Genomic DNA, 288,358 nt, shown 5'->3' with positions numbered 1-288,358 from the left:
GGTGGTCTTCTGTGCACGTAATTATGTCTTCAATCTCCTTCAATCTCCTTGGACAACGATTCTCATTTATTATGGTTCACTGGAGGAGGGATTTGTGGCTCCCTGTCCAACGAAGGTGATGAACTACTTGGCTCTACACCAGTTTCAATATCACTTTCACTTCTTAAGCACATATCGTCAGCATTGTGCTCCTCATGTACATTGCCCGCATAGTCGAGCGTATACGAGACTACATGTTCCACTGACACATCTCGCATGAACGCTAATATTTCATCTGCCACTTCTTTCCCACTCTGCGAAGTTCTTTGGGTTCCTTTCCGGCGAACTGTCAACTTAGGCAGCTATTGTTATGGATATACTGGAATGTTCGGTTTGTTTAACGTTGACAGTGCTCTGCTTTGTATCAACATCACTAGCACTGTAGCACTGTTGTGAGTTACTCGTCGACTAAGTAGTTCAACTGGACTCCATAGCCTCATACTGTACACACCATTTGCGGGCCGGAGTGGCCGTGCGGTTCTAGGCGCTACAGTCTGGAACCGAGCGACCGCTACGGTCGCAGTTTCGAATCCTGCCTCGGGCATGTATGTGTGTGATGTCCTTAGGTTAGTTAGGTTTAATTAGTTCTAAGTTCTAGGCGACTGATGACCTCAGAAGTTAAGTCGCATAGTGCTCAGAGCCATTTGAACTTTTTTTTTTCTTTTTTTTTTTTTTTTTGTGTTTACACACCATTGGATACCTCCAGTCCTGCCTCCTGCCTCCACTTGCCATTAGCAGCCAATATTGCGGTTGCTCAACAGACAATATGTGGGGCGTCGAATGCCGTAAACATCATTGGCCGTTTGCGATCTCGCACTCAATAGATTTTTTGTGAGCAAGTTCTCACGGCTCTTGTAAAAATGTTTTGGAGTCGCTGCGTCTGGTAAGGGCGTCAGCGGACTGTCAACCCCCGAGTGGCGCCGGCATGTCACTTGGTGGCGCGAACGATCGTCAGTTTGTGACTGCGATCGTCAGTTTGTGGCTGCCCTTTTGCTGAGCCATTGTGTCCGCAACAGGCGTGTCTCCACCGTTAATCAGTGAAGTGTTCTTCCCGGTGCGTACCGCCGAGAACGGACCGTGGCGAACCCCTGGAGGGTTTGTAAACTGACCGGTCAGGACAGGTACTCTGCTATATACACTATGTGAGCTCTCTCTCCCTTGCCCAAAGGGCGCGACGGTCCTCATTGCCACAAGGTTTTATTCACAGTGGCACCGACAACGGTCGTCAGACGTCGTCGCCAGAGGTCACCCAATAACAGCGGCCGATTGCATGGTCATAGTGCGACCGATCTCCTTCGCCAGTTTTTGGCAGGGTCGAAGGAGGTTAGGTTAGGGTAGCATCTATTCTATGTTTGAAGTAGTTCAGATGTTACCCTTCACCCTACGGGTGGGGTGGATACCATGACGCCTCTGTTGTTGGATACGAGTGCTGTACAGCGGCTTCTGCTACTAAAGAGACGCCGAATGCATGTGAATGAGCTTTCCTGTCTGGTAAAGAACGTGGCGAGTGTCATACACTTTGGCCTCAGTTATGGGAATAACCAGACAAGTCTTACGACTGTATGAGATGACTGGAGAAACATTCTGTTACATACTCGAGATAATTCGTGGTGAACTTGAAAAGCAAGTTATGAGCACTCTGTTTTGCTGTATTTGTTTAAAGTTGTGCAGACGTACGTCAATTAACATTCAATGATAGTCATTTAGCACACGAGTGAAGGAAAAGTATAAAGCGTAGCATAAGATACTCTCAACTGCAGTACTTAAAAGTGGAACTACATACTGTACACTGAGCAGTGTTGGGCTCATATTACGCATTGGTTTAAACCTCGGTTCCTATGCTGTTTGGTTTCCCGCTGTTATTGCGATTGTGCTGTTGTTCGCTCTCTCCGTGAGAGGCAGCAGCGGTGTGTATCGATATTCGCATCTTGTACTATCTTTGGTCTGGTGCTTATAGTTTCCAGCTGTGTGGTGTGCAAGCAGTCGGTCGGTTGGCGTGGAGCATCGAGGAAATCTCCACAGGGCGTAGTTTGGCTGGGCCCGCTGGCGGTCTCTACGCGGTGTTGGAGTGTGTGGGTCTGTTCCCGTTGCTACGAGGTCCGTGGCTCATCGACCCTGGACACGAAAGTTGAGTTTGGATTTAATTTACCAGCAAGTCAAGACCATTCACATTGCGCCGTTTCGTTCTCGTTGTTGACTGTTGGGATATTCCCACGAGCATCAACGTGTGTGTTCGAGTTGGTGAAGGTCTAGCCACCGTCCAGTGGAGTCTACCTGATTTTTGTTATTTGCAATTGAAGTGCACCAGCGGAATTTTTTGCCTTGTCGTCGTTAGCGTTCCTGTTAGGCAGTGTCCTTTTCTCACCGTGTTGCCACTGTCCAGCACAGTGTCTAGTTCGACAGCTTAATATATGCTTGGTTGTGGGCGTCTGTGCCTTCTACGTTTGCATTGGACTCCCGGTTGTGTGCTGTTCGAGTGGAGTGCAAGTTACCTTGTCGGTGGGTCCGTTGACTGTCTGCTGGTTGGGTTGTCGTCGGATCGAGAATGTTGGACCAACTGCCTGTCTCCCTTAAGTGAACGTTAGTATTTCAAGTGCTGGCCGACCCCCAAAACTTCTGAGCACCGTTAGCTGCACTGCCTTTTGTTATTTTCTGTTGTGTGTATTTGTATTGCTCATAGCCGATGATTTTGAAATAAAGTTGAATTGTTTTTAGTGGTGTTTTAAGTCATGGGCCTTCATCCGTTTTAAAATTAAAGTTCCTTGCTTGTCAAGTGTTAGATTGTTTAGGGCCTTCAGCCTAATTTAAGATAGGGCTTTCTTGTTTGAATTTATTTTACCTTGAGTTTTAAGTCATGGGGCCTTCAGCCGTTTTTAAATTAAGTATCTTTGTCTTTGGAGCATCAGACTGTTTGGGGCCTTCAGCCTAATTGAAGATAAGGCCTTCTGCCTTGTTTTTTTTTTTATTTAATTTTATCTTGAGCCTTAAATCATCGGCCTTCAGCCGTCCTTAAATTAAGGTAGGTGCTTTTCAAGTGTTAGATTTTTGGGCCTTCAGCCAAATTGTAGAACTTACTTAACGTGGGGCCTTCTGCCTTCTAAATATTCTCTTTGGCGTCTGAATTTTGAGTTAATGGCTTTCAGCCGGTTTATTTTTTAATTAAAGTGGTTGTGCCCACAAGGCATAAGATAGTGTGGCGTATTAACTAAGTTCAAGAGTTTGTACTGTAATGTTTGGTCAAATAAATAAAGTTATATGTGTTCGAGTGTAACTGACAGCCGCTCATTTTGGCCCCTTTCGACAATTTCAACTACCTGCCCCGTCCTTCTGGTTCAGCGAGGCGTTTCACACCAAATTTGCAAACCACTTCATATTAACAGAATCACTATCCTATTGGCATAAAACGCCAGTAAGCAATAATAATAATTTGTAGACAACTAATGACAAGCTACCACAAAAAAGATCCAGTACAATAGCTCTTAGCATATAAGATACGCCACCCTTTTCACTTGAACAAATTATTTTTTGAGGTTATCATCGATGCATAAAATTTCCAATAAAGGTTTTGCCTATTTGAGGCTTCGAATAAACCTGCGATTTCAGTCCGTAGATTCCGAACTATGTCCCTATCATATTTCCATTCTCGGGATGCCACAAACTCACTCTTTCTTGGACTAAACTTAACAGTTTCTCACGCTCCATATTTCGTGTGAAACAACATCGGTTTATTTGACCGAAGAAAACAAACTGATTTGGATTTCACCTTTCGTCGTCCGAAGTCTGTACGTTCGGGAGATAAGATCGGCTATAGTATGATCGCGCTCGTAGTGGCGTACTAGTTTGAAAAGACCGGCCGTCTCCGCGTGATGTCGGTCGTCGGCGGAATCCTCCGCTATCGGAGCCACTGTGATCGCAGCATAAGAGGCACGCGACTCGCGTGTGAAACTCTGTCACCCGGTCATTACTTCATGCGAACGAAAACATGTTAATTTCCTTGTTATGTTAAGAGGAGTATCGAAATGCCTATACAGATTCTATTAAAAGGAGATAATTACGAGTCTGACTGAAATTACTTCTGCTCACCCTGAAATTACTAGTGGAAACCAATCTGAACCGACTTTTGCTCGCAGCAGACTGATGTCTCTGTCAGAGTGCAAGTATTGACCCATAGGCCAGCCACCTTCCTTTTATGAACGCACCTTTCTGTCGTCCGTTGTCGGATTGGATTTTCACGTTAGCTAGTTTAAGCAAGGAGTCAGGAGCGTGGAACAAGATCATGATTTGTCAAACATGCAAATCTAAACAACACAATGCCACACTTCTTTGCGAGAGGCTATTTGTATTTGCGAACATTTAACAAGTGGCAAAACTCAATGAACAGTTTAGCGAAGTGAAAAAATATGTCGAGTGGGTTATGACAGATCATCATCACAGTCAACATCGTCAGAATCTTGTTTCAAATTTACAAATGCTATAAAAGTAAGTTTGCCTTTTTTCAATCTATCTTATAACATCAATCGTAAGCTGTCTGACGTGTTCCTACATTTCTCCGAAACCCAAACTATATCTCCTCAAGTTCGGCCTGGACTGTTTTTCCCCTTCTTCTGTAAATAATTCGTGACAGTATTTTGCGACCACAACTTACTAAACTGGCTGTTAACCAATAGTCACACCTGTTGGGAACTGCCTTCTTTGGAAATGAAACTACTACATTTTTCTTGAAGTGCTTCTCCTGTCTGATATATCTCGCACACCTGGTGGAATAGTTCTGTCATGGCTGGCTCTCCCAAGGATCTTAATACTTCTGAAGAAATGTCTATTCCAGGGACCTAGGATCGACTTGGGCCTTTAAGTGTTTTAATGACGTTGTTTTCCATGTGATCATTTCACCAATTCCTTATATGGGGATTCTTTTATTTCATTTTCAAGTTTTATGTTCCTGCGTTGGTTTACTTATATACATTTTAATTACTAGTTTTACATACTTTTGTTTTTCAAAAAATGTGCCTTAAGCTGGTGGCTTCTTGGCGTACTATATGTGGTAGCTGTATCTCCATTTGTCATAGTAACGTTAATATGCGCGCCAATACAGACATTGTGCCGTGTCCGGCTTGTACCGTAGTTTTGTTAAGTCGTGGACCTATCTTGTACTTGCTGGTGTGCTCAAGGTAACGTAAGATAATCGTGGAAAATTTTTCCGACACATATTTGTACTTTCTGGGCGTTATTCTTGGTGTTTCTCCCCTTTCACCTATATCTACATCTACATGATTACTCTGCGATTCACAATCAAGTGCCTGGTAGAGGGTTCAATGAACCACCTTCAAGCTGTCTCTCTACCGTTCCACTCTCGAACGGCGCGTGGGAAAAACGAGCACTTAAATTTTTCTGTGCGAGCCCTGATTTCATCGTGATAATCATTTCTCCCTACGTAGGTGGTTGCCAACAGAATATTTTCATTAGGTCCACTGTGTAGTTTAGATGTTTCGTGACGAACGGATTATGTATCCGGTTATCTTGGAGCTTTTTTGCATATGTGTTTTTATGGGTGATGGGTCACGTATAGAGCTCCTTTCAGGTAAGATTTTATTACTTTTAGCTCACGTTTGTCTGCGCAGACGTGCAAGATAGGACCATCCTCTTTTACTTTGTCTGTATCCAACTGATATTTTTTTGTTTTTTTTAGAGAATCTGCTGATTTTCTAGTGGAGTGAAACGCGTCATTTACATTAAATAATTTCGTAACAGAGACTGTTTTTATTCTGAAAAACCTTTCAGTGTTGTGGCAATTTATTGCGGCAGTATCGCATGACCTAGTCCTCTTCATTTACGAGTATTTCCTCTTATTTTGCTGTAATATTGTCTTGAAGTACATTCCGCCTTCTCTAGCATCTCCATATATTCAGCTTTCGCTTCTATGCTTACTACCAGTTGCCATCTGAGATCTTGACATTCAGAGAGCTTCATCTCTGTTCTGCTAATGCCTTTTTAATTTTCCCATAGGTGGCGTCTATCCAACCCCCCCCCCCCCCTCCCCCGCCTCCCACCACCCGCCCCCCGCCCCCTCTCTGTAGAAGTCTGTATTCCTTTTCGCCTGTTTCATTTGCTGCATTTTTATGTTTTGTCTATTCGTCAATGTTTACGATAATTGTAAAACGCCAATTATTGTCACACAAACAGATTTTATCGCATATAATGACTCGTGAAATGCTTGATAAATCTTCAATGTGCAGCATTATCAACGGACAGTTCTTGCTTGATAGCTGATTTAATAATCATTTCGTTATTCGTTCAAGAAACTATCTCTCCGAATTAATCGACCTCTCATCTTTACAACCGTTCCAGAGAATAAGTCAGCAGGAAAACTATATTCACTGCAGCAGAAAACGTACTAGCAGCATTCTAGTACGATAAACATCCCGATCCCAGGGGTGGATTATTTTTAAATTTCCGTACAGTTCAGATAAACATACGCGAGACGTAACAGGCGCGCTAAAATAAACACTTCAAGTCTCCTCGCACAGTTTCATCATTTATTTTAGGAATACGTTCTTTCAACTTGTTTTTACATCTGCATAATTCCATTTCGTCTGGTGCGCAGACCGTCCAAATCGTACCGGGCTCCAAGGGCTGGGAGATGGGCGGCAACAGCGTAGCGAATATTCTGAATATTTTTACATAAAAATTGTTACTTTCCGAAATGGTTTTCCTGCGCCAAGATAAACAGCACTGGCGGCGGTATTTGTAATTTCCACATCTGTGCCGGTCACTGGAGCGTTTGATTCGAAACAAACTTCCAAATATTATGTTCGAATTCTTGCTAGCATTCCACACAGTTGCCTTATTTGTCTGAGTAACGGAGCATGTTTTGTAAAATGTACTGTATTATCAGGTAAAAGTATCATGGATATCAAAGATAGTGCTGAACTTGGTTCAAATGGCTCTGAGCACTATGGGACTTAACTTCTAAGGTCATCAGTCCCCTAGAACTTAGAACTACTTAAACCTAACTAACCTAAGGACATCACACAGATCCATGCCCGAGGCAGGATTCGAACCTGCGACCGTAGTGGTTGCGCGGTTCCAGACTGTAGCGCCTAGAACCGCTCGGCCACAGTGCTGAACTCTTTAAGTACGAAACGTTCTTATACCCCGAGATGAGAAGAGGCTGTGATCAGCTGACATATGCTTCAGGCTTTGTGAAACCACTGTCAGCTGCACATCTGACATCCAGAAAAAATTCTTCCTTTCATCGGTAAGCTCTAATATGTCTTGAGCTATCGAAGAATTCTAGAACATTAATTTCATGTACCTGCGGTATTCTGTACAGAATTAATTAACATCAGCTTTCTCATGTACCACTCGTCTTCCATACGAAGTGTCCTTAACCGTTTTCGTTAGCACTATGTACAGTTAATTTTACTGTTTCTCAATGTCAGTATTCTACTTTCTCAGATGTTCGTTTCTCGTTACCTATTTGAGTTTAATTCCACTATTTTTGATTTCCAGGCAATAGTTGGAGTGTATATTCCTTACTGCACGGGTCACAGCCTTATCGAGGTTACCTTGAGTAACATGCTGCCTGGTTTGTATGCTTCAGTGAAACATACGAGGGGCGTTTGAAAAGTCCGTGCAAAGTCCGAGAGATGGCACCACCGGTGCATATCGAGGTCATGTTTAGTTACTAGCATCTTTGGAGAGAACTCACACCAAGTTTCAGCCATATTGGTCTATTTCTTTGTGTTTGGCATTCGTGTGAATCAAGGAAGTCGAGTGATTGTCAAAATATGGACGGTAAAAAAATTCGTGTGGTGATTAATCATAACTTTATGAAAGGCAAAGCGCCCCAGGATACTAAAGAGAGGCTTGATAAACATTACGGTGACTCTGCACCTTCGATTAGAACAGTTTATAAGTCTTTTCAGAATCATCGGAGTGGCCATATGGGCACAACTGATGCTGAACGTTCTGGACGTCCTGTGGAGGTTACGACTCCAGAAATCATTGATAAAATCCATGATATGGTGACGGATGACGGAAGAGTTAAGGTGCGTGAGATTGCTAGTGCTGTGGGCATCTCGAATGAACGGGTGCATAATGTTTTGCATAAACATTTGGAAATGAGGAAGCTATCCGCAAGACGGGTTCCACGATTGCTCACGCTTGACCAAAAACGGAATAGTGTGAAGTGTTGCAAGGATGGCTTGCAGCTGTTCAGGAAGAATCCGCAGGACTTCAAGCGTCCTTTCGTCACTGTGGCTGAAACATGGATACGTCACTATACTCTTGAGACCAAAGAACAATCTAAACAATGGCTTACCAAGGGAGAATCTGCACCAAAAAAGGCGAAGACCATTCCTTCGGCCCGAAAGGTTATGGCGGCTGTCTTTTGGGATTCGCAAGGGATAATCCTCATCGACTATCTGGAAAAGGGTAAAACTATTACAGGCGCATTATATTCATCGTTATTGGACCGTTTGAATACCGTAGGTCTATGCCAGCGGAGGTGTAGCTACTATCGGCGCTACCCAAGCTGGACAGCCCTCCGCTGGGGAGCCAGACGAAACGATTCCCAACTAGGGAAAAGGATTGTTTTAACTGAAGCCAACAGTCGTAGGGGAGTAGACCCTGATGCCAAATCCTGGTTCTCCATGTTGTAGTTTGGGTCATTGGGCCTGCCCCTCATTATACGTGAAAGCCATCAAAGGCTCGAGAACCTAAAGCGAAGTCTCGGAATTCGGATGGAAAAACATTACGACAATTATCGACAAGAAAAAGGACGTTGAAAAATGGTACAGGGAACGTTCAACACATGACAGGTAAATACACTGAAACTTCTCTGAAACCAAAGGGACAATAAAGCGATAAATTTTAACTGTTTTTGGTATGAGGTTTCGTTATGGACAAAGGTCTGAACACGTACGTCGAGGACTACGCATTTGTATATAACAGAATTGACACCTCCTCACCAAGTTCTATACACTACTGGCCATTAAAATTGCTACACCACAAAGATGGCGTGCTACAGATGCGAAATTCAACCGACAGGAAGAAGATGCTGTGATATGCAAATGATTAGCTTTTCAGAGGATTCACACAAGGTTGGCGCCCGTGGCGACACCTACAACGTGCTGACATGAGGAATGTTTCCAACCGATTTCTCGTACACAAACCGCAATTTACCGGCGTTTCCTGGTGAAACATTGTTGTGATGCCTCCTGTAAGGAGGAGAAATGCCTACCATCACGTTTCCGACATTGATAAAGGTCGGATTGTGGTCTATCGCGATTGTGGTTTATCATATCGCGACATTGCTGCTCGCGTTGGTCGAGATCCAATGACTGTTAGCAGATTATGGAATCGGTGGGTTCAGGAGGGTAATACGGAACGCCGTGCTGGATCCCAACGGCCTCGCATCACTAGCAGTCGAGATGACAGGCATCTTATCCGCATGGCTGTAACGGATCGTGCAGTCACGTCTCGATCCCTGCGTCAACAGATGGATACGTTTGCAAGACAACAACCATCCGCACGAACAGTTCGACGACGTTTTCAGCAGCATGGACTATCAGCTCGGAGACCATGGCTGCGGTTACCCTTGAGGCTGCATCACAGACAGGAGCGCCTGCAATGGTGTACTCAACGACGAACCTGGGTACACGAATGGCAAAACGTCATTTTTTCGGATGAATCCAGGTTCTGTTTACAGCATCAGGATGGTCGCATCCTTGTTTGGCGACATCGCGGTGACGCACATTGGAAGCGTGTATTCGTCACCGCCATACTGGCGTATCACCCAGCGTGATGGTATGGCGTGCCATTGGTTACACATCTCGGTCACCTCTTGTTCGCATTGACGGCACTTTGAACAGTGGACGTTACATTTCAGATGTGTTGTGATCCGTGGCTCTACCCTTCATTCTATCCCTGAGAAACCCTACATGTCAGCAGGACAATGCACGACCGCATGTTGCAGGTCCTGTTCGCGCCTTTCTGGATACAGAAAATGTTCGACTGCTGCCCTGGTCAGCACATTCTCCAGATCTCTCACCAATTGAAAACGTTTGGTCAATGGTGGCCGAGCAACTGACTCGTCGCAATACGCCAGTCACTACTCTTGATGAACTGTGGTATCGTGTTGAAGCTGCATGGGCAGCTGTACCTGTACACGCCATCCAAGCTCTGTTTGACACAATGCCAAGGCGTATCAAGGCCGTTTTTACGGCCAGAGGTGGTTGTTCTGGGTGCTGATTTCTCAAGATCTATGCACGAAAATTGCGTGAAAATGTAATCACATGTCAGTTCTAGTACAATATATTTCTCCAATGAATACCCGTTTCTCATCTACATTTCTTCTTGGTTTAGCAATTTTAATGGCCAGTAGTGTAGAATTTAAACGGTTATAATTGAACTATAGGCACCGAATGATGGCATACCACTGCAGATTAAATATCATTTCCACCAGAAATTAGACCGCCTACTCAACCAAGCTAAAAATCATAAAGAACTGCACTGAAGAGGCAAGGAAACTGGTACGCCTGCCTAATATCCTTCAGGGTCCCCGCGAGTACCCAGAAATGCCGCAACACGACGTGGCATGGACTCGACTTCTGTCTGAAGTAGTTCTGGAGGGAACTGACACTATGAATCCTGTAGGGCTGTTCATAAATCCTTAAGAGTACGAGGGGATGGAGGTCTCTTCTCAACAGCACGTTGCAATGCGTCCCACATGTGCTCAGTAATGTTCATGCTGGAGAATTTGGTGGCCAGTGGAAGTGTTTAAACTCAGAAGAACTCCTGGAGCCGCTGTGTAGAAATTCTGGACGTGTGAGGTGTCGTATTGTCCTGCTGGAATTGCTCAAGTACGTGGGAATTCACAATGGACATGAATGGATGCAGGTGATCAGACAGGATGCTTACGTACGTGCCACCTGTCAGAGTCGCATTTAGACGTATCAGGCGTCCCATATCACTCCAACTGCACACGCCCCACACCATTACAGAGGCTCCACCAGCTTAAACAGTCCCATGCTGACATGCAGGATCCATGGATTCATGAGGTTGTCCCATACCCGTACACGTCCATCCGCTCGATACAAATTGAAACAAGACTCGTCCCACCAGGCAGCATGTTTCCAGTCATCAACAGTCCAATGTCGGTCTTGACAGGCGCAGGTGAGGCGTAAAGCTTTGTGTCGTGGAATCATCAAGGGCACACGAGTGGGTCTTCGGCTCCGAAAGTCCATATCGATGATGTTTCGTTGAATGGTTCACTTGCTGACACTTCTTGATGGCCCAGCACTAAAATCTGCAGCTGTCTACGGAAGGGTTGCACTTCTATGACATTGAACGATTCTATTCTGTCGTCGTTGGTCCCGTTCTCGTAGGATTTTTACCAGACGCAGCGATGTCGGAGATTTCATGTTTTACCGGATTCCTGATATTCACAGTACGCTCATGAAATGGTCGTATGGGAAAACCCCCATTTCATCGAAAGAGGGACTAAATTATCAGACAGTAAATCATGAGTTAAGGGTCAGAAATAAATCAGAAAAGAACAAAAGAACATTCCGATTGAGGGTTTTATAGATGCATCACGAACTACAGAACTGTGGAGGAAAGTTACAGGTATAAATAAACCTCCAGTAAACAAAGCAGTAGACGACTTAGTTCCTTTAACTGAGGGTAAAAAGCATTATACAGATCTTCTAATTGATTAAAGACCTGGAACACCAAGAAGGATAAGGTAAGACTGAAGAAACTGAAATAATCCTGTGGAATTATTGAAGACTGGAGAGCATCATTTGAAGAAAAGAATAGCGCGCCTTATGAAGAACTGTTGTCAACGGATTGAAATATAATCGGAGCTGGAAAGATAATACACAGTTTCCAAGAAAGGGAATGGGAGCGACGCTAACTGCTACAGAGGCATTTGTGTGAAGTGCAAAAAGAGCCGTTTATTTGGCAAAACTATGTTTGGGAAAATAAGATAAGATTGGCCACCATATTCGAGGTCCGCCCCCGATAGCTCAGTGGTCAGCGCGACAGAATGTCAATCCTAAGGGCGTTCGATTCCCGGCTGGGTCGGCGATTTTCTTCGCTCAGATACTGGGTGTTGTGTTGTCCTAATCATCATAATTTCTTCCCCATCGACGCGCAAGTCACCGAAGTGGCGTCAAATCGAAAGACTTGCACCCGACGAAGTCTACCCGACGGGAGGCCCTAGTCACACGACATTATTATTATACCATATTCGAGAAAATCAGAATGGATTTGACAGAGCAGCTCTTGTACAGACGACCTCTTTGTTTACAACAGCTAATGCTGAAAATTATAATACTAGGAAAGGAGTTGTAGATTTAGACAAAGCTTACGTCATGGTTCCTAGAACAAAACTCTGGGAGGCTCTGAAAGATACAAATATGAATGACCGTCTTTTAAAGATTATTAGTGAAATGTATAGAGATAATAAAATAAATAAATAAGAGAGTCTAAGTTATCATCCTCTATTAATGTCGCAAAAGGGCAGAGAAAATGTTACAGTGTATCACCCATGTTGTCCAGCATTTACGTAGAAGTGGTTCTCCGAAGATGTAAGAAGAGCTGTGGAGAAATGGAAAACATTGTTAAAGATATACAGCTGTTTTCATTAAGTTTTGCTATCGTTCAAACCATTCTAACACAAGATAAACAGGATTTTGACTTTATGATACGACTTTGATGTCGCGAATATGCCAGAGGTGGACTACAGAGGAATCTAACAAAAACCGAATTCTGGTAGTGAATAGTGACAGTAGAATTGAGGGAGAGAGAGAGGAAACAGTGTCACGGATATAACAAGCGAATGCTGTTGGCAGTAAAAAACCAGGGGTACTTTTCATTGTTCTCACGCAATTTCGGTCATCATATTTGTCCTACCTGTCGAGGGGAAGTTACCAGAGAAATCAGAACTCACGTGGAAAGATTTCCCACATGCTGCTCAAGAATGAGAAATATGTATGTGTTTATTACACTACCGGCCATTAAAATTGCTACACCACGAAGATGACGTGCTACAGACGCGATATTTAACCGACAAGAAGAACATGCTGTGATATGAAAATGGTTAGCTCATCAGAGCATTCACACAAGGTTGGCGCCGGTGGCGACATCTACAACGTGCTTACATCAGGAAAGTTTCCAACCGATTTCTCATACACAAACAGCAGTTGACCGGCGTTGCCCGGTGAAACGTTGTTGTGATGCCTCGTGTAAGGAGGAGAAATGCCTACCATCACGTTTCCGACATTGATAAAGGTCGGATTGTAGCCTATCGCGATTGCGGTTTATCGTATCGCGACATTGCTGTTCGCGTTGGTCGAGATCCAATGACTGTTAGCAGAATATGGAATCGGTGGGTTCAGGAGGATAATATGGAATGCCGTGCTGGATCCCAACGCCTTCGTATCACTAGCAGTCGAGATGACAGGCATCTTATCCGAATGGCTGTAACGGATAGTGCAGCTACATCTCGAACCCTGAGTCAGCAGATGGGGACGTTTGCAAGGCAACAACCATCTGCACGAACAGTTCGACGACGTTTGCAGCAGCATGGACTATCAGCTCGGAGACCATGGCTGCGGTTACTCTTGACGGTGCATCACAGACAGGAGCGCCTGCGATGGTGTACTCAACGACGAACCTGGGTGCACGAATGGCAAAACGTCATTTTTTCGGATGAATCCAGGTCCTGTTTACAGCGTCATGATGGTCGCATCCGTGTTTTGCGACATCGCGGTGAACGCACATTGGAAGCGTGTTTTCGTCATCGCCATACTCGCGTATCATCCGGCGTGATGGTATGGGGTGGCCATTGGTTACACGTCTCGGTCACCTGTTGTTCGCATTGACGGCACTTTGAACAGTGGACTTTTCATTTCAGATGTGTTGTGATCCGTGGCTCTACCCTTCATTCGATCCCTGCGAAACCGTACATTCCAGCAGGACAATGCACGACCGCATGTTTCAGGTCCTGTTCGCGCCTTTCTGGATACAGAAAATGTTCGACTGCTGCCCTGGCCAGCACATTCTCCAGATCTCTCACCAAGTGAAAACGTCTGGTCAATGGTGGCCGAGCAACTGGCTCGTCACAATACGCCAGTCACTACTCTTGATGAACTGAGGTATCGTGTTGAAGCTGCATGGGCAGCTGTACCTGTACACGCCATCCAAGCTCTGTTTGACTCAATGCCCAGGCGTATCAAGGCCGTTATTACGGCCAGAGGTGGTTGTTCTGGGTACTGATTTCTCAGAATCTATGCACCCAAACTGCGTGAAAATGTAATCACATGTCAGTTCTAGTACAATATTTTTGTTCAATGATTACCCGTTTGTCATCTGCATTTCTTCTTGGTGTAGCAATTTTAATGGTCAGCAGTGTACATTCAACTCTTTCTGTTTCAGTATGAAAAACTGGTAGATTGTTACATAAACAAATTGTGGTGTCACGTATCGATGTCACCCTATCGGCATTAAGTTAGCAGTAGAATAGCAAGTTTCAGTCTGACGCCAATAGCAGTCGGGGGGCATCTGGCGGACCCAATGGTGCGCGCCCGCTGAGCCACGCCCCCAGTGGCCCTGTACCGCGAGCGCCCTCTGCTGCTGCCGGTGGTGGCCACTCGGCTCTCTCACACGAGTAGCCTCTTCACTACGTGACGCTAGGCGGACGCCCCTTAGTCGTGGCTCGCGCTCCTTTACTGTTGCTGTTGTCATAGCTGCACTCTGTCCTTGCTTATTGTTTGTAATGTGTCTTCGTTCCCTTGGAGAAATACAAGTTAATTAAATCTTCTGTTTACTCTGTTAATCTGTTCACTAATCATTTCTGCTCCTGTCCAGCTTTCCTATGATGACAGTTGCCACACCACTCTGTAACCCACCTCTCCTTGCCATTGTGTACAAAGCCATACACCATAGGACATATTATTCCTATTGTACACAGTTTGCACACAAAATACAATTCAGTGTCATTTAGATTTTACAACGGCGCATACAGCTATCAAAACTTGATTATCTGATGAAGATATATGACATATTAACTCAAGTTCTAGGAACCAACTGTTTACAATGTGATGATGATAATGATGAAGTCTCATACTCCGGGGGAACGATGCGGGAGACCCGCACCGCTGTACTAGGCAAGGTCCCAGTGGAGGTGGTTTGCCCCTGCCTTCCTGCGACTGTAATGGGGTTGATGAAGACGACACAACAACACCAAGTCATCTCGAGGCAAGTGAAAATCCCTGACTCCCCCTGGAATCGAACAAGGGACCACGTGCTCGGGAAGCAAGAACGCTACCGCGAGACCACGAGCTGCGGGTATGATATTCTGAAAATGATTGAAGATGATGATGATGACAGCCATAAGTTTCCACTGTGTGAGGGCACAAAAGTAAAATGGTTTGTGCTGCAAGATAAACTTAATTGCAATGTTAGTGTGTGTATGAGAATGTTCTTATTGTATGTAAATGTAAAAAAGAATATTTATTACAAAATTTATATCTATAGTGTTTTTCTTTGGGATTTTTTCCTTTAACTGTCTCTGCAATACATTATAATGTTGTTGTTTCATTAAGCATTGCAGAGAGATAGAAAAATAGAGAGAGAGAGAGCAGTATTTTACATACACATTCTTTAAGAGACGAAATTTTCTGATTATGGTGATGATGAGGCAGCTGTGTAAATATTGTATGTGTTGTGTGAACACACGTGATGTGAAATTTAATGACAATGAGGTGCAGCATTTAACTTAATTGAGAGACGAAATAAGAAAGAATGGTTCAAATGGCTCTGAGCACTATGGGAGTTAACATATGAGGTCCACTAGAACGTAGAAGTACTTTAGCCTAAGTAACCTAAAGACATCACACACATCCATGTCCGAGGCAGGATTCGAAACCGTGACCGTAGCGGTCGCGCGGTTCCGGACTGAAACGCCTAGAGACGAAATATTGAGGTGGAATGTAATGCATTTGTGTGTGTGAGAGAGAGGGACAGAGAGAGAGTGCACTGAATGGCGCCAATTTATGCACTTCAGAAGCAAATATCTTTGAACATGGGGTCAGTTCAGGTGAAGCTTACACATGTTTTCGACATGAAAATATTGTAGTATTAACAAATATCTTTGAACATGATACTATTTTACACAATTCAGAAGCAAATGAAACACGACGTCATTTGAAAGCAATTCAATTGAAGTTTACATAATTTTTTTGTAAATACTGCATATCTTTGAACATGGTACCATTTTTATGCAAATCTAGGGGCTGGCTGTGGCATTTTATTGACCTTTAAAGTGCTATGCTGAGATTGGCTAGAGAAGGGAGGGGAGGTGCAGGGAGAGGGAAAGGGGGAGGGGAGTGTAGCAGGAAGGGGGTAGGGGAGAGAGGGGTGTGGGAGTAAAAAGCACAACTGTGCTAGTTCTCCCATGTTGAACTTCTTTTAATTTCCCCCACCACCACCATCTTCCATTTTTGAATATTCCTCAACCGCCTTACTGAATTTTTCAGTGACAGTAGTACCGACTTGTGGGAGACGCTTAAACTATGTGCCAAAGTCGGCATACCCATACTAGCGGAATGTGTAGAAAGACAAAACGCATGCGCACACACACACACGCCAACACACACACACACACACACACACACACACACACACACACACACACACACACACACACAGAGAGAGAGAGAGAGAGAGAGAGAGAGAGAGAGAGAGAGTAAAGAACCAGCTGTGTCACACAACCAGTATTGACCAACTTCAATAGTTATAGATAGTGAGTTTAATTACCAGCGAGTAAGCAAGTAGCGTTAACTGTGTCCCTCTGTTGTTTTACCAAGGAGAGAGTGGGGTTCCAAGGAGAATTTAAGCAAAAGCCTCCATCCGTACCAGGTGTAGAAGTATGAAACTGTAATTTGTTTGCAGCAATTACATGTCTGTTGTTTGTTCTTCCACCTCTCCGGCATGCTATGAATGCCACGCCAAACAGTTCTTCTTTCGAAGCGAGCCAGTCAGCGAGCTATTTTCGTACATTTTCATACGAACTGAAGCGTTGTTCAGAGGGAGCGTGTCCCAGTGGCGCAAATAGGTCATAGTCGGACGGAGCCAAGTCTGGAGAATAAGCCGCATGTCCTAGTATTTCCCAACTGAACGCCTCGATCGTTTACCATGGACCAATAAGACATTGCGTTGTCTTTTTCCATATTCCGGTCGTTTTTCACGTAATGCTCGATTTAAATAGATCATTTTGTGTTGGTAGCCATCAGTGTTAACGGTTTCACCATGTTTTAGCAGCTCATAACAGATGACATCCCTCTAATCCCACCAAACACATCTTCTTTCCAAAGCGATTTGGTCTTGCAGTGGATGTCGGTGGTTTGCCTGGATTCACCCACGACTGACGGCACGTAGGACTCTCAAAATACATCCATTTTTCATCACCTGTCACTATTCGATGGAGAAACGACTCTTTCGTATCTGGCGAGCAGCATTTCACAAGCGGCCTTTCGATTTGCTTGCTGTCTTACATTTAGCTCGTGCAGAACCCATTTTCCCACTTTCTGCGCCTTTGCCATAGCTTTCAACCGAAGAGAAACGGCTTTCTGCGTCACATTCAATTGTTCCGCGAGTTCCTGTTCAGTCTGAGCATCATCTTCATCCAATAAGGCCTACAATTCGCTGTCTCCGAAATTTTTCGGTGGTTTCCCGCACTCGTCGTTTCTCACGTCAAAATCACCACTTTTGATTTTTTTGAACCACTCGAAACACGCTTTCCCCAAGCGCATGTTCGCCGAAAGTTTCGACAAGCATTCCATGCCATTCTACAGCACTTCAAACGATAACAGAAAACCAATGCTGTTCGTAGTTCGTAAGCACAAAATTCGACGTTTACGGGTTTGAAACAAATACCGATGTATGGAAGTTCGGTTACTGCGTGTTGACATTCGTCATCAGCCGTTACAGGAAGCAGGTGGCGCTACAGACGCGGTCTCACGGGTCCTATTTTCCGTAGGATGACCGGTACCAAGGCAAAGTTCAGCAATAGCAGATATGTTTGGCTGTTGTAAGCGTGTGTGACGCTTATGCTCTCTACATCAGTACTCCACTGTCTTTATGGTCTGATCAACGTATGACATATCGCAACTGCATAGGATACGTTAAAGTCCCGCCCAACACAACTCAAGGTCATTCTTTTGAGGCCCAAAAACGTTCTGATCTTAGCTGGTAACCGAAAAACACACATCACAAGGCGTTTCCGCAGAACAGGACCTATCCTTCTAGAAATGTGGACGACTAGTGTATAGAGCGCAAGCATCACACACGCTTGCAGCAGCCGAGCAAATGTGCTACTGCAGATTATTGTCTTGGTCCCGGTCATCCTATGTAATATAACAACAAAAAGGTTCTGGCGTGCACGCCCAGCTACTGGAATAGTGTTGTTAAGGAAGCGCTTCAGGTTAAATTAACAGTTGACGGTATATAAAGAGACGGATGATTTAATTTAGATTCTGCTTTTAATCCTGCTCTCTCCCTGCTCAGACGACAGGTAGGCAGAGTTAGCGCTCCAGAATGAAATTTTCACTTTGCAGCGAAGTGTTTGCTGATATGAAACTAACTGGCACGTTAAAACTGTGTACCGGACCGAGACTCGAACTCGGAAGAATAGGTTCTGGCGGAATTAAAGCTGTGAGGGTGACCCCTGAGTCGTGCGTGGGTAGCTCAGTCGATAGAGCACTTGCCCGCATAAGGCGAAGGTCCCGAGTTTGAGTCTCGGTCCGGCACACAGTTTTAATCTGCTAGGAAGTTTCAGAGTTGGTGCTACTTACTCAGTTATTGATAGTTAATGTTCACTCCCGACAATGTCCGACGTTCGTCCATTCTGGTTCTGTGCTGGCACTAGTCGTTTACGGTGTGTGTGTTGTCTTTCTGCGTATTCTGTAGTGTAGTTCATGTTCAGCATAACCCTCGTATCTTCCCTGTATAGTCCTCTCTCGATGCACTTGTGCCTTGAAAATAACGGCGTGTGCACCCGTCAAAATATCAGCGACTGTAAAAGACGTGCCGGCCGCTGTGGTCGAGCGGTTCTAGGCGCTTCAGTCCGCAACTACGCGGCTGCTACGGTCGCAGGTTCGAATCCTGCCTTGGGCATGGATGTAGTGGTGTCCTTAGACTAGTTAGGTTTAAGTAGTTCTAAGTTCTAGGGGACTGATGACCTCAGATGTTAAGTCCCATAGTACTTAGAGCCATTTGAACCATCTGTAAAAGACGTAACCCGGCTGCATTCCCATAAGTTGTTTGAAGAGTTAATTAATTTGTAGCTGAGTTAAGTGTTTTCTTACGTTTGGTACGATAGAGCAGACCTTTGGTGACACTTTGTCCCGACAGTAGTACAATCGTTTGTGGCACTTTTATCTTGTTATTGTTTGATCGAGTTCTGCATACGTTATGCCGTTGAAATCCTCTCCGAAGGCTCTTTGCAGTCAAGCAAATAAAATTATGTAGTCCCATGAGAAAGAAAAAGTACTCGTTCTGTATATACAGCGTGTCTCAAAAGTCGGAATCTGGATAAGATCGCGAAACTGGTAAGATGCAGGGACAGAGTGAATATGCATATAAGCAGAGGGGGTGGGGGGGGGGGGGGGGGGGAAACTTTTTGGCTGACCTTTGAAAGACGTCCGACATCTTGGTTTCCGCCATATTGGATTCAGCACACATTTCTGCACTGGAAAGGGAGTCATGTGATATATGTTTTAAGAGTAGAATTTCACGAGAAACTCAGTGGTGTAGTTCGTTTCGCAATATCTTTGATAGGTAGAACATTATGTATCTTTTGGTATAACATGTGTAATTCGTCAAGCAGCATCGTCAAATCTGATCATGTTTTGTTCCCGTCGTAACAGATGTGAAGGAAAACATGCCACTGGCCAAAGAAGAGAGGATCTAAATCATCCTGCTAGCTGGTCGCTGGAGTTCCATCCCAATTCCTAGGGCCATCAAGCTACGATAGCCTGGCAGAGAGCCAGTCACGGGAAGTGGCGCCAGAAAATCGATCAGAAAGTTTCAAGAAAGCCGGTGATGGACTTCCACGGCAATTACCAGGAACTTAACAAGCGACAACCTAGCAGGGAACACGTCACGGAAAGTGCCGTCAGGAAATCGATCAGTAAGTTTCAAGATAACGGCAGAGAAGCCTCATACTGGCCAGCGCCACGCAGCAACTGACGAGGCTACGACGACGTCAGTGTTGGCAGCAGTGGCCACGAGTTCCGTCCAGTGTGTCAGGCGACTCGTCCAGAGGCATTGCATTTCTCGGAGCAGTGTCCAGCGAAACCCACATCTACAGAAATGACTCCCATTCAAAATGCAACTCCAACAACGTATGGCGAGAGACGACCCTGATCAGAGGATGTAGTTTTGTGAGTGGGTCTTAGCACAACACACCGCCGATCACGATATTGCTGAAAGCATACTCTTCAGTGATGAGGCGATTTTTTACAATGGATAGGTCGACAAGCACAACCTGCGATACTGGTCACGGGACAACCCGAGGTGGACGTCTGCTGGTAGGGCTCAATGACGTGGCAAAGTAATGACGTGATGCGGCATTTGGGGAATGCATCTCACTAGCCCTATCTTTCTGACAGAAAGCCTCAATGCTCAGATCTGTCTGCATATGCTGGATTAGGTGGTCGTGTCTATGGTTCTCAACGGAGACGGGACATTTCCATTAAACTTTCAGCAGTATGGGGAGCCACCCTTATGGTGCTTGTGTGCGGGAATGACTTGACACGCAGTTGCCGATTGTTGGAAATGGGCGTCGTGGTCTCGTGGAGTGGCTGCCACATTCACCTGATTTGACCCCCTCCGCCACACACCGTCAGGTGGCTTGCGGAGTATGGATGTAGATGTAGATGTAGATGTAGATTTCTACTTGTGGGGATAGCTGAAGTCCATGTTGTGTTCCGTGAAGATTCGTATGAGTAACACTTGGAACAGCATGTTACTGAGACGTGTAATACTGTCACTTCTGCTGTGTTGCGTCCTGTTAATGCAAAATTTCTCCAACGGATACGGAAATGTCTTCAGGTACACAGAGAGTACTTTGTTCTGCAATGCGTTACACTGACTCTCTTGCTTCTACATATAATTTAATTTTTAATTTATTGTTTGAAAAATAATCTTTAATCTTGACTAAAATAAATATTGGCCTTATCTCTTCTTCATGAAATTAATTAATTTTAGGAATAAAAATAGTCTTTTCTTCAAAAACAGAGAAATTATTTTACACGGTGCACAATATATGTACGTTGGAGAAAAGTATCAAGCTTGCCATATAATCGTGAATGAATAATTGTTACTCTTTTTAAATAAGCTGAAAGTACTAGAAATTGTGACGTTACTAATCTCATTTCCTTATGTAAATGCAATTAACTGAGAAACGTTAGAATTCTCCTAACAAGACTATGTTCCTATGTAAGTTCTGCTCAAAGCCCGTCTTTGCTATTTTTAATCAGTCAACTGATAAAACTAATTTGAAAAGATAATATTCCCGTCCATTGCAGCGCTGGAACAGCAAATGTTTAGATTACTTCAACTTGCGCGTCCTTCGCGTAGTTGAAATAATTTCAAATGCACCACGTAATGGCGGCGGCTGCAGTCAGCCAGCGATGTTCATTCTGTTGCTGCAAACGGAGCTAAATTCTGAAAATGGCTGTATTATTTGACATGGAATGTCAACAATACATATTAAATACTTACGAGACACTTTTTAATATATATATTAAGTATTTGTAACTTTTACAGACATTTTGTTCTACAGCAGTCTTTACTAATTATATATGCGACCGGTCATAGAGGCTGCTACTAACACAGAGAGCGAACTTTTTTTAACGGCGCTCTTAATAATATGAATAGCATGAAAATCTGAGATAATAATAACCATCTGTTCTTTCTGCTATTAACATAACAGCAGTATATGTTTTATTCTCTGGTATATGATACTGTGCTGATTATTATTACTTTCGTACAAAAGCGTTTCTCATATTGTCACGCAGAGGAAGGTGTAAGTGTATGGCCGCTTATACGCACACGAATACACATCTTCCTGTAGGTTTTACATATTTCCCATAAGCCACCTTCAGTTTTTGCTGTGGACGAATACGGTTTTCTGCAACTGGAGACGATACTTCTCCGAAATGACTGAATATGATGCTCCAGAGTCCTGAAGAGCTTGGGCTGGTCAGCCATCCATGAGGATATCGACGTAGTTTCCTATCATTTTTGTAGTGATCGACGACGGAGCATTTTTCTCTTCGGCGGCCTCACCTCCAAGGAAGGTCGCACCCTTTAGTTTTCCAGGTTGCGGCGGCTAGGTGATCGGCTGCAGCCTCTAAACGGCGATGGAGACCTTGATCGGCGTGTTGGGGAGCGTCCTCTCCAGCGGCTAGCTTGCGGCGATGGTGACCTACGTCGTCCTGCATCCACATCTTCTTGTTCATCTTCGTCGTCCTGGAGTTGGCGTCGGCTAAGATCGGTGTGCTGTCTGCTGGCTCGGGCGTCGTCAGACATCCGCCACCTGTCTCGACAATAGCGCACCACATGTCCCAGTCGTCCGCAGTGGAAACATACTGGTTCGTTATCCGGGGTCCTCCAGACATCAGTGTTCCTTGGTGTCCAAACAGGTTCCTCATGCGGCATTGTAGGAACGTAACTTCGCCTGGGTCTCGACTTTTTCACCGTTTTAAAGGTAAATGAAAGACAAGAGATTAGGGTTCAATGTCTGTTCCACTTCCTCCCTTATGACCTCTTGAAGCGTTTCGGTTTTTTGCTCGCCGTGCAATCCAAGTGCGTTCTGACCTTCGTCTCTCACTATCTGACGAAGAACACTTCTGAAATCAGTTTCTTCCTTCATCACAGACATCGATACGACGTTTCAAAGCCGTTCAAACTTCTTGCGTGTAATTGTTTTTTGATGCATTGTCTCGATATACTAGCACCATTTTATGAAGTCGTCTGCTGTCGAAACCTCCTTCAGGATTAGGGCTTGATACATATCCTCAGCAACACCCTTCATGAGATGTGTAACCTTATCTTGCTCCTTCATTCTAGGATCCACTATTTTACACACCTCCAAGACGTCCTGAATGTAGGATGTTGTAGTTTCTCCTGGACGGTGTCCCCTGCACTTTAATTCATGTTCAGCCTTGCACTTCTGTCGTTGTGTGTCGCCAAAATACTTGCGCAGTTCCGCCTGGAATACTTTCCAGCTTGTGAACTTCTCCTCGTTGTTCTCATACCATTGCTTGGTAGTGCCCTCCAAGTAGAAAAATACGTTAGCCAAACACACGGTGTCGTGTCATCCCATTTGTTAAATTTGGCTATACGCTCATATACCTTCAGCCACTTGTTTGGATCTTGACCATCGTCACCAGAGACCCGGGAAGGATGTCTCATGTGGTGGCACACAGCTGCTGTCATCTTGACGTGCTCTTAGTCTTCTATTTCAGATATATTGCGATCTCGCCGGCCGGGGTGAACGAGCGGTTCTAGGCGCTGCAGTCTGGAACCGCGCGGCTGCTACGGTCGCAGATTCGAGTCCTGCCTCGGGCATGGATGTGTGTGATGTCCTTAGGTTAGTTAGGTTTAAGTAGTTCTAAGTTCTAGGGGACTGATGACCTCATAAGTTAAGTCCCATAGTGCTCAGAGCCATTTGAACCTTTTTTTTTTTTTTTATTGCGATGTGTTGAACATGGATCGAACTCTGATTTCTCGCCACGTAAAGGGCGGCTCTGTCGTGGCCTGAGGAGAGCCACTGTGTCGTCGATAATGTGAGCTATTACAAGTTCCAATACCCGACGCCTCCATCAGAATAATGTCACATAGAAGCAGGTGTAATTAGAGGAATGACGAACACTAACTTCACTTAACGAAGGTTTATTCAGCACTTGCACTTATAAGAGCGCTGAGCGAACTGCCTCCGGCCGGAACACATACAGCTACAGAACATTCCAGTACAATGATTCTTGCCATTTTTGGATACTTCTAGAATGTACTCGAACCGAATATAGAAATTAAAATTGTATAGTTCGGGGGAGTTTTTTTTTTTTTTTTTTTAAGTTTATTTTAATATTTTTTGTTTTACATTTATTTATTTATTTTATTTTATTTTATTTTATTTATTTGTTTATTTTTTTTTGTGTAATTGATCAGAGGCCGTCTGCGCCCCGCTGGTAATATGTTGAGTCACGTCTTCTCGAAATTGATGTGTTCCGTTCAATTGTTCAGAAATGTTCATTGGTTCAAACAGGAAACCTTCTCCTCTCTTGGCTTAACACATTCCAGCTGCAAGGCGGCTCGTGGAAAGCACTCCCAAGGAAGTTCGAGAAAAATTGTCTGTATTTTGGGTGACGGACAACGACATAATGACGGTCATTGAGGTATGTCCAAAAATCGAGTACAGAGTCTACAGTTTGTCCAAATAAGTAGTGAATGGCATGTCCGCGAATCCAATTCACAGCATTGGTCTTTGTCCGAGGAAAATAGTCACGTTCCGGAAATAATAATGAAAGGGGAGTAATCCGATCAGGAATGTCCCGCGTTAGAAAAGCCACAATACGTCGAACCAAGTGCCAAACCTCCGCCGCCGGTCCGCAAACAAACTGATGTTCATCATTGTCTGGCACTCCACACGTGGAGCAGAGAGGTGATTGGGCGAGGTGGATACGATGAAGGCGAAATTGGTTGATTTGCTTACCATTGACAGTTATGTACCAGACAGATTGAACATTCGTGTCAAGGTAACAGGCGAACACCGCGCGCCATACATGACGCCAGTCAACCTGTGGGAACTTTAGTTCAATCGGGTTGGGTGGACGACCTAATTGGAGGACATTGTATACTGCCTTTGTCTTGAGTAAAAGCTGTCTTGGTAAGGTGAGGCGTAGATAACTGAGTTCCAGAAAGAAGTACCGTATATAATGGAACTGGGCCGGAACATCCGAGATCATCACTGGGGCTGACAGTGAGACCGGCGAGTATGCCGACAGGAGGAGACCAGTGAGGCTCGTTGGGCAACGTGTCCATACCGTCATCTGGGAGCTGACAAATAGGGCGCGAGCTCTATCCGGCACGTGAAACAGACCTATCCCACCTCGTTCACGGGGAAGAGTAAGGGTCGCATAGTTAACTTTGAACAACATCCCAGAGCTGACGAAAGATGCCATCGCTGCCAACATGCGACGTGCCATAGTAAGCGGGAAAGGTAGAACTTGCGCTAAATGGGGAACTCGGGATGCGATATATGTATTGACATATCGAGCTCGTTGGAGAATATCTAGGGATCGAAGGCGATGGTCCATAAGACCTGCTCTGATCATTAAAAGGAGGCGTCGGCAGTTGATGGTGGCTGAACGCCGGAGATCAGATGAAAAATCTATTCCCAAACAACGAATGGTATCAACGGTGGTGAGAGGTGTAACGCACTCCACGGGAAGTCCCGTGCCAATGAACATAACTTGTGACTTACGTACGTTTAAAGAGCTACCCGACGCCTCACCATAAGTCGCTACCCACGTCAAAACAGCTCGAACTTCGTCGGCATTACGTAAACAGATGACGACATCGTCAGCATAGGCCGTGCAACAGAATCGGAAGCGATCTATGGACAACCCTACCAAACGTTGTCTTAGTCCACATAGCAAGGATTCCAAGCAAAAGGCGTACAAAATTGCTGATAGAGGGCAACCTTGACGTACGGATCGACCTATTATTATCGGTGGAGTGAGTCTGCCATTGTACATAATCCTGGATGAGGCACCCCGCAGAAGGCGCATCACTACCGTGATAACAGCGACCGGGAAACCCATATGGTGGAGAACGGCCGTAAGGAAAGAATGGTCAACCCTATCAAAAGCTTGACTGAAGTCCAAAGACGCAAGTGCCCCAGAGAGGCGTTGTGCCTGGGTAACGGCGATCATATCCCTGTAGCGGCATAAAGCCGTGCGAATATTGTTGTCGCCTCCCAAAGAGGCTTGGTCTGGCGACACAACATATCGGGCAACGTTTTTAAGTCGTGCTGCCAAAAGGCGAGTGAAGATTTTCATATCACTGTTAAGGAGGGTGAGGGGCCGATAATCACTGATATTGTTGCCACCGTGCGGTTTATGTACAGGAATAATAATTCCTTCCATGAAAGCGTCCGGCACAGGTACTTCCGGAGACATCAGTTCCCGACAGATGGAGGTGAAGGTGGACTCTAACAAATCACGGAAGGTGCGATAAAATTCGAGGGGAAGACCGTCGGGGCCCGGGGAGCGATTGATGGTTCCTGCCCGGATCGCATCGCGGACTTCCTCATCAGTCACCTCCGACATCAATTCAATCGCCGCATCTCCTGGGATACCACCGAAGTTGAGCTGTGAGACTTCCTCGATCAACTCTGGGGAATGTGGAACTGCGGCGTAGAGCTGCCGGTAGTGGGCGTGAAGCACATTCCCTATGGCAGATTGGGTTACGTAGCGACGCCCTTCTTGATCCGTTAGGACGTGAATCAATTTTCGGCGTCGATTTTGTCGTTCTTGGATGATATGGTACATCGACGGATGTTCATGAGGCATGCGATCAGCAGTACGAGATCGTACTATCGCCCCTTCCAAATGCCGTCGCATGAGATTGGAGATTTGGGCCTTAGCTTGGTTCATCCTTGTATGGCGCTCAGGGGAGGCTGGCATCGTGGAGCATTCTCGTAGGATCTTGTAGTAAAAGTCCATAGTGCTCTTCCTCCAGGCGACAACATCTTTGCCATACCGGATTAAAGATTTTCGAAGAGCAGGTTTTGCACACTGGATCCACCAGGATATGGTAGACGGATACGTGGGTCGGCGTCTATTACATGTGATCCAAGTGTCTTCTATTAGAAGTCGACAGTCAGGTGAATTAAGAAGTGCCGTGTTCAGTTTCCATAAACCACGTCCGTGCCATACTGCCTGTCTTGTGAGAACAACATCACAGAAGTAAGCCTCATGGTCTGAGAAAGCAACAGGCCAGATTTCAGCCTGTCGAGTGTGTTGAATTAGGGATCGCGAGATGTAGATGCGATCCAGTCGGCTAGATGAGTGCGCAGTGTGGTACGTAAAGCCCAAAAGATCACCGTGAACATGTCTCCACGTGTCGACAAATTGTAGCCGCGTGACGACTGTTTCCAGAGCTGCGCATGGTGAGTGACGCGGCAATTGATCCTGAGGTCGCTGGGTGCAGTTGAAGTCTCCACCCATGATCCAGTCATCGTGTGGTCCCATAAAAAGGGGTGTAACTTCATTCGCGAAGAAGGCATTGCGTTCACGACGGTAGCTGGAGCCCGACGGCGCATAAATATTGATGATGCGTACACTAAAGAGAGTAAGGGCCATACCTCTGCCGCTGGGGAGGTATAGGACATCTTCGGCAGGAAGACCTTCGCGTAAGATGATGGCAACACCACTACCGGTGTCCGAAGCGGGAGAAAGATGCACCGTGAAGCCATGTGGTGGTGAAAAATCGGCGACATGCACTTCCTGAAAAAGCGCAATATCTATGTCCGCATCATAAATCATATCGCGGAGCAGCGCTAGTTTGTGGGGCGCACGAATGGTCGCGAGGTTAATCGTTGCGATACGATAATGCTGGTGTTGGAGTCCCACAGGCACAGGCGGGGCTTCTTCTTCAGGAGCGAGAGGTCGTCGATCTTGTCGGTCCGCTGAAGAGGCTGCTATTGTGGAGAGTTTGCGGGCGCGGGCGCAACTGATGGGGGTGCCCCATCATCAGCAGCATCCACCCCAGTCCCTTCGATCTCCACGTCGTCTGCCCAGGAGACTGATGCTGCGGTAGGGCATCGGCTGTGCACGGCATCCACGTGGAGAAGAGACGTAGTTTTCGTCTCATCGGATAGGCTCTCTTCAACGTCGACCTGTGGGGGCGACGGCGTCAGTAATGAGGGGTGTTCGTTGCCAGTGGTCACCTGTGGCGGGTCTGTCGCATCAGCCTTTCGGTCATCAGAGATCGGTTTGTCGTCCATCTTCGGGTCTGCATCCCCGGTATCCATCCGTAGAATGGATTCATCAGGGGGTGTACGGCTACGTTTCTTTCTCTTTCGTGTCGACCCTTGTTTTCGAACAAGTCGTTCAGAGTCCGATGGCGGGTGGCTTTCGTCTGACTCCGGACCAGTCTGAAGGAAAGCAGAAGTAGGTACCACTCCCGGATCAACGTCCATCTCAGTAGCATTTTCAGTCACAGTGCTGCGATGATTCGGCAGGTTAGGATCTGGCGTCTGGGGCACCTCAGAAGGAATCTCAGGAGCGGTTGCATCTACCTGATCAGACGACGTCAACGGAGCAGGAAGACTCTGTGTAGAGGTGCTACCTTCCTGGGCAACCTTGGCGTATGTGACAGGGATCTGAGTCATCACCGCTGGGGACGCTTCCTCGCCGACCGGCGTCTGGATCAGGCGGCGTCGCATGCAGGCGGATCTGACGTGGCCTTCTTGTCCACAACCCGCACATGTTCGGGGTTGGCCGTCGTACATGACAATGGCTCGCACCCCGCCAATGGTCAGGTATGATGGTATATGCTTTTTCAGTTCAATTTTGACCTGACGCACACCATTAAGGACATGGTAGGTCGTGAAGGTTTGCCATTTTTCCTCTACGTAACCGATGACGTTACCGTATGGTTGTAACGCAGAGACAACTTCGTCCTTCGGCACTTCAAAAGGTAGTTCAAACACCCTAATCGTGCGTTGACCGTACTCTGCGAGTTCAAGTGTTACAGCTCCGACGTGACCATCAGAGTATTTGAACTTGAGTCCATTGGCATGGCGGCGAATAACATCTTCACACACCTCGGTGTTTAATGTAAACGACACTACTCGTGATCGAAAAATGGATTCCGATAACGTGGTTAGGATCTAAACGAACTTCTTTACGTATGAGCGTTTCAACTTCATGTGCACGAGGTCGCGCATGTTCAGCTGGGAAGGAAACTTTAAGGGTCGCACGGCGGTAAGCGCTCGACATGTTGTTCACGGTGGACGGACGCAAGCCTGGAAGCTACGACGCGGAAGTAAACAACGCCTGCAGCGGAGCACTGGCCGGCGCGCGGGGCCGTCCGCACGCTGCCACGGCTGAGAGCCGACTGGGGAGTTTTGAACTCACAACCTTCGATGCGATAGGTTAGCATCATATCCCCTACACCACGGGGATACTCAGCTTTTTGTCTGACAATATTATAAATGTCATAATTCGCATTACACGCAATATACTGTACATTATACACACGTCATAATTATCTGTGTTGATGGTTTTTTATACAATTTCTCGTATGGGGAAGCTATGGTGTGCCATACGTGTCGTGATTCGTGACGAATTACACGTTATAACAAATTATGCATAACCTCCTACCTATCGAAGATATTGCAGAAGCGACTTCACCATTGTGTTTCTCCCCACATTCTTCCCTTAAAACATGCATCCCACGCCCCTCTTCCCATTTAAGAAACGTGAGCTGAATCCAGTATGATGGATACCAAGATGGCGGAAGGCTTTCGTAGGTCAACCCAAAAGTTTACGGGGTTGTAAAAAAATATCCGCTGCCAGTCACAATATAAGGTTGTTTATTCGTCACACGACCGGTTTCGGGCTTGCGCCCATCTTCAGGTGTTTATACATTCATTTACATGTTTGTACTGTTGGAGATCACTGTATAAATACAAAAAAATTATTTGCTGGTGACTAAACAGACACAAGTGGAACAATTGTAAGTGCTAAGGCAGCATTTGACGAAAATATACTGTGCTTACAAAAAGATGAAGCACCAATATTACAGTTATGCTGTGATGATAGTTTTGCCACTTAGTTACACACTTGTGGTCATTTTCACGTCCATATATCAGGTATAATAATGTAATATGGAGCTATACCTGATATATGGACGTGACAATGACCATAAGTGTGTAACTAAGTCGCAAAACTATCATCACAGCATAACTGTAATATTGGTGCTTCATCTTTTTGTAAGTACAGTATATTTTCGTCAAATGCTGCCTTAGCACTTACAATTGTTCCACTTGTATTTGTGTAGTCACCAGCAAATAATTTTTTTGTATTTATACAGTGATCTCCAACAGTACAAACATGTAAATGAATGTATAAACACCTGAAGATGGGCGCAAGCCCGAAACCGGTCGTGTGACGAATAAACAACCTTATATTGTGGCTGGTAGCGGATATTTTTCTACAACCCCATAAAGGAACAGTCACGGAGTTCGAGAGCATCCACTATGGATAAAATTCACCAAAAGTTTACGTTTATACCCATATCCACTCCGTCCTTGCCTCTTACTATTTTCGCGACATTTAGCCCGGTCCCGACTTTTGGGACACCCTATATTTTGGGAAGACCTGTGTTACGTGCTGAACTCTATGGCTGTGCTAAGCTCTAGGATTTGACGTGTATGAATTTCAGTGTGATTTATGCAGAGGACGCACTCTGTAACGCCACCTCTGAATCCCGCAGCCGTTCGTAAAGCGAGAGCTGAAGCCGCAGCCCGCGCCTAGAAGCGCGAGAGCTCGCTAGCGGTAGGATTGGAGGGAGGGCGTCAGGGCACGGCTGTGTGTGACCGCCGCCCCTCTCTGCGCTGCTCCCCTAATCACATCACGCGCCGCGGCCTGCCCGTGGGAATCTAATTGCGCCCGCCAGAAAGAAACGCCTCGGCGCGGCCGCTCGCTGAGGCTCGTTCAGGAACGCTGATTTGGAAACTGCTCAATTCGCTGCGCGTTTTCCGGGGTCTGGTTGCCCGAAGGGCGGGTGCAGCTTACAGGATCTGTTCCACTGCCCGCAGCCTCAGCTTCTGACGTTACTGTAAATATACAGGGCGTTTCACTAAATGTGTTTGCCTCTGTAAGTTACGAAGTAATAGGCGACGGAAATATTTATTGCGGTAGGGCACCATAAGAAACGTTACACTGCCTGCGGCGCTATGTACATAGTGTATTGTGTTATTATCTAAAGAGTTTTGGTTAAGAACAGTCTTGGTTACAATTTTATTTTTTTATTTTTTTCAACGACGCGTTTCGCCTTACTTAGGCATCTTCAGGTTATCTACATAGAAAACAGAGAACAAATACATCTACTTAAGAATCGCGATCGCGTTGTACAGATTTGGATAAGCAAGTATAAACAGATCGCCTATTGAAAGAGCAAATACCTTAATTTGGTATTTCTTAGAAGAATCCTTTAGTCAGTGTAGCCAAAGGGCATTGTCCAATATATCAGACCAACATCGCCTTCGTTAACCTCAGTAAGAACTAGAAATATAAAATAGTAACATAATTACGTTTTCTAGATGGACGCGAGAGGCACCAAGATCTGCATAACGCGTTCCCGTTCACAGGAGCGAGTAACAGTAAGATGGGGGCTCAGGTAGTAAGCATAATGGGCCACAGCGTCGTGTGCCAGTACTGAAGCCTAATACAGAATCACCTCAAGAGGTGGCGCTGCGACACAGCAGTGATAAAAACTGGATATACATACCCACTAAAACTTTATAAATGTAATGCACATAAAACATTGATAAGATGGAATTACAAGGGGCAACACCTGTGCATAACTTACCCTAAAATTTGGACGAAGTAAAATATAAATGAAGGCAGTAAATTTAAAATGACAAAACAAGGTGTATCACACAACACACAGATGCAGTACATAAACAGGTTTTTCGTATCATATACCACTAGAAAGAGAACATTAAAAACAGGACTGTAATTTCAGATAAAGAGGCCGCCCGTATGACACTCAATACATCCTGCGTTTTTAATGTTCTCTTTCTAGTGGTATATGATACGAAAAACCTGTTTATGTACTGCATCTGTGTGTTGTATGATACACCTTGTTTTGTCATTTTAAATTTACTGCCTTCATTTATATTTTACTTCGTAAAAATTTTAGGATACGTTATGCACAGGTGTTGCCCCTTGTAATTCCATCTTATCAATGTTTTATGTGCATTACATTTATAAAGTTTTAGTGGGTATGTATATCCAGTTTTTATCACTGCTGTGTCGCAGCGCCACCTCTTGAGGTGATTCTGTATTAGGCTTCAGTACTGGCACACGACGCTGTGGCCCATTATGCTTACTACCTGAGCCCCCATCTTACTGTTACTCGCTCCTGTGAACGGGAACGCGTTATGCAGATCTTGGTGCCTCTCGCGTCCATCTAGAAAAGGTAATGAGTTTACTATTTTATATTTCTAGTTCTTACTGAGGTTAACGAAGGTGATGTTGGCCTGATATATTCGACGACGCCCTTTGGCTACACTGACTAAAGAATTCTTCTAAGAAATACCAAATTAAGGTATTTGCTCTTTCAATAGGTGATCTGTTTATACATGCTTATAGGTTATCCAAGTCTGCACAACACGATCGCGATTCTTAAATAGATGTATTTGTTCTCTGTTTTCTATGTAGATAACCTGAAGATGCCTAAATAAGGCGAAACGCGTCGTTGAAAAAATAAAAAAATAAAATTGCAACCAAGACTGTTCTTATCCAATACTGTTAAACACTGGTTTGCTGTATGCCACATATGGATTGGAAGAATTTCTATCCAAAGAGTTACAGAAAAAAGATACAATTTTTTAAATGGAAGAATAGTTGTTTCTATCATGCACTGGAATCAGTAACACCAGCTGTGTATGCATCAATTTAAATTACATTCCTATCACTTTCAGTTTGGGAGCTACAACCCTTCAAAGTTTCAGGGGCATATACCACACGTTGTACATAATACATGGCTGTGTGGTGGGTGAGGGATGTTCTGGCGGTGGGAAGTTGATTTAAATGAGATGTTCATGTTCCTGAAGGCACAATGCAATGCGCCTTCTAAAGGATCTGCGGACGAGATGTAAGATTGCCGGTGTCACGGAGCAACATGAGTCCTCGATGCGCCGCTTTAGATCATCTGGGGATGTGGGCTCAGTGACAAACCACCTTCCTGCAAACCTGTTGTTTAGTTCTTCCACAACAGCACACGCAGAATGGGCTTGGTGCTGCATCCACATATAGATTCTCGTGTGTAGACACACATGTTGAAGGAGACCACCCACACTGTCGATCGACTATAAACACGCGATATAACTCACCTGTCAGAGTACCTGGGAAGTAGTGCGGACCGATGATTTCATCTCCAGGGATTCCACACCATACATTAATAGACCACCTACGTTGACGGTCGACAGGTCGTACCCACCGAGCACTGTCTGCGGCCCAGTAGTGCACATTATGGCGATTCACTGCATCATAATTTGTGAACGTGGACTCATCAGAGAACATAACGCCTTGTAAAGACTCCAGCGTAAAATTACGCGTGGCCCGTTCACAGAATGTAACTCTCGCTCGGAAATCGTTCCCATGCAGCTCCTGGGTCAGTGACAGGCGGTACGGGTGAAACCTGTGGCCGTGTACTATACGTCACACAGATGTGAGACTGACACCAGCGACTGCAGCAACGGCTCGTAAGCTCACATGAGGATCGTGGTGTACCGCAGCTAAAACAAACACCTCCGTCTCCTCACTTCTTGCAGTTCTTCGTCTTTTACTGGGACGCATTATCAAGCTGCCTGCTTCCCGAAGTAGTCGTTCGCCACGTAAGAACGTAAGGCCGTATTACACTATCAAATTTCTTTGTCAAAGATTTGATCAAAGATGTGATCAAATATTCCGTCAAATATATTTGACAAAGATCTTTGACGTAGCGCTAGAAGGGGTATTACACTGTCATCAAATTTTTCGTCAAAGTTCAAGATGGCTGACAACAACTTGTTATTAACCACAGCAGTTGCACGTACCCCAATTGCATTGTCTGCACATGCAGAAAAGAAGAAAAAAGGAACCATAAATACAAGGTTGACAGTCTTAAATTCCTGGGATTACAACTTGATAGTAAATTCAGTTGGGAGGAGCACACCACAAAACTGCAGAAACGCCTTAACAAATCCGTATTTTCAATTCGAGTGTTAGCAGACATAGGCAACATAAAAATGAAAAAAACATGCATACTTTGCCTACTTTCATTCCATAATGTCATATGGGATAATATTTTGGGGTAAATCTTCAAGTCAAACAAAAGATTTCAGAGTCCAAAAGCGTGTAATACGTATTATTTGTGGAGTAAATTCACGGACCTCCTGCAGAAACCTCTTCAAAGAACTGGGTATACTAACTACAACCTCTCAGTATATTTACTCCTTAATGAAATTTGTCCTAAATAATATATCTCTTTTTCCAACAAACAACTCAGTTCATACATACAATATCAGGAACAAAAATGATCTGCAAAAGGACTTAAAAGCACTTACTTTAGTTCGAAAAGGGGTCCACTACTCAGGTACGCTCATCTTCAATAATTTGCCAGCAAACATAAAAAATTTAGTTACAAATAAAGATCAGTTTCAAAGGAGCCTGAAAGACTTAATAGTGGCCAACTCCTACTCCATTGACGAAATTTTTAATAGAAACAGATGATGTATTTATTCATACTATTAGTATTGTTATTTCAGCTTAAAAAAATTGACATGTTCCACATCCACGAGGATCTCCTCAGCACGGATTTATGGAACGAAAAACTAATCTAATCTGGGTGAAGCCGTGGGTTTTACGACGACACGATAAAAGCATTCAACAAAACTTGTTGTGTGAGCTTACAGTGGAAGACGTCAAGTCGTACATCAATTATTTAAGAATGGATGAGCATACATTTGTGTATGTGCTCAGTTAAGTGTATCCTCATATCACAAAGCACAATATTCACTTAAGAACCGCTACATCTTCAGAAGACAAGCTCACTGTAACACTCCGATTCCTTGCTACAGGAGAGGGTTATGTTATGTTAGGTTAGGTTAGGTCAGGTCAGGTCAGGTCAGGTCAGGTCAGGTCTCCAATCTTCTTAATCTATTTTTGTATTCAGGGTGCCTCACGTTGTAAAGCGCCTCATCAGCTTCATACATTTCTATTAATTTTGTAGTTGTCGGCGCACACCAATTGTATTTACCGGCAATGTTTATAAAAGCACTACAAACGACAGAACGCTGCAGCGATGCTAGCGCTCCATGTGGTAACATGTCGCATTGCAGTGAACAGAAGACAAGCGATTTCTTTGATCAAATCTACAGCGAGGGCCTAGATTTGATCAAATATTGGAAGACATTTGACAAAGTCCCTATTACACCATCAAATATCTTTGACAAAGATATTGGACAAAGATATTGGACAAAGAAATTTGATAGTGTATTATCGGCCTAATGGCTGCTGGAGCTCTTCGCCTAGGATATCGCACGGCGTACGCCATGGCTGCTTCAGTGGCATCGTGTCGACACTCGCCGAGTATCAGCAACGTGTCAACGTACTCGTTGGTCGTGTATGCCATCTTCATCCGATGTCAGTAACTGTGGTATATTGGCCCCTTTTTGTTTGTGTGGCTCGAACTGTCGGGTATACGGCCGTGTGCGGCGACAGTCGGCAGTCTAAAAGCGCATCGAGGAAGCTTCTCGCTCCGTGACAGCGGCGACTTTACAACTCGGCCGCAACACATTTAGAAAGCGCATTGCGCTATGCGCAGCTTGTGTGGTATCTGCCTCTGTAACTTTGAAGGGTTGTAGCTCCCAAACTAAAAGTGATAGGAATTTAATTTAAACTGATGTATACACAGCTGTGTTACTGATTCCAGTGCATGATAGAAATAACTATTGTTCCACTTAAAAATTGTATCTTTTTGCTGTAACGCTTTGGATAATAACACAATAAACTATGTTCATAGCTCCGCAGACAGTGTAACGTTTCTTATGGTGACCTACCGCAATAAATATTTCCGTCGTTTATACTTGGTAACTTACAGAGGCAAACACATTTAGGGAAACACCCTGTATATATTTATTTGTCGAATATGTGCTCTGATACTAGAACTGACGGTGCAATTTTATAACTCCACATAAAAATAATTTCCGTCGCAAAGAAGTTCAGTAACTCAGTTTTGTGTAACATGTTACAGGCCAAATTTGCTTTTCATCAATATATAAGTCAATAGATCAAAACAATGTAATGAAAAGGATTGTTGCTACTACCATATAGCGGAGATGCTGAGTCGCAGAAAGGCGCAACAAAAAGCCTGTTGGAGAGTTAGCTTTAGCAAAATAAGGCCTTCGTCTAAGGTAGAGAACACACACACACACACACACACACACACACACACACACAAACACACACACACACACACACACAGTCACGCAAATGCAGCTCACACACGCATGATCACAGTCTCTGGCAGTTGGAGGCAGGTGCAATTATTCCGCCATGCACGTATTTCCATTGTGGGAGCAAGTTTTACCAACAGTTATATGGAACTTCTATGGGATCTCCACTGGCACGTGTATCCCCAACCTGTACATGGAGTACTTCGAGGATACTGTCTTGCAAACAGCAGGCCTTGAACCCGAGGTCTTTTATCGGTACGTTGGTTGGTTGGTTGGTTTGGGGAAGGAGACCAGACAGCGTGGTCATCGGTCTCATCGGATTAGGGAAGGATGGGGAAGGAAGTCGGCCGTGCCCTTTCAGAGGAACCATCCCGGCATTTGCCTGGAGTGATTTAGGGAAATCACGGAAAACCTAAATCAGGATGGCCGGACGCGGGATTGAACCGTCGTCCTCCCGATTATCGGTACGTGGACGATGGCATACACGAGAACATGAAGTTCACAATGGAATTGGCTGTGGGGCGGCAGGTGGAAAATAAAGTATTATTTCTGTTATTTGTATTTATGCCGTTCTCAACACAGACTCTCTAACTGCAATGTTGGCAACCAGAAATTGATTAGCAAAAACGTGATGCCTGCAATTAGAGTTCACTCTGCCCACTCTTATGGAGAATTAGAGTAATTGATTATTGAAGTTCATTACTTCGAGGATTTGGGATGATGTCTGGGATTCATACAAAATGCAGTTTACTATAACAATTTTCTGAAAACGATAAAGCGTAAATTTCCAGACAAATGATTACCCCTATCAGCTATTGTACTATCAGAGCTGTTCAGAGTCTATTGCGCAGATCTTTTTATCCCTAGATAACGAAACTGTTCATAACCGTTATCGATGTAAATGTTCAAAGTGAATGCTCACCAAATTTGATGTTAATACTCATCAAATGCCACGCTAGTAATGGTAGAAAGTCTGTCCTGCAGCGACACGTGACAATACAGCATACGCAGACTGAGACTAAATCACTGGAGTCGTTTCGTTGGTTGGTCGGTTGGTTTGTGGGATTAAAGGGACCAGACTGCTACTGTCATCGGTCCCGGAGTCTTTCCGTAATTAACACTTTACCCCAATGCGAATTCATTGTTAAGTGCATGTCGAGTTACATAATACGGTATCCGAGGCTCTTACTGGCGACTGCACAAATGCGACGCGACTTCCGACACGGAGTGCGCGCTAATACCAATCTAGAAGAGAACTGGGGCCTTACTCTAGTTTTTTTTTTCTTTATTGTGATTTTTATCACCTTACACAAGGAGGGCTGTCAGCAGCTGAGTACGCGGCTCTTCAGCCTTGGGATTTACAATAAGTGATAAATAGAGGTGGCACAGAGAATACAAGCAAAACGGCGGGCAAAACAATGTAGACACTAAAAAACAAAAACCACGGAGCCGTTCACGCCTGACGAGAAAACATCACTGGCACTAGTTGACACGGCGCACAAAACATGGGTGATGGCGATGGTACACGTGAACAGTGGCGACGTGACGGCGAACAAACACTAAACACAAACGAAGGCACACACACGAGACACTGACGGCGATGACCTCCGGCGCGCGAATGTTCACTATGCGTGTGCGAGTCCGGGGACCTGCCAAGAGAGGAGGAGGAGGAAGCGGAGTGGGAGAGCGAGAGGAGATAGCAGAGAAGCCATGGGCAGGGGAGATAGTGGGAGGGAGGAAGGGGAAAGGAAGCCCAGGGGAAGAGGGGTGGAGGGAGGGGATGGGGGAAAAGGAAAGAGAAGGGAAGGGAAGAGAAGGGAGGGAGGGTGCCTAAAGGATGGGACACCAGAAGTGGGGGGGGGGGGGGAGCAGAATCGAAGTTGATAGGAGAGGTAGATGAAGGGGAGGAGGACATCATCAGGGAGGGGGAGCTGGTGGAAGCCACCTTGGGAGAGGGTATGGAGGGTTGAGAGATGGAGACCGAGTGGGACATGGGAATACAAGCGTGGCAGCAGGCGGGGCTGGGAGAGGATCGGGGAGACGAGCGGGTGAGGAGGATCGAGTTTACGGGAGGTGTACATGATCCGTATCCTTTCAAGGAAAAGGAGGAGGTGGGGGAAGGGGATGAGATCATACAGGATCCGCATGGGGGAGGGGAGAAGGATGCGATAGGCGAGGCGGAGAGCATGGCGTTCAAGGATTTGGAGAGATTTATAAAAGGTAGGGGGGGGCGGAGATCCAAGCCGGATGGGCATAACAAAGGATAGGGTGGATGAGGGATTTATAGGTGTGGAGGATGGTGGAGGGGTCCAGACCCCACGTATGGCCGGAAAGGAGCTTAAGGAGACTGAGTCGGGAGCGTGCCTTGGCATGGATTGTCCGGAGGTGGGGAGTCCAGGAGAGGTGACGGTCGAGGGTGACGCCAAGGTACTGAAGGGTGGGAGTGAGGGCGATAGGACGGCTATAGATGGTGAGATAGAAATCAAGGAGGCGGAAGGAAGGGGTGGTTTTGCCTACAATGATCGCCTGGGTTTTGGAGGGATTGACCTTTAGCAACCACTGGTTGCACCAAGCGGTGAACCGGTCAAGATGGGATTGGAGAAGGTGTTGGGAGCGCTGCGGGGTGGGGGCAAGGGCAAGGAAATTCGATGTCATCGGCAAACTGAAGAAGGTGGACGGGGGGTGACGGCAGCGGCATGTCCGCCGTGTACAAAAGGTACAGAAGGGGGGAGAGGACGGAGCCTTGGGGCACACCGGCGGAGGGGAAAAAGGTGTAGGAATCCCTGTTATGGATGGTGACGTAGGAAGGGCGGTGGGAGAGAAAGGAGCCGATCAGACGGATGTAGTTAATGGGAAGGGCAAAGGTTTGGAGCTTGAAGAGGAGACCGGAATGCCATACGCGGTCATAAGCACGTTCGAGGTCCAGGGAGAGGAAGATTGCGGAGCGACGGGAATTAAGCTGTTCAGAAAGGAGATGAGTGAGGTGAAGGAGAAGGTCGTCGGAAGAGAAGGACGGCCGAAAGCCACACTGGGTAACGGGGAGGAGGCGGTGTGTGCGGAGATGCTGGTGGATGCGTCGGGTGAGGATAGATTCCAGGACCTTGCTGAAGACCGAGGTAAGGCTGATGGGACTGTAGGAGGAGACGGCGGACGGCGGTTTGCCAGGTTTAAGGAACATGAGGGTACGGGAGGTTTTTCACAGGTCGGGGTAGTAACAGGTGGACAGGACTACATTGTAGAACCTGGCCAGGGTGGAGAGGAAAGAGACAGGAGCTTCACGAAGGTGACGGTAGGTGACACGATCGTGGCCAGGAGCGGTGTTGCGTTTTGTGTGGAGTGTAGCAATGAGATCCTGTGCAGTGATAGGGGCATTGAGTTCCGTGTGTGCAATGTTGTCCAAGTACTGGAAACCAGGAGCGAGGGGAGGGACAGAGGTGTCATTTCGATCGCGGATATCCGGGAAGAGGGAGTAGTCGAACTGGGGATCATCAGGGATGGAAAATACATCGGAGAGGTAGGAGGCAAAGTGATTGGCCTTACTAAGGGTGTCAGGGAAAGGGTGATCATCATGGAGAAGAGGATAGTAGGGGGAGGGTTTAGTTCCGGTAAGGCGGTGGAAGGCCGACCAGAACTTGGACGAGTTGATAGGTAGGGTAGCAGTCAAACGGGTGCATGTCTGTCGCCAGTCCTGGCGTTTCTTAGCCGCGAGCAAATTACGAATTTGTCGCTGGAGTTGCAGGTGGCGTCGTAGTGTGTCCGGGTCACGTGTGCGGAGGAAGGCACGGTAGAGACGGCGGGATTCACGGAGGAGGAGGACGGCCTGTGGGGGGTGAGGTAGGACGGTGGGGGTGGATGGCGACAGTAGGGACGTGGGCCTCCACAGCCTCAGACAAGGTCTGCTGAAGAAAGGAGGCGGCATGGGTGACATCATCGGGGCAGTGGTAGGTGAGGGGGTGGCTATCGACCTGGGTGGAGAGGGTATCGCGATAGGCATTCCAGTTGGCACGGGAATAGTCATGGACATACTTAGGGGGAGGGTCATGACGAGGGTCGGGGTGGGGGCGACGACCATCTGAAACGGTGAGGAGGACAGGGAGATGGTCGCTACCAATAGGCTCCAGGACATCCACCGTTACGCGGCCAAGGAGGTTGGGGGAGGAGAGGATAACATCGGGAGTGAAGTTGGATTCGGGACGGGTGTGCTGAGGGATGGGAATGAGGTCGCCTTGAAGGGAGGAGAGGAACCAATGCCACCGCCGTAACTGGGCAGCGGAACGACTATGGATGTTGAGGTCGGCGGCGATCACGCAGGAGGAGAAGGTACGGTCGACGTGGGAGAGGAAGTCGAAGGGAATAGGGGCGTTGTGGCGGACATAGATGGTGGCGCAGGTAACGGTAAGGCCGGGGAAGAAGAGACTAAGGATCAGGTGTTCGTTGGGGTCGGGAAGGAGAGGTTGGAGCCGAACGGGTATCTGGCGGTGGTGCCCAATGGCAACTGAGCCACGCGCAATCGGGAGGGGATTATCGGAGCAGTGGAGGAGGTAGGGCAAAGTGTGGATGGTGTGGTGGGGTTGCAGGAAGGTTTCATTGAGGAGGAAGGCATCCATGCGGTGGGTGGCAAGGGTGTGTAGGAAGAGGTTCTTGTTGGCGGGAAGGGAGCGGATGTTGTTGAAAAGGATACGGTGCTGCCATGCCATGGCAGGGATTTAAACGAGGGTGTCAAGACGGGAGAAGGTGAAATGGGCCTGGTTGTTGGAGTAGGTGGCGTACATTTTGAGTTGGAAGACGGAACGGGCGGCGAGGGAGATCTGTTGGAGGGTGTGCGGGCGCTGAAAACGATGAACATTCTGAAGGACAATGGTGAGGAATCTGATGATGTCCTCAGCGGTAGGGGGTGCGTGAAGGGAGTTGCCGGGAGGGGTGGGAGCGTCCAGAGGGTGGACAGGAACGGTGAGTTCAGGAGTGGTAGGAGGGGGTCGGGCCTTACACTACTGGGAGTATGTAGGATGAGGGAGGTTACAGGTATTACAGGAGGTGGGGCCTGGAGATTGGGGCATTGCCGTAAAAAGTGGGCTTGCCTACAGTGCGGGCAGGTTGGGGCCTTGCGGCACTCAGATGTTGGGTGCGCATTATACCGCAAGCACCTTTGGCAGCAGAGGGATTTAGGAGGGGAATGGGAGGGGTCAACCTTATAACGCTGGTGAAAAAGGAGGGCACCCTCGTTCAGAAGACAGTCTATGGAGGGGGCGTGCTCAGAAAAAACCCGCATAAGGCGGGTGGGGCCAGCAGCGTTGTGGATGCGGCGAACCGCACGCACCTCTAGATGGGGATGGGCCTGATGCTCCACCAACACCTGAGCCGAGTGATCAAGGCGGTGAGGGTCGGCGGGTGACGCGGGGGTTGGGGTTGGCGGGAGGGAGGTGGGGAAGGAGCAGGGGTGAGGGAGGCATGAGGGCCAAAGCGGGTGACAGGGATGCGGGAAAGGAGGTCTGTGTGGAGGGTAGGGCTGGGGGAGGAGATGAGTACCGAATCACCGCGAGGAGTGAGGAGGGAGATGGGGGCACCAGGACAATTCTGGCGAAGGAAGAGGGTGAGGTTCCGGGCTTCAAGGAGGGAGGGATCAGGACGGGAGAGGAGGTAGCGGTAGGAGGAGGGGTTAGAGGAGGAGGAGGAGGGGGCAGGGACGGGCAGGGAGACATCCATGGCATCAGGGGTGGGAGAAGGGGGACGAGGCGGAGCCTTTTTGGGAGCAGAGGAGGCAGGGGTGCCACTGGGGCGCTTCACGGCGGTGGAGGAGGTGTGGGGGATGGGAACAACTGGAATGTGGCAGGGAGTGACAGGTCCCGGGGCTGGAGTCAGCGCTGGAGATGGTGAGGGCGATGCCGAAGGCAATGGTGAAGACGATGACGATGACGAGGACGATGACGAGGACGATGAAGGTGAGAGTGGAGCGTGGGCGGTAGCCCGCCGGGCGACCACCCTGGCGGGGGCCGCAGAAACGGAAGGAGCAGGGGGAGGGAGCGAAGGGAAGGGATCAGAGGAGGTGTGGGAGGGAGGAGCTGGGGACGGGCCGACAAATGGGGAGGGAGATGAGAGAGTGAGGAGTGGGGGGATGGACTGAGGGGGAAGTGAAGCGGCACACCACGTGATAGTGGTGGCAGCAGCAGAAGGGGAGGTGTATATAATGGCAGTGGTGGTGGCTGTAGAAGAGGTGGTGGGGGCTGACATTATGATAAGGGGGGAAAAAACACAGTACTAGACAAAGGAGCAAACGAGAGACGGGCTGGGCGACGAGAGACACAGGGGAGAAAGGGACGGAGAAAGACGAAGGAGACCAGGGCCGAAGCCCCACTCTGCTGCCGCTGGGGGGGGGGGGGGGCGACCCAGCTGGCTGGCTGGTGGGGACGCCTCTGCTGCTGCTGGTGGCAGATGGTGGGGGCAGCTAGGACCACCGCTGGCTGCGACCGCTGGTGGCGGGGACTGCTGCTGGCTGCTGGCTGCTGGCGAGGACCGCCGCTGGCGAGGACCGCCGCTGGCGAGGACCGCCGCTGGCGAGGACCGCTGCTGGCTGCTGGCTGCTGGCTGGACTGCTGCACGCCGACGGGCTGGCTGGCTGGCTGGCTGGCTGGAACCTGCAACACCTATCACTTCGATTGGTACCAGAACAGCACAAATCGAAGGGCGGTATTCAACCGAATTACCGCCGGAGATGCTTACTCTAGCTGGCACGCTCTTATTTATATAGCCGCGGTGCGGACCGCCGAAGGCACAGCCGACAAAATTTGCCGTACTGCTAGCAGCCGGGCCTAGCAGAAGACCACTTCAAGTTACTAAATAATTAATTGCTTTATTCTCTGAAGGCCAATGAAGCTCTCGATTTAATTGTGCAATCAGCACACAGGTAAGTATCTACAATAAAATTCTAATGTGGCTAGGTTAATGAATTTGCCCTTTGGAGAGACGCTACAGCTATAGTTTTATAGCTACCTTTTTGAAACTTCACACATCTTTGTTATTATAGCATATCTCCATTCTACCTAAACCAAGACATCCTAGCTTTATGTAATCACTTCCTTAATCTATCTTGCTTCCGAACTCTTAGGACACAAAAAGAGAAAAATCATGAATTTCAACCAAAATATTACTTTGTGGCATCCAGCATGCTGTTTCCATTAAATAACGATGAAAAAGGAATCCGAATATAAATTTTGAAGTTTCTAGCTGCTTCCTGTTGCGCCGATGAATTTTACGTAAAACGTCCAAATTTCGAAAACTGTTAAAGCTACTAAAGTGAAAGTTAACACATTATTGTTTTAGCATCATTCCTGACATGCTATCAACTCTTCAGATTATTTATTTTATTTTTAAGGTACTGCGCAACATTCGTGACGTCATAGCTAGTTACAGCGTAATAGGCTGGCACACAATGGAAAGCATATGAATTCTGTATGGAGTGAGTAGGCTGCTTCCCTACATGCCCTTTGTCGATACCCTAATAAAGAAGAAAACGGACGGCACACTGGGACATTTGGTCTATCGAAAGAAAACACACACGGTTCCGTACCTCAACGCGGACAGCTCCCGTCACCCAGCACATCGGAAATCCGCGCTCACTAGGTGTTCCTCCAGCATGCAGGACACTGGAGACAGAAGAACAACATAAAAACCATATTCCGTCCCGCAGCAAAAATCAGGAATATGCTGTGCTCAATGAAGGACAACTTGGGTCTAAGATCACCTGGTGTCTACAGCATTCCCTGTCAGTGTGGAAAACGATATATCGGACAGATGCAGCGTTGCATCACACAACGCATCTGTGAATGACTGAGAAACGTTCGCCTCGGACAAAGGTAAATATCCGCTATAGCAGAGCACATCGTGAAAGGTTTCTCGGACTCTGTTATTAAAGAGGCAGTGGAGAAACGAGTCAATGATAACCTGGGCAACCGGGATAGCGGCTCCCAAATCAGCACCGCGTGAGACACAACATTAGCAAGAACACGACGACAGCGCACCGATGGAGGCAGGACGGTGGCGGCGGATGGAATAAACAGGCCGCACCGAGGCGACTCACTCACTGACTCACCATATTGACGGGCCTGCCTTGGCCCGAGGTGTAGGAGTTTAAGTTTGGATAAGGTGTTCCTCCTCAAATCCCCTCTGCTGGGAATGTTTCTCTTCTCGTTTTGGATTGGCCTCTGTTTTCTGTAAATGGAAGAATTATCTGCCGGATGCTTCAGGCGGCTTCTTATTCTTCTTTTTCTTGCTACTTGCTTGCTGCTCGAATCCGATCTGCTTCAGGCGGGAGAAGTCGACTGGCGGCGTCTGTTGCTGGATGTACAGGAGTGCTTGGTCAGTCATGTACCGCCAGTCCTCGTCGGTGAAGATCGGGTGCTTGTTTATCAGCTCCAGATCTCCACGTCTGACGAGTTCCCTACCGTGGGTCTTCTGGTTTAAGGGTTCGCACCCCCAGTGGAATAGATACGGTTTATGAGGTAGGGGAGGGATGTTGTTTACTGTAAAGGGTAGGGATTGCCATGATGGGGGTAACTACCGTCGCGTGGGGAATCTGCGATCTTGGTGAGCACCTCCTTCACACAGTTCTTTGGGGAGGGGGAGGCACTCGAACGGCTCGTTTTCTTCTTCTCCCTCGGTCTCCATCGGCACTTCCTGTGTCGTCTGCGTTTCCGCAGAGACAGGACTGACGACTGCCTCCGAGGGGGCCGTCTCCTTGTTGTCGGAGGTTTTCCCCGACTGTATGACAACCTCCCTAGCAACATGCGTTGCCGCGTCGGCCAGGGAGGCGGTCGTTTGTGTTGCCGCGTCTACCCCCGTACTGGTGGGGGTCGGTGCCACGTCCGGCGTCGTGCGGGACGCGGGGTACAAGGCGGCCCGTAGTTGAGTCACCTCCCGACCCGTCTCTTCTAGCTCCGTTCTGAGGGCCGCACTCTCCTCCGCCATGGCGGATTTGAGCGCGGTGATTGCGTCCTCGTTGGCTTCCCGCAGTGCTTGGCGGAAGGCGTCCACGTCGTCTTGGTGACTCAGCCCGCTTCCCCTACTAAGGCAGGGGGGCGGGGTGACCACCATTTCTTCTTGTTGGGCCACCTCTTCGTGTGTGGTGGCCAACTTGCGCTGCTTCCACGTCTTCAGATAGCTACAGCTACGCGCGTTTTCGGCGTGCGAGCCACCGCAATTTACGCACGTTGCTGCAGTACATCTCGGTTTGGTGCAGTCTCGTGTGTCGTGCGGTTTCCCGCTCTTAACACACCCAACCAGGCCGTCGAATTGCCTGGCTATGTGTCCCAGCTTTTGACACTTGTAGCACTGTAATTGTGCCACAAGCTTCCGCTTCTTCTTCTTGTTGCCGCAACCGTTGCTCCAGACTGCGTTTAGCAGGAGCTCCACAGCAGCAGCAATCTTGCCTCTTCCTCCACTCCTACGTCTCGGCATGGCGTTGGGCTGGTGGCGTCGGCGTGCGCGAGCCACGGTAGCGAAGTGAGCCGCAGCGAGTCGAGCAGTGGAGTGCGTGCGTGCGTCGCGTGCGTGACGCCGGCACCCGGCGCCAACGGCTCCCCCCCCCCCCCCCCCACCACCACCACCACGCCCCGCCGCGCCGATCCGCTCGCGCCTGATTGGCTCAACTGGCGCCGAGGGTGCAGAGAAGCCCGTGGTCCAGCGGCTATAAAGATCCGGACGAGGTGGTGTTACGCCACTACGCGCACGCACTCCGCTGCTCGACTCGCTGCGGCTCACATCGTTACCGTCGCTCGCGCACTCCAACGCCACTAGCTCAACGCCATGCCGAGAAGTAGGAATGGAGGAAGTGGCAAGATTGCTGCTGCTGTGGAGCTCCTGCTAAACGCAGTCGGGAGCAACGGTTGCGGCAACAAGAGGAAGAAGCGGAAGCCTGTGGCACAATTGCAGTGCTGTAAGTGTCAAAAGCTTGGACACATAGCCAAAGAACGCGATGGTGTGGTTGCGCGTGTTAAGTGCGGGAAACCGCACGACACACGCAACTCCACAAAACCAAGGGGTACTGCAGCGCTGTGCGTAAACTGCGGTGGCTCGCACGCCGCAAACGCGCGCAGCTGCAGTTACCTGAAGACGTGGAAGCAGCGGAAGTTGGCCACCACACACGAAGAGGTGGCCCAAGAAGAAGAAATGGTGGTCACCCCGCCCTCCTGCCTTAGTAGGGGAAGCGGGCTGCGCCACCAAGACGACGTGGACGCCTTCCGCCAAGCACTGCGGGAAGCCAACGAGGACGCAATCACCGCGCTCAAATCCGCCATGGCGGAGGAGAGAGCGGCCCTCAGAGCGGAACTCGAAGAGACACGTCGGGAGGTGACTCAACTGAGGGTCACCTTGTACCTCGCGTCCCGCACGAAGACGGCCGTGACAGCGACCCCCACCAGTACGGGGGTAGACGCTACAACACAAACGACCGCCTCCCTGGCCGACGCGGCAACGCAGGTTGCTAGGGAGGTGGTCATACAGTCGGGGAAGACCACCGACAACAAGGAGACGGCCCCCTCGGAAGCAGCCGTCACTCCTGTCTCTGCGGAAACGCAGACGACACAGGAAGTGCCGATGGAGACCGAGGGAGAAGAAGAAGACGAGCCGTTAGAGTGCCTCCCCCTCCCCAAAGAACTGTGTGAGGGAGGTGCTCACCAAGATCGCCGATTCCCTGCGAGACGGTAGCTACCCACATCATGATCATCCTTACCCTTTCACGGTAGACAACATCCCTCCCCTACCTCACAAACCTTATCCTTTCCACTGGGGACGCGAACCCTTGAACCAGAAGCTGCACGGGAGGGAAATCGTCAGGCGTGGAGATCTGGAGCTCATAAACAAGCACCCGATCTTCACGGACGAGCACTGGAAATACATGACTGAGGAAGCAGTCAAGTACATCCGGACACAGACGCCGCCAGTGGACTACTCCCGCCTGAAGAAAATAGAATTCGGGCAGCCAGGAAGCAGTAAGAAGAACAAGAAGCCGCCAGAATCAGCCGGCAGATAAGCTTCCTGCATCCACACAAACCAGAGGCCAAACCAACATGCGAAGAAAAACATTCCAAACAGAGAGGGCGTCAGGAGGAACAGCTCAACCAGCTTATACTCCTACACCTCGGGCCAAGGTAGGCCCGTCAATATAGTGAGTGAGTGAGTGAGTGTTACGCTACTCTCGCTCGCCGCGCCAACATGCCTGGACGCCCGAAGGGAAGACGAGGAGAACAAGTTGCTGCGATCGTTAGCCTCCTGGGCCAAGCGTCCGGACTGGACAGCAAGCAGAAGAGAAAGAAACCTGTAGCTTCCGCTGTCAGAAGCTGGGGCACTTCGCCGCGGACTGCACAGGAGTACCCGCGTGTTTGAAGTGTGCAAAGTCGCACCTCACACGCGAGTGTACGAAGCCCAAGGAAGCCGCTGCTACATGTTGTAACTGCGGCGGTTCACACGCCGCCAACCACCGTGGCTGCAGTTACCTCAAGAGCAGTGGCCGCGGGAAGGAGCGGCACACACACCGACGGTGAATTACCGCGCAAGAAGAGGTGACAATGAATCAAGAAGCGGTAAATGCTCTGGCCTCGCATCACGCCACTGGCACTTCTGCTGGTGCTGTCGCGAGTGGAGGACCGTGCTGCAGCAATCCCTACAGCATTCACAAGATCGACGATGCTGTCGCCAACGCAGTTGCCGCTCTCAAATCTGCCATGGCAGGTGAGAGAGCCGCACTTCAGGCCGAGGTGGACGAGGTACGCCTCCAGCTCGCGCAGCTCCGCGAGTTGCTGGCCTGCAAGTCTCGCAAGGGGCGAGAAGTTACGACTGCCACCATCGCCACGCAGACGGACGCTCTCCCGGCTCCTGCGGTAACGCAGGGCGCTGTGGGGGTGGCCACGGAGGTGGCGAATGAGACGTTTGCCCCCTCCTCGAAAGGGGAGGGCCTGCGGAAACAAGATTCCGAGCCAGCTCCACCAGCAACACGAGGTGATGCGGCCAAAGGCATCGAGCGCCCGCCCGCCCGAGGACAAGGCGGAACAGCCGCTGCTGGGAGATGAAGTCACAACTGCTGCGCCCAGCCGAGAACAGGACACAGAAGAGGTAATCCACACGCCGCCAGCAGAGATGACTGCGCCAGGAATGCTGAAGATGGTCGCAAAATCATTGCGTGACAAGTACGCGCATCACAATACCCCGTACCCTTTTACTGCCTCCAATGTTCCTAAACCACCTCTACGCTATAAGCCTTATGATTTCGGCTGGGCAATTGCAAATCTGACCGCCGTCGTTCCTAAGACGGACTTGGACCTTATAAACCGCCTCCCTATTTTTACCGACTATGACTGGCAGCGCATAATCGCTGCTATTCCGAGAGTTAAGCAGAAGAAGAAGAACAAAGATTCCTCTTCCTCGCGCCGCTAGTTTCCTAGCACCCACTGTATTTTACCCTGTCGAGCTCAGAAAAGTTTTAGCTAACCCTTTTAATCCCAGTCTTATATTCGTGGAGTACATGTCAATTGACAACAGACTCCGATATTGTAGACCACCTCAGGGGAAGTTGTCCATACCAGAGAGCAAGCAGCCAGGTGTTACGCCAACGCACACGCACTTGCGCTGTGGCTGCCGAAGTCTGCTGACGCTCTGTGCTGACGCTCCCGAGGCTAACCTCTAGTTCGTGATTTTGTAGCGATCGGTTGCGCGGGTTCACGCATTTCGCTACTCGCGTGTTCTCGCTAACCAGTGTTTCTCTCTTTCTTTCAGAGTCGACATCAGCCTGCAAGGGCCTTTAGGGACTCGTGTGGCAAAATCCACGTGGCGTGACCCCCCCTATCTCAGAAAGCAAAAACTGTCGTGTCTTTCTAAAAAGCAAAAATGTCGTGTTGGGGGTTACGACATGGAGGAGCAGCCGGAACGAGACGATCGCTCCGGCGAGACGCAGTGTGTGGCAGATGGCGGTCTAAGGGAAGTTTTCCGGACGACGGCAACGGCTGGCCCCCCATCACCGACGAAGACGACGAGAGAGAGTGTTGCTCGCGGCCGCCGGACGGACGCGGAAATTTCCGCGAACGGACGGTGCCGCGCCCGCACACTCCGTGCCGAGACGACGCATCGAGCCGCCGATCCCCTTGACAAAGGAGGAATTTGCCACCGCCATCGCCATGCTGACTCCCGAGGAGTGTTGCATCTGCATGCAACGCTTGGCCATGGGCACTGAAGCGGTCAGGGCAGTGGTACTGACGAGACTACGGTCCCTGGTACCTGTGGGTCGCGACAGGCAGTCGCCACGACAGCTGCCGCGCCAGCAGTCGCACCAGCCGTGCTGGTTACAGAAGCCGCCACGCCCTCAGCAACGTCCATGCTGGCAACACCGACGAGCCTGCAGAGGTCGAGTAAACCTCGCGGAAGCGCCCTGCCGAAGCCGTAGAGGACACTCCCTCCCCCCAGGCAAGTTCCGGTCGCGCCATGCGAAAGAAGAGGAGGGTACGTCGCAGGACGACTGCATCGCCGAGGAAGCCTGACGAGGAAGGCTTCATCGCGCCCTCCCGGCGCCACACAGCGAGAGCCAGGTCGTTCGGACCGGTGACGCTGGAACAGGTCAAGGCTGCAAACCGGTTTGCAGATCTGCCGAAAGTAGCCGAGACCGACGGGGACGGGACCACACCGACTACGCCGACGAAACCGCCCCGCCGCCCGCCGGTGATTACCATCCAGTGGCGTGAGGGCTATAGCGAGCTCAGAGAGAAGCTCCACTCCGTCGAAAAACCGCGAAGATAATCGCGGGGACCGACATTTACAAGGTCAGAGCAGAGTGCATAGAGGACCACGCGAAACTCGTGCAGCTCTGAGAAACCGAGAAGTGGCACTGCTTCACGCAGAGCACGGAGCAGCTGAAGCAGCTGAAGGTCGTTTTTCGCCACCTGCCGCTGAAGATGGAACCGGCGCTCCTACAGCGGCAGTTGGAGGAAATCGGCCTCCAGACCCGTCACGTCGGCCTGATGAGGTCGCCCAGGACCCACAGGGACATGCCCTTGTTCCTTGTGGTTTTAGTCGACAATGTTGACAACCGCAAAATTTTTCAGGTTGAAAACATTGCCGACTTCGACGTCAAAGACGAGCCCAGTGCTTCAACTGCCAGCGCATGGACCACGTGGAAAAGCTTTGCAGGATGCCTGTGCGCTGCTGCAAGTGCGCCGAGGAGCATCCGTCGCGGGACTGCCCCAAGAAGAAGGAAGACCGATCGACCGACGTGCTGCAACTGTAACAGGGACCACGTCGCCTGTTACCGGGGATGCGCCGCATTCGAGCGCGGGAAGCGCGCCAGCCGCGTAAACCCGAGCCGCATCTTCGCGGACGTTGCTAAGGGGAAGCCACCCCCCCCCCCCCCCCTCTCATAGAGGCCATGGCCGCTCGCAGGGGAGGCCGCACCGGCACCGCAGCCGTCGCAGCTGCCATCGCCGGCGGCGCCGCCTGCAGTCGGGGAGGACGGCTTGCCGGCGCACGCGGCTGTCGGGAGGGTTGCCGCTCGCGCAGGGCGTTCCCGGCACGCCGCTCCGCTGCCGACTACGGGAAACGTCGCGAAGGAGTCAGATCTTCCCGAAACGGCGAAGGAAGACACCACCGAGCTGGCCGCGTTTCTGCGATGACGCAGCTACCAGTGCTCGTGGGAGCAGTGACGGCGGCCCTCCAGGCCACCGCCGGGAGAAGCCAGCCTTAAAATGGATAACGACCGCATTCATGGGTTAACCATTTGCACGTTCAATGCTCGGTGTCTCCACCCCCAGCAGGGCGAGTTTCGCCAATTCCTACGGGACGAGGCGGTCGACATCGGCCTTGTGCAGGAGACCTTCCTCAAACCCGGGGTCGACGTGCGAGCAGCAAATTTTTGCTGCTACCGAGATGACAGAGCCATCCACGGGGGCGGCACTTCCATCTACGTGAAGAAGTCACTGCGCCACCACCGGGTCCAACTGCCGGCGCTCAATGCGCTGGAAGCCACAGGAATGGCAGGCAATACCACCGCCGGAAAGATTCTTTTCGTGTCGGTCTATCGGCAGCCTAGCAGACCGCTAGACGAAGCCGACTTCGGCACCCTGCTGTCGCTGGAGGGGCGAGCTTTCATTGCCGGGGATTTCAATGCGAAACACACCGAATGGAACTCGCGAACTTTCAGCCGCAGCGGGCGGCGCCTCTCCCGCGTTGTTCACCGCAACGCGCGATCACCGTGGGGCCGTTTGACCCCACGATCTTCCCTGCACGGGGACAGCCCGACTTGCTCGATATTGCCCTTCTGAAGGGCATCGGGCACTTCGCGATCGCCGAGACGCGTAACGTCCTCTCCTCCGACCACGTACTGGTCATTTTTGGCCTCCACGTGGTCGGAGCTTCTCTTCCAGAGAGCCTTCCGAGCTACCGCAGGCTCGACGCCGAGCGCTTTCCGACGAAAGCCCTCGAACTGCTTGAGGACGCGCCAAACACCGCTGAGGTAGGGGCAGACGGCGCCCTAGCATTCGTCACCCGAAGAATACTCCGAGCAGCGGAGGAAGCCACGCCGAGACATAGCCAAGGGCCACGAGACTTCTCGCGACAGCTACCGCGCCCTATCCTGGACTCGATCACCCAGAAGAACCGACTGTTTCGTGAATGGCAGCTCACTCGCCAACCAGACACGAACCGCATGAGACGGGAAATTAAGGCAGCAGTCGAGCAACACCGGAACCAGGAATGGGAAGACCTTGTGTCTACCCTCAACCCTGAGGATGGCAGTGCATGGAGGGTGGTAAAGTCCTTCCTATGCCGGCGACAGAGAATACCGCCTTTACGGGTCAGGAACGACTTCGCCAGCGACCCCGACGCGAAAGCCAGTGTTCCTGGCTGACGCTTATGCAGCCAACTTCACATCGGTGGCCGACGTCATCGACAACGACCACATACGGCGGGTCCACGAGCAACTAACAACCTTCCGCGCCGCAAGGGAGGAAGGCGACGTTATCCAGCCGATAACGGAGGAGGAAGTTGCTGTGCAGCTTCACCCGCTGAAGGCTGGAGGCAGCGATGGCGTCACAAAACTCCTGCTAAAGAACCTTCCTCCGCGATTACACCGCCAACTTGCCGATATTTTCAACGAGATCCTCCGATCAGGTGTCTACCCCTCTGCGTGGAAACACGCAGAGGTCGTGGCTATTCTGAAATTCGGCAAGGACCCACGCCAGGCATCGAGCTACCGACCCACCAGCCTGCTCCCGTCCCTCTCGAAAGTTTTCGAGAGGCTGCACGCGAGAAGGCTGATGCGACGCGTCAGCCAGGAGGGCATAATTCCGGACCAGCAGTTCGGGTTCCGAGAAGAACATGCCACTTCCCCTCAGCTCCCGCGGGTGGTAGAACCGGCGATGAGGGCACTGGAAACAAGGGAATACCTTGGGGCAGTGTTCCTCGACGTCTCCCGAGCGCTTGAATAGGTGTGGCACGACGGTCTCGAGTTCAAACTTTTTTGAACAAGGGATACCGATGTCCCGCATGACGCTGCTGCGGTCGCACCTGACTGAACGAACCTTCCACGTTAGGGCTGACGACGGTACGTCCACAGACCGGCAGATTCGTGCAGGGGTGCCGCAGGGGTCGGTCCTCGGCCCCTCGCTGTACTCCCTGTACACTGCAGACGCGCCGAAAGTGGCAGGAGTCGAACTGGCGCTGTACGCTGATGATACGGCCCTGTTCACTCGCAGCATGAACGCTCATCATAGGCCAACCACGCGTTGGCCTGACGTGCTGAGGGATTAAGTTTTACTAATCCCCCACCAGAGTGTGTCTTTCTCTTTTTCAGGTTACACCAGCAAGGACCAATCAACAAGAGTGGTCATATATTTTTCTCTCTTTTACAGGAACCGCAGGAATGACAGATTTTGTCCAAACTGCATCACTTCGAGCCAAGGATAGGCTCGTCTTTTCAGCGTCAGTGTGAGCGTGTTCCGCCAGAGCAGGATAACAGCCTCTGGCAAGCCACCAAGCAGTTCACTAAAAGACGCGCAAGGATGCCGCCTCTGGATGGCGAGAGAGGAATAGTGTTCAGCGCCCAAGATAAAGCCAACGCACTCGCCGACGTCTTCGAGAAACCATTCACCCCAGCAGAGGCGCAAGACCGAGAACAGGAGACAATAGTCAGAGAACAGCTAACTGCATTTCTCGCAGCAGAAGATGACGTCGCTGAAGGTATACCTGCCTTCTCCACCGAGGAGGTAGTAAAAGCCATCAAATCTCTACCCACAAAGAAAGCCCCAGGTCATGACCTCCTCACCAACGAACTGCTAAAACACCTGCCCCAGCTAAAGATAGAAAAACTGACGAAAATATTTAACGAGATCACGAGAACACAAAAATTCCCGAAGCAGTGGAAACACTCGGAAGTGGTCGTGATCCCTAAGCCTGGAAAAGACCCCCCTCTTTCCCCAGCACCACCGCCCCATAAGTTTACTCCCCACTCTCAGTAAACTTTACGAGCGCCTCCTATTGGAGAAGAAATGCTCCCCCAATTCCAGTTCGGATTTCGCAACAAACACTCAGCAACACAACAACTTATGAGAGTAGTCGAAGCCGCCAAAGAAGCCTTCAACCGGAAAAGTTACTGTGGCCTAGTGCTACTCGATGTTGCCAAGGCATTCGACAGTGTGTAGCACACTGGACCCCGAAGGTCGTGGGATGGGAAGCCCCAATAGGACCATGCCTAGTAATGCACTGTAGTGTTCAAACCAACCTCCGCGTTGAGGATAGTTATTTTTTTTTTTTTAAGGGACCCTACTCTTGTGATACTCACATCTATCTCCTTACTACCAACCATTGTAGAATTTGCAACGTATACCCCGGACAAAGCTTGCAGCTGGCGAGTTTGCTTGGTGAACGAGGTTTAGGGGCGGACCGGGTGAGATACACGTCGACCACGGCGTGGGCGCTCTGCTAGTGGCCATTACGCTGCCCGCTAATCGGCTTACCGCCGCCTTTCGCCGTCGCCTCTGGCGTTAACACGCTGGGCCTCGCCGGCGTGTTGGGGCTAATACATACCACTTACTTTCTCCATTACCAGCATGTTGCACTTAAGCCTAAATGCTCACAATCACACGATCAGATATACTGGAAAAAATAGTAAAACAACTATTTGCCTTTTACTTTTTGTTACTGTCCCGATTAACGTTTGATACCGATTGCTTCAGTGAATAGGCGTACACGGCCGGAGGCTGTCGACATAAATGTTTCAGCACATGGTACTGCGTTATATCCTCTTCATTCCCGAAGTATCGTAGGTGGCACGTCCAGGCTTTATACTTTCTCGGGAGTGTACGCAGCTGAACCTTTCCTGGTCTGTGGTATCATCTACGGTACACATTGCACTTGCCACGGTCCACTTGTTCGTCCTTTTCCCGAGCACCAAGAGGTATCAACACTGATTGTAAACTCCGGATTGTGCAACTCACGGATGTCTTGGCGAAATAAAGGTAAAGACATAACCTTTTCTAAATATTAGTACAAGTGTTTTCACGTGCTTTAATAACTTCTGAGAGCTGTACAGACATTCCTCATGTACCTACTAAGATAAATTAATATTGTAACGAATTTATAAGCTTTTAACTTTTGATTCAATACAAACATTGTCTACGTTAGTGGTGGAGTTAAATTTTCTTTACTTTCATTTCCGGACTTTACTTCCATGTTCAGAACAGGTCTAGATGTCAAACAGAGGGCGCAGAGGCCTCACCACTGTACAGTTCGATCAGTGTAAAGTGTTTCTTTGCTTCACTGCTCACGGGAACTACTTCACATTCCCACGAAAAATAATATTAAATTAGGAATTAACACTGATCCATCTCGTACATATTAATAAAAATAAAAATTATTTGAGAACATTTGCTATGGTACTTTTGTTTAGGTATTTTGAACTGTTTACGTACAATTGTTGAAACTTTTGGTACCAAGTATATATTTTGACTTATTTTGATCTCTACAGCAAATATGACGAATATGTGCAATGTATGTCGCTGTTTTTTGTGATAAATAACGTGAAGCTGCAAGGCTGTGTGCATAACTCTCCTGTTTAGGTCCTGATGTATCATATATGATGCCATCTATAAAAAGTTCACTGTTGTTGTTCTGGTCTTCAGTCCTGAAACTGGTTTGATGCAGCTCTCCATGCTACTCTATCCTGTTCAAGCTTCTTCATCTCCCAGTACCTTCTGCAACCTACATCCTTCTGAATCTGCTTGGTGTATTCATCTCTTGGTCACCCTCTACGATTTTTACCGTCCACTCTGCCCTCCAGTACTAAATTGGTGATCCCTTATGCCTCAGAACATGTCCTACCAACCGATCCCTTCCTTTAGTCAAGTTGCGCCACAATCTCCTCTTCTCCCCAATCCTATTCAATACCTCCTCATTAGTTATGTGGTCTACCCATCTAGTCTTCAGCATTCTTTTGTAGCACCACACCTCGAAAGCTTCTCTTCTCCTCTTGTCTAAACTATTTATCGTTTCACATCCATACATGGCTACACTCCAATCAAATACTTTCAGAAACGACTTCCTGACACTTAAATCTATACTCGATGATAACAAATTTCTCTTCTCCAGAAACGCTTTCCTTGCCATTGCCAGTCTACATTAAAAAAAATTCACTATGATTTAAAATTTTTTTAGGGTGGTTTATTGTTAATGAGCCGTGCTCTCTCCCAACCATGCATTTTCGTGAACTTCGCTGTCTATCTGTGTTTGGTTTCCCGCCCTTGTCGCAGTTACATCGTGGTTCTTCTTCCTTCTACGTGTGGCAGCAGTGATGGGTATCGATATTTGCGCCGTGTACCATCTTTGGTTTGATGAACATGAGTATTTGAAACCACTACTCAACTTTGACGTCCTGGGTCGGTGAACCACGAAGCTCGTAGCGATCGGACTGCTGCCCACACACTCCGGCACTGCGCAGGGGCTGCCAGCGGCCCCAGCTGACTGCACCTCGCGGAGATAACTTCCCTCGTCCGCAACAACCGACCGACTTACTCCAGACCCCCGTGCCGGAAACTATGTTCATGCTGTGGTGGTTGGCTTTGGTGGTTTGCTGTTGGGGAGGTTTTTCGGTCGGCAACACTGAGTGGTTCTACTGCTGATATTTAGCCGCCATGCGGTGCAATTGACTATTTTGGTCGAATACGATTTGAGTACACCAGTGGAATTTTCTGTCTTGTGGTCGTTAGTGTTCCGGTTACCTGCCCTGGGCACTGGCGTAATTTTAGGCAGCGTCCTTTCCTCACCTGTTGTCGCTGTCCAACATGGTATGTAATTTTGACAGCTAATACATACTCCGTTGTGGATTGTCACATTTCTAACATTGCCGGTTTGAGTTCTCATGTACTGATTGACGGGAAGGAAGTCGTCGTGTCGGTCGGTCCGTGGCTGTCCCCTGGTTGGGTACCGACGGATCAAGTATAGTTGGACTCTCCACCTGTCTCACCTAAGTGAACGAGGGCAGATCGACCTCCCTGGAGGCTTTCTGAGTGCCACCGGTGTTTAATTATCTGTTGTTAACTATTTTAAATTTTAGGCTTATGGTTATTTGTTTTGTTTTCTTACAATTTTGCAAAATTAATTTTTAAATTTATCTTTCAAGCTTAAACACTGCAGCCTTCTCCTTTTAAAGATTGTGGTAATATATTTTAAAATTTTGAAGTTTCATTGTGGCCATCAGCCATTGGTATTGCACCGTGCATACATTGCTTCTTTAAATCATTTTATTGCTATCTTAATTGGGTTTTATCTTGTTGATTTTAAGATTTCTTCTTCTGCCTTTAAAGCTCTATGGTAATATATTCTGAAATTTTGGGATTTAATGGTGGCTCTCAGCCATTTGTATTGCACCTTATGTATGTAGTTTTTTGAATCGTTTTATTGGTATCTTAATTGGATTTTTTACTTGTTAAGATTTCTTGTTGGAGGCCTTTAGCCGTGAAAGAGTTGCATTCGGTAAAGATTCGGCTATGTGCCGCTTTGGTTGTAAAGGTTATTAAATTACAATAAATGACAATTAGAAGCAGAAACTTACCTCAACCCTTGGCCCTTTCCCCAATCCTGTTACCTGTTCGGCCCAGCGGGTTTAGTGGGCGTTTCAGTTAAACAGCATTAACGTAAACCAGTTAACACAATAGTAGCCCACTTGTACTTTTAATGTGTGCTCGGTACTGAAGCAGATATTGTGAAATTACTCTCACGGAATAAAACCAATGTTTCTGACATGGTAGTACTGGCCTTCCTCTGCGTCTGCTGGTGTGCTGTGTTGGCGAGCATCAACCTGTACTTCGCGGTGACCTCTGTACTTGCATCGCCTCGTGTCAGGACGAGTGCATGTGTGTTAGCTCTAGGCCCCAAGCAAAGAAAGAGTGTAATAATAATCAATAACCAGGCAATCTGATTATAGATCATAGACCCTTTGATAATGAGCAACCCACTAGTGTATTCATTTTTTGTTGTAATTTTTTTTCGAGTTCATGTTTTAAATGGTTCCTTCTTTTTCGTCCCGGAGGCATAGAAACATAGAGGATTGCTTTTCCGACAGTTGTGACTGAGCAAGGAAGCGAAAAGTCTGGCGTAGTCTGCCACGACAGGCAGGCTTTTGACCCCTGCCCCTCCACGTAGCTGGTAATGGCCCTATTTTCTGTGGTCGGAAACTCGCTTGAGGGCGGCGCCTCCAAAGCTACAAAATGTATGACCGCGCCTGTTTCCACCAGCAATATAACTATTCTGTACTGCGTAGACAACGACTGTCCGCGAAATGGACGGTCATTATTCTGAACAGAGTTGCATTGAGTGTATACTTACTTCACTAAAATGTATCTTCTTAGCTAGCTGATTGTTTTGAAGTTGGCTTCATTGTCTTCTAATAGAAGCACGATAGCGTCCACAAGTTTATTTTATGTGAAGAACATATACTGATGCTAGGATTCTGAAAAATCTGATGAATCGCTAACTGCCAAATGAAGTAAATACCTGCAGTTATAAATATTTGTATTTTCACTCTTCAAATATCACAATAACACAAAGTAATAGTCATTCGCTTCCCTGGTGTAACACATACAGCACCTCTCGGTGCTGAAAACAACAAAAATAGCTCCCAAATTAGCTCCCATGTCCTTAAATGTCAATTCACAAAATGACCCAAGTCCCTTCACAAGTAGTAATTACTAAAAATGAATAAAAAACAAATAGACGGAAATATCTAGTATAGAAAGCAAAAGAAAAGAAAAGGAAAATTTAATTATAAATTGTAGAAAGATGGGAAGGGGGAAAACCAGTAGAAAATATTAAAATATTAGTTATTCAAATACGTAAGAAAATCAATATTATAGTCATAGAACGTAGGTCTGGGACACCAAAGATAGTGTTTATTAAAGTATAAATAGCCATACGTTGTAATTACGATAGTCCAGTCTCTAGTCTGCTCTAGTTCGGAAGTTATTTAGGACGTACAGCTTTAGAGAACAACAATTGTGACTTTATTAAACAGGGGTCAAGAATAGATCGTTACTAGATTGTTTTTGAGGAATGTCAATCCAAGACTTTAATTTGGACATTTATCAGATTAGATAAACGGGGAGGTGAATAGTAATCTCTTTAGCTTTAATGTCAATTCGTGTGAATGTTTAAACGCTTTACTGAATTGAGAATTTTAACCGGATTCGGACTTTGAATTTTGATAGTGGGAAACTTTAACTTCACGCGACTGGTGATCATAGTGAATGACAGTTTGCGGATATTAAATATAAATAACTTATCAGGTTGCCCTCCATGGGGCTGATCTATCTAACCCAAGAAATAACTTATTTACCGAAAGTGACAGGATATTATCTAATATCTCTGATGTTAGCGGGAATCCTACACTCCTGGAAATGGAAAAAAGAACACATTGACACCGGTGTGTCAGACCCACCATACTTGCTCCGGACACTGCGAGAGGGCTGTACAAGCAATGATCACACGCACGGCACAGCGGACACACCAGGAACCGCGGTGTTGGCCGTCGAATGGCGCTAGCTGCGCAGCATTTGTGCACCGCCGCCGTCAGTGTCAGCCAGTTTGCCGTGGCATACGGAGCTCCATCGCAGTCTTTAACACTGGTAGCATGCCGCGACAGCGTGGACGTGAACCGTATGTGCAGTTGAAGGACTTTGAGCGAGGGCGTATAGTGGGCATGCGGGAGGCCGAGTGGACGTACCGCCGAATTGCTCAACACGTGGGGCGTGAGGTCTCCACAGTACATCGATGTTGTCGCCAGTGGTCGGCGGAAGGTGCACGTGCCCGTCGACCTGGGACCGGACCGCAGCGACGCACGGATGCACGCCAAGACCGTAGGATCCTACGCAGTGCCGTAGGGGACCGCACCGCCACTTCCCAGCAAATTAGGGACACTGTTGTTCCTGAAGTATCGGCGAGGACCATTCGCAACCGTCTCCATGAAGCTGGGCTACGGTCCTGCACACCGTTAGGCCGTCTTCCGCTCACGCCGCAACATCGTGCAGCCCGCCTCCAGTGGTGTCGCGACAGGCGTGAATGGAGGGACGAATGGAGACGTGTCGTCTTCAGCGATGAGAGTCGCTTCTGCCTTGGTGCCAATGATGGTCGTATGCGTGTTTGGCGCCGCGCAGGTGAGCGCCACAATCAGGACTGCATACGACCGAGGCACACAGGGCCAACACCCGGCATCATGGTGTGGGGAGCGATCTCTACACTGGCCGTACACCACTGGTGATCGTCGAGGGGACACTGAATACTGCACGGTACATCCAAACCGTCATCGAACCCATCGTTCTACCATTCCTAGACCGGCAAGGGAACGTGCTGTTCCAACAGGACAATGCACGTCCGCATGTATCCCGTGCCACCCAACGTGCTCTAGAAGGTGTAAGTCAACTACCCTGGCCAGCAAGATCTCCGGATCTGTCCCCCATTGAGCATGTTTGGGACTGGATGAAGCGTCGTCTCACGCGGTCTGCACGTCCAGCACGAACGCTGGTCCAACTGAGGCGCCAGGTGGAAATGGCATGGCAAGCCGTTCCACAGGACTACATCCAGCATCTCTACGATCGTCTCCATGGGAGAATAGCAGCCTGCATTGCTGCGAAAGGTGGATATACACTGTACTAGTGCCGACATTGTGCATGCTCTGTTGCCTGTGTCTATGTGCCTGTGGTTCTGTCAGTGTGATCATGTGATGTATCTGACCCCAGGAATGTGTCAATAAAGTTTCCCCTTCCTGGGACAATGAATTCACGGTGTTCTTATTTCAATTTCCAGGAGTGTACCTAGACATCTAATTGAAGAACTTCTTTGAACGAGATCGTATAAGTGAACCTATTTATTAATAATTCTTGTCAATAAACTGACATTGTTAATTTGAAACATAATACAAGTTTTGAACATTAATTTAATTTAGATTAATAAACGTTAAGGTTACGTGATCTATGCCAAGAACAAACTAGCGATTCGTATCTAAAACAATTGAACGAAAGCTTAAAGTATCGTCGTCTGTAAACATTGGTAGTAAAGCTACTAAAGATTTTTTCAAACCGAGCGAGGTGGCGCAGTGGTTAGACACTGGACTCGCATTCGGGAGGACGACGGTTCAACCCCGCGTCCGGCCATCCTGATTTAGGTTTCCCTAAATCGCTCCAGGCAAATGCCGGGATGGTTCCCTTGAAAGGGCACGGCCGACTTCCTTCCCCATCCTTCTCTAATCCGATTAGACCGATGACCTCGCTGTCTGGTCTCCTTCCCCAAAACAACCAACCAAAGATTTTTTCTCTCAGAGTTGGGAAGACTATACCTGTAGTGACCCACGTTTAACACTGGGTTTTAAAAGTAATCAAACTGATACTTAGCCGGGACAATATTAAATAAAAGTAAAACCCTTCAATGACAGTCAATGTGTAAAAAATAAAATCAGACTTTCACCTATAAGACGAAAAGGCGAAAACAGAAAAAGGGCTGCTACACTGAACTATTAGTCCCAACAACTGTGTCTGCTTTCTACAACATCGCAAATACGAATTGCTTCCAGTACTCCACAAGCTGCCACCAAATGTGTAGTTTTACACAAACTCTTCATTGAAAAAAGAAAATTATAGGTTACCGTCGGTATTGAAGGATTCTAAGTATATCTCAAGCTTGATTAAATCTCCACCACGTTCAGTTTCAGTTTCAAGAGATGCAGCTTCGTCTCCACCGTAGATGCGTTTTGCTATAGGCATTTGCATTTTCTTACACCCTACCTGTTCACAACATCGAACGGATCACAGCAATGTCGGGCGTGTATGTATACAGCCTAGTTCACACGGTGATGCTACCATCTCTCTCTACAGCCACAAACTGAAGACGCCAGTCAAGAGTAAGACTTCTCCGCGTGACCAGCCGCCAACCACACGGCTCGGCACCTTGTGGCTCATTACTCTCTCTCTCTCTCTCTCTCTCTTTCTCTCTCTCTCTCTCCGCCTGTCTTTTTCGAATTCCTTCAAACGATCTCCACCTAGCACGGTCAGTCATTCGTCTGTCTGGTTCGATGTGGCCAGCTACGAATTTCTCTCAAGTGGCAATCCTTTCTTCTCAGAGTAGCACTTGCAACTTAGGTCCTCAATTATTTGCTGCATGTATTCCACTCTCTGTTTTCGTCTACAGTTTTCACCCTCTACAGCTCCCTCTAGTACCACAGAAGTTATTCCCTGATGTCTTAACAGATGTCCTATCGTCCTGTCCTTCCTTCTCGTCAGTGTTTTGTATGTATTCCCTTCCTCGCAGATTCTGCAGAGAACCTCTTCATTCCGTACCTTACCAGTCCATTTTCGAAATTCTTCTGTAGCACCACATACAAGTGCTTCGTTTTCTTCTGTTCCGGTTTTCCCGCAGCCGATGTTTCACTACCATACAATAAATATTTGCTCCAAACGTACATTCTCAGAAGTTTCATCCTCAAATTAAGTCCTATGTTTCATAGCAGCAGATTTCTTTTGATAAGAATTCCCTTTTTGCCAGTACTAGTCTGCTTTTTACATCCTCTCTTCTCCGACCATATGGGCTACTTTGCTTCCAAGGTAGCAGAATTCCTTAACTTCTTCTACTTGGCGACTCCCAGCTATCATGTTACGTTTCTCGGTGTTCTCATTTCTGACACTCTTTCTTCGATTTACTCTCACTCCATATTCTGTACTCATTGGACTGTTCATTCCATTCAGCGGACTCTGTAATTCTTCTTCACTTTCGCTGACGACAGCAATGGTCATCACCAAATCTTAACACTGATGTCCTTCCTGTTTGAATTTTAACCTCGATTCATTCTTTCATTTCCGTCATTGATTCTTCGATGTACAAACGGGACAGTGGTTGCGGAAGACTACATCGTCCTCTCACACTCCTCTGAATCAGAATACTTCCTTTTCGGTCTACCACACTTGTTGTTCTCTGCTGTTTCTAGTACATAATGTATATTACCCGTTTTTAGCTTAACCCTTTTTTCTGAGTATTTCGAAGATCTTGCACCATTTTACATTGTCGAACGCATCTTCCAGGTCGACAAATCCTATGAAAGTGTCCTGATTTTTCTTCAGTCTTGCTTCTGTTATCAGCCACAACGTCAGAACTGCCTCACTGGTACCTTTACCTTCCCTGCACTAAACTGATAGTCATTTAACAGATTCTCAATTTTCCTTATACTATTCTTGTCAACAACTTGTATGCGTGAACTGTTAAGTTTTCTGTACGACAATTCTCGCACTTGCCAGCTCTTGCTATCTTCAAAATTGTGAGGATGATGTTTTTCCGAAACTCTGATGGTCTGTCGCCAGACTCACACATTCTGTAAACTAACATGAATAGTCTGCTTGTTGCCACATCCCCCGGTGATTTTAGATAATCTGATGGAATGTTACCTATCCCTTCTGCCTTATTGGACCTTAAGTCTTCCGAAGCTCCTTTTAATTCTAATTCTAATACTGGTTCTACAATACCTTCTATATCGACTCTTGTTTCTTCTTCTATCATGTCATCGGACAAGTCATTCTCCTAATAGAGATCTTCATTCTACTCTTTGAACCTGTCTGCTCTCTCCTTTGCATATAACATTGGAATTCCCATTGCATCCTTAATGTTACCAGCCTTGATTTTAATTTCACCGAAGGTTGTTTCGAATTTTCTATATGCTGAGTCAGCCCTTTCGATAATAGTTCCTTTTTAGATTTCTTCACATTTTTCATGCAGGCATTTCGCCTTAGCTTCCCTGTACTTCCTATTTATTTCATTACTATGTGACCTTTATTTCTGTTTCCCTGAATTTCCCTAAACATTTTTATACTATCTTCCTTCGTCGATCAAACGAAGCATTTCTTCTATTATACATAGTTCTTCACGGTTACTTTACTTGTACGTATGTCTTTCATTCCAACTTCTATAATTCCCTTTTTAGAGCTTTCCACTGTTCTTCAGCTGAAATGCATAATGAGGTACTGATTATCGTAGTATCTATAGCCTCAGAGAACTTCAAGGATATTTCTTCATTCTTTACTACTCCGCCTCCCACTCCTTTGCGCACTGTTTCTTCCTAATTAGAATCTTAAACTCCAACCTACTCTTCATCATTACTAAATAATGATATGAGACTATAACTTGTTCTGGATAGGCCCTACTTTGCAATATGTGGTTTCGGAATATGATCATGATGTAATCTAACTGGGGTCTCCACGAATCTTCCTGCCTTTTCTAAGTATACCTCTTCCTCTTGCTATTGTTGAACAGAGTATTCGCTATTACTGGCTGAAATTTACTGCAGAACTCAAATAGTCGTTTTCCTTTCTGTTTCCTACCGCCAAGCCCATATTCTCCCCTAACATTTTCTTCCACTCCTTCCCGTACAACCGCATTCCTATCTCTCATAACTATTAGACTCTGATCTCATTTTACGTACTGAATTACCCCTGTCAGTATCCTTGCATATTTTCTTTATTTCTTGATCTTCTCATTGCGACGTCGGCATACATACCTGAACTATTTTAGTCGGTTGTGATTTGGTGTCGATTCTGCTAAGAATGATCTCATCACTGAACTGTTCACAGTACCCCACTCTTCGCCCTACTTTCCTTTTCATAAGGAATCCTACCCCATTCATACCATTTTCTGCTCCTGTTGATATTACCCTATGTTCGTCTAGCTAGAAGTCCGTGTCTTCCTTTCCATTTCACTTCACTGAGTGAGCCTCAGCATTTACCTCTTCAGATTTTCTAGCTTCCCTACTACGTTCAAAGTTATGACATTCCACGCCCGATTCATGGAACGTTAGCCTTTCATTACTTATTCACTCTTTTTGTCATGGTCACTTCCCCCTTGGCAGCCCCTCCCGGAAATCGAACGGGGGACTAGTCCGAAATCATTTGCCAAAGGAGATATCATCAAGCCACATTTTCAGTTACAGACACATTGTGTGTCTTTAATTCAATGGCTTCCACTGCATTCGGCATCATCATCCCGTTCATCATTACTGATTCTTCCTCCAGTTTCCCACGTGAAGAGAGTGCGCTGAACCGCTGTCCGCTCGTCCGCCCTCTTTGACAAGGCTGTTGGCAGAACGAGGGCGACTTCATATGCCAGAAATTTTCGGACGCCGTTTCTGATCATTTTTATTCAAAATTTAAGCAGTGCTCAGATTCAAACCCAGGAGCCAGAAGGTTATGATTAGTTGTCCGACATGAGACCCCTAGACCACGTGTATTCGTTTGTAGAACGCTAATAACTATGTACTAGATTGTGTGGTTTCTGTGCACTTTACCTAAAGTGCCCATACAGGTACTCTGCGTCCTGTAATACTGCGTAACGTCGGTGAAGGCTGACCTCGGTTGAATATTCTGTAACTACGTATAATGTCGGAATATACCTATTTTGTTACCCTTAACTTGGTGTGTTATATACACTCTAAGACGAGAAAACGCCGCACCACGAACGAATTATCCGAATGGGATGCAAATCGGTAGATGTGATGTACATGTAAAGACAAATGATTACAATTTCAGAATAAATAGATCACTTATTCGAGAAAAATAGCTTCATAAATTCAGCTAATCAGTAATCTTCGTTGCTCCACCTTGCCCCTTATACAACCAGTTATTCGGCTTGGCATTGATTGGTGCACTTGTTGGATGACCTCCTAAGGGATATCGTGCCAAGCTGTGCCAAACTGGCGCGTTAGATCGTTCAAATGCCGAGGTAGTTGGAGGACGCTGCCCGTCATGCTCCAAACGTTTCCAAATGGAGAGGGATCTGGAGACCTTGCTGGCCAAGGTTCGGTTTGGCAGGCACGAACACAAGCAATAGAAACTCCCCTTGCTGAAATGTGAGCCCAGAATGGGTTGCCGTGAAGGGCAACAAAAGGAGGTGTAGAATATCGTCTACGTACCCGCTGTGCTGTAAGGGTGCCGCGAATGACAACCAAAGAGGTCCTGCTATGAAAATAAAATGGCACCACAGACCAGCACTGGTTGCTACCGGGCCGTGTGGCGGGAGGGAGTCATGTTGGTATCCTACCACCGTTTGGGGCGTCTCTAGACACGTCTTCGATGACCATTGGGTCTCAGTTCGAAGTGGGATTCACCACTGAAGGCAAATTTACTCCACTTAATGAGATTCCAGGTGGAATGTGCCCGACACCACTGTAGACTGGCTTGATGATGTACAGAGGCCAATGCAGTTGGAGCGAGGGGTGGCGCGAGCTCAGCCTACTTTCTATGAACCCTCTATTGACGGTCCTTGCGGTCACTGAAGCAGCAGCTGTACATCGGATCGATGATAATGATGAATCCGGGGTTCTGAGTGCCTCTCCGACGATTACTCGTTCCTCCGGTTTTGTCGTCTCTCTAGATCGATCGCTTACTTCTCGACGCTGTATTTGGCCATGGATCGTCCATTCCTGCCAACATTGTTGAATAGTGGCATCGCTCTTATTAAATTGTTGTCCGCCGATTACTTCAACCAGCTTGTTTGGGCCCAACTACATGTACTTTCTCAAATGCTGACATCTACATATACTGTTCATGCGCCTGTCTACGAGGCATAGTTACTGTCCAACTGAGTACAAAGAATGAAATTCGCAAAGACTTTATGCCCTAGTATCGACTTGTTCCCTGTTTACTATTCTTGCCAGCTGTGCGGTAAAATTGGGCTGCAGCATCACATATTCGTCCACGGGCCGCCAAAGCCAGAATATTGCGCCAAACCAAACCACCTACCAGCAATTTGTCTCAAGCGGAATGGAGGGCACTGAGGGAGATCAATGCGGATAAGAGCATTATTGTACTTGCAGCTGATAAAGGAAATGCTACGGTTTTGCTGAACACCGAAGATTATCACAAGAAGATTAGTGTGCTTTTGGATCCCACTACGTATAAAAAGGGCCCTACAACCAAAATTTTGGGAAATACCAATCAACTGGTAAAAAAAAAACTTCTCTTTCTTCGGATGATAAAAATTATCTCTGCAAAACGGAAGCTTATCCACCCAGACTATATGGACTCCCAAAGGTACATAAAACCACGGGTCCCGTTGAGGCCGATTGTAAGTGCTATAGGATCTCCAACACACGAGGTGGCCAGATATCTCACCTGCTTGCTGCAACCATACATTGGCAGAACGGAAAGTTACATTAAAAACTCGGCGCATTTTATTGAAAAACTGAGGGAGATTAACGTCATCCCAAGTGATATTCTTGTGAGCTTCGATGTAGTGTCATTGTTCACCATGGACCCTGTAAACTAAGCTATTTCATATATAGCAGATATTTTTCCTACTGACATAGTGGCTTTATTTAAACACTGCCTGACGACAACTTATTTCCAGTTCAACAACGAGTTTTACGAGCAGATTGACGGGGTGGCGATGGGAAGCCCTCTCAGCCCAGCTGTTGCCAATTTATTTATGGAGATCTTCGAACAGCGAGCGCTGCAGACTGCCAGTAAAAAGCCAGCTAAATGGTACCGCTATGTTGATGACACATTTGTAGTGTGGACTCATGGTGAAGAGGAGCTGGATGTCTTCTTGGTGCATCTGAACAGCATTAACCCGAAGATACAGTTTACGATGGAGAAAGAGAGCAACGGTCAACTCAATTTCCTGGATGTGTCGGTAATTAAACGGGTGGATGGGACGCTGGGCCACAAGGTATATAGAAAGAACACTCACACGAATCGATACCCCCACAAGGAATCTAACCATCATCCTAGGCAAAAAAGAGGTGTCTTGAAAACCTTGGTGGACAGAGCCAACAAAATCAGCGAGCCCGCTTACTTGCAAGATGAACTTAATCACTTACGGTCAGCGTTCACGAAAAACGGATATACCAGCAAGGAAATTAATCGAGCCCTCCATCAAAGAAGAAAAGAAGGCAGAAATCCAGAGCAACAACGGTCATCTACTGGAAAAGTTTTCCTACCGTTGATTAATAAAGTCACGGACCGTATCGGGAAAGTTCTGGCCAAGTGTGGAATCGAAACAATCTTCAGACCCACCAAGAAGATTAAGTAATATTTAAGAACTGCAGAAGACGCCCGACACCCCCCCCCCCCCCCCCCCCCCCCAGCAACACCTGGGGCATACAAAATTCCATGCAGTTGTCGACAAGTATGTATTGGAACAACGAAAAGAAGTGTAAACACCTGCTTAGCCGAACACAAAAGAAACTGTCGCTTAGGACACATCGAAAAATCGGCCGTAACTGAGCATGTTTTTCGAGATGGGAACCGCGAAATTAAATTTAATGAGACAAGCTTTCTAGCACGAACATCCCATTATCAAGCGCGCATGTATAGAGAAGCAGTAGAGATTCAGAAACACGATAACAATTTTAATGGGAAAGAGGAAGTTTTAAAGTTGGACAAAATATGGATGTCGACGTTGCACCAGCAGAATGACAGTCGATTACTCTTAATCACCGAGCGAGGTGGCGCAGTGGTTAGCACACTGGACTCGCATTCGGGAGGACGACGGTTCAATCCCGTCTCCGGCCATCCTGATTTAGGTTTTCCGTGATTTCCCTAAATCGTTTCAGGCGAATGCCGAGATGGTTCCTTTGAAAGGGCACGGCCGATTTCCTTCCCAATCCTTCCCTAACCCGAGCTTGCGCTCCGTCTCTAATGACCTCGTTGTCGACGGGACGTTAAACACTAACCACCACCACCTACTCTTAATCGAGAATGATGATGCCTTCCAAAGATAGCCATACCATCGGCATCACGTGAGCCGGACGACCTCAGAAGATGTCTCCCGCAGATGGAGACGAAAAGTTAGGCGAAAATCTTATACATCGACCACGGCGTCTCAGCCAGGAAGTTTTAACTGAAGAAAAAAGTTTATAATGTATAAAATTCATGTTTGACCATCAGCTGCTTTTATTTTAAACCTAAATATCAACCGGTTTCAGTCATGGACCATCTTCACGGATACCGGTTAAAATGGTTTACCCCTTCTCATTACATTTGTCATTACTTAAGTAATGTGTAGAGCATGTTATGAATATAAATATACGGCAAAGGCTCTTAGAAGCAAACATACTAATAGTGTATACAGAGCAGTACTGCTGCGGCTGATATTTGGGTTTAAAATAAAAGCAGATCATGGTCAAACATGCATTTTATACATTCCTTGACGGCTGCTGATAGTCACTTTCCAAAAATGGTTAGAAGTTCACAATCTTGTCCTTTCCATCGATAGCTGTATGAATATTAATTAGTGATCAATTTGCATAACTCCTGCGACGTTTTTTTGTCAGATGGTGTATCCATACACGGTGTTGGCGGTATAAGTGCAGATATTGTGATGATTATTACGTTAGTGTGTTCCCCTTTCAGGGTGTTAGTTACTTTTTCTCTGTGTCCAGCAGTCTTCCCCCAAATACGCCACACAGTTTATTACCCGATGTTTTCTGCACGGTCGTAATTGCACCAGTAAGTGGACTATGCCTGTCAGTTTAGACTAAACGTTTGCGGCCATGCGCCAATGCTTCAACACCTCACCTGCTCCCTAGGAGAAAATAAGCATATAATGACTTGCTCTTACCACATGTACTTGGAAGTAATAACCAACCTAAAAACATGCTACTCCTAATAGCTATAATTAGTACTGTGCGAATAAAGCAAACATCAGTCTAATGCTGTTCAGTAGCGTCTCCTCAGTCAGGAATAAACCGCAATCGCGATAGGCTACAATCCGACCTTTATCAAAGTCGGAAACGCGCCTCCTTACACGAGGCATCACAACACCGTTTCACCAGGCAAAACCGGTCAACTGCTGATTGTGTATGAGAAATCGGTTGGAAACTTTCCTCATGTCAGCATGTTGTAGGTGTCGCCATCGGCGCCAACCTTGTGTGAATGCTCTGAAACGCTAATAATTTGCTTATCACAGCATCTTCTTCCTGTCGGTTAAATTTCGCGTCTGTAGCACTTCATCTTCGTGGTGTAGCAATTTTAATGGCCAGTGGTGTGTTTAAAAGACTTGACCGCGTCCAGCAGGACACAAATAATACTGTATCCAAACACTACGGGTTTGATCTTACTACTCATTATAATGAATTCTACTCTGCTTTTGTAAATGATGAAAGTCTATGTGAATGCAGCTTGCCGCTAACTTGGTGTAATGTTATGTCTGTACAGAAGTGTATCTGTCGCCTTAATCGCTCTTTCCCTCTCACACATAAATCGGTACAATAAAGTCAGGGCTTCGTGTTTTCTAGTTAGGCTGATCCGTGAAAAGACAGAGAAACAATTATGCTAATGGAGGATTCTCTCGCTCTCTCTCTCTCTCTCTCTCTCTCTCTCTCTCTCTCTCTCTCTGTCCTTTATCTGTGTACAGTTTAAATATATTATTTACGTGAAATCAGCCTAGTAGAATCTCTGGTGGAGCCCTTCGTCTTAATATTCAGCGGCTGGCTTGCTAGAAAAGATCTTTACATTTGTTATTATTATTAAGCGCTGCATTCAGTTGGGAAAATCGATCGTTTGAACAATTCGTTCAGTTTACGACAGATCTAAAATTTCAGATGTGGACAAAGCCTTTTTGGACGATTTCAAAAAACTCAGAGATTGCAGGCTCTCTTCGTCACAGCTGAAACTTCCCAATTAATTACAGGGCCCAGACAATCATCAATGGTTCAGACAGAGAACTCATTCGTCATTCACTCTAGAATAAAATGGTCACAAACCTTATTTCTGAGGAAAATTGTATATTGAATCCATTTCCGTACATGTTCCGTTTTCTGTTGGTTCCAAGTCTCATGTAATTTTCTTTTACAGGTTTTTTCTTTCTCTTTATCTACCACGCTAGCGGCACAAACTTTCCTAGCTCGCTTTAGCGCGAAGAAGAGTAAATAAATCTCCTTTAGCAATCCGACAATCTTCCAACCGATACTTCCGAAGCTGTTCCTCTCTCTCTCTATAATAACCATGGAGCATACATTTCTGTACCTCTGTTGTTCCAAATAATAAACGTACTAGAAAAATACCTTGGCGTCGACGAGCTGTCGGCGCATATATTACTAGAAAATCTGATCAGATACTTTTCAAACGTAAATACATGTGGATGATTTGGTTGACCATTATTAATTATTGCGTGGTAGAGGGTAATTTTCCGTGGGGAGATTACAATGCCCCTCGCAGCGAGCGAAGTTTGTGAGCTCAATTTTTATCTACCGAACACACTTCGCGAGCTATCTATTAGCGTGGATAACCCGGAAGTGATGATTGTCAGTCCTCCGACTGAAAAAGAATATTATATTTGAGACAGACGAAGAAAAGAAATGTTGAAGACAGAAGAAATGAAGAGACCGGTACCGCGGCTGTATTGCTTTTACGTGCATCTAGGTGTTATATTTGCTGTGCACAACCAAGGAAGATGATCTTTCATGAACTGATGTCAGGGTCTACCCATTCGGGAACTTTCTTAAGCAGGGAAACCTTGGAAAACCTCTTAAGCCTAGACCCCCAGCCTACGGTACATAGAAGATAGGAAAGCCTATAGAAGAAAAAAATATATAATTTTGAAATAGATCTCTAAAGGAAAGACAGGGATCAATTTGTATCACGATTTGGAGAAGAGTGGTTTGTGCCTCTAGCAAAAAAAAACGTTTTACAATAAATAACGTGAATTCTCGTTTTACAATCTTGCTCCTGGTACAATATCTTGCGGTGCTAAACTCCCCCGGGTCTTGCATGTCCCCGACGTCCACATTTGTAGTCGGTCTTCTACGCGGCCCCCTCTGTAGTTGATCTTCTACGCGGCCCACAGCGGGAAGAGTAGAAGGAACAGGGATACTCGAATTCACATGCAACATTCATTCCAAAAGAATTAGCAATGACCAAAAGGAAAACTCTTCCTGTAAGAGAACTGATTAGGTTGCACCGTCCAAGATTCTCCTTTTTGAAAGCAAAATCCTTATGGCTTCATGGATCCTTTTTGTTACGACGTACTTCAAGGAATTCAACCATTAACTAATGATGTTGCCAAAAGCATCATCCGATTTACTCCCTTTTGAATACTCCTTTTGACTTTGCCTCCCCACTTGTGTTTATAAGTCCAAAAGTTCTAACACATTTCTATCACTGATTTGTTCTTCGTAATTTAAAGAATTCATGTAACTTACTATAGATTTTGTATTCAAATCATCGAATAATGGAAAGTGTAGTTCATTTTATACCAAGACATCATCCATATTTCCTTGATAAGTCATATAATTTAGCTATACTCAAAACTTTTTATTCTAAATACATATATTTCTTCGCTTGAGTGCTGAAATGTAAAAGTTATTAGCATTGAGGAATGCGGATTCGCTTCTTTCAATTACTCTCTGATTCATACGGTGTTCATCCATGCTCATATATGGAAATGGATTTTTCACACAAAATTCCCAAACGAACACGAACCATTAAATTACTACTGAATCTATGAATATTACTTTCTTTAATCATTCATTAATAAATTAAAAACTCTTAACTTCTAATTATAACACCTATTCCTTTTAGAGTTCAACATGAATCAGTTTATCCTCGCGTTTGGTGCGAGTCTCTTACAAAGCATATCTGTATCGTCTATATCGATTTTAATTCTCGCGCCGACGTCAACTGTTTTGCGCGGGAAATTATCTTTGCGGCGTTAACCGTCACTCACGATTCACTACCACAACACATCCCTTCACACGTTTACACATGTAAGCGTCACATGAGATTATATCTGAATATTCACTCGGAACCTCTTTTGATTATTCCGCGTCATTTGCGGGAAACATTTCATTCTTCTTGAAGGTCAGTTAGATCCTTAATCATTCTTGATGACATTAGCAATGCTAAAGTTCTATGTTCACCCAAACCACAGGTGAAGCCTATCTCCACTATCTTCTTTACAACACTCGATAATAATAGTTAGTCACTATTTCTATACTCTATGTCACTGATTAACTATTTCAATTTAAAGGTTTCTATCACTACACACACAGTTTATTGTTATGTTTTTTACGAGCGTTCATTTTGCTTTTGGCACGACCAACAATGGGGAGCAGTATGGGCTTGTAGAGGGTTCGATCAAACCCCATTTCAACATGCGATCTATTTCTTTTTGAACTTGAGCCTATAACCTCCAGGGAACAGGATAGAAAGTTCTACAATACGTTTCGTGTGGCTTAACGTAGAGATGGCATATGTGCCCCTTAATAACTCCTGGCCTTTCGTCAAACACGTTTTCATACACTAATAATAATTCTTTGAGCTGCTTCTTCTGCTCTTCAATAATGCAGTCGGATTCATTTAACTTCTCATACACTAATTGACCGAAGTCTCCTTTGACTTGGAACTCATTATTTACGTGCTGTTTAGAATTTTGTGCAGTCCTGATTACTTGCACACTGATCCCACTATTATATATTCTGGTAAGGCTTTCCTTTTTCAACAAGTCCAACTCAATTTCTTGTTTATTTACATTTAACCAAATTTTTCCTGTTTTAAAATCTATTCTGCATCCGTATTGACGTAGGCTGTCGACTCCTATAATGCAGTCTACCACCAAATTTTTTACAACAAGGAATGTGCTTAATATTGCTACATTTCCGACTTCTACACTAAGTAGTGACTGCACTTTTACATTAGCCGATCTAGCCCCAACGGCGCCTATTATTCTGCAATTTTGAACTGGAAAAATTGGTACTCGTCTTATATTTCTGATCTTGTTGAATAGAGCCTCCGAAATAACATTCGTGGTTGCAGCTGTGTCCAAAACCGCCACTATAGGTACAGTCTCCAAAATGACTTGCACTTCGGCTACTGCCACCTGTTCCTTATCCTCATCTTGGAGTTCTAAGCCCTCGGTCAATTCATCTGCCAGTAATCGTCCATCATTATACGTTAGCATGGGTACACATATCCTGTTGCCCCTCAACCAATTGTTGACCGCTCCTCCGGGGCACGAGTGGGTCCTTACAAGTTTGTTGGATTTTGATTCGCCTGGTGGTTGACATCGTCCGTCACTTCGGTAATTACCGGTTGATTCGTAGATGTCCGTCCCCACTGATGTTGGTTATTTGAATCTATTCCCCCTGGTTGATTCCACTTTCTATTACTGTTATTGTTCCAGGCTTGCGGTCCGAAATTCCTTTCGTTCCCCCATACGGGATTGTATCGTTTCCCATTCCTGTTGTTCCTTGGATAGCCCCTCGCAAGACTATTGCCGGTATTATTATTGAGATTTTGAGGGGTTTCTCCACTATTTATCGATCTCTGTGCGTTCCCTTGCCTACCATTTGGCGGAGGTTCTATCTCCCTATATTGGAATCTGTTGTTACGGGCTTTCTGGTTGCTCTCTTCTATAATGTCTATATGATCTAACGTCGTGAGGAACGACTCCAAGTCTTTATCGTTCCCGTAAATTAATTGATTCCGGATGTTAGTTGGTAATCTTGCCTTAAGTATGTTTATTATGTCTGGCAAAGGCATAGGTCTGTCCCAATATCTAGTTTTGTTTATATATTTTTCAAAATACTTCCTAAGGCTTCCTTTTGAAAAAGAGAAAGGCTCTGGGTAGAGCACCTCCTGCCTTAGGCGTTCCTGTACCCCTTCTGACCAGAATTTTGCTAAAAACGCTTTCTCAAAATCGTCATATGTCGAGCAAACAGAAGTCATGTCCGAGGCCCAGATCGCCCCCGAACCTTGTATATACCCAGTCACGAAACTGATTTTCTGCCACTCCGACCAATTTCTGGGTAGCACTCCTCTAAAACTTCGGATAAAAACAATCGGATGGACCCCCCTTTTGTCAGTGTTAAAAATCTGGAATTGCCGATACTTTATCATTTTTTCTTCGGCATGGCAAAGGCTTCCGTAATCTCCGTCAGATAAAACTTCACGCGAACAACTAGCTCGTGGCAATTTAATATTCGAGTTACTCACACAAGTCGGTATCGTGTGCGAATGTGCAGTAACTGGCTCTACAGACGCTGCCAACTTCTGCTGCTGGCCGGTATTCATTTGTTCTGAGCCCTGTTGTGAAACGCGTATCGACTCTTCTATCGTTTGTTTCCAATGCTCGAAATCAGCACCTAACTGCTGTCGCACTTCCTCAAGTCCTTTCGCAAACAAATTCTCTTCCTGTTTGCCGCATAGACTCTGGAATGCTGCTTTAACATTTTGCTCAACGTTTTCACACATTAGCCTTTTGTTTTCTAATGTGATTTCGGATAATTTACACGTTAATACATTAATTTGGTGGTCTATAACGTCTTGACGTTCGGTCAAATGTTCAACACTTTCCTTTAGGTTCGTCTGCGTACGTGCCAATTCAGGAAGTTGCGCAATTGCACATGACATGGCATCTTGCTTTTGTACTAATTGCGGAACCATTTCCACCTGTTCCCGTACGGTATCTATCTTAATAGCCACATACTCCTTCATTTCTACACGTACGCGTTGAGTAGATTCCTCACATTGAGCTTTAACCAATTCTATTTGTGCAGTTAATTTTCGTTCCGTCTCTTCGGCCTGATCTTTAAGTTCCTTTGTCTTCGCCTCTATCCGCTGCTCTAATTCGGAAAAACTGTCATGTAACTGCTGCTTAATCTCAGCTTTCAGATTTTCCTGCCCCTCAGTAACTGAGGCTAATTCCGCATTCAAATCATTTTGCCCCTCGGTAACTGAGACTAACTTCGCATTAATGTCGGTTTTCATATTATTCATGCTCTCGGTTATCATCTGCATCTGTCTCATGATAATTACTAATGGATCTAATCCATGTTGCATACTTGCTGTTACATCTCCAGCCGTGTCTACCGGGCGTTCTATTGCACTATCTGTAGCGATCGGTTCTACAACACTTCTTACTACATCACTATTATCCGTGCTCACAGCTGCTTTGGACTTGTAGTCCGGGGTGATATGTTACAATACAGCGTCACCGGTCTATTGCGGTCTAACTGTGTTGGTGAGGCGGTAGATTTCCACAGGGCAGTGACTCCGTCACTGCAATTCGCTTTGGGGGTGTGGCGGTGTATTCCCGTACCACCCTCTGACGGTGATAGTACTAGCAGCTGCTTGACTCATCTTGCTGGTTTTATTTGTAGATCCACTTACTTTGCCTGCGAGTATTTCTTCTCTTTTCCAAGTTAAGTTGTCTCGTCGTAGTTCACATGAAACAGAGAACAAAATTATTTTAACAACGTCCAAAAACGTGTCCTGTCACGGATTGGCCATTATAATGAATTCTACTCTGCTTTTGTAAATGATGAAAGTCTATGTGAATGCAGCTTGCCGCTAACTTGGTGTAATGTTATGTCTGTACAGAAGTGTATCTGTCGCCTTAATCGCTCTTTCCCTCTCACACATAAATCGGTACAATAAAGTCAGGGCTTCGTGTTTTCTAGTTAGGCTGATCCGTGAAAAGACAGAGAAACAATTATGCTAATGGAGGATTCTCTCGCTCTCTCTCTCTCTCTCTCTCTCTCTCTCTCTCTCTCTCTCTCTGTCCTTTATCTGTGTACAGTTTAAATATATTATTTACGTGAAATCAGCCTAGTAGAATCTCTGGTGGAGCCCTTCGTCTTAATATTCAGCGGCTGGCTTGCTAGAAAAGATCTTTACATTTGTTATTATTATTAAGCGCTGCATTCAGTTGGGAAAATCGATCGTTTGAACAATTCGTTCAGTTTACGACAGATCTAAAATTTCAGATGTGGACAAAGCCTTTTTGGACGATTTCAAAAAACTCAGAGATTGCAGGCTCTCTTCGTCACAGCTGAAACTTCCCAATTAATTACAGGGCCCAGACAATCATCAATGGTTCAGACAGAGAACTCATTCGTCATTCACTCTAGAATAAAATGGTCACAAACCTTATTTCTGAGGAAAATTGTATATTGAATCCATTTCCGTACATGTTCCGTTTTCTGTTGGTTCCAAGTCTCATGTAATTTTCTTTTACAGGTTTTTTCTTTCTCTTTATCTATCACGCTAGCGGCACAAACTTTCCTAGCTCGCTTTAGCGCGAAGAAGAGTAAATAAATCTCCTTTAGCAATCCGACAATCTTCCAACCGATACTTCCGAAGCTGTTCCTCTCTCTCTCTATAATAACCATGGAGCATACATTTCTGTACCTCTGTTGTTCCAAGTAATAAACGTACTAGAAAAATACCTTGGCGTCGACGAGCTGTCGGCGCATATATTACTAGAAAATCTGATCAGATACTTTTCAAACGTAAATACATGTGGATGATTTGGTTGACCATTATTAATTATTGCGTGGTAGAGGGTAATTTTCCGTGGGGAGATTACATCATCCGCATTAACTTACTTTTTTCCACATTTAGTCCTAGCTCCCATTCATTCTATCAACTGGAAATATTGTCTAAGTCGTCTTTTATCTTCCTACAGGCACTCAACTTCGACGACGTACTTTTGTGAGAGATTTTGTAAGGTGTCAGGCAAATCCAACACCTCCCATGAAAACCCTGACATGATAAGCAAATCCAGTAGTATGTCACATAGCTCCGAATTAACCAAAGTAATAAGAGTAACGAGTGAGCAAATGGAATACCACAGACTAACACAAGAATGCCTAGATGCATGTCATACCTTCCCACCGTGAGACAGACGCAGTTCCGAGGGGAGAAACGAGAACAGAAGCCGAGAGCAGAACCGTGTTAAGCTGGAAGGCCCTACGATAAGGGACGGACACCCACGTCGCCAGCTAACCGCTAGGACCACCCCTCAGCCCATGTTAAAAGCTAGAGCCCTCCGGAAGAACAGTATAGGTCTTACGATAACACAAAAAGGGCCACCCCAGTCGCAAGTTTTAGTGTGAGACTTTTTCGCGTCTCTGTTACGTCAGGACCACCCCCCAGCCCATGTTAAAAGCTAGAGCCCTCCAGAAGAACAGTATAGATCTTACGATAACACTAAAAGGACCACACCAGCTGCAAGTTTTAGCGTGAGACTTTTTCGCGTCTCTGTTACGTTGCAAACTTTAAAAACATTGCCTCACCACGAAAAGTATAACGTTTCTCATTGGATAGATAGAATTTTTGTAGGCGGAGCTTAAGGTTAACATTGAGACCCTGATTGGTCAGATGAAAACACAGCCAGATAGTTTTTTTTAAACCAACTTCGGTAAATTATAGTAAGGAGAAGTTAGGAGAGAGTTGCTTCCGAGACGGCGAGGTGAGCAGAACTGTGCTGACCGCTGCCCCCTGACGAACATCGACAAGGTAATGAACGCACGCGATGCCGCATAACAGCGCATAAAGCTTCACTCAGAACTGCAGAAGGCCCATCTGTCACACCCCTTTTTTGCGTAATACTAGTGTCGATCGTCAATTAAAGCTCATGGTGTTCACATTTGCCACTTGAAGTAAAAATCTGAAACGCGATGATTTCTCTGTTATATAGTTATTGAGAAGCCACATCAGCCACTGTAATTTATGGCAAGTTAGATAATTAATTAAAGATAATGGAGGGTCACTGTAGACCATTTTGATAGTTTTCTCTTTTGTGAAACTTAATTTGAACCTAGATTATAGATGTGATATGGCATAGGTCATCCTTCGATCCATTGTAGAACTTGGAAACCCATTCAGGGAATATTCGTTCACATTTTTGTTGAACGCAGTTGGTTTTTACCATCCTGTATTAAAACATTTCCTTTTATCAATAGTGTAATTTATAAACAATGTTTTGTGAGTAGAATAAAATTTCCAATGGTAAACTTAACTGCTTTTTCGACGTTATTTTACCAGCTAACTAACAATAGGAAAGCCTTGAACCCCTTCCACTAAATTTAGTTAGTATTAAGATTTTACAGGGAGTGCAGTGGAGCTGACGCTGAAATCATTAAGTATTTGGTTAGATCATCGCTAGTCTCACTGAACTCTTCTGAACTCTACATGTCATGTGTGGTCTGGCGTCTCCTTACTAGCAACAGGTCCCAGGTTCAAACTAGACAATTCCCTAAAAAACACGCTCAGAGCGTCGTTGCGCGAAAGTGATAGGGAGACACGATATAGAACAAACAGACACCACGAAGAATGTTAGAATTTTGGTGGCATATGAAAGTTCCATGACTCCTTGACGTCTCTCTGACATAATGTTGCCCTACCACACCTAATCTGACTGCCACAGTTTTCCTATCCCAGGCAGCCTGAATGAGAAGAGCTTGAACCAGCTACCGGTCGAGATAAGTAAGAAAGGCCGTCGGAATCTCATATTAATGTTCTCCACAGCATCAGACCATGGGGAAGGCATGGACTACTTGCAGTGAGCTAATGATTTCAGTGGATCCTGCGGAAAGGTGGTCGAAATAAAGATTTAGAAAGTAAACAAAGTGATGTATTCTGAAACCAGTACAGAACAATATAACCTTAAACAAAGGCAACCTCCACTGGCATAAACACGTTCGCACAACGATATACGGATAGGGCGTTGACATACAGCTACACACGTTTAACTTGGGACAGTTTGGAGAGAAAATACTGAACCGTGAGAACTAGGTTTATGCAACAAAATGGGGTGACAGACCTCGGTGGGCCTTACTGCATGGCTAGCGCGAAATACTCGCTATCGCCAAGGAACCAAATCGGCGATCACTACTTTACTGCGCCCGAAGTAACGAACGGTTAAGATTTACTGCAGCACGACGGTCGCGGGCGAGATGGTAGCTAGTGATCCCTTCAAGAAGATGTTGCAGAATGTCCCGTAGCAGAGGTGCTGAGGTGTTTTGTGAGCTGGCCGGCACCTCACACTAGTGTGCCTACGGCCGAAAAAAGTAGTTGTGGTGCCAACTTTCTGGGCGGTCAAGCGGGTAACTCTCGCCTGCTGGGCCAACAAAACTCGCCGTTTCCTTTCTGCCCGAGGTTTTCTAACCTGGAGCAGACTCGGCAGTTGGAGCGGTGGGCTTTTCTGTACTCTCGCGCTGTTCAATACCAAGAACTGTATTCTTTTTAACGGCCGCCGCCATTTTGAACAATTTATTAATTCCTCTCAAAATGACGGCAACCTAAATCTGTTTACAGATTTCCGTTCCTCTGTATCTAGAGAATCATTATTATAAACATCCTTTCCTTTCCGCAATTCGCGATTGGATTTTTGTATATGTCGACATTACATTGATACGCAGATTATGGATACAGGAGCGGCTTGGCCCTCATCAGAAAGTCCCGAAGCTGTCACCTGATTTCGTATTTATTAATATCTTCTCGATTCATCCTTTTGTTACCGGCGGCCCACGCGTTCGTCACGACACAGGGCGTTCTTGGGAGGGTTCGTAACACGATCTATTACAACGTGACCAAGTAAATAAAGTACCAAAAGGCCTAATGAGTACTGTAGCAGTTTAGCAACATATACGCATCAGCAAAAGTATTGCAATGTCGTGCAGGTGTGTAGGTATTGCGACTGTCACTGCACTGATCGGAAGGTCGCCTCTAACGCTGTTTATGGACATATGCACAGTTGTCATTTGCTCTATCTGCTGTCATAACGCCACACACGAATGGATTCCAGTATTTCGGTTGCAAGCAAAGCACCAGTAGGGGCGCATTAGAGACGTCTGTCAACCGTAGAGCGAACATCGATCATGCCACGAACAACGATCGTGACAAATGATCGGGTCCGCATCATCAAGTTACACGCAGAAGGCATGCCAACCTCGGAAGTTGCTCGGCATGCCCACTAGAGTCAAAAGTGATGTCTTAGGGACATGGAACTAGTTCCAACTGACTGATAATGCTGAGGGCTTACACCGGACAGGCAGTCCACGCTCGATGGGGGCATGGGATAATCGATATCTACGTCTATTGAGTCAAAGAAACAGTGGTCTGAGTGCTCCAGAACTGAATTCGGCGGTCGAAGAGGTTACAGAACATCAGGTGTCGTATCAAACTGTTAGGAGACGATTGCCGGCTGCCAAACTCCACTATCGGCGACCATGATGAGTACCACGTCCTACAACACAGCACCATGGATTCCACTACACATGGGCAAGAAATCATGGAGGACTGGCGTCGGGCGTTGGTTGCAGACGAAACCTGGTTATGTTTGTACCCTCATAATCACAGACAACGTGCCTGGAGGCAACCAGGTAATATCGAACGCCTCCAGTGCTGTGCCCCAAACGTGCTTTTCTGGGGCCACCATACACCTCTCGTGGTTGTTGAGGGTGCTCTCGCTGCTCTACGGTACAGGGACGAGATTCAGCAGGCAGTAGTGGGACCATATCACCAACATTAAAGTGACAGTTTGATCTTGATGGATGGCAACTCGCGTGCCGAATGTACTGTTCTCATGAAGACATTCCTTCGGCATGCTAGGATCACCGGTCTGGAATGGCTTGCGTCTTCCCAGGACATGAACCCAATCGAACGTGAGTGGTATCGATCAACAACGCCCATGTACTCCGCCCTACTTTCGCAGAATCACCACTGGTTGGTCGGCTGCTCCAATGGTCTTATCGGTGGTATGCCATGACAGATTCAAGCCTGCATCCGGCAAGGGGACATTCCACTTTGTATTGACGTTGCTCAGGAGGGTTGTGAAAAACACCCTATAGGAAACAGACAATACTGTCATTACACAATATTTTTTGTTTGGTGATCTGCACACATTGAAAATGAATACACAGGGTGTCTCAAACCTTTTAGGTCACACTGAAACAGGTGATAGTGGGTCTGCAGCCATTTATATTGAGATAAGGAACCAGTGGTCCAAAATGTATATTACTGTGTTACAGACATGTACAGCGTACACCACATAACAAGAACGTAGCTCATAGTAATTGTTCAAAGTGACGACCGCCGTCTAAATGCCTGCATGACAATGGTGCATGAAGCTCTCTCACAGATCCCTAGTGTCTGTTGTACCAGGAGGCAGGCATCTTGGACCCCAGAAAAAACGATTTCATCCGTTTCTACAGGGATTTCATACACCAACGTCTTGAAAAAACTCCAGAGGAAAAAGTCCAGAGGTGTGAGATCCTGCGATCGTACTGGCCGAGGGACACCACCTTCCAACCCAACGATGAATGTATGTGTTGTTCAGGTGGAGATTATCACTGAAGTGGGCTGTTACATCATCATGTTGAAACCACACCCTTTTGCAGACAAAAAGGGGTCTACAGTTTCCAAGAACTGTGGATACGGTCTCCAAGAAGTGTGGTAGCACATCCTGCAGGAACACCAGGTAACGCGGATCAGTCATACAAGGAGGCAGCCGATAAAGTCCTATAGGTGATCTTGGACAATTTCTGGCCACACATTAAAACAGAATCGTTGTTGGTGGCCAACAATGTGTGTTGTGTGGGGACTGTCCTCGCTCCAGAGATGGATGTTTCCACTTTTGAAAGCACCATCATGGGTGAATGAGGCCTCATGTATGAAATATAAAAACTGTACGAAGTTCGGCACTACAGCACAGCGATGAATAATCCATTCACGGAAGTGAATTGGGACTCAAAATGAGTTGGTTCCACTGCTTGCATACGTTCTTTATGACAGATATCTCTCCCACTAGTTCTCTCCATACTTTATCTTTGGAAGTGCGCGTTTCATGGGCAGATTGTCGGGTGGTCGGCCATACGATCTGACACCATCTCCTTAAAGTCTGGTGTTCTGACATGTCTTTGGCAGGAACCTTGGCGTCTCTGTGGCGTGAGCGACCCCGCCTTTCGTATGTTGGTATCCATCGAAATAAACTTTTCCAGTTAGGATGACACCTGTTGGGAAAGCGTTCTCTCTACATTTGTGCTCCGTTACGGGCACTACATCTGCCACACCATCTATTACGTGCATATCTGTCATCCATGGTGACGAGTAATGTTCCATCTTTGACTATGTGTCATAAACTGTATACGGTAACACACCTCAGCATGAACACATCACAAACCGTCTGATGCAATGGACAACTGACACTAGGGATGGTTGTGTGAATGTGGCACAGGTTAACGCGCTGGTGCGATGCATGCAGTTGTTAAATGACGTACATGCTCTGAGCTAACTTGTGCACAGTATGTCTGTTTGGTGGTCAGCAGTGAATGCTGTTTATCACCCGCTGCCTATTCCAGTGTACAACAGACACCAGGGACTCTTGCGAGAGTGCAACAGAACTGCATGAGCCGTTTCAATATACACTACTGGCCATTAAAATTGCTACAACAAGAAGAAATGCAGATCATAAACGGGTATTCATCGAACAAATATATTATACCAGAACTGACGTGATCACATTTTCACGCAATTTGGGTGCATAGATCCCAGAACAACCACCTCTGGCCGTAATAACGGCCTTGATACGCCTGGGAATTGAGTCAAACAGAGCTTGGATGGCGTGTACAGGTACAGCTGCCCATGCAGTTTCAACACGCTAACACAGTTCATCAAAAGTAGTTGGTTGGTTGTTTGGGAGAAGGAGACCAGACAGCGTGGTCATCGGTCTCATCGGATTAGGGAAGGATGGGGAAGGAAGTCGGCCGCTCCCTTTCAGAGGAACCATCCCAGCATTTGCCTGGAGTGATTTAGGGAAATCACGGAAAACCGAAATCAGGATGGCCGGACGCGGGATTGAACCGTCGTCCTCCCGAATGCGAGTCCAGTGTCTAACCACTGCGCCACCTCGCTCGGTCATCAAGAGTAGTGACTGGCGTATTGTGACGAGCCAGTTGCTCGGCAACCATTGACCAGACGTTTTCAATTGGTGACAGATCTGGAGAATGTGATGGCCAGTACAGCAGTCGAACATTTTCTGTATCCAGAAAGGCCGGTACATGACTTGCTACATGCGGTCGTACATTATCCTGCTGAAATGTAGGGTTTCGCAGCGATCGAATGAAGGATAGAGCCACGGGTCGTAACACATGTCAAATGTAACGTCCACTGATCAAAGTGACGTCAATGAGAACAAGAGGTGACCGAGACGTGTAACCAATGGCACCCTGTACCATCACGCCGGGTGATACGCCAATATGGCGATGACGAATACACGCTTCCAATGTGCGTTCACCGCGATGTCGCCGAACACGGATGCGACCATTATGATGCTGTAAACAGAACCTGGAGTCATCTGAAAAAATGACGTTTTGCCATTCGTGCACCCAGGTTCGTCGTTGAGTACACAATTGCAGGCGCTCCTGTCTGTGATGCAGCGTCAAGGGTAACCGCAGCCATGCTCTCCGAGCTGATGGTCCATGCTGCTGCAAACGTCGTCGAACTGTTCGTGCAGATGGTTGTCGTCTTTTAAACGTCCCCATCTGTTGACTCAGGGATCCAGACGTGGCAGCACGTTCCGTTACAGCCATGCGGATAAGATGCCAGTCATCTCGTCTGCTAGTGATACGAGGCCGTTGGGATCCAGCACGGCGTTCCGTATTACCCTCCTGAACCCACCGGTTCCATATTCTGCCAACAGTCATTGGATCTCGACCAACGAGAGCAGCGATGTCGCGATACGATGAACCGCAATCGCGACAGGCTACAATCCGACCTTTACCAAAGTCGGAAACGTGATGGTACGCATTTCTCCTCCTTACACGAGGCACCACAACATCGTTTCACCAGGCAACGTCGGTCAACTGCTGTTTGTGTATGAGAAATCGGTTGGAAACTTTGCTCAAGCCAGCACGTTGTACGTGTCGCCAACCTTGTGTTAATTTTCTGAATCACTTGCATATCATAGCATCTTCTTCCTGTCGGTTATATTTCGCGTCTGTAGCACGTCATCTTCGCGGTGTAGCAATTTTAATGGCCAGTAGTGTATGTACTGAGACAGGCGGTCGTCACTTTGAGCATTTACTATGAGCTATATTGTTGTTATGCAGAGTACGCTGTTTATGTTCAAATGGTTCAAATGGCTCTGAGCACTATGGGTCTTAACATCTGAGGTCATCAGTCACCTAGAACTTAGGACTACTTAAACCTAACTAACCTAAGGACATCACTCACATCCCTGCCCGAGGCAGGTCGCGCGGTTCCAGACTGTAGCGCCTAGAACCGCTCGGCCGCCCCGGCTGGCTGCTGTTTATGTCCATAACACAATAAATATACAACTCCGACCATTGGTTCCCTATCCCAATACAATCAGTTGTTGACCCCCTATCACCTGTTTCAATTCGACATAAAAGATTTGAGACACCCTGTATACGAATGCCTCGGAACCAGTTTCTGTTTTGTGTGCCATGAATTTCGAAATAAAGGGGTGACGTAAAATTTCTGATGCGTTTGTAGATTTTCCTGTCCATGGAAAGATTGTGTGGCACACTTAGGTACATAGTCTGTTAGAGGGAACCTGTTTTACAGGCGGCTTATACCGACCCAGCTGTAGAGAGCTTACAGCTTCGTGCTCAAATAATTCCGCTGGCTCTTCAGAGCATTTCACTTTGGGGCTCTTGCGGATTTCCCCAGCAGCCGGGACTGTCCGCCTGGCGGTGCGTCCTCCATATCGAAAGCTTCCGCGGCATCTCCGGCCGCCGTGCTGCTCCGTCCTTTGGCCCCGGGTGACCTGCACAGTGGCTGAGTGCAGTGGAGAGGCGTGGGATGGCGCTCTCTCCGGCTGCGGCGGCGCGTGCTGTTTCATGTCGTAGGCCGACCCGTCTAACGGCGGCTGCCGGAGCCTTGCCAACTAATCGGCTTTCCGGGCACGTTTGGGGGCCACGGGCATGTGAGCAATACTAATTTGCGAGGACGCTGTTTTTTAAAAACGAGTTCATCATTCCACATTCAGGCTAACGTCACCGGAAACGAGGTTAGCCATCTCTCTCTCTCTCTCTCTCTCTCTGTCTCCCCTACGGCACTCCTCCTTTCGCTCTTTATCTCTCTCCCTCTCTCCCTCTCTCCCTCTCTCTTCTGCCCCGTATAGCTGTTTCTTTTTTTTCCGCCGTCCGCCGACTTTGCGCGAGTGGTTAGACTGGTCGCAAAAAAATTGCAAAAGCGCAGAGTGTGCCGAGCAAATTAAATAACTTTCTGCGAGTTCACATAAATTTAATTACACGGGTGGAGCAACGCGCTTTCTTCCATCTCTCTCTCTCTCTCTCTCTCTCTCTCTCTCTCTTTGAAGAGCGGATTTCCTGTGGCCGACGGCCGTGCTGCTCTCCATGTGCATGTGTGTCTGTGTGTGTATGTTTGAGTGAGACAGAGAGAGAGAGAAAAGGTCAGTGAGGAAGCGCAGGACTTGTGGCATCCTTTGAAATTATCGCCAATCGGTGCACGTAACATTTCAACAGCAGCGTCGTATTTACCTCAGTAAGAGTACTTTCTAGTACGTATTTGTAATAGCAGATTCCAAACAAAAGAAAGGTAAAGTAGGGTGGGCGAATAGCAGGTGCTACCTCTGTGACGAGAAATTTCCAAAACTGTCGACGACTCTTACGAATAGCAGACATCTCCATTACTGCAAACGAACAAATGCGTCTTTAAATTGATCATTAGGTTTGATGCTGCGAATCGGCAGTTACACATAACTTTCAATAAAAGGAACACTTCAAATGAGCATACATACGTATGCCTGAGGTATCGAATGCATATGAAACTGTGTCTCGTTTTCATTTCAGTCACTTTTTATTGAGAAGTTTGTTATCTGCCTCGTGCGTTAAAGGAAGCATTAAATCCAAATTTCGTTTCTGTTAAAACGAATTGCGTTTAACACTTGCAAGCTTCGGCTTGTAAGCTTCAGAACTTCTTCTCGAGGGCAGCGAAGCACCCGTGGCGGATGTGAAGTTTGTTATTTTATGTTTTCCTTTTATGAGGGATACGTAAACTACTGAATCACACTATTTCATTTCCATTGTACCTTCACACCAGAATGTGAAATTTTATCCAACAGCTTGAAATTTTCCCAACGTCTTTTCGATGGCAGCGAAGCTCGTGCAGGGGATTCGAAGTCTATTTTTTATTTTTCCCTTTATCAAAGATTGCCAAACTACTGAATCATAGTCGTAACTTTTACTTCGTGTTCATTGTACTCTCACCAGCAAATCGCGAACATTATCCCGATCATGTGCCACACTTACTGCTGGACTATTATTACACTGGTACAACCTAAATAATCAAATTTCAACATTTTCTTATTAACAAAATACACAACGGACGCTGGGCTTGTGTGCCTAGCCACGTAGGGCACTCGTAAGGTGAAGCTGCAGCTGCGATCGTTACCCTGCGGCCACACCAACGCATTTTTAAGGAAAGCTGTGCTGTACCAACTGTTCGTTTCAACAATTTCAACCCTACTCCACAACACCCATCAAAATAGTACAAGTTCATATCTCAACTAGCTCCGCAGATGCGAAGACATTAAAACAATGTATTATAAGATAAAAGAAATCATTTAGATAAGGGAAACGAACATTTAATTCTGTTGCGAGACTGGAATTCCATTGTACGGAAAGGAAAAATGATAGGAGAACGTCGACTGAGGGAAAGGAGGATGAACCTCCCTGGTAGAATTTTGTACACAGCATAATTCAATAACAGCAAATATTATGATTAAAACTCATGAAAGAACGTTGTATACCTGGAAGGGACCGGAAGGCGCAGGAAAATTTCATACAGACTACATAATTGTAAAGTAGAGATCTCAAAACCAAATTTTACACTCAGAAACACTTCCGGTGGCAGTTGTGGATTCTGGCCATAATTTATTGGCTATGAATTGCAGATTAAACCTAATGATATTCAGAATGTTAGGCACTTAAGGAGATGTGACCTGGACAAGCTGAAAGAGCCAGAGATTGTTGGCAGTGAAGCACCTCCTTTTCTTTTCTCCCAGTAACTCACCGAAAAATCTTAACACAAGCTTTAAATAAAAAGTTAATTCAAGCATTACTGAGGACGAGGAACCGGGGAATATGAATCACCCAAAAGCTTCACTTTAAGTCTGCATTTATTGCAACACAACCAGTTAAAACACCAACAATTACGTGTTGCAATAGATTAGGTAGGTCACAGCTATACTGGCAACAATTTACATAAAACGGATTAAGCCTTGAAAATTTAGAAAATTTAAATTCCACGAAAATTAGGGAATAAACTGCTAAACTGGAGAACAATTTGACTGGTATACATTATAGCACTGAATCACTTTTCGACGAGATAAATTGTAGAACACGGAGAACTAAGCCAATTCGCGTGTTACAGGAAGCCGGATCAGTTAGTTTAATTTGAGAGTGATATTTCAGTGGGCTTACTTGAACACTAAATAAGACAGAATAAATCTAGCATCCATTAAAAGGGGCATATATATTAAATCATGGAATAGAACAATGAATTTAAAGATATTAACACAACACTGTTTCACCCTGAACAATTCAGCATATAAAAGGGGTTACAAATTTCTCTTAAAAACCATCACTTTGGGACCACATTGGCCATGTAAAACCTATTTAATAAACTCGACTACGATAAGTTACTGTCTAAGCTATATATAACTGTATATAAGAGCAAAGGGATCCTAATGGCAACGGTCGCAGGTTCGAATCCTGCCTCGGGCATGGATGTGTGTGATGCCCTTAGGTTAGTTAGGTTCAAGTAGTTCTAAGTTCTAGGGGACCGATGACCTCATAACTTAAGTCCCATAGTGCTCAGAGCCATTTGAGCCATTTTTGATCCTAATGGACCAGTGCTAGCCTAAAGCTAGCTTGAGGAATTAAACCCCTCTCTAAAGCTGAGACAGGTAAAGAAAGGGTAAGATTGACCTCCACATAGTACTAAACTCATTAATTGACCCGAACCCAAAAAAAAAAACATCGCATGTCAAAACCCCATTTCATGGGCGAGACAAGTTATACGTAAAGTATAAAATAGTTATTTAAGTAATTAACTAAAATCTCATAGAAAACTGGATAAACAAATTACACAAATGCAGATTTAACTCAAATTTATCTTGGTTGCTTGACGTGCGTCGTGAGTGGTGTTGGACGTCCTGGTTATCGATTCAAACAAACCCAGGACTCAAACACAAGACAACAAGACTTCATTTCTAACACATTGGGCTGAATATTAACACTGAAATGAACCCAACAGCACACAGCGGAAGAAACTGAAGAGAATACTGATGCGTCTGATAGGAACAGTCAACAGTAGTCACGACGGATAACTTCGGCAATATGACCGGGTTACTGGATCACCGTTTTCCACCATGGTAGCCGAGCGCGCTAACGCGCTGCTTTCTGGACTCGGGTAGGCACGCCGGTCCCGGATTGAATCTACATCTACATCTACATCTACATTTATAATCCGCAAGCCACCCAACAGTATGTGGCGGAGGGCACTTTACGTGCCACTGTCATGACCTCCATTTCTGTTCCAGTCGCGTATGGTTCGCGGGAAGAACGACTGTCTGAAAGCCTCCGTGCGCGCTCGAATCTCTCTAATTTTACATTCGTGATCTCGGGAGGTGTAAGTAGGGGGAAGCAATGTATTCGATACCTCATCCAGAAACGCACCCTCTCGAAACCTGGCGAGCAAGCTACACCGCGATGCAGAGCGCCTCTCTTGTAGAGTCTGCCCCTTGAGTTTGCTAAACATCTCCGTAACGCTATTACGCTTACCAAATAACCCTGTGACGAAACGCGCCGCTCTTCTTTGGATCTTCTCTTTCTCCTCCGTCAACCCGATCAGGTACGGATCCCACACTGATGAGCAATACTCAAGTATATGTCGAACGAGTGTTTTGTAAGCCACCTCCTTTGTTGATGGACTACATTTTCCAAGGACTCTCCCAATGAATCTCAACCCGGTACCCGCCTTACCAACAATTAATTTTATGTGATCATTCCACTTCAAATCGTTCTGCACGCATACTCCCAGATATTTTACAGAAGTAGCTGCTACCAGTGTTTGTTCCGCTATCATATAATCATACAATAAAGGATCCTTCTTTCTATGTATTCGCAATACATTACATTTGTCTATGTTAAGGGTCAGTTGCCACTCCCTGCACCAAGTGCCTATCCGCTGCAGATCTTCCTGCATTTCGCTACAATTTTCTAATGCTGCAACTTCTCTGTATACTACAGCATCATCCGCGAAAAGCCGCATGGAACTTCCGACACTATCTACTAGGTCATTTATATATATTGTGAAAAGCAATGGTCCCATAACACTCCCCTGTGGCACGCCAGAGGTTACTTTAACGTCTGTAGACGTCTCTCCATTGATAACAACATGCTGTGTTCTGTTTGCTAAAAACTTTTCAATCCAGCCACACAGCTGGTCTGATATTCCGTAGGCTCTTACTTTGTTTATCAGGCGACAGTGCGGAACTGTATCTAACGCCTTCCGGAAGTCAAGGAAAATAGCATCTACCTGGGAGACTGTATCTAATATTTTCTGGGTCTCATGAAAAAATAAAGCGAGTTGGGTCTCACACGATCGCTGTTTCCTGAATCCATGTTGGTTGCTACAGAGTAGATTCTGGGTTTCCAAAAACGACATGATACGGGAGCAAAAAACACGTTCTAAAATTCTACAACAGATCGACGTCAGAGTTATAGGTCTATAGTTTTGCGCATCTGCTCGACGACGACCCTTCTTGAAGACTGGGACTACCTGTGCTCTTTTCCAATCATTTTGAACGTTCCGTTCCTCTAGAGACTTGCGGTACACGGCTGTTAGAAGGGGGGCAAGTTCTTTCGCGTACTCTGTGTAGAATCGAATTGGTATCCCGTCAGGTCCAGTGGACTTTCCTCTGTTGAGTGATTCCAGTTGCTTTTCTATTCCTTGGACACTTATTTCGATGTCAGCCAATTTTTCGTTCGTGCGAGGATTTAGAGAAGGAACTGCAGTGCGGTCTTCCTCTGTGAAACAGCTTTGGAAAAAGGTGTTTAGCATTTCAGCTTTACGCGTGTCATCCTCTGTTTCAATGCCATCATCATCCCGGAGTGCCTGGATATGCTGTTTCGAGCCACTTACTGATTTAACGTAAGACCAGAACTTCCTAGGATTTTCTGTCAAGTCGGTACATAGAATTTTGCTTTCGAATTCACTGAACGCTTCACGCATAGCCCTCCTTACGCTAACTTTGACACCGTTTAGCTTCTGTTTGTCTGAGAGGTTTTGACGGATTAACGACGAGGGCCGGTGTTGCGGCCTGCCTGGATGTGGTTTTTAGGCGGTTTTCCACATCCCGCTAGGTGAATACTGGGCTGGTCCCCACGTTCCGCCTCAGTTACACGTGTCGCAAACATTTGAAACACATTCCCATTATTTCACGATTTACACTAGATGCAGACAGTTGGGGTACACTGATGCTATCCCTGGGGGTACAGGGTGGCGGCAGGAAGGGCATCCGGCCACCCCTAAAACTAACCTTCCCAAATCCGTTCTAACCACGCCGACCCTGCGATCGCTGCGAGACTATGGCGTAAGCGAAATCGAAAGCGAAACAGGATCACCGTTTTAGCGGGATGTGAATGTCGATCACCTCTGAACAAAGGTGTATGATAAGTCTTACTTTGATTGATGCACACTCCGTCGAATAGCTACAGGTGCTGAGACACAGTCTTGCTTCCACACCGGCAAAATAGAGGAAACAGAACTGATAGAATTTCCATAACGTCTTGAATCAGACACCTCTATTCAGACCCAACCTTATCGAGGCCACGTCCACAACAGACATGCCGTCGACAACCGTCGCACTACTCGCGACAACTCGCCACTCCAGCCTTCCCGCTCACCCCCAGCTGCGCGTCCAACGAGGCACCACTTTGCGCAGAGCACACAGCGCCCCCTTGAGATCGCTAGTCAACAAAAGATGGCGCTGGCCGGGAAATGAAATTAACGCTGCAAGCGACATTAAGAGGGAGAGGAATCGAACTGTGAGAAACACACAGGCAGTTTCATGGGCAGCATTAGACAACGATTGACTGAAATACGAATAAGGAATACAAAAGAGGAAGAATGTTAACCTTAGATATTATGTAAAAGAAGGCAGGAGAGTATCAAATAGGCACAAATAAAGAGCCCAGTAGAAATCTTTGGACAACTGAATCGAACTTAGGAAAGGTGAATATATAGAAACGCAGCAAATGATGCGACCAAAAGGCAATATAGATCTATTAAAAATGACGTTGATAGGAAGTACAAAAGGTCAAAGAAAAAATTGCTCGACAATAAATGCAAGAATGTAGGAGCATGCATATCTAGGCGAATGATAGGTATTGCCTGTAGGATAATTAAAGAGGTCTTTCGAGAAAAAAACAGCACCTGTATGAATGTCAAGACCTCAAACGGGAAGCTAGTACTAAGCTAAGAAAGGAAAGGTGAAAGGTAGAAGGAATATATAGAAGGGCAGTACCGGGGAAATGGAAGGCAATAGTATGGAAGGGAAGAGGAAATAAATGAGGAAGAGCTGGGAAACATGAACTGCGTGGAGAATTCGATAGAGTGCTGAGGGATCCAAGTCGAAACAACACCCCTGCAGCAGACAACATTCCCTCAGAATTACTGATATACTTCGTAAAATAATCAACCACGACAAAACTATTCCACATGGTGCGCCAGATATACACTGAAGGGCTAAAGAAATTGGTACACCTGCTTAATATCGTGTAGGGCCACCGCAAGCACGCAGAAGTGCCGCAACACGGCATGGCATGGAGTCAGACTAACGTCTGAAGTAGTGCTGGAGGAATTGACACCATGGATCTTGCAGGGCTGTCCATAAATCCGTAAGAGTACGAGGGGGTGGAGACCTCTTCTGACCAGCGCTTTGCAAATCATCTCAGATACGTTCAATAATGTTCGCACACGTCCCACACCATTACAGAGCCTCCACCAGCTTGAACATTCCGCTGCTGACATGCAGGGTCCATGAATTCATGAGGCTCTCTCCATACGCGTACACGTCCATCCGCTCGATACAATTTGATACGAAACTCGTCCTAGCAGGCAACATGTTTCCAGTCATCGGCACTCCAATGTCGGTGTTGATGGGCCCAGGCGAGGCATAAAGCTTTGTGTCGTGCAGTCATCGAGGGTACACGAATGGGCCCTCGGCTCTAAAAACCCATATCGATGATGTTCCATTAAACGGTCCGCACGCTGACACTTTCTGATGGCTCAGCATTGAAATCTGAAACATTTTTCAGAAAGGTTGCACTTCTGTCAGACTGAACGATTCTCTTCAGTCGTCGTTGGTCTCATCGGAAGAATGAAATAATTCCACTTCCAAAGAAAGTAAGTACTGACAAGTGTGAAAATTGCCGAACTGTCACTTTAACAAGTCAGCCTTGTAAAATACTGACACGAATTATTTACAGAAGAACGGGAAAACTGGTATAAGTCTTCGTCAGGGAAGATCAGTTTGATTTCCAGAGAAATATAGGACCATGCGAAGCATTACTAACACTACGACTAATTTTAGAAAATACGTTACAGAAAGGCAAACCTACTTTTACAGCACTTGCAGATTTAGAGAGAGCTTTTGACAATATTCACTAGAAAAGACTCTTTGAAATTCTGAAAATAGCAGGGATAAAATACAGGGAGTGAAAGGTTGTCTACAATCAATGCAGAAACCAGAATGAAGCGATATGAGATGGATACAAAAGGGAAGCCATAACTGAGGAGGGAGAGAGGCAAGGTTGTAGTTCATCCCTGATGATGTTCAATCTGTGCGCTGAGTAAACAGTAAAGAAAACCAAAGAAGAATTGGGAGTAGGTATTAAGTTCAGACAGAAGAAATAAATCAATCATTTTGTAAATTTGTCAGAAACAGCGAAAACTTTAGAGCAGTTCAATGGAATGAATAACGCCATAAAAAGAGAGTATAAGATGAACATCGTCGATAGGAAAACAAGGGTAGTGTGATGTAGTAGATTTAAATCGAGAAATGCAGAACGGATTAGATTAGGAAATGAGGTACTAAAAGTAGTAGTTGTGTTTTTGCAATTTTGGCAGCAAAGTAACTGATGGTGGTTGAGTAGAGACGATATAAAATGCAAAGTGGCATAGCAATAAAAGCATTTCTGAAAAAGGGAAATTTTTTATAATCGAATACAAATTTGAGTGTTTCGAAGTCTTTTCTGCAGGTATGGATGTATTTATCTCAAGTGTAACCTTGTATGGAAGTGCAACACGAATGATAAACAATTCAGATAAGAAGAAAAGAGCAGGCTTTGAAATCTGGTGCTACAGAAGAATGTCAAAGGTTAGATGGGTAGATCTAATAACGAATGATGAGGTACTGTATCGAGTTGGGGAAAAAATTATGGCCTTATTGGGCTAAGAAGGGCTCATTTAATAGAACACATCCTGAGGCATGAAGAGAATCGTCAGTTTCGTAATGACTGGAAGTGTGAGGGTAGGAACTGTAGAGGAAAACCAAGGAATGGCTATAGTGAGTAGATTGAAATGAATTAAAGTTGCAATAGTTATTTGGAGAAGAAGAGAGCTTCACATGAAGATGCATGAAATCAGTCTTCAGATTGAAGACTATAACAACAATAAAAACAACATGTCCGAAATTTTCATTACTACTTTGTACATGTTAACTCACTACTGATTTTATTTAAAATTTGTATCTGAAGAAAATCTAAAGACAAAAGAATACTTTTTGCATAGTTAATTTACTTAATTCGCAGCGAAAATATACAATGGAAAACCCAGTACGCAATAATGACAATATTATGAAAGGGATAAATTGCTAGCTACTATATACTTGAAATGTGATGTGTGTGAGAGTTGCATTTACGTGAATGTGTGTGTGTGTATGTGTGTGTGTTTTACCTAATTCAGAAGATGGCTTTTTGGCCAAAAGCTTACTCGTTTACAATTCTTTCCGTTCTGCCTGTCTGCGACTCAATATCTCCACTATTTGGTGACTAGTGATCTATCCTTTTCATATTATTATCTTATTTATGTAACTATCTTTCTCTTGCTGCACTGTATTAGTGCTGACACCATTTTCTTTTATCCTGGAGAGCACTTTAATACTTTCACTGCTAATCTGCTTTTAATGTGCCCACTTCGTAATACTTCACACGCATATGCATTACCTCATTGCATAGATACCAGTGACTCGATCCAGGACTAAGGAACTTGGAATAAATTCGGCTTGATATGATTGGCGTTGTTTGGTTGGTGTCGTCTTTTTGTACAATTGTTGGAAGAATAGGCGACCAAAAAAGAATCCACCTAGCATAAGATTATTGTGGTGTGTCCATTTTTCTCTGTTGTTGAGGTCGGTCCACAAACAATGGATCAAAATAATGTGTTTCCTTGTAGAACTCGCAGTGGTATCCCAAGCAGTGGTCGTTGATCATTGAGCACTCCGGCTTCAGGCCACAAGTGGTCCATCGGGAGCATCCGACCACCGTGTCATCCTCAACTGAGGATGCAGATAGGATAGGCGTGTGGTCAGCACACTGCTCTCCCAGCCGTTATGATGGTTTTCCTTGACCGGAGCCGCTACTATTCGGTCAAGTAGCTCCTCAGTTGGCATCACGAGGCTGAGTGCGCCCCGAAAAATGGCAACAGCGCATGGCGGCCTGGACGGTCACCCATCCAAGTGTCAGCCACGCCCAACAGTGCTTAACTTCGGTGATCTGACTGGAACCAGTTATCCACTGTGGCAATGCCGTTGCCTCGTTGATTATGTAATGATAACAAAACTATGTTTAGACTGCACATATGCACACGTAATATATTTGCCTCTCCACATCCAGCTGCCTCATAAACTAAAATGTGTATCAAACAACATTTAAGACGCTTTGCACCAGCTCAGTGTGTCATCCACTGCACCTATGAGAGTTCGTCGCACACATACACGTAAAAGAATGTTCATTGTGGCAATCGAAATTTTTTATCCTATTATGGAACCAAAATGAACATTCTCTCTAATCTGTTCATAGACAACAGAACAGTTTGTCACTTTCACTCTATTAGTAAGCCAATCACAATCAGCCCACACATATTTAAATATTCAAATTAGTTCATACTGTGGCACATACGACACATATTCTTCACACTGATAATTCAGCTGTAATTTTTTTACTTGAGTGCATTATTCCATCACTCTCTTGATATAATTTCAAATTCTCTACCTTTTGTAGCCCCTAATATTTGCCAGAATTCGTGTATTTGACCTCAACCAGATTAGGGTACACATTTCTCATAATCTCGAAAAATCTTTTAAAATAGTGATGAAATTTTCTTTTCTCCTTGTTTATCTTACACATTTTTGTGTGGTTCTTTGTTAATACCCAGTTACCTATGTGATACATAATCAGTTTCACCAGCCTATCATGTCTAATTTTTATTTCCTCCACGCACTCCATGGTTTCCTTAGTTAACTCCATTCGCAAAAGCTTAACAATCAGTGCGAATTGTATATGCTATGGCGAACTTTCAAATCATGGCAGTGTAGAACGTTTTGGCAGAATATTGAATGCCTAGAACTTTTTGACAAGCTGTTTGATTTTATAATTTTCCTAGAAAAAGTAAAAAATGCCTAGTTATTTTATACAATGCAACATGAACATGAGCAAAGTATAAAATTACAATGAATTAACTTGCTCAAACTAGAAATTCATATATTTAGTAAAAGATAAATTAAAAGATGAAAATTATCTCAATTTTGTATGTCTGAAAATTAGCTTACCCTGAAGTAGACGTGTTTTAATAGCTTTTTAACAATTATCGCTTTCTTTCCTCTCGCTTCGTCATATTTTTGTTCCTTATTATTTGCTTATAGCGATCGTGTGTCAGAAAAAACACTACTTCCTGAGGAATTACTCGTCATTATCTGTAACTCTCAATAAAATCTTTGTTTCATTGCATGTGTACAATCGTCAGTCACAACAGTTTCACAGTCATCATACGCAGCCTCCATTTGAGCGAAAATGACATTCTGGCACAACTGAACTCCATCTGAACTGCACTGAAACTGTTACAACAACGATGTCTGTGGATGTTGTAACTGTCAGAATATTTCAATTATCTCTCTTATATTTTGTCTTAAATGTAACTGGTATTCCATTAAATTCCTAAGCAAACTATTAAATATGAAGCATTTCGTACCCTGATAAATGATTTTTAATATTGTATGTATTGCTGAAGTTTTCCATAAAATGCCAGATATCACTGTTTGTCGGTAATATATACATTGATGGTGGAAAACACAACCAGCCACAAATGGTTTTAAAGAAACTCTATTTTGATGTCATTACCGAATTCAGACCATCATGCCCATCTTCTGATAGCTAACTTTTCCATTTACATTAATGTATTCGTGAGCATCATATAATCCGCTACACCCCTGTACAAGAATATTTGAATTTTTTTGTGTAGCTTCATATGTTGCGTGGATAGAACAAATATGCTAATGTGCCTGCATTTGATAACGTGTAAAGTGAAACAGTTTTATACACCTATATACGTTCCAGTGGACAGCGATTCGTGTTGCTTTGGTTCTCATGCCTTTCCAGGACTGGTGGACAAAGTGTTGCAGTGCAGATAGTACACTTTCTAAAAAAACCACTGTAGTACACTAACACTTCGTAATATTTTCAATGTCAGTCATTGCCTCAGACATGTGTCCTATATTCGATGTTGCTATTTACAATGTAAACACCATTCACTGAACAGAGACATCACTCATTTCACAATGTGCAGATATCTTAATTACCTTATGTTAAGCAAAGAATATGTGTGGGACGTTGAACGCATTAAAAACAGAAAAATACTTTCTCAGTAAGAGTGAACTTATTATTTAAGGACTATTGAACAACTGTTTTCGGAAGGTGTTGTTTTTCTCGTAATAGCAGACCAGTTTTGACCAAAATTGATTTGGCCATCAGAGTATATACTATATATTAGTATTAGACATGCATGTACAGACAGTTACACACACACACACACACACACACACACACACACACGGGAGGAAGAGTGACATGTTTGCTCACTATGAGTTTACTTCCAGTATAAATTTATATTAGTCACAATTACAGCATATCACTGGAAAAATTAAAAACATTTGTCATTAGGCTACTCTAAGTATCTATCTAAAGTGCTGCTGGACTCTGTTCATTTCCCTCTATGGATATTATGTAGTGCAAGTGGTTTCTTCTGTTATGGTTCTAACTATTGTGTTTAATTTGTGTGAACAGCTAAGGCAATTCAGCACAAATTGTTTGTTAGCTCCATATGCTTATTTAGAATGTATTAGGGTGAACAAAGGTGTGAAACTATATTACTCTTTTTTCTAGACAGTTCATTTTCTTGCCTTTATTAGTTGTATGTTATACTGTAAGTTATTTTTAATGTTCGAGACAGAGAATTCATGTTGACCCACATGGGTGGCGATTGCGGATTTACCCAAATTTCGTAGTCCAGAAGCAACCATGTGTCTTATATTAAAGCTTCTACCAATCTGGCCAGGATAAAAGTTGGGGTGATTGTGACAAACACTCCTATAATTTCTGATTTGTCAAGACTAGATTGGTGGTTGTGGTGCTGTTTACTGTGTTATTGAAACGCCTGCTAAACCCGCAGAGCAGCATAGGTGATTAGGATTGTGGAAAGGGCCAAATAAGGTGTCGGTCAGGTTCACTCAAAATTGTAATTTATTATAATTTAATAACGACTTAAACCAAAACGGCACTTAGCCGAACCTTTAGAACTACCAGTTTCAAAAAAAGGCAATTATTTCATGGCTGAGGGCCTCCAAACAAGAAATCTTAAAAGTCAACCAAAAAATGCAGTTAAAATAGCAAATAAAATAATTAAAATATATATGGTATCACAGCTAGGCTGGAAAGCCTCAAGGCAAAATTAGATAGAACAAACATGTGCAAGGTGCAATACAAGCGGCTGAGGGCCACAATTAAATCTGAAAATTTTAAAATATATTACCATAACCTTTTAAGGCAAAAGGCCGCGATGTTTTTGCTTGAAGAGTAATTTCAAGAATAAAGTTTTAAGCGGCTTAAGGCCCACAATTGATTATCCAAAATTCAAAAATACATATAGTGCATTAAAAATAAGAATTTTTAAATCATTGGCTATGATACATTATAAACAGACAATGAAACACCGGTGAGAAGGGCAATAAATAAAACGTCACTCAGAAGCCTCCAGGGAGGTCGGTCAGCCCTCGTTCACTTAGGTGATACAGGTAGTGAGCCCAACTACACTTAATCCGTCGGAACCAAACCAAGGGACAGCCACGGACAAACCGACACAGCTACTTTCTTGCCACCAATCAGTACATGAGAACTCAAACACAAAAGGTTACGAACGTGATTATCTACAATGAAATATGTATTAGCTGTCAAAACTACACACCATGTTGGACAGGAACAACAGGTGAGGAAAGGACGCTGCCTGAAATTACGTTAGCGGCCAGGCTACGTAACCGGAACACTAACGGCCACAAGGCAGAAAATTCCACTAGTACACTTGAATTTGAAATACGGTAATATAGTTAACTTCACCCAAAAAGAACACTGCCTAAATATACGTCAGTGGTCAGGGGAGGTAACCAGAATACTAACGACCACAAGGCAGAAAATTCCGCTGGTGTACTCGAATTGTAGTCAACCAATACAGTTAATTGTACCGAAAGGCGGCTAAATTTCAGCAATAGAAACACTCGGTGTTGCTCACAGGAAAACCTCCCCAACAGCGAACCACCGAAACGAACTACACAACATGAATGGAGGTGACTTGGGTACTTGAAACCACTACTCAACTTTGACGTCCTGGGTCGGTGAACCACGAAGGTCGTAGCGATCGGACAGCTCCACACAAGCTCCGACACTGCGTGCGCGCGGAGATGACTTCCCTGATCCGCAGGCAACCGAACGACTACCCTCAGAATGCCGACAACATCTAAAATAGTCGTCAGTGGAAATATCGCCAACTACACACACAACCTGACAAACACTGCACGAAGACCTGAACGATACCCAACAGTAACTAAGCATGCACGAAGACAAATCGGGAGTCGATTCGCGCACAGACACACACACGCACACACACACACACACACACACACACACAGACACACACACACAGCCGAATCATGAACGATCGGTGAGCCAAAACGTGGCATCCAGTAGGACGACCGACCGACGATCCACCAATACCGTGGCCCGGCTCAAGTGATGCGTGGCGGCAATGGTCGGGCGAGCCATGTCGACGCAGACCTCACTGCTGCTCCAACCCGACTGCACTAGTGCCGCATTGCAACTCCCCCACTGGCAGGTCCGGACTGTGCTCTAGACACGTTCCAACTGACTCGCAGACCCGAACTCGCGACCCAAACTGCCTTACGGCAGACAACCTCCGGGAAGTAATAGCAGTCGAGCAAAGACACTACGAGAGGGGATATATCGATACGCGCTGCTAAGGCCGCTCATGATCAGGCAAAGCAGCAACTCACTGACAGTAGTAATTTAAATTAACGTTGCGAGGTGGAAGTACGTTAAAAAAACAGCGTGTAAAATACATGATGGCGGGAACACGAGCCACGCACGGCTCAATTATGTTTCACATTGTTATTGATATGGAATTTTATTTGCACTCGTATTTTAAAGTTCTCATACAGTGTGTTTCCTGCCTCTGTAAATAATTCACCTTTGGTGTACTGATGCAGAAGTGAATGAGCACGGTGAGTGAGTAATGAATAAGATGCTTGACTTTGTGTTTAGATTTAACTGTAGTTCACCTGCTCGCCTGTCAGTTGTGCCGCGCTGCGGCATTCTTATTTGAAGCTTTAGTAGCAAACAGTTGAGTTTTTAGAGGAAGAGATTTGATATTTGTGAACCTGAGAGAAATTATCTGGAATACTTTACCATGGAGAAGAAAACTTATTTGTAGACATATGTTATTGATTCTATTGATGAAGATTTTTTGGAGGAATTTTGCAAGGTAGCCTACATATGTGCAAGAATGAAATGTTTGATATTCAGAACTATTGTTTGAAGGAAATATTTGTCCCTCAGGTAACTAATAACATTCATGATTAGTGATAATTTGAACTCTTTCTTTCCATTATGTCACAAATAAGAATTACTTCGAATGTCTGCAATTTTTGTATTGAGGAATTTCGTAACTGTTAGGTCTTCTTAGGCTGTACAGTTTGTTTGTTTTTTTTTTTTTGACAATATTTGAGAGTTTAAGTTTTTGATAACGATTTTCTTTAAAATAAAAACCTCCACCATCATTCCTAGTAAGGTTTTGAACACTTTCTCGTGTGTGCATTGCACCTTAACGCTACAGGAAGCCACAGAGTGTTTCTGACAAGCAAAACACAAATTTTGTGGTGAGTAGTTTTTTCTTTTTCTTTAGCTGCTGCATCTGCTAATTTCTATTTGCGTTCGAGAACGCAAGTACACGACACACAAAACAACATGCTGTGCATCAGGAAAGTTACTTTTATTTCAGGACAGATCTCACTTTGCATACTCATGAGGAAACAGATCCTAGCCAAAAATTACCAGGTATTGTGCTAAGGAAGCAGATTAATTTACAGTGAACAGTATAGGTAATCTCAAACAGTTATTTTTCTTCTGAGTGGCGCAGTATTTTATTTTTGTGGTCATTTCAAGTCAGAAATTGCTCTTCACGCAACTTTCATGATGTACTTCACTATTTAGTTTCAGATAAATTTTCACAGCGTCTACAGTTAGTTACTTTTGACATTCAATAAGATTAATTTTCGTTATTTCAAATTCAATATTTCACTAAGTTTGAAGTTTTGTTTCACTACACTGTTCATATGCGTAATGCAGGGCCATTCAACAGTCAGTGTTGATCATGGGTTGAATACTTTAACTTCTCTCCCTCTAAAATTATTATGAGCGAATAGCATCTAGTTACGTGAGTGGAAACTTTGGGCGAGAGAAGTCGCTTCCCCAATATTTTTACACAATTATCTCCCACACTTCAGGTAGAAATTGTTACTATTTTGAATTCTCAAGTCTAAAGCAAGATGATTAGAAGTTACAATTCATAATCATACTCGCACGGACGCTCGTTGTCGAAGTCAGCACCTGGAATAAATTCTCTGTGGCTCTACAGAATTTCAGCGACCGTCGACACTAAACATTCTTAAAATAATCAGAAAAACAATCGTATGCCGTCGGGAAGCCGTGTTGGGTGCTATGACGTACTCTCCCTGTAGCATGGGGATCAGTGTCCAAGTTATGTATCAGTTGCAACGAAGTCCAGAATTTAATCTGTTGAAACAGATCATAAACGATCGTGGAGCAGGTCCTACTGATTTCCCAGGATACGAAGGTTCCTACGAGTTACGACACACCAAATATTGTTCCGAGCCACAAACAAGGGAGAAGTTAAAATAACCTAAGAATTGAAGGTACCTTTTCCATTCACGAAGTTATATTTTTTCCATAAATAATCTTCCCAACTACATTTCAGTAAACATCTCTGGTATGAGGTGAAATGTTATCACAATTAATCAAATTTCATTCCATATTCAAGATGGCAGCTCATAACAATGCCGCTAATTACAATTCGACTGGATTCTGCTTTCCGAAATTCTCTATCAGAAGTAAGTAAGTCCATTGTACACGTAATGTTCCACATTCTATCCACAGAGCTTTTATACCACGATCAGAGATAATCTGCCTCTCACAGCCGTAGGAGTCTTTGAGCCTTATAAAATACTTCCTCTGTTGCAAATGGGTGAAACAGAGTTATACTACAACACGATATGTAAAGCATAAGTTACGTGAGGAATGTTTGCTAATTTTATTTCTAGATAATTTTACGTAGAAAGCGAAGTTATACAACACGATATATAGAAGCGTAAGTTACGTGAGGAAACAAATTTTTAAAAAAGAATATTTGCTATTTTCATTTATAAATAATTTTACGTAGAAAGCTTGCACTATCCTTCGGAAAAGATTCGCAGATTGGTATGAGTGTATGTCCAGGAAAGTAGTGCACACAAATGTATTGTTTATGTTCTTGGTTTCGAATTTACATTTGGAATTTTACAGTAGCTCTAGGTTCTCTGGTTTATCACACTGTGGCATAATAATTCTGTAGATTGCACAAGTATCAGTGACAGCTGACACTTAACGTCCTTCTTGCTCGCGACATGTAGCGTCCTGCAGAAATACTACGTAATATTTGGAGTAAATCGTTGTCCTTCTAATTTGTGCTTTCACTGCTGAACGTTTAAACTAAGGTACTGGCTACGGTTTTGTCCAAAATGAAGCGTGCTCTCTTACTTCAAATTTGCCACCTCATCCTCACATTATGTCCGGTTTATTCGAGAATACCGTATGATCACGTCATAAAACTTCAGTGACTCTGCCGCGGGGCGGTTATTTGTTCGCCTGTTTCGATATGACCGCTGTAGAGAGCGCCTCTGGCGGTGGGGCTGACTACTGGCTGTCGCGCCTTTGGCGGGGAGAGAGAGAGGAAGGGCTGCTGAGCAGACGGCAGCTGGTGTTTACTGGCAGGAGGAGCGAGCTGCGTGTACGTGCCCAGTAGCTCCGCTGTGCTGTTGTAGGGAACTTGGCTGATGAGGGCCGGCGGACGACCCGATGTTTGTACGGCGCGGAGTTGAGCCACGTGTAGTTCTGTTAGTATTGACAGAACCTGTGGCACGCCTGGCTACTTGCTACCGCACTTGTGGAACTGGTGGTGGTGGTTAGTGTTTAACGTCCCGTCGACAACTAGGTCATTAGAGACGGAGCGCAAGCTCGGGTTAGGGAAGAATTGGGAAGGAAATCGGCCGTGCCTTTTCAAAGGAACCATCTCGGCATTCGCCTGAAACGATTTAGGGAAACCACGGAAAACCTAAATCAGGATGGCCGGAGACGGGATTGAACCGTCGTCCTCCCGAATGCGAGTCCAGTGTGCTAACCACTGCGCCACCTCGCTCGGTACTTATGGAACTGCAAGGCTTTCGAGATACCCGCTTCTGGAAATACGTAGTTATCAAGCCCGTGGGATTTGCTCGCCTTCCTGTTTACTGTCAGTGTCACAGTAGCGAGGATTGTCTAGTGTAAGCGCGTCGCCAGTGTGGCGGTTATTGTATTTGTGATTTATATTGCTTGTGTGTGTGTGTGTGTGTGTGAGAGAGAGAGAGAGAGAGAGAGAGAGAGAGAGAGAGAGAGAGAGTGTTTTGATGATTGACAAACACTTTATAAGGAAGTAGTGTTCATTAACATACAAGGGTCACTCCAAAAGACACACACACTATTTTTGTAAAAATACAGGTTTCATTCTGCATGTGTGAAAGTTTTACAGTGTGTAGATACACCCTTCCCGCTTGTTTTCAAACTTAGTTCAATCTGTTCCCGTGAGTGGCGCCGCCACAGCATGTCTTCAAGATGGCTGCTACGCTTGACGTTGGTGAGAAGCAACGTGCTGTCATAGAATTCCTGTGCTGTGAAAACGAGACAGTGGGAAACATCCAAAAGAGGTTAAAAAGGTGTATGGAGATGCTGCTGTACTTCTCAGTACAGTTAGTCGGTGGGCAAGCAGGTTACGTGATGAAAGCGGGCACGGCTATATTGAGGATTGTCCTCGCAGCGGCAGACCTCGTACTGCACACACTCCAGACAACGTGCAGAGAGTTAACGAATTGGTAACTGCTGACAGATGCATCACAGTGAACGAATTTTCACGCTGCGTAGGGATAGGGGAAGGAAGTGTTTGCAGAGTACTGAAATTGTTGCCGTAAAAAAAGTTTTGTGCCAGGTGAGTTCCCAGGATGTTGACAGTGGCTCAAAAAGAACCAAGAAAAACGGTATGCAGTGAACTTTTGGAACAGTACGAGAATGGTGGAGATGAATTTCTTGGAAGAATCGTGACAGGTGATGAAACATGGCTCCATCACTTTTTACCAGAGACGAAGAGGCAATCAGTGGAGTGACATAATGCAAATTCACCCAAGAAAAAAAATTTAAAACCACACCTTCTGCTGGAAAAGTTATGGCTACAGTGTTTTTCGATTCCGAAGGACTCTTGCTTGTGGATATCATGCCAAGTGGAACCACCACAAATTCTGATGCATATGTGACGACTCTGAAGAAACTTCAAGCTCGACTGAGTCGTGTTCGACCACATCGGCAAAAGCAGGATGTTTTGTTAAGCGATCACAAAACTCGGATGGACAACACTGACCGAGCGAGGTGGCGCAGTGGTTAGACACTGGACTCGCATTCGGGAGGACGACGGTTCAATCCCGCGTCCGGCCATCCTGATTTAGGTTTTCCGTGATTTCCCTAAATCACTCCAGGCAAATGCCGGGATGGTTCCTCTGAAAGGGCACGGCCGACTTCCTTCCGCATCCTTCCCTAAACCGATGAGACCGATGACCACGCAGTCTGGTCTCCTTGCCCAAACAAGCAACCAACCAACAACACTGAAACACTCGCCTTACAGCCCTGATCTGGATGCATGTGACTACCATCTCTTTGGGTACTGAAAGACTCTCTTCGTGGAACAAGGTTTGAAGATGATGACTCCCTTGTGGACGCTGGCAAGCAGTGGCTCCAACAGGTTGGTCCAGAATTTTACCGTGCGGGTACGCAGGCGCTGGTTCCAAGATGGCGTGAGGCAGTTGAGAGGGATGGAAATTATGTGGAGAAATGAAAATATTGTTCCTAAAGGATGTATCTACATACTGTAAAACTTAAAAAGATGTAGAATAAAAGATGGTTTTTAAAAAATAGTGTGCATTTCTTTTGGAGTGACCCTCGTAGATGAGTCAGTTTATTTTCGCTGTAGCTCGTGCATACCACCAGTAATTTCCAGTATGTAAACAAGTTTGGATCTAATTCTGGCCTTGGCGGCGTTTCTTAATTATCATTGTTTAATGCCAAGATATTTGTGAGTGTGTGTAACTGTGGTTGTAAGTAACATGTGGCGTGCACTTACAGCATAACAGTTATTTAACTATATGAAATAAAATCTTCATAATTTGTGGACGATTTGCGTCAGGACGTTCAACTTTCACGGTTGGCCGCAGGACATGATGGGAATTTGTATGCGCATCTGCACGCGCCTTGTTGTTGTCGGTCATTTTCACGTGAAAATGTCACGGTACAGCATGCTTCAGCGTATGTCGCTTGTGAAGGCCTGCTGTACGAGCAATAACAGCCCAACTGCGTCTCAAAGCTGAAGGCAACCAGTCCTAGTGTGCTAACAATCAAGAATTTGATTCCCAAGTTTGAGAGAACGGGTAGTGTTCGTGATGACAATGTTGGCAATGTCGGTCGCCCAAAAAGAGTGAAAACGCTGAAAACGTCGAGAAGACTCCTGCTGTGTTTGAAACCAGCCCAAGGAAACCGAACAGACGAGCTGCACAACAGGTGGGTATCAACCAGGAGACACTGAGACAAATTGTTGTTGAAGACCTGCATCTCTTCCCGTACAGAATTCAAACCCATCAGCCATTAAGCCCAGGGCCATTGAACGGCGGTTGTGTTTCGCCGACAGAATTATCAACAGAATTGAAGAACAGGACTTTGATATGAATATCGTTTGGTTTGCGACGAAGACCACTTTCATTAGGATGGGTTCGTCAATAAGCAGAACTGGCCCATTTGGGGGACTGAGAACCCGCATTTCACGATCGAGAAGTCCCTTCAGCCTCAACGGGTGGCTGTGTGGTGTGTAGTGTCCAGTCACAGAATAATCTGTGCAATATTCCGTGATGGCACTGTGACCACCGAACGGTACGTGAAGGTTTTGGAAGATGATTTCATCCCCATTATCCAAAGTGGCCGTGATTTCCACAAGAAGTGGTTCACGTAAGACGGAGCTCGACCCCCATCTACGAAGGAGAGCGTTTAATGTCCTGGAGGAGCACTTCGGGGACCGCATTCTGGCTCCGGGGTGCCCAGAGGCCACTGGAACGGGCCTCGATTGTCCGCCATATTCTTCGAATCTGAACATATGTAACTCCTTTTTGTGGGCTTACATTAAAGACAGAGAGTTTAGCAATAACCCCAAATACCACTGTTGAGCGGAAAACATCTTTCAGGAGGTCATCGACGGCATCGATGATCCAACACTTCAGCGGGTCGTGCAGAATTTCGCTATTCGTCTGCGCTACAACATCGCCAGTGATGTATATCGAACATGTCATAACCTAAATCCGAATATCTGTACTAACGTTCACATGTTGAATCAAGTGTGTGCATGCCGTAGTTTGTAACTAATTTATGTTTTTTTTTTTCCTTACAGTTCAACAACTGTCGCCCTGTAACTTTGTGTGAAAGTGTCCGCTCACTGACCTATTCAAGATTTATGTTCTTCCCGTTTCCACGAAGTCTCTTAATATTCAGACCGAATTGCAGTGACGTAAATTCACACAGGACGGTGTCTACTGATATCAAAACTTCTCTACTAACGTGATCGTATTCTGTTCTTTGTATTTTGCTTAATTACTGCAACAATCAGCTGTGTACTCCAGTTTACGTGGTGTAGCGCACTTGTACGTTAACGGGAGTCAACTGAGACCAGGCGATGGAGGTCGTTGGCTCTGTTTAAATTAGCGTACTGCCCGCGGCATTCTGCTTCGTATAGCGGCCTGTTGTCTCATTCTGGAAGCATCCCCTAGGCTGTGGCTAAGCCATGTCTCCACAATATCCTTTCTTTCGGGAGTGCTAGTCCTTCAAGGTTCGCAGGAGAGCTTCTGTAAAGTTTGGAAGGTAGGAGACGAGGTACTGGCAGAAGTAAAGCTGTGAGGACGGGGCGTGAGTCGTGCTTGGGTAGCTCAGTTGGTAGAGCACTTGCCAGCGAAAGGCAAAGGTCCCGACTTCGAGTCTCGGTTCGGGGCACAGTTTTAATCTGCCAGGAAATTTCATATCAGCGCACACTCCACTGCAGAGAGAAAATCTCATTCTGGATTTCTATTTATTGTTTTCATTCATTCTTTTGCACCAGATATACTCAGTTTTTTAGGATCTCAATTTAAAAAAGACGTGTGCTTCTGAGACTATGAATTGAAGGTTTGGGCTCCAAATGACCTTTGCAATATACAAGGTGGTCTATTGATAGCGACTGGACCAAATATCTCACGAAATAAGCATCAAACGAAAAAACTACAAAGAACGAAACTCGTCTAGCTTGAAGGGGGAAACCAGATGGCGCTATGGTTGACCCGCTAGATGGTGCTGCCATAGGTCAAACGGATATCAACTGCGTTTTTTTTAAATAGGAACCCCCGTTTTTATTACATATTCGTGTAGTAAGTAAAGAAATATCAATGTTTTAATTGGACCACTTTTTTCGCTTTGTGACAGATGGCGCTGTAACAGTCACAAGCGTATAAGTACGTGGTATAACGTAACATTCCGCCAGTGGGCACGGTATTAGCTTCGTGATACATTACCAGTGTTAAAATGGACCGTTTACCAATTGCGGAAAAGGTCGATATCGGTTTGATGTATGGCTATTGTGATCAAAATGTCCAACGGGCGTGTGCTATGTGTGCTGCTCGGTATCATGGACGACATCATACAAGTGTCCGGACCGTTCGCCGGATAGTTACGTTATTTAAGGAAACAGGAAGTGTTCAGCCACATGTGAAACGTCAACCACGACATGCAACAAATGACGATGCCCAAGTAGGTGTTTTAGCTGCTATCGCGGCTAATCCGCACATCAGTAGCAGATAAACTGCGCGAGAATCGGGAATCTCAAAAACGTCGGTGTTGAGAATGTTACATCAACATCGATTGCACCCGCACCTTATTTCTATGCACCAGGAATTGCATGGCGACGACTTTGAACGTCGTGTGCAGTTCTGCCACTGAGCACAAGAGAAATTACGGGACGATGACAGATTTTTTGCACGCGTTCTATTTAGCGACGAAGCGTCATTCACTAACAGCGGTAACGTAAACCGGCATAACATGCTCTATTGGACAACGGAAAATCCACGATGGCTGCGACAAGTGGAACATCAGCGACCTTTGCGGGTTAATGTATGGTTCTATGTAATGTTCTACCGATGTTACTACAAGATGTTTCACTGCATGACAGAATGGCGATGTACTTCCAACATGATGGATGTCCGGCACACAGCTCGCGTGCGATTGAAGCGGTATTCAATTGCATATTTCATGACAAGTGGTTTGGTCGTCGAAGCACCATACCATGGCCCCCACGTTCACCGGACCTGACGTCCCCGGATTTCTTTCTGTGGGGAAAGCTGAAGGATGTTTGCTATCGTGATCCACCGACAATGACTGACAGCATTCGTCAACGCATTGTCAATGAATGTGCGAACGTTACGGAAGGCGAACTACTCGCTGTTGAGAGGAATGTCCTTACACGTATAGCAAAATGCATTGAGGTTGACGGACATCATTTTGAGCATTTATTGCATTAATGTAGTATTTTCAGGTAATCACGCTGTAACAGCATGCGTTCTCAGAAATGATAAGTTCACAAAGGTACATGTATCACACTGGAACAACCGAAATAAAATGTTCAAACGTACCTACGTTCTGTATTTTAATTTAAAAAACTTACCTGTTACGAACCGTTCGTCTAAAATTATGAGCCATATGTTTGTGACTATTACAGCACCATCTATCACAAAACGAAAAAAGTGGTCCAACTAAAACATTCATATTTCTTTACGTACTACACGAATATGTAATAAAAAATGGGGGTTCCTATTTTAGAAAACGCAGTTGATACCCGTTTGACCTATGGCAGCGCCATCTAGCGGGCCAACCATAGCGCCATCTGGTTTCCCCCTTCAAGCTAGACAAGTTCGTTCTTTGTAGTTTTTTGTTTGACGCTTATTTCGTGAGATATTTGGCCCGGTCACGATCAATGAACCACTCTGTATGAATGAAATGGGAAGAAAACCAAATAAATGGTGCAACGGGAAGTACCCTCCGCCATGCATTTCACAATGGTTTGCAGAGTGTTGATGTGTATATAGATGTAGAAACAGTTACAAATCAAATTAGCAAATACCCAAAATACATTTAAAGTTTCAAGTTCGAAGGACCACCAGATGGTAGCCAACAAGTTAGCTCACCATGTTCGGTCAGGGGGATAGCCACCTTTTGTTATAATAATTTTAAAAAAAACTGAGTGAAATTTTCATTGATGAAATTAGACAGGTGTTATGTGACATCCGCCCGGAACTAGTGACGTAAAATTACGAAGAAACAGAAAGACAGAACGAAAAACAAAAAGTTATTAGCGTCGCGGCTTTCAGGGCAGAAGAGCTCGGATTCGATTCCTCGTACCTCCTCAGATTTTTTCCTGAGGTAGGGCGGTCTGGTACGGGGGAGGGGGGAGGAGGGGGTCCACTCAGCGCTTATGAGGCCAAGTGACAAGCTGCCTGAATAAAGGAGACATCGTCAGGATTCATCCACTGGCAGCAATGGCTGTAGGTATTGACCACATGCTGTCACAACACGATCATAGATCCCGCCTCATAACATGTCGTGGACAGCAGAAGGGCAGTGGGAAGAGACCAAGTCGTAAGTGGTGGCCGAGTTTACGTACCGAGTTCAAATCAGCACCATGTCCAAGTGGTGAGAACAATAATCGCAAAAGTCAAGAAGATCCACATCAGGACATTAAATCGTACAGGTACAAATTATAAATTTTATAAAACGCAAGACGACCAAAATTCAGAGTCCAGGCAATGTGCTCTACCAGTCTGAAGAAATGTACTTTGTAAGTTTTCTATAAAAAAAAATTGTATGTGAGAAAACTGAAGAAACTGACTTCGAAAAATTTCTCTTCACGTAACGTGTACTTAGGTATCGTACTCAATTGCTGAGCAAAACTGTCTGTCGGTTGGCCTAGTGTTGCACATGTGCACAGTGTCGTGAAATATTTCTTTACATTTCACGAAATGCAAAATTTGAAATAAAGAAAATGAATCTAATTAAATACCAAAAGAAACTAATTGTGATCAAGAAAAACTATATAACTAAATCACGGTACCGAAGTACATTATGAAATTTGCGTGATATGAAGTGCGATGTTTGACTTGGAACATTCACAAAAATAAATTACTGCACTATACTGAAGAAAATAATGGTTTGAAATTACCGAACTGTTCACTGAAAATTAATTCGCTTGCTAGCACGACACGTGACAATCCTGTGAGGGTGGGTATAGCGCCCCCAGTGCCAAATTTTTATCATGTAGCCGTAAAATAATAATTTCTCTGTGTAGGTTTAGATTGCAAAGAAATAATTTATGACAGAATGATCTAAAGAGACGACAAGTTACACTTTTGTTAATTTTTTAGTCGACTTCACTACTTCCTCTTTTGTCTTGAATGTGGATAGAGGGACATCTTGCGAGTGCTGACAAATGTAAGCATATTTGTATGAGTTAAACATATAATATAACGATTTAATATTATTGTGCACTTTTAATTTGTAAGAGGTGATCCCGATTTCATGTCCGCCTTCCTTGAATTAACCTGCATTCAAGTATTTTACAGTTCAACAATCGCAGCGGCCGATGCAGCCAACGACGCCATTACGTGGCGATATTAACTTATGAAGAATTAGCGGAAGCGGAACACTCGCCCGCTATTAGCATAATATTAATTTTTCTCCACAGCCGCACGAAGTTGCAGAAATACTTAGCTTTAAGATTCTTATTTTCAGTACCATAGCCGAGACCCAGAGCCAGGACTCTGACTACAATACAATGGTTAACGGAGGTAAGAAAAATACTCTCGCGCGTGTGTGGGCCGCAATTGTAATTAATAACTAAAGATCTTTTGCTTTAAAGTGAACTGACTAGCCGAGGAAATTAATATGAAAAGTTTATTACATTGTTCAACTTAAATATCATTTTTATTAAGGCCCACCACGTAAGTCGGCAACAATCAAAAAATAATAATAACAATAATAATAATATATTAAATTACAACGGCCGACGGACGCGAGATGGGCTGTCAACGGTACAGCTCTTCAGCCAAGTGACACATAAAGACTGCCCGAGACAAAAAAAACACTAACATCAAGATGAGACATTTACAAAGAATTAAAAATTTTTAAAGGTTAAATGGATGTTTTATATATAAGAGACATGAATTCCCTTGGATTTACTTAAAAACAGTTATAATAAAAGCCAAAAATTAAAAACAGTAATGATATATTAAAAAATTTTAAAACATGATATAGAACACTGATGTTAAAAATAAGCACTTCATTGTCACTAAAACGGGAAGGGCCTGCCCTGGAATAGGTATGCTGTTGTTGAAGGGGAAAAGATTGGTCATTGAGGACGGTAGAATGGTGGAGGTGTAAGGAAGGAGGACTGGTGCGTAGTAGCGACGGTGTGGGAATGGCCATTGGGATAAAAGAGGGGGGAGTTGAGGGGATGTGTTGGTGAAGCTAAAATTAGAACAGGAAAATGTGGTAGGGAATGAAGTGGGAAGGGGAAAAATGCGCAGGGAAATATAGAGATCTGAAGAAGAGGGAAGCCTGATGAGCTAGAATGGGTGGGGTGGATTTAAAGCTGGTAGGATGGATACATGGCAGAATGGAGTTCATGATCTGGGAGGGGGAGAATAGGAACTTATTTGGGAGGCAGTGTGAAAGTGTAAGGTTGGTGGGTAGTGTCGGTGTAGGCGCAGCAATTTTTTTTTTCGGTTTTAGGGCGCAAAACTGCTATGGTCATTAGCGCCCGGTCCGTGACTTAGGAAACAGCAAAAAACCGAAAATGGAAACCAGCAGCAATGGGAACGAAAGTCATAAAATTGGAGAAACTAAAAGCAGAAGAAAGGCTTAAAAATCCACTACAGAAAGACGTTGGTTGTCCCCAAAAAAAGCTTCAAATGACTGACGTCATTTCACTGGCACTAATAAACTCGAGAACGCGATCGGCTGAGCGCGTGTCATCTGCTAAAATCGACGATATACGAGGCGATAGCTGTAGACGGGAGCGTAACGGGTTAAAATAGGGGCACTCAATTAAAAGGTGTCTTACCGTCCACAGATGAAAGCAGTGGGGACAGAGTGGGGGAGGATCGCCGCTTAAAAGATGTCGATGGCTAAAAAGACAGTGCCCTATCCGGAGTCTAGTCAAAATTACCTCCTCCCGACGACACGTTCGGGAGGAAGAGGTCCAAGCACAAGGAAGAGCTTTCACGTCCCGCAATTTATTATGGGGAAGTGTCGACCAATGTGCGTGCCATAAATGAAGAACACGACGACATAAAACGCTCCGTAGATCGGCGAAGGGAATCGATTGAATAGCTGGCCGAAGAAGAGAGACTGCAGCCTTGGCTGCAATATCGGCCGCCTCATTTCCATAGATACCAACGTGTCCTGGGACCCAGAGGAACGCCACCGAGACGCCCCCCAGGTGGAGCAAGCGCAGACAGTCCTGAATCCGGTGGACCAGAGGGTGGACAGGGTAAAGAGCTTGGAGACTGAGGAGAGAGCTAAGAGAATCTGAACAGATAACGTACTGTATCCGCTGATGGCGGCGGATGTAGTGGACAGCTTGGAGAACAGCGTAAAGCTCCGCAGTATAAACCGAACACTGGTCGGGAAGCCGAAAGTGCTTTGGGGTGTCGCCAACAATATAGGCACTCCCTACACCTAACGATGTTTTCGAGCCGTCGGTGTAAATAAATGTGGCTTCTGGCTGGTTCAAATGGCTCTGAGCACTATGGGACTTAACATCTGTGGTCATCAGTCCCCTAGAACTTAGAACTACTTAAACCTAACTAACCTAAGGACATCACACACATCCATGCCCGAGGCAGGATTCGAACCTGCGACCGTAGCAGTCCCGCGGTTCCGGACTGAGCGCCTGAACCGCTAGACCACCGCGGCCGGCTGTGGCTTCTGTCATTTGTGCACATAGAGCAGCAAATGCCCGACGATAAACAAGTGAAGGGATACCTTCCTTGGGAAATCGACAAAGGTCACGGAGCAGGCAGATCCGGGGACGGAGCCAAGGAGTTGCTGTAACCCAAGTTGTCAAGAAGGTTTTAGGAAAGCGGAAGGAAAGAGAATGGAGCAGTTGACGGAAGCGGACTCCCGGTGGTAGTAGGGAGGAGGGGCGGCCTGCATACCCTACATCAAAGGAGGCGTCGAAAAAATGTCATGGGCTGGATTAGCAGGCATGGAAGACAGATGGCTAGCATAACGACTCAGGACTGCTCGCCGATTGGACAGCGGAGGTTCAGCAGTCTCAGCATAGAGGCTTTCCACAGGGCTGGTGTAAAAAGCTCCAGACACTAAACGTAATCCACGGTGGTGGATAGAGTCGAGACGCTGAAGAATAGACGGCCGAGCAGAGGAGTAGACTATGCTTCCATAATCCAATTTCGAGCGCACTAAGGCGCGATAGAGGCAGAGAAGGACCACTCGGTCCGCTCCCCAGGAGGTACCATTCAGGACACGGAGGGTGTTAAGGGATCGCAGACAGCGAGCCGAAAGATAGGAAACGTGGGAGGACCAGCACAGTTTTCTGTCAAACATAAGACCCAAGAATTTAGCGACGTCTGAAAACGGAAGGTTGACAGGACCTAGATGTAAGGAGGGCGGAAGGAACGCCTTACGTCGCCAAAAATTAACACAAACGGTTTTACTGGGAGAAAAACGGAAGCCGGTTTCGTTGCTCCAAGAGTGGAGGCGATCGAGACATCTTTGAAGACGTCGTTCAAGAAGGCTGGTCCGTTGAGAGTGGTAGTAGATCGCAAAATCGTCCACAAAGAGGGAGCCCGAGACATCAGGAAGGAGACAATCCATAATTGGATTGATGGCAATGGCAAACAGTACAACACTCAGCACGGAGCCCTGGGGTACCCCGTTTTCTTGGGAGAAAGTACGGGAGAGAGTAGTGTTAACCCTCACCCTAAATGTGCGCTCTGCCATAAATTCGCGAAGAAAAAGGGGCAGCCGACCTCGAAAGCCCCAAGAGAACAGTGTGCGGAGGATGCCTGTCCTCCAACAGGTATCGTATGCTCTCTCCAGATCAAAAAATATTGCTACTGTTTGGCGTTTCCGGAGAAAATTGTTCATGATATAAGTGGAGAGAGCAACAAGATGGTCAACTGCAGAACGATGCTTTCGGAATCCGCATTGGGCAGGTGTTAAAAGACTGCGGGATTCCAGCCACCAAGCTAAACGGTAATTCACCATACGCTCCAAACCTTACAGACACTACCCGTGAGAGAAATGGGGCGATAGCTAGAGGGGAGATGTTTGTCCTTTCCAGGTTTCGGAACAGGAACGACGATAGCTTCCCGCCATCGTCTGGGAAAAGTACTGTCGGTCCAAATTCGATTATAAAGGCGAAGGAGGTAACGCAGACTATGGGTTGATAAATGCAGCAACATTTGGACGTGGATACCATCCGGTCCTGGGGCGGAGGAGCGAGAAGAAGAGAGTGCATGTTGTAGTTCCCGCATGGAGAAAACAGTATTGTAGCTTTCGCGATTTTGAGAGGAGAAAGTAAGAGGTCGCACTTCCGCTGCACGTTTCTTCGGGAGAAACGCTGGCGGGTAATTTGAAGAGCTCGAAATCTCAGCAAAGTGCTGACCCAATGAGTTAGAAATTGCCACGGGGTCTACTAATGTATCATGCGCGACAGTGAGCCCAGAGACCGGGGAGAAACTAGGCGCGCCTGAGAACCGTCGAAGCCGACTCCAAACTTCCGAGGAGGGAGTGAAGGTGTTAAATGAACTAATAAAGAATTTCCAGCTTGCCTTCTTGCTATCGCGGATGACACGACGGCATCGCGCACGGAACTGCTTATAGCGGATACAGTTGGCGTAAGTAGGATGGTGGCGGAAAACGCGGAGAGCACGTCGCCGCTCACGTATTGCGTCACGGCATGCCTCGTTCCACCAAGGAACTGGGGGGCGCCGGGGCAATTCGGAGGTGCGTGGTACTGAACGTTCCGCAGCTGTAAGAATAACGTCGGTAATGTGTTTGACCTCATCGTCGACGCTGGGAAAGTGACGGTCATCGAATGTCGCTAGAGACGAAAAAAGTGTCCAATCGGCTTCGCCAAACTTCCAGCGTTGCGGGCGCATATATGGCAGTTGAGGCTGCAGTCGAAGGACACATGGAAAGTGGTCACTCGAGTGTGTATCATCAAGGGCGAACCATTCGAAGCGCCGAGCTAGCGGAACAGTACCGACCGTAAGGTCCAAATGAGATAAATTTGTCGTGGAGGCAGACAAAAATGAAGGGACCCCAGTGTTGAGGCAAACTAGATCCGCTTGGTGGAAGACGTCTAGCAATAGTGAGCCACGTGGACAAGGATGTGGAGATCCCCAAAGCGGGTGGTGGGCATTGAAGTCCCCAACCAGCAAATAGGGGGGTGGAAGCTGACCAAGAAGATGGAGGAGATCAGCTCGTGCCATTGGTGTGGACGATGGAATGCATACAGTACAAAGAGAAAAGGGATATCCATAAAGGGAAAGACGGATGGCGACAGCTTGGAAGGAAGTGTTTAAGTGGATTGGGTGATAATGGAGAGTATCATGGAGAAGAATCATGAGTCCTCCATGGGCTGGAGTGCCTTCAACAGAGGGGAGATCATATCGGACAGACTGAAAATGAGGGAGAACAAAGCGGTCATGGGGACGCAGCTTTGTTTCCTGAAGACAGAAGATGACCGGCGAGTCGGATCGTATGAGGACCGACAATTCATCCCGATTGGATCGAATGCCGCGGATATTCCAGTGGATAATGGACATAGGGTGAACAGAAAATGGAGGAATGTGACCAAGGTCGCTGTCAACTCAACGACTGCTCAGAGCTTGCGACCGACAGCATGGAATGGCATTCAGCCGAAGGCAGAAGATCCTGATCCATAGGTTGTTCAGGAGCAGCTCCTGCCATCAGCGATCGGCCGGTTGATCGGCCGCCAGCAGTGCCCCTCGGCGACACAGAAGACGGCCGAGGGCGATTTCCGCCAGGTGGTGCTGTAGATGGGACACGCCTTGGCAGAGAAGGAGATGAACTGGGTTTCTTTGTAGCCTTCTTGGAAGTATGATGTTTAGATGAAGGAGGAACCGATGGGTGTGAAGTTGGGGTACATAAAAAATCTTCATGAGTATGCTCTTTTTTCGAAGTCTTGGTGTCTGACTTTTGGGCTCGAGATTTAGCAGAACCCGATGAAGGGTGAGCCATAGAGTGGGCAGGCGAAAGTAGTGAGGTTGAATGGGCGATCTTTGCGCTGGCCGATCTGACGACCGTGGCACTAAAGGTGAGGTGGCAAGTCTGAGTGGCCGCCTCCCTTGTTGGCCGAGGAGAAGCAAGGACAGTGCTGTATTTTCCTGTCTGAGGCACAGTGGGCTGTCGACTGGCAAATAATTTTCGAGCAGCAAAGGTCGACACCTTTTCCTTCACTCTGATTTCCTGGATGAGCTTTTCGTCCTTAAAAACAGGGCAATCTCGAGAGGAAGCAGCGTGGTCACCCATACAGTTGATGCAGCGAGGGGATGGAGGTGGACAAGCACCCTCATGGGCATCCTTGCCACACGTAACACATTTGGCCGGATTGGAACAGGACTGGCTGGTGAGATTGAACCGCTGACACCGATAGCAACGCGTAGGGTTTGGGACATAAGGGCGAACGGAAATTATCTCATAGCTTGCTTTGATTTTCGATGGGAGTTGAACTTTGTCAAATGTCAAGAAGACAGTGCGGGTTGGAATGATGTTCGTGTCAACCCGTTTCATGACTCTATGAACAGCTGTTACGCCCTGGTCAGACAGGTAGTGCTTAATTTCTTCGCCAGACAATCCATCGAGGGAGCGTGTATAAACGACTCCACGAGAGGAATTTAAATTACGGTGCGGTTCCACTCGGACAGGGAAGGTGTGTAGTAGTGAGGTACGCAGAAATTTTTGTGCCTGGAGGGCACTGACTGTTTCTAACAACAGGGTGCCATTCCGTAATCTGGAACAAGACTTTACAGGACCTGCAATTGCGTCGACACCTTTCTGAATAATGAAAGGGTTGACCGTGGAGAAATCGTGACCTTCGTCAGACCGAGAAACAACGAGGAACTGTGGTAACGATGGAAGAACTGTCTGTGGCTGAGACTCAGTGAACTTACGCTTGTGAGCAGACATAGTGGAAGGTGAGGAAACCATTGCGGAAGAATCCCCCATGATTACCGGCGTCTCCGATGGCGCGCTCCTCCCTTGTGGGGGCCCTCTCTGAGGGCACTCCCGCCTTAGGGGATTGTTCACAGCTCAGGTCACACCTCCCGACAAACGGACGGAGTGACCAATCGGCACTTTCGGAAGGTATCAGCTCGGGTAATCAGCCCTCCCTGGGCCTGGCCGTTACCAGGGGGTACGTACGTGTCCTACCTGTCTACCCGGGGTGGGGAATTACGCATTACCCCGTCACCGGCTACGCATGGAAGTGCGTGGGTCGGCCTTCAGACACGCACAGGGAGGAAAAAAGAGAAAGGGAAAGGAAAGAAGAGGGGTCTCAAACGCCGCAGCGGAGAAAAGGGCAAAGAGAAGAGGGAAGGAAAAGAGAAGGACAGAGGAAGGACGAAGACTTGCAAGTGTAGAAAGCAAGGAATTTGTAACAGTTTCGAGCGTCCGTCTCCGGACGTAGGCACAAACCATACTCCCAGAGGGGGAGAAAGGGAAGGAAAGAGCAGGAGGTGAGGGGGAGGGGCGAAGATGGGGGACAGGGAAGGATGCGGAAAGGGAAGGTATGCAGCCCGGAAAGGAAGGAGGGGCACATTAGCTCGGGGTCCCGTGCTCTCTATGCACGTATCCACAAAAGAGTTGTGGACCCCCTGGGGGGAGGCGCAGCAATATAGGAGACTTGGAAAATAGAGGAGAAGCTATAGCGTTACTGGAGTCGAGTTTCTGGGTGATGTAAGTTGTTCGGAGGTGTTCCGTATAAGTGAGGAGAGGCGGGAATTTGATGAATTGGCAAAGGATCCTTGTGGGGAGAAGGTAAATGGATGCAGAAAGCGAGGTGGAAGGATTTGTAAGACTTAGGTGGGTTGTACATCCGTTCAACATTCGCATTGCAAAGGATGGGTCAGATCTAGGCTCTGTAGGTGTGCAGCACAGTGAAAGGCTGCAGTCCCCAAGTTCGGCCAGTTAGTAATTTTACTCTATTGTGCGCTTTCTGTTGTAGGGTTAATAGGTGAGGTTTCCACTTAAGCTGCCAGTCGATGATTAGTCCAAGATATTTAACTCGATAGGACAGTCTTAAATGATAACGCAGAAGAAGTCAGAAGAACAATTCCAAATAGCACATATTAAGACAAATACTTCGTTTTAAAACAACTGTAACACGGCTGAAGGCCTTATTATAAAAGAAGTGAAATTATTACTCTGCTGAAGGCCACAAACGATTTCAAATAACAAACGGCTGAAGGCCTGAATTAGAAGTCAGGAAAACAGTTCCATATAGCACACATCTCAACAAATACCTTTCTTTTAAAACAAGTTTGCTTTAACAAAACTTATTGTAACACGGCTGAAGACCTTATTATGAAAGAAGTGAAATTATTGCTCGGCTGAAGGCCACAACCAACTTCAAATAACAACAGCTGAAGCCCTGAATCAGATATCGGAAGAACAATTCCAGACAGCAAACATTTCAACAAATACTTTGCTTTTAAAACAAGTTTGCTTTAAAAAACTTACTGTAACACGGCTGAAGGCCTTATCACGAAAGAAGTGAAATTATTGTTCGGCTGAAGGTCACACACAACAATAATTAGAAAATTACAAATATTCTTAAAACAAACATCACAATCTAAGGAATCAGGACAAGCGGTCCTCACCAAGTGTTCCAAGGGTCGGCCTAGGAAGGTAGCTCAAACATAAGGTAAGGTGAGACAGGCAGCCGGCCGATGTGGCCGAGCGGTTCTAGGCGCTTCAGTCCGGAACCGCGCGACTGCTACGGTCGCAGGTTCGAATCCTGCCTCGGGCATGGATGTGTGTGATGTCCTTAGGTTAATTAGGTTTCAGTAGTTCTGAGTTCTAGGGGACTGATGACCTCAGATGTTAAATCCCACAGTACTCAGAGCCATTTGAGACAGGCAGCCCAGAATTGTACTCACGTGGACCACACCGTGGCTCAGGTCGAAAAAAATCGATTTTCGGTTTTCATCATATTTCAATAGATTAAGGTTTTATTTAAGTACTCTGAAAAGGATTTCGCTGAAAAAAAAATTTTTTTCGAGCATTTAAAGAGCACTTTCCTACCACGTGTGTTTATATGCCACGCTCACTTTTCTGTCACCCACTTTTCTGCATATATTTTAGATCTTTATAGCCCCTACATTGCACGTTAGGGATTTTTTTTTACTCCCGAGTGTGTTGGCTGTCCTTGGAATGCAACGGTCGGCATTCTTTTGTTTCTGCTGTTTGTAAACAACACGCTTTCAAACACGCGGTTAGTTTTGTTCAAGTGTGATTGCGAGTACTTGTTACAGAAAACTTGCAGGTATACTATGGGCAGGCAATTAGGAGAAATAAAGAAACTCTGGAGGCAATGAAGAGAGATGTTTGGGCCATATTCTTCTGTAAGTCCTCTACTGATGATAAGCCATGTCATAGATCGTGTCCATCAGGAGAAAATTCGTGGTGCAAATACAATAGGGGTCCGGCAACTGGAGAATCTTATTCTCACCAGCATTCCTGCTGCTGTTATTACAGCAATTAACCCTATTTTCATAGACTTGGCTCATCCTGACCTTCTAAGGAAATGTCTGCATTGCCAGACACAGAATCCAAATGAATGTTTCAACAGCATAATTAGGAACCGCCTTCCTAAAACTGTGTTTGTAGACATGCATACAATGCAACTAGGAGTTCATGATGCTGTTATTACATTCAATTGTGGTAATACTGGAAAGTGTTGGGTACTGAGCCGGCCGCGGTGGCCGTGCAGTTCTAGGCGCTGCAGTCCGGAACTGCGGGACTCCTACGGTCGCAGGTTCGAATCCTGCCTCGGGCATGGATGTGTGTGATGTGCTTAGGTTAGTTAGGTTTAAGTAGTTCTAAGTTCTAGGGGACTGATGACCTAAGATGTTAAGTCCCATAGCGCTCAGAGCCATTTGAACCATTTTTTGTTGGGTACTGAAAAAGCCGGAATCTAATCCTGGGCTGCAACATTGCGATAAAATGGGGATCGCCGATGCAGACAGGTCTGCATCTAGTATGGCCAAGAAAGCAAGACAGACATGCAGGAAGGTGAAAAAGGAGCTGGAAGACCTGCTGGAGGCCAAAGAAGGGCCATCATATTCAGCAGGACAGTTTTAATTAACTGTAAGTAAAAAATTTAAAAAGTTTCTTCTTTAAAGTCAATTTCCCACAAACTAAAATTTTCAGTACATATGCCCCATTATATCAGACACTGTCATAGATAAATGAATGAAATTTTCAGAGACTCTGCATAACATAAAAAGCCACTTCTGGTACTACATTCATTAATATTCCCCCATTAGGAAGTTCACAAAAAAAATATTTTCTGCAGAAAAAACTTAATATTTTTTGTTAATACATTTAAAAAAAGTATGTCTTAAAAACTATACAATGGATAAAGTACACTCCTGGAAATGGAAAAAAGAACACATTGACACCGGTGTGTCAGACCCACCATACTTGCTCCGGACACTGCGAGAGGGCTGTACAAGCAATGATCACACGCACGGCACAGCGGACACACCAGGAACCGCGGTGTTGGCCGTCGAATGGCGCTAGCTGCGCAGCATTTGTGCACGGCCGCCGTCAGTGTCAGCCAGTTTGCCGTGGCATACGGAGCTCCATCGCAGTCTTTAACACTGGTAGCATGCCGCGACAGCGTGGACGTGAACCGTATGTGCAGTTGACGGACTTTGAGCGAGGGCGTATAGTGGGCGTGCGGGAGGCCGGGTGGACGTACCGCCGAATTGCTCAACACGTGGGGCGTGAGGTCTCCACAGTACATCGATGTTGTCGCCAGTGGTCGGCGGAAGGTGCACGTGCCCGTCGACCTGGGACCGGACCGCAGCGACGCACGGATGCGCGCCAAGACCGTAGGATCCTACGCAGTGCCGTAGGGGACCGCACCGCCACTTCCCAGCAAATTAGGGACACTGTTGCTCCTGGGGTATCGGCGAGGACCATTCGCAACCGTCTCCAAGAAGCTGGGCTACGGTCCCGCACACCGTTAGGCCGTCTTCCGCTCACGCCCCAACATCGTGCAGCCCGCCTCCAGTGGTGTCGCGACAGGCGTGAATGGAGGGACGAATGGAGACGTGTCGTCTTCAGCGATGAGAGTCGCTTCTGCCTTGGTGCCAATGATGGTCGTATGCGTGTTTGGCGCCGTGCAGGTGAGCGCCACAATCAGGACTGCATACGACCGAGGCACACAGGGCCAACACCTGGCATCATGGTGTGGAGAGCGATCTCCTACACTGGCCGTACACCACTGGTGATCGTCGAGGGGACACTGAATAGTGCACGGTACATCCAAACCGTCATCGAACCCATCGTTCTACCATTCCTAGACCGGCAAGGGAACTTGCTGTTCCAACAGCACAATGCACGTCCGCATGTATCCCGTGCCACCCAACGTGCTCTAGAAGGTGTAAGTCAACTACCCTGGCCAGCAAGATCTCCGGATCTGTCCCCCATTGAGCATGTTTGGGACTGGATGAAGCGTCGTCTCACGCGGTCTGCACGTCCAGCACGAACGCTGGTCCAACTGAGGCGCCAGGTGGAAATGGCATGGCAAGCCGTTCCACAGGACTACATCCAGCATCTCTACGATCGTCTCCATGGGAGAATAGCAGCCTGCATTGCTGCGAAATGTGGATATACACTGTACTAGTGCCGACATTGTGCATGCTCTGTTGCCTGTGTCTATGTGCCTGTGGTTCTGTCAGTGTGATCATGTGATGTATCTGACCCCAGGAATGTGTCAATAAAGTTTCCCCTTCCTGGGACAATGAATTCACGGTGTTCTTATTTCAGTTTCCAGGAGTGTAGATTTTAGTACAGGTGACTATTAGCATCATTTAAAATACAGTAAAAATATTAAGGTCCTGCACCAAAATAGTTTTTTTTTAGAAATGGGTCAAATACTTGCCTAAATTAACACGGGTTAGATAGGCAGGGTGTGGTCCGCTTAAGCGCCGACCGACCGACTAACCAACGCGCCTAACGCCCGATCACCGGTACAACGATGGAGTATTTTTAGGCACGGGCGAAGAGACAAACAGCACTACGTCTTCAGAAAACACACAAGGCCAAAGGAAACACTAGAATCAAGGTGGACCTCCCAAAAAAATATGCACAGTACAATACAACAGGCTGTCTAACTACACGCCGCGTCAGACAGCATCAACAAGACCAGGAAAGATACTCTGCCGGAGAAGTATGCTAACCTCCAGGGCAGGTAACTGGGCCGTTAGCGGCCACAAGACAGAAAATACCGCTAGTTGCACTTCACTAATAAGGATAATACTAAATTCGATGATGAATAACAAATAGAGAAAGACGGCTGCAATATTTCACCACCTCGAAACACTTCACTCGTTGCCGCCAGGCTCAGTGGCCCTGGGAGCAACAACCTGCCGGCCGAAGGTGAGATCTCAGAACAGTCGTGGTTGCATTGTAAGTAGGCTGTTTAGGTTTTTATGTTGGTAACGCCACGTAGCGCTCTGTATGAAAATCAGCGACTGTGCTGTGTGCAGTCCGTGGCTGGTTAGCACTGTTGGAATATTCGCTATTGTAGTGTTGGGCAGTTGGATGTGAACAGCGCGTAGCCAGTGTTGCCAATTTAGCGACTTTGTCGCTAGAAATGGCGACTTTTGCCCTCGTCTTAGCGACAAAAAAAACTTTTTAACGACAAAAATTATTTAGCGACTAATCTTGCGACTTTTGGAGTACTGACGACTTTTGAAGCACAAATCAAAACTATTTTGGGCCAGTACTTTCATTAACAAAACTAAGATTTTAACGATAGAATGGGTTCTACACAGACTTTATTCTAGATTTACTAAGTTAAATTAAGTTCTTAGCAGATCATGTAGCATTGTTCTGCATTTAGTAAACCCGAATGTGGTAATTGCCTACAGAGTAAGAAAACCTTGACTATAGAACAATTCATTATTCATTACCCATTAGCCTGCTATCGTCGATAGCGTATCGATCTATAATTCTTCAACTTTTGAACTCCATTTATTTTTCGAATTGACGAAAAACATACGTTATATTGAGTACAATAAAATACATTTCTGTCCAGCAAACTCAATTTTTCGAAATGTTAACTCGCAGTCAAATTATTACCACATGCACAGTGGTAACGCAAGAATAATTCGGTGGGGGTATCTCAGACATCATTACGTTTTAAACAATGAACAATAGGACTGATATCGAGTTACCAAGTGAGTAGATTGTTTCTTGACCTCTAGTTCGCCTGAGTTTTAATGTATTTTCAGTGATTATAAATTGGTGAAACCTATGTTGTGGTGGCTTACATAATGGATTTACCGCAGAAGAAGAAGCAGTATGCTCAAAAATATCGGGATGCGTGGGAAGCAGAACCTGAATTCAATGGATGGCTGAAACCAGTCGTTGGAGACATATCCAAGGCAAGATGTCAAGTATGAGCAACAGAGTTTTACACTAAATTGTGTGATATTAGAAAGCATTCGAAAACTATTATGCATAAAAAAATTGATTTAAAAAGAAACACAAACCACCTTACCTGTGAAAATTGTTCCGAAAACTACAGTTAGAGTAGCAAGCAGGGCGGAAGGCGCCCTTTCTTTATTTATTGCTGAAAATCGTTCTATTTTAGCTGTAGATCATTTAGGAATACTGTGCAAGAAGGTGTTTTCTGGTGATGAGGGCGCTAAAAACATGCAATTACATTGTACAAAGTGCACTAACAGTATAACTTAAGTTTTGGCTCCCTATTTTACACAATTATTGGTTGAAGATATAGGTAACCAAAAATACAGTGTACTAATAGATGAATCCACAGATGCATCAATATCTAAAATTCTAGGTATCGTTATACGGTACTATATTGTAAACAACCAAATCATTAGATCAGCATTTCTCAAACTCGCTGTAGTAGAAACTGCAGATGCAAGAAATCTGGTTGCTGTTCTTGTGAATTCTTTGAAAGATCTCAAACTTCCAGTCGCTAATATGGTAGGAATTGGCACAGATAATGCTTCTGCAATGGTTGGAATAAACAATGGGCTTTTCGAACAACTCAAGAGAGAATACGGTTTGAAGCATTTGGTATTGATCCGTTGCATTTGTCAATCTTCAGCTTGCAGTTTCGCACGCCTCAGTGAATACCATACCTAGAAACATAGTTTCTTGTACGGGAAACCTACAATTGGTTCTCCATTTCACCCAAAAGACAAGAGGAATATAAAAAGGTTTATGAGACAATAAATTGTGGAAAACAGCCACTAAAAATTTTGAATGTCTGCGCAACATGTTGGCTTTCAATTGAACCAGCAATACGAAGAATTCTGGAGCAGTGGGAAGAACTAAGGCTACATTTATCACTTGCCATGGTTCAAGACAATTGTTACACTGCCGATCTTTTGTACAAGATGTATTGTGACGACTCAAATCATCTTTACATGATTTACCTTAAACATGCTTTAAAAGACGTACAAATAGCAATAAAAGCTTTTGAAGGAGAAGACAATGAGCCCACTAAATTACTAGATACACTTGTATTTCTCATGCAGTCACTCGGACAAAACATAGTTTTTTCAACTGTTGATTTGTTGACAACACCAGTTTCAAGCGAATGTATGTACGCAAACCCGAACCTTGGCTTTATGTTTGAACAGAAATTGTGTGAGTCAAGTTTGTCTGAAGAAAACAAAGTTTATTTGAAGAAGAGATGCATTCAGTTTAGTCTGAAACTCATAAAAGAAATTCAACAAAGACTGCCAAGTAACGTTACGATCCTGAAAAAAAGTCAATGCTGAATGTTGAAGAAACACTAAAAGTGAATAAAAATAATGCTGTAGCGGATGAAGCCAAAGAATTGGCCTTTAGTGGCGATTTCATAGACAGTATGCTGCAAGAATGGCATAATATCAACTTCATTATGTGGAATAACACTACTAACACTGTTCGATTTTGGAGTGAGGTTGTGCAGTATAAAAATGCCGCAGGGGAGAATCCCTTTTCTTTGATTTCACAGCTAGCAATGACTGTTCTATGCCGACCGCATTCAAATGCAGAAGTGGAAAGAATATTCAGGTCTATGAACATTATAAAAACTAAACAACGTAACAGATTATCATTAAAGACAATTAATGCTTGATCATATTGAGAGACCAGCTGAAGAAACAAAATAAAGATTGTGCATCTTTTGACACACCGTCAGACGTATTGGAGCTTATTGGAACGAACAAAAGTTATTCTTTTGCGACAAAACCAGTCGAACTGCAACATCATCTTTTGAGCGACGTTCAACCCTCTACATGAACTACAGTTCTGTCAGAGCATGAAACAGAAGAGTCATTCGATCTTCTGAGTGACGACGATGAATAGCACACATACCTGTATGTATATATTTTGTAACCTAATTGGAGTTCTTGCTTTCTTTTGTTACAAATATAGTTGTATATTTCTAGTATATTTGACTAATGTGATTGCAACAACAATTTAGGTATTGTGTCAGTTATGATAACATGTTTAATTAAACGTTAACGTATTTTATATGTATGTTGTTGCAAGCGATGCGTCATTTAATTAAGACAATATAGCAATTACGTATGAGAATTTTTATTAATATTTTATTACCCCCCCCCCCCCCCCACCCCCCCCCCCCCCCCCCCACTGGCTTATTGCATCATTCACAGCACGAAATTTTCAGCACATCCCTAGTAAAACCAGTTTTAGCGACTTTCTAGCGACTTTTGATATTGAACCTAGCGACACGGGTTTTTTAGAGTTGGCAACACTGCGCGTAGCGTTGCGCAGTTGGAGGTGAGCCGCCAGCATTGGTGGATGTGGGGAGAGAGATGGAGTTTTGAGAGCGGATGATCTGGACGTGTGTCCATCAGAGACAGTAAATTTGTAAGACTGGATGTCATGAACTGATATATATATTACGACTTTTGAACACTATTAAGGTAAATACATTGTTTGTGTCTCTATCAAAACCTTTCATTTGCTAACTATGCCTATAAGTAGTTAGTGACTTCAGTAGTTAGAATCTTTTATTTAGCTGGCAGCATTGGCGCTCGCTGTATTGCAGTAGTTCGAGTAACGAAGATTTTTGTGAGGTAAGTGATTCATGAAATGGTATTGGTTATTGTTAGTCAGGGCCATTCTTTTGTAGAGATTATTGAAAGTCAGGTTGCGTTGCGCTAAAAATATTGTGTGTCAGTTTAGTGTTGATCAGAATAAGTAAAGAGAGAAATGTCAGAGAACGTTCAGTTTTGCTCAGCTGTTTGAAAACCAAATAACGTAAGGGGTTTATCAGCACAATCATTCATAAATTTTTCGAAGGGGACGTTTCAGCATTAGCAGTTAACTCTTCACTCGACTTAAACGTCCAGGGTTCGGTGAGCAACAAAGCCGCCGCTGTCGCAGCTGCCCCTCCTCGATCCGGGAGTGGCAGCACACTGCCGGCAGCCCCAGCTTGCCCTTGCACTGCACGGACGTGCTCGCTGCTTCGCCCCAACCGAACTGATCCTTTCGCAACTTCTCCAAACCCAGTACGCAGACAACATTAAAATAACTGCTCATTCAAAACCACAAGATACACACGGATCTGGGAAAACAATTCCACCAACAACTCACAATACTAAAACCAGTCATTGTGAAATAACATGCACAAATTATAAGTCATCGCAAACACAGAGAAGCCAGAAGCGGTCGGAAGACCAAATGCACGTCGTCAGCTGCGACGACCGACCGAACGACCAACGAACGGTCGCCCCCACTCAAGTCAGGCACGGGAAAGATCCCAGTATAAATCGTCGACTGACAACTTATTACCATGAGGTCACTTCGACGGGCAGACACACTTACACAAGAGAAAGTTGCACTACTCGAATGTCACGGTCCATTCAACTAAAACTCGCTGAATCCGGTCCCTGACGTGGTCGTGCACTCTCGCGACCTCATCCTTCCGTCGGACAGTGCATGTGTGTCGCCCGCGGTCGGGCGAGTACTGGCTGTCTGGACCTAACCGCTGGTCCGTCCCAACTCAACTCGCTCGACACATGACGACCCGGAAATACTAGAGGCCACTCCAAAGATGGTGCCACAGTATGCGCTATCGATAAGCGCTGCTGCTGCCACTCACGGACAGACAAGTGGCGCCAGTGAACACTAACAAAACGAGACGCCACTATCGCTATTACAAGATGCCAAGCTATGAACGGCATCAACACGAGCCGCATATGTCTCTCAGGTGGAGATGCTTGGGCACATCAGTAGTGTAGAGGAGATAAAGAAGAGGAGAGAGTACAGAGCTCTGGGGCACACCTGCAGTGGGGTGGAGAACTGGTGTTATTAATTGCGACAAAGGATGGGCGATTATGGGGAAGGATGCTAGAAGGCGTAAATAATTGGATGTGCGTACATCTGAAGTTTTAAAAGGAGGCCAGAATGTGGCACACGGTTGTAGACTTTCTCTGGGCTGAGGGGGGACAGAAACAGCGGATAGCGGATTCACAGAGGTTCAGCTGGTGGGATAGGAGACAGGTCAAGCGCAGGAGCTAGTCATTAGAGGAGAAGGTGGAACAGAAGCTACACTGGTTAATGGGAAGTAGACGGTGTTGGTTCAGGTGTTGTTTTATTCAAACACTTTGCTAAAAACTGAGGTGGGGCAAATGGAGCAGAAGGAGGAGGTATCAGAAGGGTGTTTGCGTAGTTTGAGGAAGAGTAGGATTCTGGAGGTTTTCCACAGTTCAGGATAGTATCCCATAGAGAATATAGTGATATAAAGGGTTGCAAAGGTGACTAGATAAGAGGCAGGGTATTTTTTGAGGTGTCGACAGGCAATACAGTCATGTCCAGGGGTTGTGCTGCGTTTACTTTCAAGTACATTTTTATCTCATGTGTTGAAACTGGGATGTTTAATTCCATTTGTGGTATGTTTTCCAAGTACTGGAAGCTAAGAGCCAGAGTTGGAATAGTGCTATCTGTTTGTTCGTGGTTGGTAGACCATAGGGAGTAATCAAATCGAAGGTCACTGGAAATTGAAGAGATGTCAGAGATATAGGATGCAAAGCGGTCAGCTTTGTTTAGGTCGTCAGATAACGGATGGTTGTTGTGGAGGAGCAGGTAGTAATGAAAGGAATGACTGCGTGTCAATGGAATTCTTTCCAGTACTTTGAAGAATTAATGGGGAATTTAGCATTGAGCCTGGCGCATATAAGCGCTAAGTAAATTCCTGATGTATCTCTTTATTTGCAATTGGTTTGTGAGTGTATCCTGGTCACAATTCCTCAGGAAAAAGCGGTATAAGCAACATGATTCTCTAAGAAAGAATAGGGCTTGCGGGCGGGAGAGACGATGAGGGTATTCAGCCTTGGTAGGAATGTGGGCGGGTATAGTGCCCAACAACATGTGCTGCAGGAAGGCCATGGTACGGAGGATATTGTCAGATTTATGGTATCTATGGATTCCTAGTAGGCATGTCATTTGGCGTGGGAGAACTCATGGCTGACTTTTGGATTGATATTGTAATGGGGATGAGATAAGGTGTTGGTGAGGAAACCAAGTAGTTGCTCACTTCCAAATGGACTGAGGACTTATGTAGCGAGGCACCTATGGAGGTTAGAAGATGCTAGGACCACATATGGGGTGTGTCATTTTCACGTTCTGTGGGATGGGAACAATGTCACCTTGGAGGGAGTCTGTAAAATGCCCCCACCGCTGGTGTTCTGCATGGGATCAACTAGATGTTGAGGTTAGTGGCAATAACACAAGTGGAAAAGGTACGGTCGATATTGGCGAGGCCATTATAGGGAATGGTATTATCTTATGGTGGCTGATGGCAACCTCACCTCTGGCCATGGGAAGGGCATTATCTGTATGATTAAGGATGTAGGGAGAGGTTCAGACGGTGTGATAGGGTTAAAAGAACGTTTCATTAAGGATGAAGGTATCGACGTTCCATTGGAACAGGATGTGTAGTAAAAGGGGCTTGTTGGTGGGTAGGGAGCGGCCATTGTCGTACACGATGCTGTGAAGCTGTTGCAACATGAAGAGCCTAGAGAGTGGGTTGCATAGGTGACGGGGTGGGACGGTTTAAACAAGGGTGTTGATATGGTTGAAGATGAAGTGGATTTGCTTCAGAAGTAGGTAGGTTGGGGAACTGAGGTGGAAAACGAAACAGACAGCTCAAGAAATTTACAGTACGGCATGTGGTCATTGGAATGGGCACATACTGAGGGGTCCAAAAAATGTATCCACTGTTTAAAAGTCCATAACTTGCAAACTAATTGACGGAGTTGTCTCTTTTTGGTGAAAGTGTAGCTTAAAATCCAACTTAAAGATGTCATTGTAGGTGTTCTAAATAGTCACCATTAACATCCACACACAAACGATGCCGCCTAACTGCAGCACGAACTACTGACTGCAACGTGTTCAGTTGTATATTTGCACATGAATGTACGATGGATTCTCGAAGTTCATCCAATGTGCGTGACTTTTGTCGATAAACGACGTCCTTTAGTGTTCCCCACAGGTAAAAGTCCAGAGGAGTTAGGTCTGGGGAACGTTGTGGATAATCCACAGCACCTCTACGGCCTATCCATCTTCCTGGTAGATTTTCGTCGAGATACGCCCTAACACGATTTTGATTGTGGGCTGGGGCACCATCTTGTTGAAAGTAAACTCTTCCGTCTCCATATAAGTCTCGGATGGCAGGTAAAATGGATGTCTGAAGCTTCTGTAGGTACACCTCACCGGTAACTGTGCCGTCAAAGAAGAATGGCCCAATCAAGCTCCGGTAAGACAACCCACACCACACATTTACTTCTGCCAAATTCACGGCTTTGTCTACATGGACGTTCGGATTTTCGGCGGCCAAGTAGATGCAATTGTGGCGATTTACTGTACCATTGAGTTTGAACTGTGCCTCTTCAGACCACACAATCATCTCTGCAAACTCTTCATCGTCGCGCACCATGTTAGTAAACCACTCGCAGTGCTCCATTCTACGATCTGGGTCGTCCTCGTTCATTGCGTGTAGCAATCGTGGGATGTAGCACTTCCACTTTGCTGCCTTCAAAATTCGCCGAACACTTGAGCGACTCACTCCAATTTCACGGGCACACTGTCTCACAGACGTCTATAGTGAGCGAGTGAATTTTTGTAACACACGACAGGAGTTAGCTGGACTTGTTACTGTTACAGGTCGTCGAGATCGTTGTTTGTGTACATCTTTAACACAACCTCCGGCTTCAAATTAGTCTCGAATGCAACGAATCGCTAAACGTCTCGGTGGCTCTGTTTGATACTCATTTCGCCATTGCCGTTGAACCTCATTAATATTTTCGTACTTAAAATACCACTTCAAAACTGACTTCCTTTCATCGAATGTAATCCTTGCGCCAGCCATGTTTACTCGAGTGACTAGATGCAACTAAGAACTAAACACTGACTATCTGGCGACTGTCATCTGACAAAACAAAACAACGCAATACAACGCTTGTGTGCCGATTGCCGGAATTACAAACTATTACACTACCAAAGGTGAGACAACTCCGTCAGTTAGTTTGCCAGTTATGAACTTTTAAACAGTGGATACATTTTTTTGGACTCCTCTGTATTTATGAGGATTACGGTGGGGAACGTTTTTGTGTCGTCGTTGACACTGTAGAGTCTTGTATCAGGGAAAGCCAGGGAGAGGACGTCGTTCAGTGACCAGTATCCTTTTCCCAGAACAAATCTGCACACATGTATTAACAGAGTTCTTTGTTCGTAAGAACAAGAAGCTACTTATCTCGACGCAAGTTGTTGTGATACAAGTTCTTCCGTAATAGTCCACGCTATCCTCACTGCTGGTGAAGTACAAGCCCGCTATAAACACCACTCTGGTCTCTAGGTACTGACTGACTCTGAGCTAGAGACTGTGACTCTGACTGACTGTGACTCCTACTGTGACTTACTGGGTGATTGTGACTTACTGGGCCCTCCGGTCAGCGTTGGCGATCTAAATACTGGCGGTCGAGACGGCGCTGGCCTGCGAGTCTGTCTTTGGCCTGAGAGACGCGCTTTATCCAGCGCCTATTATCGATCTTCTCACAACCTCTTTGCCGACCGGTATGCTGGCGACAGCTTACGCCACCACAAATGTGATGATATCTTTCACAGTGGGAGGTGGGTGGAGAGAGTTATTGGGATGGGTAGCACCGTTCATAGGACGAACAGGCTCAGTTAATTGTGGTTTGACTGGTGGGGCTTTGGCTTTGCATTTGGCAGAGTGGGACGTGTGGTATCACTGCAGGTGTTGCTCCTGGGAGGGGAGATGAGGTTGAGGGAATGTTTGAGAAAGAGGCAGTACAGTGAACTGAGGTGGGCGGATTTTTACACTCAGGGGTGAGGTGGTCATTATAAATGAGATATGTTTGGCAAAGATAGGACTGGCTTCAAATGGCTCTGAGCACTATGGGACAACGTCTGAGGTCATCAGTCCCCTAGAACTCAGAACTACTTAAACCTAACTAACCTAAGGACATCACACACATCCATGCCCGAGGCAGGATTCGAACCTGCGACCGTAGCGGTCGCGCGCTTCCAGACTGAAGCGCCTAGAACCGCTCGGCCACAACGGCCGGTGATAGGACTGGGGGAGGGATTTGGAGGGTTCGACTTTATGACGGCAGTTGTAAATCAGGGCTCCCTCCACGAGTAGGTAAGCGAACAAGTTGGTGCAGTGGTTAGCAACTGGACCCTCATTTGGAGGACGACGGTTCAAACCTGCGTTTAGTAATCCTGATTTAGGTTTTCTGTGATTTTCCTAAATGGCTTCAGGCAAATGCCAAGATTGTTCCTCTGAGAGGGCACAGCCGACTTCCTTCCCCATCCTTTCCTAATCTGATGGGACCTATAACCTCGATATTTGGTCCCCTCCCTTAAATCAACCAACCAACCAACCATTAGGAGGTGATCGATGGTGGAGGCAGAGTGTGTAAAGACCAGCATAATGCAGGTAGGACCTGATTCCTTGTACATACAGTGGGCTCTGCGGATTTCTAAGGCAAGACTGGAATTCAGTTTGTAGACCACCTCCTCTTGCACGATCTCAAGGTCAACATTCGTTATCATGTCAGTTAGTGTGAGGGGCTGGCCAGAAGACTGGTGTTGTTTGGATGGGGAGACAGTGTTGAAGGGATTGAGGGAGGTATGTGGACCATATGTAATGCATGGGCTGTTGAGGAGGAACTCTCAATGGAAGTTGGATTTGATAAGGAGTGAATCTTTGCAGGGCATGTTTTGGGCGATGGAAATGTGAGGGATATACTTCCTGGTTTTTACAGTTGGTAAGCTGGCATTTAATTCTCATTTTTTGTTCCATCTCAGTTGCATATTTTTAATTAAATTACATGTTTCAATCACTGTGGATCATCTTCAGATCTAAGTAGTTGCATCCACATCACGTCTTCTCTACTCAGAACAACCTACCAGACCACTCTAATTTGTAGTTTAAGTAGACAAGGTAGATTGTCATGCAGCTACTTAGATCCAAAGATGATCCGGATTGAGCGAAACATGTAATCTAATAAATAGTATGCAACTGAGATGGAACAACAAATGAGAATTATTTTAAATAATTATACTGTTGAAACTTCCTGGCAGATTAAAACTGTGTGTCGGACCGAGACTCGAACTCGGGACCTTTGCCTTTCGCGGGCAAGTGCTCTACCAACTGAGCTACCCAAGCACGACTCACGCCCCGTCCTCATAGCTATACTTCTGCCAGTACCTCGTCTCCTACCTTCCAAACTCAGCGCACACTCCGCTGCGGGGTAAAAATCTCATTCTGGATTTATACAGTTGTTGAAACTCTCAAGACGATTATGTCGACTATAGAGGATCAGGATTTATTTCAGATTTTTTGGTTGCAGTGCTGGTAGTGGGCTCTGCATTAGGGCGCTTGTAACTTTTTTTGGATGTAATGGGTTGGAGTAGGTGTTAGGGAGCTAGAGAAAGTGGGATATGGCTTAGTGCAGGTCTTTCCATTTGGTTAAGTAGATCTCGATACCTGTTGACTGTATTGTGATTTCTGGCGTTGCCACAGTAACTCGTCAAGTTATTATGCATGGGATAAGTTGGACGTTGGCAATAGACAAAGGATGTATTGGAACGTGTGGAAAAGGCAGGAGGAAGAGTTTGGTAGTTGAAGGAAGTGACTGCAGATAGGACTGTGGGAAGGGAGGGTAGAAGGGAGCAGGGGAATGGATGGTATGAATGATGGATACAGTTGGAAAGGAGACAAGGAACTGATAATCGATTATGCATACCAGCGACAGAGCGTCGCTGAGATTAGAGTTTGGTAGTTGAAGGAAGTGACTGCAGATAGGACTGTGGGAAGGGAGGGTGGAAGGGAGCAGGGGAATGGATGGTATGAATGATGGATACAGTTGGAGAGGAGACAAGGAACTGATAATCGATTATGCATATCAGCGACAGAGCGTCGCTGAGATTGTGGGGGATGGCAGCAGCGAGGACCGGGGTGACGTGGTGATGGCGACGGTAGATGGAGGTGGCGGCAACGAAGACGCAGGCGAAGAGACGGCAGAGACAGCGGCGGCGGCGGCGAGATGAAGGTAGCGAGAGTAACAATGATTCACGAAGTGAGGTGTCGATGAACGCACTTGCGCACATAAAGAAGAACTCTCCAAGACACAAATAAAACACAAACTGATGCGAAGCTTAGGCGAGGATCCTTATCCGTCTACGCAAAGCAGTAAGGTGGGTGAGTGGAAACGATTGGTGTAGCACTAGGGAGTGCCCTAGACAGTGTATTCCAATGACTGCCGAGGAATGCATTTATTTTACCTATTTTTTCTTTCCTTGAGCTGACAAGCTATGGTACCTCAAACAAAATATTTAAAACAATTTAGATGTAAGTTTGTATTTCATGTACATCTGTCACGTGTAAGAACTCCAGTGTGACTGAGCGAGGTGGCGCAGTGGTTAGCCAGAACTCGCATTCGGGAGGACGACGGTTCAAATACGCATCAGGCCATACTGAATTAGGTTTTCCGTGATTTCCCTAAATCGCTTTAGGCAAATGCCGGGATGGTTCCTTTGAAAGGTCACGGGGCCGAGATCCTTCTCCATCCTCTCCTAATCCGATGGGACCGACACTCTCCCCAAATCAAACAACTTCAGTTAGACTAGATTCTGATATGAGGGTAATTCTTTTTTCATGAACACAACGTAATGGCATCTGCCAGTCAGTACGGAAAGAAAAACTCCTTCGATGCCTTGTGTTGGCAAATGTGGGGACTTCTAGAGAAAGTAGAAAGGGCAGATTACTATGAGAGACCGATTGTTGGCAGTTTAGCACAACGTATATCAGCGAAATAAATTTTACCGTTGGAAAGTGGTTCATTTATATTGAAAGTGTGGCTAGTGTAGAGAAGATTTTAATAAATAAGTGTATATATGTTTACGGTAACGCTGTTGATAAAACATATCGAAATTTTTTCCAAAACGTACCGATGTATTTCGGCTATATGCCTTTCACAGACCTATCGATATATAAATATCGCAATGGCAATATCGAGTGCTTATGTTTTCATTTTATGTTACCGGTATATTTTTTTCCCAATTTTCGATTAATATTTGAAGTTGTTCTTTTGCAACTGTAGTAGAAAATAATTTTACCTTCACTGTGTGAAGGAGTCTTGCTACGTTTTTAGCTTTCATCAAGCCCAGTATTTCTCCTTGACTGTGTGAAGTCCCAAAGAAGAAGTCCGATTCCACAGGAAGTTGGTAGTGTGAATGGAATAAGTAGATTTTCGATGGCAAGAAATAGCACATCAGCTGCGTTAAAAAACAATTTGCAACGCAACTAGTATTCTACTTCGTCACATCGACATTCTTCAAAAACAATTGCTGAAAATGATGAACAAAAATCTAAATGACAAGACCGATGTTTGCGGTGGGCGGAGAAGCGTGAGAGGGAATGCTGGCGTGCTATCAATAGAAACTGCATCGTTCAGCTTCACCACGCAATTCTGAGACTGCAACTGCTAGGTCGCTGGCGTTTGCAGAAATGAAAAAAAAACAGGGAAGTCGACACGTAGTGTTCCAGAGAAATCCGATATACGAAGGAACCGAACGACGGACCCATTGGACACTATTGTGGCACTTACGTGAAGTTACCATTATTACAAAAGTGCTTATCGCCAAGAGTGACCGTGCATTGTTTTCCTTTCAGTTCTTGCTCTGAGCGGGGTAAGTAAGCTGCTAGCTTGTTGATGTACAGAATATCTACTAATAAATTAATACTTAAATATACAGTTCTAAAACTGGCAGTATACTTATAATCTGATGCCGATTTTTTTTTAATTTTTTTAATTTTTGTTTTTTTTTGCCGTTAATCTTTTCCCCGTTCATAAATCGATAGCTTTTTTGACATATCGATGGTCTATAATGACTTTTTTTTAAATATCGGTTTAATACATTTATATTCATTTATTTATTTAAAAATATCAGCAGCCCTATTTACGGCAAAACAGTCAGCGAGTTCCGTGGCGTGAGAATGTTCACATTGTAAGGTTTCAGGTATGTTGCAATTACCTTGTTGTTAATGAATATTCTTAACATGGTAGCCGTCCGCGGTTGTTAACTAAAAGAAAGAGGAATGTTATTCTAAATAGTGTTCTTTGTGAAACTGGAAATGGCTGACATTAAGATATCGATGATTCGTGAATAGGGCTACAGGAACCGGAAAAGGCAAATTCAAATGCATGTGAAAATGAAGAAATGCTTCAAGAGGGAAAAAAAAAAAAACACTGAGCAAAATCACTCCATGTTTCTGAAGAAGAGAAATTTGTTAACATCGAGTATAGATTGTAACCTCCCCACAAAAAATTGTATATATAATAATAATATGATTACGATTCTAATTTTAGTATAACCTCAGAACAAAATTGGTTCCCATTTATAACCTCCCTCTAGAAATTCATTCACATTTAACCTCCACACAAAATTTGTTTCCCATTTAATGTAAGCTCGAAACAGAAAAATTCCTAAACCTCGTAATAAAAAATAAATTCAGTAACCTGATAAATTTTGGACGACAGCAGTGCTGCGTCATGGCCCTGTAAGATCATTCTGAATGAAAACAGCAAAAATTCATACCTCAATGAAGTCGCCGCGTATATCCGCTCTTACGATAAATTTTCTGGCACAGCTCTGTGCAATGCTGGCCGACCTATCCGTCTTTTATGAAAGGAAGCAACTGATTTTTCTATTGCAATAATCGGGATGATCATGGATGGGAGAAATTAGTAAGTTCTTTAAATTGAAATGAATGGTTGTTGAAAGTTACTTTTTATGAGAAAGATTATTATTACGAGATTTTAAAATCATTTACATGGGACTTACGTTAATACTCAGGCTCCGACATCGCTGCACCGCGACCGGGCCAGCCAACACGATACACCATACCAGACCAGAGCAGACTCCAGACCAGACTAGCGCAGACAAGCAACAACTTACTGCTACAGCTACACAGTACCTACTGAGTCAACACTACTCTGTGGTCAGCGATTCTCTTATACCTTGCATATCGCAGGCAGCGCATGAGCAATACATCGAAATTACATCTGCACGGACCTCTTACATAACCCTCCACTGGGGAGGGGGGCAAAAATTTGGCAGCGATGGTGAGTCAATTGGACTTGCCATGAGCTACAAATTTTTCTTAATTAACTAAGTTTACAGTCACAGAGTATATATATATATAAAGTGCAGAACATGAAATGAAATAGAGTGCACATGCACTGAGTACAGAACATATCAAGAAATGACAAAATGTATACAGAATGAGTACAAAACATATTAACAAATGACATAAAGTGCACACGCACTGTATATATTTTTACCATTTTACAAGAACTAGTATACGCAATGAGTACAAAACATATTAACAAATGACATAAAGTGCACATGCACTGTATATATTTTTACCATTTTACAAGAACTAGTATACGCAATGAGTACAAAACATATTAACAAATGACAAAGTGCACACACACTGTATATATTTTTTACTATTTTACAAGAACTAGGATACGCAATGAGTACAAAACATATTAATAAATGACATAAAGTGCACACGCACTATACATATTTTTACCATTTTACAAGAACTAGGATAGGAAAGGGAAGGATTGGATCATGGTTGTAGCACAGTAGGTTGCACGTAGCTGCACTGAAAGTCCATATCTTTCTACAGAAGCACAACGCCAAGTGAGACAATCTGAAGTTCTCTTCCCTGAAGTATGAATCAGTGTAGCCAAGACACTGAAATGTCGTATTAATATTCAATGTTATCATTTTGGTTGTACATTAAGTACACCAAACAGTGGGACCACAATAACATCTCCACCGTTCAAGGTGGTGGACAGCATGATGTGTCAACACCACACTCCTGCAGAATTGATATTTTTTCACCAACGTAGAATTAGTGCAAAATCCAAATATAGTGCTCCATGATCATGAGGATGGACTGGACAAACGGATATTGCATTTAGGTCAGAAGGTGAACGACATTAAGTCTTATACTAGTCATCATAGAAAAGTACACTAGTCTATCAACTGATTTGAGTAATTGTTGGCACTTATTGCCTAGTTACTAAACATTTCTGTACTATGTATGGAGTATTACAGAACAGTATTCATAAGTCATCTGATTACACTAAATATTGGCACTCATTGGCCAGTTACAAATCATATTTATGCATTGTTCAGAAGTCATCATTCAAAGCAAGAGTTAATTAATGGCATAGTATTTACATAATTCATCTAATTATAGTAATCATTGGCACTCATTGGCCAGTTACGAACCATTTCTTATGCATAATTCAGAAGTCATCATTCAAAACAGGAGTTAATTAATTGCATAGTATTTACATAATTCATCTAATTATAGTAATCATTGGCACTCATTGGCCAGTTACAAACCATTTTTTATGCATAATTCAGAAGTCATCATTCAAAACAGGAGTTAATTAATTGCATAGTATTTACATAATTCATCTGATTATAGTAATCATTGGCCAGTTATGAACCATTATTATGCATAATTCAGAAGTCATCATTCAAAACAAAAGTTAATTAATGGCATAGTATGTACATAATTCATCTAATTATAGTAATCATTGGCATTCATTGGCCAGTTACAAACCATTTTTGTGCATTGTTCAGAAGAAGCTAATGAGTGTAGCATTAAGCTACTGGTATTCATATATGATAACATGTAAGTGATATAAAACAAATTTAAAAATATAAAAAAAACAGTGGCATTCATTGGCCAGTTACAAAGTATTCACATAGTTTTATAAAACATTAATCAGTATTACTCAGAACTCATCATTCAAGTGACATAAGACATATTTAAAATGTAACACACTGTAGCTATTACTCAAGGTCTATTTTTTTTGTGCTAGCAATGCATTGCGTTGGGATCGATAATTAATTACTGGGGCATGAAAACATTTGCTTTTGACTTATTGCTGCAAATAAGGATTAGTAACGTCATTCGTCACGAGTCAGCTGTAACGAGGTTATGAAACAAGTAGACCATATGTGATCACATTCATGAATGACACACACAAATGGGTAAAAAAAATGCAAGTACGAGAACAGGTTTAATGACTAACTGCTTATAGCACATTAATTTCATGAATAGCTTCTCCTGTAAAAAATACAAAATGGATTATTCAGCTGAAAGAAGAATCGCATATTATGCTGAAAAGTAGTGAACTTCGAATTAACAGATAATGAAACGTGTACTCAATATGTATGTACTCTAGCTGTCCTTTTCAAAACATACTGTCATTATACCATGCGACGTAAGACATACTGTCAAAACGAACTGCAACAAATACTTAAATAACTACATAGCATCTCTTAACTAATATATAAACTCCATCATTATTCTCATCTGCAAAGAAAAACTTAAAAGTGGTGCGTTAAGTGGCCATATACAATTTATCACTGTCATCACTCGCAAAGAAAAACTTCATTATTCATATTATCATAACTTCATTACTATCATCACCTGCAAAGAAAAACTTCATTATTCATATTACCATATTCTTCATATAACTATTCATCGTCATTCATTATCTGCAAAAGAGACACTTCATTATTCATATTACGATTTACTTCATACAACTATTCATAGTATAGAGTTTCTTATTTCTAGCATATTTCATCACTAAAACTAAGATGTGTAGTTCTGTCTGACAGCCTGCATCAATCGCCTCGTATTCTGAAAGAAAAAAAAATAGTTAAGACTGCTATCATACGCTGTGTATAGTATATTCTTGTTAATGTTTGTTAATTCTGATCCATTTACTCTTCATGACGAGGTATTGCATCTTCTTTCGTTCATTCCGAAGTTGAAATTCCCATTTCATAGTAATCCACTGTGGGTTGTTTAATTTATTTCTTTTACATGTTATTGCTTTCTGAAAATGATGAATAAGGATTAATATATTGCATTTAAATCATATACCCATTAAATAAAAACTGGTTTCTAGTGATATAATTAAGCATACAGCATACCATGACAGAAAATGTATTATGTCAAAAAATAGAGTGTTCAGGTGCAAAAAATGTACACAGTATCATAATGTAGTAGCAAAAAAATGTAAAATAGTCACGATGTTGAGATATCATCAGGCAAAATGTCAAAGTCAACTGGTGTTTGTTATATCTTAAAGATTTCGTAGTGCATACAAACAAAAAAGGAAAACAATCATACATACATGAAAAATGGAAAAAGAGCATGGTCTGATATATAACGACAAGAAATGACTTTCTCTGTGTTCAGCTTGTATGTTGTGTAGTTGATAGAGGCGAGAGTTGAAGACTTTAATGGAGAAAGAATTTGATAAAATTAATATGTCACTAGATAGAATTGCATAATTGGTCATAAAATAAGTAAGTTTATCTGGAAAAATGTGCTCGGTCTGATGTGTAACGATAAGAAAAGCGACCTGTTAACCTTGCCTTGCCGGGCACTTGCCAAGAAAAAATATGATAATCATCAGTAAGTAGTCACATAAATATAATTGCATCATTGGTCATATAAAAATCAGGAAATGGCATTACAGTGTGATAAATCATAAAGTATGTTCATTCAAGAAAGGGTTTAATATTTGAGACATGGTGATTGCCTTTGCTTTTTCTGGTTCTCAAAGTTTCGACGTGTACTACATTGGGGTGAGGAATGCTGCGGATTCGATATGGACCTGCGTATAGAAGCTCAAATTTACTGCATCTATTCTTTCCTCTGTTGGATAGATAGCGTGTACGTGCTAATATCTTCTGTCGAATGTGAAAGCCACGGCGTGTACAAACCTGTTTTTGCTGTCTTCTCCGGCGCTCTGCGGCACGTTTGATGTTGTTCAGCGCAATGTCAATTATTTCATGGTGTCGTAGTCGACGAGATGTAGGAAAGGATACTAATTCTTTAATTTTGTTAGGTGGTTCAACATTTTTCAGTATAACAGTCGGAAATAGCACAGTAGATTCATTTGGTATGGAATTAATTACATCCTGGAATGACAGTATGTGTGTGTCCCAATCAATATGTCTTTTATGGCAGTATATTCTACAAAGTTTACCAATTTCTTTCATTAGTCGTTCACAAGGGTTCGAAGAAGCATGGTACCTGAATATATAGATCGGAGAACGGGATAGTGCGTCTGCTACAATATTTTGTGTACCGGGAATGTGAACAATTGTAAAATTAAATTCCTGTAAATAAAGTCTCCATCTGCTTAACCTGTTTCTAGCTCGTAACATCCGTGTCCATTTAGCGGGTCGAAACTGTGATCCATTGTCGGAAATTACTCTCAATACATGCCCTACATGGAATAAAAAATGTTTTACAAATGCATTCGAAACAGATTTAGCAGTAGCTTTGCGTAACGGAGTGAAGGTAACAAATTTCGAAGTGAGTTCAACAGCGACAAAGATGTAGCTAAAACCTCTATTAGTTCTGGGAAGCGCACCAAAAATGTCTACAGCAGCCATGTGTCTCAATTTAACAGGTACAATGGGATGTAATGGAGGAATATGTGAAGTCGTATCTGACTTAGCTTTCTGGCAGATTTTACATGACGCTAAAACTCGTCGAATACGTTTCTCCATATTGGCAAAATAACAGTTCTGTCTCAGCATAAGAAAACATTTTCTGGCTCCGTAATGTGCGTAACTTAAATGAGTATACCAAATTAATTTGTTAACAAGCTCGTCAAGAATGCATAGTAACCAGTTGTTGCTGTCAGGGTGAGAGCGGCGAAACAGAATGTTATTGCGTACAGTGTAATGGTTTCTGATGGTAACATTATTCCTATCTTGCCAAAAGTGTTTAATTTCTTTCCATACACTGTCTTTACTCTGCTCTTGTGCTATGTCTCGTAACGACGACGAAATGAAATTTTCAAATGCAACTTGTTGAATATACATGACGCTGAAATTTGCTTTGCAGAAGTTGGTTGCGAAGTCTTGCTGATTGCTGCTGAGAGAACGGGATAGTGCGTCTGCTACAATATTTTGTGTACCGGGAATGTGAACAATTGTAAAATTAAATTCCTGTAAATAAAGTTTCCATCTGCTTAACCTGTCGTGTGTAAATTTTGCGGAAAGTAAAAACTGTATAGCTCTATGATCTGTGTAAACGGTTGTGTGTCTTCCATAAAGAAAATGCCTAAATCTCGTAAATGCCCATACAACACATAATGTTTCAAGTTCTGTAACAGAATAATTGCGTTCAGCAGGTGACAGAATGCGACTCGCAAAGGCGATGTTATTAATTACTGTACAACCATCTTCTTCAATTTCCTGAAAAATGTGTACGCCTAAAGCGGTGTTAGAACTGCCGGTGGCAATGGAAAAATTTCTAGTAAGATCTGGATGTGATAAAAGTGGTGCATTCAACAAAGCTTCTTTCAGATTCACAAATTCAGAATGTGCTTGGCTATCCCAGGACCAAATAGTGTTTTTACCCGTCAATTGACATAATCTAGGGGTGTCTAAAGCAGAGTAATGAATAAATTTACGAAAAAAGTTAATTAAACCCAAAAAGCTGCGTAGTTGTTTCTTCGTCGTAGGAACAGTAATGTCACATAAAGCTTGAAGTTTTTCCGGGTCAGGCGCAATGCCTTCTGCTGAAATTACATGTCCAAGAAATTTTATAGAAGTTTTGCTAAAGTGCGATTTGCTAAGATTAACTGTGAGTCCTTGTGCACGAAAAGTTCGTAACAGTTGTTCAAGAATCAGATTGTGTTCAGACCAGTTAGCTTCTGCAATAAGAATGTCGTCCACATACGTTGTGATTCTGTCTTTTGTGCAAAAGTGTGTATCGGATGTCGTCAAAACTAATAACATTTTCGTGAACAAGATTCTCTGTGTGTCAAAAGTATGCTTACGTTGCTGCAAGATTCATTCTGCACTGCATCTAGTCAAATTCTTTCTGACGCGCTGTTATTTGCGGGAGGATGCTGTGGCATTTCGACTATTTGTACTGTTCTGTTATTTCTTCCTGACGTATTACGTTCGGGATGATATCTACTGTCTGGTTCATTCACGATAATTTGTTGTTGCGGATGATTCTGCTGCTGGTAAGACCGACTGTTATTAAACGTACGCTGAAAATTGTGCACATTACTTTTACGTCTGTCATGATAGTCATTTCTATACGGTGCATTGCGATATGAGTTGAAATGGTGTGTTTTCTGTACGTGCTGATTTCCTTGTTGCTGTGCGTTACTATAACGCGGAGCCGACGCTATACGTGTAGGCTGCGAAACCTTAAAGCTTGGTTGACCTTGCAAACCACATTGTTGGTTAGGTATGCTAACCAGCTGGCTTTGATGCTGTTGCGGAGAAAAACCTCTATTGTTACCAAAATGTGGTTCTGTTGCTGATAATTTTGACGATACTGAAAATGTTGTACATACTGATGATTACAATTTTATCTGTTATTAAAATTACAGCGGTAGTTGTCATTTCGGGAGTGTCTAAAGAAAACTATCACTTTCGGTAAAATGTGTCATATCAGGTTTTCTTTACTCATTCTTAATCTTAGATAGATCGACAGTTGAAGAGCTGTTTTGATAGATATAAAGGATAGTAGAAGAGAAGGCAGCAGTGCAGAAAACTAAAGATGAAATAGCACTACTACGGCTCGGGGCCCTGTGCACGCTACGACACATATTCATCGAAGTGTAATGAATCCCCTGAGGTCAATTACGCACTGCAAATAAATTTTGGTTTCTGTATTACAGGCAATGCCGGTGAAAATTCAAAAGCAAAAATTGTTGTATCCAGTCCAATTCTATCTTCTGCATTACAGGCAATGCTGATGAAAATAGAAAGACAAATTGTCGTATCCAGTCCAAAGCATGTATCTGTGTTCTGTCATTATTAAGCACTTTAAATTTCTTAACAGATAGAATGTGTTTGTAATAAAAATTATCGTCTCTGTATGTCTTAGCAGGTTCAGGATTGCATGAGAATCTGTTTGTATGTGTCTCTTCGGATTCTAAGTCGCGTGGTCTCTGTAAATTACCTAAGTTACACTGGCTGTGTGAGTGTGACAAATGTTCGGAATCTGGCATATGCTGTGACGTGTTAGAGACTGAAACATTTTTCATTTCTGTTACTTTAATACGTTCGTCAATTTGGCTGATCTGTTGTTCAAATTTCTTATCGACTTCCGTATCCAGAATGCGTGAAACCTCTGCTGACATTAATTTAAACTCGTCGCGTATCTGTGTTGCGTTTTCTGAACATTGTTCAGTGACTGCACTAATTTCATCTCTAAGTAATTACGTTGTGGCTACACGTGCACTACTTAATTCTTGTACAACAGATCTAATTTCTTCACTACTGTTCTTAGCACAAGCCTCAATTTCCTCACGTAATTGTTCTTTAGTATCATAACGTTGCACGGAAACGGCTGTAATCTGTTCACTAAGTTGTTTGTTCTGTTCATTAAGGTTGTCGTGTTTTTCGTTCGACTGTTTGAAACTTTCATTAAATTGTTTGCACGATTCATTAAGTTGTTTATAATTATTGTCTAGTTTTTCATTAAGTTGTTTGAAATCGTTTTTTAGTTTTTCATTCCACTGTTTAAGATTTTCATTAAGTTGTTTGAAGTTGTTGTCTTGTTCTTTCTTAGACTGTAGCAATACTGCCATAATTTGATTCAAGCCAAAATTAGAGATTCTATTTTCTATGCTGTGTGATGGTGTATCTACATGTGTCACATGTTGTGTAACCATTTGGTCATCCTCTGATTCTTGAAAAGGTTTGCTAATCAGATGTGCACTATTGGTCGCTAAATCGGAATCAAATAAATTTAACGTACTTTGAGTACATTGTTCACCTTCGTTAGAAACAATTATTTGCTCAAAATTCAAATTTTGAAAACCGGGTGTGACAAACTGAGCAGCGTTCATTATAACGGAACGTGCCGCGTCATCAGTTGTTACATTTACAGTGGACATAGTTGAATTTGTTTGCTCATCATTAGGATTAAAATCATTACTAGTGATCGGTGCGCACTGATTGTCTGTAAATGGAGGACTATCATTAAGACACTGAGTGTCGCAAGTATTATCGGTCAAATTATTCGAGTCGGCTTTTTCACTCATTACACATCGCAATGTACTGTTAACAGTTTTTCGCGGCATTTTCTCACAAATCGAAATTAAGCACAAAAATGAAAGAAAGGCAAAGCAAAAATGGAACAAACACAATTACAACAAACAGCAATAAATTGCTGATGATCTGTGAAAGAAAGAGTGACAAATTAGTAAATGCATTGCGCCAGATGCAAACTACATTTAAGTAAATAAGAGCAGGTATACGACTACTCCTCAGAGATTCACAAAGAATACGATCCTGGCAGGGTCACCAAGTGTAACCTCCCCACAAAAAATTGTATATATAATAATATGATTATGATTCTAATTTTAGTATAACCTCAGAACAAAATTGGTTCCCATTTATAACCTCACTACAGAAATTCATTCACATTTAACCTCCACACAAAATTTGTTTCCCATTTAATGTAAGCTCGAAACAGAAAAATTCCTAAACCTCGTAATAAAAAATAAATTCAGTAACCTGGTAAATTTTGGACGACAGCAGTGCTGCGTCATGGCCCTGTAAGATCATTCTGAATAAAAAAAGCAAAAATTCTTACCTCAATGAAGTCGCTGCGTATATCTGCTCTTACGATAAATTTTCCGGCACAGCTCTGTGCAATGCTGGCCGACCTATCTGTCTTTTATGAAAGGAAGCAACTGATTTTTCTATTGCAATAATCGGGATGATCATGGATGGGAGAAATTAGTAAGTTCTTTAAATTGAAATGAATGGTTGTTAAAAGTTACTTTTTATGAGAAAGATTATTATTACGAGATTTTAAAAACATTTACATGGGACTTACGTTAATACTCAGGCTCCGACATCGCTGCACCGCGACCGGGCCAGCCAACACGATACACCATACCAGACCAGAGCAGACTCCAGACCAGACTAGCGCAGACAAGCAACAACTTACTGCTACAGCTACACAGTACCTACTGAGTCAACACTACTCTGTGGTCAGCGATTCCCTTGTACCTTGCATATCGCAGGCAGCGCATGAGCAATACATCGAAATTACATCTGCTCGGACCTCTTACAAGATTTAAGTGTCAGGAAATCGTTCCTGAAAGCATTTGTATGGAGTGTAGCCATGTATGGAAGTGAAACATTGACGATAAATAGTTTAGACAAGAAGAGAATAGAAGCTTTCGAAATGTGGTGCTACAGAAGAATGCTGAAGATTAGATGGGTAGATCACATAACTAATGAGGTGGTATTGAATAGAATTAGGGAGAAGAGAAATTTGTGGCACAACTTGACTAGAAGAAGGGATCGGTTGGTAGGACATGTTCTGAGGCATCAAGGGATCACCAATTTAGTATTGGAGGGCAGTGTGGAGAGTAAAAATCGTAGAGGGAGACCAAGAGATGAATACACTAAGCAGATTCAGAAGGATGTAGGGTGCAGTAGTTACTGGGAGATGAAGAAGCTTGCACAGGATAGAGAAGCATGGAGAGCTGCATCAAACCAGTCTCAGGACTGAAGATGACAACAACAACGTGGTATGGAGTAGTTTCTGACAAGTAACTGGAAATAGTGACTGGTAACTTAATTGCGTTTGAGGCAATGAAAAAGTTTGACGAATTATATTCCAACGAATCGACAGCACTGCAAATTATTTGTAGAAACAAGTTGGACAATCTGAAATGGCAACACTGTTCGAAACTGTGAGCATTAACCGAAAATGGCCAATTTAAGTGCCTACATTCTGCTGAGGAGACTCATCAGTGCACAGGCCTGCACTTCAAAATAATTTCGTGCAGTCCGCCGGCAGCCCTAGTGCGAGGCAGCAGGCAAATTCTTAGCGCTCTGGGGCCGAGCTGGTGTGGTGCTGTGTATTCCCCAGGTCGACAGTCAGGGATCCGTAAAGCTGTTCTCTCTGCGTGGAAAGTGCAGAAAGTGCGTTGCCATGCGACGTCGTGCGAACCGGCTCAGTCAGTTGCCCGTTTTCAAGATGGGTGTCGATGTTTAGCGAATGTACGTGGACTGCTTACAAGGAAGCTCTTAGTCGCACCCCCGTCAGATTTAGTGGTAAGATGCCCCAGTGGACAGTCAGTCAAAAACTAAACACAGATCAAGCATGAAAACAGGAAGAAGGTGTACTGAACTGAAAAAAATTTGGAACAGTGAACAACAAATGCAATACTGAGGGAACGTGAACAGCCGCGGCGTCGTGGTTAAGTGGTCACGGTGTAGGACTGTAAAGCGGACGAGCGGTTTTCAAAAGTCTCTCGTGCAATTTATTTATTTATTTATTTTTTCTCACAACAGTATGAACGGTCGGGTCATTGGAAAGTTGGTTCTCTGTCTGTAGTCTTGGCAGTTGTCATACTATACATTGGTTACAGAATATGAGTTATGTGGTAAGAATACGTTGCCGGCCAGGGTGGTTCAAATGGCTCTGAGCACTATGGGACTTCACTTCTGAGGTCATCAGTCGCCTAGAACTTAGAACTATTTAAACCTGACTAACCTAAGGACATCACACACATCCATGCCCGAGGCAGGATTCGAATCTGCGACCGTAGCGGTCGCGCCGTTCCGGACTGAAGCACCTTTAACCCCTTGGCCACCCCGGCCGGCCGGCCAGGGTGGCCGAGCGGTTTTAGGCACTACAGTCTGGAACCGCGCGACCGCTACGGTCGCAGGTTCGAATCCTGCCTCGGGCATGGATGTGTGTGATGCCCTTAGGTTAGTTAGGTTTAAATAGTTCTAAGTTCTAGGGGACTGATGACCTCAGAAGTGAAGTCCCATAGCGCTCAGAGCCATTTGAACCATTAAGAATTCGTTTCCGTCCCAACTAAGCGAGATGGAAAGCAAATAAAAGTGCCATTAATGAGTATCTTCATAGCCAGCTCCAAGCATTCACCGCGGGACACAAAGATATTGAGTATCTTTGGTCGGGATTTAAAGGTATTGTCCTCCATGTGCTAGAGAAGTATGTGCCTAGCAAAAATATAGGACAGGGAAAGGATCCATCTTGGTACAACAAACATATTAAGAAGTTGCTGAGAAAGCAGAGAATTTTGAACAGTCGTTTTAAACGTAGTCACTGCCCGCTGACAAACAGAAATTATGCGAAATGAAAGCAGCTGTCAAAAGGTCAATAAGAGATTCTTTTAACGAATTTGAAAGCAATATTTTATCTGTAGATTCTAAAAAAACTCCAAAAAATTTTAGTCGTACGTAAAATATATGAACGCTACAAATAATTCAATACCTTCTCTTGCTGACAGTACGGGCAGTATAACGGATGATGATAAACAGAAGGGCGAAATCCTAAACCGGGCTTTTAAAAACTCGTTTACGGTAGAGGACTGCAGCACCATTCCCCCTTTCATTTATCGTTCAAACGCAAGAATGGCTGACATAGTGTTTAGTGTATTTGGGATTGTAAAACAGTTAAGATCCTTAGATGCCAGGAAGGCGTCTGGCCCAGACGGTATCCCCGTAAGATTATATGTTGACTATGCTCCAAATATAGTACCATTTTTATTCATCATCTATCAGAGATCATTGGAACAGCGGAAAGTTCCACGCGACTGGAAGACGGCCCAGATGATAGCAATCTATAAAATGGGGAGAAAATAGGATGCACGTAATTACCGGCCAGTTTCACTGACATTGATTTGTTGTAGAATCATGGAACATACACTGCTGGCCACCGTAAATGCAACACCAAGAAAGACAAGAGGTAGCACAACAAAATTTATTTTGTAGATAACATGTTGACCAAGTATCAAATGATTACGTTTACAGACGTCTGCGACATGTGGTTCCTGCCAGAATCAGTAGTCAGAGTAGCCGCCATTGTTGGAGATCACCGCTGCCACACGTCTCGGCATTGAGTCAAAGAGACGTTGGATGTGTTCCTGGGGTACAGCAGCCCAAGCAGCTTCCACACGTTGCCAAAGATCATCTGGTGTGGCAGCTGGGGATGTAATCTGGGTCACTCGTTGAGAAACCACGGACCACATGTTTTCTATCGGCGAAAGATCCGGAGAGCGAGCCGGCCAGGGAAGCAATTCAATCTCGTTATTGACGAAGAACCTTTGGACAATGCGTGCGACGTGTGGTCGCGCATTATCCTGTTGAAATATGGCTGTGGCCGAGCCCTGAAGGTAAGGAAGGACAACTGGCTCCAGCACCTCGGATATGTAGCGCCAGCTATTTAAAGTACCGGCAATGCGTACTAGAGGCATGCGAGAGTAATATCCAATACCACCCCATACCATAATACCCGGTGCAAGACCAGTGTGGCGGTGCATAATGCAGCTGTCCAGCATCCTCTCTCCACGGTGTCTCCACACTCGAATCTGACCATCGTGGTGCTGCAGACAGAAGCGTGCCTCATCAGTAAAGACAACGTCATTCCATTCTGCCATCCACATCCGTCTGTCATCACACCATTGGCGACGGAGACGTCTGTGGTTCTGCGTCAATGGTAGACGAAGCAATGGACATCTTGCGGACAGACCACTCTGCTGTAAACGGCGTCGAATGGTACGCGCAGACACTGGATGATGCGTTACAGACGCAATGTGCTGTGCTATGATTCGGGATGTCACTGAGCGATCCGTCACTGCCATGCGCACAATTCGTCTATCAGCACGTGTAGTGGTGCACCGAGGTGAATGTGATCGACCACGTCGGTCCGTCGTACCCTCCTGCATCCAACGGTCACATATCCGCATTACAGTTGTTTGGTTTCGTCCAACACGACTAGCGATTTCTCTGTATGATAATCCACAATCTCGGCAAGCCACTATCCTTCCCCTGTCGAACTCGGATACTTGATCAAACGCTGTTCGCTGTTGTCTACGAGGAATAACTGATCGTCTTGTGAAACAAGCACAAGGTAAACACACGTGCCGAACGTACACTCGTCGAAATCGCCAAGCCTTAAATGGCGCTATGAGGTGGCGCCACAGGCGCACGTGATGTGCGTCTGCGCTGAAATTCTAATCAGTTGCATACCTCATCGCTGCAAACTCATGGTGTAAATTTCACTTGATTCGGATGCTTCCTTCAGGGTGTTGCATTTACGGGGGCCAGCAGTGTATTTTGTGTTCAGATATAATGACCTTTCTAGACTCTGAGAAGCTCATCTGTTTTAGGAAACAGCGGTCATGCGAGACACAGCTGGCTCTCTTTGTGCACGATATACAACAGGCTCTAGATACTGGCTCCCAGGTTCATGCCATATTTCTCGACTTTCTAAAGGCGTTCGACTCAGTTCCGCACTGTCGCTTGCTCCATAAAGTGGGCCGTTACAGTCTATCCGACGACATATGCCGTTGGATAGAAAGTTTTCTAACAGACACAGAGCAGTATGTCGTCCCGAATAGGGTGACTTCAGAAGAAACAAGCGTAACTTCAGGTGTGCCTCAGGGCAGCGTAATAGCTCTGCTGCTTTTTACGATTTACGTAAACGATCTGGTTGATGGTATTGACAGCGGCATTAGACTGTTCGCCGATGATGCTGTAGTCTACAGGAAAGCAGTATCACAGGAAAGTTGTGGACAAATCAATGAGGATTTGCAGAAAATAAATGCGTGGTGTAATGACTGACAGTTATCTCTCAATATTTGTAAGTGTAACCTACTGCGTGTAACAAGGCGAAAATCCCCATTAATGAACGAGTAGAAAATAAATGCCCAGTCTTTATAAGCGGTAACATCCGTCAAGTATCTGGGCGTGACTACTCGAAATGATCTCAAATGGAATGATCAGATTACACAAGTAACGGGTAAGGCGAACTCTGGATTGCGGCTTATTGGTAGAATCTTGAAGCGATTCAGTCCTTCAACAAAGAAAATTGCTTACAATACGTTAGTTCGTCCAGTCTTAAGAGTATTGTTCGTCTGTATGGAATCCTTACCAGCTGGGTCTGATCCAAGAGATTGAGAAGGTCCAAAGAAGAGCGGCAAGATTCGTGACTGGTACATTTAGCCATCGCGAGTGCGTTACAAATCTCATAGAAAGTTTGAAGTGGGACACACTTGCAGATAGACGACACGCTAAACGGAAGGGGCTGTTCACTAAATTCCGAAATCGGATCTTCGACGAGGATGTAGAGTATATATTATTACCACCAACTATCAAATCGCGCAATGATCACCATTCAAAGATAAGGGAAATTAGAGCTCGTACTGAGGCGTTCAGTCGTTTTTCCCTCGCGCGATCCGCGAGTGGAACAAAGGGCGGGGGGGGGGGGGGGGGGGGGGAATATGACTTTGGCGTGAATTGTGCCCTCCGCCACACACCGCTTGGTGGCCTGCGGAGTATATACGTAGATGGATAGTGAGAGCTGGCGAGATACTACACAGACGTCTCACAGAAATGAAAACAACAACTAAACGGGTGGGAACTATGTTACAACAATTGAATTTAAGAGTCAAAGCATCCAGATTCCATTCTCTGGGAGTGATCACATTTACATTCATATGAACACCTAAATAGAGCAAGAAGGCGTATCTCACTCTGTCACTCACTTAACCAGGTGCACAAATTAGCGTCGGTAAGGAAAACACGCACGAACGAGGTTTCAACACGGATCTCCCGCGGCAGTCTAACACCGTAACCATTTAACCACGACGCCGTTGCTCTACCAGGCTGCTTTATATTACAGTTCTTGTCCTCGGCCCGTTCACTGTTTGTATTTGACTTTTTTTTCACAGCTAATTACAATGTCTTTATGTTTTCATGCTTGATCTGTGTTCAGTTTTTGATGGGCTGTCCACTGTGCCTCTTACCACTAAATTTGAAGCGGTATGACGGGGAGCTTCACTCGCCGCCTAGCAGAGTGCGAAGCAACTGCACTATCTGATCAAAAGTACCCGGACGCCCCTGTGTAATGGGAAATCGACCACCAGGCGTTTCGAGAGGCGGGCCAGCATTATCTACATCTACGTGGATACTCTGCAAATCACATTTAAGTGCCTGGCGGAGGGTTCATCGAACGACCATCACAATTCTCTATTGTCCCAATCTCGTGTAGCGCGCGGAAAGAACGAACACCTATATCTTTCCGTACGAACTCTGATTTCCCTTATCTTATCGTGGTGATCGTTTCTCCCTATGTAGGTCGGTGTCATCAAAATATTTTCGCATTCGGAGGAGAAAGTTGGTGACTGGAATTTCGTGAGAAGATTCCGTCGCAACGAAAAACGCCTTTCTTTTAATGATTTCCAGACCAAATCCTGTTTCATTTTTGTGACACTCTCTCCCATATTTTACGATAATACAAAACGTTCTGCATTCTTTGCACTTTCTCGATGTACTCCGTCAGCCCTACCTGGTAAGGATCCCACACCGTGCAGCAGTATTCTAAAAGAGGACGGACAAGCGTAGTGTAGGCAGTTTCCTTAGTAGGTCTGATACATTTTCTAAGTGTCCTGCCAATAAAACGCAGCCTTTGCTTAGCCTTCGCCACAACATTTTCTATGTGTTCCTTCCAATTTAAGTTGTTCGTAATTGTAATACCTAGGTATTTAGTTGAATTTACGGCTTTTAGATTAGACTGATTTATCGTGTAACCGAAATTTAACGTGTTCATTTTAGCACTCATGTGGATGACATCATACTTTTCGTTATTTAGCGTCAACTGCCACTTTCCTCACCATCAGATATTTTTTCTAAGTCGTTTTGCAGTTTGTTTTGATCTTCTGATGACTTTATTAGTCGATAAACGACAGCGTCATCTGCAAACAACCGAAGACGGATGCTCAGATTGTCTCCCATATCGTTAATATAGATAACGAACACAAAAGGGCCTATAACACTACCTTGGGGAACGCCAGAAATCACTTCTGTTTTCTCGATGACTTTCCGTCACTTACTACGAACTGTTACCTCTCTGACAGGAAATCGCAAATCCAGTCACATAATTGAGACGATATTCCATAATTACGCAACTTCACTACGAGCCGCTTGTGTGGTACAGTGTCAAAAGCTTTCCGGAAATCCAGGAATACGGAATCGATCGGAAAACCCTTGTCAATAGCACTCAACACTTCATGTGAATAAAGAGCTAGTTGTGTTTCACAGGAACAAGGTTTTCTAAACCCATGTTTACTATGTATCAATAGACCGTTTCCTTCGAGATAATTCATTATGTTCGAACACAACATATGTTCTAAAATCCTGCTGCATTTCGACGTTAACGATATGGGCCTGTGATTTAGCGGATTACTCCTACTATCTTTCTTGAATATTGGTGCGACCTGTGCAAGTTTCCAGTCTTTGGGTACGGATCTTTCGTCGAGCGAACGGTTGTATATCATTGTTAAGTATGGAGCTAACGCATCAGCATACTCCGAAAGGAGCCTAATTAGTATACAGTCTGGACCAGAAGACTTGCTTTTATTAAGTGATTTGAGTTGCTTCACTACTCCGAGGATATTCACTTCTACGTTACTCATGTTAGCAGCTGTTCTCGATTCGAATTCTGGAATATTTACATCATCTTCTTTTGTGGAGGCATTTCGGAAGGCTGTGTTTAGTAACTCTGCTTTAGCAGCACTGTCTTCGATAGAATTATGAAAGGAAAGGAGGCGTGGAGTGTTGTTCGTCAGTAGCGAGGCAGTAGCAGCAGAATGGGTCAGTCAGGAAAAGCCGCTCGCTAGTCACTGGACGGTGCCCGAGCAACAAATCAGCGACATTTCAACCCTCCTGCAGCTGCCAGTTGAACTGTTGGTGATGTTACTGTGAAGTAGAAACGCAGAAGGAACAACCACAGCGAAACCGACACCAGGCGAACCTTATTTGCTGACGGACAGCGACCGTCGAGCGTTGCGTAGGGTGCTTGAATGAAATCACTTGAAAGAATCACTAGTAAGTTGTACCAGCAGTCCAGCTAACACAGTGACTGTGGGTTGGGAATTAAAAGGAATGAGGTACAGTACTCGAGCAGCTCCTCACAAGTCACACGTTTCCACACGTTTCTTCAGTCAGTGCTGACCGACGCTTGAGGTCTCCCTCTACGATTTTTAACCTCCACGCTGCCCTCCAATACTAAATTGGTGATCCCTCGATGTCTCAGAACATGTCCTACCAACCGATCCCTTCTTCTAGTCAAGTTGTGCCACAAATTTCTCTTCTCCCCAATTCTATTCAATACCACCTCATTAGTTATGTGATCTACCCATCTAATCTTCAGCATTCTTCTGTAGCACCATATTTCGAAAGCTTCTATTCTCTTCTTGTCTAAACTATTTATCGTCGATGTTTCACTTCCATACATGGCTACACTCCATACAAATACTTTCAGAAACGACTTCCTGACACTTAAATCTATACTCGGTGTTAACATATTTCTCTTCTTCAGAAACGCTTTCCTTGCCATTGCCACGCTACATTTCATATCCTCTCTACTTCGACCATCATCAGTTATTTTGTTCCCCAAATAGCAAAACTCCTTTACTACTTTAAGTATCTCATTTCCTAATCTAATTCCTTCAGCATCACCCGACTTAATTTCACTACATTCCATTATCCTCGTTTTGCTTTTGTTGATGTTCATCTTATACCCTCCTTTCAAGACACTGTCCATTCCGTTCAACTGCTCTTCCAAGTCCTTTGCTGTCTCTGACAGAATTACAATGTCATCGGCGAACCTCAAAGTTTTTACTTCTTCTCCATGAATTTTAATACCTACTCCGAATTTTTCTTTAGTTTCCTTTACTGCTTGCTCAATATACAGATTGAATAGCATCGGGGAGAGGCTACAGCCCTGTCTCACCCGCCTGCCAACCCCTGCTTCCCTTTCATGTCCCTCGACTCTTATAACTGCCACCTGCTTTCTGTACAAATTGTAAATAGCCTATCGCTCCCTGTATGTTACCCCTGGCACCTTTAGAATTTGAAAGAGAGTATTCCAATCAACATTGTCAAAAGCTTTCTCTAAGTCTAAAAATGCTAGAAACGTATGTTTGCCTTTCCTTAATCTTTCTTCTAAGATGAGTCGTAAGGTCAGTATTGCCTCACGTGTTCCAACATTCCTACGGAATCCAAACTGATCTTCCCCGAGATTGGCTTCTACCAGTTTTTCCATTCGTCTGTAAAGAATTCACGTTAGTATTTTGCAGCTGTGACATTAAACTGATATTTCGGTAATTTTCACATCTGTCAACGCCTGCTTTCTTTGGGATTGGAATTATTATATTCTTCTTGAAGTCTGAGGGAATTTCGCCTGTTTCATACATCTTGCTCACCAGATGGTAGAGTTTTGTCAAGACTGGCTCTCCCAAGGCCGTCAGTAGTTCTAATGGAATGTTGTCTACTCCCGGGGCCTTGTTTCGACTCAGGCCTTTCAGTGCTCTGTCAAACTCTTCATGCAGTATCATGTCTCCCATTTCATCTTCATCTACCTCCTCTTCCATTTCCATAATATTGTCCTCAAGAACATCGCTCCTGCATAGACCCTCTATATACTCCTTCCACCTTTCTGCTTTCCCTTCTTTGCTTAGAACTGGGTTTCCATCTGAGCTCTTGATATTCATACAAGTGGTTCACTTTTCTCCAAAGGTCTCTTTAATTTTCCTGTAGGCAGTATCTATCTTACCCCTAGCGAGATAAGTCTCTACGTCCTTACATTTGTCCTCTAGCCATCCCTGCTTAGCCATTTTGCACTTTCTGTCGATCTCAATTTTGAGACGTTTGTATTCCTTTTTGCCTGCTTCATTTACTGCATTTTTATATTTTCTCCTTTCATCAATTAAATTCAGTATCTCTTCTGTCACCCAAGGATTTCTACTAGCCCTCGTCTTTTTACCTACTTGATCCACTGCTGCCTTCACTATTTCATCCCTCAAAGCTACCCATTCTTCTTCTACTGTATTTTTCCCCCATTCCAATTGTTCCCTTATGCTCTCCCTGAAACTCTGTACAACCTCTGGTTCTTTCAGTTTATTTGCAGTTTGTTCAGTTTTAATCTACAGTTCATAACCAATAGATTGTGGTCAGAGTCCACATCTGCCCCTGGAAATGTCTTACAATTTAAAACCTGGTTCCTAAATCTCTGTCTTCCCATTATATAATCTATCTGAAACCTTCTAGTATCTCCAGGGTTCTTCCATGTATACAACCTTCTTTCATGATTCTTGAACCAAGTGTTAGCTATGATTAAGTTACGCTCTGTGCAAAATTCTACCAGGCGGCTTCCTCTTTCATTCCTTAACCCTATTCCATATTCACCTACTATGTTACCTTCTCTTCCTTTTCCTACTGTTGAATTCCAATCACCCATGTCTTAAATTTTCGTCTCCCTTCACTAGCTGAATAATTTCTTTTATCTCATCATACATTTCTTCAATTTCTTCGTCATCTGCAGAGCTAGTTGGCATATAAACTTGTACTACTGTAGTAGGCGTGGGCTTCGTGTCTATCTTGGCCACAATAATGCGTTCTCTATGCTGTTTGTAGTAGCTTACCCGCACTCCTATTTTTTATTCATTATTAAATCTACTCCTGCATTACCCCTGTTTGATTTTGTATCAGTGTAGTAAGTCATGGTTGCAAAATACTAAGACGAAATATCTACATAAGATTTTAAGAACTGGTAGAGGCTAAGCTCGGGAAAGATCAGTTTGGATTCCGGAGAAAGTAGTAAATTAGTTCTGCTGTATGGACAGCAAAATAACTAATAATAGTCGAAGTAGAGAGGATATAAAATGTAGACTGGCAATGGTAAGGAAAGCGTTTCTGAAGAAGAGAAATTCATTAATATCAAATGTACCTTTAAGTGTTAGGAAGTCTCTTCTGGAAGTATTTATCTGAAGTGTAGCATCGTATGGAACTGAAACATGGACGATAAACTGTTTAGACAAGTAGAGAATAGAAGCTTTTGAAGTGTGCTGCTACAGAAGAATGCTGAAGATTAGATGGGTAGATAACGTAACTAATAAGGAGGAACTGAACATAATTGGGGAGACAAGAAATTTGTGGCACAACTTGAATGTAAGAAGGGATCGATTGATAGGACACATCCTGAGACATCAGGAGATCGCCAGTTTAGCTCTGGAGAGAAGTGTCGGGGTAAAAATCGGAGAGAGAGCGAGAGAGACGAAGAGAGGAATACATTAAGCAGATCAGAAGGATGATGTAGTAGCTATTCGAAAATTAAGAGGCGTGTACAGCATAGAGTAGTGTGGAGAGCTTACAGCAAATTGAAAAAGAGGTAGTGGCGGGAGAGAGAGGATGGTATTTACGTGTGTATGGAAAATACTTCAAAAAATGGCTCTGAGCACTATGCGACTCAACTTCTGAGGTCATCAGTCGCCTAGAACTTAGAACTAATCAAACCTAACTAACCTAAGGACAGCACAAACATCCATGCCCGAGGCAGGATTCGAACCTGCGACCGTAGCAGTCGCGCGGTTCCGGACTGCGCGCCTAGAACCGCTAGACCACCGCGGCCGGCGATCACGTGTCACTGATCTCATTTGTGCTATGATTGCAGTACACACGAGGTTCCTATTTGCTTCCACCACCCTGAGTGGAAGTTCTAATAAAAGTTCACCAACCTGCAGTCTTCTAGTGTGGCTGGTGCCGGCGGCGGTTAGAGTCCTCCCTCGGGCATGGGTGTGTATGTTTGTCCTTAGGATGGTTTAGGTTAAGTAGTGTGTAAGCTTAGGGACTGATGAAAAAAAATGGTTCAAATGGCTGAGCACTATGGGACTTAATTTCTGAGGTCATTAGTCCCCTAGAGCAGAACTACGTAAACCTAACTAACCTAAGGACATCACACTCATCCATGCCCGAGGCAGGATTCGAGCCTGTGACCGTAGAGGGTCGCGCGGTTCCAGACTGTAGCGCCTAGAACCGCTCGGCTAGGAACTGATGACCTTAGCAGTTAACTCCCGTAAGATTTCAGACACATTTGAACATTTGAGTCTTCTACAGTCAGTTGTCCCCGGCGCAGAAAACGGGACGTAGGTCGTGAATCCATAATCTTCAGGCTATAAGAAGCTCTTTGCGAGGAACTGTTATTTTAGAAATGATTAAATTTCCAATCAGATTGTTTATAGGGGATGCTACTCGCGTTTTATTGGCAAAACACGAGGAACTCCGCAATTACATGCCACTTTAGAGTCACAAATAATTTCTATTCTTCAACAAATTTATGAACTGCATATTTCCGTAATTAGTATCACCATGTTTCTCAACTGTACCTGTATGTCCAAATAACCATACATTGCTAGTAAAATCTTAATCAACACCGACCGCCGAATACAACATTTATATCTTTCGACACTACCGAACCAGCTCTATTCACAAACTAGACATTGCAAATTAAGTCTTAACTGATACGGCGGCGGACAATATGTCCGCCCTCCCAGACTGCCGAACCAGCTCTGATCTTACTGCCGAACCATTTCGCCTGCCATCCAAGTCAGGCGCGTCCCGATGATTACCGAAGTGCTTCGTCTGCCTTTTCGTTCCGCACTTATTATCAATAGAAAGCAGAATAATAGAATCATTGATCACTTTTGAGAGATGTTTTAATTTGAAATTCAAATACACTACTGCTCATTAAAATTGCTACATACGATGACGACGTACTACAGACGCCAAATTTAACCGACAGGAAGAAGATGCTGTGATATGCAAATGATAAGCTTTTCAGAGAATTCACACAAGGTTGGCGCCGGTGGCGACACCTACAACGTGCTGAGGAAAGTTTTCAACCGATTTCTCAAACACAAACAGCAGCTGACCGGCGTTGCCTGGTGAAACGTTGTGATGCCTCCTGTAAGGAGGAGAAATGCGTACCATCACGTTTCCGACTTTGATAAAGGTCGGATTGTAGCCTATCGCGATTGCGGTTTATCGTATCGCGACATTGCTGCTCGCGTTGGTCGAGATCCAATGGCTGTTAGCAGAATATGGAATTGGTGGGTTCAGGAGGGTAATACGGAATGCCGTGCTGGATCCCTACAGCCTCGTATCACTAGCAGTCGAGATGACAAGCGTCTTATCCGCATGGCTGTAACGGATCGTGCAGCCACGTCTCGATCCCTGAGTCAACAGATCGGGACGTTTGCAAGACAACAACCATCTCCACGAACAGTTCGACGACGCTTGCAGCAGCATGGACTATCAGCTCGGAGACCATGGCTGCGGTTACCCTTGACGCTGCATCACATACAGAAGCGCCTGCGATGGTGTACTCAACGGCGAACCTGGGTGCACGAATGGCAAAACGTTATTTTTTCGGATGAATCCAAGTTCTGGCTCTACCCTTCATTCGATCCCTGCGAAACCCCACATTTCAGCAGGATAATGCACGACCGCATGTTCCAGGTCCTGTACGGGCCTTTCTGGATACAGAAAATGCTCGACTGCTGCCCTGGCCAGCACATTCTCCAGATGGCGGCCGAGCAACTGGCTCCTCACAATACGCCAGTCACTACTCTTGATGAACTGTGGTATCGTGTTGAAGCTGCATGGGCAGCTGTACCTGTACACGCCATCTGTTTGAACCAATGCCCCGGCGTATCAAGGCCGTTATTACGGCCAGAGGTGGTTGTTCTGGGTACTGATTTCTCAGGATCTGTGCACCAAAATTGCGTGAAAATGTAATCACATGTCAGTTCTAGTATAATATATTTGTCCAATGAATACCCGTTTATCATCTTCATTTCTTGTTGGTGTAGCAATTTTAATGGCCATTAGTGTAAATACGCTGCTTAATTTTTCAAATATTAATAGCATAAGATTACCATTGTGGCTCGCAACTTCCAAATGAGGCGGTCAATAGCGGAGAAGGACCTTAAGTTAGGCGGTCTTTCTCACGATACCCGTACCTAAGAAGCCATCTGTCATCGGTACCTCACACCGCATTAAGTTATCTTGCAACTAGTGCCTTTTCAACTTCTCTAAGAAGAGCTTCTTGTACCTGAATATGATCGCTTCCAAGCCAGAAATATTATAAGCGTCATCAAAGCAGTTTGCGGACTGAAGACCACAGCAGCCACAACAGTGCCCCGGCGGGGTCAGGGATTTTCTCTGCCTCGTGATGACTGGGTGTTGTGTGATGTCCTTAGGTTAGTTAGGTTTAAGTAGTTCTAAGTTCTAGGGGACTGATGACCATAGCTGTTAAGTCCCATAGTGCTCAGAGCCATTTGAACAACAGTGCAGCTAGCTGTAGGTGTTATCTAACAGACCAAGAGGATTTTGCTCGAATGGAAACTTGAAGTGTGGGTGACTTAGATACGTCCTTATCCTCATTGACTTATGAGTTTAGACTGTGGTCCTCTGTTGTTTATAAATGAGATGGTAGAAAGAGGTTGGTGATGGGGTAGTGACCGAGTGCGGTGTTCGTTGTCTAATCCCGGGGTTGCATTTGTGAGTTTTTTTTTAAACTAGCCAAATGGCTACAGGGCACTGATTAGTGGTACAGAAGAAGTGACTATTCTGACCCTCTGTAACGGGTCAAAGCGTGGATCTTGAGCCTCATGTATACTGATTTTGCGCTACGCCACGGAAGTACTGAGGCACGGAGGAAAGGAGCGTTTCGAGCCGTAGGTATCCTTCCCGTGGCAGCAATTTTGACAAACAGTGTATTTGCACAAGTGATGGACACGGTGGAGGGCCATTGTTTCCGCAGTGCTGTATTGTGCTGCGTAATTTCTCCTGAATTTTACACGAGTCCGAAGGAGAGCGCCGAGTACTCGAGGCTCCTCCCGGGCCGGCCGCCGGAGGCTACTGCATTACCTGACACAGTGGCCGGCGCCTCCCATTAACTGCGGCTAAGGAGCCGCTCCGTGTAACTCATCAGGATCACAAAGGCCCACTCCTCGGCGGCAAACTCAATTAAAATGATTGCACATAATTTAGTTGCAGGGGCACTTTTACAGGCCGTTACGAATGGCCGCGCCATATTAAAGGGGCCTTGAGAGACAAATTGTCGCCGCCGTCTGCGCTATGTAGCGCAGAGCGGAGTGGAGCCGGGCCTCAATAAGCGTAATGAAAGAGAGAGCACGTCCAGGGGCGTGGCGGGGGCCGACCCTCCCCCTCCCCCTCACCAACCCCCACCACTACCTCCCCCACCTCCCCACTCCCGCCCCCAGGCCCCCACGGCCATAACTGCCCTCTCAGTCCAAACACCGAAATCGCAGCCTGAACACACGCTCGATATATGCTCCGCGTGAGTTATGTCGGACCAGTCTCTTTGAAGATCGATGGCCTTCAATTATTGGATCCGCTTACGAAATCTGTTGCTGCAAAGCTGTGCACTACCTTGTCTCATCCGGCAGTGGAAACACCGAAAAAAAAATATCTGCCTGCCTGTGATTGGGTTTTGGCTACAGGAAGAAAATACTTTGGGATGTTTATCGACAAAATTGGATTAACTGTCGCTTTACTTTACAAGCCATACGGCTATCCGTAATTTCATCCTGTTGAATTGCTTCCTGTTCGACTAAAGACAGGCAATGATGAATGTAATGGAGTACAGGGCTATTACAAATGATTGAAGCGATTTCATAAATTCACTGTAACTCCATTCATTGACATATGGTCACGACACACTACAGATACGTAGAAAAACTCATAAAGTTTTGTTCGGCTGAAGCCGCACTTCAGGTTTCTGCCGCCAGAGCGCTCGAGAGCACAGTGAGACAAAATGGCGACAGGAGCCGAGAAAGCGTATGTCGTGCTTGAAATGCACTCACATCAGTCAGTCATAACATTGCAACAAACACTTCAGGACAAAGTTCAACAAAGATCCACCAACTGCTAACTCCATTCGGCGATGGTATGCGCAGTTTAAAGCTTCTGGATGCCTCTGTAAGGGGAAATCAACGGGTCGGCCTGCAGTGAGCGAAGAAACGGTTGAACGCGTGCGGGCAAGTTTCGCGCGTAACCCGCGGAAGTCGACGAATAAAGCAAGCAGGGAGCTAAACGTACCACAGCCGACGGTTTGGAAAATCTTACGGAAAAGGCTAAAGCAGAAGCCTTACCGTTTACAATTGCTACAAGCCCTGACACCCGATGACAAAGTCAAACGCTTTGAATTTTCGGCGCGGTTGCAACAGCTCATGGACGAGGATGCGTTCAGTGCGAAACTTGTTTTCAGTGATGAAGCAACATTTTTTCTTAATGGTGAAGTGAACAGACACAATGTGCGAATCTGGACGGTAGGGAATCCTCACGCATTCGTGCAGCAAATTCGCAATTCACCAAGAGTTAACGTGTTTTGTGCAATCTCACGGTTTAAAGTTTACGGCCCCTTTTTCTTCTGCGAAAATAACGTTACAGGACACGTGTATCTGGACACGCTGGAAAATTAGCTCATGCCACAACTGGAGACCGACAGCGCCGACTTCACCTTTCAACAGGATGGTGCTCCACCGCACTTCCATCTTGATGTTTGGCATTATTTAAACAGGAGATTGGAAAACCGATGGATCGGTCGTGGTGGAGATCATGATCAGCAATTCATGTCATGGCCTCCACGCTCTCCCGAGTTAACCCCATGCGATTTCTTTCTGTGGGGTTATGTGAAAGATTCAGTGTTTAAACCTCCTCTACCAAGAAACGTGCCAGAACTGCGAGCTCGCATCAACGATGCTTTCGAACTCATTGATGGGAACATGCTGCGCCGAGTGTGGGAGGAACTTGATTATAGGCTTGATGTCTGCCGAATCACTAAAGGGGCACATATCGAACATTTGTGAATGCCTAAAAAAACTTTTTGAGTGTTTGTATGTGTGTGCAAAGCATTGAGAAAATATCTCAAATATTAAAGTTATTGTAGAGCTGTGAAATCGCTTCAGTCATTTGTAATAACCCTGTATTTTTTCACACATAGCAATAAACAGTGGATCATCATCGTCCGTCAGGGTGGTTCAAATGGCTCTGAGCACTATGGGACTCAACGTCTGAGGTCATCAGTCGCCTAGAACTTAGAACTAATTAAACCTAACTAACCTAAGGACATCACACACATCCATGCCCGAGGCAGGATTCGAGCCTGCGACCGTAGCGGTCATGGTTGTTGATTTCATTTATTTGTAAACCAGTAAACCCCTCTCACCCACCCACCCTTCCGCCCACCCACGATTCTTTAAAGGATTCTGTTCCCATATATAACAGAATCAGGTGATGCTGAGAGTATTACGTTAGGAAATGAGACGCTTAAAGTAGTAAATGAGTTTTGCCATTTGGGGAGCAAAATAACTGATGATGGTCGAAGTAGAGAGGAGAGGATATAAAATGTAGACTGGCAGTGGTAATGAAAGTGTTTCTGAAGAAGAGAAATTTGTTAACATCGAGTACAGATTTAAGTGTCAGGAAGACTTTTCTGAAAATATTTGTATGGAGTGTAGCCATGTATTGAAGTGAGAATGGACGATAAATAGTTTGGACAAGAAGAGAACAGAAGCTTTCTAAATGTGGTGCTACAGAAGAATCCTGAAGATGGGTAGATCGCGTAAGTAATGAGGAGGTACTGAATAGAATTGGGGAGAAGAGGAATTTGTGGCGCAACTTGACTAGAAGAAGGGATCGATTGGTAGGACATTGACACACACTGTGGTTACGGTTACTACAAGTTGGGAAACGGGGCCAAATTTCTAGGAGTCTACTATCGAGTTGAGATTTTCACACACAAATGTTTTATTCATATCTTACAGAAACTAGCAGTACGGCAATAAACAGCCTTTAAAACACGCCGCTAACGGCAATCATGTAATTTATAGCAATACAACCATTTTTTTTAAATTTCTTTAAAAAAACACAGAAGCTAACAGTACGGCGATAACAGCCTTTCAAAACACGCCGCTAACGGCAATCAAGTAATTTATAGCAGTACAACAGTTTAAAAAATTTAAAGAACATTAGTAACAGGCTACTAAAGTAAATACAGAACTTTGTTAATGAAGTACCGTGAGGCAGTGAAGCTACCAACACGGCCATTAAAAAAAATCAAAGGTCTCAGCAAACACACGATTAATGGCAATAAAGGAATGGAGAAATTAAAACAAAAGTGTCCTGGAATATCATTAGAACATAACAGATATGACGGACCCGTGTAAGGCGACCTCAAATCACCCACTCAGGGATGCTCAGGCTAGGCTGAATACTGACCAATTTAAATACGCCCGTAAACACAATTGCCACTCCCAGGCTGGTCACTGCACCGACGTTTAGCCATCTTATTACAAGAAGATGGCTTAACTTCCTGTCAGAATTAGAGCTAACCTCGTGCAAGGAAACATAACACCACACAGTCCTGAATGAGCGACCACAAGATCAACCAACAAGAAGCATGAATTAACTCTTAACACACGACCGAATAGCGAAACAATTAAACTGCCAAAACTACACCTCCCATCGGGCAGTAACGAGAGGAAGAAAGATCATCGTCTTCAATTACACCGGTGCCGGGGACAGGAAACCCGATCGTCGGAGGTCACAAGGCAGAAGAGACACTGGTTACGCGCCGGCCGCGGTGGTATAGCGGTTCTAGGCGCGCAGTCTGGAACCGCGCGACTGCTACGGTCGCAGGTTCGAATCCTGCCTCGGGCATGGATGTGTGTGATGTCCTTAGGTTAGTTAGGTTTAAGTAGTTCTAAGTTCTAGGGGACTGATGACCACAGTAGTTAAGTCCCATAGTGCTCAGAGCCATTTGAACCATTTTTTTGAACACTGGTTACGCAAACTTATTACTTAATGATTAAACCTTCCACTAACTTACCTTGCAATTATGCTCGGACAGGCAGCACACGACCTACGATGGTAAGGATCCACACATCGGACCGCGCACGCGTCCCCAGTGTACCCAACACGCCACGGTCACGGGACAACACGCTCTGTCACCGGAATTCACGTCTTCTCTGCAACGTTGACGGGTAGTGACCGCTCCTTCATGTTAGGTGTCTCCTTTTAAACTCCAGTGTTGAAACTGAAGACTTAAAGAAGCTTGTTAACGTCCCACCAAGGTGAAAAGAACAGCAACTACTCGTGGGGCGATTCTGTATACAACCAACCCGCGGGGAGCTCTTCCGTCAACTGGACACACTCTTAACACACAACCGACATACATCACGTGGCGACGGTACAACCGACCACGCCTGGTCCACGCTGGAGAACCACACTACCCTCCCGTGTCCACCAGACTCTCTGAACGCACACCCCTACTTCCGCGCCACCACGCGAAGTTACCACCGGTGAAAGATCTCACTTCCTCCATAGAAGTTTCCCGGAAGCAAAAACGCAGATATCGATATCAGAAGGAAAAGACAACCAAGCAGCCACTTGATGACAGACAACATATCAAACAAACATGTCAGGGGAAGAAAAGGAAAACCAATGCAATCTAAACACAAGGTGTAGCACGAATCGATACACGGCTCAACCTCCTCCCCTCAAACTAGAACCCGGGGGGTGATATCGCGAAATAAACTAACTAGCAGCTTCTAAAAGGCACAAGACAATGGCCGCGAAAAGCCGCAAGCGATACACTCGGTCGGACCCAACCCTGCAGAGGAAACATGCCCTCAGGCTACCTCGACATCCCTGGACCGGGACGGGACCGACCTAAGACCGACAAGACGACCAACTCACAGCCATTGCTAAGCCAGCAACGAAAAATAGCGAGATACCCTCTCGGGCTTCAACCATGCGGAGGAAACATGCCACAGGCAATCCGACATCTCTACACAGTAGAAGGCACCGAGCTAAGCCTCACAAGATGACCAAGGTTGAAGGGACTATTCGAAACTGACTACCAATGAGCTACCACAAGCAGCCACTTAATGACAGACAACATATCAAACAAACATATCAGGGGAAGAAAAGGAAAACCAATGCAATCTAAACACAAAGCGTAGCACGAGTCGATACGCGGCTCAGACATATTCTGAGGCATCAAGGGATCACCAGTTTAGTATTGGAGGGCAGCGTGGAGGGCAAAAATCGTAGGGGGAGACCAAGAGCAGATTCAGAAGGATATAGGTTGCAGGGAGGTACTGGGAGATGAAGAAGCTTGCACCAGGATAGAGTAGCATGGAGAGCTGCATCAAACCAGTCTCTGGACTGAAGACCTCAACAACATATAACGTCTGATTATTTTAGAAATGAATTAATGTATAAGGTGCACTCAAATGAAAACGATTTAGATGGACAAAAACTAAGTAAACTGCTTATTATGTCAAACGTAATCGCTATAACTGTTAATACACTGACAAAAAAAATCGAGACGCCAACAGGGAGCTGTGCGGCATGAATGAAAGTTGGTAGGTGTGTTTTTACATCGGAAAGATGACGTCCATTCAGATTTGGCGCCAGTCGCATAAGAGTGGCGCCACTGAGGATGCAGATCAGGTTTGCTTCAAATACATGCTGTAACGGTTGTGGGCGCTGGTTGCTTTTGAGATTTGAAGTTGTGAGTTGATGTTGGTCAAGAATGTCTTTAAGGCGACAAGGACGCTATTATCAACACCTCACCGATTTCAAACGAGGTCGTCTGAAAGGGCTACGAGAGGCTGGGTGTTCCTTCTGCGATATCGCGGGAGCACTTGACAGGAATGGAGCCACTGTACGTGACTGCTAGCAGAGGTGGTCCCGAAAATGTACGGCCGCAAGAAGACTGGGCTCCGGACGACCACGCGGTACCGCCGAGAGGAAAGACCATCTTGTTTAGCGTATGAGCCTGGAGCATCGTACTGCATCTCCAGCAGCAATTTGAGCAGCAGTTGTTACACAACAAACTGTCACAAATCGGTTACTTCAAGGATAGCTACGAGCCAGATGCCCTGTAGCGTGCATTTCACTGGCCCGAACCACCGCCAACAGCGACTACAGTGGGGTCAAGTGAGAGCTCATTGGAGGACACGAGGGAGGTGTTTTGTGTTTTCGAATGAAAGCTGTTCCTGACATGATGTCTATGATGGCCGTGTGTTGGTTAGAAGCAGGTGAGTTGAGGGCGTGCAAATGACCTGTCTGCAAGCTAGACACAATGGACCTACATCTGGATTTATGTTCTGGGGTGCGGCTTCTTACGTTTTTATCCCTCCTACTCAATAAACAATGGGCTCCCACAGGGATCACCTCTCCCCTTCTCTTCAACCTATCTACGAGTGAAATGCCAGCAACTAAATGGCAAAAATTATGCTATACAGATGACATTGCCATAGCTACTCAGAGCAAGACATTCGAAGAGGGGGAAGATACTCTGTCAACTTCTTAACCAGTATTATACGAAATGGAGGCTCTGCCCAAATCCAAATAAAACTGAGGTAAGCGTATTCCACCTGAACAACCATGAAGCAAGACGAGAGTTACAAGTAACATTCTGCAATGAGCGATTGACGCACAACAGCCATCCAAAATATCTAGGAATCATTCTTGACCGGTCACTAAACTATAAAAAAAACACCTAGAAATAACCAGCCAAAAGATAAAAAATCGAAATAACATACTAAGAAAGCTGACTGGAATCTCCTGGGGAGCTCAAGCTAACACCCTACGCACCGCAGCACAATCTCTTGTTTACTCGGTGGCAGAATACTGCGCCCCAGTCTGGTACAAGAGCACACACACGAAGAAAATAGATGTCCAGCTTAACACCACCATGAATGGCTCTGAGCACTATGGGACTTAACATCTGTGGTCATCAGTCCCCTAGAACTTAGAACTACTTTAACCTAACTAACCTAAGGACATCACACACATCCATGCCCGAGGCAGGATTCGAACCTGCGACCGTAGCGGTCTTGCGGTTCCGGACTGAGCGCCTAGAACCACTAGACCACTGCGGCGGCCAACACCACCATGAGGTTTGTCTCAGGATCTCTGCAATCAGCTCCACTTCCCTGGCTTCATGTCCTTTGCAATATAGGTCCTCCCTCCCTCAGAAGGAAATAAGCAGCTATTCGAGAATGAAAGAAACTTAATGACCCCCCCAGTCTCTGAAGATATACCTATCCGAAAAATGTGGTGTCACCGCCAGACACCACACTTGCTAGGTGGTAGTTTAAATCGGCCGCGGTCCATTTAGTACATGTCGGACCCGCGTGTCGCCACTGTGAGATCGCAGACCGAGCACCACCACAAGGCAGGTCACGAGATACGGACTAGCACTCGCCCTAGTTGTACGGACGACATTGCTAGCGACTACACTCACGAAGCCTTTCTCTCATTTGCCGAGAGACAGTTAGAATAGCCTTCAGCTAAGTCAATGGCTACGACCTAGCAAGGCGCCATTAGTAACTTCATGTATCTACTGAGTCTCACTTGTATCATCAAGAGCTATGTACCACAAGAGGGAATAAAGTTAAGTATTTCCGCAACTACGTACCTTTCTTGCTACCTTCATTACGTCTCCTGTTTCAGACCTCTCTTTAGCCAACGTGAGTTGACGCGTGCCTTTCGGCTACTTCAGTGTGGCGTAGCTGTCTTGTTACGCCACAACAGTTGGCGACGAGTCAACGGAAAGGGTCTTGTTCTTTCTAATTGCTTACATTTACTTGTGTCATGGCTTCGCCACAATCTCCAGATGTACTGTCCGAATTTTATCGCTTGCAGAATCAGCTGACACAGGCGTTATTGGATGCTCTTGGACAGCTCGTCCAGGGTCAACGTGCACTGCAACACGATGCGGCAGCCGCCGCTTCACCGCTACCGCAGCCACAACATGCAGTTGCACCGCCGTTTCGCAATTTTGACCCGGCGCAAGAATCCTGGACTGAGTGGTCACGCGAGTTTGGATTTCATCTCGCCGCCTACAGAATTCAAGGTAACGAGCGGCAGCCTCACTTATTGCCTTGTGTCGGCGTGCAAACGTACCGTGTGATAGTGAAATTGTTTCCCCGACACGACGTAGCAACTCTGTTCTACGAAGAAATTTTGTCGGCATTGGACGCCTATTTCAAAGAAACAGTTAATGTAGTTGCAAAAAGGTATACGTTCTTTCGTACAAAACGTACGGCCGGTCAAACTAATAGGGAGTGGGTTGCAACATTGCAAGGCCTTACAAGGGATTGTGCTTTTGAGTGTGAATGTGGACTCCCTTATTCGGATACAATAGTACGTGATGCAATTGCACAGAGCGTTTCTGATGTTCGCATACGGGAACAGATTTTGAAACTCGTCAATCCCTCCCTTCCACAAGTGATAGACATATTGGATAGGCAAGACACACTTGACTGTGCTCAGGACTCTTTTGAAACTTCGCCAGCGGTGTGTAACATTAACTGGCCCGCCGGGCGCGCTGCGTGGCCCGGTAAACTGCCCTCGCACACGTCCGCGCAGCTGCCACCACGCTCTAAACCAGGTGTGCCGCGCCAGCACACAAATGCAGTGAAATCATGCCCGCGGTGTGCAACTAGACATTCGCGTGACAATTGCCCATCACGCCAAGCTATTTGCTTTTTCTGTAATAAGAGAGGACATGTTCAAAGTGTTTCCCAGAAAAAGCTCAGATCAGACAATCTTAATCATTCCAGGCCCTTTGCTTCGCGCCGGAATCGAACCAAGAATACTCAGGCTCGTGAACCTTCGCCCATGGACATTCATGTAGTTAATTCCACTTCGTCCAGTGCCACTTTCTCTAACAGTGACTGTGTTCGTCCCACAAAACGTGTGCGTCGACGTCGCCGGAAATCACGTCAATTAGCAAGTGATGCTGTACCTGTATCAGTTCAAATTGCACGAGACAGTCGCTCTTGTCGTCAGCAGGACAATAAACTTTTTGTAGATTTGTACTTTAATGGCAAGGTCATACCATTCCAGCTCGATACCGGAGCTGCAGTTTCATTGCTCAATCACGACACGTACAAACAACTGGGCAAACCTCCGTTGCGTGCCGCAAATGTTCAGTTAAAAAGTTATTCAGGACAGCTAGTTCCTGTGTTAGGACAGTGCAGCCTTCTGGCAACATACAAGGGACAAACAATACTTGTGTCATTTTACGTTCTTCGTTCTTCTACTGCAGTGAACTTGTTTGGTTTAGATTTATTTCAGTTGTTTAACATGTCTATTGTAAATCAGGTCCTATCAGTGAATCAGACTATGCCTTCAGACAGTGTTTCTCGGCTATGTGAAGAATTTGCAGACATTTTTGCACCGGGCTTAGGTTGCGCTAAAAACTATGAAGCACGTTTGGAACTGAAAGTAAACGCACAACCGAAATTTTTCCGAGCGCGCAATGTTCCCCACGCATTGCGTGATGAGGTCGCAAGAACATTAAACGATTTAGAATCACAAGGTGTCATTGAACGTGTGCAAGCTTCTCTCTGGGCCTCACCCTAAGTAATTTTGCCAAAACCTTCTGGAAAACTGAGACTTTGTGTGGACTTCAAGGCAACTGTGAATCCACAACTCGTGATTGCAACTTTTCCCTTACCCCACCCGGAAGATCTTTTTGATAAACTGTGCCCGGGTAAATACTTTTCGAAGTTGGACCTAGCAGATGCGTACTTGCAAATCGCAGTGGACGCCGAATCCCAGCGCGTCTTGGTGGTTAACACGCATCTTGGTTTGTACCGATTCAAAAGACTGCCATTCGGGTGTGCATCCGCCCCTGCATTGTTTCAGCAATATTTACAAACTGTTTGTGCGTCGGTCCCTACTGCTGCGAACTATCTGGACGATATTGTGGTCTCCGGAAAGACAGCCGACGAGCATTTAGCACACCTACGAACATTATTTCAGGTATTGTGACAAAATGGTCTTCGCTTGCGGAAGGACAAATGTGTGTTTTTTGCTCGTGACTTACCATACCTGGGACATGTCATCAATGCCCAAGGCATACATCCGAGTCCTGAGCACCTCCGTGCCATACAGGACTTGCCTTCGCCACAGAATGTGAAACAGCTACAGAGTGTGTTGGGTAAAATTAACTACTATCATCGCTTTCTGCGCAATGCCTCTTCCATTTCAGCTCCGCTTCATAGCTTACGCCGTAAGGGTGTTCCGTTCGTCTGGACGACGGAATGTGAACGCGCCTCTCGCCAGTTGAAATCGGCGTTGCTTTCTAATACTTGCGTTACGCCATTCGATCCCCAGAAACCCCTTTTGTTGATGGTAGATGTATCGGATTTCGGTATCGGTGCTGTGCTTGCGCACAAAGTTGACTCGCATGATCGCCCTATTGCCTTTGCGTCTAAATTGCTCTCGTCTGCGCAAAGAAATTACTCACAGATAGAGAAAGAAGCTTTGGCTCTCGTCCTTGGTGTTACAAAGTTCCATGATTTCTTGTATGGTCGTCACTTTACCATAATCACGGACCACAAACCTTTGACGTCGCTTTTCCATCCGAACAATCCTGTACCTCCGCGTACAGCGCAGAAATTCATTCGCTGGTCTATTTTCCTCTCGCAGTACCACTACGATATCTTGTATCGGTCCACTGCTAAGCACGGCAACGCTGATGCGTTGTCCCGTTTGCCTGTTGCTGAGGATAGAGCATTCGATTCTTCCGAACTTGCTTGCATGTTCATTGATTCGGAAACCGATGACGTGGTCGAATCGTTTCCGATTGATTTCCGTCGTGTAGCTACAGCCACAGCTGCTGACCCTGTCCTTGCTACCGTTTTGCGTTTTGTTGCTACGTGATGGCCTTTGTCAAAGTCTCGGATCGAGGATCCGTTGGTTCGCCGATTTTTTGCTCATAAGGAGAGACTTTTTGTACGACGTGGTGTTTTGTTGTTGCGTTCTGATAATGATCAGTCCAGAGTCGTGGTCCCACGTTCGTTACAGTCCTCTGTATTACGGCTTCTTCACCAAGGACATTGGGGTATCGTGCGAACGAAACAACTTGCTCGTCAGCACTGTACTTGGTTCGGAATCGATGCTGCGATTACGAATATGTGTTCTTCTTGCATGGCGTGTGCCGAACAACAATCCGCACCGCCGCGGAAAGTCTTTGCATGGCCAAAAGCCACTTCCCCTTGGCAGCGCTTGCACATCGATTTTGCTGGTCCATTCTGGAATGCTCGATGGTTGGTTCTGGTCGATGCCTTCAGTAATTTTCCTTTTGTTGTCCGGATGTCTTCCACGACGTCCTCTGCCACCATCCAAGCGTGGTCTGCTATCTTTTGCACTGAAGGTCTTCCGCAGACTATTGTTTCCGACAATGGCCCACAATTCATGTCCGCAGAATTTCAGTCATTCTGCCAGGCCATTGGTATTCAACATCTGACATCCGCGCCGTTTTCGCCTCAGTCAAACGGTGCTGCTGAACGATTGATCCGGACTTTCAAGTCGCAGATGTTGAAGTTGAAAGAGTCGCATTCTCGGGAGGACGCGTTGTTGCTCTTTTTGTCATCGTATCGCTCTCAGCCCCGAGATGGTCGCTCGCCGGCTGAGTTGCTCCACGGTCATCCTCATCGAACCTTGATGTCTTTGCTTCACCCGCCGCATCAGGTTCCTGTGCAGCGGCAGACTTCTGCTTTTGCTCCAGGCGACGTTGTATTCTATCGCAACTATCGCGGTTCACGGCGTTTGCTCGCAGGGCGCATTCTTCGCTGCCTCGGCCGCGCGATGTATTTGGTTTTGGGGGCCTCTGGTGAGGTGCGTCGGCATCTCCATCAGCTGCGCCTCTGTCGTCGCACGGGTTCTGCCGCTCCCCGTCTGCTTTCAGCGTCGGTGCCGTCCGGTCAGCGCCCTGGGGACCCATCTACTGGCTCGCCTCATCCCCAGGTGTTACCGACGATGCCTTCCATTTTGCCCCATGGCGACGCGCCGCCGCAGCCGCCGCCGCCGCCGCCGCCGCCTGTTCCCCCGCCGGCGCCGCCCGCATTCGACGCTTCGCTGCAGCCGCCAAGCGCCTCCCTGGGTCACGCGCCACCGCTCGCTTCCCGTAACCAGCTGTCCTCCGCCATGGAACTCTTGCCCGCTCCGGACCACATGACGTCATCGCGCGCCGGGTACCCCGACGCCATGGAGGTCGACCCTTCGGCCCCTCCTGTCTCTTTACGGGCGCATACACCGCATGTTGACGTGCACCCTGGACTAGGTTTTCAGGCGTTTCCTAGCTCCCCTCGGACCGAATGGCCGGGTGCGGATGGCACAGCCTCGCCTGTTGTTAGGCTCCCCACCTCATCGCATACGTCAACATGGGGTCCTCCCCACGGCGGGCGGAAGCCTTATAACACGACCGTTCGCCGATTTGCGGGGGAGGAATGTGGTGTCACCGCCAGACACCACACTTGCTAGGTGGTAGCTTAAATCGGCCGCGGTCCATTTAGTACATGTCGGACCCGCGTGTCGCCACTGTGAGATCGCAGACCGAGCGCCACCACAAGGCAGGTCTCGAGATACGGACTAGCACTCGCCCCAGTTGTACGGACGACATTGCTAGCGACTACACTCACGAAGCCTTTCTCTCATTCGCCGAGAGACAGTTAGAATAGCCTTCAGCTGAGTCAATGGCTACGACCTAGCAAGGCGCCATTAGTAACTTCATGTATCTACTGAGTCTCACTTGTATCGTCAAGAGCTATGTACCACAAGAGGGAATAAAGTTAAGTATTTCCGCAACTACGTACCTTTCTTGCTACCTTCATTACGTCTCCTGTTTCAGACCTCTCTTTAGCCAACGTGAGTTGACGCGTGCCTTTCGGCTACTTCAGTGTGGCGTAGCTGTCTTGTTACGCCACAACAAAAAATATTGGACCATCTACCAACTACCCGCCTAAAATCCAGGAAACGTATATGGGAAGATGAAGTCCTCAAATTCCCAGAAAGGTACGACATAGCAAGGCAATGGAGGCAATATTGGTCGCTGAATAATCACCATCTTCTCATCACTGATCTTGATCCTTCGATACCGGCGGTAGGAATGTAAATGCCCAGAAGAACTTGGTGCAGACTTAATCGTGTGAGGACTAACCACGGCATGTGTAAGGCCATTCTCCACAAATGGAAACTCACTGATGACCCACGATACGACTGTGGCGCAGAAGAACAAACAATCCGTTACCTGATCTTCGAATGTCCTGGGAGGAGGTGTGAAGGAGAATGGAGGGATATCATGAATGCTATTCCACGTGCTGTTCAGTGGGTGATCTGCCTAGATGTGGACTTGTAATAGCTACAGTGGCTGTCTCCCTAATCTTTCGCATATTGTGGTTTGCAATCAATCATTTATAATATATTTGTAGTTCGTTTATTACATTAATTAATAGTATGTGTGCAGTTTTACTCTATAGATGCCATACGCTAAATAAATGAATAAATCCTTCTGTGAGATAGGACGATCAATGCCTTCGTGGAAAAATGTTTGCGTTTGCCTATGGAACCGTATTGTATCCAGGTGCAGGAACACTCTCGCGGTTCAAATAACTTACGGGTTTGCTGCCGGGTGACACCCTGCCATTCTCAAGGCACAAATGCAAGGAAGAAAAAATGTGCAAGCAAATTTAATACCTCGGTTCACAGAGGAGAAACAAGGAAGACACCACACACAGAACAAGTGTCAACACAAGCAAAGATAACCAACATCATCACTGACTAGCATTCGGGAGGACGACGGTTCAATCCCGCGTCTGGCCATCCTGATTTAGGTTTTCCGTGATTTCCCTAAATCGCTCCAGGCAAATGCCGGGAAGGTTCCTTTCAAAGGGCACGGCCGACTTCCTTCCCCGTCCTTCCCTAATCCGATGAGACCGATGACCTCGCTGTCTGGTCTCCTTCCCCAAACAACCAACCAACCAACATCAGAAATATCGATGGTTACAATAAATCAACAGGTGACGTAGCACTAATTCTGTCCCCCTGTTTTTTGATGAGAGACAGAGCCGGATTCCAAGCAGGCTCAAAATCATGAAAAGTTCAATTTTTACTTTTTTGCGTTTTCTGAATCTGCAGACTATTACCTTTTAATAATTTATTCAATTCCGAAGACTACAACTATTTTTAAATTTTTTTTGAAATGTGTTCTACATGGGCGTGACCCATTGTGGCGCTGTTAAACTGCTGCCAAATGGTGTTATTATTAACGTCCGTGTTCGTCAGGTACATTTTAGTGATGTGAGATAAAGTATGTGTTGTGGCTAACCTGTGATGGTTCAATATATATCGCTGGTGTGATTGTCGATTGTTTCATGTTTATTTACTCTGTCGTTATCTCGAAAATATTCGTAATTAATTCCGTTTCTTGAGTCTCTGTTCAAAAAAATGGCTCTGAGCACTATGGGACTTAACATCGATGGTCATCAGTCCCCTAGAACTTAGAACTACTTAAACCTAACTAACCTAAGGACAGCACATAACACCCAGCCATCACGAGGCAGAGAAAATCCCTGACCCCGCCGTGAATCGAACCCGGGAACCCGGGCGTGGGAAGCAAGAACGCTACCGCACGACCACGAGATGCGTGCGAGTCTCTGTTTTGTTGAAGTATAATAATGAGTAAAAGTAAAGTTATCAGAAATCCTCTGAAGGCTTTTAAGAAAAGGAGAAATGTTGGAAAGCCAAAGGTATGTGTTATTACTGTAAACAATAAAGACGATAAGCAAGTGAGTGAACCTAACCTCTCAAGTACACCTGCCCATAGCAGTCTAAGTGGGAAAGAAAATACTTCACAGAAGAAGCTTGGTTCAATGAGTGAAAACTATGAATGTTTTATGGGCGAATCGGATGTGAATGAAATATTTGATATGTCGGTTCTCAAAGGAATTTTTTCAAACTGTGTAAGATGTATTCATTGTAGTGAAGTTGGTCTGGAACTCTCCACAATGAAGCACGTAGGACTTGCTAGTGAAATACAACTGAAATGTGATAAGTGTTCATACATGACCACCTTTTGGAACAGTGTTGCAGTAACTGCAACTGAAGAAAGTGGTAGCAAAATCTACGAACACAACAACGAGCGATGCTTGCTTTAGACAAGGAACGACTTCGGGCTGCAGACAGGGCTGTAAAGAGTCTAGAAATACAAGCAAGAGTAAACAGGAGGAGGAACAAGAGGAAGCTGGAGGAGGATTTTGCAGAGGATGAAGATAATCCATCCTATGGACCTGGAATGCACTAAAAAGTTAATCCAATCTTTGTCGCTCGATTCCCAAAACTTTTATTTTCTCATACTAATTACATGTTTTCTAAGGATCTTCCAAACATATTTGTTTCAAACTTACAGCAAATGTTACACAGTACCTTCTGCATAATTTAACACAGCCTTTTTCCAAAAAACTGTATATTTTTGAATATATAAATAAAAAATTGCAAAAAAAGTTGTGAATTTTCATTACAATTGAAAAAAAAAATCATCTTTAATAACTGAACTAAAATTTTGTAAAATCCCTGTGTTAAGTTGTAGCCCATATTCCAATAAATAATCTGTAAAAAGTTCAACTTCATACCTCAAATACTTTGTGAGGAAAGATGTAATTTATAAGCGTTATTTTAACATTGCAAGTATAGGGCGTTCCGGAGCCCCTTAATAACACTATCCCAATAGCTGGACGTGCAAGCCAGAATCTCCGTGTTGTTGTATTCTATAGGATGACCGATGTCAAGGCAATGTTCTGCAATAGCGGATTTGCTCGGCTGTTGTAAGCGTGTGTGACGCTTATGTTCAATATACCGGTCTTCCAGTCCTGATTGTCAGACCAATATATGACATGCCGCAAGTGCAAGGAATACGACAGACCCCAGCCTTACGCAAACCAAGAACATCTTTTACGGACGCCAACAGGGCCTTAATCTTAGGTGGTCGAAAAACACATTTCACATCATATTTCCGCAAAATTCAGCCAATCCTGTTGGAAATGCATCCTGCGTAAGGCAAAAAGGCCGTAGACTTAGGTGCCACTTGGCTGCGATCGTCACTAACCCGTTGCACAGAAGGCTGATGGCGCAACGCACGTTGGATCTGCCTCTCACTATAACCATTCTGACGAAAGGTGACTTCGAGATGTGCTAGCTCAGCTGCCAAACTTTGAGGGTCTGAGTTAACAAATTTGTTTCGACTTGTGCTTTCGCCGGGAAAAGTTAAGGTCTCACACCCTCGTGGTTATCTCACGCGCCCTGATTGCAAATTTTTGTGTCAGTTTGGTGAGCCAACCTGTTACGGTGCCATTCATGAACAGAATTCCAGGCGGTGTTTTCCAGCAGGATAACGTTCGCCCACCTACTGCTGTTATAACCCAACAACTCATGTTCCCTTGGCCTTCTCCATCTCCAAATCTGTCTCCAATCGAGCACATACGGGTCATCATTGGACGAAAACTCCAGCGTCATCTACAAACAGCAATAACCGTCCCTATATTGACCGACCAGGTGCAACAGGTGTGGAACTCCATGCAACAAATTGACATCCAGCGCATGTAAAACACAACGCATGCGCGTTTGCATGCTTCTATTCAACATTTTGGCGGTTACAGCGGCTGTTAATGTAACAACATTTCAAATTTGTACCGGCTTATCTCGCGCTTACATTAACCTGTGATCTTGCAGTGTTAATCACTTAGATATGTTGCCTAGATGAATGTATTCCTGATATTTCATTACTCTACATTAAGTCGGGTGATGCTGAGGGAATTAGATTAGGAAATGAGACACTTAAAGTAGTAAAGGAGTTTTGCTATTTGGGGAGCAAAATAACTGATGATGGTCGAAGTAGAGAGGATATAAAATGTAGACTGGCAATGACAAGGAAAGCGTTTTTGAAGAAGAGAAATTTGTTAACATCGAATATAAATTTAAGTGTCAGGAAGTCGTTTCTGAAAGTATTTGTATGGAAGTGAAACATGGACGATAAATAGTTTGGACAAGAAGAGAATAGAAGCTTTCGAAATGTGGTGCTACAGAAGAATGCTGAAGATTAGATGGGTAGATCACATAACTAATGAGGAGGTATTGAATAGAATTGGGGAGAAGAGGAGTTTGTTAGAACATGTTCTGAGGCATCAAGGGATCGCAAATTTAGCATCGGAGGGCAGCGCGGAGGGTAAAAATCGTAGAGGGAGACCAAGAGAGGAATACACTAAGCAGATTCAGAAGGATGTAGGCTGCAGTACATACTGGGAGATGAAGAAGCTTGCACAGGATAGAGTAGCATGGAGAGCTACATCAAACCAGTCTCAGGACTGAAGACCACAACAACAACAACATTAATTATTTTTGGTCTTGAAATTTTTCCTCCGTCAGTGTACCTTTTTCCCACTGCGAGATAAGACGTTCAGTGCTTTCCTAGAAAAATGTTTGCGGTTGCCTACAGAACCATGGTTATCGAGGCGTATATACCTCATCATCCGAAGCAAATCGACGGCCGCGAATGTCTTTCTTCAGGGCTCCAAAAATCGGGGAGACATCAGGATGGTAGGAGGCTGTGTAAGGGCTTCCTAGGCAAAATTTCATCCGACTGCATGTCGCCAAGTTTACTTGCTGTGTGCTGTAGGTGTACACCTGGGTCCATTCAAGGTTGAACAGGCAACCGCAAATATTCATCGATGAAGGCATTTATCGTCTTATCGCACAGTGGGATAAATGTATTACGAGTTATGGCGATCAATTTTGAAATAAGAAACAATTTACTTACTTTTTTGTAGCTATCTCGTTTTCATTTGACTGCCTCTCATATTAAATATTTGACGTTAAGCATATGCCGTACAACGACATAATTTTGAAGGTATCGTCAGTGGTAACGCGGGTACTATCACAAAATGATTAGCGAATAGAGTTAGTAGTAAAGAAGCAATAAATTAAAATGTTATGCTTGATGCTGAAGTTTTACTGCATGAACGACGAAGACTTAGTAAGCGATAAAGAACTTTCCTTTCATTTTTTGTGCGGTCGTAAGCCCGAAAAAAAAAAAAGAACAGTGCCTGAAATTATCTTTAAACCGTGTTGTAAACCGCTTAGGGCTCTCATTATCAAGCGCTAGATGAATAGAGTCCGGCTAATTTGCACTCTGTTTTAATAAAAGATAGTTTTTGTTTATGAAGTCTAATTTCGTGCGCTATGCGTCATCCAACGGTATAATTGTGGGTGCATTCAGTGGTATAATTGGACACTGTCCGCAAAATCTGTTGCGAATAGTAGCAAGGAAGTAATAAATTACACTACTGGCCATTAAAATTGCTACACCACGAAGATGACGTGCTACAGACGCGAAATTTAACCGACAGGAAGAAGATGCTGTGATATGCAAATGATTAGCTTTTCAGAGCATTCACACAAGGTTGGCGCCGGTGGCGATACCTACAACATGCTGACACGAGGAAAGTTTCAAACCGATTTCTCAAACACAAACAGCAGTTGACCGGCGTTGCATGGTGAAACGTTGTTGTGATGCCTCGTGTAAGGAGGAGAAATGCGTACTATCACGTTTCCCATTTTGATAAAGGTCGGATTGTAGCCTATCGCGATTGCGGTTTATCGTATCGCGACATTGCTGCTCGCGTTGGTCGAGATCCAATGACTGTTAGCAGAATATGGAATCGATGGGTTCAGGAGGGTAATACGGAACGCCGTGCTGGATCCCAACGGCCTCGTATCACTAGCGGTCGAGATGACAGGCATCTTGTCCGCATGGCTGTAACGGATCGTGCAGCCACGTCTCGATCCCTGAGTCAACAAATGGGGACGTTTGCAAGGCAGCAACCATCTGCACGAACAGTTCGACGACGTTTGCAGCAGCATGGACTATCAGCTCGGAGACCATGGCTGCGGTTACCCTTGACGCTGCATCACAGACAGGAGCGCCTGCGATGGTGTACTCAACGACGAACCTGGGTGCACCAATGGCAAAACGTCATTTTTTCGGATGAATCCAGGTTCTGTTTACAGCATCATGATGGTAACATCAGTGTTTGGCGACATCGCGTGAACGCACATTGGAAGCGCGTATTCGTCATCGCCATACTGGCGTATCACCTGGCGTGATGGTATGGGGTGCCATTGCTTACGCGTCTCGGTCACCGCTTGTTCGCATTGACGGCACTTTGAACAGTGGACGTTACATTTCAGATATGTTACGAACCGTGGCTCTAACCTTCATTTGATCCCTGCGAAACCCAACATTTCAGCAGAATAATGCACGACCGCATGTTGCAGGTCCTGTAAGGGCCTTTCTGGATACAGAAAATGTTCGACTGCTGCCCTGGCCAGCACATTTTCCAGATCTCTCACCAATTGAAAACGTCTGGTCAATGGTGGCCGAGCAACTGGCTCGTCACAATACGCCAGTCACTATTCTTGATTAACTGTAGTATCGTGTTGAAGCTGCATGGGCAGCTGTACCTGTACACGCCATCAAAGCTCTGTTTGACTCAATGCCAAAGCATATCAAGGCCGTTATTACGGCCAGAGGTGGTTGTTCTGGGTACTGATTTCTCAGGATCTATGCACCCAAATTGCGTGAAAATGTGATCACATGTTAGTTCTAGTATAATATATTTGACCAATGAATACCCGTTTATCATCTGCATTTCTTCCTGGTGTAGCAGTTTTAATGGCCAGTAGTGTTAAATGTCATGCCAGATGCTAAAGCTTTATTGTATGAACAGTTCAAATGTAGCAAGCAATAAACCTTTTTCGTTTTGTTATTTTGTGGGTGTGTCAGCGAGTAGAAACCTAGAAAAGGATTTAAATTATGCGTAAGAGCTCTCATTCTCAAATACTGGATGAATATAGTCTGGGCAGTTTGCGTGCCTTGAGATACGCTGACACAGCTTCTGACTTACACGAGTAACTTGACTTATTAGATAATGAGTAGATTATGACAGCATTCTAAATTTTTAAATTCCTTCAATAGTTGCACTGAGGTGACAAAAGTCATGGGACACCTCCTAGTATCGTGTCACACCTTCTTTTTCCCGACGTAGTGTAGAAACTCAACATGGCACTGACTCGACAGGTTGTTGGAGTCCCCTGCAGAAATACTGACCCACGCTGCCTCTACAGCCGGCCATAATTGTGAATGTGTTGCCGCTGCAGAACTATGTGCACGAACTGACAGGGTGCGAGGTGGGTTCAACACTCCGTGGGGTCTGCGCCACACTCGAACGCTATCATCAGCTCTTACCAACTGAAACCGGGACTCATCTGACCAGGTCACGGTTTTCCAGTAATCTGGGGTCCGACGGATCTGGTCTCTAGCCCAGGAGAGGCGCTGCAGGCCATGTCGTGCTGATAGCAAAGGCACTGTGTCGGTCGTCTGCTGCCGCTGGCGCGTGGGGTAGCCGCGTCGTATTGGGCGCCTTGCCACGGCCCATTAGCGTCATATTTCTCCGAAGTGTCTGTAATGTTATGTGTGCGTCGCTGCTTTTCTTTTTTAACTAATTTGTGCGTGATTTTATTCTGAGAAGCTCAGTAATTTATGTAAATACCGTACATGTAATTGTGATTCAAAAAGTACTTGAAGTGAAGTGAAGCGCAGCTGGACAGCAACAAAGTCTTTAGCACGCAATCCCCGCAACGATAGTAGTTGTGAATATTTGAGTATGGACTCTAAAAAAAAGACAATTCATTGATTAAAAAAAAAATAAAACTGTTAATCTGTATCTTGTGGAAAGAGGACGTGCTGCTAGGCCGCCGCTCGGAACGCGTTGTTACATTTAATGAAAATTGATATCTTAGCGATGAAACCGAGTAAAGTATGTGTAAGAGTTGCCAAACATTTATGTATACAAATTTTCTGGAAGTGAAGAATAGAAATATCTTGTTTTTGGAAAAGGAGGTGAATTTCATTGTCGTCGCCGTCTATCAATCGACAGAATTGTAAGTGTACAAACTTCACTAAAATACAGGAAAAGAAATGCATACTCTATAGTTTTCATTTAATAAGTAACAACCTCTGATAATTTCTTAATTACAGTAATTGGATTATGTTCTTGTACTCGTACAATAGTATGGTGCTGAACTCGACTGACCAATTTTGATGTAGCAGGGCGTGTAGTTTGAAGGAAGTTTGTGCGCCAAGCAATCTCCTTTTCTCACGAAAAGCAGATTGCTGTTTGATCTTATTTACTTACAACAGCGGTCCCTTAGGTATGAAAAGCTTCAAAAACTTGGGCTCAGGGCTATCAGCAATACGACCAAGTAACTAACAGAGTCGTATTTTAAACCTTAAAGAACAACAACTTCCTCCAAATTGTAATACGTCACCAACTGGTGCAGAAGCTGATCAATCAAGGAGGCAGCAACCAAAATTCAGGTACCAGTTACGACTTAAAGTAAAAAATCTCAATCAAAAATCAATCTCTCTCTCTCCAAACACACATATAAATATTCATATTATTAAGATAAAAGGCATTTTATATGTCCTAACGGAAAGATTCGTCGTACACTGATTTCTGCGGTTATTTGACGCTGCGTTGCTGGTCTGTTAGCAATGGCAAAGCTACGCAAACGCCGCTACTATCAGTTGTGAAGTGAAGGTTGTCCGTGGTGAGAGGTAATGCCTGAAACGTGGTATTCTCGGCACACTCTTGACACTACAGATTTCGTATTATGGAATTCCCTAACGATTTCCGAAATGGAATGTCCCACGCGTGTAGCTCCAACTACCATTCTACGTCCAAAGTCTGTTATTTCCGTCGTGCGACCATAATCTCGTCGGAAACCTTTTCACGTGAATCACCCAAGTACAAATGACAGCTCCGCCAATACAGTGTCCTTTTATACGTTGTGCGCGCGATACAGTCGTCATCCATGCATGTGTATAACTCTATCCCATGACTTTTGTCGCTACAGTGCAGATGAAATACTGAAAATCAAATTTTTGTTGTCGTTGGAGGCCATTAGATAGGCGACCGTTTAGGAAAACAAATAAAAGACCAGGTGCCCTAGAGAGACTTGAAGCAACAGTGAATCACTGTGACAGTGTAACCCTGCTATTCCTCAGACAAGATCGCTAAGGTACGCCTGTGCGGCGTCGTTCGAGTTTGAAGTAGCTGGTTACAAACCTGGCGGAATTTTTACTACCAGCGCTGTGTAGTTGTTCTGTGCGTTCTCATATTTGCGCTCACGAGGATTAATCATATTCTTCACCCTATGAAAAGAACCGCTGGAAAGATGTTATAGCCCATACTGGTTTGCTTACGACGAATACACAGGATGGTCGGAAATTCCCGTTACAAACTTCTAGGACTTGTAGAGGGGAGTGAGAACGTAATATTTTGAATAGGAACACATGTCCGGAAACGTACCGGTTTCGTGCTACAGCCGTTTGAAAACATGTTTGCTAGGTAGGTTTGCAACAGTATAGTCATAGTGACAGGTGCTTACGTCAGATCGGCTGATGTCATTTGACATCCTATCCTACCTCACTGACCCAGTTGAGCCTCAATCATGCGTCTGTCTGTGTTGGAGCAACATGGTTGAGTACAAGTTTGCAGAAAACACCGACGTGATCTTCCTGAATGGCGAAGCTCACGGCAATCAAAGAGCTGCTCGTCGCCTTTATCAAGATAGATCTCCACAACCTGAGACTACATCACGTACCCTTTCCGCCACAATCACCCAGCGGCTTCGAAAAAGGGTATCTTCGCCAGCAGCAGGCGTGACTGGCGCTCCAGGGAGGCCCCACTAGAGATGGGCAAAACTGTTCTTTTCAGAGATCCGATCATAACTATTCACTCCCTGAAATGAACTAGCTCTTTTTCATGACTCACCACTCATTCACAATAGAAAATAAATGGAAGGCACATTGCCCTTTAAACTTGGTTTATTCCAGTACTATAGCTGTATTTTGATCTTATTGGATCCTATTTTGAAGTAACACAGATAATGAGTAAGAATTTTGTATTGTTTATTGAAATTTCCACGATATGACAAAGTTTTTGATTATTGGTTTATTTTGCACAATCGTGGTTTTTTGGGTGATCGAAAAATGTTGTAACTTGAGATTTGCATTAACAATATATTTGGCTATAAAGTATTAAAATTTCATTAACTTCGTACAAATACATCGCAAGCCATATATTTTTAAAGTGAACGTTTCCTTCCGAAGACGCCTAAAATCGCAAAATCCGTACCAGAATAAGAAAAAATATATATAAATTTGGCTGTAAGACTAAAGTGCTGCATATAGCCTTACGCAGAATAAAACAAGGAAAGTATTGGTGTATCACATTTTGCGATACGTTTATCGGTTCACTCGTGATTAAAGCGTAAATTCGAGTGTCCATAATAAAAATCCTATAGTAAGAGGAGTCGCCAGGAACCTAATCTGATCAGTTTAAACAAATAAAAATAAAATAAAAACAAATGATGTATACATAACATAATAATGTAATATACATAACGGTATTACTACGAAGAACAATATCCAGTAGAGACGAACTCCGATGCAGAGGCGCTGAGTCGAGCAGGTCGAGCAGGTCGAGCCATGATCTGTATTACTGCGTGAGCTAAGACTGCAGAGACCAGAGTGACACCTGAGTTGCTTTGCTCAACGCTCTGTCTAGAGTCGAGAACGGTGGGATGAGCGTTGAGCGGGCGAATTCCGAGGGTGGGGGGAGCAGTGAACGGCCACCAGTCACCCGCTCCGAGACAAATCGTCCGTTCTCTTGCGAGCAGGTTGTTGCAAGTAGTTCTTATGTTCTCCACTAGGAGGCTCTCTGTCCTGTTGCTCGCATCAACTGCCCAGAGAGCAGGACGTGCGACTGAAACGATCGCCGACGGAGTGCGATGCTAAGGATGCTAAGTTAAGCCGTGCCAGACACTGCACGCGGCAGAGGAAGCACAGAGATGGCACGGCATATGTGAAACACAAAATCGAATGGGGCACTGCACAATGCAGGCAGCCAAGGTAGAAGCAGGGCAGAGGCCGGCGCTGGCTGTGTTGTGTGGCGTGTAGTGTGCTCAGCAGAGGCCCCGCTGATATGCTCCGTCTCTCTCTCTCTCTCTGCTGCGGGAAATGTTTGGAGCTAACCGTTCTTTTTTTCTGAATCACTGATTGTTCACTCCTTTGAAAGATTCAACTCTATGAATCAGTTCAGGAGCGGATCCCCCATCTCTAGGCCCCACACGCCCGGACTGGAAGAGGCGTTAGTGCATCACGTTAATGAGAACCCGTCAACAACTACACGAGCAGTCTCATTGCCTATTAATGAGTGGAACTGTAAAACAAGTGATTTACTGGATCGCGCCCAGTCAACTACTTGTAAAAATGGTCGCATTAGCAACACGTTTTCAAATGGTTGTAGCACAGAAATGGTACGTTTCTGAACATGGGTTTCTATTCAAAATATTATGTACTCACTCCCCACTACAAGTCCTAGAAGTTTGCAACGGGAATTTCCGACCACCCTGTATAGTCACCCAATCTGCATACTAGTATAATCCAAATGGTTCAAATGGCTCTGAGCACTATGGGACTTAACTTCTGTGGTCATCAGTCCCCTAGAACTTAGAACTACTTAAACCTAACTAACCTAAGGACATCACACACATCCATGTCCGAGGCAGGATTCGAACCTGCGACCGTAGCAGTCGCGCGGTTCCGAACTGAGCGCCTTAACCGCGAGACCACCGCGGCCGGCTAGTATAATCCACAACAGAATTGTGAGCATAGCTGTTTGCTGGCGCATGTAATCGATTTCCAGGTTAAATAATTAGAACTATGGTCGTACAGATTATAGCACTATAACAAATTATTGGCTCTGATATATGAAATGAATGCTCATCCTTACAAGTCAACCGTATCTACTTTAATTCCATAGAAGATGTCAGTTTAGACCTTACGTCAATCAGCCCCAGTATTCGTAAATGTGTACGACAAACACTGGATTGTGTCATAGCGTGGCAATATGACAACAAAGAGCAAATGCTTTCTTTACTAACGATGATAATTTACTACAGTATCAAACAGAACCGTCTGGTAAAGATCATGATGGCGACACTTTCAGTCACACGATCTTCTAAATACTACTACCTTATACTGTGTGCGCCATGACCTGGATAGCCCAGAGCCATGGGGTGTTAAGAAGCATGAGATCCGGCGACGACAAGCAACATGCATAGCGCTACTCTGCACACCAAAAACGTGTAGTTAGCGGTGTATATGTCTTACAGTATCAGCCGAGATGTTTATAAAAATGCGAGATGCGGCTGGTACAGTTCCCAAGCTTGACAGCTGCATGGAAGATTGTGATAATGCAACGCTAGCCTGGAGGGTTATCATAATACATGAATGAATTTGATATCGTTTTAAGTATAACTACGACGTGTGTTCTGGTGAAACAATACGCATAATCTACACTCAGGTACTCAGTCCGCGTTTATGAACCCTCTGTAGCAGTGCTAAACGGCTCAGAATATATTATTTTTTATACGAGCACTCACCGGAACACACTTTTATGTAATCGATTTCCACGTTAAATAATTAAAATCATAGACACATGGATAATATTCTACACATGTCAAACACATTTAGTCGATTATCCAGAAAGATAAGAAAAATTATGCGTAAAGATTCCAAATGACAGCACTTCCGCTCATAACCTCTAATAGTGGTTGTAATTACACTGTTTTACGTGAATACCACGATGCTGTGTGTAGAGTGGATGCGGTTTTATTATCTGTAGTCATGACATTCCGTTAAAAGATACCCATGCCACTTCGTAGCAAGAAAGTAATTGCTCAAGTTTTAAAATAATAATAATAATAATAACGTATGACGGTAAAATTTGTAATACCAGATAGCTACAGAAGACCACAAGTATGCAGGCAGATACAGCTATTAAACGATCCTGGCGATTCAGCTGCGAGAGCCATGATCTCCCGTTCAACATGGTAGCGTGGAGGGTACACAAAACAGAAATAGGGCTGACAGCAGCAGGACTCGTGTGTCTCTCTCTCTCTCCAGAGTGCGTTAATTCACATCCAAAACACTACATTGTATATGAGTCGAAAGCTGTAAGTTTCCCACTACTAATACCACCGAAGAGAACTATCGAAAAAATGGTAAATGTACGACAAATGGGATTACAAATCAGATAAACACCGAGCAATAGTATTAGCAGCTAATCCGAGTCATGTAGGTAAAGAGAATGCTACCCATGTTGTCCACAAAGTTCTCATAATTTCATCTATAGCAACATAAATATGCAATCGGTATTTTTGATTTTTCGCTTCCGAATTATTTTTTTACGTTTGTAAATATATGACTTGCGAGTAACATGTACTGCGTGGGGAATGCCATAATATTCACACAACTAGTGGAAGCATGTCTCTCGAGAATGCACCATGGTTCCACTGCTAGGGCATAAGTGTTATCACTCCCTCTCTCATACATCGACTCATTACAGTCCCTCTCGACCAGTTACCCGATCTCTTTTGTCTTCCTCTCTAAGCATATCTATAACGCCATGTCCATCCATCAGCCGCGTGGGGTAGCCGAGCGGTCTGGTGGCCTTGCCACAGTTCGCGCGAGCGGTTCCCGCCGTCGGAGGTTCGAGTCCTCCCTCGGGCATGGGTGTGTGTTGTCTTTAGCGTAAGTTAGATGAAGTTAGATTAAGTAGTGTGTAAGCCTAGGGACCGATGGCCTCAACAGTTTCATGCCATTTAATTTATTAAAAAAAATCATCCATCGATCTGTATAAATAACAAAATCCATACACTTTTTTCGAAGGGGTTTATGAGGAGCCCTCTCCCTCAACCTTCAGTGCAGTTCTCCATCAGTTTGGAGGCAGATGGTGCTGTGATTATAATAGATCACTCATCTGTGCAACTATCTAGGAAAGTGTACAGGAGATCTCTCCAGACACTTTGATCTAGTGCTTATGTCACATATTGACTACACTCTAAGTGTAAATGCACGTATCATGTTTGACCATATCATATCTGGATTTTTTACCGAAATTTTGACATTGTCAACATTTATCCTTTTTTTCATATGTAAATGTACAATACTGTACATGCTCTTATCGCTTACATAACCAGGCGTGGCTTGCTATGTTTCTATACCACACGAATTTCATGCAGAGTCCAAATCTGGCCAGGGATCGACTTATTCCTCCAATGGTCAACTTTAAGCGCCAAAGCCAACGCTAAAACACACATACACACATATACACATGGATTGGAAAGGTACCATCGGAGGCAGCATCCGACCTAACACAGGAGGATTCATTTTTTGGACATTCCTCTGGATCATATGTGGGTGGAATCACACGGAACATCATCCAAGCATTTTTTTATGAAGATGGATCCATCAAAGACCATCCAAGCCTGAGCACACGTGTATCAAAAATGGTTCAAATGGCTCTGAGCACTATGGGACTCAACTGCTGAGGTCATTAGTCCCCTAGAACTTAGAACTAGTTAAACCTAACTAACCTAAGGACATCACAAATATCCATGCCCGAGGCAGGATTCGAACCTGCGACCGTAGCGGTCTTGCGGTTCCAGACTGCAGCGCCTTTAACCGCACGGCCACTTCGGCCGGCCACACGTGTATCCGACCCGAACAATATACCCACATGTGGCACATACTGGATCCACACTTCATAACATTCCCAGATGTATTGCATTGTGAACCCACCATTAGCAATATCGAACACATCACGCAGGCAGATCCACCTTTAAAATGCAACTCTAAACACGTCTCCGGCGACCCCACTCTCCCCACGGACCCTGGCGCCTCCCTCCCCCCCCCTCCCCCTGTCACCCCTGCCATCGACACCCCCACCCCCCCTCCCGCCACTGATCACTGATGGGAACCAACACACGAAATAGCATAACTGTCCTCTGTGTGTGTGTGTGTGTGTGTGTGTGTGTGTGAGGACACGGTAATGTTATTTTATTCTGAATACTGTAGCATTCTTCACCCAGTACACGTTAGTCGCAAGTCTCACGTATTGGAAAGTCACACGCGAGGAGCAAGCATGCAATTGGGCCATTGTTGCCAAACTGCAGCACAGTACATTATTGAGAGAAGTTATGCGAAATGCAGAAAGGAAAATAACGTACTGCACAGAACTACACAATTATGCGCATATATACTTGGCATAGACAAAGAATAAGATATGGAATATGTAATGTAGGGACCAAATTTTGGTTTGTGGTATGAGTTATCCGAAATTCTGTTTAAGCTGCAGATTCTTCGATGCACGTCGGTAGGAACGAAACAGTTAGTGTAGTTTAACTGAGTTTTCTGTTTATCCTATTACAAATTAAGGAGGGTCTACTGTACGACGTCAGTGAGTAAATTTTAAATCAATTAATTCATAAGAGTACCTGGGAGTAACAATTTACAGGGATAAGAAATGCATAGGTTGGATAAAAAGTGTTGGCAACACTGTCATAACGATGTGCGGCAAATGGCGCGCCGCGCTGTCTGCAGCAGATAGTAAATCAGTTGAAGTAGTGCAGTGTTTGAGTCAGTTGCAGTGGTGTATACTGTATGAAACTGCAAGAGTCCAGTTCAAGCATCCTAACAGAAGGTCACTGCAGTCCACTACTGTAATTTTTTGCGACATCACGTTCGTCCCACACTGATAAGGAGAAGAAAGCGACGGCACCTTCTGACACAGCATCCCATCATCCTTCATGTCAATGAACGAAGCCACAAGGCGAACACCGAGCAGGTGCTGTAGCGTACGTATGGGTGAGAGATACCGGAACATCCACCGCATTCACCCGATATGAATCCGTGAGATAACGACCTGGTCGCCAAAATGAAGGAACCTCTTCGTCGCACACGCAACAACACAACAGAAGAAAACATCCGTGACACAGGGCGGTCCCTGTGAGTCATCGACAGAAAATGACGCACTGACGAACTACGCGTGGGGAAAGGTGATCGAGATGCGGAGCGATTGTATTGAGGACACGTAATACGCTAAATATCTGTCAGTAAAGTCTGGTATGAATTATAACAGTGTTGCCACTATTTTTTATTCAACCCACGTATAAAGATATATCAGATAGTCTCAGGTAGGTAAAGTAGGCTGCTCCCGCGGGCACACAGGCGACTAATCTTAGATAGTTATCAAGAATGTAGGACATACACCAAATAGAAATATTGTCGAAGAAATGCTGGAAAATCTGAACAGGCAGATGTTTGAAGGTAGACGCCGATTACCCGACGAAAGCACTGAGATGTTTAAGTACTCATTCTTCCCACGCTCCGTTAGTGATTGAAACGCGAAGAAGAGTATCTAATTTGGAGAGATGAATCTTTGATGCAGTGTGGTAGAATTGACAGCCATAGTCTAATCGAGGTCGAATTATCCCACGATACATGGTGAGTAAAACACTCTGGTGCGCTTCCCACCAGACACGAGTGAGTGATCTGATTACATTTACACCTTCTTCACACTTGGTAACGGTGGATCGGATGTGGGGCGCCCAGCAACCAACAGTTATATCTTGGATGTGATATCTGAATATATTCGCAGCACACGCACGGACCGGACAATCCATTTGTTGTGGGTACCTTCCCACTCTGGTATCCTCTATAATGATGAAGTTGATGCATTAGCCAAACAAGCGGCAATCTTAGGCACCGTCCTGGATCTGCATCGTCCTTACACAGACTACTTACGTGAAGTCAAGGATCACGCAAGACAACAATGGCAGGACATGTGGAACGTTTCTCAACAGACAAAAGGCGGTTATTACGCAGTGCTACAACCTCGGATTCCTTCACAGCCGTGGTTCATGAGGACACATCTGGACCGATCCACGATTTCTACCATCATAAGACTCCGCTTCAATCATGCCTCTTTCCCACAACATCTACATCGGATCAACGTTTACAGTTCACCAGCATGTGAGTGTGATCCTGAGTCGGAAGCTGATGTCAACCACATCTTATTTATGTGCCCCAAATTTGACCGTTAACGGTTGGTCTTTCTGAAGACGTTGCTGAGTATGGGCTACCATCTTCCTCAATCAGCTTCTTCTCTTTTGTGTACTAAAAACGTTCGTCTATATAAAGTGATAGTTAACTTTACCAAGAATACTGGTTACAATCTATAGGTTTTAATGGTGTACGTAAATTATAAATATACCTTGCTGATGAAGATATTTCAGAATTGGTGTGAATTGTAAGCCAAGACACTTTTAATTATTTTCCAATTCAATTCAATTCAATTTTTAAAACATTATGTACAAAACTGTAACAGTTACGCTTTTTATTCTTGTAAATATGCATTTCTGTATTTGTTTATTCAATTATGTGTACATTGTAACTATGTGTTGCCGATGGCTAAATTGAGTACACACTCAAAGGCCAAATAAACAAAAAACAAAAAACGCGAAGAAACACTAACATGTGTTACCACGCTAAGTACCCTCTTCCATGCACTTCATAGTGCTTTGAAGAGTATGTACGTAGCTGTAGCTGACGATGTAGAGTTAGAGGGCCAAAATATGTCAAAAAACGTACAGCAAAATTCCCGGAGTAATCCGTGTCCATCTTTGTGCCTGCTTCATGGTCGTGACTTGGCGCATCGCTGTATCAAACTCTAGTAAAACGTTACAGGATACCTGACTAAGCCGCCATGTTGTCTAGACCAGAGTTTCAAACGTTGTTGGAAGCGACTTCTTCACACTGGTATACTAAACTGTTACCACGAGCAGCAAATAGGTTTATAACTACAGAAAGTAAACCGGAAGTCTTTTTCTTCTTTCTAAGTGGTTTCTGGCTTACAAGCCATCCATGCATTTCTTAGTAATTTAGGAATTTTGTTGGGCGTAAAAAGTTAAGGTTACATTTTCACCAACTTATGCTTTTAAAAATAATATACCATTTTGAAGAAGGAGATCGGTCATATTTAATGGATAATGTTTGGTGATATCTGCTTCACTGTTGTAAGAAATAAGTTTGTTGCTTTGCCCTAACTGTGTGGAGCAAGGCCTTGTAGGGAATGTATCTCTGTATTTGCTCATAATGTATTTAGTATCCTTCTTCTCATTGACGCTTTCCTCTGATATACAATGTAGTCTTCAGGTCTGATGATAATCTAAATGTGCCTTTTATTAGCGAGTGGTTTCCCTAAGTCATTGACCATTTCATTATATTTTATTTTAGCATACACTGCATCCACACAAATTTTACCATCTCCCGGTTTTGGTTTCTTAGTAGTTTCCATAATGTCTGCTAACAGTGGGTCAGTTTGCTTGAGGAGAGGTGGAGGCCTGAAAGCTTAAAGCAAGCTTCTACATTTCTAGCACTTTTATTTTCACAAGTCCGTCTTGATCACATATTTCTTTACACTTTATGACCGGTTTCGGCTAACCACCATCTTCAGATCTGTTCTAAATATAAATATTGTGTAAGCGACCAGGTTCAATTAATTAAGATTAAATCTATACAAGTCTTAGTGATGCATGAAATATAAAATATTTATAGCCATGTATGGCAGTCATACATACCGTTAAAGTATTCTGATATATATCATCGTCAAGTTAAACATGTGCGTGCTAATACTCAGACTGCGTCAATATTTACACAAAAACCTAATGCCAGCAGAGGGCACTTTAGCCAGAGTACACAGTAAATCATTGTCGCCAATATATAGATTAAAATGCGGTATTCATTGTCTTAAGTTAAAAATTTTCCCCCTTTTTCTAAACGAGCGTCTGTCTTTAAAAACATGTACTGATATACTATATGTGAAATTAGACTCATACTTCAAATACATAAAAAGTACAAATAATATACAATACAGCCCTTAGCCTGGTTGGGTAACACACAACTTTTATGAATGACAGTATAAAAAGTATAAAATAAAAAATCACAAAATCTTCTATCCTAGGCCGCGCGGGATTAGCCGAGCGGTCTTAGGCGCTGCAGTTATGGACTGTGCTGCTGGTCCCGGCGGAGGTTCGAGTCCTCCCTCAGGCATGGGTGTGTGTGTTTGTCCTTAAGATAACTTGGGTTAAGTAGTGTGTAAGCTTAGGAACTGATGACCTTTGCAGTTAAGGCCCATAATTTTTGCATAATGTCTGATAGGATAACAGCAATCAGTGATTTTATAATGTTACTTATAATCCGTCTTGATTGCCAATTTTTTTATTCATATGACCAGTATCGGTTCAATCAGAACCATCTTCAGATCTGATATTTCAGTTACAGGAGTAACCCGTCCAAATCCAGCAACTTTCACATGCTTTCACGTGACTGAAGATGGTTCTGAATGAACCGAAACCGGTCATATGAATAAAAAATTTGGAATCAAGACGGATTATAAGTACAATTATAAGCCCCATAAGATTTCACATAAATTTTTTTTCTGTCATCAGATCAGTTAACAGTGAACGAAATCATAATACAATTAATACATTAGTAACCCGTAATTAAAAATAGAAAACTGATAATCGATATTATATTAGAGTGCAGTATCGATTGCGAATATGTCGTGGCTTCTCTGCGTGACTTCCTTGTTTTCCTGTGGTTGAGCTCACGGAGGACGGTCCAGTCTCCTCGTCGCCGGCGGCCGGCACACGCCAATCCGCTGGCGAATTGGAAGTATAACTTTTTTGGACCTTAGTTTAACTAAAAGAGATGGAAGACACAAATTTAGCATATTTAGGAAGGCAGCGGCCGCTGACACTATTATAAATGCAAGGTCCTGTCACCCCAGTAAGCATAAACGGGCATACTTCAGAGCTATGTTTAGCACGATGCTAAAACTGCCGCTTACCCCTGATGGAGAGATAGAGGAATTAAGTGTGATTAAACAAGTAGCCAGGGCAAATGGATATAAAGATCGTGACGTAATGAAACTTTATTGTAAACTAATATCAAACATATGTGACAGGAAGAAGCCAATAGAACCAGAGGGCAAGAAGTTTGTGGTTATGTCATACAATGGTGCGTTTTCTGACAGAACTGCGCAGGCCTTCGGAAAAACTAAAATAAAAATTAGGTTTCAAACGAAATGTACAGTTTGTTTTTTAGCTACATTCGATAGGACGTATAGATAGTAATATGAAAGTTTTGCATAGGGCGCGCCAAAAGGACAGTTAATGAACCTGCTCGAAGAAATGGAGATTAATGTGTACAGGAAACGACAACGGGAATTACTGCTGAATGAGCAGAACGAGTTTAACCTGAATGCTTACTCTGATATATTCAGAGACCTTCTAGTTTGAGTAGCGTGGAGCACCCCAGCGGATTGGAGTGTGCCGGCCGCCGGCGACAAGGAGACTGGGCCGTCCTGTGTGAGCTCGACCACAGGAAAACAAGGAACTCATGCAGAGAAGCCACGACATATTCGCCGTCGATACTGCACTCTAACATGATATCGATTATCAATTTTCAATTTTTAGTTAAGGGTCACTAATGTAATAATTGTATTATGTTTTCGTTCACTGTAAACTGATCTTAGGTTAGAAGATTTTGTGATTTTTTATTTTTTATTTTATATTTTTTATACTGACATTCATACAAGTTGTATGTTACCCAACCAGGCTAAGGGCTGTATTGTATATTATTTGTACTTTTTATGTATTTGAAGTATGAGTCTAATTTCACATATGGTATATCAGTATATGTTTTTAATGACAGACGCTCGTTTAGCCAAGGGGGAAAAATTTTTTACTTAAGACAATGCATATCGCATTTTAATCTTTATATTGGGGACACTGGTTTACTATGTTCTCTGGCTGAAGTGCCCTCTGCTGGCATTAGATTATTGTATAAATACTGACGCAGTCTGAGTATTAGCACGCACATGTTTAACTTGGCGATGATTTATATCAGAATACTTTAACGGTATATATGACTGCCATACATGGCTATAAATATTTTATATTTTATATTTCATGCATCACTAAGACTTGTATAGATTTAATATTAATTAATTGAACCTGGTCGCTTACACAATATTTATATTTACAACAGATCTGAAGATGGTGACAAGCCGAAACCGGTCATGAAAGGTAAAGAAATATGTGGTCAAGACGAGCTTGTGAAAATAAAAGTGCTAAAAATAAAATGATCACGGATTCATACACAGGCTTTATGTCTTCAGTAGATAAACTTCTACATTTCGTCATAATAAAAATATTTTTATTGTACTGTTCTGTGTGTAATGCAAACGTACAGGTGCACTTGTAACCCGAGATGGGAAATAGGAAAGCACAACTCACTCTGGAAACATCCGTGTACACTTCTACATACTCGACGAAGTTATCATTAAGACAGTTGGTTGCTACCTACTTCATTCCCGCCAATGTTCTCGACGGCAAGTAGAAAAACTTGGCTCCTACAGCAATGCGGGAATTGAAGGGCAGGAACTCTTGTTCTTACTTTGTCATCAGAAGTAAGGACAAACCAACATAGTGACCATTCGAGATATGCCAACGAATCCATATTGAGCATAAATCATAGTGAAAGGTGCGGACCCTCCCGCCGGAGGTTCGAGTCCTCCCTCGGGCATGGGTGTGTGTGTTGTTCTTAGCCTAAGTTAGCTTAAGTAGTGTGTAAGGCTATTGACCGATGACCTCAGCAGTTTAGGAGTTCACACACATTTCAACATTTTTTACTTGCAAAAAACAGGCGGACAAACAACGACAGGAACTCGAAATTGTTACCTTCACGAGCAAGGGTGACCGCATGTATGATGAGGATAAAGTTAAACCATATCGTCAACAACTGATGTTAGCCCCCAATAATGTCTTATATCAAATTCCTCTTATCCTCAGTCATTTTCATGGCCTAAATGTTACCCAACATGGGAAAATGTCAAAAATAGTGCTGAATGTGAATATGCTTTGATTTTACAGGGTAATCATAGTTGCCGTAACTTACGAGGAGTAAAATTCCATAGATCTTTGCACTAGGGCAAGAGACACGTAAATCTACTGTAGAGAGAATGTTTTATGTACAAAGCCAACCTATAATAAAAAACCAAACTATAATGAACAGAAGACATTTATTTCGGTATTCAGTAGGCGACGCGCCTATTAACTTATATTGAAAAGCAATGTGTTTCACCGCTGTAATATTCGCTGACTAACAACAATCTACGTTGTCCATAGAAATTCTAGTTAAGACAAAAGCACGTCAGTCGTGCGGTTCCAAATTTTCGGCTTCACGTCTCACCGCCCACATCAAAATTTTTCAGCCTTCTAAATTTTACAGATAGCAGTACAAGTTTCTCCAACATGGTAAGAAGTTTTTTACTAATGTAATTGCTGTGCGGTGCGCTTCATTATGCATAATGAGCAAAACTTTAGCGAAATCTCGAGATGTGTCTTACTCATACATCCCCATCAACCAAACAAAGACCTTTATCGCCATTAATGGTAAGAATACACCCTGAAATCGTTTCAGGCAGCCCTGTTTCACATAATGATATATATTTTTATGAAGGTAAAATTTTATTTACGGCAGCGGCAGCGTAGGAAGTTGATGTTGGCAACGACCGGCCATGAAGTAAATAATTAATGCTGTTCCTGCTCTATGGTTGACATGTTCTTGTATGTAAGCTTGTCCGCTCAGTAAATTAATTGTCCTCGTAAAGCGAACATTTCACAAGCAAACATTTGCATTAGTATGAACGTCGCGTAATTCCCATCATTCAACGGCCGTTGCCAACATCAGCACACTACGCCGTCGCTCCCGTAAGCAAAATCTAACTTTCATGACTTTAACAGTGAGACTTAAAATTGAAGATCGGCTTCGAATTCTGCCTCACAGTTTTCTGTGTAGCTCCAAAATCGTCAATTTGACAGTTGAGCTCGCAGATGCATAAGGTTTTTTTCACCTTAAGTAAGTAAAATACGCATTTCTGATTAGTACTTCGTCGTGGTCTGAACCGTAATACTAAAATTAGAATTTCCAAATATAATTAACTGTTCTGACAACAATCAAAAGTACTTTTTATGTGAACTACACAAAGTTGTATGTGGTGTATCTCAAACTGTTCATAACAGTAAACATTTTGTTTTGGGTGCCATTCCGTCTCCAAACAATGGGACTGTCGTTTGCAGTAGTTCGTCATATTAAATTGAATGTAGGTAATCTTGTAATGCAACCGTCTAACAACCAGCCATATTTATGGAACCGTGTACCAATTTTCGGTATGAGCAACGTACTGTCATTGCAATTTGGATGCAACAAACCCAAGTTACTGAATTTCTTACTTAAACGATACCGGTAACATATAATGTTACGTTCGTCCATGCGCTATTACTTGACAACGTAAACCGAAATTCCTCGCGCAAGCTGTTAACAGTGTTTAGGTTAATTTTAATTATTCGATATTTATCAAAGCCTCTAACCGTGTAACTAATGATTTAAATAATAAAACTATGCACCAGTGATGTTTTTTATGCATCGCATGACGTGTAACACTAATTTATTCCCAGTTTCAAATGCAACACCCACGCAGACTTCACACACAGTAACAACGTAAATATTGTACTTGAAAATAGGAATTAGTTCCTGAAACGTGTCGTGCCACGCATATAAAAATGTAACTAGTTGAGCGTTTTATTATTTAAATCATCAGCCTTTAGATTGTTGCACTTTATGAGCGAAAACAGAACTGTGTTGTTTGCACTCATTCTGAGCAAACAGTCTCGCAACGTTTCCGATTTTCACTTTGTATTGAGCTGATCGAATTCCTGACAACGAACACAACCCAGCCCATCGCTTGTAGCATAATGTAGACAAGGTCAGTTGTCAAACTACAGTACCAGCAAACAATTCATATGTATCTGCAACTGGTGGAAACTAGTTAGTACATTATCCAGTAGAGATCATGCTACAGCACTTATTTATCATTGCCGATTTTCCTTCCGTTTTGAGTAATGTTCAAGTTTATCGTCAGACGCTACGAATTAATGACCTTGGCGTGTGCTCGCTGCCTGGACATCCGGAACCGAACCATCTGTCAATCACGTCAGGAAGATCTCTGACAACTCAAATATAAATATCTTTTTCTAACTGCTCAAATGTGTGTGGATTCCTAAGGACCACACCCATGCCCGCGGGAGGACTCTTAACTTCCGGCGGGAGCGGCCGCACAATCCGTTACATAGCGCCTCAAACCGCGCGGCAACTCCGCGCGACATCTTTTTCTACCTTGAAATGTTTGCTGTTTCGAAAATGTAATTGAATGTAACCTAAAACTGAAACATTCGGTGCCTAAAGTAGGCTAGCTATTATCTTTTGGGTTCAAAGCTTATTTCTAATCCAATGTTTTAATTTTAGCTGCAAGCAGATGTTTGTTGTTATGTTATTTAGTATTTGTGTTCTTGTAAAAAAATGTGTACGAAGACTTTTTCTGGAAGAATGAAACGACAATCGATGTGATAAAATACTGCCCCTTTATTAATATAGTCCTACTTTCTGAATTACAACTTGTGAAATAATTACCAAAATCAGGTGGCACTTGACGTGGACAGAATGTAAGTCCTAAGTGTCATCGACGTGTACTTCCGTACACCGAAGAGGCTCAGAAAGAATTTTGATGTATTGCATTATAACAGGGACAATCTTTCAAGATCCATGGTTTTCCCCAGTTGTATCTTCACGAACCACTTGCCAAACGATTTCACTATCTGTGAATCAGAGGTTCATGAAATCTTGAGGACACTGAAGCATGTGAGATCTATTCGAACTAAAGAATCCCTTGTCTTTTCCGATTTACCTGAATATACTGCAAGCAATCCATTGCATGTACTCATGTTGTCAAGAAGATCCATGACTCTCTCCTCCGCCTATAGGGCCTAGAAATGTGTGCTGTGCATCAAGGTATGTAGGGGTTAAGCGTAGCCGAGAAGGCTCCTGTGACCCTTTGCTCCCTCCTTTCACATGCACTGCCCTCAAGGCTGAGACAACAGGTACACTATCATTAGGATGAGGTGTCCCTGGAATTGAGCAACAACAAGCATCGGGTAGTGAATACAATAGCCACTTGCACAGATGTTGCCAAACATTCTCAAGAACCTGGTAATATGTTAATATCGCCCATATTGCAATGATCTGACGATTTCTCATTGATTTATTTGCTACATATTTAAATACTGCGATGCGAGTCGTAGTGATTCCACCATCGCGCTCTCTTAAACCAAATGATAACACCAAATTAGCTATTCTCAAAAAAAAGGCTAGTAAACTGTGCAGAATTAGTACATGCAATGACATTCGCACTAGCAGAAAGTGACAGCCCAAGAGTGTCACTGACTGGCTGACGCGATACCACAATCCCATAGTGGCTGCAACTGTCAAACACCTATGTACACAAAAGTCTAGCTGCCACTCAGTCATTTTATGTTAATAAATGGATTTCTATTCTAAGAGTGATTTTTAAGAGGGGTCTTTAACTTTGTCAAATGAAAATAATTTTTAAAATACGCGTATGTGCCCGTTTTTCCACCAATTTATCAGAAAAATTTTGCATTTGTGAACAACCGATGACTGTTGGTTAACGAATCGAAAAGCGCAGCACATCAAATCGCTGAAGAGACAGTATCAATACTGTCTAACAGACAATTACGATCAGCTGATTCGCAAGAATCATACATGCAGACTTTTCAAACAGAAGTTGCTGTTTTGTCGTAAGTTCTTACCTTATTCATGGTCGAGGTACAGGTGTGGAGTTTAAATGAAGTTATAGTAATACAGTGGAATACAAATGTATGGACACCTTACAAGAGGAATATGGTACTTGCAGTATCCGTATATCAAAAGCAATATTGATCAGTTAATCCATACCTCTGCCACTAGCGCTTCCATTCTGCATTGTTTTAAGCACTTCATTCACACTCCATATCTCCAATTCGATGACGAAGCAGGAAAGAAAGCACTACAACATAACTTCTGTTTTGGGAAGTATGATCCTGTAAGTGCTGCAATCGTTAAGGTATATTGCTTCAAGCAAATGTTTAGCATTTTGCTAAGTAATCTACATCTGTTCCCGGCAACCCACTGTGAAGTGCATGGTGGAGAGTACGTCCCACTGTACCAGTTATTAGTTTTCTTCCCGTTCCATTCTCGTATGGATTACGTGAAGAATGATGGTTTACATGCTGTCGTCTGTGCTGTAATTAATATAATCTTGTCATCACGATCCCTATGTGTGCGATTCGTAAGGGTGTAGTATATTCCCAGAGCCCTCAATGAACCGGTTCTTGAAACTTTGTAAGTAAAATTTCTCGGGAAAGTTGACGTCTGTCTTCAAGAGTCTGCCAGTTCAGTACCTCACCATCTCTGTGATACTTCCCCAAGGGTCAAACAAACATGTGACCGTTCGTGTTGCCCTTGTCTGTATACGTTCAACATTCCCTGTTAGTCCTATTCGGTACGGGACTCACACATTTGGGCAATATTCTATAATGGGTTGCATGAGTGATTTGTAAGCAATCTCTTTTGTAGACTGCATTTCTTCGGAATTCTAGCAATAAAGCGACGACTACCACTCCGCCTATGTGAACATTCCATTTCATATCCCTACAAAGTGTCACACACTGTATTTGTATGAATTGATGGATTCCAACGATGTCTCACTGAGACTATAGTCATAGGATCCTACACTTTTTCGTTTCGTGAAGTGCACAATTTTACATTTATGAACATTCAAAACAAGTTGTCACTCTTTGCATCACTTTGAAATCGTATCAAGATCTGACTGAATATTAATGCTTCTTTCAGGCAGTACTTCATTATAGATAACTGCATTATCTGCGAAAGGTCTGAGATTACTATTATATTATCCACAACGTCTTGATTATACAACACGAACAGCAAAAGCCCCAACACGCTTGCCAACGGTACATTCGAATTTACATCTAAATCTGAGGATCACTCTCCATCCAAGATAATGTACTGCATCCTCCTGATTTTTTAATCCTCTATCCAGTAACAAATTTCGCTTGATACCCCATATAATCGTACTTTTGACAACACACGAAGATGTGGTATTGAGTCAAATGTTTTTTCGGAAATCAAGAAATAGTGCATCTGCCTGACGGCCTTGATCCAAGACTTACTGGACGTCATGTGAGAAAAGTGTGAGCTGCGTTCTGCATGAGCGATGTTTTCGGAATCCGTGCTGCTTCGGGTGGAGTACATCATTCTAATGGAAACACGTCATTTATGACTCTGATGAATCTGTTGGTCGTAGTTGCCTGTTACACGGCGTTGTTTCTTCAGCGACTCGTGCTTTAGATTCGATCATACGTTTGTGCGCTCAGGTCCACAAACGAGGGCGAAAGTTTGACGTCAGAGTGGCATGTCGATGGCCTCATTGGGCAAACCCTCCGGTTTGTGTCGTAAACCGTAGTTAGCTTGTCCCCCACCCCCCCTTTTTAATGGGTGTGGAGCGTGTGGCACCCCAACTCCAGGGTTTTACCCGCCTGCCTCCCTGGTTGCTCCAGAGGTGCAGCGTCCTTTTAGACTTGTCAGAGTACCGGAGGAGCTCCACTCCTACGTTTGTTTTTACCTCCTTATTTTACGATATTTTAAACCAGCATCCCGACCATGTACCAATATTTACGGATGGCTCTAAACAGGGGGACTCTGTTGGTTGTGCTGTTGGTTTGCCTGATCGAGTCGTCAAGTTACGGCTTCCTGCGGCGTTTACCATCTTTGATGCCGAATTGTTTGCGATCTTGCGGGCATTGGAGCAGATGAGATGTGTTCCCAATCTTAAGTTTCTCATCTGTTCTGACTCACTGAGTGCCCTTCAGACCATGCAACACTTGTACCCAGCGGATACGGTCGTCCAGAACATCCACGATGCCCTTCTCCACCTGCAACGGCGGGGGAAGGAGGTTTCTTAATGCTGGGTGCCGGGGCACGTGGGTATCAGGGGAAACGAACTGGCAGATGTGGCTGCCAAAGATGCATGTTCCCTCCCTCACGTTGTTGAATGTGCCGTCCCCCTCCATGCTGTTACCTCCCTTTTTCGTTTTCGTGTTATGCGTTAATGGGAAGAGGAGTGGCTGGCAGTCGGTGAAAATAAGCTGCGTCTGGTCAAGGCCACCACACGGCCATGGCGTACGTCCTACCAGTCATGCAGGCGGGATGAGGTTCTCCTCACTCGCCTCTGCATCGGGCACAGTCCCTTAACGCATGGTTTTTTACTCCGGCGGGAGAACCCCCCCAATCTGTTGTGCTTGTGGAATCAGATTACTGTCCGCCACATTTTACTTGGCTGTCCTTTATTCTCTGACTAGAGGACGGTGGTTTCCTTGCCACCGGATTTGCCCTCTATCTTGCAAGACGACGCAACGGCTGTGGTTAAGGTCTTACGGTTTTGTGTCCTGTCCAATTTGTTGCCTCGGATTTTAGGGAGAGGATTTTAATGTGCTGCTGGGTGACTGGCTCACCCAGGTTTTAGGTAAGAGGTCCGCCAGTCATGATTACCTACCTGTTTCACTTCGATTTCTGTTCTCTTTTCCTTGTGTTTCCTTTCCTTTTTAGTGCGTTTCTTCTCCTCTTGTCTTGCCTCTGTATGTGAGGATTTGGAACTGCGTCAGATCTGTGTCTTTCAGCCGTTCTCCTTGTTCGCTGTCCGTCTTCGTCCCTTCACCGCAAGTGTTACTGTTTCTATGCGTTTGGGCGCTGATGACCTGTTTAGCGCCCGGAAACCTCGAACCACACACACATTAACGGGAAGGCGCTGTGTTCGCAGCGGGAGTGCGTGTCGGTGCACATCGGGCAGGCCGGCGTGCAGATCGGCAGCGCGTGCTGGGAGCTGTACTGCCTGGAGCACGGCATCCAGCCCAACGGCCGCATCCCCTCCGACAAGGTGGCCATCGACACCGAGTGCTACACCACCTTCTTCTCGCAGACCGAAGCGGGCAAGATCTCGCCACGCGCGCTCATGATAGACCTCGAGCCCACCACCATTGGTAAGTCTGCCTCTGTCATGATGCTTCGAAATCTTTAATACATGAATACATTGTGACGAATCATAGAGCTGATTCTGCTGTCATTATTTAGAAAATCACCTGGTATTTCGACTCGCGCAGTATACATGGTGGTCCATTGATAGAGACCGGGCCAAATATCTCACGAAAGAAGCGTCAAACGAAAAAACTACAAAGAACGAAACTTGTCTAGCTTGAAGGGGGAAACAAGATGGCGCTGTGGTTGGCCCGCTAGATGTCGCTGCCATAGGTCAAACGGATATCAACTGTTTTTTTTTTTAAGTAGGAACCCCCATTTTACTACATATTCGTGTATTACGAAAAATATATGAATGTTTTAGTTGGACCACTTTCTTCGCTTTGTGATAGATGGCGCTGTAATAGTCACAAACGTATACGTACGTGGTATCACGTAAAATTCCGCCAGTGCGGACGGTATTTGCTTCGTGATATATTGTTGTTGTGGTCTTCAGTCCTGAGACTGGTTTGATGCAGCTCTCCATGCTACTCTATCCTGTGCAAGCTTCTTCATCTCCCAGTACCTACTGCAACCTACATCCTTCTGAATCTGTTTATCTCTTGGGTCTCCCTCTACGATTTTTACCCTCCACGCTGCCCTCCAATACTAAATTTGTGATTCCTTGATGTCTCAGAACATGTCCTACCAACCGATCCCTTCTTTTAGCCTCAAGTTGTGCCAAAAACTTCTCTTCTCCCCAATCCTATTCAATACCTCCTCATTAGTTATATGATCTACCCACCTAATCTTCAGCATTCTTCTGTAGCACCACATTTCAAAAGCTTCTATTCTCTTCTTGTCCAAACTAGTTATCGTCCATGTTTCACTTCCATACATGGCCACACTCCATACAAATACTTTCAGAAACGACTTCCTGACACTTAAACCTATACTCGATGTTAACAAATTTCTCTTCTTCAGAAACGCTTTCCTTGCCATTGCAAGTCTACATTTTATATCCTCTCTACTTCGACCATCATCAGTTACTTTGCTCCCCAAATAGCAAAACTCCTTTACTACTTTAAGTGTCTCATTTCCTAATCTAATTCCTTCAGCATCACCCGACTTAATTCGACTACATTCCATTATCCTCGTTTTGCTTTTGTTGATGTTCATCTTATACCCTCCTTTCAAGACACTATCTGTGGTGTCACCGCCAGACACCACACTTGCTAGGTGGTAGCCTTTAAATCGGCCGCGGTCCATTAGTATACGCCGGACCCGCGTGTCGCCGTTGTCAGTGATAGCAGACCGAGCGCCAACACACGGCAGGTCTAGAGAGACGTACTGGCACTCGCCCCAGTTGTACTGCCGACTTTGCTAGCGACGCTACACTGACCGATACGCTCTCATTTGCCGAGACGATAGTTAGCATAGCCTTCAGCTACGTCATTTGCTACGACCTAGCAAGGCGCCGTATTCAATTGATAATTAATATTTATTATGTGAAGCATGTATCATCAAGAGCGATGTTCTACAATTGTGGATTAAAGTTAAGTATTATATCAACTACGTACTTTATTTGCAATTCTCAAGATATTGTCCTGTTCCAGACCTCACGCCAGTCAGCGTGTAATTAAACGCGTGCATTTCGGCCTCCTCTAGAAATACAGTGTTGACTATTCTGCCAACACTACACTATCCATTCCGTTCAACTGCTCTTCCAAGTCTCTGACAGAATTACAATGTCATCGGCGAACCTCAAAGTTTTTATTTCTTCTCCATGGACTTTAATACCTACTCCGAATTTTTCTTTTGTTTCCTTTACTGCTTTCTCAATATACGTGATATATTACCCGTGTTAAAATGGACCGCTTACCAATTGCGGAAAAGGTCGGTATCGTGTTGATGTATGGCTATTGCGATCAAAATGCCCAACGGGCGTGAGCTATGTATGCTGTTCGGTATCCAACGGCATCATCCAAGTGTCCGGACCGTTCGCCGGATAGTTACGTTATTTAGGGAAACAGGAAGTGTTCAGCCACATGTGAAATGTCAGCCACGACCTGCAACAAATGATGATGCCCAAGTAGGTGTTTTAGCTGCTGTCGCGGCTAATCCGCACATCATTAGCGGACAAATTGCGCGAGAATCGGGAATCTCAAAAACGTCGGTGTTGAGAATGCTACATCAACATCGATTGCACCCGTACCATATTTCTATGCACCAGGAATTGTATGGAGACGACTTTGAACGTCGTGTACAGTCCTGCCACTGGGCACAAGAGAAATTACGGGACGATGACAGACTTTTCGCACGCGTCCTATTTAACGACGAAGCGTCATCCACCAACAGCGGTAACGTAAACCGGCATAATATGCACTATTGGGCAACGGAAAATCCACTATGGCTGCCACAAGTGGAACATCAGCGACCTTGACGGGTTAATGTATGGTGCGGCATTATGGGAGGAAGGATAATTGGCCCCCATTTTATCGCAATCTAAATAGTGCAATGTATGCTGATTTCCTACGTAACGTTCTTCCGATGTTACTACAAGATGTTTCACTGCATGACAGAATGGCGATGTACTTCCAACATGATGGATGTTCGGTACATAGCTCGCGTGCGGTTGAAGCGGTATTGAATAGCGTATTTCATGACTGGTGAATTGTTCGTCGAAGCACCATACCATGGCCCGCACGTTCACCGGATCTGACGTCCCTGGATTTCTTTCTGGGAGGAAAGGTGAAGGATATTTGCTATCGTGACCCACCGACAACGCCTGACAACATGCGTCAGCGCATTGTCAGTGCATGTGCGAACATTACGGAAGGCGAACTACTCGCTCTTGAGAGGAATGTCGTTACACGTATTGCCAAATGAATTGTGGTTGACGGACATCATTTTGAGCATTTATTGCATTAATGTGGTATTTACAGGTAATAACGCTGTAACAGCATGCGGTCTGAGAAATGTTAAGTTCACAAAGGTACATGTATCACATTGGGACAACCGAAGTAAAACGTTGCAAACTTACCTACGTTCTGTATTGTAATTTATAAAACCTACTTGTTACCAACTGTTCGTCTAAAATTGTCAGCCACATGTTTGTGACTATTGCAGCGCCATCTATCACAAAGCGAAAAAAGTAGTCCAACTAAATATTCATATTTCTTTACGTACTACACGAATATTTAATAAAAAAAAATGGGGTTCCTATTTTAAAAAGCGCAATTGATATCCGTTCGACACGTGGCAGCGCCATCTAGCGGGCCAACCATAACGCTATCTGGTTTCCCCCTTCAAGCTAGACAAGTTTCGTTCTAAGTAGTTTTTTCGTTTGACTCTTATTTCGTGTGATATTTGGCCCGGTCACGATCAATGGACCATCCTGCATATGGCAGTAGTTCCCAACCTTTCTTAAACCACTAACCCTGAGTGCAGTCGGACATTAGCTAGTACCCCTGCCCTCCACCCCTCCCCCGTATTATCACCATCTTTAGCACCTAACTTAACTGTAGAATGAAACGCTTTTCTTAGAACACTTTTATTTTTAAAATGAAGAAAGATGAATGATGTTTATGATGTTAATTTTGTGTGTGTGTGTGTGTGTGTGTGTGTGTGTGTGTGTGTGTGTGTGTGTGCGTGTGTGTGTGTTTGAGAATGAATGACGAAGGAATTCGAGGTGCATCGCAAGTGCTACCCATAACTCCCTCTCAGAAAAGAAAGCTAACTATTGACAGTGAGGCTACACACTTGTTACGCAAAATGCTGCCCCTGCATTACTCCTCCCCATTGCGGTACTTGCTTGACCTGCAGATGCAACCCCATTTAAAATCGATGTTAAGTCCGATAGTGCTCAGAGCCCATTTAAAATCAAACAATTTCAAATGTGTGCACTATACTTACTGTTCGTAAATCGCTCGATTGCTGCATTCCGTACATCTGAACTGGCAGAAATCGAAAGATTTCAGGCTGATAATGCTTTGTGTCTGAGTACAATCACAAATAGTAGTAATAATAATAATACTGTGTATAGCACTATAATAGCCCTTAATGTTGTTACTGCTGTGTCGTGCTGTCAATCAATTGATTTATCTGTTTCGAAGCGAGTAATGACGCAATTCGTGGACTACTGCAGGTACTTTCAACACATTGGAGAAGACATATTCGTGAGATATTTAACTTTTGTTACGTATATGTCTCAGTTTCATTATTATCGATGTAGAGGACGAAGCACAGCATATAAGTGTAGTGGATGGACTACGTGAGGAATCTGTAGCCTCCATCGCATAAATGATACTAACTAAGAAAAAGTGATTATTGATAACTTATGTAATCAGTATTGGTAACGTCCATGCCGCAGTGGATACACCGGTTCCCGTGAAATCACCGAAGTTACGCGCTGTCGGGCGTGGTCGGCACTTGGATGAGTGACCATTCAGGCCGCCATGCGCTGTTGACATTTTTCGGGGTGCACTCAGCCTCGTGATGCCAATTGAGGAACTACTCGACCGAATAGTAGCGGCTTCGGTCAAGAATACCATCATAACGACCGGGAGAGCGGTGTGCTGACCCCATGCCCCTCCTATCCGCGTCCTCCACTGCGGATGACACGGCGGTCGGATGGTCCCGGTAGGCCACTCGTGGCCTGAAGACTGAGTGCTATGTAATCAGTATTAGTCTTACAAAATTGTGTAACTAGTAATGATCTTTTGAATACAATTTAGCTTCGAGACTGAAACACAATCTAATCGTTTGATTTTTACCCGTCAGAAAATTTCTTTGCAACTCAGAGGGTAATTACTCCAAGGTTGGAAAAGTTTCTGTTGTTTTCGTGGTCCTCAGTCCGAAGACTGGTCAGATGGAACTCTCCATTCTTCTCTATCCTGTGCAAACATCTTCATCTCCAGTTAATTACTGCAACCAACATCCTTATGAATTTGCTTACTGTTTTCCTCAGTGGTCACCCTCTACGATTATTACCCCATAAACTTCCCTCCAGTACTAAATAGCTGATCTTTTGATGTCCCAGAATGTGTCCTATCGACAGATCTCTTCTTTCGGTCAAGTTGAGCCACAAATTACTTTTCTACCCAATTCTATTCAGTACCTCCTCATTAGTTATACGATCTCTTCAGCATTCTTCTGCAGCACCATATTTCGAAAGCTTCTATTCTCTTTTTGTCTAAACTGTTTATCATCCATGTTTCACTTCCGTACACGGCTACTCTCCATACAAATACCTGCAGAAAAGAGTTCGTAACACTTAAATCTATATTCGATGTTAACAAATTTCTCTCCTTCAGAAACTCTTTTCTTGCCATTGCCAGTCTACATTTTATATCCTCTCTACTTCGACCATCATATTGCTCCCCAAACAGCAAAACTCATCCACTACTTTAAGTGTCTCATTTCCTAATCTAATTCCCTCAACATCATCTGATTTAATTCTACTACATTTCATCATCCTTTTTTTTTTTTTTTGCTTTTGTTGATGCACATCTTATAACAACCTTTCAAGTCCTATCTCACGCCCTTCTCAACCGCTGGTTCCCTTTTACGCCGCCTGGCTTCTGCGTACGTCGTAAATAGCCTTTCGGTCCCTAATTTTGCTCCTGCTATCTTCATAATTTCAAAGAGAGTGTCCTAGTCAACATTACCAAAAGCTTTCTCTAAGTCTGCAAAAGCTATAAACGCAGGGTTTGCCTTTCCTTAACCTATCTTTTAAGAGAAATCGTAGGGTCAGTATTACCTTGCGTGTTCCTGCATTTCTTCGTACTCCACACTGATCTTCCCCATGGTCGCCTTCTACTAGTTTCTCCATTCTTCTATAAAAATTCGTGTTAGTATTTTGCAACCATGACTTATTAAACTGATAGTTCGGTAATATTCACAGCTTTCAGCACCTGCTTTCTTTGGAATTGGAATTATTTGATTCTTCTTAAAGTTTGAGGTTATTTCTCCTGTCTCATACGTCTTGCACACCAGATGGAAGAGTCTTGTCATGGCTGGCTCTCCCAAGGCTATCAGTAGCTCTAACGGAATTTCATCTATCCCCAGAGCCTTGTTTGACTTAGGCCTTTGAGTGCTCTGCCAAATTCTTCTAGCAATATCATATCTCTCATCTCCTCTTGGTCTTCGTCCTCTTCTATTTCTGCAATATTGCCTTCAAGTTCACCTCCTTTGTACAGACCCTCTACACACTCATTTCACCTTTCGGCTTTCCCTTCTTTGCTTAGGACCCATCTGAGCTGGTTGGTTGGTTGTTTGAGGTTAAAGGACCCATCTGAGCTCTTGACATTCATACAGCTGATTCTCCAAAGGCCTCTTTAATTTTCCTGTAGGCGGTAGCTATCTTCCCCCTAGTGAAATATGTTTCTAAATCCTTATTTATATAACACGTTACTTAATAAAACTCGAAGTCATAAGAATATACGTTAGGTGATTTTTATATTTTCTGCGCTCTTTGCATTTTGATCGTTTAAATTTTTGGAGCGTTGTACGAAATTTTACTGCAAACAAAAGCCGTTTTTCTTGCGAAAAAGTTTTTATTAAGTCGCAAATGGTTATGAACTTGAACTTGACCATCAGTTCACACAGTCAATCGATCAACTTGTTCCTTGTTGCAACCTGTTGCCCGCTTCAAACTCGTGGATTCAGCTGTCCTCAGTCTTCATATATTTTCATAAAATCATAGTAAAAGTGTTCTCCGGATTTCATTTTGTCTTATTGCACCGATGCTTCATTTTTAGTTGCTCTGCACATTTGAATAGACTTAAGAACTAATCTGCACTCGAAGGCACAAGCTGGCAATCTAAATTTTTATCATGTTAGTACAGTACTATTTCCTGAATCAAATTTTCAGTCTGCAGCCGAGTGTCCACTGATATGAAACTTCCTTGCAGATTCAAACTTTGCGCAGAACCGAAACTCGAACTCGGGGCTTTTGCCTTTCGGATGCAAGTGCTCTAGCTTTCTTCCAGGAGTGAAAGTGCCGCAAGTTTCGCAGGAGAACTTCTGTGAGGTTTGGAAGGTAGGAGATGAGGCACTAGTAGAAGTAAAGCAGTGAGGACGGGTTGTGAGTCGTGCTTGGCCACCTCAGTCGGTAGAGCATTTGCGCGCGAAAGGTAGAAGTCCGAGTTGGTCTCCATACGGCACAAGGTTTTAAGCTTCCAGGAAGTTTCGCTACTATTTCCTGTTCCTCATTGACTGGTTTTGGGAAAACTTTTTATTTCCTGAAACAAGTTACATGGCCATCTCTTTGTTACCCTATAATGCTTTAAGCTTATTACATAATGTACTTCTTGGAACTAAATATTTCTCACTCGCATCCCTGATTGTCATTTCTAGACTTCCGACTTTCCTGCGGCTTCCTTCATGTTTTTCTCATTCAGTTTATGTCTTGATATTTTCAGTTTTGCCTATTGAAGAAAAAAACCTTAAAAGTTTTTATGCTCTTTGTTTTATTGCTTTTTCCAATAGCACCAGAGCGTACCGCTTTGTTAGTCTAACATTCCCATTGTTGTTACTTGGGATAGACGTTGTCACAGCCTCCAATACAGACAAAATACGCCGCAAAAGAAACAGTAAAAATGTAAAATTACATACCTGCAAACTACACAACATTCCAACATTTCTGCATGCACCGAAAAGCTCGTTGTGATCGGATAAGTTGTTGCCTCTCCAAAACGCACTGTTGCTTCGGTTCAAAATCGCTTGAGCGGTCTTGCTCCTCCACAGTTCACACTGCAGTGTCGCGACAGAGTTTAGGAATGGCTGACATCGAAATAAGTGTCCAAGGAACAGAAAAGCAACTGGAATCACTCAATAGAGGAAAGTCCACTGGACCTGACGGGATACCAATTCGATTCTACACAGATTACGCGAAAGAACTTGCCCCACTTCCAACAGCCGTGTACCGCAAGTCTCTAGAGGAACGGAGGGTTCCAAATGATTGGAAAAGAGCACAGATAGTCCCAGTCTTCAAGAAGGGTCGTCGAGCAGATGCGCAAAACTATAGACCTATATCTCTGACGTCGATCTGTTGTAGAATTTTAGAACATGTTTTTTGCTCGAGTATCATGTCGTTTTTGGAAACCCAGAATCTACTATGTAGCAACCAACATGGATTCCGGAAACAGCGATCGTGTGAGACCCAACTCGCTTTATTTGTTCATGAGACCCAGAAAATATTAGATACAGGCTCCCAGGTAGATGCTATTTTTCTTGACTTCCGGAAGGCGTTCGATACAGTTCCGCACTGTCGCCTGATAAACAAAGTAAGAGCCTACGGAATATCAGACCAGCTGTGTGGCTGGATTGAAGAGTTTTTAGCAAACAGAACGCAGCATGTTGTTATCAATGGAGAGACGTCTACAGACGTTAAAGTAGCTTCTGGCGTGCCACAGGGGAGTGTTATGGGACCATTGCTTTTCACAATATATATAAATGACCTAGTAGATAGTGTCGGAAGTTCCATGCGGCTTTTCGCGGATGATGCTGTAGTATACAGAGAAGTTGGAGCATTAGAAAATTGTAGCGAAATGCAGGAAGATCTGCAGCGGATAAGCACTTGGTGCAGGGAGTGGCAACTGACCCTTAACATAGACAAATGTAATGTATTGCGAATACATAGAAAGAAGGATCCTTTATTGTATGATTATATGATAGCGGAACAAACACTGGTAGCAGTTACTTCTGTAAAATATCTGGGAGTATGCGTGCGGAACGATTTGAAGTGGAATGATCATATAAAATTAATTGTTGGTAAGGCGGGTACCAGGTTGAGATTCATTGGGAGAGTGCTTAGAAAATGTAGTCCATCAACTAAGGAGGTGGCTTACAAAACACTCGTTCGACCTATACTTGAGTATTGCTCATCAGTGTGGGATCCGTACCAGATCGGTCTGACGGAGGAGATAGAGAAGATCCAAAGAAGAGCGGCGCGTTTCGTCACAGGGTTATTTGGTAACCGTGATAGTGTTACGGAGATGTTTAATAAACTCAAGTGGCAGACTCTGCAAGAGAGGCGCTCTGCATCGCGGTGTAGCTTGCTCGCCAGGTTTCGAGAGGGTGCGTTTCTGGATGAGGTATCGAATATATTGCTTCCCCCTACTTATACCTCCCGAGGAGATCACGAATGTAAAATTAGAGCGATTAGAGCGCGCACGGAGGCTTTCAGACAGTCGTTCTTCCCGCGAACCATACGCGACTGGAACAGGAAAGGGAGGTAATGACAGTGGCACGTAAAGTGCCCTCCGCCACACACCGTTGGGTGGCTTGCGGAGTATAAATGTAGATGTAGATGTAGAATAGCTCTTGTCCAAGATAATCCACTGTCCAGTACTACCTGACTTCCGCTAGTGCGAATCCTTAGATCATAGACGAAACAGACCACAAATGACACCACTATATTGAAACCAACATCACGATCTGTTGACGGATGGATTTTTTGCATCGGATTGTGGAGCAAATGTTAATTATTCTTTACTGTAGTGTTTTCAGTTAAGATTTTCTCATTATATCGGCGGAGTCTTCTGCAGCGTTCACTTAAACAGTTCAAGAAATATGTGTAAGTAAGTAATATTTTGTTCCATAGGTAAAGTGGTTTTAAAAATATCAAGAATTTCTAGGTCGTAGCATAAACTGTAGACTGAAGCTAAGGAGTGATAGACGTTATCGAGAAGCTGTGGATGTTCTTCTGGTTAAGAATATGTATTTGTGTACAAATGTTCTGAATTTATTCAGAACGGTCGTTAAATATCGGTTTCATAAATAATTCGTGCAAAAATTTGTTAAGTGTTAATTTCTTAGACGTTTTTTTTGTTCACAACGCGAACATAGTAGCTTGTTACAAAATCAACAGCATTGGTAACGGTTTACGCAATGATGACGGACGAAGAAATGTTTCGAACCATGGCTAGAAAAGAGAGCATACACGGAAGAAAACTGCCACCAATTTTTATTATCCTCCAATACCTGACAGTTAAAATAGAAAGCCACCTTTTCGGAGAAATATACAAACGTAAGGTGCATATTATCTGTACTCTTATCAATACAAATCTAAAGGAAATTATGATGCACAGGTTTTAATCGTATACTTTCATTTTGTTTGAAACTACATTTAACTAAAGTTTGATTTGGTTTGCATGGAAATTGGCGAGAAGTATCACGGCTCGTTTTGTCCGTCTGCTTAGCTGGGTGGTAACGTGCCTGCCTCCCGTGGAAGAGGGCCCGGGTTCGATTCCCGGGCGGGGTTGGAGATTTTCTCCGCTGGTGGACTGAGTGTTTGTTGTCCTCATCATCATTTCATCCCAATCACCGGCGCGTAATTCGCCCAGTGTGGCTTCGAATGAAATAAGACTTGCACTTGGTGGCCTAACTTCCCAGAACAGGGGCCTCCCGGCCAGCGATGCCATACGCTCATTTCCATTTGGTGAAAAAGAGCTGCTGCTAAAGTATCAGAGCATTAATAATAGTGAAAAATCTTTAAACAACTTCTGTATCATAATGTGGTACATACATACCTGTAGACGCTAATAGCGATTCGTTTAACAGAGCAAACATCTTAGATTTACATTGATCCTGACATCCAAAACGCGATGAATGATGACAATTTTGAGGTGACACGACATTAATATTAACTGGCTCACAGTTTTCTTAATAATCAGTTTCTTCTCATGTATTCTGCTTTTTGTCTTAGTACTGCTTCAGTATATGCGCTGAATCTAGTACCAGTAATAAAATGTAGCACCAGTTTTGTGTAAAAATAAGATGTGACGGCTGGAGACATACACCATTCCTTATAATAACATAGAGAAAAAAAAAGTTTTACACATGTATTCTAGCAATTGATGAACATCTTCCACCCTGTGTGAATGAAAAACCTGATGTGGCAGAGAAAAGGACTCTAACGTAGAAAGATCATTCTGAAGCTACCAGAAGTAAGAGCAGAAAGAATTGTAAATGAAATTCCTCCAGTTTCGCTATTAAGTGACCGGAGGTTAAAGCCGTAACGATCGCATTAATATTGAGAATTTGATGCGCACTTAACAGAGACCGCGGTTCTTCCGTTACATGTTGCTGTTGGCAATTCATTGTCGTTGGTCGTAGCCAACCGGGTGATGGTATACAGTAGCCAATAAAAATCGCTGAACCTTACGATTTCTATCGCCGGAAGATACAAATTCATTAATTTTTTTTATGTGAAGAGTAATTAGAGTAATATCCTTTAATGCTAGTTTGTTAATATTCACAGTCTTGTTTTCCCGAATCTGTCGCGATTTCCGAAGTTGTGGTTAGGTTGGGACTTAATACAATAATTTAAATTCCTGAGAGTGAAGGCAGTTGTTGTTCCGTAATAATTCCCACACAGCGCTGTGTGTGACACCCATTCCACGTGCAACTAATCGATGCTTGATGAAGGCTTGTTATCCACTTCAGTAAGCACTGTTGTTATGCTCCTCGCCGGCCCCGGTGGCCGAGCGGTTCTAGGCGCTCAGTCCGGAACCGCGCAACCGCTACGGTCGCAGGTTCGAATCCTGCCTCGGGTATGGATGTGTGTGATGTCCTTAGGTTAGTTAGGTTTAAGTAGTTCTGAGTTCTAGGGGACTTATGACCACAGCAGTTGAGTCCCATAGTGTTCAGAGCCATTTGAACCATTTTGTTATGCTTCTCGATCATAGTATTGTAGAGAACTTACCCAGTTTACCTAAATGTTGGAACAGTTTTGGGAAGATGGTGTGCGTCTGAGATCTCTTACGTGGGTACTTGACCCAATACAACCTGTCAGATTCTCTACACACGGTAAATCATACCTGCTAATTTCGCAACCAAATACGACCTCATTTTACTGGGGCTGGTATAGTGTATACTTGACGTTGTAAACACAAACTGCAGTGATTTTTAAATTATAGGTAAGAAAAAAATATTATCTGTCTTTTGCAACTGCATTTATATTATTTCTGTACCAACATGTCTTCCCTAATTGGGTCAGGTACCTTCTGCGGTTTTATATATCCTGTCCTTTATGTGTGCCCATTGGCACTTGCGTAAGCACTAGATGAAGCACAATGTAAAGTTTTCAGACAACATCATGTCACACTATAGCATTCGCTGCAAATAATCCTGCTGCGCCTTCTGCAAATATTAAACCATATGCAGAATGCAATCTTAAAGCCCTTAAATTTATGACTCCTCTATATGGGGAAAACGACACACTTCAGCACTGCAAACGGAACATCCACAGCCATTAACCTGTCACTTTGCTCTCCTACGCTACCTCATACTGCCCTTCGGGAACTGGCGGGGAAATTGCGCTCTGGTGACCATTTTTCCATTTGGATCAACCTGCCACATACTTCAGCAATGGTCACCAAACTACATAAATGGATGTTAAACAAAGCCAGCTGGACGCTTCATATTCCAGCATCAACTACCGTCGCCTGCAGGGCTGCTGATGTCTCTGCCCCGAAGTCGCCTGTTAAACTGGGGGTGGGGGTCGGCCAGTCCCAGACCGTGTTGGAGTAAATGGTGGCATTAAGCCATGCAGGGGACAGGTTGGCAGCACTGTGAAAACTCCATCGCAGTCCATCTCTGACATCGCATGCTCGGCTACAAGTTCGGGGCGTTATGAGAAAGAGAAATCTTCGAAGCATTTTATATCGTCAGCAGAAGTGTGGGAGTCGAATATGAGAGGGTCGATGGGAAATTTTATGCGTACACTGTAGTGCCAGCACAGGCCAAAGGTATTCCAATCATTACACCGGAAGCTGAAGCCCAATGGCGAAATACTTCAAACAAATCACATCTAATGCCAGTCACTACCTCACATTCCAACGCAGACGAATATAAGCTGACAAGCGTTATCTCTAGCTCGTAACACAACACTAGCACCAGATAAAGTGCGCTACGATATGTTGGAAATTTGAATACTGAATAGAAAAATTATCTCATCATGCTTTTTAACAGACTCTGACCTGAAGAACAATATTCTGGTTCGTGGAGGGAAGTAATCCTGTCCCTATCCTGAAAGCCAAGGAGGATCACACCAGCCAAAGCAGTCATCGCAGTGTAGCACTTAGCAGTGGTATGGTGGAGACATTGGAACGAATAGTCAACAGCCGATTAGTATGGACTCTAGAAACCAGAAAACTTATCAATCGCCTTCAGTGTGCTTTTCGCACTCAGCAACCTAGTATACCTGGGACCAGGAATACACGAGGCTTTTTTGCATAGACAGCATTTGATAACAGTTTTTGCTATTGAAAAGGCCTATGACACTACATGGGAAAACAATATCGGGACTTCTTCCCTTTGTAGTGCGACCCTTTCCTTCAGGACGGTATCTTACGTTCAGAATTGGCACTGCACTTTCAAACTGACGTACCGAGGAGAACGGTGTCCCTCAGGGGACTGTGTTAAATGCTATACTTTTTTACAACAGCCATTAACAGTATAATGTCGGTAGTCAGGAGCCCTGTCCGAGTCTCTCCCTTTGTGGATGATTTTGGAATCTTTTGTTTGTATTTTAGTACGTGCCTTAGCTGCAGATAATTGGAGGTCAGATAGGTCCTCCCTGTTGTTATTTTCCAAGCGTTTGTTTGGTCATGGCTGGGCGGTGACTGTGTCTGCACCACCATCTTGTCTCAAGACCTTGGACTACAGTCAGCGTGTAGGCGTGAGACTGCCGACAGGAGCCTTCAGAGCAACCTTTTACCCACCCTCTATACTGAAGCCGGAGTGCCGCCAGCAGATCCTCAAAGTGAGACAACTGCGACATGCTTATAAGATACGGCCAGTCTCCGGCCTTTACTCTTCTTGTGCGACCATCGGCAGAGCTAAAGTATGTAAAATCGCAGAGGAGCAACAATACTGAGATTAGAGCAAAGCGTTTTAACGCGGGTCTGGAACAAGAATCCACCCCGGTTAGCAGTAAGGTGAATGGTATTTTTAAAGTTGACGAAGCATAAGAAATCTTGAACACTAATTTTATTTTTAAAGCAGTCTTTTATGACTTTTTAGATGAGCACCGAAATTTAATACACTACTGGCCATTAAAATTACTACACCAAGAAGAAATCCAGATGATTCATTGGACAAATATATTACACTAGAACTGACATGTGATTACATTTTCACGCAGTTTGGGTGCATAGATCCTGAGAAATCAGTACCCAGAACAACCACCTCTGGCCGTAAGAACGGCCTTGATACGCCTGCGCATTGAATCAAACAGAGCTTGGATGGCCTGTACAGGTACAGCTGCCCATGCAGCTTCAACACGCTAACACAGTTCATCAAGAGCAGTGACTGGCGTATTGTGACGAGCAAATTGCCCATATAGCCTGAACATGATACCACAGTTCATAAAGAGTAGTGGCTGGCGTATTGTGAGAATCCAGTTGCTCGGACACCATTGACCAGACGTTTTCAAATGGTGAGAGATCTGGAGAATGTGCTGGCCAGGGCAGCAGACGAACATTTTCTGTATCCAGAAAGGCCCGTACAGGACCTGCAACATGGGGTCGTGCATTATCATGCTGAAATGTAGGGTTTCGCAGGGATCGAATGAAGGGTAGACCACGGGGCGTAGCACATCTGAAATGTAACGGCCACTGTTCAAAGTGCCCTCAATGCGAACAAGAGGTGACCGAGACGTGTAACCAATGGCACCCATACCATCACACCTGGTGATACGCCAGTATGGCGATGACGAATACAAGTTTCCAATGTGCCTTCACCGCGAAGCCGCCAAACACGGATGCGACCACCATGATGCTGTAAACAGAACCTGGATTCATCCGAAAAAATGACGTTTTGCCATTGGTGCACCCAGGTTCGTCGTTGAGTACACCATCGCAGGCGCTCCTGACTGTGATGCAGCGTCAAGGGTAACCGCAGCCATGGTCTCGGAGCTGATAGTCCATGCTGCTGCAAACGTCGTCGAACTGTTCGTGCAGATGGTTGTTGTCTTGCAAACGTCCCCATCTGTTGACTCACGGCTCGAGACGTGGCTGCACAATCCGTTACAGCCATGCGGATAAGATGCCTGTCATCTCGACTGCTAGTGATACGAGGCCGTTTGGATCCAGCACGGCGTTCCGTATTACCCTCCTGAACCCACCGATTCCATATTCTGCTAACAGTCATTGGATCTCGACCAACGCGAGCAGCAATGTCGCGATACGATAAACCGGAATCGCGATAGGCTACAATCCGACCTTTATCAAGTTCGGAAACGTGATGGTACGCATTTCTCCTTCTTACACGAGGCATCACAACAACGTTTCACCAGGCAACGCCGGTCAACTGCTGTTTGTGTATGAGAAATCGGCTGAAAACTTTCCTCATGCCAGCACGTTGTAGGTGTCGCCACCAGCGCCAACCTTGTGTGAATGCTCTGAAAAGCTAATCATTTGCATATCACAGCATCGTCTTCCTGTCGGTTAAATTTCGCTTCTGTAGCACGTCATCTTCGTGGTGTAGCAATTTTAATGTGTAATTATTTACACTGATTGGTCTAATTACGACCTTACTGTCGGTTGCTCTGTCTTCCCTGACAGTGTCGTTAAGATTCCACTTCAGATGAATTTACGCCCTTTGCCACATAGTTCAGTGCAGTCCTAAAGACAACGGAGTAATGACGTGCAATCGACAGTTTATTTTCTTGTCTGCTCTGAGTCCCTAGACCTCTACAGTCAACTCAGTAAATGTATCTAGCCCTGCGTGATACGAAACATGCAATGTGCTCTCCACATACTACAACTACTCTAGAGGAAAGTGTCATTCTGCAGGGTTCCAAGCCATGTGGGAATCCAGGAAAATGGGAAAGTTGACACAGCAGCAAGGGACGGTTGCAGCAAAAATAATCTACTAACCCGTGCTGCCCCTTGGGTGTTCCTACCTCGTTGTCGAAGAGGAGAGTCACGTGTCAGGGGAGAATGAGTGGCTGTGGGAGCAAAATAACAAATTTACACTGGTTGAACCAACAATTTTGCCACGGCGAATATCTCTGCAGTCGCATAAATGGATAGAATCCGCCCCCTGTAGCGGAGTGGACAGTGCGACAGAATGTCAATCCTAAGGGCCCGGGTACGCTCCCCGGCTGGGACAGGTGTTGTCCTAATCATCATCATTTCATCCCCATCGACGCGCCTCTGAATTGCTTCTATGTCCTCCCTCAATCTGACCTGATAGGGATCCCAAACGCTCGAGCATTACTCATGAATAGGTCGTATTAGTGTTTTATAAGAGGTCTCCTTTACAGATGAACCACTTCTTCCCAAAATTCTACCAATGAACCGAAGTCGACCATCCGCCTTCCCCACAACTACCATTACGTGCTTGTCCCACTTCATATCGCTCTACAATGTTACGCCCAAATATTTAATCGACGTGACTGTGACAAGCGCTACACTACTAATGGAGTATTCAAACATTACGGGATTCTTTTTCCTATTCATCAGCATTAATTTACATTTATCTATATTTAGAGTTAGCTGCCATTCTTTACACAAATCACAAATCCTGTCCAAGTCATCTTGTATCCTCCTACAGTCACCCAACGACGACATCTTCCCGTACACCACAGCATCATCAGCAAACAGCCGCACATTGCTATCCACCCTATCCAAAAGATCATTTATGTAGATAGTAAATAACAGCGGACCTACCACACTTCCCTGGGACACTCCAGATGATACCCTCATCTCCGATGAACACTCACCATCGAGGGCAACGTACTTGGTTCTATTACATAAGAAGTCTTCGAACCACTCACATACTTGGGAACCAATCCCATATGCTCGTACCTTAGTTAGGAGTCTGCAGTGGGGCACCGAGTCAAACGCTTTCCGGAAGTCAAGGAATATGGCGTCCGTCTGATACCCTTCATCCACGGTTCGCAAGATATCATGAGAAAAAAGGGCGAGTTGGCGTTTCGCAGGAGCGATGCTTTCTAAACCCGTGCTGATGCATGGACAGCAACTTCTCTGTCTCAAGGAAATTCATTATATTCGAACTGAGAATATGTTCGAGAATCCTGCAATAAACCGATGTTAAGGATATTGGTCTGTAATTTTGAGGATCCGTCCTTCTACCCTTCTTATATACAGGCGTCACCTGCGCTTTTTTCCAGTCGCTCGGGTCTTTGCATTGGGCAAGAGACTCGCGATAAAAGCGAGCTAAGTAAGAGCATAGGATGCATAAATACACGCCGTAACGGTCGTGAGCGTTAGCTACTTTTGAGATTGGACGCTGTGAATTGATGTTAGCCTTTAAGGCGACGAAGGTGCCATTATCAACAGCCCACTGACTTTGAACGAGGTCGTGTAATAGGGCTACGAGAAGCTGGATGTTCCTTCTGCGATACTGCAGGAAGACTTGGCAGGAATGTCAGTCGCCCTGTAGCGTGCGTTCAACCGATCCCAAACCACCGCCATTTGCGATTTCACTGGTGTCGAGCGAGAACTCTATGGAGGACAGGGTGGAGATCTGTCGTGTTTTATGGTGGAAGCTGGTTCTGTCTCGGTGCCAGTGATGGCCGTGTGTTGATTAAGAGGAGGTCAGTTGAGAGCTTGCAACCAACCTGTCTGCGTGTTAGTTACACCGGATCTACACCTGGAGTTGTGGTGGGGTGCGATTTCGTATGCCAGCAGAAACACTCTCGTGATTATCCCAAGCACACTGAGTGCAAATTTGTATGTCAGTCCGGTGATTCGACCATTTGCACTGCCGTTCATGAAGAGCGTTCCAGGGGGTGTTTTCCAACAGGATAACGCTCGCCCACATACCGTCAGTCCTTCCATCGAGCACATGTGGGACATAATCGGACGACGACTCCTACGGCATCTGCAGAAAGCATTAACAGACTCTGTATTGACTGATGGAACTCCATCCCGTTAACTGACATCTGGCACTTGCACAACACAGCCCATGCACGTTACCACGCTCGCATTCAATATTCTGGCGGTTACACTGGATTTATTGTACCAGCACTTCACATTTGCAATGGCTTATTTCGCACTTACTGATCTTACAATGCTAGTCACTTATATGTTACCTAGACAAATGTATTCCCGAAGTTTCATTGTTTTATATTAATTATTTTTTAATGTGGCGATTTTTTCCCGTCATTGTGTATCCTCAATATTAATGAAAATTCGGTATATTAGAATTTCGTAATTTTTATGAAATTCACATCACATACTGTTGGAGTAACATCTTGAGTAGGAAGTCATATCCAGAAACAGCACAGGAATAAACAAGTAAAATCCCGTATTCCGCGCCCCCGCGTCTGCTGGATGAAAGAGCGATAGTAATTTGTTTTATCTCTGGGTATTGTTACATTTTTGAGCACCACCAGTTCATCGACGTACCGTACGGACGATATTTATAATGCTATTTTGTCGAAAACTGACATTTTGAGACTCGTGGCTGTAATACTGTAAAGTTTGTAAATGAAACAGCAATCAGCCATAAGTATGGTTTAACAAGGTTTATTTGGATCAAACCATGACCAGTTTCGGATTTCTTACAAATTCATCTTCAGTTGGTTCTTACATGTTTCGTTGTTTTCTTGCTCGTGCCTCATTTTGTATCTGTTCATAATTTTGTGACTGATCTAGATTCCATCCTTATCTTCACGTTCACATGCTTGTGATGGTGTTGTTCTGCGTATTCTGTAATGCGATTAGGAAAAATTACTCTGTTCAATTCATTCTACCATGTAGAATGAGGGTGACCCAAAAGTCCTCTTAACATTTGAAAATTCAGTACTGCACAGAATAATGTAGGTAGAGAGGTAAAAACTGCCACACTTGCTTGAAATGACATGGAGTTTTATTGAAACAAAGTGCACAAAACGGCCAAGAGGTTTGATGCAAAAGGAATATTAGCATAACAATCGATTTTTAGCAAAGACGAAGTTCATTATGTCGGCGTTCATTGATCAACAATACCTGTAGTCGAGGAACAATGTGAAGAGCACTGTACAGTAGGTACGGCGAGAAATTGCCGTCGGATATCGTCTTTTAGGATTGCTAATGAGGTAGGACGATTGCGCTAGGCATGCGACTTCAGGTAAATCGTCAACCAATAATCACACGGATTGAGGCCTGGGGACTTGGCAGTGGCGGATCAGCACTCGATCCTCACCAATCGATGTGCGCAAGAAACCTTTCACACATGTAGCAATATGGGGTGGAGTGCCATCCCGCATAATAGTTGAACCTTCCAACACCTGTTTAGCAGCTAGGCTAGCGATGATGCGATTCTGTAACTTCTCGTGGCACCTGGCACCTGACGCTGACAGTTTGAAAGGCTGCAAACCGAATTTCCTCGAAGAAAAGTAGTCCGATCGCAACTGATATGGTAAATCCACACCATACCGTGACTTTCTCGTCAGGCATTGGGGTTACCAAGACAGTTATAGGATTTTAGGTAGTCCAGATTATGCTGTTGTGAGTGTTGGTGTCCAGCGCCATCTATTGGCCGGTTTCTGCACTCGTTTTCGTTTCAATAAATACCCATGTAATTTCAGGCGCAAGTGTCAAGACCTCTCTGTCTATATTACTCCGTGAGTTAGCGCATCTTCAAACGTTAGGGTCACGCTGTACAATGGTACACTGGTCATATATCAGGACTCTTTTGAAGAGATAACCCACAGCATAAAAAATAGAGCATAGCATCGAATAAGATGTCCAAACAGATGTTTCAGAATTTCGAATGACTACAGTTTTCGCTGCGAAAAATTTTCTCTGTGTGGGACGGTGTCGTTCAAGGCTCAGATGTCTTCTTCTTTAAAGATACTCAGATATTTCTCCGGTTTTTACAGAGAGGAACACATCACAATCTTCGGGCACCGGCATTTCTGGCATAGGTGCTTCTCGTCTTTAACACGATAGTTCAAAATGGTTCAAATGGCTCTGAGCACTATGGGACTTAGCATCTGTGGTCATCAGACCCCTAGAACTTAGAACTACTTAAACCTAACTAACCTAAGGACATCACACACATCCATGCCCGAGGCAGGATTCGAACCTGCGACCGCAGCAGCCGCGCGGAACACGATAGTTCGACCTTTTTACATACAGGTGTGTCATTTTCATCTTCCTTTATACTAGTACCTGCCTCAACGGAAAACATAAAACTTTAGTTGAAAATAAAACTTTGGTTAAAAAGTAGGGAGTAATCAAGTAACTGGAAATGCGGAAAACTGATTTGGCAACATTTCGTTCTTACGACAGAGACGATAAAGCCCGACGTTTTCTGTTTCTCTTAGCTCACTCATAGTTATTCAAGTAACAAAGACTTCACTGCTGTTCCTTATGTCCGGTTCACACGAGTGGCAAAAGAGCTCAATTTCCTTCTTTCTCTAACGCAGGTCGGGGCGTCTGTTTACTCAAACAGTTCGCGTGCAGCGTCCGAATGGCACAAACTTCCCATGCGCAGCTAGTTCTTTTCCATCATGGCTGTTGTTCTACGTTTGTTCAAACATAATAATATTTTCTTCAGGGTGTTCACACTGTGTTGTCACTAGCTTTACGTCGTCATACTATTTTTTGCCAAAACACTGCCCATTATCAGGCCAGTGCTCATAGTAAAGTTCTCTGTCACTATTCCTTTGTCTTGGGATCTATTACTCCTGGGATTTTCAAGTACGCGTTGTGGCCACTATACAGGACAAAGGTCTCTTTCGCAGGAATAAATATCTTTCTAGATATCCGAGATGCGTAATGAGTCCTAGCTCAATCCATAGATAACCGATTCGAGTCAGATCGTGTAGGAAATGTTTATCGCAGTAATTCAACTCTGTAAGGAGAGAAGAAGAAATGACGACGACGTGCAGTTCCTGATCACCATACTCGACTGTACTCTCGTTGCTTCATTTCTAAACCTGTCTGCTAGAGAGATGATTAGAGCAACATGTGCTTTTCTAGCAGACTGGACGTGAAGACTATCAACAGCCGAAGTGAATCACTGAAATGTGTTTAATTTACATACTTCCACCCTCTAACATTTCGTGACATGTGTCAATGCAACTTTGTTCACGCACGGACAATATTTGCACATCAAAAGCGAGGCAACTAAGCCACATATAACAGGCCCCATATAGCCCTCTCTTTAACAAGCTGGGTACTATTACACGGTATCGCAGTGCATTTGCTAGCTTATAAGGTTTATGGGTGAGAACAAAAACTTGTTTCAGAAGAAATGCATAATCTATCTAGTGAACCCAAAAGAGAGGAATGGTCTTTGCTGTGAACACATCCGAAACTGTTATTCAATAACACGTGCTTGTGAACACATCCGAAACTGCTATTCAGAAACACCTGCAAGCGCTTGTGACTTACATCTTCCGTAGGTTCCCCCAACAGCTAAAAGCTATTATACAGTATGTTCCGGCTTTCAAATGCACACTGTAGTTTTCAACCTAGCAAACATCTTCTGTTTTCCGCAGTAGTTCATCAGGAAAGAAGGAAGGAGGGAAGATGGTTTTACGCCTAGCAGACGACAAAGTTATTAGGGACGGAGCACAAGCTCTGTTTGAGGAGGAAATCGTCCGTCGCCTCCTCAAAGGGACCATCCGCAATTTGTCTTAATTAGTTTAGGGAAGCCATGGAAAACCTAAATCTTGATGGCCGGCCGGAATTCGAACCGCTGACCTCCCGATTGCAAATCCAGTGTCTTGGACATCACGCTCGGTAGAAGTGTTTCAGTTGCACTTAATAATGTATCTGATTTGCCACTGATTTCAGTGTATGACACCCTATAAATCCAGAATGAATTGTCGCTCTGCAGCGGAGTGTGCGCTGATGTGAAACGTCCTGGTAGATTGGAACTGTGCTGGGCAGGGGCTCGAACCTAGGACCTTTACCTTTCACTGGCAAGTGCTTTATCGACTGAGCTATCCACAATCTGTCCTCACATAGGTCCCAGGTTCGAGTGCCGGTCAGGCGCATTGTTTTAATCCTATAACTGTTCTTACAATATTACTTCAGTTCCACTTGGGAGTGATATAGTATTTGCCACTTGAGAGTAACATAGTATTTTGTAACTTACTAAAATGTGTTTCATGTAAGGAAAGCGGCCCATGTCAATATGATTCAAACCAGTTTATATGGTCCAGTCATCTCGATTTGAGTTTGCCGTGGTTCACCTCAGATCATTTCAGATGAATGTTGTGTTGGTTCCTAGCACGAGACCGTAATTGAAATGTCCACCTTCCTCACTCATTTTTGAAATATGTCAAGTTAAGTAATGTCTCATGTAATTGGTTGTTATATTCTTTATTGCAATTTCACATACACTGTTGCTCGTTAGAATGGAAAATAAGTCCCGAGTTACCAAAAACTGAGAAACAAAATTTTTACTTTTAATCTCCACTTTCACCGAATTTTCTGGCTGCCCTTGCCCTGAACGGTTTATCTCTAGATTTCTACTGCCGTGCCCAGTTCCCATAGACCTCCATGCCCTGAGAAAACTGACTCCTGTACTGAAAATGACGGTTGAAGTTGCTAAAGGAAGGAAGGAAGATTGGTTTTAACGTCCCGGTTGGTGTTGTTGGAACAGATGTAATATGTCACTGTCTCTATGATGATGCCGTCTGCTCAGGGTGTTTATTTTCTCCCAGCGCTTTAGGTGTAACTTATTCTTTCGTCAATAAGATGCGCACTGCGATTAATCTAGGGAGCACTGTGCCAGAAGTGTTCGCTGATATACCATCTGTTAAAAATATTCGGTCCCAATACACTCGCTGCTAACCATTTTCTAGTACATTTTGAGAAATCTTTGTTGTAATTATGTTCTATATCGCCCAAAATGGAATTACTTCCTCTTTTGTTTGCAAGATACCATATTTCGTCCGCCCTTGGTACCATAAAGTATGCGCATACGGTTTCTTACGACTTACAAAATAGAACATTATCTTCTTTTCGATTTGTACGTCCTTTGTACCTGGAGTTGAGGAGACGTTATAAATAACTTCCATTTCATTCAATATATCTAGACTTTGACTCTGTTATTGGTTCGATAGTTCTTGTCGGCTGTGTGTTCAGAAGTTCCTGACGATGTTGTCACAGTACCGTTCCAGCATAGCACCGTTCCAGCTTTTTTGACATTTTACCAGCTTCGAGCCCACCAATATGTCTTCTCAGATCTTCAGTCTTGGTCATCAACCGCTGTTCTCATGGTGACGTAGGTCTGTCGGTATTTTTCCTTGATAAAGCTCCTTATATCAGAACAGGGTGCAAATCCCTTTAGCTGTTGCTGATTCTCGGATATGAAGGGATTAGCTCTCAGTTCATTATAATTATTCAACAGCTGTTCTATTTTTTTTGAAAATACACATACAGCCCAGGTACTCACAAGTCATTTCGCGAATCTTTTACTTCGAATTCAGTCACTATCCTGATCATTTGTTTGCAGATCTACTACGAGCTTTCCCGTTTCTGTCTTGTCAAACGTCTCATTTAATTCAGACATGATTGTTTGGTTCTCAGTGATGATTTCTTCATCATCTGTTCTGATACGAAATGTGCTCGTCTGGCTGAAGATTTCTTTCCACTTCCCGCTAATAACGTCTTGTCAGGTATTATATCGGTGCTCAGATTGAACCTCAACTGAACGGCACCACGTTGATCTGTCACGTACAATTATTTGTGTTTGTTGTATTTAGGTATTTATGAAGAATTCAAAGTTGCGCTATGAATCGGAGCCACGTTCTGCTGTTGATCCCACTATTACTGCCTAAGCAAGCCGTTTCAAACATCTGCTGAATGCATGAATTTATTTATTTATTTATTGTTTTCTTGAAAGGTTCATTAGTCTTTCGATTTTGTTTGATACAATCCCCCACGACTTTCTCTCCTTTGACAACCTCTTCATTTCAGAGCAGCATCCATCTTACATCGTCAATTATTTGTTGGATGTATTCCAGTCCCCATCTTCCCCTACAGGTTTTACCCTCTAAAACTCAATCTAGTACCATGGAAGCTATGCCCTGATGTCTTAACACATATCTAATGCTCCTATCTGTTCTCGTTAACGTTTCTCAAACATTCCTTTCGTATCTCATTTTGTGGAGAAACTTGTTATTTCTCATTCTATCAGTCCACCTAATTTCAGCACCCTTGTTCTCTGATTTTCTCACTCGCTTCCATACAGCGCTGCAATAAAGACTTCATTTTCATCAATTTCATTCTCAAATTAAGGCCAATGCTTGGTTCTAACTTTTTTTTATCGAGGAATGTTGTTTTCTCTTATGCTAGTCTGCTTCTTATTTCCTTATGTCCTTATTTCTTCTGACGTAGCTATTTTGCTTCCAAAGTAGTACATTATCCCCAATTTTGATGTTAAATTTGTCGTTAAGCTCATTCCTGCAGCTCCCCAATATTTTCGTCTTCCTTCGGTTTATCTTTGATTCATATTCTTTTCTCAGTTTCTCCATTTCAAAAAGTCCTGTAATTCATTTCTTCTCTTTCACTGAGGATAGCAAAGTCATCAGCGAATCGTAACAATGATATTCTTTCATCTTGATTTTTAGTCGCAACTCTCTTTTAGTCACTCGTTGTTTCTTCTATATACAGTCTGAACAGATGAGGAAATAGACGGCACCGTTACCTTGCGCCCTTTTTAATCTGAGCACTTCTCTCTAGGTCTTCCAATCTTATTGTTCCGTCTTGGTTTTCGGACAAACTGTGATAAGGGACAGTCAAATGAAAACGAGAGAATGGGGACAAAAGTAAGTAAACTGTTTATTATTTCAAAAGTAATCGCCATAATTGTTAATATATTTATCCCACTGGGGACAAGCTGGTCAGTGCCTCAATGGTAAAATGTCTGCGATTGCCTACGAAACCATCATTGTACCCAGACGTGCATCACGAATGTCTTTCTTCAGGGCTCCAAAATTATAGAAATCGGATGGGGAAGGATCGGGACGTATTCAGGCTTCCCAGCGAAACGTCTGCAGCGTACTCGCAACAGCCTTGGCAACATGTGTGAAGAAGCTTCGTTTTCACTTTGCCGCCACTGATATAACTTCTCTCTCTCGTCTTGTTCCAGTATCCATTGTCGAATGCTTCTTTTTAGGTCGACAAACCCTATAAAAGAGGTCTTCGTGTTTCAGTTATGTATTGTTTCCACTGTCAAAAGTAGAACCAGGACTGTCTCTGACGTGTCTTCATCTTTTATAAAGCTAAAGTGATCTTCATCTAACAAGATGCATGAGCTGCCAAGCTGATTGCGCGATAATTCTCACATTTATCAAACCTTGCTGTATTTGACATTTTGTGGATGATATTATTCCGAAAATCCAATGGCATTTATCCAGTCTCATGGATTCTACGCATTAAGTTGAAAAATCGTTTGGTTATCACTTTCCTCAGTCATTTTACAAATTCTGCTGGGACGTTATCTATCCCTTCTGCAAGGATATACCATCTCCAATGCCCAGTTCAGTATTCTAAATGCGTTATTTCGATCTCTATCTAACATACTGCATTGGTGGGTGTCTTCTGTATCCCTTGGAGTTTTGACAGGTCATACCTTGGACGAACCATCAAGACTGTGGAAGACTGGCGTTTTTTTTTCGGGGGGGGGAGGTCATCAGTCTTCTGACTGATCTGATGTGGCCCACCACAAATTTCTCTCCTGTGCCAACCTCATCATCTCAGAGCAGAACTTGCAACCTACGTCCTCAATTATTTGCTAGATGTATTCCAGTCTGTTTTCCTCTACAGTTTTTGTCCTCTACAGCTCCCTCTAGTACCACGGAAGTCATTCCCTCATGTCTTAACAGATGTCCTATCATCCTGTCCTTTCTCCTTGTCAGTGTTTTGCACATATTCCTTTCCTTTCCGATTCTGCGCAGAACCTCCTCATTCCTTACCTTATCAGTGCACCTAATTTTCAACATTCGTCTGTAGCACCACATCTCAAACACTTCGATTCTTTTCAGTTCCGGTTTTCCCACAGTCCATGTTTCACTTCCATACAATGCTGTACTCCAGACGTACATTCTCAGAAATTTCTTCCTCTTGACGAGGAATGCCCTTTTCGCCATTGCTGGTCTGCTTTTGATGTCCTCTTTGCTCCGTCCGTCATTGGTAATTTTACAGCTTAGGTAGCAGAATTTCTTAACTTCATCTACTTTGTGTCATTAATCCTGATGTTAAGTTTTCTCGCCGTTGTCATTTCTGCTACTTTCGTCTTTCTTCGATTTACTCTCAACCATATTCTGTACTCATTAGATTGTTCATTCCATTCAACAGATCACGTAATTCTGCTTCACTTTCACTCAGGATAGCAATCTCATCAGCGAATCGTATCATTGATATCCTTTCACCTTTCCACTCCTGAACCTTTCTTTTATTTCTATCATTGCTTCTTGGATGTACAGATTGAACGTAGGGGCGAAAGACTACATCCCTGTCTTACACCCTTTTTAATCCGAGCATTCCTTTCTTGCCCCTCCACTCTTATTATTCCGTCTTGGTTCCTGTACATATTGTATATTACCTTTCTCTCCCTAGAGCTTACCCCTATTTTTCTCAGAATTTCGAACATCTTGCTCCATTTTACACTGTCGAAAGCTTTTTCCACGTCGACAAATCCTATGAACGTGTCTTGATTTTTCTGTAGTCTTGCTTCCGTTATCAACTGCAACGTCAGAGTTGCCTCTCTGGTGCCTTTACCTTTCCTAAACCCAAACTAATCGTCATTTAGCACATCCTCAGTTTTCTTTTCCATTCTTCTGGATATGATTGTCAGCAACTTGGATGCATGAGCTATTAAGCTGATTGCGCGATAATTCTCGCACTTTTCAGCTCTTTTGCAGTCTTCGGAATTGTGTGGATGATATTTTTCCGAAAGTCAGATGGTATATCGCCAGACTCATACATTCCACGCACCAACGTGAATAGTTGTTTTGTTGCCACTTCCCCAATGATTTTAGAAATTCTGATGGATTGTTATCTATCCCTTCTGCCTTATTTGATCTTAAGTCCTCCAAAGCTCTTTTAAATTCTGATTCTAATACTGGATCCCCTGTCTCTTCTAAATCGACTCCTGTTTCTTCTTCTATCACATCAGACAAATCTTCCCCATCGTAGAGGCTTTCAGTGTGTTCTTTTCACCTATCTCCTATCTGCTCTCTCATCTGCATTTAACAGCGGAATTCCCGTTGGACTCGTAATGTTACCACCCTTACTTTTAATGTCACTGAAAGTGTTTTTGATTTTCCTGTATGCTGAGTCTGTCCTTCCGACAATCATTTATTTTTCGATTTCTTCATTTTTTCATACCGCCATTTCGTTTTAGCTTCCCTGCACTTCCCATTTATTTCATTCCTCAGCGACTTGTATTTCTGTATTCTTTGAGTTCCCCAGAACGTTTTTGTTCTTGCTCCTTTCATCGATCAACTGAAGTATTTCTTCTGTTACCCATGGTTTCTTTACAGTTATCTTCTTTTTACCTATTTTTTTTCTTTCCAACTTCTGTGATGGCTCTTTTTGGAAATGTCAATTCCTCTTCAACTGTATTGCCTAATGAGTTATTCCTTATTACTGTAACTAAAGCCTTAGAGAACTTCAAGCGTATCTCGTCATTCCTTAGTACACCCAAATCCCACTTAACTGCGTATTGATTCTTCCTTATTAATGTCTTAAACTTCAGCCTACTCTTCATCACTACTATATTGTGACCTGCTCCTGGGTACGCTTTACAATCCAGTATCTGATTTCGGAATCTGTCTGACCATGATGTAATCTGATTGAAATCTTCTCGTGTCACCCTGCCTTTTCCAAGTATACCTCCAACTCTTGCAATTCTTGAACAGAGTAGTCGCTATTACTAGCTGAAATTTATTACAGAACTCAATTAGTCCTTCTCTTCTCTCATCCCTTTTCCCAAGCTTATATTCTCCTGAAACCTTTTCTTCTACTCCTTCCCCTAAAAATACATGCCAGTCCCTCATGACTACTAGATTTTCATCTCCCTTTACGCACTGTATTACCCTTTCAATATCCTCATATGCTTTCTCTACAGATGTACCGAGCGTAAATGTCACATAAGCTTACTACAGCCGATCAAATTTGCTATTGTATGACATTGCCTTGGCACTGATCATCCTATGGAATATAACAACACGGAGATACTGTTTTTTTTTTCCTTTATTGATTTTCAATTCCTGCCCGAAGGGGGCTGGGCTGGCAGCAGCTTAGTACGCTGCTCTACAGCCAACAGGCTTTTATTTTAAAAAATGGAAGAAGAAAAGAAACAAGAAAAACAGGAGATAAAACGGTGTCATAAAGTGTAAAATGGCGGAAAAATGCGGAAAGTTAAAACAGAAAGCAAAAGGGGTTGGCAATGTTAATAAAAGACACAGGAATCAGACAAGTAACATAGTACACACACAATTAAAAAACACGGCGACAGTCTGGTTTCTGTTCGCAAGAGATAAAAAGCACACCCAGCGACAGTATGATGGCCGTTCGCAACACTTCCCAAAAAAAAAAACACATCACGAAACACTCACTGTAAAACACTGCACGAAAAGGGCGGCACAAAGATGACACTCCCAAGCCAAAGTCGGATGGGGGGGGGGGGGCGGAGGGGGACCTGGAGGAGGGGGAAGAACAAGGAGGGAGGAAGGAAAAAAAACGAAAAGGGAGGGAACCAAGGAGGGAGAGAATAAAGGGGGGGGAGGGTCAGGGCAGACGCGAGAGGGAATGAGAGGAGGCAGAGGAGGGAAATGCAAAAAGACTCAGGGGAGAGAAGGGGGCAGAGAGAGGGGAGGTGCGGAAAAAAGAGGATGGAAGTGGGGGAGAGGGAGCCCTGGAAAAGGACAGAGGAAAGGAGGGGGAGTGAGGATCAGAGTTGATAGAAGGGATAAATGGAGGGAGAGAGGGCATCATCCGGGAGGTGGAGTTGATGGAAGCCACCTTGGGAAAGGAGATGTAGGGTGTAGAGATGGAGGGTAGGGGGGACACAACGGTGAAGACGTGGCAGGAGGTGGGGATCGGAGAGGAGAGGAGCAACCAGGGGGTGAGGGGGTTCAAGACGGCGGGAGGTGTAGAGGATGCGGATATGTTCGAGGAATAGGAGCAGATGGGGGAAAGGAATGAGATCATAGAGGATCCGCGTGGGGGACGGGAGGCGTATACAGAAGGCGAGGCGGAGTGCATGACGCTCAAGGATCTGGAGGGACTTATAGAATTTGGGGGGGGGGGGGCGAGATACTGGTAAGCACTTCCAGATATTGGGATAGTGTTAGTAAGGAAACAGTTGAGATTAAATTAGCGAGTGGCCTTACAAATAGAGGTGGAGGTTTTTGCCTAAATTCTGTTGAGACATCTGCTCTCACTGATCAAATAATAGAGGGACACTGTTAATGCTACCAAACCGAATGGTAATTAATATGTTATCGATAATCCCTGCGCTGGTCATCTTTGGTTGTGTGGTGGCGCTAGTGTTTACAGTCTGTGTGCGCGTGCGTGTTTGTTGTTTTTATGCACATTCCCCACATATCGAGGTTTTAAATATCTCTGCTGATCTATTCTGATCTGATCTGATTCCCCACATATCGAGGTTTTAAATCTCTTTGCTGATCTATCTCGTTGCATTTGCGCCTTGGAAATGGCAGGCTGTGCAGCTGTCGAAAAATCGGTGGATGTCGACGACATCACCCGATCTCATTCCCATAGATTGTTTGAACATCGTAAATTACGATTGCAGTGGCACAGGATGAAAGAGACTGGACAATAGATCAATGGAAATGTGTCGCCTGGTCGGACGAATCACGTCTCTTGTTTCACCAGGTCGATGGTCGCGTCCAAACACTCCGTCTCCCAGGCCATCGACGCACCCCGGTGAGGACAGTATAATACTATGGAGGACTTTCACCTGGTCTTCCATAGGACATGTGAACCATTCCATACAACCCTTTCTTCTACTTTCTTTCCCTTTTTGCAGTTATTTCTTCAGTTTTGGACGCCTTCTTGACAATTTTATTTTGTTTATTATTATTATTATTATTGTGTTTCGCTTATGGGTCAGCTAGGAATTATTGTAAGATGCATTTATCACTCTGATATTTGATCATTATTCTTTTAACTCTGCTTCTTTTTGTCTACATGCTATGCCTAAAGTAGTTCATTTGCCCATTTTCCACAAGTTGGTCATTTCACATACCAATGTACCGTGACAGCTGTGGACTACATGAACATTATTGCTGACCACTTGCGCCTCTTCATACTCCATGTCTCCCCCGACGGCACTGTTCGTATCACAAGGCCACAATCGTGCTACAGTGGTTTGAGGAGCATGAGAGCGTGATACTGAACTCACGGTGATGTTTTGACCACCAAATTTGCCTGATCTGCACGTGATGGATACATGTTGGACGATATCAGATGCCGGCTTAGTGCTCACACATCAGCGGCATGTAATTTACGGGAACTGTACGACCTATGCATAGACATCGGGTGCAACATATCTCCGGAAGCCTTTCAGGGACATGTCGAACCCACGTAACCCAGGATCGCTGCTGGGTTGCGCTCCAAAGGTGGGTCAAAAAGCTATTAGTCATGTAATCATAATGTTTTGGTGTTCTCTCACTCCCTCTCTCTCTCGTTCTCTCTTCCTCTCTCCCCTTATTTTTCTCTCTCTCTCTCTCTCCCTCTCTCTCTCTGTGTGTGTGTGTGTGTGTGTGTGTGTGTGTGTGTGTGTGTGTGTCGACCTTAGTCGTAGTGTAATTTGCGTAATATTCCGTTTTCGATCTTCATATTAAGAAGCTGGCTGAATAAATATCTGGGGCCAAATGAAAAAATAAAAAAAATATTATCCCCCGCCCCTTCCTCGACCCATAACACACTACTGGCCATTAAAATTGCTACACCAAGAAGAAATGCAGATGATAAACGGGTATTCATTGGACAAATATAGTATACTATAACTGACATATGATTACATTTTCACGCAATTTGGGTGCATAGATCCTGACAAATCAGTACCCAGAACAACCACCTCCGGCCGTAAGAATGGCCTTGATACGCCTGGGCATTTAGTCAAACAGAGCTGGGATGGCAGCTTCAACACGATACCACAGTTCATCAAGAGTAGTGACTGGCGTATTGTGACGACCCAGTTGCTCGGCCACCATAGACCAGACGTTTTCAATTGGTGAGAGATCTGGAGAATGTGCTGGCCAGGGCAGCAATCGAACATTTTCTGTATCCAGAAAGGCCCGTACAGGACCTGCAACATGCGGTCGTGCATTATCCTGCTGAAATATAGGGTTTCGCAAGGATCGAATGAAGGGTAGAGGCACGGGTCGTAACACATCTGAAATGTAATGCCCACAGTTCAAAGTGCCGTCAATGCGAACAAGAGGTGACCGAGACGTGTAACCAATGGGACCCCATACCATCACGCCAGGTGATACGCAGGAATAGCGATGACGAATACACGCTTCCAATGTGCGTTCTCTTCTATGTCGCGATCATCATGATGCTGTAAACAGAACCTGGATTCATCCGAAAAAATGACGTTCTGCCATTCGTGCACCCAGGTTCGTCGTTGAGTATACCATCGAAGGCGCTCCTGTCTGTGATGCAGTGTCAAGGGTAACCGCAGCCATGGTCTCCGAGCTGATAGTCCATGCTGCTGCAAACGTCGTCGAACTGTTCGTGCAGATGGTTGTTGTCTTGCAAAAGTCCCCATCTGTTAATTCACGGATCGAGACGTGGCTGTACGATCCATTACAGCCATGCGGATAAGATGCCTGTCATCTCGACTGCTAGTGATACGAGGCCGTTGGGATCCAGCACGGCGTTCAGTATTACCCTCCTGAACCCACCGATTCCATATTCTGCTAACAGTCATTGGATCTCGACCAACGCGAGCAGCAATGTCGCGATACGATAAACCGCAATCGCGGTAGGCTACAATCCGACCTTTATCAAAGTCGGAAACGTGACGGTACGCATTTCTCTTCCTTACACGAGGCATCACAACAACTTATCACCAGGCAACGCCGGTCAACTGCTCTTTGTGTATTAGAAATCGGTTGGAAAGTTTCCTCATGTCAGCACGTCGTAGGTGTCGCCACTGGCGCCAGTCTTGTGTGACTGCTCTGAAAAGCTAATCATTTGCATATCACAGCATCCTCTTCCTGTCGGTTAAATTTCGCGTCTGTAGCACGTCGTCTTCGTGGTGTAGCAATTTTAATGGCCAGCAGTGAAATTTGAAAAATGGAGCTAGTTGGACATCTTCTTAGTCGTTTTTGTAATTTAACGTGCGCAGACGAGGTGCGGACGGGCAGCCACCGCGACCTGTACCACCCGCAGTCGCTGGTGGCCGGCAAGGAGGATGCGGCCAACAACTACGCGCGCGGCCGCCACTCGATCGGCGGCGAGATGATCGACACGGTGCTGGACCGCGTGCGCAAGGTGGTCGACGGCTGCGAGAGCCTGCAGGGCTTCCTGCTCTTCCACTCGTTCGGCGGCGGCACCGGCTCCGGCTTCACCTCGCTCGTCATGGAGAAGCTCTCCGAGGAGTTCTCCAAGAAGAGCAAGCTCGAGTTCGCCGTCTACCCGGCGCCACAGGTACGGCTTCCTTCTCCAGCGAGAGCATCTACATCTACATACATACTCCGCAATCCACCATACGGTGCGTGGCGGAGGGTACCTCGTACCACAACTAGCATCTTTTCTCCCTTTTCCACTCCCAAACAGAACGAGGGAAAATGACTGCCTATATGCCTCTGTACCAGCCCTAATCTTTCTTATCTTATCTTTGTGATCTTTCCGCGAAATATAAGTTGGCAGCAGTAAAATTGTACTGCATTCAGCCTCAAATGCTGATTCTCTAAATTTTCTCAGTAGCGAAAAGAACGCCTCCTTTCCCCTAGAGACGCCCACTCGAGTTCCTGAAGCATTTCCGTAACACTCGCGTGATGATCAAACCTAACAGTAACAAATCTAGCTGTCTGCCTCTGAATCCTAAGGGCCGGGGTACGCTCCCCGGCTGGGACGGGTGTTGTCCTAATCATCATCATTTCATCCCCATCGACGCGCCTCTGAATTGCTTCTATGTCCTCCCTCAATCCGACCTGATAGGGATCCCAAACGCTCGAACAGTACTCATGAATAGGTCGCACCAGCGTTCTATAAGCGGTCTCCTTTACAGATGAACCACTTCTTCCCAAAATTCTACCAATGAACCGAAGTCGACCATCCGCCTTCCCCACAACTGCCATTACGTGCTTGTCCCACTTCATATCGCTCTGCAATGTTACGCCCAAATATTTAATCGACGTGACTGTGTCAAGCGCTACACTACTAATGGCGTTTTCAGACATTACGGGATTCTTTTTCCTATTCGTCTGCATTAATTTACATTTATCTATATTTAGAGTTAGCTGCCATGCTTTACACCAATCACAAATCCTGTTCAAGTCATCTTGTGTCCTCCTACAGTCACTCAACGACGACACCTTCCCGTACACCACAGCATCATCAGCAAAAAGCCACACATTGCTATCCACCCTGTCCAAAAGATCGATTATCTAGATAGAAAACAACAGCGGACCTACCACACTTCCCTGGGGCACTCCAGACGATACCCTCACCTCCGATGAACACTCACCATCGAGGACAACGTACTGGGTTCTATTACTTAAGAAGTCAGTGGTGGAATGCGTCTCGTTTACTGATAACACAGCAGTCCGTAGACTATGTGGGAACTCTTGTTCGTATTTAGGTAAGGTAAACCTTTCAGTTTTTTTGTACTTATATTTATTTGATTCGTTATGCATGTTCCAAGCAGTCAACCAGCAGGGATTTGCTATTTAGAAACCCCTCTGTAGCCGAGGTCGCTGAAGTACGCTTGTGCGGCTGTGCTCGACTCAGAGGTAGTTGGTTCGAATCCTAATAGCAGAAAGAATTTTCATCCGCAATATTTGGCCGGCAGCGGGTGGAGAGGCAATGGCAGGAAACCTATCAAAGTCACCAATTAAAGACTGACATGGGAAGTTGTAACACGATCGGCCCCGGCAATCGTCGACAATGTTAACTTTCTCTGAAGGGTTTAGCCTGACCGTGACTGTATATGATGACAAGGAATCAGACTATACTTTCGTAATGGCGAAATAAGCGAAACAGTTACAACAACAAAGCAAACAGGTTTTTAACTGACGTTCTACAAATACGAAAATAAACTATATATATATATGCGGTCGCCAGCCTAATTAGGCAATGCGGTATCAAGTTTTATGGCAAAGTGGAAATAAACCCCTAAGAAAACTAACCTCACTTGATACACTAACTAATCTCTTCTAACGCAGTTACTCTCAATATTATACAGTAACTCTCCCTAGCAAACAACACAACAGTTAACCCTTATGCATAACACAGAATGACCAATAAAGGAAAAGTAGTACACACCGTCTCACAATAACACTTGCTGTTGACAAAAACTACTAAAAATTGTTCAAATGGTTCTGAGCACTATGGGACTTAACATCTGAGGTCATCGGTCCCCTAGAACTTAGAACTACTTAAACCAAACTAACCTAAGGACATCACACACATCCATGCCCGATGCAGGATTCGAACCTGCGAACGCAGCGGTCGCGCAGTTCCAGACTGAAGCGCCTTGAACCGCTCAGCCACACTGGCCGGCACACAAAAACTACTATCTAATGTAATGAACAAATGCAGAAGTGCAGAATATGAACCTACTAAAAAAGTCTACCTGGCAATAGTATGAACTACTATTGTTTTAATTAACTATCACAAAAAATATCATGATTTCAAACAGTACTTATTACTATGGTCTTCAGAAACTTGCACATGAAGTTACTCTATACAGATGGGTAGTATTGTTATTATTTATAAGTTTTGGTGCAGAATAAATGATTGTACTGATTGCTACACTTGCTCAGAAGGAACCTCTACTTTCATTTATCACACAAGTTAAGTAGCTTATAGGGTCCCTTAAACTGGTATGGCTTGAAGAACCATAATCAGTTGTAAATACTAACACACAAAATTAAGAAAATGGCAAATATAACTTCTTGGAGTTGTAAATGTAACCAAATATGGCCAGTTATGATACCAAAGTCGATAGGCCACTTTACATTCCATCCGAGGCTAATTTACATGTTCGCAAGCTCTTCTAGCCTCAATTTATACCTTTACAATAACCACAAGAAGCTGACCAAGGCTGCCGTTGACCACTCAGTATCACAGTCAGAGCTCGATTTGCCACTCATCGCCGGCCAGTGTGACCGAGCGGTTCTAGGCGCTTCAGTCCGGAACCGCGCGACTGCTACGGTCGCAGGTTCGAACCCTGCCTCGGGCATGGGTGTCTGTGATGTCCTTAGATTAGTTAGGTTTAGGAAGTTCTAAGTTCTAGGGGACTGATTACCTCAGACGTTAATTACCATAGTGCTCAGAGCCATTTGAACCATTTGCCACTCACCACAAAGGAATCAAGCGGCTCGCGCGCCAGGTCCACCTCTTCCAGTCCCACCAAATTACTTCTGTAGCGGCAGGGCTTTACTACAGGTTATACATTTAGTTTCGCTACTTATGGAGCAGTAAAATATACAGAGTTTTTACAAATTATTACACACACAGACTATTACATATAAAAACCAAGAGGTACAGTTACAATACAATTTCTTAAAATGCCAAAATAATTAACACAATAACCAAAGATCTTGACTACGCAGATATACTAGTGTACAATGTCAGCAGAGAACTTATACACAAAATACATAAATTATTGGTGTTACAAAGTGCGTGACCTCGAACGCTAAGAACCGCACGAAAATGCGCTTAGAATATAAATCGCTCATCCCAAAAACACTTGTATCAGCCATTTGCATACAAAGTTACGCTTCTTACAATGAGAGACATTTGAATGGTCAGCAATTCAAGGTCTAACAGAGGACCTTTGGTAACACGAAGAAACAAAATATCGATGTAATAGGACCAAAACCACATATTACTACATTTCTCTCTGCTTAAAATAAATACGCTATCTGAACAACCAACTTTTACTCCTGGTTTGATAGTATTGCGCAGCTACTCAATCTCCAAAGTGAAAGTCTGGGATTTCGGTGAAGTGGTCAACGCAAAGTGGAACAGAAAATATGCTGAAGTAACTAAAACTACTTTTTAACATTCAACTTTCGTATTCAACCGGTCCAGTACGAAGCGCCTTACTAATTACATTTTCAAATGATGATATTGGTATGTCAGGGTCATAATGTGCCTTCTGCCAAGCGAATTGTAACGTAAGCTTATACTTTGGTGCAGTTGGTGACGTTGATTGCATAGCACAGAGTGAAGTCTGGTGACGAAATGACGATGGTGCATCTTTATCTGCGGTTTTCCGCATGTAGAGCTCATATTGCCTAAAGAAGTATGCATCAAGAGATTGGAAACATTTTGCTGCCTTCAATTTCCTATTGCATCAATATTTTGTTTCTTCGCATTGCCAAAGTTCCTCTCTTCATCCAAATGTCTCTCGCAGTAACACGCGCAGTTTTACAACAGAATGGCTCATAACACTGTTTTTTGGATGAGTGGTTTATATTCTAAGCGTATTTCGGTGCAGTTTTGAGCGTGTGAGCATCTGACACTGCCACTGTAGATGGTGATTTGTCCGTAGTGTGAGGACATTGTCGGCGTTATTCGAGAGGAGTAGGGTATGTGCCGTCAGCGGTTTTCACCTTCTCCCTTCTCTCATCATCATACAACACAAATATGACACCACACGTATACTCACATCCATTACAGTCAGCATTTTTAACAGATACGGGAATACTCAAGAGACAGCTTTCATACGTGGAAAGGAAAAGGTCCATTGTGCGCAGAGGAAGAAAATCCTTTCCGAGCTGGAGGCTAACTAAACCTTCCCCTAGGGTTTTCACAGTGAAGAATTCCATACAACTCTTTCTTCCACTTTTTGTACCATTTTACAGTTATTTCTTCAGTTTTGGGTACCTTCTTGACACTTTTTATCTCACTGACATTTATTCATTTTCGACTCTACCTCTTTTCGTCAACACGCTATGCCTAATGTAGTTCGTCTGTCCTTTTTGCACATGTTGGCCATTTCACATATTGCATAGCCCTAAAAGTCACACTGGTCCACGCACTTTCTGTCGTATGTTCGTTTCTTCATGATCTTACATGACATTCACGTAAAACGAAAATTTTGTCAAAAATATTAAATATATTCCTCGTTCATCAGGCGCTGTTCATCCGTCTTATGTTATTCTGCTTTTACTATTATTGTCATTATTGATATTATTAACAGACTTTTGCTTATTCAGAATTAAACACGTCATATATTTGATGCTTCTTTTAATTTATTCGTTCTTAAACAGTGATCATCGTCCTATCTTGCCGCCGTGATTTGTTCAATAATAGCAACAAAAGATGACACCACCAAACGTAGAATTTTGAAGATTGGACAGCAGCTCTTTCATCAAGATGTAAATTACATAAAAGCAGAGAAAGCTAAGTAAGTCTTATTGAAGGGTGAATAGGAAACTTACGATTCATGATCGGGGAATAAAAACGTCTGCAGGAAAGAAGTAGAGAACCAACAATGAGTTCCAAGGTCATCAGTCCCCTATAACTTGGAACAACTTAAACCTAACTAACCTAAGGACATCACACACATCCACGCCCGAGACAGGATTCGAACCTGCGACCGTAGCGGTCGCGCGGTTCCAGACTGAAGCGCCAAGAACCGCTCAAGTCTGATTGCACTTACCCAAAAGCAAATCAGTTCTATGTTACAGATTTCCCCTCCAAACATTAGAAATTTGCGTTGTTCTGTGGCAGTTGAGGTTCATGATGTTGTTTGACTTTTGTAAGTGTTGATGGATCTAGAAATCTTGTCATGGGAAAGCTGATTAGACAACTGTGACGATTTGCTGTGGTAACTACGGTACGTCGCATGTAGCGATTACTACCAGTCGCCTTGTAATCATTGTAGTGATCTAGATACATGCAAAAAATTATTCGATTTACTGAAACAGACATACTAATTGCGGTCATATACCTACATGACTCCTAATACAATTCGTAGCAAAGTAGTTCGAATTTCTTTCCAGTATTATAGTGTGTTCAGTTACATCAAGTCTTTTCGCATATTATTGTTCTTTTGTACTTAGACATGTTGTACAGGAAGTACTAAGAAAGTTTTGTTGGTAACCACTGTTAATTATACTATTTCAAACCTATTTCTTCTGTATACAGTTCATCTCTTCATCCTTTGAAACAGCTGATCAAATTATTATTTCCAAACGTTCTGGCCGCTGCCAGCAACTTAAATAACTCATTGTTCAACTCGAAATTTTCGGTTTGGGCTGTCCCACTGGATTTTCAGCATACGTTCACAGTTCATACACTCTTCGCACCGCCTACGCAACCGCGTGCTTAGGACTTCTGTAACACAGGTATCTACGGCGGTGGTGGAGCCGTATAACGCGGTGCTGACGACGCACGGCACCATGGAACACTCGGACTGCGCCTTCATGGTGGACAACGAGGCCATCTACGACATCTGCCGTTCGCGACTGGGCATCGGCAGGCCGCGCTACATCAACCTGAACCGCCTGGTGAGCCAGGTGGTATCCTCCATCACGGCGTCGTTGCGCTTCGACGGTGCCCTCAATGTCGACCTGACCGAGTTCCAGACCAACCTAGTGCCCTTCCCGCGCATTCACTTCCCTCTGGCCGCGTACGCGCCCGTCGTGTCCGCGGACAAGGCCTACCACGAGGGCATGTCCGTCGCGGAGATCACGGCCGCCTGCTTCGAGCCGAGCAACCAGATGGTCAAATGCGACCCGCGGGCAGGCAAGTACATGGCCTGCTGCATGCTGTACCGCGGCGACGTCGTACCCAAGGACGTGAACGCCGCCATCGCCACAATCAAGAACAAGCGCGGCGTCCGCTTCGTCGATTGGTGCCCCACTGGATTCAAGGTAAGCCACCGGTCATGCCAGAATATCTCTTCCTGTACACAGATCTCGCAGGTTATACGCACTATAAATGTATATGTTTTTCGTTCCTCATCATGTGTGAACCAGTTCGCTCGTTTAGTGACTCTAATGTTCAAAAACGTTTGATTTTGTTTTTTTACGTTATTGGCCTCGCGGTACGGTACAGCCACATCAGAATTACGGGGTTGCCTTTACATTGAAGACATTATTCGTTCATTACCACAAATTGATATTTAAAACACAGGTTTCATTGACAGTAACGGTACAGTACCACAATATCACAGTCTTAAGAGAACTTCAAAATGCACCTCATAATTCTTCAGTACCTCAGATTCCACTTCTTTTCACACTGCTTTTTCCAGATGATTCTCTAAAACTTCAGTCTACTCTTCTTTCCTTATCATTACTAAACAGTGTTCTAAGTCTGTATCTGTCCTGGATATGCCATAAATCCAATATCTGATTTTGCAATGTCTCTGACCATGATGTGGTCCAGCTGGAATCTTCCCTTGTCTCCTGGCCTTTTCCACACATCACTCCTTCTCTTGTGATTTTTGAACAGTTGTTCACTATTACTAGCTTAAATTTATTGCAGAACTAAATTAAACTTTCTGCTCCTCATTCCTAGAATTGAGTCAATATTCTCTCATAACTCTTTCTATTCCTCCCTCTACTACAGCATTTCAGGCACCCCACAAGCTTACTAAATCTCATCTCCCTTTTGCATTCAGAAGTCCACCTCCATAGCTGTGTGGTCAGTGAACATGGCTGCCATGTGAGAGACCCGGGTTCGATTCCCAGTACTGGCAAGGGGGGTTGGGGTTGTTTTGGGGGAGGAGACCAGACAGCAAGGTCATCGGTCTCATCGGATTAGGGAAGGATGTTGGCCATGCCCTTTCAAAGGAACCATTCCGGCATTTGCCTGGAGCGATCTAGGTAAATCGTGGAAAACCTAAATCAGGATGGCCGGATGTGGGTTTGAACCCTCGTCCTCTTGAATGCGAGTCCAGTGTGCTAACCACTGCGCCACCTCGCTCGGTGTACTGGCAAGGATTTCTCCTTGGTGGGAGGAATGGTATGGGGTGCAATGAACCTTGTGATGTCAATTGAAGAGCTACTTGAATGAGAAGTAGTGGCTCCACAGTACGGAAAGTCAACAAAATGAACAAGGGGGTGGTGTGCTTGACCCTCTATACTATGGCATCTCTTGGGACTTCAGGGCCTACACGAGTAGCTTGTTTACATAAAGAATTACACATTCAATATACTCACATACTTTCATCTTCTGCTTGCACTACCAGCATGTCTTCTTGAACTGTCATTGTTGGTGTTGGTTTGATGTTGAGTCTTTTGAGAATAATTTTACCTCTAAACTGTTCACAACAACTTATTCTGTCCTATGCCTGTTACACCATTTTTGTCAGACCATAAATTCTTATCTTCTTTTCACTGACACACTATATATCTAACTGTGCCTTTTATTTTCCTTTTCAGATTTTCTAGCTTTCGTACCACATACAGACTTCTGACATTCGACATTCCTACTCAAAGGAGCTACCTTTTCATTCGTTATTTAGCCTTTTTCTCATTGTTACCATCCCCTTGGCAGTGTTCTCCTGCATATCTAAATAGGGGACTAATCCTGAATCTTTTGCCAATGGAGATATATTGTGACACTCTTCTACATCTATGTCTGCATCAATATTCCACAATCCATCTCACGGCATGTGGTGGAGGGTACCCCATACCACTATTAGTCCTTTCTTATTCTGTTCCACTTGCAAATAGAACGAAGGAAAAATGACTGTCTATATCACTCCATATGAGCCCTAATTTCCCATAGCTTATATTTGTGGTAATTATGCAGAATATATGTCTGAGGCAACAGAATCATTCTGCTGTCAGCGTCAAATGACAGTTCTCTAAATTTTCTCAATAGTGTTTCTTGAAAAGAATGTTGCCTTCCCTCCAGGGATTCCCTTTGAGTTCCAAAGCATCTCCGTAACACTTGCACATTGTTCGAACCTACCACTAACAAATCTAGCAGATTGCCTCTGAATTGCTTGGACATCTTCCTTCAATCTGACCTGGTACTGGCCCCAAGCACTCTAGCACTATGCAAGAATGGGTTGCCCTAGTGTCCTATATATGGTCTCCTTTGCAGATGAACCACACTCTCCTAGAATTTTTGCAATAAACCAAAGTCATCCATTCAACTTTCCTACTACAATCCTCACATGCTCATTCCATTTCATATTCCTTTGTAACATTATGCCCACGTAGTTCACCGATGTGACTGTGTCAAGCAGGACACTACTAATGCTGTATCCGAACATTACAGCTCTGGTTTTCCTACTCATCCACATTAACTTACATTTTTCTACATTTAGAGCTCACTGCCATTTATCATACCAACTAGAAATTTTGTCTAAATCATCTTGTATTCTTCGACAATTATTCAATGATGACAACTTACTGTACACTGCACACCACAGCATCATCAGCAAACAACTGCAGATTGCTGCCCACCTTGACCACAAAAACATTTATTTATACAGACACTACACCTGGTGATATCCTTGTCTCTGATTAACATTTGCTGTCAAGGACAACATACTGGGTCTATAACTTAAGAAGTCTTTGAGCCACTCACATATCTGCAAACCTATTCCATATGCTTGTACCTTCTTTAACAGCCCATAATGCAGCACCATGTCAAAAATTTTCTGGAAATCTAGAAATATGGAATCTGTCTGTTGTCCTTCATCCATAGTTTGCAATATATCATGTGAGAAAAGGATAAAGTTGAGTTTTGCATGTCTGATGCTCCTGAAAGCATAATGATTCGTGGACATAAGCTTCTCAGTCTCAAGAAAATTTATTTTATTTCAACATAAAATATGTTCAAGGGTTCTGCAGTAAACCAATGTTAGGGATATTGGTCTGTAATTTTGGTACTCTGTTCTTTTAGCTTTCTTATACAAAGGAGTCACTTGTGCTTTTGTCCATTCACTTGGGACTTTGCACTGGGCAAGGTGTTCGCAGTAAAAGAAAGCTAAGTAAGGGGCCAATGCCATGGAGTACTCTATGAAAAACTGAAAAAAACCAAATTGGGATTCCACCTGGATCTGATGACTTATTTGGTTTCAAGTCCTTCAGTTGTTTCTCTATGCTAGGGATGCTTATTACTATGTTGTCCATACGAGAATCTGTCCAATGGCAGCTTCTAAACCTCATTATTAAATCATGGTGGGTCTTTTCCATCCTCCACTTACTAGGCACATAATTACAATCTTCTTAAACTTTTCCCATAATTCCTCTCTGTTCATTTTACTGCAACTAAGTGATGTCAGTTCACTATCTAAGTAAGATGCTAACAACTGCTTATCTGCTCTTTCTAGTAGAAATACTCTTCTAGCCTTCTTGACTGATTTAATAACTTTGGTAACCATAGTTGCTATAATGACATCATGATCGCTAATCCCTGTTTCTATACTGATGTTGTCGATAATCTCCAGCCCATTTGTTGCTGCAAGATCTACGAGATTTCGATTACATATGGACTGCTGAACTAGCTGCTCCAGACAGTTTCCAGGAAATATGTTCAAAAGTACTTCGGATGACTGTCTGTCTCTACCCGCTGCAATGAATCCATAGACATCCCAGTCTATACACAGACCACATTTCCTGTGGATACATATTGAGTATCTTTAGTGCAATGGTTTCCATAACCTTCTGCATCCTCACGCTGTTGATCATTGCTGTTTCTTCCACCTTTCATGGGCAGTTCCCCACCCTAGGTGCAAGAGGGTGCCCTGACCATCTGTCTGCTCTTGTCCTGTTTGACATGGCTGTTGGCAGAATGATGATGACTCTCTATACTGGAAATCTTCATTGCTATTGCTGTTGATTTTTATTCAAAATTTAAGCAGTGGCTGGGATAGAATATGGGACTCAGGGTGCTTCAATTACTAGTCAGCGAAACTGCACCTAGATGTCCACTAAGAAAAAAAATTTCCTGGCTGTCAATGAGAATGATGGAAAGAAACAACACTCCCCCATACGTACACACTCATATACCTCTAGTTATCAGACCTATGCTCACGGTTGTAGTGTTAAGTGAAAACTGATAGTGGTGAGGGCTCACTTCTATTTTATATTGTGTAAATTATGGCATTGTCGAAGTTGTGAGGGTTTTTTGCTATTATAGTTTTTAAATAAATTTTGTACCACATGTTCTTCAAATTTTCATGTGATTGCTTTCCAAATGCTATATTTCTATAAATTGCAATTTTATGGATGTTATAGTAGAGTGACATACTAAATACTGATGTAAACAAATTATGATTAAAATTTTTTTATTATTTTAGTAAAACATTATTATTATTATTAAAATTAAAGAACTCTGTGGCATGTTATAAGTGTGGGTGACCACAAGTAATATATCCAGGAAGAGGGAAGGGGAGTGGCAGACAGTAACAAGCTTTGACCCCCAAGAATGTAACCCTGGATCGACCCCTGAATAACAAGTAGGCAGTGAAGTATAGAATGTCCACACCTCATCACAGAATGAAGCAGGATCAGCAACATCCACCTTACTGCAGATGCATGCCAGTAGGGGCAGTAATATGTTATACAGGACATTCATCTTGGCTTCCATATAACCTTTAGTAGTAATGGGAGGTAACATGACATCTGTGAATTATGTGAACATTATCATAGGCCACTTGCATCACTTCACGTCTTGCCCAGTGATGATGGCATCTGTCACAAGGACAGAATCATGCTACAGTGGTTTGAGCAGCATGATAGTAAACTTAATTTGATATCTTGGGAACCGGCTTTGCCTAATCTGCACTAATGGAACACTTCTGGGCTGGTATCCCTGCCCACAAATCACACTGATCAGCACAGCTGAGTGTCAGCCAGGGGCCCTGGGTTTGATTCCTGACTGGGTCAGAGATTTTCTCCACTCGGGAACTGGGTGCTGTGTTGTCCTTATCATCAATTTTTCATCTAAAATGCGCAGATCACTGAAGTGGTGTTAAATAAAAAGACTTGGACTAGGCGACCAACCAACCCCAGATGGGGTCTCCCAGCCAGTAATGCCATACAATCATTTCACTTCATTTGAATTCTAAAGATGGACCAACACATTTGTAGTGATTTGGCTCATCATTGTGAATGTTGCGATAGTGGATATCACAGCAGGCAATTCAGTTGATGTGGAATGGACACCACTAAAAAGATATTAGAAGTTGGGCAGAGAAGAATAAGTACAAGGAGGGTAACTGTATAGAGAACCTTGTGTAATAGAAATGTTTCAATTGATTGATGAATGAAGTAATAACAAAAATATTCAGAGAAAGACAGACACTTAGGATTGAGGTAAATAGGAAATAAAGAGAATCAAAGGGGAAAAGACAGCAGGAAAAATGTGAAGAAATTGAAACAGAAATGGATTGGAAAGGCTGTTTCAGCATTTACGTAAGAAAAAAAACAACCATCAGTGAAACTAAAATCAGAGCCAAAAAAAGCAGACAGGTAGAAAAAAGTACATTGAGGTCCTCTATGAGGTGAAGGAACTGTCTGATGAACGGATAGAAGAAAAAATATTGAGTCAACATGGAAGACATACAGCATCCAGCATCAGAGTCAAATTTTGACACAGTTTTTGAAAAGTTTCAATCAAAAAAGTCAGAAGGCTTGGGTAATATTACTCTGGAATTTCTAAAACACAGGGGAAAGTTGCAACCAGATGACTACTCAAGCTGATTTCTACAGTAAATGAGTCTGGAGACTTACCACGAAAGCTTCAGAAAAATATCCACACACTCCTGAAGATAACAAGGGAGTCATGATTTCCCACATAATCAGCTTAACAGATCATGCATCAAAGTTGTTGAGAAGAATAATACACAGAAGAGTGGGAACATACTGCTCAATGTTGATCAATCCGTATTTAGGAAAGTTAAAGACAAAAGACATGTAGTTCTGCCATTGTGCTTATAATAAAAGCAAGCCTTCAGAAAAATCATGGCACATTCATAGGATTAGTGGTCTCACAACAAGTGTTCAATAATGTAAAATGGTTCGATATTCAAAATTCTGAGAATAGTAGGTGTGAGCTATAGTAAACAACACATAAAATACAATGTGTACAAGAACCAAGAGAGAAAAATAAGAATAGAAGGTCAAGAACACTGTCAATATGTACATCAAAGAAGCAATAATGGAAATGAAAGAAGGATATATAGTAGGAACATATTTCAGAGTGAAAAGATATCAGTGATAACATTTGTGACAACACTGCTATCTTCAGTGAAAGTGAAATTAAGGAATGAACATTGTAATGAGCACAAACAGTGGATTGAAAGTAAACTGAAATAAGACAAAAATAATAAGAAGTACTGAAACTAAGATGGCAATAAATGTAACCTTAAAATTGTGAATCATGAAGTAAATGAACTGAAGCAATTCTGCTGCCTTGTTAAAAAAAAAGAAAAGAAAACGAAAATCGATCTTAATTTCAGGAAGAAATTTCTGAGAACCTACATTGGCAGCATAGTGTGTACAGAAGTGTATCATCAACTGTGAGAAAACTGGAGAAGAAGAGAATCAAAGCATTTGGGATGTCGTTCCTTAGAAAGATATTGGTAATTATGTGCACTGATAAGACAAAGAATGAAGAGGCTCTCCACAGAATTGTTGAAGAAAGGAACATGTAGAAGAAACTGACAAGAAGAAGGAACAGAATGATGGGAATGTGTTAAGGCATCAAGGAATAACTTTCATGGCGAGGCCCTGTGTGGGGTAAAAACTGGAGGGAATGTCAGAGACTGGAAAATATACGACAAATAATTCATGTTGGATTCAATTGCTTCTCTGAGATGAAGAGGCTGGCATATGAGAATAATTTTTGGTGTGTCCCATCAAGTGAGGAAGACTAGTAACAAAAAGCTGGAGGACCTTTCCTTTCCGTCTACCCTCACTTCCTGTGGTTTATTGGTTCACCTATGGATTTACGAACCATGGCAGATTTTTTGTTGGTAGCAGACAGTCACCCTGGGAATATGCACCTTACCTAACTAGAACGTTACCCATACATGTGGGCAGGCCCTTACATGAGCAGCTGAAAAATGTCCTGTTAAATGTAATTTTTAATTTATATAATTCCTTATTTTCAAGACACTTACTTTTCAAGATACTTTATTCTCCAAAAGCTATTCATGAATTTGGAACTTGAAAAAATATAAAAACTTCTACTGCCCTATGTCAATGTTGATTACCGGTATATCAGTGGAGTTATTGGTTTGTAGCCCATGTCACCATTAGAATGATATCCCATACATCTCTGCCCTGCACTTACCATGAACATGTACATATCACCACCAGACTTCATTCAGTGTTGCAGTGGCCATTGGTTATAATGCGCGCACACACACACACACACACACACACACACACACACACACACACACACACACACACACACTGATTAGCTATATTTTAATGTCAGTTTACAACAGGAATTCATCCCTGTATGTATATATTGCATTATTGGCTGGGAGGTTCCATCTGGGCTGGGAGGGTCTATCTGGTATTGTCCAGCCACCTGATGCATGTCTTTTATTTGATGCCACATGGGCAGATTGCACATTGATGAAGATAAAAATGCAAATGTTGTGTGACTAGGGCCTCCTGTCAAGTAGACCGTTCGCTGGGTGCAAGTCTTTCGATTTGACACCACTTCGGCAACTTGTGCGTCAATGGGGATGAAATGATGATGATTGGGACAACACAACACCCAGTCCCTGAGTGGGGAAAATCTCCGACCCAGCTGGGAATCGAACCCGGGCCCTTAGGATTTACATTCTGTCGTGCTGACCACTCAGCTACCAGGGTTGGATATTGATGAAGATGAGATGAAATGATAAAGCTAACATATACATCCAATCCCTGAGTGATGAAAATCTTCGACCCTGCTGGGAACGGAACTGGGGCCCCATGATCTAGAGGCAGCAACACTAACCAGTGGACCAGGAGCTGTGGACATATAAAAAGTGCCAGTCACTAAATTGATTGGCAATCCTCTGCAGGTCACAGTCATCTGATGTTGCAACCTTTCTACAGATCCACAGCAAAATAGCATCACAGAGCCTAAAAGGATATCCAATAGGCCAAAATACGTATTGTTGACAGTAATAATGTTGTCCTGAAATTATCTTTACATTTGCTGATTTCATCCCATAAAGAACCATGTATTCATTGGCTAGAAATTCAGTCACATCTATAATCTGCTATCGGTAAGCTTGCATTTGGTTGCTAAGCAACAGTTGGAATTGTATCAAATGTTTTTTGAAATCGACAACACATATTTCAACAACAAAGGCAAAAAACTAGAAAAATCTCTTTCACAGCATACAAAACATAAGCTAGGATGGATATGGCATCTCCTAGCTGTCACACATACTTAGCTGTGATATAGCACATCTCTACAAATTAATTCATTTTTATAATCAGCCAAATATTGGAACACGTGAGGCAATACTGACCTTAGGACTTATCTTAGAAGAAAGATTAAGGAAAGGCAAACCTACATTTCTAGCATTTGTAGACTTCGAGAAAGCATTTGACAATGTTGACTGGAATACTCTCTTTCAAATTCTAAAGATGGCCGGGGTAAAATACAGGGAGCGAAAGGCTATTTACAATTTGTACAGAAACCAGATGGCAGTTATAAGAGTCAAGGGGCATGAAAGGGAAGCAGTGGTTGGGAAGGGAGTGAGACAGGGTTGTAGCCTCTCCCCAATGTTATTCAATCTGTATATTGAGCAAGCAGTAAAGGAAACAAAAGAAAAATTTGGAGTAGGTATTAAAATCCATGGAGAAGAAATCAAAACTTTGAGGTTTGCCGATGACATTGTAATTCTGTCAGAGACATCAAAGGACTTGGAAGAGCAGCTGAACGGAATGGACAGTATCTTGAAAGGAGGATATAAGATGAATATCAACAAAAGCAAAATGAGGATAATGGAATGTAGTTGAATTAAGTTGGGTGATGCTGAGGGAATTAGATTAGGAAATGGGACACTTAAAGTAGTAAAGGAGTTTTGCTATTTGGGGAGCAAAATAACTGATGATGGTCGAAGTAGAGAAGATATAAAATGTAGACTGGCAATGGCAAGGAAAGCGTTTCTGAAGAAGAGAAATTTGTTAACATCGAGTATAGATTTAAGTGTCAGGAAGTCGTTTCTGAAAGTATTCGTATGGAGTGTAGCCATGTATGGAAGTGAAACATGGACGATAAATAGTTTGGACAGGAAGAGAATAGAAGCTTTCGAAATGTGGTGCTACAGAATAATGCTGAAGATTAGATGGGTAGATCACGTAACTAATGAGGAGGTATTGAATAGAATTTGGGAGAAGAGGAGTTTGTGGCACAACTTGACGAGAAGAAGGGACCGGTTGGTAGGACATGTTCTGAGGCATCAAGTGATCACAAATTTAGCATTGGAGGGCGGCGTGGAGGGTAAAAATCGTAGAGCGAGACCAAGAGATGAATACACTAAGCAGATTCAGAAAGATGTAGGTTGCAGTAGGTACTGGGAGATGAAGGAACTTGCACGGGATAGGGTAGCATGGAGAGCTGAATCAAACCAATCTCAGGACTGAAGACCACAACAACAACAACAACATAATCAGCCTGTATAATGCATGAGTGAGACTTATTCAGGAACCTGGAAGGCTCATTGGCAGGGACTGATTACACACTGTTCGTAATTATAAACAGAGTTTTCATAAATTTGGACCAAATTTGATGTTTGACCTTGAACTTTGGTGATAGTGATCTTGACATTACATCATACTCCCCTCCCCTTCTTGCACCTTAGTCATAGGTGTATTGATTGAATGAATACAGAATGATGTAAGAGGTACTAGTGTAACCTACAGTGTATGACACAATGTGTGCTTATATTGTTTGGTGATTCAATACATATCTGTTTCAATGATAAAGTTTTCCTAATCAAAGAAACGCGCAATTAATTTCCTCACACTGCACAGTCTGTGTGGCAGGTAGCAGTGTGGTTCCAGTGGGGACGGCACACACCACTCTGACACGCGCAGTGACAACAAGCCCAGTGGGCCTTAATGTGAGGGTGACACAATGCTGCACCGGCAACTGCAGTGGGAGTGGTACTGCACTGCAGTCAGTTGGTGTGGTGGGGTGTGCTGTGGTATGGGGGCAGGGAAAGTGGTAATGTGTGAGTGCATAGGCAGGTAACATATCGTGGGTAGTGCACTGTGCACTCCACCTGCATGGTGTACTGTGCAACGTCCTGTCTCAGTGCTGTGGGTATAAGGTGCTGTTGCCCTGCTTTGGTAGGCTGGGCCACACAGCACCACGGGCGCATGCACCAACATTGTGGTGGTGGTGACCGCTCTCTCGACACCATTGGCGCAGCAATGCTGCCTGGTGATTTGGGCACGGTGGATGAGGACGGGTCAGGTGACAGCGACAGGGTGGCGGGCATCGGCAGCAGCTCTGCTGGAGTGGATGATGGCGGTGTGAACAGCAGGGCAGCTCTTACCCTGGGGTTCCACAGCCTGCCACTTGGGTCAACATTGTTGGCCAAGGTGCCATCACTGTTGCTCGATGCCTCATAACTCTCAATGGGCCAGTGGTGTGCAAGGTCTTTGTGGGTCAAGGGTGTATGCCAGCCTCAGACGATCAGTGGAGATTGTGCTGGTGGCACCTTGGAGACACGTGGAGAGCACCTTGGTATTGTGTGAGAGTATGAGGTGCAGGCCCAGATATTGTCGATGGAGTAGCAGTTGGCATGCATCCACCCTGAGCATCACATGAGTACGTATGCCGAGGTTCTGGTATGGCTGGTGCTTGCCGTGTTGCCTGGTGGGAGGCAGTGCATGCAGCTGTATAATTGAGTTGTGGAGTTGCTGCATGAAGCCCAAAATGCAGGTTGTGGTCAGCAGGGTGTGTGGCTTGATGAGGTCACCTGGGACAGTGAGCGGCTGCTCATAAATGAGCTTGGCTGCAGATGTGCACATATCAACTTTGTGTGCTACCCGTAAACCTAAGATGACTATAGGCAAAACGGCAGACCAAGTTTCAGGGTGGGTTTAAGTGTAACTTTTGAAGACATGTGAAACTGCTTCATCATGCCACTGGCAGCAGGGTGTTAGCACCACCATGTCCTAAAGTGCACATGTATGCCGCCAGTTTCTGCTATGATCTTAAGGGAACAAGACAGGAACTGCTATCCACGGTCCCTGGTGACATGGTGGAAGCACCCAAAATGTGAGCCCCGCATGTTTATAAAGGCCTAGGTCACTTTGCCTATGATTATGTCAGATAGCGGACAGCTTCTTCCCAACTGATGAATCTGTCGATGACAGTAAAGAGAGACTGGTAGCCATTGGATGATGGCGGGGGAACGTACAACATCCTTATGCATGTGCAAGAAGTGATGATCCACTGAGCGGAAAGAGCTAATAGTCATGCTCGTGCCTGCCATCTTTTGAACCCTGTCACAGGATGCAGGTGTGGGCCCAGTTGGTGCAGTTGCACTGGGTACTGGGCCAAATGAAACACTCCTTAATAAGCACAGCAGATGCATGGACACTAGGTTGAGCCAGGCCATGCAGGTATTTGAAGGCCTCCTTTCCAAAGTCCTGGGAGAAGGGAGAGCCAAACTGCGCTTCAAGGGGGCACCAATGTCAAACTTGACAGGTTTGTGGATGCCTGGTATCCCTCACCGTTGCAGGCCATATTTTCATCATTGCACAATTGCAGGAGCTCAGGTTGTATGTTTTGATGCCAGCCAACTACTGCACATCTGTAGTAAACTGTACAATATATTCTTGCTGTGGGAACTGATGGGGTGATATCTGCATGCCCTGCTTGCAACTGACACCTTTTGTCAGGGGCCAGTGTCAGTAAAAACTGTAAAGTGGTGCTCCTCCACAAATGGGAAGAAGTACTTAAATGCCTCATACACAGCTAGGAGCTCTCAGTCGTATGTTTCACAATGCTGCTGTGGCTCTGTGAGCTTTGCTGAGAGAAATGCCAGAGGCTGCCAAGTCTCCTTGATGTGTTGCTGCAGGATTGCTCCTATGGCAGAATGGCTGGTGCTGGTAATAGTTGCAAGTGAGGTGTTTGGGTAGTGTTAGGCTAGGTGCGTGGTTTGCAAGGAATCATAATACAAATTGCTCAAAGCTGTATGACATTTATACCATTCAGGAAACAAGCCTGTTGCCTTTTGTGCAATTGCCCTGGAGTGTGGGCATGAGTGGCTCTTGCATGCTCTCAGCTTTCTTCAGTTGGCACCTAAAGAAATTCACCATTCTGAGGTACCTGCAGCATTCCTTGTATGTAGTGGGATACGGGAACTTAAATACAGCCCAGACCTCTCACCGAGGGGGCAGGAGCCTGCAGACAGTAGTCTGTGCCCCCAAGAAGTCAGTCTCTGGAACACTGAAAACACACTTCTCGAGGTTGATAATGATACCTGCCTTCTTGAGGCAAGATAATACCTCCAGGAGACAACAACAGCGATCTGAGAGGTTGTGTGGTAAATCAGGATATTATCCAAGTAGGTGAAATGTACCAAAATGCAGAGGAAGACATTGTCAAGGGAAGCCCTGCCACATCTGGGCAGCATTTCAGAGCCAGAATGGCATGAAAACACTCTTGAAGAGGCCAAAAGATGTAATAATGGCCATCTTTCCCATGTCCTTGGGGGCAACCTGTTCTGCGTAAATGCTTTTGTGCAGTTCACTTTGCTAAAAATGGTTACATGACACAGGTCTGAAATGACCTTAACTAGGACAGGTCACAAGGGTCAGCACACAAGACTGCAGAGTGGAGGGGGTTTGCCCAGTGACAGCAATATTACTGACAGTTTCAATTATAATAAAAATTTAATTTATACAGATTTTTATCAGTTACTATATGGGCCCAAATTAAGCAATTTTTTTTAGTGACAAAGAAACAACAAGAAACGTACAGGCTCACATCATATTATTTAAGAAATGGGCCACAACAGTCACTTAATTACTGATTATCCAACAAAGATTTAACTCACATTGATATTGCCTGGAACTTTAGTGCAAACACTAATTCAAATAAGGTAAAATATTTTTAAAAATGGGCTACATGATTCATAGAATTACTAATTAGCCACATGAAATCTGTCCAGAACCATTTAAATAAAATTTTGTATTTTAAAAAAGATGCATCACAGCACCCATTCAAATTATTAACTACTAAGCAAATAGTTGGCCAACACGAAAATTCATCAAGAACAGTTTGAATGAAAATTTTGTATTTAAGAAAATTCCATCACAGCACTCTTTCAAATTTATTTATGAAGTGTAAACTAGGCCCAAAATTTTACTCTTACCAATCATACAAATAAAATGAAATGTGTTTCAGAAATGACACACAAATTCAATAAAATTATTAGTTGCAGTTTTACAGTTTTGTTTTTCGACTCTTGGCAGACCAACAGGATATCACTTGGCTGTTCCAGACATTGGCATCTTCGCAGCTGAGATAGTGACTGTTAGACTTGCAGTCAACCATGACCGTGGTAAGCTGCAGGAAATGCTAGCCTGTTAAATCGGAGATGGCTTATGCCAACAGATTGTACTGAGCTTCAACAGACTAAAATTCTAAATTAACAGTTTGTAAATTACAAGACCAAACAATTTCAAGTTGAGGGAATAAAGGCCAATTCAGCTCAAAGGGACCATAATTACGTTCCTTGTTTAGTTTATACGAGCAGCACCTTTATAGTAATCAGCAGTCTTCAGAATTAAAGTTATACTACAAGGAATGAGAAATTTTAAACAAGCTCAGGTGAATACATTCATCTCTGAATGTTAACAATGGCTACAAAACTTGGTGTTGTAATATCAGTCTTATAAGAGACTGCAAGCAGCCTCATAGTCACCATCATATAACATTTCCACCATAAATAATAGTCCACTCTCAAAAACAATGCCTGTATCAAGAGCCAGCTCATTATGGCACTATGTGAATCCTTATCCTCAAGCTCTACTGGGTCTTCAAAAGGAGTACCAGAAGTTCGCACTTACACACACAAAACATGCTCTTATCAGCCAAATGCCTCACTGTATTCAAAAGCTGGAACTGGCCACCTGCGATCCAGGGAAGTCTTGGATGGAAAGGCAGAACATGAAGGCCGTCAGTCCTCCCTCCTGTCCGCCAGTGATATTGGCATACAAACAAAAGCTAACACAAAGGCTGTAACTGACTGAAAGCAGCACAGTGTGTCTCCCTGGCTCAGCGCATTTGATCTCCCGCATTGGCTGAAACTCCAGAAAGGACCTTCCTTCACAGTGCAGAACACATCTGCCAGCAGTCTCACTTACTTTGCCACTTTTCGTACCTTCCACATCCTCTTTCAAGCTGCTACAACCTCCTTTCCAGCTGAACTCCAACAAAGAACCCAAACAAACTAGCGAACAGAACCTTCATTTGACTGCCACAGTTAAAAGTCAATGCCACAGCTGCTAAAAAGTGGAACAGAGTAATGATCAGGCACCATCCTAGAATTTAGAGCCTGAACGTCCCTCAACAGGGACCACATACCACCTGTTTTTTGGTCAGAGGCCCATGGGCTCTTAGAGGAGCAAGGCAAGACTGCAGTGATCAATGTTCTGATCTCAGCCTACACAGCTCTCCGTTTGTCTGATGGAAGGGGGTGGGGCCAGCAACAAACTGGCTGTCCCTGCATCATGGCAAGAGGGGAAATGTGGCAAGGAGGTCATTGAAAGGTCCAGATAGGAGAGCTGTTTGATTGAGCAAAGGGTAGTGAAGCAGGATTGACACAGGATGGAATTGTGGGAGGTGGCAGTTTGCCAGCTCAAAGAGGAGTCTGCAGTGGAAAATAAAATTGGTCGGCACCAAGGATGGGTCCATAATGTCACATGTTAAAAGTCTGTGGGAAATCTCCATCAACGCCTAGGTTGATGGATCTGGGTAGAAGCAGTAGGTTGTGATTTCTGAACTGTTGGCTGCAGTGAAGAATAGTGGAGAAGTTCGATGGCAGCCAGTAGAGGATAATGACTGGTGGGAATAGATGGTAAGGTCAAAAAAAAAGTAGGAAGGGTGCTGAGGAGCGTGTTTTATCAAGATAACACACGAACAGGCCCTGTGAAATCATGGAGCAGCTGGGCACACGTATTGCATGTTGCTGTCAGTGTTTGGGGCCCACACACACAGTGCACAGCAGTTTTCAGCAACTTCATTGAAACACTCATGATTACCATCAATATTCATCAGCCCCACTTGTTCCCAATCTGTCATCTACTACTCAGGAGAGGGTGGGCAGTGCATGGAACGGGTGTGCACACTCCAGGGCAATGGTGAGTATGCCCACCTTACTGATAATTGTAGCAATTATCTCTGCCATATCTGTGGTGGATTCGTGGCCCCTAGGCTGCAGGAGATGATGCAGGCTGTATGAGTGGGATGGTCAGGCAAGTGAGCATTGTGATGCTGCATGATGGCGATGATGGTGCAAGGGTCGAAGGCCTAAAAAACACTATCAATAGTGGCAGCCACTGTGGTGTCGGCACTAAGAAAATCTTGCACAGGTAATGCTGTGTGTACTGCAGCTTGCAAATGAGCACACCAAGTTGCAATCAGCAATCTGTTGGGAAGCGTTGCTGGCTTGGCCAGTGTGCAGAGGTGCAGGAGGAACTGCATATCTGAACACTCCCCTGATGAGAACAACGTGCTCGTGGGCTGTAACATTGATGCGGCAAGGTACTCTGTTAGCCAGGCTTGCAGGCCCTGAATTTGCCAGATTGCGAGCGGTTGGTGATAATGTCAGGTTCAGTCTGTGCAACAGGAAATGCAAACTGCATTGAATCATTTGATATAGACAAGCCTGCCAGTATTGCCTCTGCAGAAGGTAACCACAGTCATGGATCGCCTATGTTGAATGGAGGCAAGTATATAGCAGCATGGGAATGCTTAGGGATGAGAGGGGCTGTGTGTGTCTGAGAAGTGACAGCTTCTGCGAACAATCTCAGGGAAGCCCGGAAGCCATCCATGTGTGTCTGCAGGTTGGATGGGGGGGCTGGGGAGGGGGGGTGGGTGAGGGGGTTGTGCTGTCAATAGGGACTGAAACCACTTGGAACAGTGTTCCAGTATAGTTTTTCACCATGACACACTGCTCCCTTCATTAGCATTGGCCAGGTGGAGAGTTTGGGAAAGCTGTGCGATGCTTGTGACCCAGTGTGGCAAGCGGTAGCTGGGTAATTGAGAAGCATGACACTGACAATTGCTTGGTGCAGTCAGCCATGAATAGGTGCAGGCTCAGGAGGGGAAAAGAGGGGCGGGGGTTGGAGGGCAGCCTGGGTTACCTGTGTGGGAAATACATTCCTCACTGTCTTGATACACATGAACTCAACTTGGGCTGTGCACTGGTGCACACAGGACTCTGGGTCTGCAGAATGAAATATTACTGTGACAAAGAAATGTTCTCATGATTCCTTTACTGGAAATGGACACAACTATATATAACATACTAATGCCCTCCCCCCCTCTCTCTGTCCATCTCCTCCTCCTCCCCCCTCACTGTCCTCCTCCCCCATCCCGAAAAATTTCTCTCCATCTCCTCCTCACCCCTCTCTCTGTCCATCTACTCCTTCCCCTTCTCTCTGTCTGGTTTCTTCACCTCCCCCCCTCTGTCCATGTCCACAATTGGGAAATGAAGCCCTTAAAACGAATGTGTAAATTGGCTGGGATCATTAATATAAGGGGTACAGAAAAGACGTCTCCAGCTGCTGTATCTTGAGGATAGTACCTTAAATGACAGTTTTCTCATGTTTTTCATCTGCGAACAGGTAGCACTACAAAGTTTCAGATGATTCAGATTCCACAGTACATTAGTATTCTCATAATAAGTCGATAAGCGATAAATACAACATTCATCTTTCCTCCAAAAACTGAATGTAGCAAAGAAAACAAAACAGCACATTGTTGTGTACACAGTTTTTATTTGAAATTATGTATGAGGAGATATGTGGAAGAAACAATCTGTCTAAAGGTTTAAATGCCCCGATATCTAATTTAAACCCCTTGAGAAAGAAAGTGCTGTGCTATGGAAATGTGTAATTTCTTTTCCTGTGCTGAGAAAATGTGTGGATTCATTTTCTTTCTTGCAGTTGGTTTTAACAAAAAATCTGTACATTGTTGTTTAAAAAATACAGGATTTTTCAAAAAGAATATATGTACTTTGAACATATAAATTTATTAAACTGTAAGACATACTTTGAAACTTGGGACACATATTTACAAATCTCTCAAGTTTAGATTACAGACATTCATTATGTCTTCCACCAGCAATAAGAACAACATCACATAAATCCTTGAATTCTTCACATTCTCCATCATTACTGTTATGGCAGTATGGATCCAGTTCTTCAAATCTTCTAGGCCCCATGATAGTGTTGGTGCAAAAACATTGTTTTCAGTGACACTCCAAAGGAAGAAGTCACAAGGCATCAAATCCAGTGACCATGGAAGCAAGCTGAGGAGTGTTAAGTCACAGGCTGTTTGATGGTCAGTCTAATGGTTCAGTAGAGTTTCCTTCAGATATTCCCATATTTTCTGAAGTCAGCGAGCGGGTGCCCCATCTTGTTGAACAACGAAAAAATGAAGTTGTCCTTGTGCTGCCTTTGAAACAACCAGGTTTGTAATGCAGGAACATACTCATGACCATTAACGATCTTTCCATCGAAGAAGAATGGGAAAAGATGGGTTGTATAGCACACTAAACGCATTGACTTTGGGTTAGTGTCGTACATGTTCAGTGTGTGCATGACAGTTCTGTAGTCCCCAGATTTGAGCTTTTTTCCCCAAAAACAAAGGTGTACAGTCGCTTCATCACTGAACTTGATGCTTTGTGCAAAAGTGAAAAGTGTTGTCATTATCAATAGCATTCTGAAACTCGTCAGAAAATGCCACATGTTTGTATTTGTCATTATGACATAGAACCTGTAAAAACTGTAACTTTTAAAGCTTCATAACCAAGCAACATCTCAAAACATGCCAAATTTTCAGTTGTAACTCCTGTCTCACACGACAAGTTGATTTTGTAGTACTAAGTTGGAAATCTGTTTTATTTCATGCAACATTTTCTTTGGAAACTGGAGGGCAGGCAAGTCTCTTTCCTTTACATACCCATCCTGTTTTTACAAACTGTTGATACCATCTGCAAATGTTCCATCTGTTCAGAATTACACTTCACAAACTTGGGAACACAAAATGATTTTTCCCACGAAGTAGCCATTTTGCAACAAGTAAAGCTAACCAAGCAAACAGAAGGCAATCAGCATTTAGTGGCAATGAATATTCCTCCAGTAACCAGACAGTGACACAGCAATAGATAGTTTTCACAGCATAATACTTTGTAATATGTATATTTGTATATAGTGATGGGAGATTTCAATGCACAGGTAGGCAAAGACAGAAGGGATTTGAACAAGTATTGGGATGTTTTGGATATGGAAGGGGAAAGACTCCTGGATTTGTGCCAGTGGAATGGAATGAAAATAGCGAACAGCTGATTTATGAAGAGAGAAAGTCATGTTATCACCAGATACAGTTGGGATGGAAGAACCAAGAGTGTAATTGATTATATTCTAGTAGATAGGGAATGGGGAGAGATAGTAACAAATGTGAAGGTAATTCCAAGTGTGAGTGCAGATGGAGACCATAGATTACTGGCAGGACAATGGAAAATGAATCAGTTTGTGAAAAACAGACAACAGAAGAAAGTGATGAGGATACGGGATTGGAAACTGAAGGAGAGTGAAAGTACTGAGGAGTATAGAGAATTAATAACACAAAAATTTCCAAAAGAAGTTTTCTGTGATATAGAAAAAGAATAGAGTTTATTCAAAGACACTTCAGTCGAGGCAGCACAAAAAGTATGTGGTAGAACATCTGGAAAGGAAAAAGTAAGACAGACAAGTTGGTAGGATGATACCACAATCCAAGCAGTAAGAAGAAAAAATGGATTGTGGAGAAAGTAGTGGAAAACTAAAAATGATGAGGATCATAAAAGATATATAGAGGAAAAGAAGAAATGCAAAGAAATAGTGGAAACAACAAAGAAAAAGTCATGGGAAGAGTTTACCAAAATACTTGAAGAAGATGTGTAGAGCAATAAGAAAATGTTCTATAAAATGATGAAAAATAAAAGAAAGGTTTCTGAAGTACCAGTAAAGATGGAAACAGAGGATGGTACTGTGATTGAAGATCCAGGGAATATTAAAGATCTCTGGAAAGAACATTTTAAGAAACTATTAAACACTGAGGAGCAGGTACATGAGGAAACAACAAATAATGGAGAAACTGAGAGAAGTTGCATGGGAAGAAATGGAAATAGCTGGGAAGAAGATGAATGGGGGGAAGCCCCAGGACCTGATTAAGTATCAATGGTTGTGATGAGAGCAGCAGGTCCAGTGGAAATGCAGTGGCTGTACAGAGTATTGTCATGTGTGTGGAGACGATTGGAGGAGACATTGTTCCCATCTTCAAAAAAGGCAATAAAAGACTTTGTAAGAACTACAGAGGAATAACCCTTATGAGTCATACAGCCAAGATTTTTGAAAGAAATTTACCAAATTGAATAAGTGAAAAGACAGAAAAGAAGCTGAGTGAAGAACAGCATGGGTTTAGGAAAGGAAGAAGCACGATCAACCTGATATTTTCTACCTATCAACTGGTAGAAAAAAGTTGGGAGTATAACAAAAGGGTGGTAATTGTTTTTATATACATCAAAAAGACATGTGACTCAGTTAACAGGGAAAGAATCTGGGAAGAAATGAAGAAGACAGGTATATAAGGTAGATACATTAATGTAATACAGACAATGTACAGAGGACACAATTGTAGAATTAGAACACCATTGGGAAACTCTGAATACTTCAAAATAAGACAAGGACTTAAACAAGGAAGTATTCTGTCTCCTGCACTTTTTAATGTTGTGATGGAGGGAATGAATAGGACAGTTAAAGATATACTAACAGAAAAATACAGATGATTTTTGCAGATGATATGGTAATATGGGCGATAAAGAGGTAGATGTACAGTTACAACTTGATCTGTGGAAGGAAGTAATGAAAAGGTATGGATTAAAAATAAATAAAGATAAGAGTGAAGTAATGGTATTTGGAAGAGACAAAGGGATCAACGAGAATATTGGTTCAAATGACTCTGAGCACTACGGGACTTAACTTCTGAGGTCATCAGTCCCCTAGAAATTAGAACTACTTAAACCTAACTAACCTAAGGACATCACGCACATCCATACCCGAGGCAGGATTCGAACCTGCGACTGTAGTGGTCGCGCAGTTCCAGACTGTAACGCCTAGAACCGCTCGACCACCCTGGCTGGCAACGAGAATATTACTTTGAATGGAGAACCCCTCAAAGTGGTAGACAGTTTCACTTATTTAGGGAGTGAAATATTTAGTGATGGAAGAATAACCAACAAAATTAATAGGAGGTTACAGGAGGGAAGCAATTTCTACCAAACAATAAAACACCTGATTTGGAATAAGGAAGTTTCAGAAAAACCAGAACTCCTTAAGTCTAAGAGTTATTACTTCCCTATTGTCACCTATGGAGGAGAAACATGGACAATGACAGAAAGGGACTGGAACAGACTGCAACTAGGGGAAATGAAATTTCTCAGAGCAGTTAAGGGAAAAACAGGAATGGACAGAGTAAGGAATGTAGACATTAGAAAGGGCCTTAAAACAAGAAAGTATGAGAGAAGAAATAAAAAAACGAGATTAAGATGGTACGGGCATGTTAAGAGGATGCATGGGCAGAGACTTCCCAAAATTATGGAAGAACTAAAGATGGATCAAAAAGACCTAGACAGCACCCAAGAACACAGTGGAAAACAGGAGTGAGAATATCAGTGCAAAGGAGAAATGTGACCTGGCAGCAAGTGGAGAAAGAAAAGTGGTGGGAGGACTGAGCCAGTGGAGAGGTCTCGTCAGCACGTAGACCTGGCAATAGCTGGAGCAGGATCCGGATACAACAACAACAATACTTTGTAATACATATACTCTTTTTGAAACACCCTTTATGTAGTCAGTGTCCATCTGAGTGTTAGTGTGGAGTATCATGTAACAATACGACATAAAATGGTCAGAACTATTCATGATTTTCGCTAACATTGTTTCATGTACTTACGTATACTTAAAAAGTGTACAGCCAATGTTTGAATGCTTATTAGAGCATCAGGTAAAAATCTGAAGAACTTTTCTAGATTTTTGCTTGCATCATTTCCCCAATATGTCTCATTTATTTATTCATTTACCATATATATTTAAAAAATATGTAGCCTGTGTCCACCCAGAAATTTATTAGAGTACCTTGTAAAAATAAGAAATAAATGGGTGAAAAACATCTCAAGATTTTTATTACCAATGTTTCCCATTTATGTATTACATACATATTTATGTACGATATACATTAAAAGATATGTAGCTTATGTTCATATAAATGTTTCTTAGAGAATTGTCTAAAAATTTGAAGTAAATCAGCCAAGAACTTTTTGGGCTTTCTGATAATGTTTGCTCTTTGTGTACTACCTATACATACACAGAGCCTATGTCTGTCCAAATTTTTATGAGAGCATCGTGTAAAATTTTCAAATAAATTGGTCAACAACTTTTTGAGATCTTTGCTAACAACATTTCCCTTTTATGTATTACATATATATTATTATTATTATTGTTGGCGAATTTTCCCTAAAAGGAAATCGTTAAGCTTATGACTTTGAAGGCTTGTTCTTCTTGTCCTTCCAGTACTCCTTCATTCTCTTGGAGAGGGCCTCTTTTCTCTCCTCAGACCATTCTTGTTTGGTCCGCTGTTTTAGCGCTTCTGACTTTACTTCCCAATTGTCTATGTGTTTTCGGAAGGTGCTTCTGTCTGTGGTGTTTGTGGTGCCAATTGCTTGTAGGTCTTTTCGGACTCCTTCCATCCAGGGTGTCGAGACTTTAAGTGTCTTGATGTGTTCTAGAATTTTCTTGGTGAGTCTTGTTTCAGGGAGTCTATCTAAATGTCCGTAGAATTTAAGGCGCCTTTTTCTCATATCGTTCTCGATGTTCGAATATGCTTCTACTGTAGAGTTCTTCTGTAGTCTGTAGCCATCTGGTGTGTGTCTTCCTCCTAAAATTTTCCTCATGATTTTGCGTTCTTCTTTTTTGATTTCTTCAATTTTGATTTTCCTGTTGAGTGCTAGTGTTTCGCTGGCATACAGTACGGCGGGTTTGATCACTGTGTTATAGTGTCTGATCTTGGTGTTTCTGGAAATGCATTGTTTGTTGTAGACGTTTCGTACCATGCCTAGTGATTTCCGTGTCTTCTGTTGTCTGTCTTCGTAAGCCAGTTTCTCTGTTCCGGTCGGTTCGATGATTTCGCCTAGGTATCTGAAGTGTGTGACCCCTTTAATTTTGCCGTACTTTGTTGTGATGTCGTTGCCTTCTCTTGTTAGGACTTGCGTTTTTTCAAAAGAGATTTGTAGGCCGACTTTCTCGGCGCATTCTTTCAGGATTTCGATCTGTGTTTTTGCTGATGTTGGGTCATAGGTCAGTATCGCTAGGTCATCTGCGAATGCTAGGTAAGGGATTTCCAGTCTTTTCCTTCCTAATGTGACTGGTCTCCAGGTGTTTTGTCTCCTGACTTCAGCTTCCCATTTGCTCATTACTTTGTCCAGGATGATGTTGAACAATAGCGGGGATAGTCCATCTCCTTGTCTTAGGCCAGTGTGGATTTCAAAGGGGTCCGAGATTTCGCCCATGAATTTGACTTTGGATTTTGTATTGGTTAGTGTCTGTTCGATTAGTCTTCGGGTCTTTTGGTCTAGGCCTTTTTCTCTGAGGATTTGGATGAGGGACTTTCTGTCGATCGAGTCGTAAGCCTTTTTGAAGTCGACGAAAGTGCAGATGATTTTTTTGGGACTTGTCATGTGGGATTTTATGATTGATTTCAGGTTGAAGATTTGTTCGGGGCAGGCTCTGTTGGGTCTGAAACCCGCTTGGTATTCCGAGATGGCTGGTTCCAGTTGTCCTTGCGTTCTGGTGAGACGGCAGGTTGATAGAATTTTGTAGATGACCGGTAGCAGGGAAATTCCTCTATAATTGTTTGTGTCTGTCCTGTCACCTTTCTTGTGTAGCGGGTGAATGAGTGCGGTCTTCCAGTCGTCAGGTATGATTTCGGTTGTCCAGGTGTTCTGTATGATTTGTGTGATTTCATTTAGCGAGTTTGGTCCTAGGTTCTTCAGCAGTTCTGCCGTTATTCCGTCTTCACCGGCTGCCTTGTTGTTTTTCAGTTTCTTTATGCAGTGGAGGATTTCTTCTTTTGTTGGTGATGGTGAGTCTTCCGGTGCGTTGGCCGGTTCTCGGGGTTCGAAGGTTGAGTTAGGTTCCGGGCAAATTAGTAATTTTGAAAAGTACTTCGCGAGCTCTTCACAGTTTTCTTTGTTGGTAAGTGCCAGTTTTCCGTCTTCTTTTCTGAAGCAGAGGTTCTGTGGTGAGTATCCTTTGACTTGGTTGGCGAACGTCCTGTAGAAATCTCGTGTGTTGAAATTTCTGAAGTCCTCTTCGATGGAGTTTAGCTGATCGTTTACGTATTTGCGTTTCTCTTGTCTTATCGTTTTCGATGTTTGTCTTTGAAATTCATAGAAGTTGTCCTGTGTTTCTTGTGTTTTGTTGCTGTTGTAGTTTGTGAAAGCTGTTCTTCGATTTTGTAGGGCGATTTCGCAGGTAGTGTTCCACCAAGGGTGCCTGGGTTTTCTATATATTTATATACCATACATATTTAAATAGCATGTCTGCTTGTGTCTGTGTATGCGCGGATGGATATGAGTGTGTGTGCGAGTGTATACCTGTCCTTTTTTCCCCATAAGGTAAGTCTTTCCGCTCCCGGGATTGGAATGACTCCTTACCCTCTCCCTTAAAACCCACATCCTTTCGTCTTTCCCTCTCCTTCCCTCTTTCCTGATGAGGCAACAGTTTGTTGCGAAAGCTTGAATTTTGTGTGTATATTTGTGTTTGTTTGTGTGTCTATCGACGTGCCAGCGCTTTCGTTTGGTAAGTCACATCATCTTTGTTTTTAGGTATATTTTTCCCATGTGGAATGTTTCCCTCTATTAATTCATATCATTAAATGGTAACTTATTATACTAGCATAGATATAGATTTTTTTATACATCAAATAAATTCAAATATCTGAAGTAAATCAATAAAGAATTTTACTAACCACATATATTTCTTAAAGAGCAGCATATGTCCGACTGCTTTTTTATTAGAATAATGTGTAAAAAAGTTAAGTAATTTCAAGATTTTTGTTAACAACCTTTCCCATTTATGTAATGTAGATATATTTATATACCATATGTATTTAAAAAATGTGTAGCCTATGTCTGTCCAAACATTTATTATAGTATCATGTAAAAATATGAAGTAAATGACTCAAGAACTTTTCAAGGTTTTTAGTAACAGTGTTAAACTACAACTTGTCTTAGAACTTTTTGAGGTTTTTGGTAACAATATTAAACTAGAACTTGTCTTTATATAGTAGTATAGAAAGTAGGATTACATAGGATAAAGTATTAACTTGATCTGTACACAAAAAACACTACTTCTCTTCTCATGGATACTATTATTCACATGGAACTGGATCTGGTGTGCATACCAAAGTGAAATTAAATACTTGCTTGAAGATGTCCATATAACCGTATGTGTGGTTATATGGGGCTGTCTGTACTTGTCTTAAAGAGGGCAGATGCCAAACCACAAGTAACTCACGGTGGGTGACACACAGTTGCTGCTCACAGTTTGAGGCACTGTTTATTACAGACAAACCCATTGATAAGGCACTAAGCAATCTATAGCTTGTGAACAAGCATGTGATCTATGTACTGTATGATAAATACACCAACAAATAGTTACAATCAGACTGGCCACAAGCATTATTATCATGAAAACAAAACACTATCATGCACTTGTAATACTAAAGGAAGTGGACAAAGTGACCATGGATGAATTTACACTAAGCTTAATCATGCACAACACAAGCAATACAATTAAATATTCTCACTACAGAGGTGAGGAAAATGGCACACCATCTGTGAGGGTACATTTACAGACTAATACTGTAACATGTGAGACACACAGTAGACAGACAGATAAAAGGACAAGCCATGTATGAATTTACTCTATAATAATTACAATGTGAGCAAGGCAATATGATTAAATCCTCTCACTAACATGGAGAAGGAAATTACTGATTAGTACTGTAAGGACAGTGCACATGCGCATTCCTTTGATAATATGAGTGACAAGACCGACAGGGTCCGTCAGACCTTAGACATTAACATTTGGGATTCTGTGAAGCAGAGAGCTGCAAAAATGAAGCTGCTTGGCAGTGCATAAGGATCAATCACAAAACTTGGTCTTTAAGCACTCTGTCACTATCTCTTTATAATGCTTCCATATGTCAGCAATTACAGTTTGGCCCAAGCGGGCAGTTCTGACTCACCAGCATTGTCTTCACTTCACTCTTACCTATCTGGATCATTGTTATGGCAAACTGTCAAATGTTCATTCTTCTAATACAAATTGCTCTGGAATTAGGATTCAGTAAATATTATCTTGTTTGAACAAAGATGCCAGTCACCCAGCATCAATATGGAAAGTGCCTTTCTGTAAAAATCCCAAACTGCAGCAAAGAAATGCATGGCAGAGAGAGATTCCAACTCTTGGGTCCACTTTTGCTCGTGTCCCAATCTGACATTGAGCAACATGTCATCTGCTGCTGAATGTTGCAATAGACGGATGGCAGTTACATACACACAGTAGTGCATCGCCACAATGTGGTACCAACTTCTATTCCCGAGCTGAATTTGTTAACTGCCTTATCTACGGAGAATGCCATACAAAGCCTCACAAATGAAGTTCTGGCAGAACTAAACAAGATAAATTATCCTGCTGAAATATTTTATGATCTTCCCAAAGCTTTTGATTGTGTTGAGAACAAAACTTTACTTGGCTAAGTAAAATATTAATGGCATTTATGACATCCTTACTGCCATGGACAGAGATCTTACTTTGATTACAGAAAATAATGTGTCACGTTTGCAGACTGTATTACAGGAAACAAACTAACCTCAAAGTGGGAAACATAACATGTGGAGTCACACAAGAGTTGGTATTGGATCTGCTCTCATTATTAACATACATAAATGGTTTTCAAATGACTTTAAAGTAATGTTTGCTGGTGTCACAAATATACTAATCAAGGGTCCAAAATCAGGTTTACTAAACAGTCTCGATGGTAAGTGAATAGGCTTCTGACTTGATAACACCAAACAGTTTGTCTTAACCTAAGATAGACTTATTATGCAGTTTCATACATGTAAAGAAGTCCCACTAGTATCAGGAATATGACTTAATGATCACACAGAAAATTAAATAGTTTTATGGGCACAACTGGACTACACATTAAAAGTTAATCATCATATGCATAAATTACTCAAGGAGCTCATTTTGGCACATTTAGGTGTTAGAATCATCTCTGAATGAATGTGCAGACCTGTATACAAGGGTGTTGATTTAATTTACATATTTTCAGTCCCTATGCTTTTATAAAATAAACCTATGGGTAATACAGCTTAAGTAAGCGTTTATTCAACTGTAAGTGTACCGGTACTGTGTAAAGTGGATAACTGAACAACTTGCAGAGGCCTCTTTAATGAGCTTGGAACTCTTCCACTAACTTTCCGGTACATCTACTCCTTAACAGTTTTTGTTGCCGATTGTAAAATCAAATGCAGCTGAACTATGATTTTCACAATCACAATACAAGACACACAAATAATTTTCATGTTGACATTGCTTCCTTGACTATGGTTCAAAGTAGATTTGTGTGTTCTGGTGCAAAGGCATTCAGTAGGTTCCCATGTAACATAAAACAAGGAATTAGGAGTCCCTGATAATTCAAAACAAAATTAAAATCGCACCTCATGGACCATTCTTACAAATTATCTAGATTGAAGAATTGGAAATTCCTTTAGCTAAAGGCAGTTGGAATTGTTTCTATAACTGCGTGAGAGATAGTAGTTTATTGTAAATAGGTATCTGTTACACACGTATGTAACTATTCACTTTTGAAGGTATGAAAGTAATCAGATAAGTGCGAAGCTACCAGTAGAAGATTAACAACAGCAATTTGATGTAATTGAAGCAGCTATTTACAGACTGGCATATTTTCTTACAATTTATTAAGTTAAATTTATCTGGCACAAACACATTTAGTATTAAGAAATATAATGATAATTTATTCTTAATACCTTGACAGATTTAGAAACTTAAGAGATGCTTCTCTTTTGTAAATGTATCTTTTGAATCATTTGATATCCCTTAAGGTTCCCCTTGACGTGATCTGTGTAAAGAGATGAATGAATTAATGAGATCTCATAACCTTTTATACTTTATTTTGACTTTCATTTCAATCAGTATCATATTCAATGTTGATCACACAACATATTTACTTCTATGTTGTAAACTAACTGTACTTTTAATAGAATCACAACCCGAGAAATCTTTGCTCATTTGTTGGATATGATGTTGCCATATCTTTTATTTCCACATCATCAAGCTAAATAAGAAAACATACCATGTCTTGTGTTTTTCAAGTTAGCCAAAGTATTTTTGAGTATCCAACCAGGTTCACAGTTCCATTTTTATGCAAAGTACAGCATGTCTCGCTAAGTAGTTCATAAGTTTGCAGTTGTATACAGTTGTACTTTGGTGACATGAAGCTTGCCCCATATATTATCCTTTAGCAAACTGTATGGGTTTACTCAAGGTTCAGTAAGTCTTTCATTAGTAAATCTCCACATATCCCACCTCAACTCAGTTCATTACCAAACCCGCTACACTATGTCTGGTGTACATCTGCAATGTAGATTATTGTTCTGATTTCAGTAACCATAACTGGTAATGACTGTGTGAAAATTCTTTCTTCATGGATCCCTGAAGTTAAAACCAAAAAGTCTCAAGTGATGTGAACAAGGTAGTGATGCAACTGACACAGATCAGTGTATTCACCAACTTGGTAATCGATCACTGATAGACCATTGACTTTATTAAGGTATTGTGGCAGTGTGCAAACTTGTTGAAATGTTACATCCTCATCTACATGTGTGATTAAAAAGTTTTTCAGATCTGGGATTTATTGCAATAAATTTAGATGCAACTGCTACATAAAGTCATTATTGAAGCACAAAATATTTTCCAGCTCTGAGTCATCACAATAAATTTGTATACAGCTTCAAAGTTAAGTCATTATTGAAGCATCTTATATTTTTGTATTGTTGGTGAGACCATTAACCTGCTTGGTCACCCAAAATTATATCATCTATACACTCATTTACTCCTGATCTTAAATAATTTGTCTTAATGCTCTCTGGTACTGCATTAGTTTCAAAAATTAACCATCCGCATTGCAGTACATCATACATTTAGATTGGAATGGTATACTGTCCTGTACTTGGCAAACCAGTGTTCTACAATGAGAGAAATAAAGCTTTACAAGCAATAATGAAAACTGAAACTTCCTGGCAGATTAAAACTGTGTGCCCGACCGAGACTCGAACTCGGGACCTTTGCCTTTGCAAAGGTCCCAAGTTCGAGTCTCGGTCGGGCACACAGTTTTAATCTGCCAGGAAGTTTCATATCAGTGCACACTACGCTGCAGAGTGAAAATCTCACTCTGGAAATAATGAAAACTGTCTCTAACTTTACATCATAGCAACTGAATTCAAATTTTGTCATTGTATTCTTCATTTTTATGTTCACCATATTGTTATCCTATTTTTGTGGCCATATTTATATTAATTGCCTGGGATCACAATGAAGTCTTTTTACATCATTTTCCTCCAGTAACACGCACAAAATGAAAAACTCTAAAACCTTGTAAACTTTAATGATTAGGTCACAATATGAATGATTAATTTTACTCAAAAGGACTCATTAATAAATATACTTTTGTTTGCTTTGCAAGGTTGGAATAAACTACCAGCCCCCAACTGAAGTGCCTGGTGGGGATTTGGCTAAAGTGCATCGTGCTGTGTCAATGCTAAGCAACACAACAGCCATTCAAGAAGCGTGGGAGAAACTTGACAGAAAATTTGACTTGATGTATGAAAAACGTGCCTTTGTACATTGGTACACACGAGAGGGTATGGAAGAAATGGAATTCTCTGAAGCCCGTGAAGACCTGGCTGCTCTTGAAAAGGACTATGAAGAGATTGCAGTTGACACTGAACCCACACCTGTTGACAGTGAATACTAACTTTTCCACATAAAAAGTATGGTAAGTGCAAGAAATAGTGAAATAATGCATTATAATTTTGCAAATACACCCAAGTTCTCTCATATTGATGTCCCTCTTACAGATGCTGCAAAGAGATCCTGACAAATATAATCAGAGTGTACAAACAAAAGAAATGTGGGCTTTACACAAAGATCTGTGCGTGCTTCCATCATACTGCATCAGGTTAGGTGTAATAGCACAATATCACAGGCTGTCTAGATCTGCAAGCATTCCACCCATACTTTCTCCCAGATTTACTGAAAGTCTTATTCCTGTATGCCATTAGTCATGTTTGGCTCATTTACCTTTTTCTTGTACTTATACTGTGGAGAGGTGAGACGGAATAAAAACTTTTATCTACATTTTTTGGCAGAAGGTTGAAAAGAAACTGTGTTTTTGAGTGGTGATTTTGTGTCCTCTTTTTTCATATTAAATCATTAAAGTATATTTGACTTGTAAATTTTGTGTTTTGTGAAATACAATAACTATTTTAGCTATTATATCTGCTGCACATGCCCTTGACAGCATAATAGTAGCTGCAGTAAATAACAGCCAGAGTGAAAGTCCGGCACGGCTCTGACATGAAAGAAGTACAACATGCCCTTTTCCAGCTAACATTAAGAACACACAAAAGAAGAATTGTTCTAATTATTGCACTAAATCTCTCACTGAAAATAGTAAAGAACTCAAACATGATGACACTTGACCCTGAGTTTTTTAAAAGGGACCTATATCTTAAATGGAAACATTTAGAGAGGCAAAACAGTTTAATTTCCTTTACAACCACCATATCCAAAGGGGAATGTTATTCTCAAATAATTTATTACATTATACATTATCCCTGCATGTGATGGCAGTATTCTGCTGCACTGACTGACAATCTAATGTGCAAGTTGTGTGTGTCATTGCACCATTGTTTTATAATACCCGACGTCAGTACATGGTTCAATGTCAGATTCTTGAAAGTGGTTCAAGAATCTGACATTGAACCATTTATTGTCACTGGGCACTGAACCGCTTTCTTTGAGTCCAGCCACTTAATCCATGAGCCATGTCTCATCATCAACAGGCTATTTGTGACCATATCATTGCTCTTGTGGAAGAAGGGAATTTGACTGCATCAGAGTCTGGGGCACAGTCATCTTGCAGTGACTGTTCGTCTGTAGCAGTTTGGGACTAGATGAGCTCCCATGGGCTTGAGATGCTTCATGGGAGAGATGGCCAAATTTTTGCTGCCCTGTTGTAACATAACCTTATTTACCTGTTCTAATATGTCTCTGGTAGCTGTGCTTCTGTAAAATCTGGCTCAAAAGTGATTGTCAAAAGTAAGCTATTTTAAATGATATGGCTTCACACCAGGTTTACAGTCCAAAACACTTTAATTGCTCTTTGATGTTAAATAACTAGTGCCTTATGACCAGATTGTCTCTCATCTAACATAACTTATGCACAGATAAATTGTTAATTACATGCTGCACTCAGTTGATATCCTTTTGTAATCATGATTTTGCAAGTGCAGTAACCTAACACAGACATACTGCTTCACAAGAATTAATGTGTGGCAAGTAAATCATTAACACATTCACCAATTACACTGTTCTTCCAAGTAGATAGTCATATCAAAATGAAAATTATGTGCAGAGTAAGTATAATTTGGAGATAACATCACAGTTTACAGTTTGATCCTATTGTCACCTACTATTATCAGTGTAGATGATCTTTATTGAAGTCTGACAAAGTCCATAATAATACTTACACATTTACTGTCCAATTAATCATCAGAAACACTAACTAAATTGCAGAATGATCTCTCGGATATGAAATTCAGATAAAACTTGGCACATTATACTAGATGTAATTTTTGCCAACTTGTCTGCATACATCGTGCAGTAATTTTGGTCACAGGCCTTGCTCACATTGTAACCTTCTGCAGACTGACTGAAATGGCTTCCAACAGCCTCTCTTCTACAAAATTACAATAATTAGAACTACATTTATCTATTGTTGTTGACTGCAGTTTTACAAGTTACAATTAAAAATTTGTTTCTGAACGAATGAATAGTAAAGGAAGATTCTTCTAAATGTATACTTTTAGAGATAATAGTAACTTTTATTGAATTATGCTGACTAGTTTGCGAATATTCTATTTCAGGAACAATGTTTTAACTGTGAATGCTAATTGCTTTGAAAGTAAATGAGTGTAAAAGTTGCTGACATATTTCCAACATTAGCGGTATGGATACTTCATTTATTTATAAGTACTTTTTATTTACTTTATCAGTAAGTACTTTATCATAACAATATATGTATAAAAACAAAGATGAGGTGACTTACCGAACAAAAGCGCTGGCAGGTCGATAGACACACAAACAAACACAAACATACACACAAAATTCAAGCTTTCGCAACAAACTGTTGCCTCATCAGGAAAGAGGGAAGGAGAGGGGAAGACGAAAGGATGTGGGTTTTAAGGGAGAGGGTAAGGAGTCATTCCAATCCCGGGAGCGGAAAGACTTACCTTAGGGGGAAAAAAGGACAGGTATACACTTGCACACACGCACATATCCATCCACACATACAGACACAAGCAGAATGTTTACACATGAACAATGATAATGAACTTCTACATAACTGGTATTTGTAATTAGCACAGTTTTAGGTAACCTAATTATACTTTTGAGTTCTAATTAACCAAAAGAACATAACAGATAACAGAGTTAAGTTGCCTAAGCCCTGAGTTAATATTCAAGATGTTTGGTACTGTGCCCATGTCATAAAAATAACACTATTGAAGATATATGAAAAAAAATTGGACAAAAGAAAAATACAAAGGGGAAAATATTACACCTACCTTGTTGCACAGTATATTCATATTATTTGTAATGTTGTCAATATGACAATTATTATTCTGAGGAATTTTTTGTTCCTAGCAGGCTCAGTCTTACAAAACAGAAGTTAGCTAAGATGCAACAGCAGTTTGTTGCTGAATGGAATGAGGTTTCTCCTCTTGACTGACCTCCCATGCCAGATCTCAGCCCCACTGAAAATGTATGGGCAGAGACGAAACAGATCATGCAAAGCAACTGGCCTCATCCCACACCAAGAACCCACAGTAAACTTTGAAAAGTTACCTTAATAGCCTGGGAGGATGTGGCAGAAAATGAGATATTTATTGCTCATCTTATAGAGATAAAAATTCAGTCTTCAAATCTAACACTGGTTGCTGCATCCGTTGCAATAATGGAATGGAAGAAATTTCATTGTAGGGACTCCTTTCCTTGCAGAATGAAGATCGTCGTAGCTGTGGAATAGAATATTAGGCAGTAAAAAAGAACATGCTGTTGCTCTTTTGAGAGAAAAAATATTATTATGAACTAAGAAGTGTGCATTCTGTAATTTTCGTATTTCTATAGATTAAACAAATTACTTCAGTAAAACAAAAACACAATTAGCAAAAGTAGGATACAATCTGAAACCTGCAGTTGTGCAGTTGCCTTTTAGTCTGTCGACTACATCACCAAACTACAAAGTCTCCATATGAAATGCCGTGATATTCACGTATTTCTTACTTTCATTCCACACTTGACTTCATGTCATGACTTCAAGTGCCTTTTCCACATCTGACATCCAATGAATGACAAGGGCAGAGTTTCTTGTGTGTTTTTATGGGATGCATGCTTTGGAGTGCTGATTACACTCACAATTACAACTGTTCTTAACTTTTATGAGCTATACTGTACATTCTGTAATGTGATGGGCTCTGGAGTAACATGGAGAGTAATTGAAATTTTGGCCACCACACTTTTGTACAGTGAAACATATGTTCAGCTGAATTTTAAATCACATGATGCTTTTAAAATGCACTGAGAACATTTTACTGTTCACTTCAAAATTGAAAGCACATCTGTATGAGTATACTGCTTCAATACCTGCTTCAGGCATTGAAAGCACAGCTGTTTCTTTTAGTGACTTATACACTGTGCTTCTTGGATTTAAATATTTAATGAGGGCCAGAATTTTCCATCAAATGCAATACAATTACTAGCCAATTTCTGAAGATTCACATGAAGTATGAACAGTTTTCAGATATCCTACATGTGATGATTGAGTCCCAAGAATATACTCGATCTTCTGTCAGGTGCTCCAGTCATCTCATAAACACAAAATATATCTCTCCCTTTGTGTGTGTGTGTGTGTGTGTGTGTGTGTGTGTGTGTGTGTGTGTGTGTGTGTGAACTCACTGAACTACCAGTAGACCAATGATTATGAAAAGATAAAAACTGTCAAATGCCAAATGCAGTTTCTCAAGACAGTGATCCACATTCAAACCAACTTTTAAAATCACAACAGTGTCTCAGAAATTAAGTATGCTCGAGGCTTTCAGAGATCCTAGTAACTAAAATTAACAACAGTCAACAACATGATAAATGATTAAAACTTCATTCATTCAGTCACTTGTTAGTGGCCCTACCACCTTTTACAGAGTCATTACTGCTACCTGGTGTTGCTGTTACACAATCTGCCGCTCACAGCTGTGTCTTCTGCCAACAGCCAACACTGTGTTCTGCCAACAGCCAACACTGCAACTGAGTATTCAGCCTTTGCAAAGGCACACTATTACTTGGTTTCTCCTTTTGCACCACTTTGTTGTATCTTACCTGCCTGCTGAGTAATATTTCTGTTTTTCCAATGACTGTGTTGAGCAAGAATAGGTAATCAACAAATGAATACAAGATTTCAGTTGCTTATCAATCTGTTGCAACTGCACTAACTATTTTAAGTTAAATACAAAATTGAGATGTTACTCTTGTAGCTGAATTGAAGATACGAAATTTTGGAACTTTATTTTGCTAATTACTTTATCTGAAAATTGTAGTCTTTACTGTTATTATTCTCACATAGAGCTTTCTTGTCATAAATGTTCTTATGTTAATTACACATGTCTATGTCTCTTCTGTATTAAAAAAAAGCACCTTCTGTTTATTTCATACATTCTTCAAAAAAATTCACTTTCCCTGTGCCGTTAATTAAAAAATTCTGCTGTTCAGTGTTCCATGGACACACACTGCTCTGCTGTGGCACTCACAGAGCCTTCTTTGTCTAGTCATAATATTTTTTCCAGCCAGAATCCATAGCAACATATTAATAACATAACAAAATTAATTATAGAATCTAGTTTTTGGCCTTCATACATACATACATTCATCACTCATTCTCAGATAAAAGTTAAAATGATGATAAATTTCATGTAATATTCTGACACCTTGATGAAAAATGCTAATCTTTATGCTTTTGTGGCATTTGATGAAATAAAAGGTAGTCCTTATGTTTTCAGTGCCACTGAACATAGAAATGGTCATTAATACATGAATTTGACTATAGCTTCCAAAGAGATTTCAGCTTTTCTTAATTATCCTTAAAAGCAAATACCAGTTTTCATATTACTGCGGCTCCTAGAAGTATAGATGGCACAACTGCTTCGCCTGCCATTTGAATAGCATTGCCAGTCATTTTCTGAAAATGGGCTAACATCAAATCACTCTCCTTTTCTTGGTACTTTTCTGGATCTTAATGAAGGTCTCCCCTCATGTTCATTGCTTATTAGGCCACAGTTTTTGGGCAAAACATCGAAGTGTGAATGCAAGAGAGAGCTACATTGTACAGTGTACATCTCAGTCCCTCATAGCATTACATAATTTCGATTATGTTCTTAGATTAGATTAATACTTGTTTCATAAATCACAAATACAACACTTCAAAATGACGTGGAACACGTTAATTTTAAAAAATGTTTCTTTACATGACAGGTACATTAACAGCTTTTCTACCTTCGTACTTGTGAGGAAAGTGGTAAACACTAGAAATAATAAGTAAGAATATTACTGACATATTCATCCTCGAATATATCCACAGATCAATGAAAACTCTCCCTTTTTGAGACAATGAAATGTCTTGTGCAGATACAAATATGCTTCCTGTCTTCATAAGGCTAAGTTTCACATAAATAGCAGAGAGTAGAACTTTGCCTGATTATTTATAAATAGTCATAATGTAAATTGTGTCACCAATTACACTGTCCCAATTTTTTATATAATCACAGAGCTACTCCTGCTTTATTGTAGATGTTAATTAAAAACCAAATTACTTACATTTTGGTCTGCAGTGGAAACCAGGACTTTGATAGCCTTGTGCAATTTACAAGCACTGCTGGCAACATAAAATTGTCATGGCTCAGAATCTCACACTATTATATCAAAAAAACTGTATCTTAGAGCTATCAGCTCAGTATTTCACTCTTTCTTTTCATTCGAAAAGAAACTAATCAACTTGGTTGCAAAATTCATGATGCAATGAGACTTCTGCTAACTATATTCACCTTTAGACATTTTGCCAGCTGCCATATTAATGCAGTACATCAAGGTTCAGGGTATGCTGAAGTGAAATGGTAATTGGAGAAACTGTTTCATTTTAATTATTGTCAGTATTTTTATTAAAGGAAGAAAAATGAATTCTCTCACTCCTCAGATCACAATTATTGCTCTGAAACTTTGGTCTTACTTATCGCATGAAACTTTTACAATTTAATGGCAGCTGAACACTCTGTTAATTATTTGACAAAAAATTGTTACTCAGTTGAACAAATTGAACAAAATTAGGGTTTGTTGTCATGTTTAAATAACACTACTGTCTCAGATCATTAGAATGATAATAATTACATTTTTATATATATGGTGTCTGTTCTTTCGGACACTTGAATATTTGGGTCTGGCGGGAGGTGTGCTAGGTTAGTCTATGCAGTTTCAATGACCACTGTGTCCAGATGGTGCAGTGGTCAGCGCATCTGCCTAGTAAGCAGGAGATTTGAATCCCAGTCCAGCACAAATATTCAGTTTTCCCCATTGATTTAAATCCGTGTCCACTGGCAGTGAATGCCGTTAATTACTTTGTGTCTTAAGTTATATTTTCGTTGTCCAGCAGACAAAAACAAATATTATGTACTCACAGTTATGTGACACATCAAATTCAAATCACTGTAATTGCAAAAATAAAATATGAATTTCACAAATAAAATTTGTATAATGTCATTTAGAAGAGAGAGCAGATAATTAAAAACTCATTACATTTCATGAGACACACATTACCTCCTCCAAAATTATAAGACAACGTTATTACAGACAACGAAGGCTGCTGTCTCTAAGATGAATGTTAACGGGTATGACATGTGTATTATTCTGTATGCTTAAATGTTGTGCTCTTATTTTCAGTGATGTGCTAAAAGATCTTTGCTGTGTAGCAACTACATCTGTCAGTAAACATGGTGGAAGTAGTTCAGCTGGTCCTTGTCATATGTCATTCAGGGCAACAAGGAAAGAAAAACAGGCATTAGTATCACCTTATTGGTATAAATACATTGTAATTAATGGCAGTTTTATCAAATAAAGTAATACAAAAGTGTTACCCCAGATATATACAGGGTGATTCAAAAAGAATACCACAACTTTAGGAATTTAAAACTCTGCAACGACAAAAGGCAGAGCTAAGCACTATCTGCCGGCGAATTAAGGGAGCTATAAAGTTTCATTTAGTTGCACATTTGTTCGCTTGAGGTGCTATTGACTAGGCGTCAGCGTCAGTTGATGCTAAGATGGCGACCGCTCAACAGAAAGCTTTTTGTGTTATTGAGTACGGCAGAAGTGAATCGACGACAGTTGTTCAGCGTGCATTTCGAACGAAGTATGGTGTTAAACCTCCTGATAGGTGGTGTATTAAACGTTGGTATAAACAGTTTACAGAGAATGGGTGTTTGTGCAAAGGGAAAAGTTCTGGACGGCCGAGAACGAGTGATGAAAATGTAGCACACATCCAGCAAGCATTTGTTCGCAGCCCAGGAAAATCGACTCGCAGAGCTAGCAGAGAGCTGCAAATTCCACAATCAACTGTATGGAGAGTCCTACGAAAAAGGTTAGTTATGAAACCTGAACGTCAACTACCCGAGGCGATGGATCGGCCGCCAGGCAGCCCGTGACAGAGCACTTCATCACTGGCCTCCAAGAAGCCCTGATCTTACCCCCTGCGATTTTTTCTTATGGGGGTATGTTAAGGATATGGTGTTCTGGCCACCTCTCCCAACCACCATTGATGATTTGAAACGAGAAATAACAGCAGCTATCCAAACTGTTACGCCTGATATGCTACAGAGAGTGTGGAATGAGTTGGAGTATCGGGTTGATATTGCTCGTGTGTCTGGAGGGGGCCATATTGAACATCTCTGAACTTGTTTTTGAGTGAAAAAAAACCTTTTTAAATACTCTTTGTAATGATGTATAACAGAAGGTTATATTATGTTTCTTTCATTAAATACACATTTTTAAAGTTGTGGTATTCTTTTTGAATCACCCTGTATATATATCTTGCAGACTGGTTCATTACATTAATTACAAAACTGCCACTAAAGCCAAGAATTTTGTGCTCAGTAGCTTATGCTGCGACTTGGGTAGTCAGCTCTACTTTCGGCCACAGTTTAGTTGTGGCCATTCATTTGAGTGGGCAGTTAGATGGTTGGTAAAACGCAAAAGATACAGTAGAGCCAGTATATAGCATTACTACTTTCACAAATGCTCCTATCTCTGACATGGTAGGATACAATTTCTTGAGCTTGCTGAGTGAGCCATTGTCATCTTGTAGAATCAGGTGTACTGCCAGTGGTCTCCATCTTTCCAGCATGATACATTGATGCTGTAACTTGGCATCTTTATTAGGTGTTTCCTGAGTCTGGCTGCTTTGCTGACTGAGTCCTGTATTTATACCTTGGTGGTGCCTGGTGTTCACTATGGCATCCATGCCTGCTGTGGCTGTTTCTTGTGGTGGTACGCATCTCCAAGCATTACTTATTCTGCCCACATCCATTGTGGCTATCTTCCTCTGTCGCACCCATCCCAAGGCTCTCCATATTAGATCTTAGCTCACCAGGCACGTTCATAGCACTGTTGTGACACTGTAGGCATTTCATAAGCTGTTCACGACTACCGTCGCTTTCTGTCATGGCCACATCATCCTCCTGGCATTCTGTATTCAGTACATGCCTGCAAGGTACACTTGCTGCAGCATCAGGCTGCTGTTGGTGTTGTGTATTATGTCCATGCACACTGCAGCAATCTCTTGTGATGGGAGCCAGTGTCTCATGTTCTGTATTATGTCTGCTCACAAGTTGTGTGGTTCTGAGGTTTCAGGTGATTGATAGTGTTCTCTATTTTATCTGTGACCACTGTGGCTGTCTCCCGAGGAGGTAGTTTCCACCTCATACTCGTATGAGTTCTGATCCTCTTAATTATGCCCCTTGTCAGCAGATTTCACGCAATACTGAGCTGGTACCCTGTGCTTCCCAGTGATCAGGTCAGGTTGTCCACAATCTTTATTTCAATAGATTTGTTGATGACACTATCCCAGGATCTGAGGGTTTGAGCCAGGATCCTGGTTTTGTCATAATTCATAGTGTGTTCTATGCGAAGTTCTGCTACTTTTAGTGGTCTGGTATGTCTTCAGTGTTCCTTACGTCTTATGTCTGGTGGTTTGACCAATGTAAGGCCTACTGATTCATGAGGTGTATGATACATACCAGGTTTTCTTAACCCCATACTGCCCTTGACATTCCAAGGAAGAGGCTCATCTTTGTCACTCCTAGAAACCTATGATTTCCAGCTTCATCAGCTCTGTGGACCAAGTAGTCAACATTCTACCATCAAGTGTTGCTTAAGAGATTCAAAGAGATGCATGCAAGGCACTAACCACAATCAGGTCATCCAAAATGAACATTTCAAGAGATGAAAAAATGGTCCTCATTGTGGGAAGATAATAACTTAGTGGTCTTACTGGCGGGCATGGGGACTTCTGCTGTCATGCTACAGAAGACCAGAAGATGACTATGACCAGAAGATCTGTCAACTTTTAGAGGACACTGCTTACAGTCCACTCGAGAATGACGCCATGGATAGTGGACAGGAAAACCCAGGCTCTTCTTAAGAAAACAGGATGGCTTCAGAAATCTGTCAAGCTACTGAAAGCTAAGACACCAGTACCATCCAGACTACATGATTTACACAAGATCCATGAAGAGGTGTACCCTGCCTTGCTCATTCTTGGGCCATATCAGTGCAGCCACCTACCCTACAGCCACCTACCTTAAGATGATTTTAGCACCATACATGAGAAGGTGCATCCACCACATCCATAACTCTTCAGACTTCATGGAACATCTTAGAAACTTGTGAATCTTGAACACAGACACGATCAGCTATGATGTTGCACATCTATTCACCAGGGTACGTCACCAGGACACAATCGATTTGATCACTGAGAGATCTGAAGGAGCTCTGTTGTGTCTTTTCAAGCATATTTTATCATCAACTTACTTCCTATGTGGAGGCCAATTCTACAAGCAGACTGAAGGAGTGGCGATGGGTAGCTCCTTATCTCAGTAGTGACAAATCCGTTTGTAGTGAAATTCAAGGATGGGGCCCTTACAACTGCTGCCTGCCAGCCGACATGTTTCTTCAGATATTTTGATGATAAGTGCCTCATCTGGCCACATGGACAGAAAAGACTGAATGAGTTGCTGGACCATCTGAACTCTAGACATTCCAAAATTGTGTCCATCATGGAACTAGGGAATGGTGGTCAACTCCTGGTCCTGGATGTTCTGGTGAAGAGGAAGTCAGATGGCACATTTGGCCACATAGACGTAGACCAAGAGATGAATACACTAAGTAGATTCAGAAGGATGCAGGTTGCAGTAGTTACTCAGAGATGAAGAAGCTTGCAAAGGATAGAGTAGTATGGAGAGCTGCACCAAACCAGACTCTGGACTGAAGACCACAACAACAAAAAATGAATAAGAAAGCAACACACACTGACTTATATCTACAGGCTCACAGCTGCCTCCGCCCAGCATGGGACCGATGACCTCACTGTTTAGTCCCTTTGCCCTGAACAACCAACCAACCAACAAAAGAACACTTTTATATTGACCCAAAACACTCTCTGACCCAACAGTTTTACAGCCAAGCTAGGACATTTACAAGTGTTCATGGACAATGAATGTTCAACCAGACACACCTGCAAAGTGTTAAATCCCACCAGATGACCTGATGCAATGGAAGAAGAGCAAGATGAAGAGACCCAGAAGGTAGCCTTTCTACCATATGCAGGGTCTATCTCCACTAAGATCAGCAGAATCCTAAAAAAAAACACAAAATCAAAAGTGTGTTATGCCCACCCACTAATAGCAGGGTGTTCCTTGGAATGCTTACGAATGATCTGGGTTTAAGAAAATCTGCTATTTACCATATACATTGTGAATGTAGTACATCTTACACCAGTCAAAAGCCAGAATAGTAGACATAAGATGTAAGGAACACCAAAGACATACCAGACCATGACAGGTCTTTAAATCGGCAATAGCAAAACATTGCCTGGAACTTGAACACACTATGAATTACGACAGAGCCAGGGCCGAGATTCTGGGATAGTGTCATCAATGAATCTATTGAAATCAAGATGGTGGGGAACCTCATCAACTGGGGTGCAGGATAGCAGCTCAGTATGCCATGGAATTCGGCTTTGGAACTACTACAGAGACACAAGAAAAATCTTCCTTTCTCTGGTAATGAATTTCAGGCAACCAGAGGTATAATTAACAGGATTGTACCTCATACGGAGTACCAGAAAAACAACTACCTCCTAGGGAGATTGCCACAGTGGTCATGGACAAGACGGAACGATGTCAAACCACATGAAATCTACAGCACCACTCAATCTAGGAGCAGACATAATACAGAACACCAGACAGTGGCTACCACCACAAGAGATTGCAACAGTATAGCATGTGCACACATAATATGCAACTTCAACAGCAGCCTGATGCCGCAGGAAGTGCACCTCACAGGCGCGTACCAAATTCAGAATGCCACGAGGGTGACATGGTTATGAGAGAAAGCTGCAGCAGTCACAAACAGCATATGGAACGTCTACAGCATCACAAAAGTGCAAGGAATGCAGCTGATGGGGGCAGATCTAATATGGAAAGCCATGGGATGAACGCCACTACAGAAGACAGCCAAACTGGGTGTGGTTGGAGGAGGGTATGTCCAGAAACAGGTACCACCACAAGAAACAGCCAAATCATGAATGGGCGTAGGCAGAGGGTGTATACTAGCAACATGTACTACCCTGTTGCAGACTTCTGTATGGAGGACACAGTTGTCGTAGTGGCCCCTTATCAGTTAGAGGGCCCACACAACAGACAAGCAAGGTAGGTGACACCTATCATGTTAGTCGAGAAGCCAAATGGTGCTTTACGCATCTGTGGCGATTTTAAGGTCATGGTAAATTCTCAGTCCATCATCAATGCATATCTTGTCCAATCGGTGGATGACATACTCACACGTCTCGCGGACTCCATCGTTTCCGCCAAAATTGATTTGCGCAATGTTTATTTGCAGCTGCCATTGGACGAGGAATCGCAGTAGATCCTAATCATCAATATCCTGTGAGGCCTTTTCCGGTACAACCACCTCCCATTTGGCATTTCCAGTGCCCGTGCCATTTTTCCAACATTACTTGGAACACCTCACAAGCCAGGTGCCCGGTGTGGCAAATTATCTGGATGATGTCATCATTGGTGGCTTGTCTGTGGTGGACCTTGCAGACAAGCTGGATAGACTGTTTCAGGTTTTTTCTGAGGCCAACCTGTGTTACCGGAAAGAAAAGTGTGACTTTTTTCTGCGGAAGGTCAGTTATTTCGGGTTCACGATTGATGCCTGTGGCCTACATACCTCTAAGGAATATGTTGAGCTGATTCAAAAGCTGCCTCCTCCCACCAATGTGAAGCAACTGCAATCCGTCCTTGGTCAAATTAACTATTATCGGCATTTTATACCCCACGTCGCTGAGATTTCAATGTCCCTACCGGGTTGTTGTGCAAGGGTGTGCATTGGGTTTGGGACGCGGCATGTGAGCAGGCTTTCACAAGTCTCAAGTCAGCTCTGTCCCACCCTCCTTTTATGGCCGTTTATGATCCTTTCCCACCCCTCATCATCGTCGCCGATGCATCAGACTACAGCCTGGGTGTGGTCCTCTCGCAAGTGGTCAACGGTATTGAGAGGCCAGTGGCTTTTGCATCCAAAAAATTGACCGACGTTCAAACCAAATACAACCAAATTGAAAAGGAAGCTTTGGTGCTGGTTTTCATGCTGACAAAATTTTGTATATCGTCAGCATTTCACTCTGCAGACTGACCACAAACCTTTGGTTTGTTTGTTTCACCCAGGTGCTGCAGTGCCCACCCAAACAGCACACCACCTCCAGCATTGGGCACTCTTCCTGGTAACATTCGACTTTGATATTGTCAATCACACCTCTGAACGGCACACAAATGCCAATTTCCATTCCCAGATGCGAGGTCCAGAGCGGACTGAGAGTTTGACGCCTGCCCTTTTATTTGTTTCCATGTGGAGTCAAATGTGAACACAGTGCTGGATGCTGATGTGGTCTGGGGGCCACTGCTTAGGATCAAATATTACAAGCTCTCTGCCACCAAATCGCTGCGGGTTGGCTGGCTATTGGGGAATCATCCTCAACAAACAGCTGGCCCACCGACACCTTTATTGGTGTGGATCAGATAGACATTACCTCCCTCATGTCGGCCTGCACCACGTGCCAAACATGTCACATGGCACCCCCACGCCAGCATTTTTCATGGCCAGATGCAGCTGCTCTGTGGGAACATCTCCACTTGGATTTCGCAGGGCCATTTCATGGTTGCTGGTGGCTCATCCTGATTGACTCCAGGTCGGGATACCCTTACGTACCCTGCATACTGAACACCACTTCTGCTGAGACTATCAAAATTCTTCAACACCTCTTTGCTGTCAAGAGACTCCCCAGAATAATCATTATGGATAATGGCCCACAGTTTACTTTTACTGAGTTTAGGCAATTCTGTGCTGCCAATGGGATTTCCCTCATCCACATCACCCCGTTTCACCCCGCATCAAATGGCCATGTTGAACTAGGTCTGGGTGCGGATCTTCTCTCATCATGGGTGCACTAGGCACCTGCCGCCATCACCAAGCTCTGCAGCCGGGCGATGGTGTCTCTCTGGTGGGCAGATGGTTCCGCCGCCTGCTGGCATCTCAACCAGCTTAGCCCCCATTTGGTGGACCATGATGACTCCCCGGGGAAGTTGCCAGTGCCTGTCTCCAGCTGCCCTGTGATGGAACCTCTGTTTCCGCTTCTGTTTCCATTACAGCCTCAACCACTGTCTCCACCGCCCGCTGCCCTTGCTGCATCATCGCCTCCAGCCCCTGCTGGCCACAACCTATGGACATCGACCAGGACACCCCTACTCCTATGGATGTTTGTGGCGCTATGTATTCTTTTTCCAGGGGGAGAAGTGTCATAGCGGCCCCTTATCAGTTAGAGGGCCCACACAACAGAGAAGCTAGGTGGGCTGCCGACCTCACTTCAAGAGTTCAGATTAAAATATCGCCAGTAAATGTAAACATCAACAGACTTTCCACATAAACATGGCACCACTTCGTGAAAAGCCACATGACAGAGATCCACCAATTGGAACTAATGTGACTACGTGTAGCATGCCAGCAGAGTCAACCCAGCAGTGTGTACCTCGAGCTAGGACAGCCCCTGTCAGAACCTACACCAGCTCTAGCCTAGTAAGCACTCATCGTAGCCTTCAGTAGAAAGTTGTATCTTGTTGGGTGTAATGCCACTTTGTAGTTGTGTAGTATAGTTTTTGGTTATTATTTCTTTCCATTGTCTTGTACTCTTATCTGGCTTTTGTCACCACCAGAATAGTTGTGTTTCTTGTTGTTCTTGCAGTTGGAAATTAGTGCATGCCAAGAAGGTGTTTCAGTTAAATAAAGTGTGTTCAAACTTGATCGTTAGTTCTTTCCTGCCAACCGCAGGACACTACAAAGGCAATAAGTATCACTGGTGCACAGAAACAACTGAAGGTGCTGAAAGTAAGAAAGTTGCTGGATCCTGATGGAATGCCAAATCAGTTTTACAACAAGTGCCCTACAGCACTGGTCCCTTACTTAGCTTGTCTTTATTGCAAATCTCTCGCCCCGCATAAAGTCCCACGCAACTGGAAAAAAGCATGTATGACTCCTGTCTATAAGAATAGTAAAAGAACGTACCCACAAAATTATAGATCAGTGTCTATAACATCAGTCTGCTGGAGGATCATTGAACATATTCTCAGTATGAATATAATCAATTCTGTCCAAAATCAGCACATTTTTAAAAATCACCACTCATGTGAACCTCAACTTGTCCTTTTCTTATGAGATCCTGCGAACCATGGATGAAGGGCAACAGGCAGATTCCAGCATTTGACACAGTGCCACACTGCTGACTGTTAATGAATGTTTAAGCATACAGAATAGTTTCCTGGGTATGTAAATGGCTTGAGGACTTCTTAAGTAACAGTAATGTTGCCCTCAATGGAGGTGTTCAAAAGAGATAAGAGTATCGTCAAGAGTGCACCATGGAAGATTGACAGGACCACTGTCATTTTCTATATACATAAATGATCTGCCAGACAGGGTAAATAGGAGTCTGCAGCTGTTTGCTGCTGATGCTGTGGTGTATGGAAAGGTGTCATCACTGAGTGACTATAGAAGGATACAAGATGACACAAACAAAATTTGTGGTTGACGTGATGAATGGCAGCTAGCTCTAAATGTAGAAAAAAAAAACAAGTTAATGCAGATGAGTATGAAAAACAAACCCATAATGTTTGAATACAATATTAGTAGTGTGTTGCTTGACACACTCACATCAATTAAATATCTCGGCACAACATTGCAAAGCAAGATCAATGGAATGAGCATGTAAGGACTATAGTAAAGAAGGTGAATGGTCGACTATGGTTAGTTGGAAAAATTTTAGGAAAGAATGGTTTATCTGTAAATGTTGATAATGATGATGATGATGATGATGATTGGCTTGTGGGGCACTCAACTGTGTGGTTTTCAGTGCCCATACAAATTCCCAACCTTTGCTGAGCCCAATCTCACCATCTTTATGAATGATGATGAAATGATGAGGACAACACAAACACACAGTCATCTCGAGGTAGGTGAAAATCCCTGACCCAGCCGGGAATCGAACCCAGGACCTCGTGCTCGGGAAGCGAGAATGCGACCGCGAGACCACGAGCTGTGGACATCTGTAAATGACACTGCGTACAGGACATTAGTGTGATCCACTGATGAGTACTGTTCAAGTGTTTAGGATCTGCACCAGGTCGGATTAAATGAAGGCATTGAAGCAGTTCAAAGATAGACTGCTAGATTTGTTACCAGCAAGTTAGAACAACACACAAGCAAGTATCACAGAGGTACTTTGAGAACTCAAATGCGAATCACTGGAGGGAAGGTGACATT

The 288,358-nt window shown here is 43.9% G+C and overlaps 1 protein-coding gene across 1 annotated transcript; it reads left to right on the top strand.

The window, feature by feature from the left end:
• The first annotated feature begins 134,405 nt into the window (after window positions 1-134,405).
• On the top strand, window positions 134,406-272,164 carry LOC126482216 (tubulin alpha-8 chain-like). The gene is made up of 6 exons (XM_050106194.1): window positions 134,406-134,606; window positions 203,186-203,420; window positions 235,708-236,009; window positions 241,886-242,413; window positions 271,581-271,892; window positions 271,975-272,164. The coding sequence occupies exons 1-5, from the start codon at window positions 134,406-134,408 to the stop codon at window positions 271,869-271,871; spliced, it is 1,557 nt and encodes a 518-aa protein (XP_049962151.1). The 3' UTR covers window positions 271,872-271,892; window positions 271,975-272,164.
• Window positions 272,165-288,358: the final 16,194 nt, after the last annotated feature.

The sequence above is a fragment of the Schistocerca serialis genome, chromosome 5, assembly GCF_023864345.2.
Source record: "Schistocerca serialis cubense isolate TAMUIC-IGC-003099 chromosome 5, iqSchSeri2.2, whole genome shotgun sequence".
Taxonomy (NCBI): Eukaryota; Metazoa; Arthropoda; class Insecta; order Orthoptera; family Acrididae; genus Schistocerca; species Schistocerca serialis.
Note: the sequence above shows the minus strand (reverse complement) of the source record. Positions and strands in the feature narration are given on the sequence as shown.

Excerpts from the sequence above, each read along its gene's own strand:
- LOC126482216 (XM_050106194.1), top strand. The coding sequence starts at position 134,406 with ATGGATGGTATGAATGATGGATACAGTTGGAGAGGAGACAAGGAACTG. Across the intron at positions 203,421-235,707 it reads CCTCGAGCCCACCACCATTG|ACGAGGTGCGGACGGGCAGC; the intron begins GTAAGTCTGCCT and ends TAACGTGCGCAG. Across the intron at positions 242,414-271,580 it reads GGTGCCCCACTGGATTCAAG|GTTGGAATAAACTACCAGCC; the intron begins GTAAGCCACCGG and ends TTGCTTTGCAAG.